At 40.9% G+C, this 288358-nt stretch overlaps 1 protein-coding gene across 1 annotated transcript; it reads right to left on the reverse strand.

Moving 5' to 3' along the window:
• Positions 1-7639: 7639 nt before the first annotated feature.
• Positions 7640-210658, reverse strand: plcg2 (phospholipase C, gamma 2). Its single transcript, XM_060837990.1, has 32 exons — positions 210456-210658; positions 112118-112270; positions 107420-107513; positions 106968-107015; positions 94904-94988; positions 83535-83618; positions 80681-80724; positions 78798-78870; positions 76893-76994; positions 67571-67689; positions 64810-64895; positions 63373-63493; positions 61628-61796; positions 60497-60607; positions 58250-58345; positions 55122-55303; positions 51482-51682; positions 45043-45162; positions 44762-44942; positions 43911-43976; positions 36059-36162; positions 34368-34464; positions 32586-32652; positions 31770-31930; positions 30919-31024; positions 30386-30601; positions 24982-25106; positions 22156-22270; positions 19774-19944; positions 17494-17582; positions 11827-12050; positions 7640-9157 (listed from the first exon to the last, which is right to left on the reverse strand). Exons 1-32 carry the CDS (start codon positions 210649-210651, stop codon positions 9106-9108), a joined length of 3858 nt encoding a protein of 1285 aa, XP_060693973.1. The 5' UTR covers positions 210652-210658; the 3' UTR covers positions 7640-9105.
• Positions 210659-288358: the final 77700 nt, after the last annotated feature.

A 288358-nucleotide genomic window follows, 5' to 3' on the forward strand; every position in this document is an offset into this window, starting at 1 on the left:
AGTTGTAGCAGACATAATCTCAAAACACAATCTGGAAACCCATGGCTCAGCATATCTACAACCAAGCCAAGTTGATCAACCCTAAAGAATGAGGTGTTGACTTGGTACAGTCGTAACCTTGATATAAGCTCTGCTGTCCTGTGAAGTCAATCAATGGTGGTGGATAATTAACTCAGGTGGTCGAAGCTCAACAAATAACGCTATCCCAACAACGGGTTCTGAACAATGCAATGTTACTGCTAGCTGGGATCACATTTGTAAAAGTAAAATAAAAATAACCTGAAATATATGCATGGGGATAGGAGTTGAAAGTAGTGGATATGGGGGAAATTAACTGTATTGTGGACTTAACAAAATCCACTTTTTTAGTCTGAGGTAGAAAAGGTGTTGACATAATAGCAACAACAATTTGAATTTAAATAGCACCTATGGAGAGGCAATGACCTAATGGTATTGCTAGATTACTAATCCAGAGACCCAGATAATGTTCTGGGGACTTGAGTTTGAATCCTAGATTGTGGAATGTGAATTCAATAAGAAATTTGGAATTAAAAGTCTAATGCTGATTATGCAGCCATTATTTACTAGCATGAAAAACACATCTGATTCACCAATGACCTTTAAGGAAGGCATCTGCCGTCCTTACCTGGTCTGACCTGCAAATAATCCCACACCCACGGCAATGTGGTTGACTCTTAAATGTTCTCTGGGTAATTTAGGGCTAAGCAGTAAATGCTGGCCTGGTCAGTGATGCTTTATATTCCATGAAGGAATTTTTAAAAATGTAGTTAATTATCCCAGCGGTTTTCACAGAAGTGCTGTAAAAAGGAATTTGTGCCTCGCCAAGGTTGATCATAGAGGTGGTTTGAAAAATTAAGGAGTGCCTTAAAGGAGGAAAAAAAGATGAGAAGTTAATTGGTTTCAGAATCACAAAATCCTTTGGTGCAGGAGGACATTCAGCCCATCATACTGCACCAGCCCTTCAAATTTAAGCATGGTGCCACTCCCCTGTTTCTTTCCCATACCTTTGTACACTATTTCTAATCTGTCCTCTTATTCCTTTTATCAGTAGGAACAGCTTTTCCCCACCTACTCTATCCTCCCTGATTTTGAAAACCTATTAAATCTCTTCTCAGCTTTCTCTCTCTCCAAGGAAAACAGTCCTAACTGAAGCTTCTCATACCTGGAACCTTGTAAAAAGCTGCACTCTTTTCAATAATTCACATTCTACTGATAATGTGGCATCCACAACTGTACATAATACTCCAACTAAGGTCTAATAAATGTTTTCTGCAAGTTCAACATTACCTCCTTGCTCTTGTACTCTACCCCTATTAATAACGTCAAGGACACTTTATACTTTATTATCTAATCTTTCAATGATCAAGCCTTCAATACTCTGTGCACATATACAGAGCCAAAAAGTGTGGCACTGGAAAAGCACAGCCGGTCAGGCAGGAGTCAACATTTCGAGCACAAGTTCTTCATCAAAAATGTCCCTAATTCTACAATCAACCCTAAATTTAGGATGATCAACCCGAAATAATGAGGTATTGACTTGGTGCAGCTGTGACACTTGGTCTAAGCTCTGCTATCCTGTGAAGTCCACGGATGGTAGTGGATAATTAACTAAGGTGGTGGAAGCTCAACAAATAACACAATCCCAACAATGGGATCTGACCTGTGCAATATTACTGCTGACCTGTGCACTCAGTCCCTTTGGTCCTACACCCCCTTTAGAACTGTACCCCATATCATACTTTGTCTTGCAATGATCTTTCTGTCAAAATGCATCATCTCACACTTCTCAACATTCAACCTCATCTGCTACCTATCTGGCAACATCACCATCTTGTCATGTTATCCACACTATCCTCTCTCACTTTATAATGCTTCCAAGTTTTATGTCATTTATCAAATTTTGAAATTACCACCTGCATACCAAGATCCAGATCATTAACTCAGAAGAAGTGTCCCTGGCGACCGCCACTATAAACCTGAAAAATATCGGTTGACCATTCTCTGCCATTACTCTGTTTCCGATCACAGCCAATTTTGAATCCATCTTGCTACTATACCATGGTTTTCCTCACAAGTGTGCTGTCTGGCACTGTACCAAACACCTGGAAATTTGTGTATACCACATCAACAGTGTAATCTTCATCGAGTCTTTCTGCTAACTCTTCAGAAAAAACTCTAGGAAATTAGTTAAACATAATGTCCCCTTTAGAAATCCATGCTGACTCTCCCTAATCAACCTACTTTTATCCATATGACTACTAATTCAATCCTGAATAATTCTAGACGGTTCCCCACACTTAAGTTAAAATGACTGGTCTGAATTGCTGGGATTATCCTTACAGCCTTTATTCACTAATGTTTGCAATTCTCCAGTCTTCTGGCACTATCCCTGACCCCAGGGAGGACTGAAAAAATTATGATCAGTGCGTCTTTTTTTTCCACCCTCCCGTCCTTCATAAACGTTGGATGCATCTCATCTGGTCCTGGTGCTTTGTCACCCTTAAGTACCAACAGTCTTTCCAAGATTTCTTCTTTATTAATTTTGAACTACTCTCATAAGAGTTTCCTCCTCTGGCATCATGTCTTAGGCAGAACCTCATTTATAAAGACTAATGTAACACCTTAGCTCTGCCTCTTTACATTGTTCAGCAGTGCTCACCTCTGACAGAGAGGTTGCTGCTTTGACTGCTGAATGCCTGTCTATTGGTCCTCCAAACTAGGGAGCCTGCTTGCTGCCTTTTAATTTGCCTGGATCCTAAAAGACAACCTTCTCCAACTTTGCAATCTGCATTCTTGGCTGGCATTTGAGGTTTCCTGTCAGACATTTTGATCGAATGGGGAATTTAGGACGTGGGAAAAGAAGTCCTGTTCTGTGATCCTAAATGAAAACAATTGTAAAACAGCATTAAAGTGTAAAAGCAGATTTTTATACAAAAAAGTCCTAGTCTTTGCCCCTTGTTAAATCAAACTGCCATCTTTGATCATTCTCGATGAGTTGAGTACTCAGTAGAAACCCCACCCTAAATTGAGAATATGCTCGGTTCAATTTGACCTAGTCAGTGTTGCTATAAAGTGTCTTTTGTTAACACGAATTGGCTCTAATGTGATTGGGTGAATAGGGAAGGCTGTTTCTAAAACGTGAACTTTTAAAAGAGTGCCTTGGCTATAACGCTATTACATTATCAACACTTTGCATATTATTTGTATTGAGCGATTTTTGTACAGCACAGGGTCACACAGGAATACAACTACCATGATATAGAAGAAATGCCTTTATTTGAAATGCAAAAAATACTCAGATGAAACATGGAAGAATCCTTTGAATTGCCAGATAGTCTGGCCTCCCTGCAGTTACTAATCCAATTGACTGAAAAAATTGATGTTGCATAAGTGAGGGCTGCAGATGCTGGAGATCAGAGTCAAAGTTAGAGTGGTGCTGGAAAAGCACAGCAGGTCAGGCAACATCAAAGGAGCAAGAAAATCGATGTTTCGGGCAAAAGCCCTTCATTCCCGAGTAATCACCATTCCTGATGAAGGGCTTTTGCCCAAAACATCGATGATCCTGCCTGACCTGCTGTGCTTTCCCAGCACCACTCTAATCTTGAAAATCTGGTGTAGCTATTAACAGGTCCACAACAGGGCTGTGGAGAGGCTCAAATCTGTCGACTGTCTGCCCTTCCTCCATGGTTATGGTTGTGTCTGAGAGGGAGCACTTAGTGTCCATCAATGTTGTTGATGCTTTTAGAGAGAGGTGGAAACTGTTGGGGGGGGGGGGGGGGGGGGGGAGGAAACTATGCTTTGTTTCACTATCCAACCCCATTTGGATTTAGACCCTTCCCACTCTCCCTACCCCACCCTCACTTTGATGGTTTGCATTGCCTGTAACGAGCTTCGCCTGTGAACCTCTAATTGGCTTCACAGGTGACTTATTGATGGCAGTTAAGTCATAGTGACTTGGTATTGGGAAAGCTGTGATAACACTTACAGATATTTAAAAAATCTGGTGTACTCATCAGTTAAATTTGGTACATGACTATTAATTAAAGTTTTTGAATGAAAAATAGTGACGCTGAATTAAAAGGGCCACGCTCCAAGTGGGAAAATAGGCAAATGGGCCTAGAAATTAGGGTACCATGCCATCAGTGGTGTGGATGCTGTTAGCCTGTACCATGTTCTTTAGATTTGTGGGTGGTGCTGGTTGGGGCCACTCACCTGTTGTCCAATTGAGGCCTTTAGCTGGGCAATTCAGGGCTTCATTCCATTGACTCTCAAGCAGCAAAGAAGGCCTGTGTTCAACTCTACAGGCTCCAGGCAAGTCAAAGGGAAGGACCCCCTCCTCCTCCTTTCAATAACCCACAACTAACTTGGACTGAAGTCCTTCCCCTGCCTTGCTCTCTCTAACCTGCCCTGACAATCCAGTCCTGTTAATATCCCAGATTTATCTGGGTTTGGTGTCATCTATGGAACCTTATCCTGCAGGCCTCCTGCAAAGCCACTGTGAGCATCGTTACTGTTGTGGTGCATTGTAGCTAACATTCAATTGTTTGGCAAATTAATTAAGCAGGTTTTCTTCCAGCAGATGGACAGAAACCCCACCTTATATTAATTGACAGGCCATTGACTGAAAATGAAAGTGGAATGAGCCAGAGGTGTGCTCACTCCTGTGGCATACACTTGATTGTGGGAAGCCCACCCTCAGTCTTTCATCATAAATTTACTGAAAGAGACCCAAGATGATTCAATCTGGTGTATATATTTTAACCCTGATCACCTATCTTTATATAATCGTCAGACATGGTGTTCTGCGATTACCCTTCGAAATTAATATTTTTCACTAGTTTAGAGACAGTATGCAGAATACTTATGTTAGCCAACATATTATTCCCATTTTAAAAAAAATTCAAATCACCTTTTCATCATTTTCCTGCTCCTTTATCTCTTTCAGATGAATAAGTGTAAATGCATTGTGGAGTTTGTCTCAGAATGGTGACATGAAACATGAAGGTGAAAGAAGAACCCTGACCAAAAACATCAAAGAGTTTATTGTGGGCCTGAAAACACAAGGCAGACTAATCGATTTAGTCAAGACAAAAATGAGGAATTTCTACAAAATCAATAAAACTGTCAAATTCTTTTAATCAGGGAAAGAGACAGACCTTTCCCTGTTAAGACTGAGAAGCAGGTCTCCTCTGGAGATAGATAAAACTAGTAATGATAGCCAACAGAAACAAACTGCCTGTGTTTTTTTCCTTTGAGCTGAGCAAACACAGGGCCCTGGATAGAAGACATCTGGCAAGAGGTGCTGGACGAACAGTGATGTAATTAAAAACAAATTAAATAGGCTTAAAACAATTTTTACTTTATATGCTGCAGGGCTGTTTCAAGAAAAAAGGCATAGGAAGAGCACTCCGATGTAAAAGTATGTACTGTCTCCACAACCACCTAATGAAGGCGTGGCACCCCAAAAGTTGGTGCTTCCAAATAAACCTGTTGGACTATAACCTGGTGTTGGGTGATTTTTAACTTTGTCCACTCCAGTCCAACACCGGCACCTCCAAGTCATGGCTAAGAAAAAGAGTGGTAGAGATGTGAATGATCAAGGCATTTAAAAAGTATTTAGATAAGCAATTGAAATGCTATATCCTGCAAGGCTATGGGCCAAGTGCTGGAAAATGGATGAAAATAGACAGATGCTTGACAGATGTCCAAAGAGCTTCTCTCCCAGTTGTGAAGACTCTACGACTCTAGGTACACCTCATAATCGTAAATATATTTTCAAGCAAAGACATGAATATATGAATATTTCTTTATTTGTTTGTTAAATAATTAACAATAAAAAGCAAAATTCACAAAATTTTCAGAACTGTTAAGTTTCCTTTAGATTGAATTAATTTCACTTTTTAAGATAACTTAAAAAACTACCTAACTTGCTATGCACTGATGCAAAATAAACCCACTGAATAATTATACCCAGCAATAATTAAACCTAGGACTTGTGTCTTCTTTTGAGAACAATTTTCAGAACCACTTTAGCATTGTTCAACTGTTCCCATAATATTCAAATACATTATCCAGCTTTAGAACACTAACTATACTGACAGAATTAAAACAGCACACAATTCACTATTCCAGAATCAGTCAATCAAATTTATTACTTGTCAAAAAACGTAATCTCTTCACAGACCAAGTCCTCATTCTGTAAGCTCGTTAATATTGTGGCAGAATGTCTACTTTAAATTTAACTATTAAAATACCATAAAAAGAAAATACATTAACTGAAGTTACAAGAGACAACAGATATTATTCAAAAAGTACAATGTGAAGAATATAAATACAACTATTTGACAATTTCCTCTGAGTAGTTCAAAGGCATTCTGTTTTAAATATTAAGTGCCTGTAATTTGCATCCTGAAGTTTCTTTATAGAATCAAATGATCTTCACCAGCAGTTTAAATGTCTCAACTGCATTCTTAAATTAAAACATTTTAATGGATTTCATTTAAAAACTGCACAACACTGGAAACCATTGGATTTGGATTGAAATACAGAAAATAGTGGAAATATACTCTAGAATAATATTTATTAAGAGAAAAAAAAACAAATTATGCAATGCGTGACATGTATCTCATTACATATTGACTGGCCTGCTGTGTGTTTCCAGCATTTATTGTTTTCTTCAGGTTTCCAGAATTGCAGTTTTCTTTTGTTATACATCAGAGTTTGTAAAATGGCTTATATGTGCAACAGGATAATATCTTACCTATTTACAGTACAAGTTGGTTAATCAATTAAATAGCTTTGTTTCCCTGAGTGCACTTTGCATAATGTGAGCCATTTCCTCACTAACTAAATTGATTAATAGTTGAGAGAAATATTTCAATAGATCAGGATCTTAACATTAATCGTCTTTACTCAAATTGAAACTGAGGAAAACAACTGCAACCTTTTTTAGATCAATTTCAGAGAAAATGGTGAAAACACACAGCATTTTGAAAATTCAGACTGAAAAGGGGAAAAAAATCTATCAATTATTATTCATTCCTATTACTAAAATCAAAATTAGTAAATAGGGTCTGATTCTTAGTTCAAATTTTGAAATGCTAGAATTCAACAGAAGAGTTAAAAATATTGACATTATTTCCCAAACAGATTCGAATAATGTTCAAAGAAAATATATATTGCATTGTCCATTTGATGTTTAACATTGACTTCTGCATTTCTGAGAAATAAAATGGCAGGCTTCTGGTGTATTATAGGAAAAGGTACACAAAGCTTTGCATCCTTAACATTGAATTTAGCTTAGAACAATAAACAACAATCTGACTCACACATCAACTTGGCACACTTTATATGTCAGTATTGAAAGGCAATAGAATTTCACACTACTCATTCCAAACCATCACCTTTTAAATGCCACATGTTTGATCATTTTGATTGTCATGTGAAAAATAAACAAAAAAACCATGGCAGTAACAAGCCAACATGGATTCTAAATATATATGAATTCCTCCGACATAATATCTTCCACTACTTTGATGGGATTTCATTACAACAATTTACATTTCAAGTGGACTAAAGTACAACTCAAAATTACATCACAATTATTTGTAAAATATATAGAGATCAAATAAAGTAAAAGCATTTTAGTTATACTCAAAGTAATGCCACAAATATATATTGTGGAAAAAAAACTTCCATGTGTAAGTTGATTTTAATGACTGTAAAATTGACTTATTTCTGATGACACCGCAAACAGAGGCTGTAGCAATTCATTCCCGACAGTGATTTGTTCTTATTTTTATCCTGAAAATAATTTTCCTTTTTATGGCCGAAGATCCCATTGAAGATCTAGTTTTCTCAAAAATGTGACGAGTAATTTCCCTTACTGGCCTAACACAAATACTAGTCACAGAGTACATAAATCCAACGGTTTGCACAAAGGAAGTGTCACAAATCAGCCTTTTGTATTTAGACCTGTCACAAAGGCTTGTAGAAGGAGACAAACCAGTGCCGAGGACAAGAAAAAGTTATGTAAAACCAGCATTGCAATTTACTTGCTATTTTCTTTCTTTTTTTCTGATATATTCAATTCCAAGATGGCAGGATGAACTCCAAATGGGCTTTCAGTTAATAATAATAAGCTTTTTATAGAAAATTATTATAATATTTATCAGAAAATACACCACAAGCTGCATTCATGTCACTATCCATATTAAATTGACAGGATATTTTAGCAGTAGTTAAAGGAATAACTATCTCTTTAATGTTTTGAAGTTGAATAAATGTTAACGGTTAGATAACATTAGATAATAAAAGCATGGTTTTAGCAGTTACAGGATTGTTATTCCTATGTATCATACCTTCTATGAATTTTCATTTTCAATCAGCATCTAAACTCATATGCTGCAAGTCCTCCATCTTGACATTGACCGCTTTCAAACTGGCAAAAGTAAAACAAGCTCTTTTTCTTTGTGAACTGGCTGCAAGATGCACTCTGTGGTCAATTTAGTCTACATTCTTGGCAGATTTCAATGAAACAATATGGTTCATTTTTCTTTATTAGTTAAATCTCACTGGTTTTAGGAATAACTTTGATGTCATATGTCCTAGCTTCTTATTTATTGTTACCGAAGTTGAAATTTGATAAATGAACTCAGCTTTGCAAAAGATCGACATTGATCTGAAGGAACAGAGACCATGTCACAAGGGGATAGAATTGCATTCTATTTGATTTTACAGTTACACTGAATCCCAAAAGGTTTTCTTTAACATGGCGTGTGATATATTATAATTGATTGACTGTTTGGAGAATAGATTTCTTAGAAAGGCACTTGTGTCAATGGACTATTTAATCAAGAGAGAAAAAAAGAGGTTTACGAAAGCTGGAAGATACTCAATATTTTTCACTTTACATCATGATCTTAATTACCTGACAAAAATAATAACGGGTACATTGCAATAATTTTACTGAATGCATTAATTTCAAAATTTGCTGTTCCCATACTTTACAGTGATCACTGATTTTAATTGGTTTTATTGACATTGATGTTGGCATCATGGATGGGTGATAAAAGCATTCTTCTTTCATGTATAAAACTTGCTGCTGTTGGGAGGTCTCTTTTCCTTGTCTTTGCCTCTGAGGAACGGAAATAGCAGAAAATTCTGTTTGTTAGTTATTTAACTTAGGCTTTGGCAACTCTACTATAAAAGTCTACCAAATAATCAAATATAGGGTCATTCCAAAGTTCTCTCTGTTTCTCCCACAAAAGGAAGACATTGGTTAGGCTACTTTTGGAATATTGCATGCAATTCGGATCTCCTTCCCCATTGGAAGGATGTTGCGAAACTTGAAAGAGTTCAAAAACGATTTACAAAGATGTAGCCAGGGTTGGAGGATTTGAGCTATAGGGAGAGGCTGAAGAGGCTGGGGCTGTTTTCCCTGGAGCATCGGAGACTGAGGAATGATCTTAAAAGGTTAACAAAATCATGAGGGGCATGGATAGGATAAATAGACAAAATCTCCCTGGTGTGGGGGAATCCAGAACTAGAGAGCATAAGTTTAGGGTGAGAGGGTGTTACATGAGAAAGTGGTGGAGACTAGTGCAATTCAACATTTAAAAGGCATCTGGATGGATATATGAATAGGAAGGGTTTGGAGGGATATAGGTCAGGTGCTGGCAGGTGGAACTAGATTGGGTTGCGATATCTGGTTGGCATGGATGAATTAGACTGAAGGGTCTGTTTTCATGCTGTACATCTCTATGACTCTACAGTAGTGCTTATATTTTAGGGATCCAGATACTAGAAAAACTGGGATTGTTCTCCTTAGAGTGGAAAAAGTTGAAGGGATCTTTACTAGAGTTGTTTAAAATTGTGACCAGACAGAGTGGACAGGGAGAAACTGGTTCCACAGGCAAGAAGGTCAGTAAATTGCCCGTAGTGTTAGGTGAAGGGGTAAATGTAGAGGTATGGGTCTGGGTGGGTTGCGCTTCGGCGAGTCGGTGTGGTCTTGTTGGATGGCATGGTGGCACAGTGGTTAGCACTGCTGCCTCACAGCGCCAGAGACCTGGGTTCAATTCCCGCCTCAGGCAACTGTGTGGAGTTTGCACATTCTCCCCGTGTCTGTGTGGGTTTCCTCCGGGTGCTCCAGTTTCCTCCCACAGTCCAAAAATGTGCAGGTTAGGTCAATTGGCCATGCTAAATTGCCCGCAGTGTTAGGTGAAGGGGTAATGTCGGGGAATGGGTCTGGGTGGGTTGCTCGTCGGTGTGGACTTGTTGGGCCAAAGGGCCTGTTTCCACACTGTAAGTAATCTAATCTAAGCAGAAGATAGAAGTTTAAAACAATTGGCAAAATAAGCCAGTGGGAGGGGGAGGAGAAATTTATTGTGATCTGGAATACATTAACTGAAAGGGATGCAGATTCTGTGAAAGAGAAAAGAAAATGCAGGGCTGAGAAAAAGAGATGGAGAGTGGGGCAAATTCACAATTTTTAAAATCATGGCACAGGCATATTGGATTGAATACTCTTCTGCTGTGCTTCATGATTTTGTCTCATTTGAATGATGAATGTTACACCATCATGAAACAGTGAGATGTGCATGGGTGCAGTGAAATCCTATTTTAAAGAAACAGACTATGTAAATAACTTATGTGGAACATGTTTAGGTTGATAAAAGATTGATGAGAAGAGTGTGTTCTGCACTGCTTGACTCTCATTCTGAATGCCCAAAGACATTCAGTTCAGGGGCATGATTACATACTCAATATCTCAGATTGGTCAGCCATGTACAATTTATTGCAAGCCTTTGTTTTAATATGGTTGTACTTTGCAACTTTATATGAAAATTAAAATACTAATATTGAGTAGATAAGGATAAGGATGTTGATATTTTTCCTTGGCATGTTTCTTTTATCAAAGTAAATTGACCATTGACTGTTCAGTTGATTATAGAATCATTAAATTAAATATTTTAATGAACATCATGCGGTGGAGGTTAAGAAGCTGAAACTAATTAAATATTAAATTAAGATCACATGTAACACAAAGTGAACAGTATGTATTATAAGAAAATACAATGGTGCATCTATTTCTACACTTATTTATATTGAAAGTTATAACACAAAAAAAAGTGAGACATATGGGTCAAAATCATGGAACTGCCTATATAAATCCACCTTGGGTGTTATGTACACTGCATGAACTGTAGGAATTCATTACATCCCACGAAACAATGAAAAAGATAAATAGGCGATTTTGACTAATGAGTGCCTGGTCAGCAGAACAGGCAGGACATTTATCTGCCACTGCATCAATACTGAGGCTGTGTTTTCGAGAGCTCAGCTACATTCAGGTCAACAAAGCAGGCTGCTAAATGGGACCAACTCACCAAGTTGAGGCTGGCCAGTAACAAGTCGATGGGTAAAGTGGATAGGGATTAACATTTCAGAGATTTCCACTGGCCACCTCAGAAAGAATGTCAAATTTATTTTCCCGGCACTGTTGTCCAATTAAAATAATCAATGTAGCCCAAGCATCAGTTCCAACATAAACTCACAGTTGGTGTTCTGGGATATTAAACGTACCTGAAAATGACAAACACTTTGGGCACACAACAGTATGGTACCCATCGCATTACTGGGGCTTGTGGGACAGTAGGGGTACAAAACTATTAATGTCTCATTACACAAGACACAAGATAAAATCACCAGCAGGAACTTTTGACATTTATGAGAGATATATGATCACTCTTCCATTTAGTTTCTCAGTGATTTTGAAGGATTAAAGTTTCCATAAACTGTACTCACCTCCTCTTTGGAACTTCTGGCAGCTGATCTCTCTGACCTCCACCCCTTCCAGTTTGTATTGTGTTAGAATCATATAGTATTGGGTCAAATTGTCGCTGACGAGGTGCACTGGTGCTGTATAACCCATCTAAAGTCCGTTGTCTTTTTAGGGCACTGTCATATAAACTTTCAAATGGCCGCTGCTGAAGTTGCTGACGGGAGGAGTAGAGTTCCTCTTCACCTTCCTGTGATTATCAAATAACGTGCTTTTAATTGCAGGATTAGCAAATCCAGCTAGTGGTTACGTGATCATTTTTAAAGGTTGTGGCTCTCGGACAGCAGAATATCATAAATAACCATGGTACATAAGTTTAATGACTCTGTGATCATTTAGGTGTTTATTTTACCAAAGTATAACTTCTTTAGCGGAGGAAGTGACTTCCACTTTGTTAGCTCTTTAATTCATAACAGGATAGATTGAGATCTCTTACTAAATTAGTAACACTGCTGGGTAATGGTAGGGAATTTTGACTTTCCAAACATAGACTGGAATTGTCACAGTTTTAAGAGCCTGGGGGAAGGGGGAGAATTTATGAAGTGTGTACAAGAAAACTTTTTAATTCACTATCTGGATGTACTTACGAGAGAAGGAGCAATGGGGTGGCATGGTGGCTCAGTGGTTAACACTGCTGCCTCACAGCACCAGGGAACCAGATTCGATTCCAGCCTCAGTTAACTGTCTATGTGGGTTTCCTCTGGGTGCTCTGGTTTCCTCCCACAATCCAAAGATGTGCAGGTTAGGTGAACTGGCCATGCTAAATTGCCCATGGTGCTCAGGGATGTGTAGGTTAGATGCATTAGTTAGGGGCCAATGTAGAGTAATAGGGTAGGAGAATGGATCTGAGTAGATTACACTTCGCAGGGTCGGTATGGACTTGTTGGGCCAAAGACCTGTTTCCACACTGTAAGGATTCTTCTTCCCCTGTGAAATACCTGACCTTCTGTTGGGAAATAAGGCAGAGCAAGTGACTGGGGTGTGAATGGTAAAGCACTTTGGGGCAAGTGATCATAATTCTGTTAGTTTTAGAATAGTTATGGAAAAGGATGGAATCAATCAAAAAGTTAAAGCTCTAAATTAAAGTAAGGCAAATTTTTGATGGTATTAGACAGGAACTTTCAAAAGCTTTTTGGGGGAGGCTATTTAGATTAGATTCCCTACAGTGTGGAAACAGGCCCTTCGGCCCAACCGAACCTCTGAAGAGTAACCCACCTTCCTCTAATGAATGCATCTAACACGATGGGCAATTTAGTATGGCTAATTCACCTGACCTGCACATCTTTGGATGTGGGAGGAAACCGGAGCATCTGGAGAAAACCCACGCAGACACTGGGAGAATGTGCAAACTCCACACAGTCAGTCATCGAGGCTGGAATTGAACCTCAGACCCTGATGCAGTGAGGCAGCAGTGCTAACCACTGAGCTACCGTGCCACCCCAATTAGGTAAGTGATGGTTGGGAAGTGGGAGGCCTTCAAAAATGAGAGAATGAGAGTTCAGAGACAGCATGTTCCTGGTAGTGTGAATGGCATGGCTGGTGGTTGTAGGAATTGCTGGGTGACTGCAGAAATTGAGGCTCTGATCATAGAAGTATTCATGTATAAAATATACGAGTAAAAAGTGAGGTCTGCAGATCAGAGCTGAAAATGTGTTGCTGGTTAAAGCACAGCAGGTTAGGCAGCATCCAAGGAACAGGAAATTCGACGTTTCCGAAACATCGAATTTCCTGTTCCTTGGATGCTGCCTAACCTGCTGTGCTTTAACCAGCAACACATTTTCAGCTCATGTATAAAATATAGACAACTGGGATTATTTGTATCCCTAGAGAAGTATAAGGGCAGTAGGAGTATACCTGAGGGAAATCAGGAAGCCAAAAAGGGGGACATGAGGTAGATTTGGCAAATAGAGTTAAGGAGAATCCAAATAGATTCTGTAAGTACATTAAAGGTAAACGAGTAGCTAACGCGACAATAGGGCCTCTTACAGATCAACATGGCCGTTTACATGTAGACCATAGGAAATGGGTGTGGTACTAAACAAATATTTCACGTCAGTATTTACTGTGGAGAATGACATGGAAACCAGGTAAGGTGGGGAAATAAATTGTGATGTCTTGAAAAGATTGTTTTTACAGAAAAGGAAGTGCTGGAGGTCTGAAAGTGCATAAAGGTAGATAATTCACCTTGACCTGATCAGGTGTTTCCCAGAACTTTGCGAGAAGATAGGAAAGAGATTGCTGGGCCCCTTGATGAGATATTTGTGTCATAGTCAGCCACAGCTGAGGTGCCAGAAGATTGAATGTTGGCTAACGTGATGTCATTATTTCAGAAAGGCTCAAGGAAAAGCCAGGGAACTACAGAGCAGTAAACCTTATGTCACTGATGGGTAAGATGTTAGAGGGGATTCTGAGAGACAGAAAAGACAAGGATTGATTAGGGATAGTCAACATAGCTTTGTGCAGGGAAATTGTGTCTCACTAAATTGATTGAGCGTTTTGAAGAGGTGACAGAAGATTGATAAAGGCAAAGCAGCAGATGCTTATATGGACTTCAGCAAAGTATTCAACAAGGTTTCGTATGTTAGGCTGTTTAATAAGATTGGATCACAAGGGATCCAGGGGGAGCTAGCCAATTGAATACAATATTGGCTTGATGGTAAGAAACACAAGGTGGTGGCAGAGGGTTGCTTTTTGGACTGGAAGTCTGTGACCACCGATGTGCCACAAGGATCGGTACTAGGTCCACTGCTTTTTGTCATTTATATAAATTATTTGGGATGTGAACATAGGAGGTAGAGTTAGCAGCTGACACCAAAATAGGTAGTGGTGTAGTGGACAGTGGGAAAGATTATCTCAGATTTCAACAGGACCTTGATCAGATTGGCTGATGGGCGGAGGAGTGGCGGATGGAGTTTAATTTAGATAAATGTGAGGTGTTGCATTTTGTTAAGGCCAACTAAGGCAGGACTTATACAGTTAATGTTAGGGCCCTGGGAGACCTGGGTGCAGGTGCACATTTCCTTGAAAATGGAGTTGCAGGTAGACAGGGAGGTGAAGAAGCCATTTGGCACGCTTGCCTTCAATAATCAGAACATTTAGTATAGGAGTTGCGATGTCATGTTGCAGATGTACAGGACATTGGTGAGACCACTTTTACAATACTGTCTACAATTCTGGTCACCCTACTATAGGAAGGATGTTGTTAAACTTGAGAGGGTATAGAAAATACTTCCAAAGATATTGCTGAATCTATATGGTTTGAGCTAAAGGGAGAAGCTAAACAGGTTGGGGCTTTTTCCTCTGGAGCATCGAAGGCTGAGGGATGACCTCATAGAGGTTTATAAAACCATGAGGGGCATGGATAGGGTGTATAGCCAAGGTCTTTTTCCCAGGGTAGAGGAGTCCAAAACTAGGGACCATAAGTTTAAAGTGAGAGGGGAAATATTTAAAAAGGACCTGAAGGGTAACCTTTTCATGGAGAAGGTGGTGCCTATATAAGCTGCCAGAGAAAGTACCTGGATGAATACATGAATAGGAGGAGTTTTGAGGGATATGGGCCAAGTGCTGGCAAATGGGACTAGGTCAGACTGGGATGTCTGGACAGCGTGAGCGAGTTGGATGGAAGTGTCTGTTTCCATGCTGTATGACTCTATGATTCTATAAAATAATTTAACTTTCTTCTGCTAAATTTATGGTGGTTGTTTCACTCAAATATTGTTCACTGCAAATAAAGGCAAATAATATACTGTGATATGTTACATTGACAGCTCTGCAATATGAAATCTGACCTGTTGAAATTTCAGTTCTTACTTGTGACTACTCCAACTGCTGTAATGAGTTCAATGTTTTACTTTTCTATTAGCTATCCCACTTGAACTGTCATAACTGTAGCATATTCCACAGGCATACTCAATGGCTATTGGGTTTTGTTATTAAGCCAGAAAAAAATGTATGTTGTGTTGAATTTCCCAATTTTTAGCTGTGTTATTTTTGGGTAGCTGTTTCATAGCAGATGTTCATGGCTCACACTGACTTTTCTCACTACTTTGCACTCCTCACTCCATTAATTATGCAAACAGCCTCTTTGTCATCCTTCAAGTGTAATCTCAGGCCAGGACAGGCAAGATTCCCACTGCTGCCAGAATCTTTTGGTGTACAAGCCACTGATACTATAGGGAAAGCCCAGCTGCACACAATTCAAGATGCTACAAGGCAGGAACTACCTCGCGCACTGTCCTCTTAGCAAATTGAAATGTCTCCGAAAGGAAAGCTGGCACTCTCCTTTCCAATTGGGTTCTGTTGGATGGGGTGGTCCACAGGAGGTCCATCCTTTACCCAGCTGACCACCAGAGGATGCCAAGGCACAAAACACAGCCAACCTGGACAAAGAGAGCGGCTTGGGTCAGTGCTGTTATCTGGTTCAGTGGAATACACAGCAGTGCAGGAAAAAGGACAATGATCTTCTGCATTCCATTATGTTAGATTCCATCGTCTTCCCTCTGCTCTGTCACACTCACTCTAACTCTGTCACCACACATAAACCTCAGCAACGCTTATGGACTATCAGCTTCACTATTGTATCCAGCATTCCCATTCTACAGCTCTCAGCCACCTGCCTTCCTGTCTAAAAACGCTAGGCAATCCACAGAGGTTGATAACCTCCATGTAAGTGCTAAGCCAAGAAAGATCAATGGATTGCGTACCAATCAGTTTATATACTTATTCAGGGCTTCAAAAATGGTGTCATAGCTCAACAGAAGCTTTGGAGTCCTAGAGACACGGGAATGCCAATATTTCAGGAAGCCATGTGTTCTACTTTCATTCCTCACTGAGTGAGAGTCAGGGTGAGGGAGATATCAGAGGAGTCAGAGGCAGGGAAAGGGGATGTCTTTCAGAAAGTACTCCCTTGCCTTCCATCTTTGTCAGATTGCTGTCAGATTGGGCCAAATGGAGGACTCTATCCCAACCTGGTTAGCAGGTGCAGTCCAGATGGGAAACAAATCACTTTTGCTGCTTGCCAGGAATGCAGGGTACTGGGGACACGGTGAGTTGAGGACCTTTACGGCTGTGAATTGACCAGTACAGAATGTCTGTCATGGACTTCCCCACCAGCACTTCATTGGTGACATGCTCAAAAGGGGACGAGTATTTTTCAGTGCCAACACTCCCAAATATTTCCCACTAACTCTCTTGCCATCTCAGGGAGAGGAAAACTGTGCTCTATATTTCTTATGTATGAATCATAATCTGATCGGTGATATTGCCTACCCTGTACAATTTTGAGTCCGACTGGATTTTTATTCGATTGAAATTAATGCGACGAAACCATGACATTCTGCGGAGAGTGTGTGATCTGCAATCCCTGGTGGAGAAGATTAAATCCATCCTGCCACTTTCATTTTATGTCATTTCTTTACACCACTGACTGCTCTTCATTAGTTTTGAAGTGTTTTGGGATGTGTTGAGGTCAAAAAAGATGTTATATAACTGTGAATTCTTTTTCTTTCATCTATCAGGCTTGGATGCCTGCAACTTGTAGAGATATATTCAGGCTTTCAATAATAACACACCAGGTCACAATTTAACATTCATTAAGGAAAAAAATCTGAGTTATAAAAATGGACAGCATTTACCCCTAATTGGTTCACTTCACACTGGATAAGCAGAGCTGCCAATTCTATGTCTTCATTGTAACCATTTTTAAGGGGAACTGATCGATACCCTGGAGAGAATATGAAAAACATGCATTTACTGAATGTTCAAATTCCTGAACATTAAATGACATCAACATTTCAATTATACTGACAAATTGACATCTTACATCAAAACCCCATGGAAACTAATTCACGCACAGTGGGAGCTTGCTTCATATTCAAAACTTTCTAATAGTTTTTATGCAAACCTTACCAAAGTGAAGATTTTCTGCATGTGAAGTAGAACCAACTCCCTTTCAACTTTCTTTTTATTCATCATGGGATGTGCACATCATTAGCAAGTCCAGCATTTATTGCTCATTGCTAATTGCCCTAAGCAATATGGTGGAAGTCACCTTCTTGTACCACTGTGAGTCTTGTAGCTGCTTTCCAAAAATAATTGCTGTATTTTGTATTTTTATGGGGAAGAAGCACAATACAGCAATCTCTCCAGAGATAATCACAGATTCTGGAGGCAAATGGCTAGCTGATTATGCACAGTCTCATTGACTGCCTCAACAGTCTGCCATAGTTTTCAAATTTTAATGCATGCAGGCACACAACTCCTGCTCACAGCATGCACAAAGATACAAATTCTAAATCATAGGATAAACAGGATGTTTGTGATACTGCAGTTTGTGATGAACAGAAATGTCGAGAGATATTAAATTTTTAACAAAGTGGATTGCTGGTCCTAGGTATAGTAAAGTTATGATGACATTAGGTTATGTGCAGCGTAATTCTCCAGCAACTGATAATGTTAAAAATGTAATTAAATTTATTACCACTGTGTTAATTTGATGAATATATCCAATAAAGATAAATTGTCACCATTATAGACTTGGTCTCATCTTCCATTGCTGTATTCTAACAATAGGAGATCTAAATTTAGCCATAGTAATATTTCACTTTCATTTTATTCCATCTTTTCATTTTAATGAAAGACTTTGTTCACTAAATTGACTTTGTGTTCACCATAAATTGAAATGCTGCAAAACCTCATTCACATATCGACAACTAAACACCATCTCAGATATGTTAAGTAGCAAATATGTTAACTTTGTTCATAAGATAGTTTAAAACATTACTTCATACACTGTTTACATTTGTGTATGCTGAACATGAGCTACAATGAACTGGAATTTTTTCAATCATAAATATAACAAGAAATGCTTCACTGAAATATCAAATGATAGCCCAGCCACGTGTTGCCCTTGAGACATTTCAATGATTGCTTTTCTAAATTTGAACATAAATTAGACTCTTGACAAAGATGTAACATCAGAAATTCATTATATAAAATCATGATAAATTTCATCGAAACCGCAATGAACTCAAAAATGCAAGTTAGGCTGAAGGAAAAATTGAAACAAGGTTACATTACATCAATGGTTTAAATACACATAATTTAAAAAATGTAAGAACAAAACAACCAGGCTAGACAAGAGGCCTCTGCAGATGAGCACCTTATTTCAGAATCATTGCTCTTATATAAAAATCTGAGAATGTGTGGAAACATTGGTGAGATATACCTATTGTAATGGGAGTAACTGCTATTTTCTTTATTCACTCATAAAGCATCTTTGGCTGGGTCAACTTTTATATTCAGAGGGCAATTAAGAATCAACCACATTGCTGTGCATCTGAAATCATATGTAGGCCAGACCAGATAAGGATGACAGATGTTCTTCCACAAGGACATTAGTGAACTAGATGGGTTTTCTCAACAATCAACAATATTTTCATGGCCACCTTTAGACCTCTTAATTCTAGATTCTTTATTGAGTTCATATTCTACCATCTGTCATGGTGCCCAGAACATTAGCTGAGTTTCTGGATTAATAATCTAGTGATAAAACCACTAAATCATTATCTCCGTACAATGAGGTGATGTCACATTAAAACTGCAGTCACCAAGGGGGCACAGCTGACGGATACATTTTCAAGGTTTTTAAAATTAATTCAAACAGCAAATTCTTCGTATTTGTTTTGATTGTGGAGTCATTTTCCTTAATTAAAGTATAGAATTAATAAACTCATGGGCAAAAATCAAGACTACCTGGGCAAATTATTCATGTGTGTTGAAAACATTCTCCAAGCCTTCTATTCTCCCAGGATCAAAATATCTAAAATTATCCAAGTTGTGTCCCGCTAAACTATATTATGTTGTCTACAATACAAGACTCAGTTCTACTGAAGTTCTGATCCGTTGGCACTAACCAGTTTTAATTCCTTTGACAGGAAAAGTGGCATGAGCTAAGAAGTTAGGATCACTGAACATATCCTCTTCATACACGACCAATCTGAGAAAAGCTAAAGAGGGATCTTGAATGACAAATTCCTCACTAGCGTCTTCTGCTCCACACCAAACTGGATTAAGACCATTATCATCTGGAATACAAAAAGAAATGATTTAAATAACTTATCATTCACAAGACACTTTCCTCCAATTATAAAATTAATCTGTATTACCCTTGGCTCATTTCATATATCACAGAATATTACTTTTCACATTGTGGCCTTTTGGCAGCAGTTAAGTGTAGCACAAAGGCATATAATAATGGACAATGCATTACTGAAGTCACATAGCTGCAGTTTAAACACCTGCCTTTTACTAAATCAAAAATATATGCAATTGAGATCTTGTTATTGGATTCACCTTTGCTATTTATAAACAATCACGGCAAGATATTTATACAATTCCACAATCTCTGCATCCTGAAAGCCGGGCGGCACGGTGGCATACCGGGCGGCACGGTGGCACAGTGGTTAGCACTGCTGCCTCACAGCGCCAGGGACCTGGGTTCAATTCCCGCCTCAGGTGACTGACTGTGTGGAGTTTGCACGTTCTCCCCGTGTCTGCGTGGGTTTCCTCCGGGTGCTCCGGTTTCCTCCCACAGTCACAAAGATGTGCGGGTCAGGTGAATTGGCCATGCTAAATTGCCCGTAGTGTTAAGTAAGGGGTAAATGTAGGGGTATGGGTGGGTGGCGCTTCGGCGGGTCGGTGTGGACTTGTTGAGCCGAAGGGCCTGTTTCCTCACTGTAAGTAATCTAAAAAAAAAGAAACGTACTTTTCTCTTTCAGATTCTGATTGTAATTTTTAATTTGTTCAGGGATATGAGCATCAGCGGCAAGGACAGAATTTGCTGCCTCTCCCTAGTTACCCTTAGAAGGTTATATTTAGTTGCCTTCCTGTACTGTTACAATCCATGCCACAGAATCACAGAAGTGTTACAGCAGAGGGGAGGCCATTTGGTCCATCAGCCTGCCCCAGCCATTTAAATAATCATCCTTAACATGGACCAATCTCTTGCTTTTTCCTGCATGCCGTAGCATATTATTTTTATCCAAATAATCATCCAATGCCCCCTTCAATGCCTCAATTGAACCTGCTTCCCCCACATTTCCAGGCACTGCATTCCATATCCTAATCACCCATTGAATGAAAACACCTTTTTCCTCACTTCACTCTTTCTTCTTTTGGAGATCATTTACATCCATGCCCTCTCATTCTTGGTCCTTTCATAAGCAGGAACAGGATGTTTCTCGCTACTCCATCCAGCCCACTCTTCAATTGGAAAATCTCTCTCAGATCACCTCTCTTTTCTCTTTCCAAGGAGTCCAAATTCTTCAATCTATTCTCATTACTGCAGTTCTTCATTCCTGGAACTATTCTTGTAAACCACTTCTGCCCTCTTTCCAATATGTTTTCATCTTTCTTATAATGTGGTGGCCACAAGTGTACACAAATACTCCAGTTGAGGTCTGACAAGTATCTTACACAAGTTCAATATCACATCTTTTACTCTATTCCTCTCTTAATAAAGATAATAATGCCATGTGCTTGAGCAACTACTCTTTCTACCTGTCCTGCAGCCTTTAATGTTCTGTACACGCATATATCCACCTCCCTCTGCTCCTGACCCCATTTAGGATTGTACCCCCATTTTATATTGTCTTTCAATATTCTTCCTTCACATTTTTCTGCGTTGAAATTCATCAGCCCTGTCTGCCCACTTATCTATATCCTTCTGGAGTTCCACACTGTTCTCCTCACAGCTTTCAATTCTTCAAATGTTTGACACATTTGTAAACGTTGAAATTGTCCCCCTCATTCCAAGATCTAGGTCATTATTTTGACCCTAGAGTTTGCTCTGACAGCTCTCCCCAAATTCAGTCTGAGGGCCCTCCACATGCCTTTATCACACTCTCACCTGATTCCTTTCTCCCCGTCCCATTCTGACAGGTCTCACCACCAATCCCCTCCCACCATTACATTTCTGAGCAGTTGAGTGAGGTGACAGTGTTTGGAAAGCACAGTTGTAGATGGTTCACAGTGTATGAAGGTGGCGGAACGGGGAACAATCATGCAGGCTGCTTTGTCAGGTTTGAATATTTGACAGCTATAGCCTCTGGCGCACACAGAATCATCTGAGGTTGTAGAATATTTCATGATTATTTTAAAACACAATAGGGACTAATTCAATATGTTGCTGAGGCGATTTTATCCAAACATCAAGAAAAGTCATTCATAATGAAATTAAAAATAAGGCAAAAACATCAACAGCTTAATTAGTGAAATCATTTTTGACCCAAACATACTTATCACTACTGTTTTGAACTTCTTATTCTCATTCTCAGCTCCACACAATTCTACTTCTACAAAAGGACAAACTATACTCCTGCCAGGTTTGGGTAGATGACGGGCACCAAGAAGCTGCAAAGACAATGAGAACAATAAACAGATTATGCAAAAATCCAACTAAGAGTATTGTAAAATAAAATACATGGGGCTTTGACGTGCAGTGATAGCACCCCTGCCTCTTAATCGCACCGTCTGGGTTCAAGTCCTTTCTATGCTGGAGGTTTGTCATAATATATCCAAACAGGTTCATCAAAATAACTATCACAGGGTAACATGCTGACAAGAATGGAATTTAAGACAGCAATCAAGCCCTCAGATTGATTCTGGTCAATGTGACTTCACTCAGCCAGGATGATGCTGAAAATGATGCAATTGGCTTCAACATCCCACATGTAGGAAGGATCAAACTGTAAATGAAGTTCCTGATTGTGATGAGGTGTGTTTTAAAATAATAGGGTGTTGTGGTGCAGTAGCAGTCCATACCTCAGGGCTGGATGGCCTGAGCTTGTGACCCATCTAGCCTCAATGTGCATCATAACATGATGAAGCAGGTCAATTAAAATAACAAAAACATAAGGATGCAGAACTACTTAATATCAGCTGCAAAGAATGATTTATACAACCACCCAATGACCATCATTACTTATGATGGGAGTGCAATTGCTTCCAAGGGCATCTTCTGAAGTGATACAGTTTCACTTGAATACATCACATTTTGTAACTTTGACTAATGCCATTTCACTCTTTACGAATGACTAAGAATGAATAATGATGCCACAGCTTTTGCATGATTATAAGGCATCTTTCAATGTGCAGAAACACTAATGTGCTCATGTACTATCATGTGATATTACTCTGAAATCAGAAGAACTCTGCCTATAAGGCTACACAAGCAGAGCTCTGTCTCATTGATGAGGTTAATAATGACACTGCGGAATGGGTGGTAAGGATAAGTGAACTATACATTAAAAATAGACCATCTTGAATCTCTCCATCCAGTAAGACATATTTGAATATTAAATATTTTAGAAAACAGGTTCTAACTATAGCCTAGAATAATACATCATAGAAAGTGGCTATGTAGATCTCTCAGATGGTGCAAGCTCTTTGAAAGTGCTTTACAATTAGACTCACTCTCCCAGTTGTTTTGCATATTCATACCTTTTATGGATGAGGATGTCATTAACTCTTCACAGTGAGGTTGCTCATCCCTAATTGTCCTCAAGAAGGTGACTGTCTTTCCTGACTTATTGCCCTGCAAACGTTAATGCTGCATAAATATTTATCCAATTTATTTAGAAATTTACCATTAACCCTGCTTGCACCCCTCTCTTGACAAATTTGATAATATTTTGCTATGTTTGGTATCTCAGGACTACCTTATAATGTTTTATAAAACGGAGGAGCAGAAAGCAAAACACCTTAAGTGCGTCATGACCATAGATCAAAACTCCGGGTCAGAGCTATTGGATATATTGAAGCTGTATTATTTCTGAAGATGCCCTTGGAAGCAATTGCATTCCCATCAATAAGTAATGAAGGTCATTGGGTGGCTGTAAAAATCATTCTTTCAGCAGATATTAGGTAGTTCTGCATCTTTATGCTTTAGTTATTTTAATCAACCTGCTTCATCATGTTATGATGCACATTCAGGCTAGACCAGATACAAACCCAGACCTTCTGCTCCAGAAGCATGGACACTGCCACTGCACCACAAGACCCTATTATTTCAAAACAAATCACATCACAATCAGAAACTCCAGTTATAGTTCGATCCTTCCGACGTGTGGGAATTTGAAGCCAACTAGCTGTCAAAAGATGGCAAAACAGTGGCTGTCTGGAATAGTAAGAGAGAGATCCTAGAATGTCAAGCCTAACAGGGTGACAAGGAAGCTACAAGTGGATGGACTTAAAAGGGGAGAAATACACTGTAAACTGAACAGTCATATCCTAGAGATATCACAGATTGTAAACTGAGCAAGAGTTATGGCTTGAGTCTTCCTCTCTGAACAATAGGATTTCTGTTCAGTTCAACACTGTGTGTCCTTATGAAAGAAAGTGCATTGTTGAGTTGGGGTACCAGCCTGAGTTTCAGCACTAAGTCACAGTCAAAGAACCACCCACTGCACTGCAGGTAGATTTTTCTCTTGCTATGAGTGCAAGAAATCAGCTTGCCAGCAAGTCAGTCAAAAGGAAACAGATCAAAAAGATTTCAATTAAACCTCAAAAGTTCAGAATTGATTATTTGATTATCAACACTTCACTATCTGTTCTTCACATTCAACCCAGAGATTAAACTGTGTATCTTTTAAGTTAATTTTGAACTCACTTCTCAGTTTTAATGTCAGCATGTGCGTTGTGTTTTCATTTATTTTCATGTTTACCAACTAATAAGCTAACTCTTTGTTATCTTGAGAAAGCCTGATTAAATTGGCTCCTTTGAAAACATAAATATTTGGTTTGGAATGGTATCCATAAGGATAAGCATCCTCTGTAAATTAACCAGTTCATGCCTCTTTACCTCAGAGACTGACAATTTTGGGTATCCTATCTGCAACTATAGTAATTTGAGAAATCTTACCTGGGATCTGGTCATGACAAGTGCTTTAGGACAAGAGGAAACTTTAACCACATGTTGCATCCTTTAGAATGATGCCAGGAGCTAGGTGGTTACTCCTGAAACTGGCTGGTTGGCCACCCTAGTTTTTGTTCTGCTTGTTTGTATGTTATTATCAAATTTTGAATGACACAATAGGTCCCAAATTGGAATGAAATCTCCTTACTTTAATTTTCACAGAATATGGTCGGTGCTGCATTGAGTTGTCACTCCTCAGAGATTCAGGCTGCAGCACATAACCAGTTCTTCCATTCATACAAAACAAAGCTTGATTCAGTTGCATTGGTTTATCTGTAACAGAAAAATTGAAATGGTTTGTTGAATCACAATGCTGGGTGTAAAGACATCCCCAAAACCCTGAAATTGTTCTCTTTCAGCTATTGTGTGCATCTAAGAGGACCAACACTATTCCAAGAAAATCAGGCACTTGCCTGGACAGCATCAGGCCTCCCATCAGATGAACACACAGTAGGTAGATATCCCATCCAATTAGAGGCCAGCACTTCTCCAAGACCAGCAGCACTACCGGGTGTGGTGATCATTCAGATTAGATTAGATTCCCTAAAGTGTGGAAACAGCCATTTGGTCCAACAAAGAGTTACCCACCCAGACCCATTCACCTTCCCTACATTTACCTCTGACTATGGGCAACTTAGCATGACCAATTCTCCTGACATGCACATCTTTAGATTGTGTGAGGAAACTTACGCAAACACAGGGAGAATGTGCAAACTCCACGCAGACAGACGCCCAAGGCGGGAATCGAAGCAGGGTCCCTGGTGCTGTGAGGCAGGAGTGCTAACCACTGAGCCAAGGTGTCACCCATTTCTAATACTAGACTAGGGGCCACGGGAGGAACTGGAGATGGATCCCTAGATAAAGGTTAGTCTGGGAAATCTTGGAGTAACAGAGAGGCAGGCTGAGGAGAGAGGGATAAGAAAGAAATGAGGTTCAGAGGCGAGGGGTGGCTTTCAGCACATCCTTGATCAGGCACAGAGTGCCTTTCAATAAATGGGTCCCCAGGTGCAGTGGGAAAGACCACAGTCTAGGGTCCATCTGCTGAAATTAAATGGGGGTCCGCCATTCAGTTATCGGATTCTCCCAGACCATCAAATGCATGTAAATATAATATTGTAGATGTAAGAGATGTCTTTGGTTTGTTGGATAGAATCAAACTCCAATGTTTGTTTGCTTCCTTGATATGGTACTGTACATAACTGAACTGTGTTTGTGACTGTGCGTGTGTAATATAGATATAATATATATAAAGATATTTTTAATCAATGAAGCATGTTTTTGAAATAAAAAAAGGGCCTCCATCAACATTACCATGGTCCCAGTTGGCAGCTTCCCCCAATGGCACATTCCCCACCTCCTACTGGTAAATAAGTGGAGGTAGCTACTGAAAGGCCTATAGGCAGGATGGCTACCTTTTAGCCTTTCCGTCTACCACCCATTCAAAAGGGAGACAGGGAGGCGGTGGTGCCCTTATGCTGCCCTCACCTGTCTAAATGTAGCTGCACGGAGCTGGGATGTGTTTGGAGGGGGAGGGGTTATTATAATTCTGGCCCTTACTTTAGAACTTTGAGAATGATTTCCAAACACAGTTATGCAAAAGTTGTGAAAGCAATATAATAAAACATGGAATGAGAAAAGTTAATTCACTCCATCAATCTTGTCTGTCATGTCTAATTTACACTCTCATTCAATATCATAACGGAGCTGAGTAATCAAGTAAAACAGTTGAAAATTAAAATTTCTCCTTCTTCCCAAGAAATGCAAAAGGAAGATCCAAGCTCTGAAGCTTAAATGATACAATTCAGAATAATAAACAGTGATGTGATGCACTGCATGACTGATATCGCCAAGTATATCTGGTGCTACCAATGCGTTTCCCAAACATGACAGAGAGAGATGTGATAGAATATTTGACCACGGTTCTTAACCTGAAATCTTGGGTTTCCAATTATGTAAAACATATTGCTTGGTCTCATGTCCGCATCATCTCAGAACCTTCAATTTTGATTTTCTGCTTTGAATCCATTTTCACTTACTTATGAAATTACATTTTTTTCAGCAGATGGCCTTAATTTTACTCATGATAGAATTATTGGAGACGACTATACTAAGTATTTTGCTTCAAAAGAACATTTTGCAGGTCTACGGATAAAGAAAAGGGGAGCTGGACTATTGGACAGCTCTTTCAGAGAGCTTGTAATGACCCACTGGACTGAATGGCATTGTTTTGGTTGCCTCTGTACCAGCAGTGCAAATTTTTAAAAAATACAAAAGCAGCACAGAAGCTTTTCTTTGCAAAGTTTCAATTTGGTGAGACAGGTTATTCACATTAAGCAATTTCAAATTAAGATAACTCATGGGTTCGTGTGGTGCAATGGTAGTGTCTCTAGCTCTGAACCAGGAGGCCTGTACTCATGTTTCACTTGCTCCAGAGCTGTATCACAATATCTCTAAACAGGATGATTGGAAAATATCTTCAGATAAGTCATCTCCGCATCCTGGGTCTGACACCCCAAGTTTGGAAGGTGTTGTCCAGTTCCTTGTAAAATGATACATAACCCAAGTTCAATTCTCATATTGATTGGGTTTATCACAAAGGTCCTTCCTTCTTAACCTCTCCCCTTGACTGAGGCATGTTGACCCTCAGGTCAAACCATCAGCAGTCATCTTTCCCATGACAGTGCAACCCTCTGGGACCATGGTGACTTTATAGCTGCAGATTGCAAATCTATTCTGTTGTTATTGTGTCCATAACAATGCAAGGGTTACATTGTTAGGTAAGGACATTAGGTAAGGACAAAGGTAGGACTCTTGTTGTACAGCAAGTAATGTCCCTATCCTTGAGTTTGAAGGTCTGTCCTCAAGACCCGCTTGGCCCAGTGGGGGTGTGATAATAGGCAAGAGTGGAAACTCCATCTAGAGGCTGTTGTGTGCAAAGACATTTCAGATTTTAGTATCAAAAATGAAATAATTTTAAAATCTTCACTGTAAGCAACAAGGATGTCTTGTAGCACAGTGGGCAACAGCTGTATCTCTGAACAGGAGGTTCTAGGTTCAAAAGGCTTGATAGCCACAGAAAGTCTTATTCATAACTGGGCCAAACAGGTTGATTATCATCCTGGGACTCCTTCCGTATGCCTAGATATGTGTTAAGATTACAGGAGGCTTTTGATCAGCTATGCTTAATGTGGAGTAGCACCTCTCAAGCCAATTAGCCTGTGGCTTCATGCTGGTGATGTGTTCCTGGAAATGACAGCTATGGGAACAAATGTAAGTGTTGTCTGCCTCATTCATGTCTCAGTAAGTGATATACTCTGAAGACTACTGAATATTTTATCAATATTTTGAAAACGATGTGCAATGGCAACATGAAAAGCTTATCTTAACTGTGAATTATGATGTATTTCTTACTCTTGTTGTGAACAGCATTAAGATTAATGTCAGGAAAGTGGAATTGGGTTAGAATATCAGCCACAATCTTACTGAATGGTGGAAGGAGCTTGTGGACTGCATTGATTATTCCTACTTCCATGTCATGTGTGCTTATTCTCAATCAAAATAGGATCTTTGAACAGATTGCTTATAGCACAAAAGGAAGTCATTTGTTCCAGTGCATCAGTGCTGCTTCTCTGCACAGGTAACTCACATAGCCCCACTCCTACACCATTTGTCTCTAGTCCTTCATTTGTTTTTCTCCTTAGATAATTAGTCAATACTCTTTTGAAAGCCATAGTTGAGCCTGCCTCTACTACACACTCAAACAGCACACTCCAGATCCTAGCCACCCACTTGAAAGGTTGATTAGTTATAATGTATGTTTTGTCAACATGAATTCACAGTAACACAATTGACAAATTGGGGAGGCTGTTTCTACAGCGCAAACTTTGAAAACATGTGTTGGCTGTAACATGATTACCGCACCAACACTTTAAACCCTACTTCTAAAGCATGATATTTCTGTAACACGGGGTTGCACAAGAATGCACCCATCACCTTAGAGAAGAACTGGCTGTATTAAAAAAAAGCATAACCTCATGTCATTAGCGTTTTCTTTACCTACATTCTAAAATCAATGTCTTCTGTTTTTCGATCAGATTACTTACAGTGTGGAAACAGGCCCTTCGGCCCAATAAGTCCACACCGACCCACCACAGGCAATTTAACATGGCCAATTCACCTAACCTGCACATTTTTGGACTGTGGGAGGAAACCGGAGCAAACCCACGCAGACACGGGGAGAATGTGCAAACACAGTCAGTGGCCTGAGGCGGGAATTGAACACGGGTCTCTGGCACTGTGAGGCAGCAGTGCTAACCACTGTGCCACCGTGCCACCCACCTTGTAACAATTGGAATAGTTATTCTCTATGTACATTGTCCAGAATTCTCACAATTTTGAATAATTTTTGTGAAATTCTTCCCACGAAGAAAAACTGTCCCAGCCTCTCTAATCTATCCATGTAACTGAAGTTCTTTATCCCTGGAATTATTTTCATTATCATCCTACATTGTTGCTGATATCTTCACTTCCTTTCTAAAATAGGGAACCAAACATTAAACACAATCGCTTAGTTGATGCTGAACCACTGTTTTATACACATTTATCCTAATTTCCTTCCTTTTGTACCTGGCCTGTCAGCAGAAAGGCAGTGGAAATATTTACATTGTTATACATTTACATTATTTGTAATAATATTTTTGATACATTCTCTCATAAACTTTGGTGCAGCAAGCACTTAAGCAACATTACTGTTTTCAATTGAGGAGGTTCTCTCTCAAGCTTTATGTTAATTTATCACTAGGCATGATTTTGTTGGATTATCTGTGCTGCTCCTAAATTACATTAACTGAAATCTGACATTATTAGCGTATTCTAGGAGAAACTGAGGACCGCAGATGCTGGAGACCAGAGCTGAAAATGTGTTGCTGGAAAAGTGCAGCAGGTCAGGCAGCATCCAAGGAGCAGGAGAATTGACGTTTCAGGCATGAGCCCTTCTCCTGCTCCTTGGATGCTGCCTGACCTGCTGCGCTTTTCCAGCAACACATTTTCAGCTCATTATTAGCATATTCACAATCCTGCATGAAAGACAATACATGTGAATTTCCTGCATTTAGGCTAATCTGATTAATTCTATCAACAAGTTCTATCAACAGACACATCGACCTAGACCCTATATACCGGCCACTGCAGCAGACAGCAACTGACAACCGGAAGCGGCAGATTCAAACCAGTATAAATGCCGGAGGAATCAGTACAGAAGTGCTTCATAGGAGGCTCCCAAGCACTGAAGATGTCACCTAGAGAGGGGGCGAAACGTCTGCAACAAAAACTCCCAGCTCGGCGAACAGAACCACAACAACGAGCACCCGAGCTACAAATCTTCTCACAAACTTTGAACAGTCTGATTAAAGTTTATTACAGGTACATCAGGACCTAAAGTCACTGATTTCTGATGTCCTTTGATACTTCTTACCAACATCTTCATTGCTTTAATGCCACAACACTTTGGGCCAAAATAAGTCAAGTGGTTAATTATAGAAAATATCAAGTACCTGGTGTTTGAAAATTTAGGGCTGCCATTTGGGATCCATGTTGCCAGAGGACAATTGGGTCATAGTTTGAAGAATCAATGCGTTGACCTTTGGGGTAAATTCTGGAGAGTTGCTTGCGGTTATATTCTCGAAACTCTTTTGACTTTTGTTTGAGGATGGTATCCACCTTGTTCTCTGCAAATGATCTGATTTCTTTGTAATCAATGTTGTCTTTTGCTGAAAGAGAGATATTACCTTTACTGAGTAATTGTTAATTTTGTCCTTTGTGTTTTACAATCCGATAGTTATAATTCTGCATCTGTGCAATTAGAATGGTGATTACACATATTATAGTATTAGCTGAGCTTTCGTCAAGAATCATTATAAATTCACTGTATAAATTCACGATTGTTGCCGGGTTAGTTTGAAATAGTGTGAAATATCAGGTAAACAATTCTGATGGGACAACAGCTTTGTTTCCGCATAAACGGGAAGGTGAGACATCATTGTTACAAATCTATCAAATAGATTTGGTTCCATAGAAGGAAAATTACCATTTGGAAAAAATTCTCGAGACTTGGCTGGTCTGCAATAAACAACTAAGTCAGATAACTCTTTGGCAATCTGTTGTTTCTTCTCCATTTCATTTTGATTCTTCTCCTGTCAAAAAAAAACTGGAATTATTTTTTGTTCCTTCTCATGGAAATTCAAAATTTTGTGATATGTATATAACTTCATTTACACGTTCAGCCACAAAATTATTCTTTATTTTACTTTTCTTTTAACTGTATTGCGAATATGAGAAGCTTTAATGCTTAACATGTGTGCGTGTATCGGTGAGGATTTATTTTAGGTGGCAATAGAGTGTATCTTCACAGTACTTATAAATTCCATTTTTTTGGGGGGATTCTGCAATATTTGAACACGAATGTACAATGCAACAAATGAGTCAACATGATCAAAGCATTGGACCAAAAGAAAGACAGCTCATTGTTAGTGATCATAAATGGCTTATTTTCAGTTTGATCTGATTCTAGTTTGAAATAAAAATGGAGTGTATGGTGACCTAGTGGTTATCACTGCTGCCTCATAGCAGGGACCCAGGTTCGATTCCAGACTTGGATGACTGTCTGTGTGGAAATTTGCACATTCTCCCTGTATCTGTGCAGATTTCCTCCAGGTGCTCAGGTTTCCTCCCACAGTCCAACGATGTGCAGGTTAATTGGATTGCCCAGGCTAAATTATCCATAGTGTCCAGGCTAGGTGGATTAGCCATGGGAAATGCAGGGTTACAAGGATGTGGTGGGTCTGGGTTCATGCGGACTCATTGGGCTGAATGGCTTGCTTCCCCGCTGTAGGCATTCTATTGTATTAACAAAAAATAAATATTTTGCCTGCGACATACCTGTACAAGCTTTTTCTGAGAGCACTGGACCACTTCATGGTACCATGAAAACATTTCTTCCAATGAATTTGTAGCAACATCAAGAGGTGGCGCATCCGGGGGCACTTTTGGTTGAATAGTAAACATGAATGCCATTCCCAGCTTCCCATTTGTCTGTTTGACTATTTTTAAAGCAAAGAAACATTTCAACTCTCACAATATCCTTCCAAGCTATTAAAACAAATAAATAAAGACAAATAAACAAATTACTTTGGTTAGGTCACAGCTGGAGTACTGTGTGGAGTTCTGGTCACTTCCCGTTAGGAAGGATATAATGGCACTGGAGGGGGTGCAGAAGAGATTCACCAGGGTGTTGCCTGGGATGGAATATTTTAGCTATGAAGAGAAGCTTGACAGGCTTGTGTTGTTTTCTTTTGAGAAGGCTGAGTGTGGCCCTAATTGAGGTCATTAAGGTCATGAAGGGCTTACACAAGGTGGATACGAAGCAGCTGTTGCCCTTAGTGGAAGGGTCAATACCAAGAGCACACAATTTAAAGGGAGTTTGAGGAAATATGTAGAGGGTAGCAGGAATCTGGAATGGAGTGTCTGGGATGGTAGATTTGGTGAAATACCTCACAACCTTTAAAAAACACTTGGATGAACATTCAATGTCATTGTATTAAAGTGCAGGAAAGTGTGACTAGTGTAGATTTAGTAAAATTTTGTCATTGCAGATGCAATGGGCAAAAGGGCCTCTTCTGTTCAGTATCATTCTATGATTCTACAAAACAATCAGATGATTTCATCACAGTTACCCATCACACAGCTCGAACATACCGACTGAACACTTGGCTAGTTCCACAATTCCTCTGCATATTACTCCTAGGGGGTTATCTTCTGTTATCTGAACAATAAAATAAACAAATTAACTCAAGGATTACACCTCCAAATGGAATAAAACCAGTTTGAGAGTATTATTATTAGAAACTGTTTGAGGTTAGACTATAAAGATGATGAAATAGCAGCAATTGAAATAAATCAATTGAAATAAATAAATAGAATGATCCTGTGGTGGATGGCATAGAATATGAGTTCCCTGATTGGGGCTGTTAATCTGGTCCAATCAGGGGGCCTTGGTTGACAGATATAAACAGGAGTGTTGTACTCTATGCACTGATTCTGATGTAATTGGGCTGTCTTGTATGTATTTGTTACTGTTATGTTTGCGACGACTGAAAGTGGGTTGTGAGGCTTGTCCTCATTTCCCTGAAAACCAGTTGAATGGTAGGTTTGGGGTCTGGCTTTGCTGCTCCCCTCCCTTGTAGATTGTTGTTTCTCTGTATGCAGCTTTTTTTGTTAATTGTTTGTCAACTGTACTGTTTAACAAAATATAATAAACAGAAACAAAAATAGACAGGAGTGCCAAAGGTTCTGTTCACTTTGAGAGCTGGCTCTGAGGAAGCTGGATCAAGAATTATTCACGTGTAAATAAAGGCTGACTTGGTGATGGGATACTGGACCCTCTGGAATTATTTCAGCTCCATTCTCAGGTAAACACTGGCATACTTGAACAGATTAATCAACCCATAACTAAATATGATTTATGAACATCTAACTTACAAGACCTGGACAATATCCAAGCTTGTGACGACAAGTGGCAAGTAACATTCGTGCCACACAAATGCAAGACAATGACCATCACCAATAAGAGACATTCTAACCACCACCCCCAACATTCAATGGTATTGAATCCCCCACTGTCAACATCCTTGGAGTTACCATTGACCAGAAACTCAACTGGACTCACCACATAAGCACAGTGACTACAAGAGCAGATCAGAGACTAGGGATACGGCAGCTAGTAACTCACCTCCTGACACCCCAAAGTCTATCCACCATCTACGAGGCACAAGTCAGGAGTGTGAAAGAAGACTCCTCACTTGCCTAGATGGTTGCTGCCCCAACAACACTCAAGAAGCTTGACACCATCCAGGACAAAGCAACCCACTTGATTGACACCACTTCCACAAACATTCAATCCCTCCGCTACCGGCGCTCAATAGCAGCACTGTGTACTATCTATAAGATGCACTGCAGAAATTCACCAAAGATCCTTAGACAGCACCTTCCAAACCCATGACCACTTCCATCAAAAGGACAGGAGCAGCAGCTACTTGGGAACACCACCACCACCTGCAAGTTCCCCTCCAAGACACTCACCACCCTTTCTTGGAAATATACCGCTGTTCCTTCAGAGGCGTTGGGCCAAAAGCCTGGAATTCCCTCCCTACTGGCATTGTGGACCACAGTGATTCACAAAGGCAGTTCACCACCACCTTCTCAAGGGCAAATAGGGATCGGCTATCAATGCGAGCCAGCCAGTGACCACCAAGTCCCACAAATGAATAAAAAAAACTTACAAACTCAATCTCACACAGGGATGCAATTTTAAATACCCAGTATAGCAACATTTCCTGTAGTTACAAATGGCTGCTTTATATTGTCTTGCACTGTGTTCCGACGTGTGCACAAATTAACTTGCGTTTGGACTCAGCAATGGAATCTGTTCGCATCCCAGGGACTGTCTGTAAACACAATTACTGTACAAATAAAACATACCTGGTTGCTAAATTCTTCCTGGCTTTCAGCAGGTATTTCTTCCACATAATTGGCTGGAAAATACTTTTGTATTTGGTCTCCGTAATCTCCTTTCCACCTAAACATAGCAGATATACAAAGTTATAGAATTTTGTCTGAATAGCTATTGTTTTAACATTTTCCTAGCATTGGGCTTACTGTATGAAAATAGAGTAAGAGTCTCAGAATGAAAAGAGGATGTTTTTCACTCATAAGGTAGTAAATGTTTGAGATTGTTTTACTCCAGAAGGGTGTGGGAATTCAGTCATTAAGTGAGTTAGAAAATAAAGAATGAAACATTCCTCTGTATTAATCACATAGAAAGAGATAGTGAAGAAGACATTTGGTCTGCTTTCCTTTATTGGTCAGAGTATTGAGTACAGGATTTGGAAGGTCATGTTGCGGCTGTACAGGACATTGGTAAGGCCACTATTGGAATATTGCATGCAATTCTGATCTCCTTCCAATCGGAAAGATGTTGTGAAACTTGAAAGGGTTCAGAAAAGATTTACAAAGATGTTGCCAGGGTTGAAGGATTTGAGCTATAGGGAGAGGCTGAACAGGCTGGTGCTGTTTTCCCTGGAGCATCGGAGGCTGAGGGGTGACCTTATAGAGGTTTACAAAATTATGAGGGGCATGGATAGGATAAATAGACAAAGTCTTTTCCCTGGGTGGGGAGTCCAGAGCTAGAAGGCATAGGTTTAGGGTGAGACGGGAAAGATATAAAAGAGACCTAAGCGGCAACATTTTCACGCAGAGCGTGGTTTGTGTATGGATTGTGATGCCAGAGGAAGTGGCGGAGGCTGGTACAATTGCAACATTTAAAACTCATTTGGATGGGTATATGAATAGAAAGGGTTTGGAGGGATCTGGGCCAGGTGGTGGTAGGTGGGACTAGATTGGGTTGAGATATCTGGATGGCACGGATGAGTTGGACCAAAGGGTCTGTTTCCGTGCTGTACATCTCTATGACTCTATAGCATGGGAAGAGTGTGTGAATATGGTGTCCAGGTGGATGATCAGCCATGGTTTAGAACGGTGGAGCAGCCTCAAGTTGCTAAAGGGTCAACTTCTACTTCAATGTTCCTAACTATTATGTTATCTGTAGCTGATCTCTGATACCAAACAACCATTAATATAAATGTTTATCTAACTAACAAGAAATCTTAACACATTGGAATTAGCGGAGACCTAGAGTCATTTCAAATGGTTTGGGGAATATCTTAAACCAGCACAACAAAGTTTTTTAGTTACGATAAAGCTAAGATAGTGGTCCAAGGTCCACAAAGGAATTGAAAATGAAAGTGAAAATAAAACCAATTAAGAGAATAGCAATACTCTGAGTTCCAACACAGCATGCTGTGCCTTCAACCTTATATCAGAGAACTGTAAAGTGAAAGCTGTATCATAGGGAACCATTGAATTAGATAATGAAACTCAAAAGTATAAACATTGTACACCCAGAGTCGATCAGAAGTTATCATATAGAGGTTTACACAAGAGCAAACACTTTCTCTTAAGAGAAACTAAGAATGAGCTACAAATACATCGTGCCACAGATTATGATCCTAATTTACTGTTTCCAGCCTTGTTTAAACTTTCATTCCTCAATCTAAATGGATAAAATAATCTAACAAATAATAATCTCTGTTACTGAAAGAAAAAAAACTCACCATCCTTGATCATGTTTTTTGACATTGTGGATGATGGCACCTCGAGGAAAAGACAATTCATCTTGTTGTTGACTCTGGTATTGATATAAAGCTTTCACTGAACCCTTTGAAATAAGAAATGACTTGTTAACTACTGTACAGAAACTTCCATACAAATAAGTGCACTGATTATTAGTAGAGTATAAACTATAAATGTAATACTTTAATTATAAAAGTAAACAGAGAAAACCTTCCCTTTAAATATCACTTATTATACAGATTATGGAAGTGTTATCAATTTATAGTACTTAAAATTGCGATAAGCAATGTAACATCAGAGCAAGTTGCCAATTTCAAAATATTAAAAATATTAGTTAGGATTACACATCGGTTGAAGCGCACTGATTCAAATTTCTCCTCAATTCAATTTGCTGTTGTTTGCAATTACACTACTGACATTCATATTCAGAACAAACCCAAATTCTAGTGATATCTATCTTAGCTTGTGATAGGCTCCTGTACTCTAATACATCAATGCACATTGCAAAGCAAAGTTTTATCCACATATCTTTTTTTTTCAGATCTGATTCAATGCAGGGGTCAAATCAGTTTTGATTTTCTGAAGGTTCCTCCTGAGATTTCCTTGAAGGCTCTTTTTGTTTTTTTTTGGGGGGGGGTTACTTTTTTCATTCTCACTAACTCATTTATCATGTGATGCTGCAACATAGTAATAGGGTAGGCTATGGCCCATTGGTACAAGAGCTGGACTATTAGCCTGTGGTCCAGGTAACATTCTGGGGACTGGTTTCAAATCCTGCCACAGCAGGATTCAATAAAAATCTGGAATTAAGAATTTAACAATGGCCACAAATCGATTGTCAAGAAAAAGCCCATCTGGTTCACTAATGCATTTTAGGAAAATAAACTGTCATCTTTAGCTGGTTTGGCCTACATGTGACTCCAGACCCACAGTAATGTGTCTGACTCTTAACTGATCTCTGGGCAATTAAAGATGGGCAATAAATGTTGGCCTAGCCACTGGCACCCACATCCCATGAGTAAATTACAAAAAATAAGATATTCAATATTTGTGTTGACATATGGGGTATTTGGATTCAGACACAAGCAGAAATAAATAATTAAACAATAATTATCATCTGTCCATTAAACTTAAAATCACAACACACAAGGGAAGCATTAATTTGCTAGATACCAAACTATTTACAGTGGTACAAGATAACAGGAATAAGTTAATGCATAGCACAACAGCTTGTGGTCTGTTTGGTATTCCAGGCATTTGGCAAATGTGGGCCTGACTTATCGGTTGACAAGCAGGAGGCTGAAAGATTATTGTTCAAGAAAGGGAGTAGGGATAGCCCTAGTAACTATAGGCCAGTGAGTCTGACTTCAGTGGTGGGCAAAGTCTTAGAGAGAATGGTAAGGGATAAGATTTATGAACATCTGGGTAGGAATAACGTGATCAGGGATAGCCAGCATGGTTTTGTGAAGGGCAGGTCGTGCCTCACAAACCTTATTGAGTTCTTTGAGAAGGTGACTAAGGAAGTGGATGAGGGTAAAGCAGTAGATGTTGTGTATATGGATTTTAGTAAGGCGTTCGATAAGGTTCCCCATGGTAGGCTAATGCTAAAACTTCGGAGGTATGGCATTGAGGATACATTAGAGGTTTGGATTAGGAATTGGCTGGCTGGAAGGAGACAGAGGGTAGTAGTTGATGGATTATGTTCATCTTGGAGCGCAGTTACTAGCGGTGTACCACAAGGATCTGTTTTGGGACCATTGCTTTTTGTTATCTTTATAAATGTTCTAGAGGAAGGACTTGAAAGCTGGGTAAGCAAGTTTGCGGATGACACAAAAGTCGGTGGAGTTGTGGATAGTGAGGAAGGAAGTGGTAGGTTACAGCGGGACATAGATAAGTTGCAGAACTGGGCGGAAATGTGGCAAATGGAATTCAATGTAGCTAAGTGCGAAGTCGTTCACTTTGGTAGGAATAACAAGATGATGGATTACTGGGCTAATGGTAGGCTACTTGGTAGTGTGGATGAGCAAAGGGATCTTGGTGCCCATGTACACAGATCTCTGAAAGTTGCCACCCAGGTAAATAGTGCTGTGAGGAAGGCATATGGTGTACTGGGCTTTATTGGCAGAGGAATTGAGTTCCGGAGTCCTGAGGTCATGTTGCAGTTGTATAAGACTCTGGTGAGGCCTCATCTGGAGTATTGTGTGCAGTTTTGGTCGCCATACTATAGGAAGGATGTGGAAGCTTTAGAACGAGTGCAGAGGAGGTTTACCAGGATGTTGCCTGGAATGGTAGGAAAATCGTATGAGGAAAGGCTGAGGCACTTGGGGCTGTTCTCATTGGAGAAGAGAAGGTTTAGGGGAGATCTGATAGAAGTGTATAAGATGATTAGGGGTTTAGATAGGGTAGATACTAAGAACCTTTTACCGCTAATGGAGTCAGGTGTTACTAGGGGACATAGCTTTAAATTAAGGGGTGGTAGGTATAGGACAGATGTTAGGGGTAGATTCTTCACACAGCGGGTTGTGAGTTCATGGAATGCGCTGCCCATATCAGTGGTGAACTCTCCTTCTTTATGGTCATTTAAGCGGGCATTGGATAGGCATTTGGAAGTTATTGGGCTAGTATAGGTTAGGTAGGATTCGGTCGGCGCAACATCGAGGGCCGAAGGGCCTGTACTGCGCTGTATCCTTCTATGTTCTATGTTCTATGTTCTAACACAGCAAGCCAGGCAGCATCAGGAAGTGGAGGAGTCAATGTTTCGGGTGTAACCTGTATTCAGGACTGGGGGCAGGTGTAAGGGGAGTTGCAGATAAAAAGGGTGGTGAGTGAGGTAGGGATAGGTGAAGACAGGCAGAGGGTTGGTCGATGGGAGGAATGAATCCAGTTGGTAGCTGGAAGGAATGGTCGATCAGAGGAATGGAAGGGAGGGAGAGGGCTGGGAAAGGATTCGGGGAATGGGAAGGGAGGTTATTTGAAATTGGAGAGCTCAGTGTTGAGTCCTCTGGGCTGTATGCTGCCCAGGCGGAAGATGAGGTGTTGTTCCTCCAATTTGCGCTTTGGTTCATTTTGGCAATGGAGGAGGCCAAAGCTGATCATGTCGGAAGGGGAGTGGGAAGGGGAATTAGAATGGGCGGTGACTGGGAGGACTGGTTGGCCCCTGTAGGCCCGTATGAGATGCTCGGTGAACCGTTCCCTAAGTTTATGTTTAGTCTCCCCGATGTAGAGAAGATGTACACCCGTATCCGGGTGCACTGGATACAGTAAACTAGGTTGGACAAGAGGCAAGTGAACCTCTATCTCACCTGGAAGGATTGTGTGGGGCCTTGAGGTGAGGGGAGTAGTGTACCAGCAGGTTCTGCATCTTTTCCAATTGCAGGGCAAGTTACCTGGGGGTTTAGGGGTGTTGGTGGGGAGAGTGCCAAAACCAAAGTTTGTCGAATGGAACGGTCCTTGAGGAAGACAGAGAGGGGTGGGGAGGGAAAAGGTCCGAGGTGATGGGGTCTAGCTGGAGTTGACAGAAGTGTTTAAGGATCATGCATTGGATGCGGAGACTGGTGGGGTGCTTGGTGAGGACAAGGGGACGCTGTCGTTATTGCATTTTGAGGGGGGGTTTAGAGCAGTGAGACAAGGAATGGAGATGGTGCAGTGGACATCTGTCTGAATGATGGCAGGGGGGAGGAGCACATAGTTCAACATAGGTGGACATCTAGGATACTTGGGAATGGAATGCCTCCTCGTCCGAGAAGCTGCGGAGGAGGCGGAGGGATTGGAGCACAGGATAGAGTTTTTTTCTCACAGAATCCTTACAGTGTCAAAACAAGCCATTTGGCCCAATACGTCCACACCAACCTTCCAAAGACTAACGCACCTAGATCCATTCCCCTACTACTTTACATTTCCCTTACTAATGCGCCTAACCTACACATCCCTGAACACTACGGGCAATTTAACATGGCCAATTCATCTAACCTGCACCTCTTTGGACTGTGGGAGGAAACCGGAGCACCCGGAGGAAACCCACGCAGACACAGGGAGAAAATACAAACTCCACACAGCTAGTCACCCAAGACTGGTACTGTGAGGCAGCAGTGCTAACCACTGAGCCACCATGCCATCTGGATTCTTGCACGATACTGGGTGGGAGGACGTGTAGTCCAGATGTGAGAGTCAGTAGCTTTATAGTAAACGTCTGTCTGGAGACTGTTGCCGGAGATTGAAATGGAAAGGTCAAAAAAGGAGAGGGAGGTGTCCGAGCTGGACCAAGTGAATTTGAGGGTGGGGTAGTAGTTGTGGGCCAAGTTGATGAACTGTTCCAGTTCAACCCGGGCACATGAAGCTGCAGCAATGCAGTCATCGATGTAATGGCGGAAGAGTTGGGACACTGTGCCTCTGTAGGTATTGTAGGTTCGATATAGCCAACAAACAGGCAGGCGCTGCTGGGGCCCATCTGAGTGCCCATAAGCACCCCTTTGATTTGGAGGAAATGGGAAGAGTTAAAGGACAAATTATTAAGGGTGTGGAACAGTTCAGCGAGGCAGAGGAGGGTACTGGTGGAGGAGAACTGGATGAGTCTGTTGGAAAGGAATAAGTGGAGGGTCTGGAGGCCATCCTTATGGGATATAGACATGTATAAGGACTGAATGTCCATCGTGAAGGTACAGCCTGTGGGCTGGGGAGCTGGAAGTTACTGAAGAGATGGAGGGTGTGGTTGGTGTTGTAGATGTAGGTGGAAAGTGCCTGAACCAAGGGGGAGAGGATAGATTTAAGACAGGATGAGAGGAGTTCAATCATGCAGAAATAATGGGTCGGCAGGGTTGTTGGGCATGTGGATCTTGGCGAGCAGGTAAAATTGGCCAGTTTGAGGCTGAGGGACTATGAGATTGGAGGGGAGATCACCAGAGGCAATAGGGCATTAACATTGTGAATGATTTTGGCATGATGGGGGTGGAGTCGTGGGCAAGGGGTCGGGGAGTGGGACATGGTGTCGAAGAGTTGGCATTCAGCCTCTGCGATATAGAAGTCTGTTCTCCAGACTACCACCGCCCTGCCTTTGTCAAGCCGATGTATTGGTTGGCAGTAGCCTTAAAGAATGCCTTAATTGGTGGCAAGGGGGAAATGAGGATTGGGTGGTTGAGCAGCTGGTTGTGGATGTTAGACAGGGATAATAAGACAAATGCATGCGTAAGAAGATGTAATCTAAAAGAAGATAAGGAAGTACAGGGAAGAGTCAAGGCGGAGGGGAAGAGGTGGCAGAGAAATGACTGGGAGCTGGGTTGGTAATGGCCTTTGGTTTTAATGTGGAGCTGGGATAAACCTGACTTCCCTTGTGGCCCCACATTCAGGTATCTTTTGAAGATAAAGCCTGCTTGGTGACAACACTGGTGCCTTTGTAGACCAGCGTTTCGGTCACCTATAGATCACCCAGTACCCACTCTTTCAGTTTTTTATTGTGGTACATATTCTAATAAAACCAAAATGGACTTGCTGCAAGATTTAATTTTGAGTAATTGTACTGTGGTAATGAATTTAAATTTTTCTCCTCGCTTCCTCATTTTGATTATTTCAATACTGACAGTTAATAACTGCTTCTAATCAAATTGCGTATGCTTTGATGTCAAAAACTAGCCTGAAAGTGGATTAATGTAATAAAAATGGAATTTTATCACATTATGTAAAGTAAGACTAATTACTGACTCGATTCTTAATTCTTAAAATTTTGTAATGGCTTACATTTTTAGTCAATACAAATTCACATTCTAAATATAGTTGAAATCTATTAAAACAAAATTAAAATACTGATATAATCAGGAAGACTGGACAGCTGGAAGACATGACAGATGTTCTGGGGTTGAGTACACACTTAATGGACGGCTGTGTCAGACTTGCTATACTGTGTGGAAATAGCTCCTTGCAAAGAGCCAGGGAATCAGAACAATTGTTTCAATGTGAAATACTTTCTAGCTCAGCAAGCAATGCTGTTCTACCTCAGAAGTAACTACTGGCTTTAATTAAAAGCTTTCACTATGTTAGTACATTATTTTAAACAGAAATCCTTCTGATTAACAATTAATTGTAAAATGCAATCTGAAAAAGACTGATTTAGATTAGATTACTTACAGTGTGGAAACAGGCCCTTCGGCCCAACAAGTCCACACCAACCCGCCCATACCCCTACATTCACCCCTTACCTAACATTATGGGCAATTTAGCTTGGCCAATTCACCTGACCTACACATCTTTGGACTGTGGGAGGAAACCGGAGCACCTGGAGGAAACCCACGCAGACAACGTGCAAACTCCGCACAGTCATTCACCTGAGGCAGGAATTGAACCCAGGTCCCTGGCGCTGTGAGGCAGCAGTGCTAACCACTGTGCCACCATGCCACCCATTTGAAGCATAAACAGAATATGATATTAAATTGGAGAGGGTTCAGAAAAGATTTACCAAGACGTTGCCAGGAATGGACGGATTCAGTTACAAAAATAGGCCAGGACTTTTTTTCAACAGAGCATAAGAGGATAAGGGTGACCTGAAAGAGGCTTATAGAATCACGAGGGGCATAGAGCAGGTGAATAGAAAGGCATGGGTGTTCAAAACACTAGGGGCCATATTTTTAAGGTGAGAGGAGAAAGATTTAAAAAAGACATGAGGGCCAACTCTTTTACACAGACAGTGGTTCGTGCGTGGAATGACCTTCCAGAGGAAGTGTTAGATGCAGGTACAGTTACAACATTTAAAATTCATTTGGATCAGTACATGAATATAAAAGGTTTGGAGGGATATGGGCCTAATGCAGGCAAGTGGGACTAGCTTAGTTTGGGAACATGGTCTACATGAACCAGTTGGACTGAAAGGTCTGTTTCTGTGCTGTCTGACTCTATGACTCTACAGTGTCAACAACAGCAAGTCCAGCAGCAGCTGTGCAGCATACAGACAAATTAATGTTTCACAGGTGGCCTGTCAACAGAACCGGTCTTTTTTTTTAACTTAACTTTTTCTTTCCCTAATCAAACTGTTCAGAGATGTTATTACACACTCCTGGAACAGGAGGGATTTGAACCTGGCCTCAGCCCAGGGGCACTACCACTGCACCCACAAAAGGATCTTAGCAGCCGTGTCATTACAGATAATGTGATCAATGATGAGTGTACCTTGCATTTTTTTTTAAAAAATCAATATTTTCTCTTAGATTTCAGAAAACAAGATTTGGCACACAACTTATCTTCCGGGGGTGATAACAGTAGAGGGTACAGTTGAAGGGTCTTGCACCAAGGATCAGAATTTCCCTTCATTATCTCCAGTTCTTGGAGAAAATCCTTCACAGGAAGAATGTTCTGCCACCATTTCATAAACAGATTCTGGGAACTCACAATATGTGTAGATGCAAGTATTTGAGTAGAATAATGATAGTAATAATTTAGGAACAGAGTTCTCCTTTGGGAATCTTGCAAAACACATCAATGTCCTGTCTAGATTTCCGGTACCCGAAGCACAGGCATGTTGACTGGAGATAATTGGTTGCAATGTATGCAGATGGCAGTGTACTAGGGAACTATCAGCCGTTCGGAAATCTAATTTGAATCTAATGTTTTATTAATAATATTTTCAGAAACTGCTCAATATTCATCTAAAACTTACTCGTGCTAAAGGGAATGACAATGAATGAAGGAATCCGGGCTGTGACAACACCAGAGAACTGCACTATTGCTGTTCTCAGGTTTTGGACAGACGTCAGAAATTCCAGAAATAGTTTTTGCCTTGAATCCTATTCTTGTCGACTGAAATTATATTTATTTAATGCTTTAATAGGGACATCCATGTTCGAATCCTACCTGAATAGGTGCCAGTTCATTTGGGTCCACATAATTTATGCCATAGAGACTGCCATAGTCTTTTTCCTGAAAACAGAACAGAAGTTTCATTATGCACAGCACAGCTGATTGCAGAATGGGGAGTTGCAAGGGCATTCTGGTGAGGCCTTTCTTTCATATCACCTTGGAGGTCTTTCAAACCTCAATGAAGCTTAATCATTTGGATTTCATGATCTCCCTTCCTCATGAAATGACTGAAGCAAAACACACTGTGGATATAGATCAGGAAAATAGGCTAACCTATATCTGTCAGTGAAAATGCCACCGGCTCTTAATGGCAGGACACGATCACACAAACCAGGGACAGGTTTACAGAAGCACCCTCCTCTGGTGAACGATGGAATTGAGAGACAAAAATGCAAGTCTCAATATAGGTATAGGTAATTCAAAAGAAATTCTGGAGATATTCCAAAATGGCTGACCAGCCAGAAAACAATCTTAAAACACAAAGTCTCAATTATAAGGAATGACGTAACTGATGTCATCCAGTTACTACATGTTTGAAGGTAAAGTTTTATCTGAATGTCTTGTTTCCATTGACAACATTTTTCAATAAAATTTGCACCAAGCTAATAAAGGGAGTACTTCACAGACAAACCTTCTCGACAGAGAAGGGCAAACTGGGGCATTTGGACAATTCCTTGAATTGACAGATATTTAACTGGTATAAAGGCCCCCAGTAAACGATTGGGTTTAAAGGCTTGATAGTTCATCATTCTATCTGAAGCAGGAAGAAGATAATTAGTCATGTTTTATGGAAGTGGAAAAAAGGGTACAAATTCTTAATTAAGAATAATAGAACAAACACCTACCACATTGTAACGCTCCAGCATCTTTTCCGTGACTGGGTAGCGCAGTTTCATTTTCCGATATAATGGGTGTTTCTTATGATAATTGATAAGCTCCACCAGGCTGTCAAACTCTGCTGAGGTCCCCAGTATGTACTTTCCTTCTTCATAGTTAATGCGGCAATGTTTAACCTTACTTTCAGCTCTGGAGAAGACCACAATTTTAAAATGTAGTTTGGATTCTCTTCACAATGCCAAGTATATATTTATTTTAAATCAGATTTATCAGTGGTTTGTAATCTTACCTAAAGGTAATTGCATATGAATTGGGTTCATCTCGCTTTCGAACCAAAAAGGCTCCATCTCTAGGTATCCTCATTAGCATGTCCTCCGCTTCTCCTCGACTTAGATTTTTATAGTACCATCTGAAATGATCACAAATGGAATATATGGTCAGAGTATACGGTCAGCAACAAAAAAGCAACACTCACAACCTGACCTCAGAACAAGCTGGCTACATTTAAAAGCATTAATTTTCCCCACTCCAGCTCCAGGGGTTTTGTGGCATCTGGCAAGTGATGTCATCAAGCAGACTGCTGAGCCAATCATAATGAAGAATTTTCATCATCAAAAAAAATGCACAGTTGTATCTCACATTTTCATCACTTTAAAACCAAGTAAAGATTGGGACACATATATGATACTAAAGCAGAAGATAAAATGTCAAATAAATGCTTTTTTAAAAGTATATTTATTGATCATTGATCAATTCGTATTATATCAAAACATAATTATGGAATTTATATCATGGAATGGAAGGAAGAAGCTCTACACCTGTGAATGTATCTTCAAGGCCAAAAGCATTGCACAGTAGTGATTATGATTTAATACATCATTAAAAGTTCCTTCTTACATCACTCAACAAGGCTTCAATTTCACCTCATTCAATAAAGCAAAAAAATTTCAACATTTTTTCACAGCGAGGATAGGATGTAATAGATTGACGTTTATATTAAATCATTGATCCTGAGGTGATTGCAATGTACAATTTGCGAAGAAGTAGAAGTACACTATGGAGTAAGGTATTGCTGGTCGCATCTTCCAGTTTTCTGGAAGTTGCTGTCAGTTTTCACACCCACAAATGCTGACAGCTTCACCATCGTAACTTCTGCAAATTCCAGGTCAATGTTTTATTCACAAGTCTGTGACATTCAAATGAGATCCATATTGAAACAGGTTGACCAATTGCATAGTTTCAGTCAGTCAGTTTTTGGAACTTCAATTCTAATTGCTGGGGTATGGAATGTACTGCCAGAAAATTTGGTTGAAGGCAGGTTCAGTTGGAGCATTAAATGTTTTATTTTTGCTATTTAGGGGTATGGCAAAATGGTGAGTGATTGGCACGAGATAATAAAGCTGGACTAGATAAGAGGGCAGTACAGTGCAGGGCCAAGAGGCCTCCATCTGCACTGTAATAATTCTGTGATTCTATGATTTGATAATTGAATGGAAAATGTCTGATTTTGACGCTATTACTATGAAATGAGACACTAGTTACACGTACAACTGAACATTTTTCATCTTTTATCTAGTTCTGACTTAAAGGATTTTCTGCATAAATTTCATTAGGCTCAATGTTGGCATTTGCACATCTATTTTAAATAGTCACATTGGTATTGACCTGACCAAAATTGGGCAGCATAGGTTCAAGTCCCATCAAAGTGATGCAATGAAAATCTTCTCTGGTGCTGTGATAGTTTTATGAAGAAGTGGATTCTGGGTAATCTAAGATGGAGGACGGGAAAAATTTCTGGCTGTAAGAGCTGCTCCTTTTTTTGAGGTACTTTAGGCGTTGGAGGTGATTTCCTCGAATTCCAGTAGCTGTTTTATATGCTGTTGCATTGTTTAGGAACTTTGGAAAGACAACAGTCAAACAAAGGAAGCATATGGTGAGGACTGTGCAGGAGAGAGAGAGAGAGAAGAGAGAAGAGAGAAGAGAGTCAGAGTGCATCTGGGAAAATTAACAAACAGTGAAATTCACAATCAATCTTGGAGGAACTGCTAGATGAAGTTCACAGCACAGAATCAGATACGCTAATTGTTGTTTTAAGTCTGTCCAAGAGAAAGGCTGCAGTAGTGAGAATAGTGGATTCTTTCTTGATTATATGTTTTTGGAGATAAGTCTCTTGATTAAACTTAAAATATAAACCATAGCTATTAATTTAACCTGGGGCAGTGTTTGTAGAGGAATAAGATGGTCTGCAAATTGTGAAGGAGCAAAATTGGCCTTTTGCAGAGTGATATGTGCTTCCTGTCAGATGTGGGAGTTTAAAGAGAGTTTAAGGGTTACTGCGGATTCTATCTGCCATAAATGTTGTTGGATGCGAACCTTATCAGATCGAGTGGATCAGTTGGAGAGACAGCTAGAAGCAATGAGGAATTTGCAACAGCAACAGTATGTGATGGATGGCAGTTATAGGGAGGGGGGAAAGTCTCAGATACAGTCATGTAGATTAACTCCAGGAAGGGTGAGAGAGGTCGGCACCTAGGGCAGGAGTCTTTTGTGGATATACCCATTTCAAACAGGTGTGCTGTGTTGGAAAATGTAGGGGGCGATGGATTCTCAGGGGAACGCAGCACAAACAGCCAAGTTTCTGGTATTGAGACTGGCTCTAATGCGATGAGGGTACGTCAGCTTCCAAGAGATCAGTTGTGTTCGAGGACTCTGTAGTCAGAGGTACAAACAGATGTTTCTGTGGCCAACAGAGAAAAAGCAGAATGGTGTGTTGTTTTCCTGGTGCCAGGATCAAGGATGTCTCAGAGAGGTTACAGAATGTTCTCATGGGGGAGAGGGGCCAGCAGGAGGTTATTGTCCACATTGGAACCAATGACATTGGAAGGGAAAAGGTTGAGACTCTGAAGGGCGATTACAGACAGTTAGGCAGAAATTTAAAAAGGAGGTCCTCAAGAGTAGTAATATCTGGATTACTCGCAGTGCTATGAGCGAGTGAGGGCAGGAATAGGAAGATAGAGCAGATGAATGCATGGCTGAGGAGCTGGTGTATGGGAGAAGGATTCACATTTTTGGATCATTGGAATATCTTTTGGGGTAGAAGTGACCTGTAGAAGAAGGACGGATTGCACCTAAATTGGAAGGGGACTAATATACTGGCAGGGAAATTTGTTAGAACTGCTTGGGAGGATTTAAACTAGTGTGGTGGTGGTGGTGGTGGGACCCAGGGACATAGTGAGGAAAGAGATTGATCTGAGATGGGTACAGCTGAGAACAGAAGTGAGTCAAACAGTCAGGGCAGGTAGGGACAAAGTAGGAATAATAATTGCATTTATTTCCATGCAAGGCGCCTAACAGAGAAGGCTGATGAACTCAGGGCATGGTTAGGAACATGGAACTGGGATATCATAGCAATTACTAGAAACATTGGTCAGGGATGGGTAGGACTCGCAGCTTAGTGTTCCAGGATACAAATGCTACAGGAAGGATAGAAAGGGAGGCAAGAGCGGAGAGGGAGTGGCGTTTTTGATAAGGGATAGCATTACAGCTGTGCTGAGGGAGGATATTCCCGCAAATACATCCAGGGAAGTTATTTGGGTGGAACTGAGACATAAGAAAGGGATGATCACCTTATTGGGATTGTATTATAGACCCCCCAGTAGTCAGAGGGAAATTGAGAAACAAATTTGTAAGGAGATCTCAGCTATCTGTAAGAATAATAGGGTAGTTACGGTAGGGCATTTTAACTTTCCAAACATCGACTGGGACTGCAATAGTGTTAAAGATTTAGATGGAGAGGAATTTTTTAAGTGTGTACAAGACAATTTTCTGATTCAGTATGTGGATGTGCCAACTAGAGAAGGTGGAAAACCTGACCTACTCTTGGGAAATAAGGTAGGGCAGGTGACTGAGGTGTCTGTGGGGGAGCACTTTGGGGCCAGCGACCATAATTCCATTAAATTTAAAATAGTGATGGAAAAGGATAGACCAGATCTAAAAGTTGAAGTCCTAAATTGGAGAAAGGCCAATTTTGACGGTTTTAGGCAAGAACTATCGAAAGCTGATTGGAGGCAGATGTTCGCAGGTAAAGAGACGGCTGGAAAATGGGAAGCCTTCAGAAATGAGATAACAAGAATCCACAGAAAGTATATTCCTGTCAGGTTAAAAGGGAAAGCTGGTAGGTATAGAGAATGCTGGATGACTAAAGAAATTGAGGGTTTGGTGAAGAAAAAGAAGGAAGCATATGTCAGGTATAGACAGGATAGATCGAGTGAATCATTAGAAGAGTATAAAGAAATAGGAATATACTTAAGAGGGAAATCAGGGACATGAGATAGCTTTGGCAAATAGAATTAAGGAGAATCCAAAGGGTTTTTACAAATATATTAAGGACAAAAGAGTAAGTAGGGAGAGAATAGGGCCCCTCAAAGATCAGCAAGGCGGCCTTTGTGTGGAGCCACAGAAAATGGGGGAGATACTAAATGAATATTTTGCATCAATATTTACTGTGGAAAAGGATATGGAAGATATAAATTGTAGGGAAATAGATGGTGACATCTTGCAATATGTCCAGATTACAGAGGAGTAAGTGCTGGACGTCTTGAAACCGTTAAAAGTGGATAAATCCCCAGGACCTGATCACGTGTACCTGTGGGAAGCTAGAGAAGTCATTGCTGGGCCTCTTGCTGAGATATTTGTATCATCGATAGTCACAGGTGAGGTGCTGGAAGACTGGAGGTTGGCAAACGTGGTGCCACTGTTTAAGAAGGGCGGTAAAGATAAGCCAGGGAACTATAGACCGGTGAGCCTGACCTCGGTGGTGGGCAAGTTGTTGGAGGGAATCCTGAGGGACAGAATGTACATGCATTTGGAAAGGCAAGGACTGATTCGGGATAGTCAACATGGCTTTGTGTGTGGGAAATCATGTTTCACAAACTTGATTGAGTTTTTTTAAGAAGTAACAAAGAAGATTGATGAGGGCAGAGCAATAGATGTGATCTACATGGACTTCAGTAAGGCATTCGACAAGGTTTCCCATGGGAGACTGATTAGCAAGGTTAGATCTCATGGAATACAGGGAGAACTAGCCATTTGGATACAGAACTGGCCCAAAGGTAGAAGACAGAGGATGGTGATGGAGGGTTGTTTTTCAGCCTGGAGGCCTGTGACCAGTGGAGTGCCACAAGGATCGGTGCTGTGCCCTCTACTTTTTGACATTTACACAAATGATTTGGATGCGAGCATAAGAGGTACAGTTAGTAAGTTTGCAGATGACACCAAAATTGGAGGTGTAGTAGACAGTGAAGAGGGTTACCCCAGATTACAACAGGATCTGGACCAGATGGGCCAATGGGCTGAGAAGTGGCAGATGGAGTTTAATTCAGATAAATGCAAGGTGCTGCATTTTGGGAAAGCAAATCTTGGCAAGACTTAGACACTTAATGGCAAGGTTCTAGGGAGTGTTGCTGAACAAAGAGATCTTGGAGTGCAGGTTCATAGCTCCTTGAAAGTGGAGTCATAGGTAGATAGGATAGTGAAGAAGGCATTGGTATGCTTTCCTTTGTTGGTCAGAGTATTGAGTACAGAGTTGGGAGGTCATGTTGCGACTGTACAGGACATTGGTTAGGACACTGTTGGAATATTGTTTGCAATTCTGGTCTCCTTCCTATTGGAAAGATGCTGTGAAACTTGAAAGGGTTCAGAAAAGATTTACAAGGATGTTGCCAGGGTTGGAGTATCTGAACTACAGGGAGAGGCTGAACAGGCTGGGGCTGTTTTCCCTGGAGTGTGGGAGGCTGAGGAGTGACCTTATAGAGATTTACAAAATTATGAGGGGCATGGATAGGATAAATAGGATAAATTTTCCCTGGGGTTGGGGAGTCCAAAACTAGAGGGCATAGGTTTAGGGTGAGAGGGGAAAGATATAAAAGAGACCTAAGGGGCAACTTTTTCACTTAGAGGGTGGTACGTGTATGGAATGAGCTGCCAGAGGATGTGGTGGAGGCTGGTACAATTGCAACATTTAAGATGCATTTGGATGGGTATATGAATAGGAAAGGTTTGGAGGGATATGGGCTGGGTGCTGACAGGTGGGACTAGATTGGGTTGGGATGTCTGGTTGGCATGGACAGGTTGGACCAAAGGGTCTGTTTCCATGCTGCTGTACATCTCTATGACTCTACTGAGAGCACCCAAGGCTTTATGTCAGGTCATCAAAAGACTCTAGAAAATGTCTGTCTGAAATTTGGGAATAAATTAGTGATTCCAAGTGAAATACTGTGGATGCTACAAATGTGGAAAAATCACAGACGATGCTGGACAAACTCAGCAGGGCTGGCAGCATCTGTGGAGAGAGTTTCCTTGTAAAGCAGAGTCATGCTGGACTTGAGACATTAACTCTGCATTCTCTCCACAGGTGCTTCCAGCCCTGCTGAGTTTCTCCAATATTCTCAGCGTTTGTACTAAATTAGTGATCTTGCTTATAAAGGCTACAGGGTGGCTTCATGGAGACATGTGATTTTTGTTTTTCATTTATAGATTGCTATGTTCATAGAGACAGACTTTATAGACAATTTCAACGCATCCCCCAATTTCTAAACTCAGGAATCAGTCACATCAGATTTTCCTTATGACTGCTCCAGAAATGCAGCCCATGTTGTTGGAAAATAACTAAGTGGTGTTTTTCTCCATTCATGTGATGCTTACATTGATGGCACAAGTTTCTAACTTACTCTTGCGATTCATGAGGATTTGGGCTCGGTACTGCTTCAGTTAAACGTAATTCAAATTCACTGCATCGTAAAGGTGCATTCTGATAGTGTTGAACGAGATCATATACGTTGTTGAAAGTTAAATTATCAGTCAAGAAATACTTATTGCTCTCTCCGTCTGTGCAAGAACGAATGCGACAGTGCTGGACTCTTCCATTTCTCCTGTTTAGATAAACGTAAAGAGAAAGTTAGAACATGCTATGAGGCTCTAATTTAAATTCAATTTTGTTATAGCTCATGCAATTTTACCTATGAATATTGCTTCTTCCATGTTTTCAGAGCCTCTGTACATTATTTAGTAAATGACAGGGCAGCTAGGTTATCAACTCCAGCACTGTTCTGATAACACCTTCTTGGAGCTACACATGCATCATGTGACTTGTGCTTTTATCGTACCTATCTTTTCAGCAGGATTTAGGCTCTGTTCACCACCTTCAAAAGACAACCAGCAGTCCCTGTCTCACCACATACCCAGAATCAGGCTGATGTCCTGAAAGTGAATATGTGTGATACAATGCTAAAGTGATCCAGTGATAAAGAAAGAAGTTGTGTTTCTATATTCACCTTTCACAAGCTCAGCATGTCCGAAAGTGCTTCACAGTCAACAAACTTTTTTTTAAGTTGCTACCAATTCAATGTAAAAAAAAATGCAGTTGCACTGTCTGAGACTGATTTATTTTGAGATAAAACTACATTTTACCTTACATCATTAACGCTGATAAGGGGATTAACTTTTTCAAGCCTTTTCCAATGTATCATTTTCCACAGACTTTCTTGCTACTGTATTGTATTCCAAACCTCTGAGAAGTTGCTGACACCTGCTGGCAACTTTATGGTATGTCATCTTAAATTCAGCAGAATTTTGACAGTGAAGAGAACCACATTAAAGTTTGGTGTCCTTTTCAACCAACGCCTGCATGTGCAGTACTAGTCTGATATGCACCTGATCTTCAAAGTTAAGCATTCACAGGTCCCAGCTAGTACATAGATGGAAAGCTGCTTGGGAATACCAATACAGTAGGCTAGGACTCTTGTGGTGCAGTGGTAGTGTCTGTGCCTCTGAACCAGGAGGCCCACCTACTCTGGAAGTTAATAACCTCTCCAAACAAGTTGGTTAGAAAATATGCGCATTTGCCTTCCAGTAGGACATATAAGTTTTCAGCAGATGGAACCTTGGCTGATATTTTCTTTCCCTTGTCAATAAAATTCATCACCGGAGATGAAAATTTTAAAGGGTAATAAAATGAGTGGCTCCTGCAGCCTCGCACATCTTAAACATTTGCACAAATTCAAAGCTAAAATGAATGTTTCAATTGGTTTCATTTGTTTAACTAAGGTCAAATCTGAAAAATTTTATGTCATGATCTCTCAGTTGTCTGTATCTCAATTTCAGACTTCTACAATTTGCAGGCTTGCTTCTCTCTTCCCATTTTACTGGGTGCTGTACAAAGCGTTATTGCACAAGGTAAGATCATATAGGTTTAAGGGTAAATCAGTAGTTTGGATAAAGAATTGGTTAACCAACTGAACACAGTGAGTCACGAGGAATTGGTCTTTTTCTAGTTGGTAAGATGTGAGTAGTGGAGTGCTACAGGATTCAGGCCTTGGATTCCAATTATTTGTAATCTATTCTAATGAATTGGACATTGAGGTAGAAAGTACTATAGCCAAATTTTCAGATGATACAAAAATAAGTGGAAAAGTAAGATGCATATGAAGAAATAAGAAATTTGCAAATTGGTAAGGATAGGTTGGGTGAATAGGCCAAAATGTGGCAGATAATATTTAATATGGATAAGTGCACGGTAATCCATTTTGGTTGGTGGAAAGAAAGGCAACTTATTATCTAAATGGAAAGAAACTTTAACATGCTTTGGTGCAGAGGGATCTGGGTGTCCCTGTGCATGAATCATAGAAAACCACAACGCAGGTAATAAGGAAGGCAAATGAAATTTTGGCATTCATTGTTCAAAAAATATACTATCAAAATGCTAAGTATTGTTGGAAGGGTACAAAGCATTAGTCAAAATCGCACCTGGAGTATTGTATACAATTTTGGTCACCTAACTTGAGGAAGGATATATTTGTTTGGAGGAAGTTCAATGGAGGTTAATTAGATTAATTCCAGAGATGGAGGGAGATTGAGCAGTTTTGACCTATACTCTGTGGAGTTCAGAAGAATAAGGTGAAATCTAATGGAGGTATATCAGATGCGAAAGAGAATTGACAAAGGAAACATGGGAAAGATGTTTCTAAATGTGGGGCAATCTTAGAACAAGAGATTATAGTTTTAGGATAAGGAGTAGCAGATTTTAAACAGAAATGAAGGGAAATTAATTCTCTCAAAGAGTCATTAATTGGTGGAATTCACTCCCCAGTGTGCAGTGGATGCCGGGACATTGAGTAAATCTAAGGAGGAGATAGGCAGAGTTTTAATTCAAAATGGGTTAAAAGTTATGGAGAGTGGGCAGGAAAGTGGAATTGAGGCTGAGATGAGATCAGCCATGATCGTGGAGAAGGCTTGAGGAGCTCAATACCCTATTCTTGCTCGTAGCTCTTACATTCCCCAACTGCAATCATTATATTATTGATCAAATACATACATTTTTAATTTTTAACTATTTTCCAGGGAGATGTTTGTTTTGTGCTTCATTCAGACCAAAATCAAGGGCCAGCAGCATGTAAAACATATGTGCATTTTGAAACATTATGATATCTGTTTAAAGCTGGGCAGATGTCAGCCAGCAAGTCAATTTATATCCTAGCTCCTATTTTGGATGTGGGAGATATATGTTGACCAAAAAATTTCAATACAGACCAGATACATTTTTAACAAGTCCGGGAATCTTGAAATCAGGTAAAAACCTGCATTGCTTGAATCCAGTTTGGGGTTTGTATTTTATGTTGGTGACATTTTATCACTTGTTTTCGTGTATCTTTGGAACATACTTTTTTCTTGTTTGGAATAGTACGTAAATTTTCCCAAGATTTGATATCAGATGTCAAAATAATCTCCAAGTCTAAAGCTCAGTGATCATTTCAAAAACAGAGGAATTGAGTGTCCAAACATTAATGTGATAATGACTGTAATGAAGTGAAATAAACATACATAATTTAGAATGATTTGCTTGCTGTCGCTTCTCATTTTCTGTTTTACACATTTTGGTCAGTCCTTACGAAATCTTGTACTCTTTTCTGGGTTGCAAAAGAATCCTTATTAACTATTGCAGCTTGATCATACTGGCATTAACTTGACAGTCTCCAGCTTTTATCTATTCCAGTACCAGGACTCTGGCAACTGGTTGGTGTAATGATGCATGCTGATAGTTTCAGGATTTTTTGTTCCTTCTGTAATCCAGTGTACCTGACAGACATTCGCTAGTCATTTCATAGTTTATTTCAATCAGAATGCTGGTATAGAACTGGGGTACAGCCATGATTTAGCATTTATTTCATCCTTCTTTTTTTAATATTTTATTTTATCTTGTTTTCCGAACATCAGTAATTCACGAACCATTTTTAATATCAGATTTTAAACATAATCTCCATTAAATAATGTTTATACTTAAAAGGGTTAATTTAAAAAGTTGAATATCAGTACCAAAATGACAACGTGAAATCTCCAGGGAATGTGTCACTCTCACGGACCAAGAAAGTTCCATCTCTTCCTCCTGTTTCCATACAAAACTCCTGGAGCAGCTTCTCCGCCCTCTGTCTGCCGTCTTTCCCCATTTTCCCATGAAACCATTTCTCATTAAAATGACGATCCATGCTATTTAATGCCTAAATAAAACAGTTTTCATTATCATTCCCACAGATACAGCGTTACAATGAAGTGGCAATTGTATTGCGAAGGGAGTGCAAAGCAGCAGTGGAAGGGATATCAAAGATTTGGAAAGAATTCAGAGAGAGACTGAAAAGGATTCAAGGAGTTACCAGAACCAGCACAAAGAATGAAGGTCTTCTAGTTTAATAGAAGAATTCAACATTTTGAAGGATTTTGATGAAGTGAATAAGGAGAAATGATTTCCCACTGATCGGAGGCTGTTTAAGAGGAGGAGACAGATTTAAGGTAATGTCAAACAAACCAAAGGAAACCGAAAGAGAATTTTCATTTTTATGCAGTATGATTTTTTTTTACTATTGGAATGCAGTGTCTGAAAGGAAGCAGATTTGATAATCAATTTGAAGAAGGAAATATATTGGAAAGGAACAAAATTACAGGGATGTGAGAGAACATCCAGGGCATTGATAATAATTAGATCCTTCTTTTAAAGAACCAAAAGGCTTCCTCCTGTTCGGAATGGCAAATCCACAAGAGTGGTGATGTGCAGGTTCGCAGTGGTGAGCACAGTATAATGGTAAAGTGAAGAATGAGAATGTCAAAGACAAGCATGGTTTTGTATTTAGGGGTGAAACACACAAAAGCCAGGCAGCAAGATTGAATAAAACATTAGGGTTCCATTGGAATATTACATACCCCATTTTGAATGGATATAAAAGTATTTTGCAAAAGTGCTATTGACCAGCATTGACTTGATGGGCCAATGGGTCTCTTTCTGTGCTGTAGACCTTTATAACTCGATAATGCTACAGCGTAAAGTGACCAAGTGTAATTTGTTACAGTCGAAATGGGGAAATTCAGAATTTGGCTGTTGTTCACCAGAGTTGTGGAAGTTAAAGGATGATGTGAAGAGGTCATCAAGACCACGATAAAGTAACCAATGATAGATTGCTTGTAATGGCTAGTGTGCTAGTAATCAAAGGGCACAATCTTGTGATAATCATCCAAAAAATATCAACAGAAGTTAGAAAATAGTTCTCAGTAGAGGGTGGGTAGAAGAGGAAATAGATAAATGACATGTTGTTTGATCCTAATTGATAACTGGAGTTCACTTAAGACTGATTTAATGCTGTCACTGAACACTGCATTTTCAAGTTCATTAATAGTCAACAAGAGGAGGCTCATTTTTCCAATGCTCCACACTGTTCTCTAAAAGAGAAGAGCATGAAGATCAGCAAATGGAAAAACGAGGGGACCACCTCACTCCATGGTCAACATGGTAGCTGTGTGCGTGTGTGTGTGTGTGCGTGTGTGCGTGTGTGTGTGTGTGTCTCTCCTTCCACCGGATACTCCAGTTTCCAGTCCAAAGAAGTAGAGCTTAGGTAGATTGACCATTAAACTGTCCTGTATTGTCCAGAGATGTGCAGGCTGGCAGGGGCTTAGCCATGGTTAAATACAAGGTTATGGGGATAGGGTGGAGGTCTGGGTCTTAGTGAGATGCTCATTGGAGGGTTGATGCAGTGGGTCTGCACTATATGGATTCTATGAAGTGATGCTCATTTCACTTCCTCTGTCAGAGGATAGTCTCCTAACGAAATGCTTCAATCATTTTGAGGTGGTCCTTTTTAATAAACACTTGACTCACCTATGGATAACATAGGGAAAGACAATACAGTTGCAATAATTGTTATTAAAATTGGTACTGGTACAGTATTAATAACATTCCTATACATAGATTTTGTCTCTGCAGCAGAGATCACAAAACTCTCTGAAGTAATACTCTGGTGCTGTCTGTTAGGACGGGCTACCGTCCCCGTGTTCGTTTGAAGGAGAGAAACACTGGATCTGATTCAAAATATAAGCTGTTTACTGAGAGAGAGACATACACAAAATACAGTGAGGTGTTTACAGCTCACTGGAGAAAGCGCCTTCTGTCTATTGTTCTCTTTGTCTAGCTTTTTAGCCCCTTGCATCCCAGTGTTACATCCTTATTTGGTAAAACTCAGAATTTTCATATGTGATTGGGTCTCGCCTGATAACGTTCTATTACCTCAGTTTGAGCTATGTGTATCTAGACACGGCTCTAATGTCCTGTTATCTCTCACCCTCCCTGGGGCCTCTTCAGGCTATGCCATCAGCTTTTCAGTCTGTTCTTAGTGTAACATAATGGCTTAATGTTGTCTAGTGAAGCTAACAAGTTCCAGACTTGCTAATACTACCTTACGTAAGCACTACCTAACAATAAAGTTTCTTACACTGCCTAACCTTAATAATGGATCCCAACATGTCTTGTGGTAGAGGCAAAAAGTGAAAGCAAATTATTTCTCTTTAATATAAACAGAGATTGTCAAGATGTGGGCGGCACGGTGGCACAGTGGTTAGCACTGCTGCCTCACAGCGCCTGAGACCCGGGTTCAATTCCCGACTCAGGCGACTGACTGTGTGTAGTTTGCACGTTCTCCCTGTGTCTGCGTGGGTTTCCTCCGGGTGCTCCGGTTTCCTCCCACAGTCCAAAGATGTGCGGGTCAGGTGAATTGGCCATGCTAAATTGACCGTAGTGTTAGGTAAAGGGTAAATGTAGGGGTATGGGTGGGTTGCGCTTCGGTGGGTCGGTGTGGACTTGTTGGGCCGAAGGGCCTGTTTCCACACTGTAAGTAATCTAATCTAATGTGATATCACCAGAGCACAGAGCTTCTGACGTGGAAACTAAAGTTAGAAACTTGACTACAATTGTGCTTTAGCTTTTGAAGTAGAGTGCATTTCCATCTCTCACTACATCATTTAGAGGACATGGAAGAGACAAAGAGAAATTATGCATGCAGATTTTCTTTTACCTTCTTGATTACACATTGAAAGACTAAAATGAAACGTGATGAAAGCTGAGGGAGAGAAGAAAGGAACAATAGGAGAGAAGATAGAAGAAAGCAAAATATGAAGAGTGGTACCTGGTTTCTTGTTCTAGAAAATTCATCATCTTCATCTGTTGAATCTGCAAAATAAAGCTTTCCATCTACTATCACACAATAGTGCTTGTACCAGGCCTGCAAAAGAAATCAAAATGCATGCTAAGTATACAACCATTTTTTGGTTTGGTTAGCCTGCCTGGCACCCTCTCCTCATTCCTGATGAAGGGCTCTGGCCCAAAACGTCGAATTTCCTGTTCCTTGGATGCTGCCTAACCTGCTGTGCTTTAACCAGCTACACATTTTCAGCTACAACCATTTTTTGTCAATAATACACAGTAAATATGTAAAACTGCACCAAATCTGTTATATACTTGGTATTTTAAAAGGGTATTAAAATCAGAAGCTAGAAATGCAAGCACTTTGCACAGATCTGTCAAGAAAGGTTTTGTGTATGCACAACATTGTTAACAGATATAATTCACGAAAAGCAAATCTTACGAATGGGCCCTTGTATTTCTATGTATCCTAACATAGACCATTAGGAAATATGTATCGATCTTATACAAGCTCATTGATATAGATTCAATTTATGTCCTTATTTAAAATGGCCAGCTATATACAAATCACATCAGTTTGCAAAGGATTTGATGTTGTTTAAATGAATTATTGGCTTGGCACGGTAGCTCAGTGGCTAGCATTGCTACCTTACAGCGTCAGGGACCCAGGTTCAATGCCAGCCATGGGTGGCTGTGTGGAGTTTGCACATTCTCCCCATGTCTGCGTGGGTTGCCTCCCACAATCCAAAGATGTGCAGATTAGGTGAATCGGCCATTTTGAAGTGCCCATAGTGTTCTGAGATGTAAAGACATTAGTCAGGTATAAGTGTAGGGGAATGAGACTGGGTGGGTTACTCTTCAGAGGGTTGTTGTGGACTTGTTGGGCCGAAGGGCCTGTTTCCACACTGTAGGTATTCTATGATATTTTCAGAGATTTCCTCACATATGGCATTTGGTTAAAGTTAACAAACTTCTGACTTAGCACCTTACAGTTATGATAAAATGTGCATCATTTATACATATTAATCAAATACTTGGCAATCGGCTTTCAAAATAGTTGCAGGTGAATGTTGGCTACTCCTGGGACTTTTTTGTTGAAAAACATAATGTCAAAGAGATCTTCTGGAATAGTAACCTAAGTTCAGCATTTGTCAGAAAGCAGGTGACTGCAGAATGTTGAGTTAAGAAAAAGATGTTTACATTGGTGGATTTACATCAGGTAGGACAAGCATTTAAGGCTTAGTTGTCAGCTTAGAGGAATTTAGGACTGAGCTCTTTTTAAATTCTGCTCATAAAAAAACTTGAGTTGAGATTAACAGCAGGAGTAGTTTCTCTCCTAGGAAAAATTTGGGGTGATTTAGGGAACCAATTATCTCAGTGGAAGGGTTTAATATGTTAAGCTTCCAAACCAGGAATGTTTGGTTAGAAATTTGCAGGTGAGAAAGTTTAAGCTCTCAATCATGGGAAACATTCATGCCAACAGACTCATGAATTGTCTTCACAGGTCATGGTAAACAAACTACAAGGAGTCATTTAGGCAGAAACTTAAAGAATTGAGATATGGATATAATGGATAGTGTTGGAAAATAGGTTGAAACTTTGTTTTGTTGTCTGTTTTAAGATCATCTGAACTGCCTCCTATAGTTTGCTAGCTTTTTCTTTCATGTAATAAAGTTCTGTTCAGTTGTAAAAGAAAGTCTGCACCTCCGTTTGAATGTGTTTCACTGACTAACCACTGTGTTAACTAACTAAACAAAAAGAAGTTCTATCAAGTCTGACTTGTCCATTAGTACCATCATAAGACAGAACTGGTATTTCGTGGGCGGCACGGTGGCACAGTGGTTAGCACTGCTGCCTCACAGCGCCTGTAGACCCGGGTTCAATTCCCGACTCAGGCGACTGACTGTGTGGAGTTTGCACGTTCTCCCCGTGTCTGCGTGGGTTTCCACCGGGTGCTCCGGTTTCCTCCCACAATCCAAAGATGTGCGGGTCAGGTGAATTGGCCAAGCTAAATTGCCCGTAGTGTTAGGTAAGGGGTAAATGTAGGGGTATGGGTGGGTTGCGCTTCGGCGGGTCGGTGTGGACTCGTTGGGCCGAAGGGCCTGTTTCCACACTGTAAGTCTAGTCTAGTCAATGCATCTTTTAAACCTTAATCTTAGAGAAAATATTAGCTATGTATCCCGTATAAGACATAAGAAATGATTATAAATACTGATAGATATGATTTTACCAGATCAATTGGATCCAGGAGATAAAGAAACCCAGATTTCTTTTCAAATTCCTTGAAGGATGTGTAAACAGTAGACGTACAATTCTCTTGCTGAGATTCCAATTTTTTGTGCTGTAAATAGTGACAGAAGTTTCAGAATAATAAACAGAATGACAAGTCGGTAACTGGCTGCAACACACTACAATTTCTAAGTGACACTAGTCATTAGGAGGTAACCTCTCTAAAACAGATGGTGGATGGGATAATAACAAAGAGAAATCAATAGAAATTATACAGTAAAATAAAATAGCAATGGCAAAAAAAAAAATTGGCAACTTAGGTGGACCTGCAATGAGCAAAACAATTAAATTATTATTTCACAGAATTATCCAATGTGGCTACATTCTGTGGAGAATCTGATTGGGTTGTAATGCTGCATAGTTAGATCATATCAAATTTGGGATCTGACTGGTGTGCAGTTAGCATGTGCCAATCAGCCATATCGTTGGCTTACACCTTCTTTATTGTATTACAGATAATAACATTATACACAAATATTTTGAAATGTTTTGCAACATGGAAAGGTGCAGGGTCTGTGCATGTCATGCAAATAAAAAGCTGGAGATAGCTGGAATTTCGAAATAGAGGTCACTCCCATTCCAGCCCTGTCTGTGAACTGGTTTACTGATAACATATTCACCCACATATTCATCCTGATCGTCTCGTGGTTTTTGTGTGCGCTATGCTTGATAACTCAAACAAAAACGGTCAGTTTCAATCACCAGTCCCAAAGGTCTAATGTGGCTTTAATTGGCAACTGCATGTTGATCATTATCTGTTTATTAAGCAGTGTGGATAGAATCTGAAACATACAATATATTCAGAGGAGGTTGTGTTTCAGGGCCCAGTTCTGGTGGCGTAACTGCATATTGGAACTCACTGTCCTAATCCCATTTTCCTGCTTTCTCCATTAAAGCCTTGCTTCATTTTTATAAATATGATGATTGGCTTGGCTTTAGTTGCCTCTTTTGATAATAAATCTTTTTTTCTGTGTGTTAAATCAATTTTTTACGGACCCCTCCTGTTTTAACAGAGCTCTGACGCATAGATTTAAATCATGTAAAAACAATAAAACCAACGTGACACTCTCACCTTAATAATAATTTTATTGGTAAGCTGTGCTGGAGACGGCAATTGTTCAGCATTTGCTTCAATAGGTTTGGTGATAAGCGCAGAGCCAAATGTTTCCTTGAACTTGGTGGCCATATGTCGCTGCTGCTCAACTGTACAGTGTTCTTCAATTGAAAGTATAACTGGGTACCTTAGAAAGCCAATGGCAAAATGAGTGCCACATCCTCTGTACCATATATAAGCTGAATGGTATGGGCATTTGAAAATACTTTGAAATATAAATGTGTATTAGCTAATTGAACCAGTGCAAGAAAACAGGTACGAGACTGGAATTGGGAACTCAGTGGTGCAATGAGTAAGACATTGTCCTTTCAACTTTAGAACCCAGTTACAAATTGACAACAGAAACGTCCACTGGCTGTGAATCTCCTGTTTGAAACAGCCACAATTCTGCCTCAGGACTGAGACAATGGGGTGGGGGGCTCAGACCCAAACAGCAAATTTAGCAGCACCCGGCAATATGATTCTGACAGGTGTAAGCAGGACTGGTCTGGGGCACTGGAAGCAATGGAAACAGGGCTACTTCTGAAAAGGGTGGTGCTGAGGTATGTCAGTGAAACAACACACAGGGAGTTTCTTTATCCTTCAAGCTGTAATCGGCATGCTTAATGCAGAATTTGTGCTTTGGGGAGGGTTGGAGGGATCTTTTTTGGATCTTGAACTGGTCCCATGTGGAGAAAGGAACATTCATTCTTTCATTTCTTGACATATTTGGCATAGAGACAGATTTTCTGCCCAATTAAAAGCAGTGGGCATGTCCGAGAAGCGAGAATGCCCATTAGATACTTTCCAGCTCCACAGGTGTAATAGGCTGTAATAAACCATGCTTTCATTAGGAAGTGGCAATTCACCAACATTTTTATAAATCAAATTAAAAACTGCGTACCTCTCTTAGTGGGTTGTTTGTGCTTGAGAATGTGTGTTTGTATGCAGGTGTGAGGGATTGTGTGTAAGTTAGTGGGTGTGTTGCTTGCATTTATGTTCATGTGTAAGCATGTTTTTGTGTGTTAGTGAGCATGTGTAAGTCTCAGTGTGTGTTTCAGTTAGTGCATGTGTGAGAATGGATATGTGTGAGTCTCAATGTGTGTTTGTGTGTGTGCATGAGAATGATAGTGGGCAGAGGCCAGGTCAGGATAATCCTTCTACAGGACCATATCCACCTTCAGACAGACAGAGGGAGCCTGTCAACCTACTTGGGCTATTGACTCCTCAATCTGCAGCTGGTGTCTGCATCTAGTCAGTTCCACTGCCCTCCTCACACCAGGACCCTGAAATGGCCAGCGCCAGTGATGACATTAGGAAGGCAGCACAGTGGCTGGCATCCATAAGCTGGAACGTGTAAATAAAAATCTTTGTAGATTTCACATGTACGCCCTTCCATGAGAGAGTTGTTCTACTGTACAGACTGAAGAAACTCCATGAAAGCCTATGGACATTGATCCATCTCCCTCAGTGCCGGCTCAAGGAGTGAACAGGGGTTCTGTTCACATCTGTCAGCCAGGGCTCCCTGATGGTACTAGGTTAACAGTTCCAATCAGGGATCTCATATTCTATGAGGTCCACCTGGCTGACCACATTGCAATCACTGCACAGATCTTTCAGTTTGTTAAATGGACTGATTGTCTGATGTGGAATTGGTAGACCCTGCAGTGACAACAATATTGTGGCTGCTAAAATACTAAACAAAGTACACAGTTGAAACTTACTCTGATGTAACAAATGCATGGGCTTTGATAGCATCAACAACATCATCGAACTTGATTTTGGATGTAAGTGTCCAACCGTGATAAATAATTGGCTTCCCATCTGGTCCATCCCAGCAATCCACTAAACGTTTAAAAGTAAATGCAGATCATTATCATAAAGAAAAGAGTGTATCAAATAAAATCGGACAGAAACCAGGCAATTAGGCAGCAGAGTGGCTCGGCGGTTAGCACTGCTGCCTCTCAGTGCTATAGACCCCCAGGTTGATTCCACCCTCAGGTGACTGTCAGTGTGGAATTTGCTCATTCACCCTGTGTCTGTGTGGGTTCCCTTTGGTTTCCTCCCACAATCCAAAGTTATGCAGGTTAGGTGGATTGGCCATGCTAAATTGCCTGTAATAACCAGGGATGTGTAGGCTTGTTGAATTAGCTGTGGGAAATGTGGGATAATGTGAGGTTCTGGATCTGAGTGAGATGCTGTTTGGAAGTCACTGCAGACTCAATGGGATGAATGGCCTCTTTCTGCACTGTAGGGATTATAGATCAAGGAACAGAAGTGATTCCATATGAACTTTAAAAGAAGGGGTCTCAATGTGGGGGTTCGAGTGTGGGTTTCTGAGCCAACATTTTGGGATCATGAAGGCCAAGACAGTAATGGTTGCCAGACTCAGGCAGAGTTTTTAAAATTTATTCACAGGACGTGGGTGTCACTGGCAAGACTAGCATTTATGGCTCATCCTTATGTGCTCAGAGGGCAGTTAAAAGTCAACCACATTGCTTGTGGGTCTGGAGTCACATGTAGGCCAGACTAGGTAAGAATGGTAGTTACTTTCCTGAAAGGACATTAGTGAAGCACATGCAATTTTTGTCTAACAATCAGCAACAGTTTCATGGTTACCACTGGACTCTTATTTCCGGAGTTTATTTATTGAATTTAGATTCCATCATGGACCAAGAACATTATCGGCATTTCTGGATTAATAGTCTAGCAACAATACCACTAGACTATTGCCTCCCCATAACTGAAACAGCTAGCTGCAAGACTGTCATTCTGTTCAAACTTGCAGAAATGGCCAAAATGACTAAAACTTGAGGTCTTCCCTGCAGCAGTAAAAACTTTAGGTTTCACACACACTTTTTGAATCACATTGTACCCTCTACGTTCCGCAACCCTTCCTTTTAACGGTGCTCCTCCATTCCACTCAATCTTAGAGACTTCAACAATCCCACCCACCAACCCCGTGGCTCTCTGTTCTCATGAGGGGTCGTGCAATGTTCCAGTTTTGCAGTGGGGTCGCAGTGGGAAATAGGTTTGGGGGGGGGTTGGCCTTGCTTTTCAATACTTAAAGCCATGGAGAATGTGAGCATAGTTTTGTTGTTCAATGTGGTCCGAGTGTGATAAAAAAAATTTAGGTTTCTTTCCAGGCATATTCAACTTACACTCAATACATCGACACCCCATTCTTAGACATCTGGCATAGGCTTCTGTTGATGAATCGCTACGGACCTGGTCTCCTGTGAGGTATCTGTGGACAGTCAGTCACTTCAGTAAAAGGCTTGGCATCCACCATTTTACAAATTTGAGAATATTTAAATATTGAAAGAAAGACACATGAATACCTTTAAATAATCATTATGGTGTACATGGATTTCCAAAATATGTTTGATACAGAGTTGAACCATTCTGAGTGTGAGCAAAGTTAGAGTCCATAGAACAAAATAGAAGGTAGTGGCATGGATATAAAATTGACTGAGGGACAGCAAACAGAAAGTAGTAGCTGATGGATATTTTCCAGATTAGAAGGAGGCTGTAATGGAGTTCTCCAGGCTCAGTATTGGGATCTTCCTTTTGCTGATACATATAAATAAACTAGATCCTGTTGCACAGGAGATAATTTGAAAGTTTGAGGCTGGGAGTATTGTAAGGTATGAGGAAGACAATGCCAAACTTTTAAAAACTCAGAGACAAGTGGAGTGGCAAATAGGAACTTTAATGCAGAGAAGTGTGAGGTGGTACATTTTGGTACAAAGAACATTGAGAGATAGTGAAAATTAAGCAGATAATATTCCAAAGGATATGCAGGAGTAGAAAAACCTGGTTGTATTCACGCATGATTCATCAAAAGCAGCAAGAAGAGTAGACAGAGTAGTTAATAAAATATAAAATTTCTAGGCATCATTAGTAGGACAAAGGGTAAAAGAGCAAGAAGATTTTTATTGAACAAAAGGAGTAAATACAATGTGAGAAAATGTTTTGTTCACTTGTCGAGTAGTGTCTGGAACTTAGCAGCTGGAAGTGGTGGAGAGAGGTTCAATCGACGTACTTAAAGGGACTTTGGAGAATTATTTGAATCAAAACCATCTGGGGAGAAGGCAAGAGAATAATGCTGACTTGAAGAGCTGGTGTGGAAGTAATGGGCCGAATAGCATTCTTCTGACTGGAACAATTCTGTGATTGCTTTTCATCTTTATTACGACTTGTTATTGGAGGATACTGTGAAGAAATGACAAACTGGGGGCAGGGTCTGGGAGGCTGAAACTTGCTGTCATGGAGATGTGTGATACCAAACATTAAAATGTCATTTAATTGCCTGTTTCATTGCATTTTACATTTTTAAGAGACAATTTTAAACTATAGTCAAGTACCCTGTCTAACACAGTGTAATTTGCCTTGCTGTGTCACCATATGTCACTTCACTGAGACTGAGACAAGAAAGCCCCAATAAAGACACTGGATTTGCTGGAGGTGTTGATAACCTCCTTCCTAACTTGTCAATGAAAGGATGATCCATTCGGATCTATTCTAGTTACCTGCATATTAAAGAAATTATTTTCTTGGGTTCCTTCAAAAGGACTGAAAGAAATCATGCCTGAAATGAGCCAATCAGCTTGCTAGAGGAATTTACTAAGTTTTGAATTACATTTGAGCAAACTGGAGTGATGGAATGTGACACACCTCTGGGGGTGGACGCTGAGAATGGATCAGACAATTTTTGATACTATCTGCAGTAGGGTGACGTTTTCTTTCCCCACTCTTTTCTGAACATTCCCTCTAAGACCTGAATTCTGTTTTTAACTGAGAAAAAGTGTCCATGACCTTGTAGTAGACTGAGGGGTTCTACTGAAAGCTTTCATTGACTAACCAGGTCCTCTGCCTGTCTTCATCTGTCCCCACCTCACCACCTCATCCCCTTTATCTGCAGCTCCCCCTACAACCCCCCTAGACCTGAAGAAGGGTTACACCTGAAACGTCGACCTCTCCACCTCCTGATGCTGCTTGGCTTGGTGTTTTTTCCAGTTTGTCTACATTGGATTTTCTACAGCAGTGATTCCAGGAGAAATGAGATATACCAACCACAACCGAAATGCAACTGCATCAGACACAGCCAAACAACGAGATGCAATCAGTGAATCTTTATTGATATTACCATTTTATTTGGTCAGGATTAAAGTTGTACGTGCTCAGGGAATGCATACGTTTGTAGACATTAGTGAGCAGAAGGATGTATTTGCAAATTTTTAACATTTTTAAATATTTTTACCAAAGTGGATTTTAGGAATAAAATTAACTCTTGAGAATGCTTACCTGGTTTATTTCTTACAAGATTATTCACAGCCCAATAGATACTGAATTGGCTATATCACATCCTTTTTTTTAACATTTAAAGTCTCTGTTACAACCAAGCAGAGAGTGGGAAAAGAAAGCAGTCAGTTCACCCCTTCTGCCCTGCTTATAACAAGCAGTTTTGGTCTGCAGTACTAAAAGGATCACAAACATTCCTTCATTTTTCATCAGGAGGGGAACAACTGTATGTGGGTGACCTGACCTATGTTTTTGTTCAGCATTTTATGATATATAAGTCCATTTTAATCACATAACCAGAAGATTAAATTTCCTATTCCTAAAAACATACATATTTATGTTTCAAATAATAGTGCTAACTGATTGTTGTCCATCAGTGCTGATTATTTCATTGAAGAGACAGCACATTGTTTTAAAAATGTATCCAGCCTTGTTTGAAAATGAAGACACACTCTGGTCCTCGTAGTTAAAGGTTATCAGTGAGCCCCATTCAGATTTCAATGATTAATAAAGGACCTTTATTAATGAATGCACTTCCAATTCAAACAACTAAAAAGATACATTCATCTTTAACTTATAAAAGAAAACCTTTAAAAATGGGCAAAGTAAATAGCTTACGTGTTATGTGATGATGAGATCCAATAATGTGACAATGGGTTGTTCATGTCCTGGGGACAGATAGAATCATACTTGGTATCCCAGATGGTATTTTCTCTTGAAAACAAGTAGGTCAAAAACTGAAAAACAAAGAATAAAATGAAAAGCTATTACAGCAAGCTAACCTTCTTGCAAAATCATCAAGATTGAGGATGCATTTTCAAACCATACGGACCCCCACTGTCCCAAACTTTATCACCAAACTGCACTAAGTTAGCTATCTTCATGGAAGGATGCCCTAGAATTAGGTCCAGGATTCTTGATAACCGGGGATTCCTCTCCAGTGACCCCTTCACCCCCATATGACATTACAATTGTGTGGATGTGAGGAAACAACAGAATTAGGGTCAGTCTCAGCAACTTCCACACAGTTAAAAAGGGGCTGTCAGCAAGATGAAGGTGAGATGCAAAATACCACCCGAGCTTGGTTAATCTCTGAAGAATGAATCAATTTGCAAAGGGAAAGGAGAAAAATGGTTTGTGGAAGGAAATCAAAAAGGCAACATTCCAGCTAAACAATAACCCAAGGAAGATCTGGCACCATTGATGGTACATCTCTAAATGGACCAAATCTGAAACAAACTCAACCAGCACAACAAGCTGCATTTTGTCCAGGCACGTCAGCCTCCAGGCTATTCGACATTTTGACCTGTGAACAGCACATCTCCAGAAGTGTTGGAGGTGTTGCTGGGCTCTACAGTGAATCACTAACATCCTTACAAATTCAGGATCATTGCTTCTTGACGTATTAATTCTGAAAAGGAGCTCTTCATGAACTCTGTGTGAACTCCAGCTCATCATAGTATAATAAACGTTACTGTCACTGGCAATGTTTTTGGAGGTCGTCCCAATAGACTGGCCCGATTTCAGGAGAAAAAAAACAAACTCTGCTACCGGTTCTGCAAGTCTTTGATCAAGATTGCAATTACTGATTGGGAGGACCTCTGAGGAACTTACTGCAATCAGATTTTTCACTCTTCCCCTTACAAACCAGTTGAAATTTCGATATCATTCCCTCAAGGAGGGAGTTAATATACCTGTGATTAATTGCAATGTTACACTGGGATTTAAGGTACAAATGAATTGAAGATTTTAAATCCATGATTATTATTGCATGCTCTTAATTAGAGATGTTCTTTTAATAATTATGTCTGTGTGATATCTCCTGAGAGTGTTCTTCTTTCAGTATTTTTAATGATTCTTGTGTGTCTCACTCTATCCTCCTTCCATCAAACATTTTCCGACCTGGGTTGGTAAAGTTCACAAGATCAAGGTTTTCCATTCGAACTGCACAGAAGATTTCAAGACTTTTCTGCTAATGGCTGACACAAACAAAAGCAGTATTTCAGACTCAGGATGATGCTGACACCCAGTGGCTTCTCTGGGAATTACAAATATAGAGATCTCACATTCAGTCCAGTTTCTGGCTCCAGTTTATTCACTTCAACACAGTCCCTCAGCATTGCTCACTCGACGTACATGGATATGACGGGGACACACAAAAAACCAATAGTCCTCTCGGCTGGCAGCCTGCACAGTTGGGTCTAGTCCATAAGGAAAAAGAGACTAAAGTCTCAGTTGGGCTCATTGATTTATATCCGTTTTTGTGATTTCCCATCTGACAGTTTCTACGTCTACAGTGAAATGTCCAAAGCAGGATTTAAAGCTACCTGTATAGGCTGATCAAATCACTGTCACACAATTGATCAATCTCTTGAATATAGAGAAAAGTGGAATGTGCTACCTTTGTATTACTGTGAATCAAATGGATCATGATGCTACTGGACAGTTCCAGACAAAAACAATGATTTAATTCCTGTAGCACCTTCAAAACAATGAATGTCCCAAGGCACTTCACAAGCGCAAAATTCCAAATTCAACACTGAGCTACATAAAGAGATTTCAGGACATGTGACCAATGGCTTTGAAAGCTGTAGGTTTTAAGGAACATCTTAAGAGACAAAAGCAGAGTAGAGAGGGCAATGGAAGGAATTTCACAGCCTAGGGCTTAAATTAGTGAAAGCACAGTCACCAATATGCAGAATACCTAAAATCAGGGATGATCAAGTGGTCAGAATTAGTGGCGTTCTGAGGATTGCAGAGGTGGAAAGAAATTTTGCAGATGGGGAGGGTGAGGTGGTGGAGAGATTTGGAAATAAGGATCAAGTGTTTAATCTCAGAATGTTGTTTGACCAGGAGCTAAGGCAGGTCAGCGAGCACGAGTTGACAGGTGAACGGAATATGTTGTGAGTTAAGAGACTTGTGACTGTGATTGTAGGACGCAGAAAGAGGGAATCATTCGGGGAGCAGGGGGGCTTTGGAATAGTCAGTTCTAGTGAAAATAGAGTATGTTTGAAGGTTTGAGAAGCAGCTGAGCAGAGGTGAGGGAGTGAAGTCGGGTAATGTTCGAGAGGACAGAACTGGCAGTCTTAGCATTGGTGTACATTTGACCTTTGCAACACATCTGAAGGCGACATAGACATGTTTTGAATAGTATGGGTTAGTCTCAGAAAGTTTATAGCTTGAGCAATGGAGTTTGGATTGGGGACCGAAGATAGTGGCTTCAGTCTTCTCAATACTTCATTGAAGGAAATTTCTGTCCATCCAGTACTGGATTTCAGAGAAGCAGTCTATTGATTTAGCAACAGAACAGGAGTCAAGGCAGGCGAAGGTGAGGTAGATCTGGGTGTATATGTGAGAACTAATGCAGTGTTTTCATGAAAAAGAACAGATTGAGGGAAAGTGAAGCAAAAATGCAAAATCCTCACATCCCTCCAGGAGCTGTGGTCAGTAAAGATACCAGCAGAACCATGTACAGCTGGTCACTGCTGTGCTGGTACAGATCAGATGACAGACAACTGAGAGTTCAATTCTTTGTCAATCCCTGCCCCGATAGACAAACAGTATTGACCTGAGTGCTGATGGAGCACTGATGATATGCTCTCCTTTTCACATGGGTACACAAAAACCCCTGCCCAGGCTGAACATAAGGTAACCCTTTAGCTTACTGAGTTTGCACGATACGCAAAAATATTTAAAGATGCCGTGCACTTAAACAAACTGGCCTTGCATCGTGAAAAATTAAAGGCTTATAAGAATGATGCCAGGGATTAAGGGCTTGATATGTGAGGAGTGGTTGAGGATTCTGGGTCTGTACTCAATGGAGTTTAGAAGAATGGGAGGATTTCATTGAAACTTACAGAACACTGAGAGTCTTGGATAGAGTGGATTTGGAGAAGCTGTTTCCGCTATTGAGAGAGTCAAGGAGTCAAGGGCACAGCCTCAGAGTGAAGGAAATGCTTTCTAGAACTGTGCTGAGGAGGAAGTTCTTCAGCAGAGGTGGTGAATCTGGGCAACTAATGACCCCTAGAGTCTTCTGCGGCCAAGTCACTGAGTGTAGTTAAGACAGAGATGTATAGGTTCTAAACTGGAAAGGGAATCAAAGTTTGGGGCTAAGAAACACATCGGCCATGATCAAATGGTAGAGCGGGTATGATGGACTGAATGACCTCATCCTTTTCCTATCCCTTATAGTCTCACAATTCTGTTTCCAACAAATCTCTCCAGTAGCTGCCCTGCCAAATCTCGGAATTTTCCCTGCAGTCATTTGATGGGACAACAATCTTCAGTGTAATGGCAGGGGTCACAAGAGGCCGTTGGAATACTTCACCACCTTGATGTTCCTGATGTTTAGAGCCACTGCTATTCACCACATCCGAAAGAGATTTACCTGTACTTCTACACATGTCATCTACTGTGTCTGTTGCTCACGTTGCGGTCTTCTCTACACTGGGGAGACAGGCAGAATCCCAACTTGTGGGATGTTTCAGAGAACACCTCTGGGAACAGGCACTAAGAAACCCCACCGCCCTGTGGCCGAACATTTTCACTCTCCCTCCCACTCCACCAAGGACATGCAAGTCTTGGGCCTCCTCCACCGACAAACCTTTACCACCCAACGCCTGGAGGAAGAACGCCTCATCTTCTGCCTTGGGACCCTCCAACCACATGGGATCAATGCCGATTTCACTGATTTCCTCCCCCCACCTCATCCCAGATCCAACCTTCCAACTCAGCATCACCCTCTTGAATGGTCCTACCTATCCACCTTCCTTCGCACCTATCCACCCTCCTCTCCAACCTATCACTCTTACCCCCCCACTGTCATCTACCTATCGCATTCCCCACTACCTTCCTCCCAGCCTCACCCCTCTGCCATTTATCTCTCAGCCCCCTTGGGTCACCCCCTTATTCCTGATGAAGAGCTTATGCTCGAAATGTCGATTCTCCTACTCCTCGGATGCTGCCTGACCGGCTGTGCTTTTCCAGCACCACACTCATCGACTCTGATCTCCAGCATCAGCAGTCCTCACTTTCTCCTACTGATAATCATCAGGCTCACTCAGTGGCTGCCATGACATGGGAATGACTTGATCTATCTCAGATATACTAGCAGAAGAATCCTTATTTGGAAGAAGGGTCACTGGATCCAAAAACTAACTCTGATTTCTCTCCACAGATGCTGCCAGACCTGCTGAGATTTTCCAGTAATTTCTGATTTTTGAATCCTCCTTTGGGATTGATTCTACCCCCTGCTCCCTTCCAAGATAGTCCATTACAGAGGCTTCTCCCCAGGGAATGTTCTTCTTTTCTTATCTGAAATCAGACCTTGATCATGCATTTGGTAAATAGAGCAGAAGAAATCCTTCTACCATTCAACCAGACATTCAGAACTCCAAATATTGACAGAACGAATTTTGGAGGTATAGTTAGTAAGTTTGCAGACAACCCCAAAATTACAGGTGCAGTGGTCATTGGAGAAGGTTACGTCAGATTACAACAGGATCTTGACCAGATGGGCCAATGGGCTGAGAAGTGGCAATGGAGTTTAATTCAAATAAATGCGAGGTGCTGCATTTTGGGAAAGCAACTCTTAGCAGGACTTACACACTTAATGGTAAGGTCCTAGGGAGTGTTGCTGAACACAGAGATCTTGTAGTGCAGGTCCATAGCTCCTTGAAAGTGGAGTCTCAGATAAATAGGATAGTGAAGGCGGCGTTTAGTATGCTTTCCTTTATTGGTCAGAGTATTGAGTACAGGACTTGGGAGGTCATGTTGCGGCTGTACAGGACATTAGTTTGGCCACTTTTGGAATATTGCGTGCAATTCTGGTCTCCTTCCAATTGGAAGGATGTTGTGAAACTTGAAAGGGTTCAGAAAAGATTTGGATGTTGCCAGGGTTGGAGGATTTGAGCTATAGGGAGAGGTTGAATAGGCTGGGGCTGTTTTCCCTGGAGTGTCAGAGGCTGAGGGGTGACCTTATAGAGGTTTACAAAATTATGAGGGGAATGGATAGGGTAAATAGACAAAGTCTCTTCCCTGGGGTTGGGGAGTCTAGAACTACAGGGCATAGGTTTAGGGTGAGAGGAGAAAGATATAAAAGGCACTTAAGGGGTAACTCTTACACGCAGAGGGTGGTGCCAGAGGAAGTGGTGAAGGCTGGTACAATTGCATCTGGATGGTTATATGAATAGGAAGGGTTTAGAGGGATATGGGCCAAGTGCTGGCAAATGCGACTAGATTTGGTTAGGATATGTGGTCGGCATAGACGTGTTGGAACGAAGGGTCTGTTTCCGTGCTATACATCTCTATGACTCGCTGACTCTAACTGTCATTCAGCATTGTCAACAAGTTTCATGTCAAGTGCAATAATTAAACAGGAAGAATGCGGTGTGTTTGTAGAAATTTGTAGAACATGGAGGGACAAGGCTGGGCAATCCCTGATGATGTTGTTTTAATGATTCTTCCTTTTCTGCTGTGCCACTCGCTGTCATTCAGGGAAAATCTGAAGCACATCTCTGGCACGTCAGCAGACACTGACCTCCCTGTTAAATTACAGCTGCAAACTGTGCCTCCTTTGCTATTCACAAAACAAAGTAAGGAGATTCAGTATCACATGAAACATTGCTGATTTTGTGAATGTTTTAAAATTTATTCAATCATGGGACATGGGCATTGCTGACTGGCCAACGTCTCTTGCCTGCTGCTACTTGCCTTTGAGAAAATCATGGTGAGCTGCCTTCCTAAACTACTGTAGTCTGTGTGATAAAGTCCAGTGAAAAGAATAATAAAATACAGCACTAACTCCTCCCAGCGTCAGGGTCCCTGGTTCAATTCCACCCTTGAGCGACTGTCTGTGTGGAGTTTGCATGTTCTCACCACGTTCGTGTGGGTTTCCTCCAGGTGCGCTCCAGTTGCCTCCCACAATCCAATGCTGTGCAGGTTAGGTGGAATGGCTGTGCTAAATTGCTCATAGTGTTCAGGGATATGTAAGTTAGATGGCTTAGCCATGGGGAAATGTGAGGTTAAAGGGATAGGGTAGGGAGTTGGGACTGGATGCGATGCTGTTCAGAGGGTCAGTGTGGACTCGTTGGGCAGAATGGAGTGCTTGACATTGTAGGGATTCTATAATTCCACAAACTCAGACAGCAGCTGTGACATCAATGTTTTGCACCAATGTTCCTCAGAGAAGAATTTGACATTGAATAACTGTAGCCTGTCAAAGATTTCTCTCTTAATTTAGGAAGAAAACCTTAAATTTCCTGACTATTCCTAATTTATGGAAAGGTGAATTTATATGATGAATACAAATCAAAAATATTTCAATGTAAAACATGTTCTAAGACCGTAAATGTGGAGGCAATCCCCTTTATTAAAATGTTCTCCAGATCAAAGCTCTCCTCATAATGAAATTCCCAAGTGGTTGACATCTTCCTTACTAAATCTGCACATGTACAGAATTCCCACAAGTTAAAACTCCCCCTAGGATTGTGGAACCACCATAACTGAAACTATCCACACTATCTGTGAATTATTGATAAATCACGCTAATGAGATGCCGGGTCTGGAAGCTTCTAAAGAAACTAAAACAAAGGCTTCAGTCTAATGCCCAAAATGTTGGGCCGAAATTTGTTGCAAGATCACTGAGGGTGTGTCTTGCCCACCAGTTGGAGAGCCGATATAAATGATGTGTCTTTTAGGGAAGCCTCACCAAACTCGATGCCAACCAGACAGCAGGGCACAGGGGGAGACCTCAAGAGAGTACGGCAGAAGGGGTGGTAGGGAGAGGTCCCACAAAGAGGGAGGCACAAGGCTATGACAGACCAGCAACTTTGCAGCGTCAGTAAGGCTGCTGCTGGCAACGTATGCCTTTTCCACTTTCAAGCTCCTCATCAGTGAAATTAGCCTGTCTACTCTATTTTTATCTCTACAGATGCTGCCAGACCTGCTGAGTATTTCCATCATCTGTTTTTATTTCAGATTTCCAGTATCTGCATATTTCATTTTTGCTTTAGAAAATTATTTCCAAAGTGCAAAGTGAGCAGTGTTAAATCACGGACTGCCATCTGTAGAAGCAAGATTTTCCTAGCAGACTCTTCACTTTTCCAATACTACCACAGTGACTTCACCTCCAAATTATTAATTGTCCGTAATGCATTTTGCCTTATTCTAGAGTTCTAAAAGAAGATACAGAAATGCAAAGACTTTTCCTTCAGCACTTATGAAGCAGAGTTACTGACAAGTTCCTCCAGCAACTGTGTGCAGTGTTTATTCTCACATTGTGCTGACCTTTTCTCTCATTATGTACTCCTATGTCGACATTTCTGTTGGAGACTCTCACTATGAGCCTGTCACACTGGAATCACACCAGTGGTTAGCCTGTGTCCATGAGTTACATTTGGTCCTTAATGTGGAAACTCTTCTATACTCCAACCAATGCTACTTTTGAAGTTGTGAAATTTTCAGATATTTGCTTTTTAACCAGACATACTGACTGGTGATATGGTGGGTCAGTGGTTAGCACTGCTGCCTTATAGTGCCAGGGATCTAGGTTCAGTTCCAGCCTCGGGCAACTGTCTGTGGAGTTTGCGCATCCTCCCCGTGTCTGTGGGGGTTTTCTCCGGGTGCTCTGGTTTCATTCCACAATCCAAAGATGTGCACTTAGGTGAATTTGCCATGCTAAAATTGTCCATAGTGTTCAGGGATGTGTAGATTAGGGGTTAGTGTAGGGGAATGGATCTGAGCTAGTTACCCTTTGTAGAGTTGAAGGGCTTGTTTCTACACTGTAGGGATTCTATTAACTTAAAATGAGGACTGAAGCCTTCGGCCATGCTAGCACATAACTATATTGGCATTCCTTCACTGTTGCTGGGCCAAATCCAAATAACTCCCTTCCTAACAATACTTTGTGGCTGTACCTACATCACACAGACTGTAACGGTTCAGGGTAATCAGTGACGGGCAATAGACAACGGGCCTAGGGACACATACATCCTGTGAAACCATAATAAAATTAAACCTCCACAGCTTGGCCTTATGTATGATTTCTTGCTCTCTTATCGCTCGGTTCATCTAAGGAAGGGGTGAGAACAGGCTCCAGTTTCCTGTTTTAACTAAAGTCCTAAGGCCCTTGAGGAGATGTCAAAGAGATTCAATACAGTGCAATCAGGGAGGAGAGGTATTTATTATGAGGAATGACTAGGCAGTTAGGAGCCTCTCTGGATCAGAGAGGGTTAAGGGATGTTAAAAATTAAAAAGGGTTTCAGTAAAGTAAATTCAGAAACAAATATTTCCACTTACTAATGAATTAGTGGCCAGAGGGCACACTATAAAGGTCATCACTATTTCTTTACATAGAAGGTCATTGAGGTGTGGAATATTCTACTAAAAACAGTTGTGGCAACTGGATTTTAAAGAGATTTTAAAAGGCAAATGAAACACTCAAAGTGGGTGTTTGCAAAGTAATCTAGAATGGGAATAAATGAGAAAAGACAACACAAGAGTGACTGACTGAGAGGCCAACTTCAGGACAGTTATGATTCTTCAAATGAAGCAAAATAATTCTGAACTCGCAGAAATATCTGAGAGTTAATGTCAATGTCTCCCTCAGCCTGGGAAATCGATTGAAACATGAGCCATTCTCAGGTGAGCAGCTACAGGGAGGCTTGCACCGAGTTCAGGAACAAGAAGTGAGGGGAAGCAGAAGATATTCATACAAGACTCACGTGGAATTATTGGATCAGCTATGGAAGCTGCAAAGAGTAAATCTTCCCAATCTTTCCACTTTTAAGAATTGCAAACGAATGTGCTTGAAGTCATGAATTTTTAGCAATCAGTACATTAGATATGATTGGACGTGAATAGAAACTGAGAACAGTTAAAAAGATTGGCATTTTTAATCATACCTAATTAAATATGCTGTGCATCATGAAACCTTACATACCTCATCAATATAGAAGTAGGGTTCATTTGTTTCTCTGTAAGTATCATATATCGACCTAGTCATCAGCTCCCGAACCTTTTTAACATCACTGGCCCATGATTCCTGTATTATAGAGAAAGCATGCATGTGAGGTTGCACTGAAAGAAAATTTCAAATGACATGATTTTCAGTAGATGAAAATATCCAGTACAGGAAGGCTGTATTATTTTCTACTAACTATTATCTTTATAAAATGTCAGCTCAGCTTCTGTAGTTTGGAAAGGAGGAAGTCCTTTACCTGCAGTAAATGCTGCCAGTCCCTACTCACAGCAGGAATTTGAAGAGTAGGAGACAACTCCCCAAATTTGCTGGCCACCAATTTTCTACTATCTATAAATTCCTCACTGGGACACGCCATCCCTCCCTCACCTATCCCACATGCTGCAACATCTGCCCTAGAGCAACTATGTCAGCCTTTGCCCTCCCTTTTGGTAAAGAAGGAGTAACAGTGTTGACAGGAGAAGGCAGTTGGTGGAGCCATTCAGACAGAGCTGCTCCGAACCAATTCTGGACACCAGGTTGGCCACATCCAGAACTGGGAATCCTGTCAAATTCTCTCAGTCAATGCCAGAAGGAGCACTTGTACTTCCTGTTGTGCCATAAATGTATCTTCTGAAAGAGAAAGGCATGTCTATTCAAGGAACAGCTTGCAATGGTCAATTGAAGAACTGTTAATTAAGCCCCTCAGCATTTTACTCTTTCTTTCACCAGTAGGTTAGCATGTCAATTTATAAATTGATATAACATTGCTGCCAGTTTCAGGTAGGAGTACTGGTCACCCATTTAGGGAGCCATTGCATGAGCTGCAACAAGTTTTCATATGTGACCACTCCCCCCAGATTTTAGTGGAACCCACAAGTGTTAGCAGTAACTCATTTCAACAGGGCCAATGGGCTGAGAAGTGGCAGATGGAATTTAATTCAGATAAATGCGAGGTGCTGCATTTTAGGAAAGGTAATCTTAGCAGGACTTATACACTTAATGGCAAAGTCCTAGGGAGTGTTGCTGAACAAAGGGACCTTGGAGTGCAGGTTCATAGCTCCTTGAAAGTGGAGTCACAGATAAATAGGATAGTGAAGGCGGCGTTTGGTATGCTTTCCTTTATTGGTCAGAGTATTGAGTTGGGAGGTCATGTTGCAGCTGTACAGGACATTGGTTAGGCCACTGTTGGAATATTGCACGCAATTCTGGTCTCCTTCCTATTGGAAAGATATTGGGAAACTTGAAAAGATTTACAAGGATGTTGCCAGGGTTGGAGGATTTGAGCTATAGGGAGTTGCTGAACAGGCTGGGGCTGTTTCCCCTGGAGCGTCGGAGGCTGAGGGGTGACCTTATAGAGGTTTATGAGGGGCATGGATAGGATAAATAGGCAAAGTCTTTTTCCCGGGTTTGGGGAGTCCAGAACTAGAGGGCATAGGTTTAGGGTGAGAGGGGAAAGATATGAAAGAGACCTACGGGGCAACTTTTTCATGCAGAGGGCGGTAAGTGTATGGAATGAGCTGCCACAGGATGTGGTGGAGGCTGGTACAATTGCAACATTTAAGAGGCATTTGAATGGGTATATGAATAGGAAGGGTTTGGAGGGATATGGGCCAGGTGCTGGCAGGTGGGACTAGATTGGGTTAGGATACCTGGTCGGCATGGACGGGTTGGACCGAAGGGTCTGTTTCCATGCTGTATGACTCAATGACTCTATTTCAAGACATGGACAAAATTCCTTACACTACCTCTCTTCAATGGCATCAACCATTTTTGATTAAAATGTTCATCTAATTTTGAAATTCTTTCTCACCCTTAAGTGCAAATTATGTTTCAAGCACAAGTTTGTTGTATATTGTATACCAATCTCGACATTTATCATTTTACCTTCTGTTCATGGAGTAGAAACCGTTGGAAATCATGCAGGTACAAAACTGAGGCAGTGGCCCGATCTGTTTTTCTGCAAGGAGAAAGCAAACTAAATGTTAGAGAATGAGAAGGATCTGTGATCTGATTAACGGAGCTGGGTACTACACTACCTCATCAATGGAAGCCAATACTTCTTTGTTCTAAGAATTTTATATTCTAAGGAATACAGTGTTTTCCTTGTGTGTTAATTGGGAGCATTTCTTTGAGCAGAAAGAGACTTGAAAACGAGCCTAGGCTGATGACCTTGTACAGTAGGTGGGTATGCTCCATTGTCAGAGGTTCTACCTATTGGATGATATGCTAAACCTCAATGGACCTTGACAGCGAGGAACTGTTCCCTACTACCCTAATTAGCCTTGAATCAACATCTCACACAGGGTACTTTGCCACTACCACATTGCTGTTTGTAGAACCTGAGGGGGCACAAATTGGCCAAACTGTTTCCTACCTTACAGCAATGACTACATTTCAAGCATACCTCATTGGCTGCAAAGAACTAATGTCCTGAGATTGTGAAAGGGACAATAAAAATTGCAAGGTTTTCCTTTCTGTATTGGCATCTCAAGTGAAAAATTGGTAAGAACGAAGGAAACAAATCATTGAGGACTTTCCGGGGACTGATGTCAGGGCGAAACGCTGTGGATTAAAATATTCTGTGGAGTGTACAGGGACTGGTCTTGAGCCCTCTATTCTTCCAATCCTAAATTAGCAAGATTGATTGAGAATGCAAACAGCTCAGATTCATTGAGGAACTTGAGCTAGGTAGGGGCAGTTCAGTACAGAGAACAGTAATGGTGACCATGGGAGCTATCACTGATTGTCATTAAAAACCATTTGTTCACTAATGTCTTTTAGAAAAGGAAATCTGCCATCCTTACTCAATCTGGCCTATATGTGACTCTAAAGCCAAAGCAATGTCACTCTTAACTGGCTTCTGAAATGACCCTAGCAAGTGTTTCAGTTGAAGGGCAATTAGAGATGGGCAACAAATTCTGAAGAATGATCACTCGACCCTGAACATTAACTCTGATTTCTCTCCACAGATGCTGCCAGACATGCTGAGTTTTTCCAGCAATTTCTGTTTTTGCAACAAATTCTTGCCTTGCCAGTGATACCCACGTCCCGTAAAAGAAAATAAAATGCTGTTAGACTAAATGTGTAAATGAGCAAATCAATGTCTGGTGAAATGACAGTGGATGGGTTGACCCCCAGCAAAAGGAGATGCAATAACTTCCAAAATTTACATCATTACTCTGGAGGATGCAATAGTCTCTTGCCAAGTTATGTCAGCAGTCTGAGAGAACCAATACAGAATTTCAGGGCCTGAAATAGGACTCCACGAGAGGGGACAACTGAGTGGGGTCTCTGTAAAAAATGCAAGATACTAAAAGGTACAGATTCAGAAACTCTGCAATGTTATAATAAAATGTGCCAAAGACACCAGAACAAAGGCCCAGGGAAAGGGGAATTTAAGATAGGTGAGAAAGGTAATCTTTCAAAGATTGATCAAAAATTGATAGGGATCCAGGTCATGTAGTAAAGTGGGTGAAAGTGAGGACTGCAGATGCTAGAGATTAGAGTCAAGAGTCTGATGCTAGAAAAGCACAGCAGGTCAGGCAGCATCCGAGAAGCAGGAAAAGCGGTGTTTCGTTCACGTAGTAAAATGATCCAATGTACAGTTAGTTGACATGGTTGAGGGTCTGTATTTTTTTTTCAAATCAGCAATGATTATTACAGATGGACTAAACGTCTCCATTATCTGTGTTAACCTTGTGATCCTTGGATGAACAAAGCAAAACTCCACTTCCCCAGGATTAAAATCAAACACAAAAAATCCTTACCCAAGGATGCATACAGACCCCTCGATTTTAAGGCTTTCGAGAATCTGGAAAAGAATTGCATTTGACTGATGAGTTTTAATTTTAACCATCACATTATTTTAAAAGCAAGGAAGCTAAAGTCAAAGCACCCAACAGTAATAACAGGGTTGTAGAGGGGGATCACATTACAGAACCTTATGGGAGTAAACTTTCAAATAACTAATGTAATCCTGAAATGTGTGGAATCATCTTGGACGGTAATTATAATGTGACAGAAGAGGCCCTAATTTTAACTGTGGGTCACTTTTAGGTGAGGGAGCAGCAGTGTCGGTTAGAAATCCACAGGTTGCCATCCCCAATTGGCCTTAGGAAGGTGGTGGTGGGTTGCCTTCTTGAACCTATGTAGTTTGTGGGTGTCGGGAGGAAGCTCCAGAATTTTGGATAAGTGACAATGAAAGGACGGTTACATAGTCCCGACTGAGGACAATGTATGGCTTGGACAGGAACTTGCAGGTGGAGGTGTTCCAATGCATCAGGTCCTTTTAGAGGATAAAACAGGCATGGTGGATTGTAATTCTGACTTCCTAATCATATGATGCAGGCAACAGCTCAAAATCCTGCAACCTGAACGTCAGCAGTAGCAAAGCGGCCACTGTACCATTCTGTGCATGGACCTGACAATCCGTGGAGTGGCTGGAGGATATTCAAGGCAAGAAGGTCTCAGCGTTCCTTGTTGGGTCCAAAGTAGCACTGTTGTTTCTGCTGGCCCCACAAGGAAAGCAATGAAAAACCTTCAAATGTACTTTTCAAGCTTCATTTAGCTCTATCCTGCTTCCTCAATAAGACAGCCTGGTGACAAACGAACTGTTACTTCCTTACTGCTCAGGCAGCACACCTCGGAGAAGTTGAAGTAAGGTCTCAGTGTTAAAAAAAACCCCAGCAACTTTGACCAAATATTTTTCTTACTGTTCAACTCAATGCTAGGAAACACGGATGGTCAAAATCTGGTCAATTTTAAACTGATTCCCACAGGATGGCAGGTAGTTAAAACATACTCTTGACTTTGTCTATCAGTTCCACTTCAGAGCATCTTGAGCTAGTTTTGACTGAGTGGTCCTTTTTCTATCTTTGTCACCTGGAAGTGGTACCCATGACATCTGTATAGGTGTAGTTCTTGACTGAAGAAGGCGACACAGATTAGAGAGAGAGGGGTTGGGCAAGCACATTTCTTCACCATTTTAGATTTTAATGACCAAAAAGATTTTAAAAATGGTAATGTGGCTACTGTAACTCAACTTTTTATAAATATTTGGACAACTTAGGTTTAGGTAGTACTGAATGAACAGAGAAGAGAATTAGTTTAAAATCTGATTGAAGATTTGTAGCTTGGGTATCCGTTGTTGTGGTTCTGCTCGCCGAGCTGGAAGTTTTTGCTGCAAACGTTTCGTTCCCTGGCTAGGGAACATCATCAGTGCTGTTGGAGCCTCGTGTGAAGCGCTGCTTTGATGTTTCTTCCGGTATTTATAGTGGTTTGTTCTTGCCGCTTCCGGGTGTCAGTTTCAGCTGCAGTGATTTGTATGTGGGGTCCAGGTCGATGTGTCTGTTGATGGATGTTCTTGCCGTTTCCGGGTGTCAGTTTCAGCTGTAGTGGTTTGTATATGGTGTCCAGGTCAATGTGTCTGTTGATGGAGTTTGGGGATGAATGCCATGCTTCTAGGAATTCTCTGGCTGTTCTCTGTCTGGCTTGTCCTATGATAGTGGTGTTTTCCCAGTCAAATTCATGTTGCTGGTTGTCTGAGTGTATGGCTACTAGAGATAGCTGGTCGTGTCGTTTTGTGGCTAGCTGATGTTCATGGATGCGGATTGTTAGCTGTCTTCCTGTTTGTCCTATATAGTGTTTTGTGCAGTCCTTGCATGGTATTTTGTAAACTATGTTAGTTTGGCTCATGCTGGGTATTGGGTCCTTTGTTCTAGTGAGTTGTTGTCTGAGCGTGGATGTTGGCTTGTGTGCTGTTATGAGTCCTAAGGGTCGCAGTAGTCTGGCTGTCAGTTCTGAGACGCTCCTGACGTATGGTAGTGTGGCTAGTCCTTTTGGTTTTGGCATGTCCTCGTTCCTCGGTCTATCTCTTAGGCATCTGGTGATAAAGTTGCGTGGGTATCCATTTTTGGCGAATACCTTGTATAGATGTTCCTCTTCCTCTTTTCGCAGTTCTGGTGTACTGCAGTGTGTTGTGGCCCTTTTGAATAGTGTCCTGATGCAGCTTCGTTTGTGTGTGTTGGGGTGGTTACTTTCATAGTTTAAGACTTGGTCTGTGTGTGTTGGTTTCCTGTGTACCCTTGTGGTGAATTCTCCGTTGGGTGTTCTCTCTACTAACACGTCTAGGAATGGGAGTTGGCTATCCTTTTCCTCTTCTCGTGTGAATCGGATTTTCCCACATACAAATCACTGCAGCTGAAACTGACACCCGGAAGCGGCAAGAACAAACCACTATAAATAACGGAAGAAACATCAAAGCAGCGCTTCACACGAGGCTCCAACAGCACTGATGATGTTCCCTAGCCAGGGAACGAAACGTTTGCAGCAAAAACTTCCAGCTCGGCGAGCAGAACCACAACAGAGAATTAGTTTTGTGTAGGAAGCAGACTTTAGAGCTTCCATTGAGCTTTAGTCAAACGTTGTGATAATCAGCAATGCTAAATCTGCAACATAACTGGGATTCATTGAACTGAGTTGAGAATATTAATTCCTGAAATCTTCTCATTGATTATTGTGTCCACACTCCATGAAAAGGAGTTTCTAAGCACAAGCATAAGAAAGGTCTGGTAACACATACACATTGATAAGCTTGAACCTTCCAAGACAAAATGGACTTACTACTTTCTGGCTTTCAAACATTAGGTTCTTGTAGAATTGGTGAAACTGCTCAAAGCTCAAGTCATCCTTGGAGTTTCCCATGTCCTGTGTAAGGATTGACATTAGTTAGTTTACCTAGGGATACCTGGTTAAAATTCCTTACTGAAATGTCTTCCAAACAATATCCGCAGTGGGTGCAAATTGCTGACTTCAGTCAAAAACATTGGGCTGCTCGGGGATGCACGTGGCCTGTCCCATTAACCAGAATCATCACAGCACCCTTGGGTGCAGAAAACATGCCACTGTTTGGGAGGGACTGTCTATCAGATCAGTTCACCACTGTTCAGATGAAAGGTCAATGACCTGAAATGTTAACATTGTGTTTCTCTCTATCTTTGGATGCAGCTTGCCCTGTTGAGTACTTTTCAGTATTTTCCATTTTAACTTTGGATTTCCAGTATTTGTAATTCCCTGCTTTTGTGTCTTTTTAAACTTTTTAGCAGCTGGAAAGTACTACGTTTTAAGTGAATATACTTTTTCCAGGCCTTTCTCTCCTTACAACAAACAAAGCTGGCAACATCTTATCAACAATGTCAATTAAAGTTGTAATGAGCATTTGGAAAATATGAAGAAACAAAAGATCACCAGGAGTTTCTTTCTTAAAAATGTGCTTCCTGTAAAAGTGAAAGTCAACAAGATCTAAATGAATCTCTTGGTTAAATTTAACATGACCAGCTATAACAACTATGGAAGTGACAACATAGCCATATCATAGAATCACAACAGTGTAGACACAGGCTATTTGGCCTATTGAGTCCACACTGACCCTCCAAACAGCATCCCACCCAATCCCTGGGACCCTATGTTTCCCCTGGTCTATCCACCTAACCTGCATATTTTTGGACAGTGGGAGGAAATTAACACAGACACAGTGCAAACTTCAACTAGGAATCCTGATACTGGGCTTCTGCCTGAAACGTCGATTTTCCTGCTCCTCGGATGCTGCCTGACCTGCTGTGCTTTTCCAGCACCACTCTAATCTTCAGTAGACTAGTAATCAAGCTAATTAATTCTGGGGATTCCATGATGGCAGATGGTCAAATTTAAAGTCAGTGAAAATCTGGAATAGAAAGTTGTTCTAAATGGCGATTGTGTGATCCATGACAATTGCTATAAAACCCGACCTGGTACACTGATGCATTTTAGGGAAGGAAAACTGGCATCCATACCTTGTCTGGCCTACATCTGTCTTCAGATCCACAGCAATGTGGTTGACTCTTAGCTATCCTCTGGGCAATTAGGATGGGCTATAAAAGCTGGTCAGAAACACCCACATCCCACAAATGAATTAAAATAAGGAAAAAGATAATCTAAAGACTTACACTGACCCCAGCTCCCATGTATTAAAATAAATGAGTTATTTTAACCATTAAAATTGCAGACATCAGACTGAAATAAATGTACTGTGCTTTTGAATGGCAATTCTGAGTGTAATTTCAGGGCCTATACTTTAAATGTATTCTTAATGGTGTGATTTGTGTACTAATGGACAGTTTAACGTTGGAGTTATCTGTTACTCTCTCAACAGCATGAAAAAAATTGCCTGGGCTTAATACTTCTTACGTTGTTAACAGTAATGGCGTTAATACATCATTGATATGCCATGGTGGTACTTTGAATTATGTGAAAAGCAGTTGAAGGCATTGAAACAGCTTTAGAGAGTGAATCAGGGAGGAGCAATTCTGCCTGCTACACATATGAAGAAATATACTTCGCTCACTTCCTAAGGGGACATTTTACGGTTCTAGATACACCACTTCAACAACCTCTCACTATTTGCTTCCCGTGATGAAGCACATGGACACAGAGCAGTCTGCACAGAGGCTAGAAAGCACTTTGCAAGTGTTTGCGACACTTGCTGCAACTACTATACTATTTGGAGATCTGTAAATATCTGAACAAACAGACACTGTTGGAACCTGCTATAGACAGAACAAGATCAATAAATAGGTTGTTTAGAGCACTGAAAGAGTGTCAGTTTTGATTTAACACTAGTGGGAGACTGCTCCCCATTGTAGGCAAGCTGGCAAGAACCATGGAGCGGGAGGTATGGAGGTACCTGCTCACATCATGCAAAGGTTATTCTGAAACTCTAAGGGTACATTTACAATATGATCTTGGCAGATGGTTGCTTCAGATGTGCTGGGTGTCACAGTGCAGCAAGCTGTTTTGGTTGTTTTTTTGTTCTTTGAAGTAAGGCATGGGGATAAGGTAATGTCAATGTCTCAGACCAAAGCACTGATTGAATCACTGTCCTTCACTTTCAGGGAAGTGCCTGTAATCTTGCTATCGCTCCTGATGCTGGCATATCTTATGTTCAGGTCTACTGTGTAACTGATTTGAACAGCTCCAAATCCTGCTCATAGGTAAGAGGAAAATTAAACATACAAAATTCTAATTCCAAGATAATATTCCATTGACATTTTTTTTAACAATGTTTCATTTTTGAATGCACTGATCTGCAGTTATATTTCAGGACAGGTCGTTCTCCTATAACGTCGTAGTCACGTTCCAGCGAAACCTCACTTAATAGAAAATCACTTAATAGAAATAATGGGGCCTATGGGAAAAGTGGGGTTAGGAGCAGCACAGCAGAAAATATCACTCACAGTCACTCAAAAATCACCCAAATGTCTAATGCAGAGTATAGCTCAACCTGAATGAAGATTGCAACCGTATTTATTTATGTAACAAAAGTAAGTTTATGTAGTACTTAAAAAATGTCAGAAAGCTGCTCTCTGTACAATACCTCTCCCAGAAAGCTGCTCTGTCAGCAGCTGACATCGCACATGTGCGGTACAGCACGAAAAGCGGTGCTGACATTGCGTATGTGCAGAATGGCACCAACATCGGCGCATGCAGAATGAGGTGCACAAACCGTTCCCTGTTGGAATCACGCCATCGCTGACAGGGGTAAGCATTCTCGAAAATACCATTCCCTAATTCTTTTTTTTAGGAGATATTTTTCTTTAAAGGAAGTTTTTTTAAATAAAATTACAAGAAATGACAACACCAACAAGCCAACCAAAAAAATTGACTCTGTGTATATGATAACAAAAGAAACAACACAAAAAAAACACAGCTATACGCATGTGCAAAATAAGAAAATCAGTAATAATAAATAAATAAATAGAACAGCTCAACACAACGCAACATTAGCTCCTGACCTCTGAAAGCATCGAGTGATACACACAAATTTATTTGAAATTCTTCCTCCAAGGACATCAAGTACACTAGATCAAACCATCATGGCTACACAAAAGCCCTATTTAAGATTGCAGATAAATCTACATCCAGATTGTCCAAAGACGGCTGCCATATCTGACAAAAAATTTCAGTTTTCTGATGTACCATATTCATAAAAAGTCTAAAGGAATATGTTCCATGATAAGCCTATGCCAACCTGATAGACCTGGCAAATTTTCAGAAATCCAACAAATTAAAATACTTTTCCTTGCACAAAAAGTGAGAATATTGAAAAGTTTTGCCCATAAGCGTTCAGAGAAGTATATTGGGTAGGCCCAGGAGAAGAGAGATAGCATCCATCTTAAATTCGGTCTCCAAGACCCATTCTAAAACCCCTACCACAGCATTCCAGTATGTATGGAGCCTGTGGCAAGATGATAAACAAATGAGTGAGAGTGCGAACACTTACTTTACACTTAGGACATAACAAAGATACTCCCACCTTAAATTTTGAGAGATGAAGGAATCCAAGATGGCAGAGTTCTGTTAAGATCGCGTTTGTGGGCTCCATATCATAACACTGACCCAACAGAGCCTGAACCCATCCCATTCACTTTACTAAAAACATAGTGAAGGAGCTAGAAACTCAAAACAAAAATAATGACTTACCGTTGTTCTTGCAGCTGAAGAATGCCAAAAAAAGGAGGAAGCTCACCTGGTGCTAGGGCTACAGTCCAGCCCTCTGAAACAGCGGGCTTGCTCACTCACCAGACCCTGGTTAAGGAGCTGACCAAATCTCGCGAGATCCTGGGGAAGTAGTTCGAAGAAATGTATCACAGAGAAACTGGCTCCTGTATCCTCTATGCTACAAGACGTGGGAAAAAGGACCGATGAGCTCGAGCATCGGGCTGCAGGGGTACAGGCAGAGACTGACTCCTCCAAGAGCTGGATTCAAGCCCTGGAAACACAGGTCCGGGGTCTGTTGGATCTGGATCTCAAAAACAGGGGCAGAAGAAAGAACCTGCACATTGTTGGCATAGCAGAGAGGACAGAAGGTGAGCAACCAGTGGAGTTCTTCGAGAAGTGGTTCTCAGAATTCATTGGTTTGGAGGTTGAGAAAAGAAGAACAACAATTGAAAGTGCCCACCAGATCGTGGCACAAAAACCAGGTGCGGATCAATGCCCATGTCTTGTCCTGGTAAGGTTCCATCATTATAAAGACAAACAGAGGATCATGGAAGCCTCTAAAGCCCGAGGGAGGGATCGGAGTGCGTTGGTATATGGCGGCTCCAGTGTCATGTTCTTTCAAGACTTCGCAGCAGCCGTGGTCTGGAAAAGGAAGTCCTACGATGGTGTCAAGAGGAGACTGAGTGAGCTTGGGATCCAGTATTCTTCAAGATATTGAGCGGTGCTTCGGATCAATTATAATGGATCTGTACGTTTGTTTGACTCACCAGAGAAAGCAAAGAATATTGTGGACACATTGACTTAAATCGAACGGCGTAGAGCAAAGAGCTGTTCGGGTTTGTTCTTCTTTAAAAAGGACTTTGTGGAGTCTCCTTTCTGGTAATAAGTTGCATTAAATGATGTCCAAGATGGATACTGTATTTATCTTGAATCTCTAGGTTATGATAAGGGATGGGTGACATATTTATTTTTGGTTTACTTGTTTATAGTACTCACTTTGCTCTTGGTGCTTGTTTTTCTCTACTGGATGTTCAGTGTACGTGGTGTGATCTTAGCTTATAGGAGTTGAGAGGGCAGTTGGGATGGTTGTAGTATCTACTGGGAGAGGGTCTCTCGGATGAGACTGAATGGCTCTGTAAGGTATGGGAGAGGGGCTGGAGGTTGAAATTTCGTCTGAAATATGGGAGGATCTCGATGTGCAACAGGATCCATGCCAAATGAAAATTTTCTATAGGGTCCATCTGGCCCCAGACGACCTCGCTAAATTTAAACCGGGAGCATCTTCAATGTGTCCTGGATGTAAAATGAGTATTGTCTTTGGTCCTGCCACAGACTGTGGGCAGACTGGAGCACTGTGGTAGGCGTAATAGAGAAGGGCTTGGGGACAGAGGTGGAGATGGACCTGGTATCTCTTCTTCTTGGCCTTGTTAATTCACTTTCATTAGATGCCCAGAAGAAAAGGCTTTTCAGTAACCTCACTTTTTGTGCCAGAAAGAACATTCTATGAGGGTGGATGTCAGACAATTCCCCGGGGCTGGCGGGCTGGTGTAAGCTAGTCACGGAGCACATCCCCATGGACTTTGGTGCATCATAAAACTGAGAATTTTTATAAGACATGGTGGCCTTTTTTGGGCTAGCTGAGTCCAGATTTGTCCACCATATTAATAAGAGCCTTCATATAGGCAATTCTCTGTAATGAATCTGGTATCCAGAAAGGAGGAACTATGAACGTATGAATATGTATAAACTTACGCGTTCAATGATCTATTGCTTTGTTTTGTTGAGCTGTGTTATTATTATTACTGTTGAAATTTTGCTTTTTTAGCTCAGTTGTTAGTTACTATTTATTTACCAATGTAATTGGTGAGTTTGTTTTTTTAACATTGGTTTGAATTATTTGAGTTTGTGTCTGTCATAATATTAAAAAAAAATTTGTTTTCCCTTTTTTCTCAATAAAAATATACTTTAAAAAAATGTTTTGAGAGATGGTCTAAGGCCAAATGGATCCTGTGCAGAATCTTTAACTGCATGGCATGGGTTCCTATTACTAATCGAAATCTTCCTTGCATTCTCGCAAATGTCCTTCCGTGCCTCCATAGAGATCTCAACCCCTAACATCTGGTAAAGCACACTAATAGAGAAAGTATTTTTAGCATGAAGCGCCCTCTTCTCCATAATAGATCTGTAGGGGTCAGTCAATAGCATGGTCCCTTTTTGAATAAAATCCCTGAAATAAAAAAAGTGAAAAAGGAGTCTGCTAGCTAAACCATACTTATGGGTTATTTGGTCAAAGGTCATCATTATTTCACCTTCGAATAAGTCACCCAAACAGGAGATTCCCCTAGTTGCCCAGAGCTTAAATCCCACAGCTTAAGTCCATTATCCCTGGTTGAAAGCCCAGCATACCAGCTATAGGGGTAAGAAAGGATGTTTCGGATATATTACCCTCACTCTGTTGCATTGCTCTCCATGCCTTAACAATATTAATAATTATCAGATTACAGCAATATTCCATAACTGCCTTCATTTTATCTAAGAATAACAGGCTAATGAGGGGACACTAGCCATGTTGACGCCGGATCCTCACAAACCCAATCATTAACAAAAGATAGAAGGGAACTTAATTGGTATCTTCTAATATCCAGAAGGTCCACACCCCCCAACCCATGAGGGAACTGCAATTTAGCCAGTTTGATAAAAGGTTGTCTGTGGCACCAAATAAAGGAGCTAAACCATCCATTAAGTCTCTGGAATGTTTGCTGAGGAAAAATTAAGTGGAGCATTCATATAGGATAGAGCAAACGGGGGAGGACATTCATTTTGATAAGAGCTACCCGGCCTGGCCAGGATATTGGAAAGGCCTCCCATCGCTGAAGATCTTACTTAATTCTGTCGAGCAGATGAACAAAATTGACCTTAACCAGCTGATCAGAGACAGGAGAAACAAAGATACCTAAACAAAGAAAACCCACCTGGGACCATTTGCAGGAGAATGATGATTCACCCTCCACATCAGATATTCTCATAAGACTCTCCATAGGCATAGCCTCTGATTTTGAGAAATTAATCTTATAACCTGAGAAGGAGCCAAATGAATTGATACATCGTATCAAATGGGGTACCAAGACCACTGGATTCGACAAAACAAAACAAGAACATCATCCACATATAATGTGATCTTAGGCAATTTAGATCCTACTTTCTCCTCCTTTAATATGAGGCAGCTACATTAGGATCCCTGTGGATCACTCTGCCAGTGGCTCAATCACCAATGTAAAAGGTAATGGTGAGAGGGGACAACCCGTATGAATATTAAAATTACTAAATCTCACACCATTGGTGAGAACCGCTACCAGAGGATCAGTATAAAGGACCCTCACCCATCTAAGAAAAACCTCCTCCAATCCAAATTGTTCAAGTGTATAGAAAGGATACGGCCACTTGACCCGATCAAATGCCTTTTCTGCATCCGAGGGAATCACTAATCCCTGAACTGACTGCTGCCGACACCCTTGAATCATATTCAGTAACCTCCTGACATTATTGATCTACAGCCTTTTATTAAACCAGTCTGGTTGTCCTTGACGGTGGAAGGCAGCAGAGTTTCCAATCTTAATGTAAGAATCTTAAATAAAATTTTAAAATCAGCATTTAAGAGTGAAATGGGTCTATAGGTGGTACATTCCTCTAGAGTCTTCCCTTTCTTAAGAATGAGGGAGATATTAGCCTCTCTCAGGGATGGTGGAAGCCAGTCGTGGCTATACGAGTAAATATACGAGTCTAACATTGGTCCCGACAGTATACTTACAAATTCTTTGTAAAACTCGTCAGGGAGACCATTGGGGCCAGGTGCTTTCACACTCGGCATCTATTTCACAGCTTTGTGTACCTCTTGTACTGTTAAAGAAGCATCAAGGAAAGATGCCTGTTCAGAGGTAACACCTGGAAGATCCAGGTTTTTTAAAGAAAGACTCCATCTTGGCCCATTCATCCTCACAACGTTCCGACTAGTATAGTTCAAAATAAAACTTCTGAAATGCAGCACTGATCTTTTTAGAGTCACAAGTGACCATCCCAGTCCCTAATTTAGGTAATGAATTGGGGGGGGGGGGTCGGACATTCTTTCTCCTGGCAAGATATGCCAGATACCTGCCCGACTTGTCGCCATGCTCAAAGTCTTTGTTTCCCAAAGGAAAGTTTCTTCCTTGCTGTTTGTATAAGCACAGAATTCAAGGTGGACTGAAGAGCTGTAACCCACTGCAGTTTAACCACGATGGCTTATTAAAATATGCCTTTTCAGCGCCTCGAGCAGGCATTGTTGCTCCCCCTTCTGTCGCTTCTGACTGGCAGAGTAAGAAATAATTGTCCCCCAGATATAAGCCTTAGCAGTCTCCCAAAGGACAGGCAGGTTACTGGCTGTATCTGAACTGCTAGCTCAAAATACCTGAAACTCATTGAGGAAACATTGAACAAACTTACTGTCCTTAACAATAAAGGGATCCATTCGCAGTGCCGAGAGCCTGCAACACTGACCTTAACCTCACTTCTCTAGATGTACTGCAGCGTGATCCGAAATAGTGACATTTCCAATTATACAGGATGTTACCAAATCCAAGGATGATGCAGGGGTCAGAGAAAGGTCAATTCGGGTATGACACTGGTGCGGATTAGAAAAGATCAGAAATAGTGAAGTGGAGATGCCTCCCGACATCCACCAACCAATCCCAATTCCGCACATAAGTCCACTAGTTGATTGGATTGTAAAGAGCGTGTCGAGGGGCCTTGAGGCATTCTATTCACCATGGGATCCATGAGGCAATTAAAGTCTCCCTCTATAGTAATCTGCCATGGTGCAAGAGCCATCAGTTTAGAGAATGCATCTATCAAAAATGTGCTGGGGGGCAATAAACATTCAAAACACTGCACCATGTCTTGAGGCCTTAAGAATGACAAACCACCCATACTCATCTTTAATCTAACAACTTAAATGAAAGATTCTTCCCAATGAGTATGGCCTATTCCTTACTCCTCATATTAAAGGAGGAGAAACCCACCCTGCTGCAAATTCAAGTATCCTTTATCATTGAAATGAGTCTCCTGCAAAAGGGTAATGTCCACTCTCTCCTTTCTAAGACTAGAAAGCACCTTTTTCCTCTTAACTGGAGAATTGCTCCTTCTAATATTCCATTTGAAGACACAATTAGCCATGCATCTGCCGAACACCATTTAAACTCCAAAAAGGAACAACCCTATTTATCAACTGCTGAGCACAAACAAAAACAACTCATGAAACCTAACAAATACATAAGCTAAAACTACTACATCTAACATACCAGTAACTACATAAACAAAAAGCCAACAAAGTAAACCAAATACAAAACACTTTAATGAGGGACTCTACCCTGACCATGGAGCTCACTTTCATATCCCAAAAATACCTTCATACCTCCTTCCAGCTTGAGCTGCATCCCAGACTCAGGCCCAAAAAAGGAAAAGAGAGAAAAAAAAACTGACAAGGAAATTAAAAGTTGACACTCTACCATTCTCAAATATACATTAACAGCCATTAATATCAGAAAAGTTTCAGCAACATGTTCTTAAAGAAAAGGAGAGAGAAAAAGGAAAAAGAAACACTACTGTTCACATCCTTTAAGTTACCTGATCCATGTTATAGTGTCTGGAAAATGTTTCACATTAGCTGAAGAGTCAAAAGAGAGCACAGACCCATCAAACATGAAGCGTAGCACCGCCGGATACCTCAGGGAACACTGGATACCAAAGTTTCTCAGTCTTCTCTTGGCTTCATCAAAGGTCTTCCTTTTACAAAGTGCAGCTGCAGAGAACTCCTAAAAGAACATTATCCTGAAACCTTCATAAGTTAAGGCCTGTGGATGCTTTCCCTTTATTCTGGAGGCTTCCATAGCTTTAGCTTTGTCCCTGTAGTTATGGAGTCACACTAGGCCTGCGCAGCACAACTCGATGGATCCTTTCAACTTTCACCCAGTCCAACACAGCCTCCAGATCAAGAAATCGCAGCAGCCAGCTTTCAAAGAAGCTCGTTGACTGGTTGCATTCTACTCCCTCCGGCAGTCTCAGAACATGAATATTCTTCCATCTACTTCTATTCTCAAGGTTGTCAATTTGCTCCTGTAAGGTAAGCACCTGCTTCTCCAGTACTCCGAGATCGGGTCCAGCCTACCGCGGAACTTCTCCTCAATCGACGACTCTATCATGTCTTGCAGTTTCACAAACTCAGTAACCAGTGCCTGGTGAGTGAGCAACTCCAACGGACTAGTGGGTTGCTGCAGCTGCAGCCACAGAAGTGTCCCACTTCTCAGGTGAGGGCCACGTGTGTTGGGACTTGCTGGAACATTTACCTTTTGTCGTGCTTCTTTAGTAAAACAAACTTTATGAACAATTTGTTTTACAACAAGTTCTAGAGCTCTTGAATTGTCGAATTTTCATAGAAATAACTTAAATGAGGAGGTGAAAGTGCTACTTTGCCTGAACTGAGATAGAGAGCTCAGCAAGGCAGACCTCTCAAATCGCCACCATCTTGGATCCTCCTTCCTAATGCTTCAGTGAAGGTATAGCCAAATTGCGCTGCTGAAACGCACACCACCCCAGAACTGCCTATAACTGCTTGAGGTAGTATTTGCATTTTGTAGGATTGAGATGTTAAAAGCTGTGAGATAATATTCCCTCTCATTGTTCTTAGTCGGACATGGCCTGTTTGTTAAGCAGTGCAGTCCTATTAAGATATCTTAAAGAGAACCTTTGTTGCACAGCATGGTACCTTCCAGATTGCTGCATGACCACATACCCATGTGGCTATGAGAGTTATGAGACCCCTTCCAGTTCTGAGTCCTTTGAACCAATGCACTAAACACAAATAAACACCATCGGTTGTGTGACTTGACAAACATTACCTGTAATCCTGGTGTTTTACCTCAGTTCACAGTAAAGGTGAACAATGTCTGGACTATTTATGTGCAATTCAGTTGAGTGCAGCACCAGTCAGATCAGTAATGCACCAAACAGGGCCTCCATTGCTCTTAAACTTGTAAGATTTTACTTACTACTAAAGATTTTATCTTTGATCTGAAGCACTGGAAAAGAAATCAAACTTCTATCTACAAGGGGAATTGTTACTCATCTTTGTATTTCTGTACAGGACTTATTGCTTTTGGAAATGAAACTCGTGGTATGTATTTTTTAAGAGAGATAGAATATATTACACTTTAATTGGGGGTAAACAGAATATTACATTTTGAAATTACTTGTTAATCAACCTGTTTTTATGTACTATGACACATGTACAAAGTAGGTGGGATTTGAACCCAGACCTTCTGACCCAGCATATTCTTTGAATGAAAATATTATCATGAAACACACTTAACTTCAGGCCATAACTGATCATGAAAACCTAATTGGCAATTAGCTTAAAGGATAAATACCCCCATCTTGTCCTTAAGGAACTTCACATTCGGCACTCTGCAGTTTACTTGAGGTAGCATGATCTTCAGCTCCTTGAGGGAGATGCTGCAAAATAGTAAGCAATTAATTTATTCAGCTGAATTTACACACAGAAATGTAAATATTCTGACTCTGTGCTCCAAGCTGGCAGAGTGCTCAAAGAGAATATGGAACAGATAGTCAGATGCTTGCTTTGAATTCCATGCTCTATTTTACTGAATCCTCACTGAGAGCAGAGAAGCAGGGAACTTATTCCATAAAGTACAAAACTAAAACTATGAGAAAAACCAGCTGGCCTAAAACATTTTGTCATAAATTTTATGAGCAGACTGAGTTTCTGATGAAGGGCTTTTGCCTGAAACGTTGATTTTACAGCTCCTCGGATGCTGCCTGAACTGCTGTGCCCTTCCAGCACCACTAATCCAGAGTTTGGTTTCCAGCATCTGCAGTCATTGTTTTTACTTACCTGAGTTTGTCCCACCATGTTCAAAAATAAGATATTGTTTTGATAGTATATTGTAGAAAAAGGTGAACAGAGAAACTCCTTAAGGATTCAGCAACAATAACCACACATTCATTTTGTATGGAAAGAAGAGGCACATTTAGAGAACCCAAAGAACAGCTTATATTTTAATATTCCTCTGTCTGCTCCTTTCTTAATGCAGGCATGAAATGCTTTCAACCTCAGGCTAAATTCTGATAGCCATTTCCTCCTCCACATCAAATGCCTGTTGACTTTGTACACTCCAGTCCAACACCGGCACCTCCCCATCAAAATCCTGTTACAATTGTGTGAAAATACACAAACCACAAATTCACCCCAAGCTGAATGCTGATAGTTCATTGCACTTTGCAGAAATGGCACTTCATTCCATTTGAGTCTGAAGTCCTCATTTCAAGAAAGTCTATATTAGCATTTAATAGGAAAATTAAGCCTATAAATTCCAGAACAATATTCAGTTGATGATTTTTCTAGCAATCTTATTAAGATTCAACAAATTCAAACCAGAATAATGAAGTGAGGACTTGGTTCAGTTTGGGTTACTTCCCATAGCAGTTGAAAATGTGTTGCTGGTTAAAGCACAGCAGGTCAGGCAGCATCCAAGGAATAGGAAATTCGACGTTTCGGGCATAAGCCCTTCATCAGGAATGAGGAGAGGGTGCCAGGCAGGCTAAGATAAAAGGTAGGGAGGAGGGACTAGGGGGAGGGGCGATGGAGGTGGGATAGGTGGAAGGAGGTCAAGGTGAGGGTGATAGGCCGGAGTGGGGTGGGGGCGGAGAGGTCAGGAAGAAGATTGCAGGTTAGGAGGGCGGTGCTGAGTTGAGGGAACCGACTGAGACAAGGTGGGGGGGAGGGGAAATGAGGAAACTGGAGAAATCTGAGTTCATTCCTTGTGGTTGGAGGGTTCCCAGGCGGAAGATGAGGAGCTCTTCCTCCAACTGTTGTGTTGTTATGTTTTGGTTATTTACATTGCAAACATCAGCTTGCAGAGGATGGTCAGCTCTCACCAATGACCGCAGCCTAAGCCTTAGACATGGCATTGCCACTGGGTGGATAATTAACCTTTTTACCATTTTGAAATGCTCCATAAATAATGGCACCCCCACCCCTCACCCACCTCCCATCTACCCCTAACCCTTCAGACCACACACCGTCCCATCACTTCCAATACTTCCCCAAACATTCAACCAAAAAACATAATCAATAATAATAATCAAACAGATCATTACCTCAGGCTAAAAGTAACTTGAATTTATTCAAACACAAATTTGGACAAAATTGAATGAGATGAAATTAACTTTCTTACCTCTTAAATTTAAACATGGACTTGAATGTGTGGCTGGGGAACTGGTGCAGGAAGCAAGGATTTAAATTCTTGGATCACTGGGGTATGTTTTGTGGTAAGCATAAATTATATAAAAGCGACGGTTTGCACCTTAATAGGTTGGGGACCAGCATTCTGGCAGGCAGGTTTGCTACTGCAACACAGCTGCATTTAAACTAAATAGCAGGGGGAGAGGACAAACTGGATGTTTAAGAAGGAAATTGAAGGGAAAGTTAGAACAAGGGCAGTCAAGAAAGACAACGGTATCAATGAAGCAGAAAATTCAAAAAGGGATCATGCGTAAGGTTGAGTGAAATAGGGTTTGATAGGAAGGGTGAGGGCAGTAACAAATTAAAAATACTATATATGAATGCACGAAGTATTAGAAATAAGATGGATGAGCTTGAGGCTCTTTTGGAAATTGGCAGCTACAATATTGTGGGGATAACTGAAATGTGGGTTCAAGTGGACAGGGCCTGGGAAATGAATATACAAGGCTGTACTTGCTATCGTAAGGACAGACTGATGGGCGAGGGGGTGGGGTGGCTCTGTTGGTAAAGGATGATATTCAATCCCTTGCATGGGGGGACCTAGAATCAGGGGATGTAGAGTCAGTATGGATAGAGCTGAGAAATTCTAAGGGTAGAAATACCCTCTTGGGAGTTATCTACAGGCCCCAAAACAGTAGTATGGATGTAGGGTGTAAGTTGAATAAGGAGCTGAAATTGGCCTGTTGCACAGATGTTACTACAGTTGTTATGGGGGATTTCAACATGCAGATAGACTGGGAGAATCAGGATGGTATTGGAACTCAAGAAAGAGAGTTTGTGGAGTGCCTCTGAGATGGATTCTTAGAACAGCTGGTGCTGGAGCCTACCAGGGAGAAGGCAATTCTGGATCTGGTGTTGTGCAACGAACCAGAATTGATCAGGGACCTCGAAGCGAAGGAGCCATTAGGAGGTAGTGACCATAATACAATAAGCTTCAATCTGCAATTTGAAAGGGGGAGGGTACAATCGGTACTGACAATATTTCAGTTGAATAAAGGGAACTATGGAGCTATGAGGGAGCAGCTGGCTAAAGTTCAATGGTGCAATACCTTAGCAGGGATGACAGTGGAGGAACAATGGAAGGTATTTCTGGGTATAATGCAGAAGATGCAGGATCAGTTCACTCCAAAAAGGAAGAAAGATCCTACGAGGAGGCATGGGTGGCCGTGACTGATGAGGGAAGTTAAGAAACATATAAAGTCAAAAGAGAAAAAGTATAACATAACAAAGATGAGTGGGAAAACGGAGGACTGGGAAGCTTTCAAAGAACAATAGAGGATTACTAAGAAGGAAATATGCAGAGAAAAAATGAGGTACAAAGGTAAGCTAGCCAAAAATATAAAGGAGGATAGTAAAAGCTTTTTCAGGTATGTGAAACGGAAAAAAATGGTTAAGACTAAAATTGGGCCCTTGAAGACAGAAACAGGGGAATATATTACAGGGAACAAGGAAATGGCAGAAGAGTTGAATTCGTACTTCAGACCTGTGTTCACTGGGAAAGACACAAGCAATCTCCCTGAGGTAACAGTGGCTGAAGGACCTGAACTGAAGGGAATTTATATTTGCCAGGAATTGGTGTTGGAGAGACTGTTAGGTCTGAAGGCTGATAAGTCCCTGGGGCCTGATGGTCTACATCCCAGGGTAGTGAAGGAGGTGGCTCTAGAAATCATGAATGAGTTGGTGATTATTTTCCAGAGTTCGATAAATTCAGGATCAGTTCCTGCGGATTTGAGGGTGGCTAATGTGTACCACTTTTTAAGAAAGGAGTGAGAGAGAAAGCAGGAAATTATAGACCAGTTAGTCTGACCTCAATGGTGGAAAAGATGCTGGAGTCAATTATAAAGGATGTAATTATGACACATCTGGATAGCAGTAACAGGATAGGTCAAAGTCAGTATGGATTTATGAAGGGGAAATCATGCTTGACTAATCTTCTGGAATTTTTTGAGGATGTAATTCTGAAGATGGACAAGGGAGATCCAGTGGATGTAGTGTACCGGGACTTTCAGAAAGTCTTTGATAAAGTCCCACATAGGAGGTTAGTGAGCAAAATCAGGGCACATGGTATTGGGGGCAAAGTACTAACTTGGACTGAAAATTGGTTGGCTGACAGGAAACAAAGAGTAGTGATAAACGGCTCCCTTTCAGAATACCAGTGGGGTACCGTAGGGATCAGTGCTGGGACCGCAGCTTTTTACAATATATATTAATGATATAGAAGGTGGCATTACTAGTAACATTGGCAAATTTGCTGATGATACAAAGCAGGGTGGCAGGGTAAAATGTGAGGAGGATGTTAGGATATTACAGGGTGACCTTGACAGGTTAGGTGAGTGGTCAGATGCATGGCAGATGCAGTTCAATGTGGATAAATGTATGGTTATCCACTTTGGCGGCAAGAACAGGAAGGCAGATTATTACCTAAATGGAATCAAGTTAGGTAAAGGGGCAGTACAAAGAGATCTGGGTGTTCTTGTACACCAGTCAATGAAGGCAAGCATGCAGGTACAGCAGGTAGTGAAGAAAGCTAATAGTATGCTTGCCTTCATAACAAGAGGGATTGAGTATAGAAGCAAAGAGGTTCTTCTGCAGCTGTACAGGCCCTGGTGAGACCGCCCCTGGAATATTGTGTGTAGTTCTGGTCTCCAAATTTGAGGAAAGACATTCTGGCTATTGAGGGAGTGCAGCGTAGGTTCACAAGGTCAATTCCTGGAATGGTGGGACTACTTTACCCTGAAAGACTGGAGCGACTGGGCTTGTATACCCTTGAGTTTAGAAGACTGAGAGGGATCTGATTGAGACATATAAGATTATTAAAGGATTGGACATTCTGGATGCAGGAAACATGTTTCTGCTGATGGGTGAGTCCTGAACCAGAGGACACAGCTTAAAAATAAGGAGTAGGCCATTTAGGACAGAGATGAGGAGAAACTTCTTCACCCAGAGAGTGGTGGGTGTGCGAATGCTCTGCCCCAGAAGGCAGTGGAGGCCCAGTCTCTGGATTAGTTTAAGAAAGAGTTGGATAGAGCTCTCAAGAATAGTGGAATCAAGGGTTATGGAGATAAGGCAGGAACAGGATACTGATTGAGGATGATCAGCCATGATCATAATGAATGGTGGTGCAGGCTCGAAGGGCAGAATGGCCTACTCCTGCACTTATTGTCCATTGTCTACTAATTTTAACACATGGTTCTTCAAATGAAAATAACACAAACCTTTTGAGGTGCAGAGTCTATCTCATAGTGACCACATTTGTTAACTGAGCTGAAGAGTTGGAAGAATTTAGACCTCATGTTCTCATGAAGGATATGGGTTATGGGGAACAAGGAAATGTCAGAGATGTTAAACAGGTATTTTTGCATTAGTCTTTATGATGGAAATTACTTCAAATATTTAATTAAAAGTAAAGAATATGGGGAGGAATTAAGTACCATCACTGTCACTACAGAAGTAGTATTAGACAAAAGCAGATAAGCCCCTTAGCCATGATGGCTTTCATCCAAGAATCCTAAAAGAGATAGCTACAGAAATAGCAGATGCTATTTAACTTTGTAAAATTCTTGGATCCTGGAGGACTACCAGAGGAAAGGAAAACTGCTAATTTGACACCCCATTCAAAAAGAAAGGGAGGCAATATGTGAGTCACTGTTGGCTGATTACCGTTGGAGAAGTATTGAAACCAATTATTGAGGAGGTAATAGCAGAATATATGGAAGAACATAGTCTAATTAAACAGAATCAGCATATCTTTAACAGAGTCAGCATATCTTCATGAAAGGAAAATCATGTCTGACATTAGAATTTTTCAAGGAACTTTCAACCAGAGTGGATAGAGGGGAACCAGAAGATGAGATATATTTGGACTTCCAGAAGGCATTCGACAAGGTGTATACTAAAAGTTAAATCATGAGTGTACGGTGTTGGAGGTAGTACGTTGGCATGGGTAGTGAATTACCTAGTGGTGGGGAGGGGTGGGGTGGGGGGAGTCTTTTCTGGTTGCTGACCTGTGACCAGTGGAGTTCCACTGGGCTCAGTGCTGGCATCTCACCAATATACACTTTATATTAATGACTTGGAGGAAGAAAGCATATGCACTGCAGTCAAATTTGTAGACAACACAAAAATAGGTGGAAGGGATGTTGTGAGAGGGATACAAACTGTTTAAAGAAAGATACTGGATGGGTTAAGCGATTGGCAAAAGTTGATAAATGGAGCATAATGTGGGAAAATGTGAAGTTGTTCAATTTGAAAATGAGAAAAAGAAGAGTTTTATGTAAAGTAGGAATACTGCAGATATCTGAAACACAAAGAGACATGGAGCTTCTCGTGCACAAAACACAGAAAGCTAGCACACAGGTACAGCAAGTAATCAGGAAGGCTAATGCAACATAAGGCTGTATTCAAAGCGGTTTGGAGTATAAAAGTAGGGAAGTCTTACTGTAACTACACAAAGTGCTGGTGAGACTACAACTGTAGAACTGTGAGCAGTTTTGGTCTCTTTATCTAAGGAAAGGGATCATTTCATTGAAGGCAGTTCAGAGAAGGTTCACTGGAATGATCCTCAGTATGCAGGGATTGTCTTATGAACAAAAGCTAAATGGTTGGATCTCTGCTCACTGGAGTTTAGAAGAATGAAAGGTGATCTCATTGAAACATACAGAGATTCTTAAGGGACTTGACAAGGGAAATGCTGAGAGAATGTTTCCTCTTGTGGGAAAGTCCAGGAGCAGAGGTCGTGATCTCAAATCTAAGTGGTGCCAATTTAAAAATGAGATGAGGAGGATTTTTTTCTCTCAGAGGTTGAGAGTCTTTGAACTCCTTGCCACAGAGAGCTGTGGGCAGAGTCCTTGAGTATATTTAAGGCTGAGATAGATAGATTCTTGATCAGTCAGGGAACCAAGGCGTATGGGGAAAGGGCATGAAGGTGGGCTTGATGAATGCTGAAAACGTGTTGCTGGAAAAGTGCAGCAGGTCAGGCAGCATCCAAGGAGCAGGAGAATCGACGTTTCAGGCATGAGCCCTTCTTCAGGAATTCCTGAAGAAGGGCTCATGCCCAAGACGTCGATTCTTCTGCTCCTTGGATGCTGCCTGACCTGCTGCACTTTTCCAGCAACATATTTTCAGCTCTGATCTGCAGCACCTGCAGTCCTCACTTTCTCCTGGGCTTGATGAGTGTCATATAAGCTGTGGCCCTATTGAATGGCAAAGCAGGCTCAACAGGCTGAATTGCCTATTCCTGTTCCTATTTCTTATAGTCTTGAACCCCATTTCAGGCACCTGCAGGATCTAATAAATTTCAATGGTGCAAGGGAAGGTAGATGCTGTATGATACCTGGTTCAAGCAATGTTAAAGCATTTTGGAGAAAGCAACAGTATCACTATCCTGATTAGATATCTGGTTTAGATAACAACTTTGTCACTGCCGAAAGGGCAGCTGGTACAGAAAACCCAGTGTTTGACATTTCATAGGACTGGAACAAATCACCTGAAATTAGCTAAAAACACTGATGATCACCATTAACTCTTATTTTCAGCTTGAGTTAGTTTTGCAACCTTTTGACCCTTTGTCAGCACAAATATAGTGGTCCAAATGATCACTTGCACTCAATATCAACCTATAAATGTAGCTCATTCATTATTCCGTAAGGAATCTAGAGAGTTGGTTAGCTCAGTTAGCTGTGCAACCAGTTTGTACAGTGGGGTCAATGCCTCTTCCACCTGAGGCACAGTGACATTCAGGTTAAGTTCAATGCTAATCATTGCTCTCTAATGAAACAATGACGACTTTTACTCTGAAGGATATGTGTTACATCAAAGGGTCTCAGGCAACATGTGATTTCAAAATCAGGAGTATATTCCTGATAGGATTTCACAGATTAATGATTTTAATTAGAACCATATGTGAATTGAATTTCGACACTTATTGCTAAAGGAAGGGGGTATTGAAGTAGGCAATTGTTGCTGCAATTGTACAAGGAATTAGTGAAACCACATATGGAATATTGCATGTAATTCTGGGTGCATTATTTGAGGAGGGATTTAGTTGCATTGGAGGCAGTTTAGAGCAGATTCACTCGATTGATTCCAGTGATGAGGGGTTTGTTGTTTGAAGAGAGATTGAGCTGTTTAGGTCTTTACACTCTAGAGTTCAGAAGAATGAGAGGAGATCTAATTGAGGTATATAAAATGGTAAAGGGGATTGACAAACAAGACAATGAGAGGATGTTACCTCATGCGGGGCAATCTAGAATAAGAGGTCATAATTTTAGGATAAGAGATAGGAGGTTTAAGAAAGCAATGAGGAGAAATTACTTCTCTCAACGGGTCATGAATCTGTCGTTTTCACTACACCAGAGTGTCATGGACACTGGAACATTTAAGAAGGAGATTGTCAGATTTTCAATTAGTAATGGGTTGAAGGGTTATGGAGAGCGAGCAGAAAAGCGGACTTGATGCTGAGATGAGATCTGTCATTATCATGCTAAATGGTGAAGCAGGCTTGAGGGACTAAATTGCCTACTCCTGCACCTCGTTCTTATGTTCCTATGTTTTTACATACTCATATGCCCATAAAAAGTCAATTCTTTTTAGTTACAGGTTAGAGAATCAACTTAAGCTTATCCACTCCATGTCACCAAACTCTACATAAACAGGGACATTTATATTTGTTGTGAAAGGAAATTTGACAGATTGGTGGGAGGCAACAGCTCAGTGGTATTGTTGTTGAACTGTTAATCCAGAGAACCAGGTAATGTTCTGGGCACCTGGCTGTGAATCCCGCTACAGCAGTTAGTGGAATTTATATTTAAATGTAAATGCTAGTCTAGCCAGTGACACCTTCATCCCATGAATGATTAAAAAATAAATAGTCTGATTCTAGCCTTGATTCCGCATATCGCAATTGACAAATGAGGAAAACAGTTTCAACCACAAAATATCCAGGTCTTTGAAAATAGTCAGCTAATAAAATAAGAAATGGATGAATATCCAAATAGAACTTCAGGGTGGAGTGTGGGCAATGTGGACAAGAGGTGCAGATACATCATTCTGCACTAAACACACTTCCTACATCCAACAACACACGAAGATGGGAGTATCTGTCTAGTTTGGGCTAAGCCAGCTATATCTCTACTTTCTCAGTATTTATTCTCTTACAGATAGTCAGGATAGAGAATATTTTATTCCAAAGTGCTTTTTGTTTTTTCACCACTGTTTGGTGTATGTTCACATTGTATGGTAGAGACGCCATTGCACAGTCCCATGCAATCATTGCTTGAGTAAGTTCACTGAGTGCTGGGTCACATGTAGTTTTTATGGCCTGGAAGAAACAGTTTTTCATATGTACATAGAATATTTCTGTTTGTGGCTGCCTTTTAGTTTGTTGAAGGGGCTACTTCTTAAATTTTGGTTGCACTTCAGTCCCATGCTACAAATCTACAGGCACAAAGTGCAGGGAGGGATGGACAAATTGAGGGGCCTTCTCATGGGTCTGCTCCTGGGCCTGGCCAATGTGGCCATCAATAGATGTAGGTAGCAGGCCATGGAGGGCTCATTGTTTCTCTTTTAGCGGTTAAACCTGCACTTGTGAGTCCCTGGACAGGGAGCATGCAGTGCTCACAAGCACAATAGAAGCTATTTTAGACCAATGGGCACCACAGGGTCTAGGAAACAACATCAGCCCAGACAACATTATTTTCATTTAGTAAGTTTCTGTTTCATTATGTAAGATTCCGTCTGACTGTTAATTTGTGTTTTATTTTGATACAGTGCCCCAGCAGGGTTCTTTCTTTATTATTTTCGACTTGCTGATTTAAGAGGAGAGATGCCATGAAGCTGTTAAACAGGAACCAAGAGAAATATGTACAACACTTACTCAAGTAACAAATAAATGTTTCAAAGTGAAAATCAGAATTAAAACTTAGGTCACGAATTTCTTTGTTATTGTGCCATTATCTGACCATAAGTGCTGATAAAATGGCAATAAAATCCTTTCGCAACATGTTATTTAGCTGCAGCTTAATATTCCCCACAAGTAGGAGTGGAAGTGTCCACCAGTAGAGCAGAACCACATGAAACATAAATTGCTAACAATCATTTTGTGCACAAAAAACTTGCACAAATTAGAATTTGCACTGTTTCCTATGTGCCCACATCATCCCTGTCAGTGAATCAAATCTTTAGCACCCTAGCTTACTGCAAGTGTTAAAACGTCAGATCTTAAATTCTGCCCTATGTCAACCTAGCAAATTTAAAATAAGGAAATGCAACATGTTTTATTGTTTTAGATATCTTCACATGCAACAAAGTAAAATGACTAGTAATTCCAGAGCATTTGTATCAATAGTTAACTGCAACTCTTAATTCTGCTTACACATAAATTTATCATAATCAACATTTGCAGTCAGTAAGAATATCATAATCTGTTCAGCTTTAACACTTCATTGAAATAAAACTGAAGGATCTAGAAGTAGTGTTAATTAGTCATATTTCAATATAGCTTCTCATGAAAACAGAAGAACTGTGGATGCTGTGAATCAGAAACAAAAGCTGAAATTGCTGGAAAAGCTCATCAGGTCTGGCAGCACCTGTGGAGAGTTAATTTGGTTCTGAGCAGTTCTGAGGAAGGGTCATTGGACCTGAAATGTTAACTTTGATTTCTCTGCACAGATGCTGCCAAACTTATTGAGTGTTTCCAACAATTTTTGTAACTTCTAATGAAGCTGCATTGTAATTAATGTTTTCTTTAAACTTTGTATGAGTATTACCGAATCAAAGAATTCTTACAGAACCAAAGGGGGCCAGTGGTCCATTGTGTTTGAGCTGTGCTCGCTCTTCCAATCAGCGATATGATTGTTACTGTACAAAGACTATCTAACTCCCTACTGAATGCCTCAATCCACCACAGTCTCTGGCAGTGCATCCTCGACGCTAACACTACATCTGTGTGAAAATGGTTTTTCTGATGTCACTTTTGCTTCTTTTGCTAATAGCAACGTAATGTATAAAAACTTAAAAATGTAAAAACTGTAAAGAATTTAAAAATGACGAAAGTGGGATATATAATGGAGAGCTTTAGGGAAGGAATTCCTAATATTAGTATCTAGTCAACAAAGACAGGGTGGTCAGGCAAATAAAACCAGGGATGCCCAAGAGGCAAGAATTAGAAGGACAGATATCTTGGCGTTGGTAGGGCTAAAGGTTACTCCATTGACAGGGAGGAGGCAAGACAATAGTGGGATATGAGAGTAAGCATGAGAGGTTTAAAAAAAAGAACTAATGACACAGGAGACAGTTTAAGCCTGTTAGCACAGGCCAAAAAGGGTGAATAAGTGTTGGTGCAAGTTAAGACATGGACAACAGGACTTTGAAGTATCTCAAAGAACAGTCATAACAGATTTGAAACGTTAACTCTGTTTCTCTTTCCTCAGGTCTTGCCAGATCTGCTATGTTTCTCTAGCATGTTCTGTTTTCATTTCATTTCGCCAGCTTCCACAGTATTCAGCTTTTATTTGAGCTTTGGATGACCTGAAGTTTATGAAGGGCAAAATCTGGGAATTTTCACACAGAGGGTGGTGTGTGTTTGGAACAAACTGCCAGAAGAAACGTTAGAGGCAAGTACAATTACAACATTTAAAAGGTATCTGGATGGGTACATGGATAGGAAAGGTTTAGAAACGATGGGCCAAATACTGGTAAATGGACTAGTTCAGTTTAGGAAACCTGGTCAGCACGGACAGGTTGGACCAAACGGTTTCCTTCCATGCTGTATGATTATGACTCTAATGCATTGGAGTAATCAAGGCATAAGGGAACAAATGCAAGAATGAGGTTTTCTACAGCAGATGAGCTGTAATACAGGGTGGAGTCAGACAACTTTACAGATCAAATGATGGTGTAAATGTGTGGGTTGGAGGATCACCATGCACTGAAATATTTTTTCTAAGTTTCAAACTCTGGGTCAGTCTCAGACAGTTTGTCAGGGAGGAGAAAGGAGTCAGTAATTAGTGTGGATGGAGCTTGTAAAGGAGATGGAAGATTAATGTTTCAGTCTTCCCAGACCTTCAATGAGATCCACTATCAACATCTAGGAAATGCTCCTGACTGGGAGCTTAGCTAGATAAACCATATCAACACTGATTGAAGTCTTACATTGATTCAGTGAGCCTTACCTATTTCTTCTTGTCCAGTCCACTGAATAAAACTGTTTCCTCAGCCAACTGCAAATTATACAACATGTAAGAATGAAACAAGGTCAGAGACACACTGTTACATTTTCCCTAACAGCAAATCACAAGATAACAGCTCCAATCCAGTTACGTCAGACAACACAAAAGACAAGTTCTTTCAATATATTAATGCCAAGAAAACATCAGAACTAACTGCAATTAAAGAGAATGCGAATGCCGATAGCAAATGATTTCAGACACCATTTCCTGCACCCTGAACCATTTTAAGAAAAGCTCTTTGAAATGTTCATTATAAAGTGAGGACACAAACCTCTAGCGCTTAAAGTATTTCCCAAAACATCATTTGCTGTGTTAATTGTTTGTAGGCAGGATGGCATTGAACTGCAGAATGTGTAAAGCAGTTTAAAGACATAGCAGATAATGAGATCCTCTACCTTTCTATTCGTAATGGGGTTGGTGCAGTTTGACTCTCTTTGTACAGAATTTCCAGTCCCTTTAACCATTTGGAAGCTTCTTCTTTTGAATTAGCTGCAAGAATAGAAAAAAAAGTTGTAACATGTTAGCTGCTGGTCTCAGATCATTTACAGATCCAGGATAGCGATTATTTTAAAGTAGCTGAGAACTTTGGCTTATTAGCTTGAGGTTTGGGACTCCAATTACCCCTTGAGCTCCAAAGTGGTGTCAGTGTCATGTCTGTGGGGTTCATTTTGGTGTTGCCTTCAATGTATACACAGTGAACGTCCAGTGAATTGTGAGGGTTATAGTGTCATCAACATGCAAAACATTGCTGATTTGATGCCAATGGTGGCATTTTGGAGATCACTACTCTAGTCAACACCCTCTCTTAAGCTTGCATGCCAGAACTCTTTTTTTTTATTATTCATTCGGGGATGTGGACGTCACTGGCTGAACCAGCATTCATTCCCTATCCCCAGATTGCCTATACTGCAGTTAACAGTCAAAACATTGTTGTGGGTCTGGAGTCACATGTAGGCAGACCAGGTAAGGATAGCAGATTTCCTTCCCTCTAGGACATTAGTGAACCAATGGGTTTTTCCTGAAAATCGGCATTGGCTCTGAGGTCATCATTAGACTCTTATTTCTAGATTATTATTAGATTCAAATTCCACCAACTGCCATGATAGGATTTGAATGCAGGCCCCCAGAACATTACCTGTGTTTCTGGATTAATAACAGTGTAGTGACAACACCACTAGGCCATCACATCCCCCAACTTAGAGGATGATCATCAGTGAGTGCTACTAAAAGAGGTAACCAATTATGTACAGTTAATTTCTAATTGATTTCTTGTTCCTGTTACACAGTCTACAACCACATGTTGCTTTTTGTAGTAGTTTCAAATTGCAAACGCCTGTGGGCGTTGGTGTGGCAGATGCTGTCGGACTATGTGATGATTTTGTGGCTTCTGCTAAACCTGCCATGCCTAGACTTGGGTGCACTAATGTGCATTCTCCTTGCGAAAGAAATGACATGGAGATTGAACAAAAAAAAACATGCAGTTTCTCCCAAGACTGGGGCGGAGAAGGGTCCAGAGCAGGGGGCATTATCTACCAAGGGTGTTCATAGATCAGTTATTTTACCATTGACGAGTAACATGTGAGAAGGACATCTTCAGTGAAATCTACCACCTGTTGCAGCAAAATCTCAGGGCAGGCTGAGGACACCATTAACAGTGGCTTTCAAGATGACTGTGGCATTGAACAAACCTGGCAGGAGCTGGGGTCTCACATTTCACATCTCATACTGAGTAAGGAAGACCGCTGATGCTCCCTATTCAAAGAGCACTAATACATTACATTGTCACCTTCCAGGGAAGAGTGGATCGAAAGAGCATGCAGCTTTCCTAAGATGCAGGGCAACAGTGACTGCAAACCCGACATCCATTCCACCGTGTACTGGAACTGAAAGGGATTTCACTATCACAGCTTCTGGCCGGTATGTGACCATAAGCAGTGAATTAGTCAGGTCAATGCCCATTCTTGGCAGCAATATTGATGTATTCATTCTGTGCTTGTCTGTTCTACTAGCAACATTTGAGTAACCACAAACAAACCAAAGCTGGTCAGGGAACTGCCAGGTAGTCGGCTGTTGGTATGGCTGAAGACTCTGCTGAGTATATGCAGATAACATGTATACAATTAAAGCCACACCGCAAATGTGATAGACACCGTCACGCTGACACAACCATTCTGTTGCCTGGACCAGTCTGGAAGAGACCTGCAGTACTGGCAGAGTGGTGTCACAATTTGCATTGGGCTTTTGCATTGTGCAAACCGTCACGATTAGGAGAGGGCAGTCATTGCCATTAGTGATGTGGTGAACAGCTGAGAAGTACAATGAGCAGAAGGATGAAAGGAGAAGGCACATCGTAGGAATGTGTCTGAGGAACTCACCTGAATGCAATAGCAGTCACGACAACCCATGATAGCTCAGTGATTAGTATTGCTGTCTCACAGCACCAGGGACCTGGGTTTGATTCCTACCTCGGGCAACAGTCTATGTGGAAGTTGCACATTCTTCCTATGTGTCTCTGTGGGTTTCCTCCCACAATCTAAAGATGTGCAGTTTAGGTGAATTGGCCATGTTAAATTGTCCATAATGCTAGGTACATTAAGTTTGGGGTAAATACAGAGTAGTGGAATGGGTCGGGGTGGATTGCTCTTTGGAGTGTCGATATGGACTTGAATGGGCCAAAGGACCTGTTTCCATAATGTAGGGAATCTAAATCTAAACCCCATTTCTTCATTCACCAGCAATTCCACACAATATTCCCATACAACTGCAGGCAACCCAACACCACCACACTGTTGATGATGCATGTGCGCGTGTAAAGACATTTCTAGTGGCTGCTTCAGTCAGGTTTACCTCCCACTTACTAAGTGCCAATAACTTTAAGCAGTACAATATCACTTACAATATTGCTCCTGCTGATACCAACATGGTTGGGCATCATGGTTAGTACTGGCTGGACACAAAGATTATGTGGTTGACTCTTTACTGTCCTTTGAGCAATTAGGGATGGGCAATAACTGCTGACCTAGCCAGCAATGCTCTTATCCTGGAATGAACAAAAAATCAGCATGAAGTAGGTATGTTATGTGCATTACAATCAATGGGTGTGGGTTAATCCATTTTATAGGTCATTTAGTTTATCATAGAATCTCTCTTGTGTAGAAGCAGGCCATTCAGCCCATCAAGTCCACACTGACCCTCTGAAAAGCATCCCAATCCCTGCATTTCCTGTGGCCAATCCACGTAACTTTTGATCTTTGGGAGGAAACTGGAGTATTTAGAGAAAGCCCACCCACATACACACGGAGAGAATATGCAAATTCCACACTGGCAGTCATCCAAGGGTGGAATTGAACCTGGATCCCTGGTGCTCTGAGGCAGTAGTGCTAACCACTGAGCCATTGTGCTGCCTGAGCAATGAATGATTGTGTTGTTTATTAATGGTATCTTTAGAAACTGTAAACTAGCTATTCGCAAGAATATAAGGTTTGGAGCAGTTTGTTTTATACATCTTTTCAGTAACAATCGACAATATTAAAACAAATAATCTGGACATTTTCTTCACCTCAATTTGTGGGCCTTTGCTGCACACCAATTAGATGCAGTCTTTCTAATACCACCTTCCCTCAAATTACTTCATTGGCATTGAGACATTTTGGAACATCCTAAGATTCTGAAAGACAACATCTGGATGCAGGTTCTTCCTTTCCATGCGAGGGGGCATCATGAACAATTTATCCCACAGCAGCAGTAATATGGTTATGGTTATGACTTTACTGGGGAGGAAAAAGACTAGATTTTCTCAAAGATTTTTCAAAGAATCAAAGGACCCAAAAATTCACAACTGATGTTATACGTTACTGCCCAAGACAGCTTAAAAGTAACAAAAGCACCACCACAGCCATCGGTAAAACGTAAAAAACACAAGCAATGTATATGTCATTTTGTGAAGTTCGTGTCTTATTCATTTCAAAATAATGGAAATAAAATACACCCACAACAACAGCAGCTTGATCCTATAAATTTTAATGATTGAAGACTTTTGCTCTGTTAGTTTCCAGGAGTTTAGAATGTTCTAATCCACTGTGTAATCCATTCCAGCTTCAAACCTCTGTCTACATCACAGGACCAGGTACATGCCATCAGCCCTTTGAGACATAATTGACCAGCACTTAATTCCTTGGTTTCATATCACCTGAAGAAACATCAATCTCAGCTTTGAAGTTTTCAATTAACCAAATCTTAATAACTTCGTAAGTGAACAGATTTCCAGATTTCTTCCATAAATGCTTCTTGATATCACCTGAAAATTAGAGCTAGGCCATTCAAGGGTGATGTCCCCTTATTCTGAACTTCTTCACCAGAAGAAATAGCCAACGCGTATCCTATCAAATCCTTTAATCACCTCAAACACCATAATTTGATCACTCGTTAATCTTATGGAAAATTATGTCTACTCTACAGAGTCTCTCTTCATAGCTTAAACAGTCATCTCCAGTATTATCCCTGATGAATCTCTTCTGTATTCTCTCCAAAGCCAAAGTATTCTTCTCAAGATGTTTGAGACAGTACTGCAGATGATACAATTCCACGAGTGAAACTGAAAGATTTTTCCAGAACATCACATCAGATCTTCTTAGGACTGCTATTGTACCCCTTGCTACCTTTACCCATCCTCCTCTCTGAACTATCACCTCCATCCCCACCCCCATTCACCTATTGTACTCTTTGCTACCTACTCCCCATCCCCAGCCCCACCCCCACTCCCCATTTATCTCTCCACCCTGAAGGGTCCCTGCCTCCATTCCTGATGAAGGGTTTTTGCCTGAAACATCCATTTTTCTGCTCCTCGGATGCTGACTGACCTGCTGTGCTTTTCTTGCAGCACTCTGATCTAAACCCATCATTTTGGATAAGATCACCTTTCCAAATTCATTGGCAAGGGTTTAATTCAGACCTTTCCACTCCGCCTACAGAATGCTCTGAAGAAAACTCAACATTATATTTCAAAACGAGAGGCTTCTGGTAAGTATGCTGACCTAGAATAGGGGCGAGGGATGGCTCGACTGGTGAATGATTGGAGCAGTAGTGGGACTTACCTGCCAAACTGAGACTGTTGAGCACAAAGTCAGTACCGTAGAATACTGTGAAACAGACATCATCGCTGTATTTGTCCTTCTGCTCTTTTGAAATCTGTTCAAAGTCCTTCGAGTTCTTCCCAAGGCGGATTTCCTTAATCTCTTGCAAATCAACTAAAAGCAAACAAAATTGTATGAGGCACTGGAGTAATGATTTCTGGGAGATAACATTTCACAACTATGAGGGAGGGCACAAAAGGCAGCAGTGACAATAAACCTTTGCAAATCATTTGTGAACCACTGATGCTGATTTTGATTATAGACAGTATACTGCAGAAATAAGACAGTGATGTTGTTCAAAGACAACTAGGCTGTTTATGACACTTTCAGATAGATGCAAATTAAACAGAACTGGATTTCTGTGAGCACAGCCCTAATTTTAAAACAGGTGGCTAGTTTTATTAAACATGACTGAAGTGCTGTATTTGAACTTGGACCTAGCCCTCAAGTGTCATCTCAAAAAAATTCTATTCAGAATTTTCTCCAATCAGAATCTGCTTCCTGTTTTCTGTTCCTCATTATGACATTTTCCTGAAGAAGAGGTGGCATTCTCCCTGGTCCCTGTCTCTGTAATTGTTTAATTGACCATGAATCGATACCTGGATAGAACTGACCACGCTTTCAAAAACAATCTGAGCCGGACACCAAGTGGGAAGACATTGAGATTGATGAGAACACAAAGCCCACCATTTTATGCCCACAAACAGGAGTTTTCGCTCAGCCTCAGAAGGGTGTTCAGTTATACATTCATAGAGATGTATCAGAGAGAAATAGACCCTTTGGTTCAACTCATCCATGCCAACCAAATATCCTAAACAAATCGAGTCCCAGTTGCCAGCTTTTGGCCCATATCCCTCTAAACCCATCCTATTCAGATATCCATTCAGATACCTTTGAAATGCTTTAATTGTATCAGCCTCCACCATTTCCCCTGGTTGCTCATTCCATATACACACTACCTTCTGCATAAAAAAGTTGCCCCTTAGTTCCCTTTTAATTCTTTCCCCTCCCACCTTCAAATATGCTCTCTAGTTTTGGACTGCCCCACCCTAGGGAAAACCCATGTCTTGTTACCCTATCCATGTGCCTCACTATTTTATAAATCTCTATAAGGTCACCCCTCAGCCTCTGACGATCCAGGGAAAATAGTCCCAGCTTATTCAACCTCTCCCTGTGGCTCAAACCTTCCAACCCTGGCAACATCCTTGTAATTCTTTTCTGAACCCTTTCAAGTTTCACAGCATCTTTCCTATAGCAGGGAGACCAGAATTGCACACAATATTCCAAAATTCTGAGTAACAAGGTTCCTATCATAAAAATGATATTAAGAAATTCATATTGTCATCCAGTGTAGGTTTCACAGGCTCACAGTGGTCTCATGCAATGAAAGTTTCTATTATACTTTTGGAAGTTATTAGAAGTAGTATTTAAGGAGGAAGTGGACCCATTTCTTTTTAATCAAGCAATTGAGGGTTTTGAGGGGCCTTACGAAAGAGAATTTCAGACTTTTGGGTAGATCAGCCATAATCTCCTTGAATGGTTGGCCAATTGGCCGACACTTGCTCATTGTTAAAATGTTTTTATATGCAGAGCTGAAAGTATAGTAGCATACAAATAGGTAGCATCTGTTGTATTGTTAGCAACTACCAGAGGAAAGAATTATTTGGCCAAAGGGAATACTTTAGTCTGTCTGAGAAATAATATCCTGAGCTTCAGTCTTCCGCTGATATTCAAAGTAGAACTGTACAAACAACATTCATTGGAACAATGCAAAGCATAGCCAAATCCAACCCACCAGAAACATCCAAATGAACCATGTAACATAATGGGATATGTGATGCTCAACTTTGCTTTGACGATTCGTTGTGCCTCACTAGCGTCAAGGTCCAACTTCAAAGGTTGAATGCCTGGCTTCAAGCTCTGAACCACTCTGTCTCTTCACTTAAGACTTTCATTAAAACCCAACCCTTTAAACAAATATGTGGGGACCCTGTTTGATCTCTGTTTGTTTTGTGCCTCAGTGCAGTGTCGCAGGCATTTTTCTGCATTAAGCACAGAATAATAAATAAATGCAAATTGTTTCTACTGAATAACAAATTGAGTATTAACTCATCTGGCCATGAATGCAACAGATTCCATCCTGCATGTTAACTTTCCGTGAATAATACACAAGGTCATCCAAGCCCCTTTGGATATCAGTTTTACATAATCTCTTGCTTTCTTCCTACCAAAGTGGATAATTTCATTATATTATACACCACTTCAATTTTCCTGCTCACTCATTCAACTAACCAATATCATATTGCAACCTCTTTGAATCCTCCCCAAAGGTTATTTCCCCAACTAATTTTGTATTGTCATCAAATTGGAATTCTTTTCTCTGCTCATGGGCTGTCAGCATCACAGGCTATGCCAGTGTTTATTGCTCATCCCCAGTTGCCCATGAGAAGGTGGTGGTGAGCTTGAAGCAATGTAGTCCATGTGCTGCAAGTAGACCCTGTTTTGTTTGTTCATTCATTTACAGGTTGGTGGGATCACTGAACTCCAAACATGTCAGGGAAGGGCTGCTGCTGGGGACAAGCAAACCTTGTCCTGCTGAGAAGGGTGGCCCGCATTTGTTTACCCTCTTGAAAAAGATACAGAGGCGATATGGTAATATGTTGGAATCAAGAGTAAGGTACCGAAGGTATTCCAGGATCTTAACCAGTGACAGTGAAGGAACGCTGATGTCCAAGTCAGGATGAAGAGTGGCTTAGAGGGGATCTTGCAGGTGGTGGTGTTCCCATATCTGCTGCCCTTGTCCTTCTAGATGTAAGTGGCTTCAATCTTGGAAGGTGTCATCTAAAGATCTTTAGTGAATTTCTGTACGCATCTTGTAGATGGTATACACTGCTGCTACTGAGCTTCAATGGTGGAAGGAGTAGATGCTTGTGAATGTGGATGTGGTGCTAAATAATTAGGCTGCTTTGCTCTGGATGGTATCACATTTTTTGACTGTAGTTAGAGCTGCACCCGCCCAGGCAAGTGGGGAGTACACTCCTCACTTGTGCTTTATGGATGGTCGCCAGGCAGTGGAGGGTCAGGAGATGAGTTACTCGCCACAGTATTCTTAGCCTGTGACCAGCTGTTGTAGCCACTGTATTTATGAGTCCAGATGAGTTTCTGGTCAATGGTAACCCCCAGGATGTTGACAGTGGAGGTTCAGTGACTGAATATTAAGGGGTGGTGTTGAAATTGTCTTTTATCGGAGATGGTCATTTCTTGGAATTTTTGTGGTACAAATGTTACTGCCCTTATCAACTCAAGCCTGGATATTGTTCAGGTCTTGCTGCATTTAAATACCCACCTGAGAAATTGCAACCGGTGCTTAACATTGATGATTGCACAATGAATATCCCCATTCTGACCTCAGAATGGAAGGAAGGTCATTAATCCAACGGCTGAAGATGGTTGGGTCTAGAACACTAACCAGAGGACCTCCTGTAGAGATTACCAAGAGCTGAGATGACTGAGATCCAACAATCACAACTCTCTTCCTATGTACCAGGTATGACTCCAACCAATGGAGAGTTTGCCTCAATACTCGTTGATTTTAGTCTTGCTAGAGCTCCATATTCAGTCAAATGAGGCTTTGATGTTAAATGCTGTCACTCTCACCTCACCTCTGGAATTCAGTTATTTTGTCCATTCTTTCTTTTTACTCATTCTTTCACCTGGGTTATTGACACAGATTGTAAATAGTTGAACTCAAACTAATGATCCATGCAATATCATATTACAAATAACTTAACTCAATGTTACCTGTTTCTGCATATTCTCTATTTTCTGTCCATTGTTCAATCTTTAACCTCCAACCCATGAGCCCTAATTTTATATATTAACCTGTTGGGCAACACTTTTAAACAACACTTTTTGAATTCAAAATATATCACACTCAATAATTCCACTTCAACGACAGCTAGTTAGAACCTCAAAAAGCTCTAACAAATTTGTTGGACATGATTTCTCTTTCATAAATCACTATTGACTCTACCTAATCATATCATGATTTTCTAAGTGACCTGTTATCATATCTCTAATAACAGATTTGAGCAATTTTCCTTCTATTGATGTCATTATTATTGGTGTAACTATTTCTTGTTTTCTCTTTCTCTTCTTGCTGAATGATAATGGTTGCCTGCCAACCATGAGCTCTGTTTCAGAACCAAAGGAATTCTTAAAAATGGAAATGATCTACACTCTCTTCATTTTCTGCTTTAATTCCCAAGGATGTGGGCCATCAGGTCTAGGAATTATTCATCTTTTAGTCCCAAATTTAACAAATAAAGGCAATACATTAGAAGAGATGTTATAATTGATGGTTTCCAATTTTTTGTGTGTATCTTACTGCAACTTCTCGGTGAGATTCCATGAGCTATATCCTTCCTTCTGTTAGTGCAATCAAGCAATCATTCCTCAATTACACATGTGGGTAAATGAAAGCTTGTGAGTTAGATTTCAAGTGAAAGAGCTATTGATTTCAAATCTGACCTGACCTAGTGCTCCATAATTTGAAGGTATTAAGGAAGCTGAAAATATGTTGCTGGTTAAAGCACAGCAGGTCAGGCAGCATCCAAGGAACAGGAAATTCGACGTTTCGGGTCAGAGCCCTGATGAAGGGCTCTGGCCCGAAACGTCTAATTTCCTGTTCCTTGGATGCTGCCTAACCTGCTGTGCTTTAACCAGCAACACATTTTCAGCTCTGATCTCCAGCATCTGCAGACCTCACTTTTTACTCGGTATTTCGGAAGCACCTGCCTCAGTCAAATGGATAACTCTGTTGTCTACCAATAGGCCTGCAGTGATGACAGGCAGAAGTTTGAAGAATCTTTAGCCTTTAATATCAAAATTTGTTTTTTTTTAAGAAGTGGACTGCCATAACAACAAAGTAACTGCAAGATTAAGTGCCATGGTTGGCTGGCAAAAACAATTGTGTTCAACTAATGGGATTTAACACTTAAAGGTGTCAAAATAAACTTCAAAGAGACTGCAGTGTGATTTCCTGGATTACAAAGATAATGAAGGGTTGACAATCTCTTGCTCAACAGCAAACCAGCCTCTGTGGATTATGTCCCAAACTTCAGGTACATTTTGTGTTTTTTCCTTTGAAGAATACACAAAGATGGGGATCGCAAAGGCAGTTTCAACTCTACTGGAGTGGACTAATGGAACTGAAGGTTCTTATGTATATCCATCTGGTTCAAGTGTTGACTGGTCACAGTCAAAGAACTAGCCTGTAGTCACCTGTGTTGCAAGTAAAGGGATATTCTCACTCTGTTACTCTCAGTCAGTTGGCTATCATTCAGCCATAAGGAAACAGGGCAACAAAATAACTCCATCTCATCCTGGATGCTGAAATTAATCACAGTCAAAAAGAATCAGTATGACAGAATTTCAACTTGCAGTACTAAGGATCATGAAACCAATTGTTCAATTGCCAGCATCAATGCTACTGGTAACTACCATTGCAATGATCCCCATAAATCAACTGTTCTTCATGAACAATTCAGAAGCTGGCCATATATCTCTTTTTAACGTTTTATTCTTCTGATTTTACCTCCTATTGCTAATCTGTGTGCATGTGTTTTGTGTTAATTCTTCTCAGGCTTAGACTTTCATTAGCCCCCTCTTTATTAAGTCAAGAAAGTATGATTAAATTGGCTCCTTTAAAAATACAAATTCATTTGGTTTCGGAACAAAAGATCAATTCTTCAATAAACCTTGATGTGACCAACCGAGGATGCAGGCGAATAAAGAGATGGAGACACTTCATCCTTCCTCCATCCTGGGTCTGGGAGTTATAAAATTGAGCATAACCACAGAGTGTATTTGAGCAGAGCTGAACAGTAAATTGTTAGAGGTAAGTTTAACTATGTAATTTATCTTTATCTTTTTGGTCAATTGTCTCCAATGGTCTGAAAATAGGAGTGTCAACATTGGCTTAGTTGGAACCTCCACCTGTCTGAATAGAAGACTATGAGATTTACTCCTGCTCTGAAGACCTGTGCATACAGTGTAGACACTTCAGTGCAGAACCCAGGGAGTGCAGTCTGAATTGTGATTTTTCATAAGACCTAAGGTGAGACCTTGTCCTCTTTCACAAGTAGATATTGAAGATCCCAGAACAAAAATGGAATTCCCCAGTTTCCTGTATTCTTTAAACAAGTCCATTAAAATGATGGTTTAATCATTTGTTTCTGTGTGCATATAAATGCCTACATTACAAAGGGATTCCACTTCAAAACTAATTACTTTGAGAGGGCCCAAGGTCATGAAAAATGCTAACTTAATGCCAGTTCCTCTTCAAAGAAAAGAACTGTTAACCCACAACTAAGATCCTGTGTTATTACTAGTCATAACATCATCAGAATTCACTGTAAAGAGGAATGCCGTTATGTATCAAAGGATTCCAAAATCACCTTGAGTTTTTAGTATCTTTCCCCTCTTATTTTAGACACATGGTAAATCTAACCACAGTATTTTCTCCTGATGAAACATTTGCACAGCACAAATTGCAAAACAATATCAGGCCGGAAGAGGAGACTGAGGGCCCAAGGACTTCATTGACCACCACCTTATACCTCAAAGTCTATTGACAGTCACATGAGAGAATGTGAGCTCACTTCGAATTTGATTGAAATGTAATGAGATCTAACAAAAAATCTGCTGCTAAAATAAAGTTTGTATGTTGCAGCAACCAGATAAGAATGCATGCTTGATGCAGGGTACAAGGAAGAACATAAGGAAGTGGTTTGTGCCACAAAAGTCACAACTGTGAGGCAGTGTACTTCCCTATAGAATTAGGAGAGACTAAGGGAGAATATTCATTTATGTTTTGCCTTTTAGACTTTCAAATCTGCTGCCAATCTTATAAACTCAGTCTGCACTGTTTGGAGATACACAGTTTCATTTACACAATGGCTTTTCCTCTATGTGTTAATCAAACAATGATGTATTCTGCATCATTTCCGTCCTTACTTTTGGCTTGGACTCAAGGCCAATGCAAGCCTTTGTTCCTTTAAAGCAATTTTTGTTTATTGATCAGAGCTCAAAATTCTTAAAGCTCTTAAATTCTTAAAATTCTTAAACCACCAGAATTTATATCTCATTTGATCACTAAGTACCAAAAAAAAACTTGTGAATGCAAATGGCAGAATCATTAGAAATAACTACTGAATTGATTCAGGAAATATCCTATAAATGTTACCATTGTTTTACGAACAACTTCCACACCGAAGTAACAGGGGTTAGTCTCAAACCCTGAAGTAGCAATGTATGGTGAGAATCATGCAGCATATAAATGGAATGGAAGGAGTGAGTGAGATTAAAAACTAGATTAGAATGTTTGTTATGATATGCCATTAATGCTGCAAATTGTTCATCTAAATTTCTGCTGCTTGTATCCTGCTTCACACTGATCCATCTGGCTCACAATACTTAAATTTTTAAATTCCCACCACTGGGCTGCATTTTATTCTAAAGAAGGGTCACAGGACCCAAAATGTTGACTGATCTCTCTTCACAGATGCTGCCAGTCCTGCTGAGCTTTTCCAGCAATTTCTGTTCTTGTTTCTGACTTACAGCATCCACACTCCGTTTGGTTTTTATTAAGCAAAACTCAAGTTAATTGGAATCAGGAGGAAACCTTTCACAGATATAGAGGTTTACCTAGAAAGGGTATATGGCTGTAGTTGTTGGAGGTGAGACATTTCAATCCCAGACACCTCTGCAGAAGTTCTTCAGGGTAATGTCTGAGACCCAACTACCTTCAGTTGCTTCATCAATGATCTTCCCTCCATCACAGGTCAAAAATGGGGGCATTTGCTTACGATTGCACAAATGTTCAGGGCCTTTGCAAATCAGATACTGTAGTATTCATGTCCATGCAAAGCATCATCTGGACAACATCCAGGCTTGGATTGATAAATGACAAGTAAAATTCATGCCAGACAGATGCCAGGCAATGACTATCTCCAACATGAGCACATCTAACACTCCATGATGTTCAATGACATCAGTATCACTGAATCCCTCATTATCTATATCCTGGGGATTACCATTGATCAGAATTACAACTGGACACATTATTAGATTCCTGTGTCAAAGTTTGGGAATCTGTACAGAGTTGTTCACCTCCTGAACCCCTATAGCGTGTCCAGCATCTGCATGGTAGGAATCATGATTTGACCAAATGATCAATCCATTTGGTTGGATGCGTACAGCTCTAATAACCAAATGGCTCAGCAGCATCCAGGAGAAAACAACCCACCTCCTTGACACATCACCTTCAACATTCACTCCCTTGAATGCTAGAACATAGCAACAGTAGAGTGCCTTATCTGTAATATGTACCACATAACTGAGCAAGACTCCATTTTTCAAACCCGCAGCCTATTTCAGCTAGAGAAACACAGGCAGTCAGACATCACCACCCACAATTTTCCTTCCAAGGCCACTCACCAGCTGACCTGGAGCTATCGCTGGATCAAAATCTAGGAATTCACTTTCTAACAACACCATTGGTATATCTGAATCCTGAGATCTTCAGTGGCTCAAGAAGGCAGCTCACCATCACCCTCTCAAGGACAATTAGGTATGCACAGTCAATCCTCTTGTTGCCAGCAATACCCACATCTCATGAAAGAACTATGAAAAATTTAAGCTGTGATTTTTAAATGCATGACTTGAAATTACTTGAGAAGATTCTGAGTGATAAGATGTAAATGCATTTGGAAAGACAGGGTTTGATTATGAGCAGTCAGCATGGCTTTGTACGGGGGAGATCATGCCTCACAAATTTATTACGGTTCTTTGACGAAGTGACCAGGACAGTTGACAAGGGCAGGGCGGTAGATGTAGTCTATCAGGATTTCAGTAAGGCCTTTGATAAGGTTTCACATAGTAGATTGCTCTGGAAGGTTAGATTGCATGGAATCCGGGGGTGGGGGGCTGCTGGCAAACTGGATACACAAACTTGATGGTAGGAAGCAGCAAGTAATAGTGGAAGGTTGCTTGTCGGACTAGACGCCTGTGAGTAGTGGAGTGCCTCAGGGATTGGTGTTGAACCCATTACAGTTTGTTATCTATATCAATGATTTGGATGAGAATGTACAAGGCATACTTAGAAAGCTTGCACATGTCAAACGGGGTAGCGTGGATGGATATTTTGGTCAGCATAGATCAGTTTAGGCCAAAGGGCCTGTCTTCATGCTATCGGACTCTATGACTCTAAGACTATATTTGCCAACTAATTAAGAATGCTGGATGGCTATGGTGGCATTTTTTAAATTGTGGACAGTACAAATGCTCACTGAGACCCTCCACAGGGTAGCCGTGGTTTTAGTGTCTGTCCCACTGTGGAGAAGGAGTGCTAGAACAATGATATGGAGTGCTAGAACACTCATGTGGAGCGCTAGAACACTGATGTGGAGCGCTAGAACACTGACGTGGAGCGCTAGAACAATGATGTGGAGCGCTAGAACACTGATGTGGAGTGTTAGCCTTCCGAGGCTCCTTACTGGGTGCCATGAGCTGCCAGCCATTTCTGTGGAGGTAGTCACTGTATCTCTGGCCTGGCCTCTCAGAAACAGCCCGAAGGAAGGAAGGTTCTGGATTAGTGGTGCTGAAAGAGCACAGCAATTTAGGCAGCATCCGCGGAGCAGTAAAATCAATGCTTCGGGCAAAAGCCTGATGAAGGGCTTTTGCCCAAAACGTCGATTTTACTGCTCCTCGGATGCTGCCTGAACTGCTGTGCTCTTGCAGCACCACTAATCCAGAATCTGGTTTCCAGCATCTGCAGTCATTGTTTTTACCCCGAAGGATGGAAGTTGCCAGTAAACCAGCGCACAACAATAATCTCCTGCTCTGATTTTCTCTGATGGTCGCCACAGATCCTGCCTCCATCAGCCGCAGAAAATCTATCCCATAGTCTTCAAATTTCACAATAGCCATACTTCTCCAGCCCTATATCAGGCCCTCAAGGTCACTGTCCTTCGGATTACACTCCCTATTTACCAAAACTTCAGTTACAAATTTTCCAAATCTGGATTTATTTTTTATGAAGCTCTCCACCTCCACAGTTCACATTGTCATTTCTCCTTTAATTCCCTCTAGGTAACCCAGTGCTTTGATCAAATTTCTAGTCACCTCCTGCTTCGTCTTTTGGCTAAGCATCTGTTTCCTCCATGCTCACATTAAACATAAATAGCAGTTTTTGTTGCTGTAAATCCTCAAATCAAACCCCTCCCAAAACTCAAAGACAACCAAAAACTGAAATTGTGAGAGAAAGTCAGCAGATCTGGCAGCATTAGTGGAAAGAAAGCAGAATTAACGTTTCAAGACCAGTTACCCTTCTTCAGAACTGACTGAAGCTCAGAAAAAGTTGGTATATATTCTGAAGATGGGTGAGGGAGGGGGAAGAAGTTAACGATAAGTAGAGATGGAGCCTGGAGAGGGAGAAAAACAGTTGGATAGACAAAGGAATGGGTAAAGGTCAGTGTGTGAGAATCAATATCAGCTAATGGGAACCATTAGTAGCTGACAGTGGGTTGTGCGTGGTAGCAGCCCATGTGATGACAAGGCCTGGTGTTTGGAAGTTGACATAAAGACATGGGAGAAAGTGCTAAGACCTTAAATTTACTGAATTCGATATTGAATCCAGAAAGCTACAGGATAGAGATGCTGTAGAACTCACTAGACACACTTGGATTCAATACTATTTGGCAATAATACTACAAAGTAAGCAGAGGAAGATCGGTATATAGGGCACGTTTCATTAGTAAATAGTTACAAATTAGCAACAATGCCTTGTGTCACTGAAAACCCATTGGTGCCAACATGGATGCCTCACACAGTCAGCAGCTTATTTTGTTGCAATTTTCTGAGACCTAGCAGTTTAATCAAATTTGGTTATAATGAAAGCTAATTCAACACCACAGTGTGCAGTTTCTTTCCATAGGTTTCCCAACTGATTGAAGGAGAGCTCCATTCAATGGCAAAGCACTTGAACAGGCCACTTGTGTAAAGTGCCAGCAGTAGCCAATGAGTTTGAGGGAAAGATGGATTCAACCTCAGAGAGTGGTCTAACACCTAGCACTGAGGAGGAGGCTGGAAATGGAATCGGATCATGGCATCAGAGGAGTTATCTCTAGGTGCAGGGTCAATGGTGGGTTTGGGTGTGAGGTACTCATATGGAAAGGCTTGATGATGGAGCGAGGTGGGGACTGGGGCAGCATGAGGAATCATTTCCAGCTGCTCCTAATAAACAAGCATTGATGCAAAGTCAGTTCATTCTTCCCAAATTTTCCCTTATCTCCCTTCAATGCTGGCTTTCCCAAAGCCTACAAAGCAGGTTCAATCACTGCCTGTCAGGCTAATTAAAATATTGAATTTGCAACCCATTTTCCAGAAGTTCATTGACTGTCTGTCCACTGATCTATGAAACCTGGGTTGGGGTCTGGTATGGGTATTTAACATTTGGTTCAAGTTTTGGTAATCTATTTTTGGGATTAGGATTTAGAATCTTTCACAATATTCTTCTTGAACAACATTTCTTCTTAGGCCTATTAGTAGTCAAATTGCAATAAATGGAAACTACATATTTACAGTTGCATAGGCAATATGAGAAAGGAACAGTGGTGCAATGAGAATTGCACTGGAAAATCACTCTCAGGTTCTTCTGTCACATATGATCCTGTTGTGTATTGCATTCTTAGTTGAATGAGCCACTAGATAGGCCATTGTACAAGGAGCAACAAAAAAAAGGTAATTGGTGAAAGGCTCTATCTAATGGCTGTAAGCTGTTATGAAGGTGTAGGAGTACTGTACCTTTAAGAGAGCTGAAAAGCTAGTAAGGACTTAGAGAAGTACAGCGAGTTCGGAACAAGGTAACAATGTCACATTTGGTTGAAACAGCTAGCAGTAGCTGGGTTGCCACACAATGAAAACAAATACAAATTTGGCCAATCAGTTTAAATTATGTCCCAAGATACCAGACTCCAATCAAGTTTGAATTTAGTATTTTGATAGTATTGCATCCAATGAAATGATCCAATGCTTTGAGGTATTAATATCAGACATTATGAAGAGTTAACCAGATCAGCAAAGAGAACAGCCAGAAGACCAACAGATGTAGGCTGTTAGTCAGTGCTCTCTGAGAGGTACCTGTCTGGAGAAGGAGCTCGCACAGAAAAAGCATTGAAACTGACCTGGAGAGAGAATCTATAGGAGGAAAATCTACAGAGAAAACTCAGCAAAGCTGACTGGTTTTGAAACATGATTATTTTTCTATAATTCATAAGCGGCATTTTTTTATTCAGACTAGTATTGTAGAAGGGGAGGTAAAAGATAGGTTTAAGACAAAGGAGTTGTATGTAATTGTTAGTTAATGTTATCTGTTAGACTTAAAGAAATAACGTTGTTAATTTCTATTTTAAATATTTATCTCTGGGATAGATTTTTGCCTCCCGAATTTTAATAGATTACAGCACGGGGGTAAATCTTTTCTGTGTTGCTGGTTTACGTTAGCAGAGGGGTTTACCCAGTGTCATAACAAAGTTCAGTGCCCAAGTCTCAACCTTGCTTCAATCTCATTGTTAAAGAATATACAGGCAAACAATGGAAGCTTTCAGCCAAAATCTATTTGCTCCAAGTAAAATCCAACAACAAGTTAGTTTTGATTAATTTCAGTCCACTAAATTCTATTTTAATTATGTGTCATTCCCAATAATGTATTCAGGAAAACAGGTATAGATCAGAATTGGCATGTGACAATATCCAATTGGTGAGACATCTCCTGCCATTATGAGAAAAAAGGGTGATAGAGCTCATATTTATGAAAAAAATGGCCAATTCTTTACAATGTCTCAGGTTCATATCAATTAATGCTGAGATAGCCGATGGATGTGAATAAAAGACAACTGATGTGGTTAAATAATCACTGGGAAGGAAGCATCACAAATCTTCTTGAGAAAGTGATCACATAATCATATTTGAAATACCAGAGCAGGGGGAACTAAACAAAAGGCAGTTTCAATATCACCAATGTGAGGAACACGTAAAATGTTCTGTTTCACAGTGCGACCATGCATCAGAACATGAGTGGCATTCTGCACTAATAAGATCCTCTTGTCAAGCCAAAGTGACATTCTAGCTAGAGCATAAATGAGTAATATGATGCACGAATTTCAATGCTCGAATGACACCATTAATGTATACCATAAGTTCCAGTGATAGGTGGATCATTTCAAAAAGCATACCCCTTTGGTTGCTCACAATAGGCAACATACCAAGCATACTCAACCAGCAAAATATAGAACATGATGTTCAATATTAGATGTGATTCCACAATTGGATAACGCTTGGTAAGTAGTCCTGCCTGTGGTAAGAATTATGCTAACCACTAAGAGTAGCTCCCATATGCACACTAGAAGTTATGCACAGTCATACACACAGCTGGTCTGTGCAAATGAAAAAACATGTTCACACATTGTGATTTTTCTAACTAAACAAAAGATAGGATACCACCATTCTCTAATATTTTCCCATGCCAATGCCTTGACCAATTCTAGTTAACTTGCTAGGTTTGAATTTAATCAAAGTCTTGGCATTTATTTGTTCCTTGGCAAATACTCCATCTCCAGGCCTCTATCCATCAGGGTTCACTTGCCAACCAACAAATACATTATCTCTTGCAGTAAAAATAGTTGTTCCCTTTGAGATTTGGTATTCTTGCAATTGTGTCCTGATGAATGCAGGACAAAGTGCTTTGGCAGCATGTCTTCTTTTTACTGAAAATCAACAATTTTACTTGAGGGGTACACACTTCTACAAGGCTCAGTGGTTAGCACTGTTGCCTCATAGCACCAGGAACCTGGGTTCGATTCCCACCTTGGGTAACAGTCTGTGAGGAGTTTGCACATTCTCCCTGTGTCTGCCTGGGTTTCCTCCAGGTGCTCCAGTTTCCCCCCCACAATCCAAAAGTGTGCAGGTTAGGTGAATTGGCCAAGCTAAATTGCCCATAGTGTTAGGTGCATTGTCAGGAGTAAATATAGGGAAGGGGAATGGGTCTGGGTGGGTTACTCTTCAGAGGAGCGGTGTGCACTTGCTGGACAAAAGGGCCTGTTTCCATACTGTAAGGGATCTAATCTAATCTAATTTAAAGACGTTGATTTCCTTGACACAGAATATGACTTCAAACCTTAGGCTCTACTGCCATTTTAACTTAGTTTCTGACTTGGCAATCTTCAGGAACTTTTCGGTGCAGATGAAAATTTTCAGCATTACTTTCAAATACAGTTGAGTCTACAAAGGAGCCAATGTTTGGTACTTAAGTGCGGCAATAGCTGTGTTTTGTTTCTGCTGCTGTTTACCTACTATTTACTTATCTATGCTACTCAACTCTGTGATCTGCCTGGATTGCTTGCAAGACAAAGCTTTTCACTGTGCCCCGGTACAAATGACGATAAATTCAATTCAGTTCAAGTGTGGCAATAGCGGTTTTAAATATTTTACTTGAGCAACTGCATTCCTGTAGAAACAGCACTCATTTCATGAATATTTGTAGCAAGGGAAATAAGATAACTGTGTTTGCTTCAACCAGTTGCTTAGTTGGTAATGTCTATACCGTTACATACGTTAAGTATGTCACTCCATAGATTATGTTTAACAACAAAAACTCTTGTGTCTGTCCATGCTTCTAGTCTGCACTACTTGATTTCCATTCTGGTAAGCATTAGCAAAGATTTTGATTTTATGTAATAGCTTAAAAGCACATTAGTGAACTGTCAGTCAGTTCCCATCATCAATCCCAATTTTTAATTAATTAACTTCTACAGAAATAAAAAAAAATACACACTTGCTGGATGCACCAATACTGCACGGAAATATAGTGAGGAATATTTTTATCTTTGCTTTCTGCTGATTTTGTCAAAAAAATTCAAAATACTATTTGAAGAGAAACAAAAGCTGAGTAAAAAACCTTATAAAAGGAGAATTCATTATTGAAAAGTTTGAAAAAAAAGTGTCTGGGGCAAGGCAAAAATATTCAGCATTCCTCTAGAGACGTATTGCAATTTTTGTTTCAGTTTGTTAAAGCGTAAAGAATAAAGCTGAAAGAGGTAGACTAAGGTCTGAGAGGGAACAGGTGTCTGTTGTCAGAAAGTGGAGCTGAGCAACACAGGTGGAGGAAAGAGTAAAACAGACATTTACTAGGAAATGGAAGAGATTGAGGAGTAAGGTAAGGAGGAATTACAACCAAGATGAGAATGGCTGTGGGATGGTGGAGAAGGAGATGTAAGAGATTAGATTGTGATTGGCAGGACACAGAGAAAACATGGCCAGGAGAACAAAAAGAGATCATGTTTCACAGGAGAAACTGGAACCATGATCAGGAAGGGAAAGGAAGGACAATGAGTTGGATGTGTTTAGAGGAGGGGCTGGGGAGGGGGAATGATATTGTGGTCAGTGAGAATGTGATTGGAGGAGTGAGAAATTAGTGGTGTGTGGTGTTTGGATATAAATACAATCATGTACAACTGTCCCTCTGAGTCTGCTGTAGTCATGCGACCTCTACCCTGAGGCACACACATTGTAGGCAGACATCTTAAGCTCACTTCATTAAAGCACACGTGTTGAACACCCTGCTGTGTTATAGGCTCGAAACATGGTATCAGAAATTGCAGAACTGTGAGAAAGTGCAGCTATTGATAGGAAGAATAAGGTCTGTGTAGAACTGTGAGCCACCACTAAAATACAAAAGCCTCAGATAAAAAAACTGGTTAAGAGAAAATGGCTGAAACTTATTTTTCCTAAGAGTTCCTGTCCAAATTACAGAGGATGTGAAGCCACATTTGAATTTCTTCTATGCATAATGGCAGAATTATGAATTGAGAGCGGACCAGTTGACTGAAGAGTTATAAGTTGCTACACTTTATCACAATGTAGGAGCAAAATACTGCAGATGCTGGAATCTGTACTGAAAACAAAAAGTGCTAGAGATCACAGTGGTCAGGCAGTATCCTTGGAGAGAAAGCAAGCTAACATTTTGGGTCTGGATGACTTCTCAGAGCTCTGATGAAGAATCATCTAGATTTGAAACATTAGCTAACTTTCTCTCCATAGATGCTGCCTGACCCACTGCGATCTCCAGCATTTTTTGTTTCCAGTACACTTTTGTCACTGTTAGGAACGGAAAAGGAAAAAAAGAGGATGCTTCAACAGAGTGTGAAATCTTCCAGATTCAATGTGAAGCAACACTCATTATACTATGGAAGACACCAACCCAGCAGAGACACTGAAAGATAATAGGAGAAAGTGAGAACTGCAGATGCTGGAGATCAAAGTTGAAGGAAAAGTACAGCCGGTCAGGCAGCATCTGAGAAGCAGGAGAGTCGACGTCACAAGAAGTAATGATAAGCAGATGGCTCAAATGCATCAGAATATAAATGTTGCCATGAGAGTTTTGGGACTACAGGGATAAATGAAGTACCAAAGCAAACAGCATAGACTTATTATCCTGAAGTAGTTGAGATGAGAGATGATAAAATACATGTGTACAACTCATCAAGGAACTGAGTCATAGCTTCATCGAGTTGCACAGCATGGAAACAGACCCTTTGGTCCAACTCGTCCATGCTGACCAGCTATCCTAAATAAATCTAGTCCCATTTTCCAGCATTTGGCTCATCTCCCTCTCAACCCTTCCTATTCATTTATCCATCAAGATGCCTTTTAAATATTGCAACTGTGCCAGCCTTCACCACTTCCTCTGACAGCTCATTCCCAAGCCAAGTCTGAGGATGAATTAGATATGTGCTGTAAACATAAACAACAAAATCAAGGACATATTAGTCAATGCTGTGCTTGTAATTAATATGAAGGTATGTAAGTTAGAGAACCATTGATAGCACATGGCATCCCAGGCAGAGCATGAACAAAACAGAGAGTAGATATTTACACTGGCAGAAGCTAATTATCTTGTCACTGTAGACGACTATCCTGACCATTGGCAGGTGGACCAGCTGACTTCAATGCCAACCGTTCACACCATGGTGCAGTCATTACAGCATTCTTGACATTGTCATTAGTGACAATGGTCCTCGGTTCCTGAGTGAAGAATTCAGTCACTTCATAAACAATTGAGAAATTCACCTATACATCATCTCCACACGATCCTCAGTCAAATGGAAAGGCTGAGGCAGCGGTAAAAATCGTCAAAGAAATCAAGAAAGTTAACTTGGGATATGCATATTTACTGAAGGCATGGAGTGCAGTCTGGTACAAAGATTAATTCTGCTGAGCATCCAAACTACTCTTCCAATAGCAATAAATCTACGGAAGCCAGAGTAGCAACAGACATGAATATCCAAATCAGGGTGCAATAGCAAAACTCTAAGTTGATTTTAACAAGATTGCTAAAGGGAGACACAAATGTTGAGGGATATTTGAGCTGAGAGTTGGAAATGGGAAACAAGATAAGCAGTTCTGGTCTGCTGGCTACACTCCTGATCTTCCTGACCCATAGGCCACACCGTGGGCGGCATGGTGGCACAGTGGTTAGCACTGCTACCTCATAGTGGTAGAGACCCGGGTTCAAGTCCCACCTCAGGTGACTGACTGTGTGGAGTTTGCACATTCTCCCAGTGTCTGCGTGGGTTTCCTCCAAGTGCTCCGGTTTCCTCCCACAGTCACAAAGATGCTAAATTGCCCATAGTGTTAGGTAAGAGATAAATGTAGGGGTATGGGTGGGTTGCGCTTTGGCAGGTCGGTGTGGACTTGTTGGGCCGAAGGGCCTGTTTCCACACTGTAAGTAATCTAATATGTACATGTTGACCTTAAAGGTTCTGCCTCCTTCTACCTGGAAATCAGGCCAAACTGTTTCATTAATCTAAAAGTGGAAACAATCAGCCTTTTTGAAAGCTACAAATGACCATTCCTCCCGGTGAAAGCAGATGGGTGGCATGGTGGCACAGTGGTTAGCACTGCTGCCTCACAGCGCGAAGACCAGGGTTCAAATCCCACCTCAGGCAGACTTTCTGTGTGGAGTTTCCACATTCTTCCTGTGTCTGGGTTCCTCCCACAATCCAAAAAAAATGTGCAGGTTAGGTGAATTGGCCATGCTAAATTGCCTGTAGTGTTAGGTGCAGGGGAATGGTTCTGGGTGGGTTGCGCTTTGTTGGGTCAGTGTGGATTTGTTGGGCTGAAGGGCCTGTTTCCACACTATGTAATCTAATCTAATGAGTTACCCTTCCACTGAAACTCCATGTGAGTGGGCTTTAACTTTCTTAAAAATTTACACTTCTTACCAACATCCAACTGTTAAATCAGAGGTTAAATCTATCCCCGTAATAGTGTCCTTCATGCAACATTACACTAAGTTTCAGCCAACTACCTCTCATAAATTGACAGAAAATGCCTATGTTAATAGTTTACTGGGAGTTGGGAAGCAGGGGGAGTCATTTTGAACCATAACTGGGATGATAAACTAGTGATGCATTTATTATCTATTTATTGACAAACATACTTGATTTTCATTCCATCGATGGAAATCATTTGGCGATGAAGGGTGATTCAAGTGAAGCCTTTAATGACTGCGAGAAAGTGAGGACTGCAGATACTGGAGATCAGAGTCAGAAAGTGTGGCGCTGGAAGAGCTCAGCAGGTCAGGCCGCATCCGAGGAGCAGGAGAATTGATGTTTCGGGCATAAGCCCTTCATCAGGAATTCCTGATGTGCTGTTCCAGTGTGCTGTGCTTTTCCAGCATCACACCAGCTGTGCTTTTCCAGCGACTTTTGATTTTAATGACTGCCACAAACAGCAGACAAAGAAATTTACAGCAAAGGAAGAGATCACATGGCATTAATAAGCTAGGTAAAAACAATGACTGCAGATGCTAGAAACCAGATTCTGGATTAGTGGTGCTGGAAAAGCACAGGAGTTCAGGCAGCATCCGAGGAGCAGTAAAATCGACGTTTTGGGCAAAAGCCCTTCATCAGGAATACAGGCAGAGTGCCTGAAGCGTGGAGAGATAAATAAGAGGAGGGTGGGGATAGGGAGAAAGTAGCATAGAGTACAATAGGTGAGTGGGGGAGGGGATTAAGGTGATAGGTCAGAGAGGAGGGTGGGGGAGGGTAGCAAAGAGTACAATGGGTGAACGGGGGATGAAGGTGATAGGTCAGGGAGGAGGGTGGAGTAGATAGGTGGAAAAGCTGATAGGCAGGTAGGACAAGTCATGGGGACAGTGCTGAGCTAGAGGTTTGGGCCTGGGGTGAGGTGGGGGAAGGAGAAATTAGGAAACTGTTGAAGTCCACATTTATGACCTGGGGTTGAAGTGTTCCAAGGCGGAAAATGAGGTGTTCTTCCTCCAGGCGTCAAGTGGTGAGGGAGCGGCGGTGAAGGAGGCCCAGGACCTCCACGTCCTCGGCAGAGTGGGAGGGGGAGTTGAAATATTGGTGGTGTGGTTGATTGGTGTGGGTGTCCCAGAGATGTTCCCTAAAGCACTCTGCTAGGAGGCGTCCAGTCTCCCCAATGTAGAGGAGACCGCATCAGGAGTAACGGATACAACAAATGATATTGGTGGATGTGCAGGTAAAACTTTGATGGATGTGGAAGGCTTCTTCAGGGCCTTGGATGGAGGTGAGCGAGGAAGTGTGGACACAGATTTTGCAATTCCTGTAGTGGCAGGGGAAGGTGCCAGGATGGGAGGGTGCATTGTAGGGGGGGCGTGGACCTGACCAGGTAGTCACGGAGGGAACAGTCTTTGTGGAAGGAGGAAAGGGGTGGGGAGGGAAATATATCCCTGGTGGTGGGGTCTGTTTGGAGGTGGCGGAAATGTCGGCGGATGATTTGGTTTATGCGAAGGTTGGTAGGGTGGAAGGTGAGCACCGGGGGCATTCTGTCCTGGTTACAGTTGGAGGGGTGGGATTTGAGGGCGGAGGTGCGGGATGTGGACGAGATGCGTTAGAGGGCATCTTTAACCACGTGGGAAGGGAAATTGCGGTCTCTAAAGAAGGAGGCCATCTGGTGTGTTCTATGGTGGAACTGGTCCTCCTGGGAGCAGATACGGCAGAGGCGGAGGAATTGGGAATACGGGATGGCATTTTTGCAAGAGTAGGGTGGGAAGAGGTGTAATCTAGGTAGCTGTGGGAGTCGGTGGGTTTGTAAAAAGTGTCGGTGTCAAGTTGGTCGTTATTAATGGAGATGGAGCGGTTGAGAAAGGGGAGAGAGGTATCAGAGATCATCCAGATAAATTTAAGGTCAGGGTGGATTAATAAGCTAGCCAGTATACCAAGACCAGCAGAAAACTATCTCCCTTTCCATAATTTTAAAAATTAAATGTTGCGTAGGTAACCCAATATATATGATTACAAAGAAAATTAACATTGATCAACAAAACAGTGTGTTAACTGTTCCAGTTTTGTCAGTCTCTACAAATGCATTTTAAGTTGTACGGCTCTCCTAATGTATAAATCAATGGTTGTTTGATATCTGTTTGTTTCCTGGACAATGATCCTTCTCCTGGGAATATTGTTCCCTGATAAGGGTTATTGCTAACTATTGTTGCTGATCTATTTCCATTGCTGAAAAACCGTAGACTTCTGGGATTAATGGCCATTCTGGAGGCTATGCAGATGGAGAAATCAAATCTTGGTCAGATGTAGTAATGGCATAGATTCTGTAGTTTTCAGTAAAAAGCTGCATTTTTGATGATTTATCTGGTTAATGTTCATCACATATGATTGAGGTGACATGCGCTCTTCAGATCCCAAGCTGCCATATGAGCTGACTTCCATTGGAAATTTTGAATGTTTGCACTCTGACTGGATCTTCAATCCTCAGTTTCGCAATAGCTTGGCAGTTTTATCATGTGAAATTTATCTTTCTGTCACTTCACCTTGATTCTTTCATTTATTCCTGCTACAAATTCTGCTTGCAGTAATTTTCCACAATTGTACAATAAGTTTGGCATGGTGTCACATTAGTCTTTTGAATGGACAACCATTCATGTTTTATCTAGGTGATTATCCACTGATTGTTTTATAAAAGACTGTGCTGATTTGCTGACTTCTTTGTGATCACTTTGGTAAATTTCACTGCAACCTTAGCCTTTCCATGATAATGTGGAAATGATGTATCATGTTGAATTTTCCAATATTTTCTGAAGCAGTTGAATGCTTCATTCATGAATTGAGAGCAATTGTTATACATCGTTATGTCTGGAATGCAGTGATGACTAAATTGTGCTTTCAGGCTTTCCAAATTCTCTCTGATAGTCATTGACAACAACCGGTCTAACTTGCTATCATCAGAAAGATGGTCGATGGTGAGGCATAATCAGATCAAATGAGGGTGAAGTGATCAAATCCAGCTTCATCCTTGGTCTGTCTGGAATGTCATGCATCCTGAGTGGCCCTTTACTTAGACTGGTGTTCATTACAAGCAATGCAGTTGTTGACATGTTCCTTTATCTCATTGCTTATGTTTTGCCAATAGAGCACTTCTCTTACTTTCCTCAGGTTAGACTCAGTTATTTCACGGCTTGTCTGCATACACTTCAACAACTCTGTTCTAATCTCCTCAGTGGTGATGATGACTCTATTTCCTTTCAATGAGATATAATCTTGGGTCATCCCAATGTCTGCCCAATACTCTCATATCAACAGGTGAGTCCTTGATGCACTGTCATGAGTCATTTGATTCTAGTGAAAGCTGCTTCTTATCAGTGGCAGACAAATGCGTTGCCCCTTGATTTCCCATCACAACCAGGGGGCTTGTAAATTTGGATTTTAAAAAGTACATGACACATTCATAAACTCTTTTCTGAGACATATAAACACATCGATGAATAATGATGTTGCACAGACTGCTAAAGATATTTGGAAACCTGAGGGACCTGTAAAGATTGTCAGCAGATTGGTTTCTACTTGTTCAATTGATTTACTAAAGAAGACTGTTTTTCAGAAAATCAGGTAAACATGTGAGTTCTATGCAAAAGAAGACATGCTACAAAGAAATATATTATGTGCAGCCCTGTAACAATGCAAATTATTTCACACAATGGGAGTTGGCTCTTTGGTCTCATTCATTAATAGAAGCCTTCAACTTTTTACCTCTGTGCAAATCATGGGGAAATTTTAATAGCAAATTCAGACAGCTAGGAACAAAACAATGATTCCTGGAGGATCAGAATTAGTTAGACAGACATAGATCTTCAGTTATTACAAAAACAGTTTAACGTCTCCAGTCCAGAAATGTATAGCTCAGAAACATCAAGTTTTCAGACATCTTTGAGCAGACCCAATTACTCCCGCGGCATCATGAGCATAATTTTAGTATAGTATTCTAACAGCAGAATCATTAATGCTTTATAATATTTTACCACTTTTTTATGCTTCCGGTAAACACACATCTGTGGTGTTTTCTGATTTGCACACTTTTTTTTAGATAACATGCCCTACAGTGTGGAAACAGGCCCTTTGGCCCAACCAGTCCACACCGCCCCTCCGAAGAGTAACCCACCTAGACCCATCTCCCTCTAACTAATGCACCTAACACTATGGGCAATTTAGTATGGCCAGTTCACCTGACCTGTACATCTTTGGACTGTGGGAGGAAACTGGAGCACCCGGAGGAAACCCACGCAGACACGTGACTAGGTATTCTCATGCTGTTCCATTCTCCAGACCAAGTATTTCAGACTGGTGAGCTTATGTATAGAAACATACAGTTATTGATGTGTAGATTTTAAGTTTCTATATAGCCCAGCAAATCTCAATTGGTCAGTAAATTTGTCAGAAGCAGTCCAGTGATGTGTGACATGTGACAGAAGGATTTCCTTAGTTAATATTAAGCCCAGCATCATCTTGTATTTTGTATATTCTGAGGTTAGACTAGAAAATACAACTCATTCTAATGTACATGCATGTGCATATGCACTTAAATGAGAACAGAAATATCACATTGGACAGCACAGTAAGAGGCCATTTGGTCCATCATTCCTGTGCTCATTGAAGTAAGTATCCAATTGGTCCCATTCCCCATAGCCTTGTGATATTTTCTCCTGTGCGTATTTTGAAAGTGTCTGTAATGTCAAACATGATATACTAAAGTTATCCTTGTGCTGGAATTACTAAATGCTGCAAGATGATTGTTCTGCGACCGCTGCCGTTGTTATTCATTGAACAGAAGAATGAAAATGCAGCACATTATTTCAATGCATATCACTGTGGTACAGAGTAATCTGGGAGTCCAGGTATATGGTTTAGATAAAATTAGTAATGCAAGTACAAGTAATTAGGAAGACAAATGGAATGTTGTCATTTACCACAAGGTGAGCGAGATATAAAGGTAGGGAAACTTTGCTAAAGAGGTATGAAAGTGGAGTTGAGGTCGCAATGAGATCAATGATGATTTTATCAAATGGCAGACCAGGCTTGAGGGAGCAACTGAATCCTGCACCTAATTCACACATCTGTACGATGCCGCCACTAGGGACAGCTTAAAAAAACAGAATTGCACAGCTAACTTTCATTTACTTTCTCCTGCTTTTCCTGAAGGCAGAACCCAAACCTTATTTTGGCATATGATTGGGAGCGTGCCATGTGAATCAGTAAAGGTGTAAACTGATAACATAAACAACAGGTACCAAATTACTGTATTTCCAAAGACAAATAAATGAAAACAATCACAGGTTTTAATCTGCCACACATATGGCAGAATTTTCGTTCTCACAGGGGGTGATCTTGGGAAGGACATTTTAATGAGGCGGTGAGATGGTGTACCTGAACTATGTTGCTCTCCCATTTCCACCTTAATTAATTTCTGAGGTCCATGGGATCATCCTGCTCTGCTGGCAATGGAGGTCTTTAACTGGCCAACTAATGACCACTTAAGGACTGTATCCCACTGCTGCCGAGGTTAATCAAGCAGCAGGTGGACCTGTCACAGCAGCTTACATCATGCTGCCAGCTTTAGGGGTCTGCATAGTGGGTGTAAAAGTCCCCCAATAACCCCTGCATCCCTGACATTAGACACTCAGACTACATACACTGTGTCATCACATAACGTACCCGTGTCCTGGGAGCTGCATGAAACCTCGGACTACTATGGGTCTTCTTTCTGCAGCACCAGTGGCACTGCCAAGCACAAGCACTGCCAACCTTTTACTGGCCAGTAGCTCTGCCACTGGGGATCTGATGTCCGGTGAGGGTCAGTCAATGGCTTCGCCACTGCCTGATTGGTTTGAAGTTTAATGCTCCCTCCCTGGAGGAAACACTGACTATCTTGTCATCACTTCAGCCAGTATGCAAGACCCATGCTGTATCAACTGGATTCCGTTCATAATGACTTCAAAGGTTTTCCCTTTCTCCCGTACTCTTTGGTTGAAAGCAATTGACTTGGATTTCCATTTCAATCCTTTTTTACATTTTAGTTAGTTCTGTCACGAATGGCATAAGGTGGTTCAGCCACTTGATCACAATTCTAAGGACCTTATTATAAATCCTGACATAATATACCCAAATGTTTATATTCTTGAAGTAAATGAGAAGGTTTCCAACTAGTGCTCTGCCTCATCGTCATAAGAGCAGGTTAAAAGCTGAACCTATAGGAAGAAAGTATGGCCCTGACAGTTGAGTCCAATACATGAGTGAACATAAATCTTGCAAGGTTAAGTTGAGAAGGTCATTAAAAAAGAAGGCATAAGGGATCCTTTGCTTCACAAGCAGCAGCACAGAGTACAAGGGTGAAGGTGTTAGGGTAAGCCTTAACAAAAGCCACCAAGTGGTGTATTGTGGTTGATTCCAGGCATCACACACTTCAGGAAGGATGTAAAGACCTTGGAGACTCTACAGAGGAAAATTATAAGAATGGTACTAGGGATGCAGAGCTTCCCGTTATGTGGAACGTTTGGACAACTTAGGATTGTTCTTCTTAGAGCAGAGAAAGAGCATTGGAGATTCGATACAGATGTTCAAAATCAGGAAGGGTTTTGACAGACCATATAAGGAGAAACTGTTCCAGTAGAAGAAGGGCCAGTAAGTAGAATGTGCAGATTTAAGCTGCGTGGCAGAAGAACCAGTTATAACATGAAGAAAAAATATGCAGTAAGTTTCTACGGACTATCTGAAAAGTTGGAAGCAAATTCAAAACTAACTTCTCAAAGGGAAATTGAATAAATACTTGAAGGGAAAAAATCACAGGAATGGTGAAAAGAACAGGAATGTCTAACTAATTGGATGGCATTTTCAAAAAAACTGGCATGATGGACTGCTTGCGAGTTCAGTTTCCAAAAGGCAGCAAAGGTCAAATTCATTCCTAACTTTAGTTCAAATTCAGCATGCCTTCACTCACCAATGTGTCTTCCAGCATTTAATTAGACTAAAGTGCCGACAGGATGAGACCGAAACTAAAGCCTTAAGTCAAGATGGTACCAATTGGCCAATGCAGGATAATTTGCAGAATGCATTAATTTGGTAAAATTCAGGTACTTCACACTCAGTTGCATGCCCTCTTAAAGAAATTGCAAACACCCAAATGCAAAATGGCACAACACCCTTCGAAGAATGTTTCTTACTATTCTAGCTAGGCTGTTTCCCTATAACATCAAAGGTTTCTGTGCAGTAATTGGAACCATAATGAAGCAGTTATCATGCAATACAATAGAACCACAGAAATGATACAGCACAAAAGGGGGCCATTCAACCTATTTTGTCCATGCTGACCCAGAGACACCCAGGTGTCCTTTCTACTCCCATCCTCTGCACACGGCCCATAGCCCTGCAGCTTAAAGCACTTAAGGTGCAGATCCAGAGGGTCTCTGCTTCCAGCACTAACTCAAGCAGCAAATTCCAGGCATGCACCACCCTCTAAATATAAACGTTTTTCCTTACATTCCCTCTAACCCTTCTCCTGCTTAGCTTGATCCCTGGTTTTTGAATCTCTGCTAAAGGAAACAGGTTCCTCCTGTCTACTGTATCTCTACTCCTCACAATTTTTTATACCTCAATCATGTCCCCCCTCAGTTCCAAGAAAAACAACCCCAACCTCTCCAATCTCTCTTCGTAGTTACAATTCTCCAGCTCTGGCAATGTTCTAGTAAATCTTCTCTGCATTACCTGCAAAGCAATTACATCCTTCCTGGAATGTGGTGACCAGAATTGTACACAATACTCAAATGTGGTCTCTCCAGTGTCAAATGTAGTTTCATCATTGTATTGCTATTTTTGTATTCTACATTTCTGCCAATGATGGAGAGCATTCCATACGCCTCCTTTACAACCTTATCTGTACTGCTGTCTTCAGGAACTGGACACTTGTATGCCAAGATTCCCCACTTCACCTACCCCTCTCAGTATATTCTCATTTATTGCGTATTCCATTTTACCGACTGACCTGCCTAAATGTATCATCTAACACTTATTAAAGTTGAACATTTGCCACTTTCTATCTCTATCACTTTGAAACTCACAGCTCTCCTCTATACTATCCACTACACAGCCAATTTTTGTGTCGTGTGCAAATTTCTCAACTGTGTCCCCCATGACCAGAAGCTGAGACTGAAGGTGCCCACCAGGAGTAGGACTCTCTGCCATCATTTACTATTCAGTCGAGACTAACTGCAACTGGAAAATGTCTGGGACAACACCTAGGATGGACAGAGTCAGTATCATTTCAATGAGCAGAATTCACATCTACTGGACATGAGGTCATTGAAGGGGCTAGTTCATAAAGCCTGAGGTTTGCAATCTAATTTGCAATTATTTTATCGTCCACATTTAATGAAGTACAGTTAACTTGTTTAGAGTTGAAGTGCTAGTCAAAGATAATTTCCACCATGCCCCTGATGCTTGCAAATCTAACATTGGCATATGATATGATATGATGGACTCTACTGATACTGATGATCACAGTTGATGTGACGACCTGGAATAGGAAGGGGCCAGAATACAGCAGACACTCCCATTTTGATGTTATGTGTTTGTCACTTAACCTTCACCAAGTTGGTGGACACACTAAGATGGTAGCTGAATGAATGATAGAGACTTAACCCTCGTTACTGGGTACTGCATGTTTCACTGTATGGAGGAGTGTGTGCAGCCCTCATCTGCATGAACGTGCTCAGAGTTAAAAACCTGTTTTGCTCCTCATGTTTCTAACATAGGTCATTGTCAGCAAAAGTGATGTATCCAGCTGCTAGTGGGATGCCAGTCGCTGTGGCTGCCTTGCTGAAACACTGAGGGCAGATGCAGAAGAACAAGGCTCAATGGCAAGCCCAGAAGCAGCAGCAGGTCACTATGGATGCTCACCATCACCATGCTTAAGTGAGGCTTCAGCTGCAGGACCCCTCAGGATGCATCAGGCCCACAGGATGGCTCAGGTCTTGACCCTAAATCCCTCTTCCTCTGGATGGGTGAGGCACAATGTTAGCACAGTCCGTATGTCCTGGGGCATTGTGATGGAATAATGTTCGATGTTGGAGTGGGACCGGAAGGCTGCAGGAGTGGTAGGCCATCCTCTCCTCGTGGCTCTGAAGGTGACAGTCACTTTGAACCTGTCTGCAATTGTCTCCTTTCAGGGATCGACGGGGTGACCTTTATGGGATCTCTCAGTCGTCCATCCACTTAATGCATCAGGGCAGTGACCGTCAGCAAGCTCACACCAATTTGTTTTGTTTCCCCATGATAAGGTCAGTGCTATAGCGTCATCAGTTGAATTTGGGAACATAATTTCCTCCGTCCAGGTGCAGGGTGCCATATACTGTACACACATGACACTGGGAGGGCAGATCACAATGTTGTAGAATTCATTGATAGGAAAGGGTTTGTTCCAACTAGCAATTATACTGTGCCCTAATTCTTCTCACCTTCACTCTAGAATAATTTAATTACAATTTGGAAGATAGTACATAGAACATAGAAAAATACAGCGCAGTACAGGCCCTTTGGCCCTTGATGTTGCGCCGATCCAAACCCACCTAACCCACACTAGCACACTATCCTCCATATGTCTATCCAATGCCCGTTTAAATGCCCATAAAGAGGGAGAGTCCACCACTGCTACCGGCAGGGCATTCCATGAACTCAGGACTCGCTGAGTAAAGAATCTACCCCTAACATCTGTCCTATGTCTACCACCCCTTAATTTAAAGCTATGCCCCCTCGTAATAGCTGACTCCATGCGTGGAAAAAGGTTCTCATGGTCAACCCTATCTAAACCCCTAATCATCTTGTAAAATGTTGGTTAGACTCAACAACGTGGGCCGAAGGGCCTGTACTACGCTGTACTGTTCTATGTTCTACAATTTGAAATATCTTATGTGGAATACAACTTCCAATGATCCCATTCAGGCTGGTTTGACTGCCAACTGCTGATAATACTGACTATGGTATGCACTGTTCATATACTATGGTAAGCTATATACCAACTTTACAAATGGAGCCTCAAATCTCGGATATCAAACAAACTCAAAGAAGTGCAGAAATAAAATCAGAAATTGCTAGAAAAACTCAGCAGTTCTGGCAGCATCTCAGAAGTAAAAGCAGGGTTAACATTTTGGGGTTAGTGACACTTCTGTAGAACACAAGCATCATACCACTTAGTTGCAAATGTGCGTGAGGAACCTTTACCAATGCAGCAAGTATCACAGTGCTAGCATGGAATCAGCAAATATCAACCATCAACATGCTGCAATAGGCCAGCAGGCAGCTTTGTCAAACTGGGCCGGTATGATTGAATTTCTTGGTCAACAATTTTTTAACAAGACTAGGTTCTAGAACTGCTCATACTAACCTATCCAGAGGTCAGAAAATAATGTGCAAGCATATCAAAAGAAAAGAAATTCAAAAGACTCATGAAAAACAAGAATACTGTACAAAAAACAGAAGTAGTAGGAAAATGTCAGTACGTCAAAAAAAGTCCTCTTGCACTCTACAATTTGTAATTGCTGTTTTATGTCATGGAGGGGGGCTAGAGAGTCAATTTTCAATGGAGGCTTTACATGGACATCAATGTGGAGTTGAGATCTGCTTCTCATTAAAAGCTGGATTTCTGCATATTTGTTAGTCTCTGGAGTCAATTAAATTTATGGAAAGGGTGTTGCAAGGCTTTTCTTAATCCTGTAAAAGATAAATAAAAGTAGAGTTTCAACATTTTGCCAAGACCTGGTCAAAGCTAACTCAGGGCAGATCCGAGGGAGAATTTAAAATTTCTCCTCAAGGTTTTGGATTGGACAATCCACTTTATTCAGTATAATGTACAGACATTTCTAATGTACCAACAAATCTCTTGTACAAAATCTGAGTGCATTTTTGGTGTTGAGATTCCTCATCATGTTTGGCCAGAGACCAGGGTAATCTGGGCACAAACCCATTAGCTTGTCTAAAAGGTTTTGAGTTACTTACTTGTAAGACTACAATAAGCCCAAGTTTTCTTGATCCTTTACAAGCATCCTTTCATCTGAAAAAGTCTCCAGGCACTAAACTGGCCACACACCCCAAATTCAAAGGTACAAACATTTTCCAATTGCACTTGTTAAAGTTTTGCAAGAGCAACTGTGTTTTTATGGACAGCAGGCTGTTAAAGTTATGTGTCAGTTTAATTGCAAAGTATAAGTTACATGAGAACAGGAAATACTGCTCTGCCTTCAGCTCCTTAAAAGTCATAATGTCAATAAATGATGGAGAAACAAGGTCAAACAAGGTCTTGAAAAGAAAATAGAATGTAATCGCCTCTATTTCAAAAGGTACAGAAATGAATTTAATTCCATTTCAAAATAAATTTTTCTCTGTCAAACTTTCTTTGGAGTTTCCAAATTAATCTAAACATTAGCCTGAGTCGTTTAGGATTGGGTGGTTGGAAACCCAATTGCAAGGTCACTAAAAAATGACTTTGCAAGGAATCCCTGCCAAGAGTTAAAGTCACAATTGGTGACAAACATGGAATTCCCCCTCCCAATACGAACATGCTATGCACTTCTGCTTCTCTCCTTATTGTGTGACAGCAGTGTTAACATTTATTTCAGGGTTTTGCTTAATATTTAAAGTGAAGTGGAAACTAAGCAAATCAGATTTGTGAAACAAAAAGTGTTTTTACACATAGAAATATAGAAAATAGGAGCAGGAGTAGAACATTCAGCCTTTTGAGACTGCTCTGCCACTCAATATAATCATGGCTGATCATCCTACTCAGTACCCTCTTCCTGCTTTCACTCATACCCTTTGATACCTTTAGCCTTAAGAAATAGAATCTAATTCCTTCTAGAAAACATTCAATTTTTTTACCTCAACTGCTTTCTGTGGCAGAGAATTCTACAGGCTCACCACTCACCAAGAGGCTGTGGGTGAAAAGCATTTTTTAACTCTCTTATGAGACATGAGCATTGCTGGCTGGGCTAGCATTTATTGCTCATCCCTACTTGCCCTCGAGAAGGTGGTGGCGAGCTGCCCCATTCAACTGTTACAGTCCATGTACTGTAGACAGACCCACAATGCCCTTGGGGAGGGAATGTAAGGATTTTGACCCAACGATAGGTAAAGGAACCGCGATATATTTCTAAGTCTGGACGTGAGTAGTTTGGAAGGGAACTTGCAGATGTTGGTGTTTCCATGTATCTGCTGTCCTTCTCCTTCTGGATGGAAGTGGGTTTGGAAGTTGTTGTTTATGGATCTTTGACGAACTTCTGCAGTGCATCTTGTAGATAGTACACATTGCTGCTGGTGGTGAAGGGAGTGGATTGTTGTAGAAGTGGGTGTCACTCAAGCTGACTGCTTTGTCCTGGATGGTATCAAGTTTCTTGGTTGCTGATGGAACTTCACCCATCCAGGTAAGTGGCAATATTCCTGACTTGTGCATAGTTTCTCCTCATCCCAGTTCTAAATGTCCCATCCCATATCCTTAAGCTGTGACTCCTGGAATCCCCCGCCATTGCCTTCCTGCATTTACTCTGTCTAGTCCTGAGATCCTCTCCTCTTTCTTCGAAACCCCAGTGAACATTGTCCTAACCAATCCAGTCTCTCTTCCTATAACCTTCTGCCACCGAGGAATAGGTCTGGTAAATCTTTGTTGCACTCCCAGCATAGCTATAGCATCCTTCCTCATCTTTCCTACTCGCAATGCTCCAAAGTGTGGTCTCACGAAGGCCTGTATAATTGCAGTAAGACATCCCTGCTTCTACTTTCCAATCCTCTCACTATAAAGGCGAGTTTGCTACTTGCCTTCTTCACTGCATCGCACAAGGAGTTGTTATGGTATGGAATACACTGCCTGGAAATGTGGTGGAGGCAGGTTCAATTGACACATTCATGAGGGCATTACGTTTGTTTTTGGACAGTAATGTTGTGCAGGAACATGGGGGAGAGACAAGATAGAACTAGATTATAGAACTGGATTGAGTAATAGAGCCAGTACAGGCATGATTGGCTGAATGACCGCCTTCTGCACCCTAATAATTCTGTGATATTTCTGGGGTGGATTAGGAAATACTTTTGCCAAATGTTACCCTGGTAGAATAATTGGGGGAGGCAGGGTGTAAGAAAGTAGAGATTATAAAACCGTTTATGAAAGGAGCACCTTCTTACATACCATCCTTTATAAACTCATAAAAACAACCCCCACATGGACTGTTTAATGATGCACTCAGAAAGAACACCAGCCGAGGTTCCCATGATCTGTCTGAATTTCACTCTCAATCCATCTCAGTGTGTTCACATTCTGCATTTTCTACATTTGTGCCAACCTCCAAAGTGAAGAATCCAGATTCGCATTAATCCCCCCCTAATCTTTATGCAGGGGTTTCATTATAAATGATGTGACTTAAGGCAGTAATGTAAAGTGAGTATATTGCCTGGTGACAGTTTTCAGAGTTCAATCCAGTTCAGCAGAACAAAAATAAATTTTTACCAGTTGTATGTTCTAACCATGGAATTTTTCTAGAGCTTTCCTTTTTAAATTACAGCACACCTCTTTGATGTAGATTTTGTCCAATAATCTTCTGTCCAGTTCTGAGAAAGGGTCACTCAACACAAAATTTCAACTTTGATTTCTCTCCACAGATGCTGCCAGACCTGCTGAGCTTTTCCAGCAACTTCTGTTTTGTTTCTGATCAAGTAACTGAAATTTGGTTCTTCAATGATGAACAAGATCCACGTGACACAATTCTTAAGCATGGAACACAGAGAACTACAGCACAGGAACAGGAATTCAGCCCACCATAATGCTATTTTTAACTAATCCCATCTGTCTCCACATGTTCTGCATCCCTCTACTCCCTGACTGTTCATGGATCTATCTAAATGCCTCTTAAACTTTGCTAACGTATCAGCTTCTATCACAAGCCTTGGAAGTGTTTTCCAGGCAGCTCTCATCCTCTGTGTAAAACTCCTGCCTTGCACATCTCCTTTAAACTTTCCCCCTCTCACCTTAAATCTATGGCCCTTAGTATTTGACATTTCCACCCTGGGAAAGAGTCTGACTGTCCACCTTATTTATACCTCTCATAATTTTATATACTTCTATCAGGTGACCCCTCAGCCTCCAACACTCTAGCAAAAAAAATCCAAGTTTGTCCAAACTCTCCTATCCAAACAATACATTCCAATCCAGGCCACATCCTAGGAAACCTCTTCAGCACCTTCTCCAAGGCCTCCATATCCTTCCTATTGTGTGGAGACCAGAATGGTCACCAATGGAGGGCATGGTGGCTCAGTGGTTAGCTTTGTTGCCTCACAGTGCCAGGGAACTGGGTTTGATTCCACACACAGGTGACTGTGTGGAGTTTGCATGTTCTCCCTGTGTCTGCGTGTGTTTTTTCTGGGTGCTCTGGTTTCCTTCCACAGTCCAAAGATGTGCAGGCTAGGTGGTCTGACCATGGGAAATGCAGGCTTACAGGGTAGGGGGTGGGTCTGGGTAGACTGCTCTTCACGGGGTTGGTATGAACTAAATGGGCCAAATAGCCTGCACCCACACTGTAGAGATTCTATGAACTGCACATCATACTCCAAATGTGGCCTAATGAAAGTGTTCTATTCCTGCAATATGACTTGCTAACTTTTATATTCAATACACTGACCAATGAAGGTAAGCATGCTGCCTGGCTTCTTTACCACCTTTTCCATTTGTGATGCCACTTTCAGGGACCTTTGTCTTAGACCCCAAGATGCTTCTGTACATCAATACTCCTCAGGATCTGGATATTTATAGTATATTTTCCTCTTGCAGTTGACCATCCAAAATGCATTACCTCACATTTGTCTGGACTAAACTCTATCTGCCATTTCTCTGCCCAAACTTTTGGACGATCTCTACCCTACTGCATCATTTGATATACTTCTTCACTATTCACAACTCCACCAACTTTCATGTCATCTTCAAATTTCCAAATCAGTAAAGGTTTAAACACAGGACTCACTTCTTCAATTGTCCAAAAATCAACCCTATCTTCATCGAGTCTCTCCTGCAAATCAATGACATCAAGAAATTTTCAGTTAATTGAAAGGCAGATAATTTATGATAAACTTGTCGTGTATGATTTATACTCCACAAGTGAAGTACATGTCTGTACTATGAACATATTCCACATCTTTTCTACTGCTCATTCTGTTGAGAAACATCACCTTTGCAGGGATAAAGGTTGAAAACAGAAAAAGGAAATCAGTTATCAAGGAACGGGAGGTGAAAGGGTTGTTGATGGGAAATTGAAATACAGGGTGGCAGACTGCAATGACAGGGAGATGACAGTAAGATCATGAGGTAAGTTGTCAGGATAGCTGCCAAGGTCAAATTATTTTCTGGAAAAGGTGTTGAAAGGCTTTTCTTAACCCTGAAAAACATGACCAATTTCAAAATTTTGCCAAGACTTTTCAAAACCAGCTCAGGAGGTAACATTGCTGAGTACTTTCTCAGTGGTTGGACAGGAAGGAGTGAGCCTGGAGATGAACAGCAGAATAGAGACTTAAAGCCAAAGTACTGGCTAATGCAATGTATACTCAGACTGAAGGCATTTCCTTCCAGCTTATTGTCTGCTGCTGATTTATCCTTAGTCTTTCTCTTGGCAGCTTTGTAAGTGACGGTTTGCTTTGTCTGTCACCCTCAGGGGTAGGAGGAACGATGCTGGAATGGAAATTGAACCCATGATGTGGGAACTTTCTGAACCAGCTAACTAACTGCACCAGCTCCCTTTACATTAGGTCCTCATTTCAAAATTTCACAGAATCACGGAATTGACACAGGGCAGAGAGAAGCCAATCAGCCCATCGTGTCTGCCCTAGCTCTCCCAGTGAGGATCTCACAGTATCATTCTCTACCCATAAGAGTGCACACTGTTTCTTTTCAAATTACACCTTATCTTCCTTTTCAGTGCTTCTATTAAACCTGCATCCATCACACTCTCTGTCTCAGGTAGCGCACCTCAGACCTGAACAACTCACTGCATGAAAAAGATTTTCATTTTACATTTCCTTCTTTTTTTAATTATATTAAGTCTATGTCCTCTCACTCTCATTTTTGTCACATGCAGCAACTATTTCTCCCTGTCTGCTTTGCCCTCTCCTCTATGGACCCTTCTCTCAACCTTCTCTCCTCAAAGGCAAGTAGTTCTAACTTGTCCAATCTAACTTCAGAACAAAAGTTCCTGATCTCTGCAAACCTTCTTGTGTGTCTTTTCTGCACGTTCTACAATGCCTTCACATCTTGAAGGAATTTAAGGGCTTTGCCTGCCAATAAACATGAGACATTGCATGGATGAATTAAGCACTGATGAACTCACCTTTGGATATAATATTTACAGGAGATAAATAGAATTGGATAAGCAGAGGATGACCTGAAGAAGCGGGGGCAAATAAACATGACTGGAACGATGATCTTGATTAAAATAGGATGTCTTTTGAAGAAAAATCTCATAAAATAGACAATCAGCTGGGTCAGAGTCTTAAAACCACAAACAGAATACAGTACTGGCATTGGGATCAAATCAGATGGTAATTTATATAACATGCAGTGAAGCTATTGGGGCCACTTGCTTCATTTCTATGCTTCTTGTTCCATCCTTATTTAATCCAGCATTTCAATACTTACATCTTTTATGAATTGTTATCCTCACATTGCTTGGTCTCCATGCTGATAACCTTATTGTTTCAGACTATGGAATAGAATGCAAAAGGATAAGATGTTTGAGCCTTTTATTAACTTATATATGCGAGTTATGGAATACATTGTTAAAATTATAGGAATAACTAGTTATTTTGTTTAAAAGAGGGATAAATTGCTGATAACATTTTCAGGTGATTAAGGTGCTATTAGCTGAGCTCCCTGGGATAAGAAAGAGACAATTCTGAAAATGCTCAGCATCTTAAGAAGCCTCTGTGGAGATAGAAACAAAGTTAACGCTTCAGTCAGTGATCTCTTGTTAACATTTTCTATTTTGATTGCAAATTTCCAGCATCTGCAGTGTTTTGATTTTGGCTCAGTGGACATGTATGGGAACCACCCAGGATTGTAGATAAGATTGGAAATGACTTTTCCTCCATCATAAAGTCAGATGTGCAAATGCTTGTGATTATTGCATTCTTAATCAGTCAATGCCCATATTCAGTAAGACTTGGGCAACATTTATGATTGGGCTGATAAATGACAAGTAACATTGTTGCTATATAACCTCCAGTCAATGGTCATCACCAAGATGGAGAAACGAACCATTTTCCCATGATAGTTAACTGCACTACCGCTACTGACATGCCCACTCTCAACATCTGGGACCAGAATCTGGACTAGATCAGTCATATACTGTATCTACAAGAGCAACTCTCCTTCTGACTGTCTACCATCTGCAAGACACAAGTCAGAATTGCAATGGACTACTTTGTGTAAATGCAGCTCCCACAACTTTCAAGAAACTTTACATCACCCAAAACAAAGTGGCTTTTTTTAAAATACATTTATGGGATGTGAGTTTTGTTGACTGGGCCAGTATTTATTGTTCATCCCTAATTACTTAGAGGGCACATAAGTAGCAATCACATTGCTATAGGTTTGAAATCACATGTAGCCCAGATCGAGCAAGCATGACAGATTACATTTCCAAAACAGCATAAAGTGAACCATTTGATTTCTTATTACAATTGACACCATTAGACCAAAGACTTATCCAAGATTATTATTAAATTCATGTTTCCCCGTTTGGTATGGTAGAATTCGAGTTTCTTGTCAACAACAATCAATAATCTTTAAATAGCTGTATAAAAGAACAATATTGCGTCTTCTACCTCATTGGCATGGCCTTAGACTTCTGGATCATGTCTTCATGGAGTGGCAGAGGTGAGTTTGGAGGTGGACATGACATCAATTCCAGGTCAACAGCTAGAGTCAATGGCATATCGGCCCCTCAATGAGGCCAAATTCCAGACAATGGTTGATGGAGATGATCAGCCAGTGATGCCATCATTAATTTCCCACCTCACAGCTCTGGGAAATACTTTAACCACTGAATAATCTTCAGAAGGTGTATCCACCTCAACACACCTTGATACCATAGAAGCAGTACCCAACTCTGACAGAGGCTGCCAATGCTTCAATAATGTAGGATTTGCTATTGGCATCCAGCCTTCGGTGCCCGTCTACCACCCTTAACTGAACAAAACTCCCAGAAGTCTCCACTTAATTGGCTACCTCCTCCAAAGTCTCCCTCAGTAATGTCCTGGTTCCTGATCCACATTTCATTCTGGATTGAGACCCAAAAGTGTAAATTCAACACACTATTTATCAATTTCTGATCTTCATAAAATGATTACTTAACATTGTCTTCTTAATATCAAAAATCAGACAGTGCAACACTTAACAACTGCATCACACTTTCCAAATTAAACCAAGAGGCCTCATGGTGAATCTATGACGACCCATCACATCAAGTCCTGTATACCCATTGTCCAGCAATGCCTCCAATTAAAAATTCTTTTCCTTGTTTTCAAAGCACTCCATGCCAAACTCCTCCATTTCTTTCTCTAACCTCTTTCATGTAAACACTGTGGACACAACAACAGGTTAAAGCCTTGGAATACTGCAGTGAGTAACTCATCTCCTGACTCCCCAAAGCCCATTAACAATCTGCAAGGAACAAATCAAGAGTGAGATGAGTGTGATAAATGCTTTGCACAAACCCACCCCCTTGTGATATGATGTATCGCCTGAAGAGAGTTTGTCTTCAACTGCTGTCAAAAATGATCTACCTCAATGGAATCTGATGTATTAGCTCTGTGACTTTCTGGTTTATCTGAAATAGCAGTAGTCAATGATTAGGCATGTTATACTTAGCTCTTGGTAAACATTAACTGTATCTAGTTTTATTTTCAACAAAATTAGCGCATGATTTTGTGTCACCACTCCTGATGTGTGATCGGACATTTATATGAAAGAGAAGAACATAATTTGGTGGCAATTCACAGTTTCTGAAGATTTTTGATTTTTAGATACATCATCCGTAACATGCTGGCGGCCAGGTTTTAAAGATTTGGTCAAGTAGATTGCAAGCCTGAATGCACATCCAACATAAAAACTCCTGGTATGAAAGTGAAATAACCATCACTGTATGGAAGGAAGCTGCAGCTCTGTTGGGACTCTATACTCTGTTTCTTCGCTCTGAAAGTTTACCTTGCTCCAGCCCGCAGGCATCATATCCTGGGAAGATTAATTAAATGTGGAACAGCCTAAATACCAAAGTGCTACAAAGTTTGAGCAGGAACAGAGATTAAACAGCAGGCTTCATGTCTGTTCCAGCTTTAAGTTGTATCCCACAGGCATGGAAAATTCCAGTTCTGATGAAGGGTCACTGGACTCAAAACGTTAATTCTACTTTTTCCCCACAGATGCTGCCAGATCTGCTGCATTTCTCCAGCAACTTCTGTTTTTGTTTCAGATCTCCAGCACCTGCATTTCTTTGTTTTCTATAAAAATTCCGCTTCTGCCACCTTTTCTTTCAGAAGTTTGTGGGAAGATTAAAATACTGCTGAATGGAGTGAGAAGAAGGATCTATTCATAAACAGTTTTGAACAGTTAAACAAAGCCTTTCTTACTGCTTACTTTCACTTTGACGGTTTCACCATTTTACTCACCAGAAAGATTGTTTTGTGGGCAAGATTAGAGTTAAACTGGGAAAAATGTGTGAGAGATGTTAGCAGCAGAATAATTGCAGTTCAGCAATAACTTATAATGAGCTATGGCAGTGGCTGTCATAAAAACTGCAGCTTTGAGGTAGGTTAACCTTAGAAAAACTGGGGGGGACATGCATAGCTGTTAAAAGCTGCAGATAACATTAAAATCCTGCAAGATTGCTGCAAAATACCACAACATGTCCAACAGTAGGTTAGCTATGTCTACCATGTGCCATGAGTAGTACGGTTTTGTAGCCTCTATGGCATTATGTTGCTGATGGGGTGCAATGCTGGATTGACAACAGTTGCTAGGCTCTTTTAAGGGTGGGAAGGGATGCCGATCTTTTGGCAGTTATCCAGTGAGTGGATTCTGAGATTATCACATGGTAAGTTGGGACTAGAATGAGAAGAGAGGGACGCCACATGTTATACTTAGCTCTTGGTAAACATTAACTGTATATAGTTTTATTTTCAACAAAATGAACGTAGTTGTTAATGAGGCATGTCCAGTGAGATGCAGCAAGAAATCTCACCAGGCCTCGCAGAGAGAACCCTTCCAAAACCTTACACAACTCACACTCAGCCAAAGCAAATTTAAAATTTAGTCTTGTTTTTTTCATGAAAATAGTTTGATTCTTAAGCGTAAACGTTTAGCTCTAAAAACAGGGTGGTTTGACAGCACAGCGGTTAGGAGGGAGCCAGGTTCGATTCCAGCCTTGATAATTGTCTGTGTGGAGTTTGCACATTCTCCCCATGTCTGCATGAGTTTCCTCTGGGTGCTCTGGTTTCCTCCTATAGTCCAAAGACATGGGGGTTATGTGGATTGGCCATACTATATTGCTCCATAGTGTTTAGGAATGTGCAGGATAGGTGGGGTAGCCATGTAAAATGTGGGGTTGCAGGGTTAGAGTAGAATGCTTTTTGGAGGGTTGGTAAAGATGGGCTGCATGGCCTCTATGTGCACTGTAGGATTCTAAAAATACAACAAGGGTGCATTTTGTGATATGATGTATATCGTAAATTGCTGTCCACTATTATCTACTTCAACAGGATGTGATGAATTAGTCCCATGACTTGTCAGTGAATCTGAAACAACAGTACAGTAATTGAGATCAGATGTACTATAGTTAGCTCCCAGTGAATGTTAATGTACATGATATTACCTCAAAACAAAGAACCACATTCATGTTTCAGTAATCTGAGTGTTTGATCAGTACATTTGCGTCTAAGAGCAGAACATAGCATTTCCCAGTATACCCAGCACGCCAAATCCTTTCCACGTCTCTGCTCCATGTGCTGACCCTACTCTCTCTCTTCACTTTGATCTTTCTTTCACTCCTCCAAGCCCCGCTGCACTACCACACCTGGTTTGAGCTCGCTGGTCTTTAGCTTTCTCGAAAATTGTCATTTTCCTGCTTTCTTCCTTAAGCTGCAGGGTTCAACAAGACACAACCTTGGTCTCAGACACAGCCACGTAATTCCAATGGTTGCATGCCATCTTTAAGGAAGTGTGAAGTGAGAGCCACAGGTCATGTTGCTGGCTTTATTTTCCAGGTATGATATAACTACAAGAAGTTTCAGCACAATGAGTTGTCATGGCATGCACATTTATTAATATAGAAGATTACCACAGGATGACATTAGGCCTGAAGTGCCACAAACACATCATCAATTCAAATCTCTAAGTATAAGTGTGTTGTGAGGAAACGAAAATTATGGCTTCCCACTAATAGGATTCATAGAGTTGCACAGAATGGAAACAGACCCTTCATTCCAACTCGTCCACGCCAAGCAGATATCCTAAACTGATCTAGTCCCATTTGCCAGCATTTGGCCTGTATCCCTCAAAGCCCTTGCTATTAATGTACCCATCCAGATGTCTTTTAAATGTTGTAATTGTACCCAGCCTCCACCACATCCCCTGGTAGCTCATAAGTCACACTGTTTGCCAAGTTTTCCACTCTTGCAGATTCCATAAACCCCTCCATGGATGAAGCAATGGTTACTCCTTGCACAAAGTCTAAGGGAGACTGGCATGTCATACCTGGCTCCTGACAGTTATAGTTATATTGAATTAGTTCATGTTAATTGTACCTATTGTTACCATGCAATAAATTATACCTCACTATGCAAGACAAGTGCCTCTTCTTGTCAACACTCTATAGAGGTCTACCACCCACTGTTGATAATTAGACAGACCCTTAGATTCAGCATAAAAAGGAGAGAGGTGAATGCATTGCACCAATGTTACTAATCCCGAGCCCATGGTTAATATATCTTTCCAACCTTCAGGCTCTTTGCCTGTATTCCTGATGAAGGATTTTTGCCCAAAACGTCAATTTTACTGCTCCTCGGATGCTGCCTGATCTGCTGTGCTTTTTCAGCACCACCATAATCTAAACTCTGGTTTCCAGCATCTGCAGTCATTGTTTTTACCTACTTAATATTCTGGCATATGAGTTCACATCCCATCACAGTAAAATTTAGAAATCAGGTCTTGTGGGCCAGAAATCCCAGGTTCAAGAGTCACCTGTATCACATGTGTGTTATATCACATCTGAACAGATTGATCAAAGCTATCTTGAAAGAATGGTGACAGCAAACTACCCAGCAATAAGCCACCAGAATCAAGACAAAATGGTCTTCTATCAAACAGCTCCTAAATTCTTGTCCATTAAAAATACTGAGGTATTATTCCGTGTAGTTGCTTCATACGTTATTGAGACACAATGCTGAAACCAAATGCAAAATATCACTCGGTTAGCTGGGTAAGCCGATGAACAGTCTTCTTTTCTTGTACTGAAGTAGATTCTTGGATATTGCTTTACTTTGATATGTTGCCCAGGCCTCTCCTTGCCCTAATCTTTAGTGGTCTGGAACAGCACAGCTTGAGATCCATATGTCCATAAACTTTGAAACTGTCTTTAAATTCAACAGCTTATACCAAACAGTCCCAGATAAATAATTAACAGGGGAAGATGACTCATGGAGTTCAATCCCCTGAAACTAGATTTAATGAAAAATAATGTACAAATGCCAGTAAATATACAAATTCACAGTTTGCAGCATGTAGCCCCTTGGTCTACATTAGATACCATTTCCATAATCTCTGAAAAGTCCCATTTAATTCAATTTAGAACTGACAGCTCAATAGTGAACAATCGCAATCTGGTTTTAAAAATTCCATGGATTGCTGATGAAATATGATGCTCCTTCAAAACTGATTTTATCTGTCAGTTCTTGGCCATCTACAAACTGCCTGTGTAGACAATGTTAGCTGTGTGTTGCTTATTTAAACTTTTGCAATTGTATCTGAGATCACAGCAGGGCTGTACAGACTTTCATGGTTTGGCTGGAGTTCAGTTTGTTTCACTTTTTTATTATTCTGAAGGCATTCCCTGCCTAGGCTTCCTCAGTAAATGCTTTCAAAGCTAAGATAGATAATTTTTGGAATAGTAAAGGAATTAAGGTTTATAGTGAGAGGGAAAAGTGAGGACTGCTGATGCTGGAGATTAGAGTCATAAAGATGTACAGCATGGAAACAGACCCTTCAGTCCAACCTGTCCATGCCAACCAGATATCCCAACCCAATCTAGTCCCATCAGCCAGCACCCGGCCCATATCCCTCCAAACCCTTCCTATTCATATACCCACCCAGATGCCTTTTAAATGTTGCAATTGTACCAGCCTCCACCACTTACTCTGGCAGCTCATTCTATACACATACCACCCTCTGAGTAAAAACGTTGCCCCTTAGGTCTCTTTTATATCTTTCCCCTCTCACCTTAAATCTATGCCCTCTAGTTCTGGACTCCCCGACCCCAGGAAAAATACTTTGTCTATTTATCCTATCCATGCCCCTCATGATTTGACTTCTACAAGGTCAACCCTCAGCCTCCAACGCTCCAGGGAAAACAGCTCTAGCCTGTTCAGCCTCTCCCTATAGCTCAAATCCTCCAACCATGGCAACATTATTGTAAATCTTTTCTGAACCCTCTCAAGTTTCACAATATCTTTCCGATAGGAAGGAGACCAGAATTGCACGCAATATTCCAACAGTGGCCTAACCAATGTCCTGCACAGCCACAACATGACCGCCCAACTCCTGTACTCGATGCTCTGACCAATAAAGGAAAGCATACCAAACACCTTCTTCACTATCCTATCCACCTGCGACTCCACTTTCAAGGAGCTATGAACCTGCACACTAAGGTCTCTTTGTTCAGCAACATTCCCTAGGACCTTACCATTAAATGCAAAAGTCCTGCTAAGATTTGCTTTTGCAAAATGCAGCACCTCACAATGATCTAAATTAAACTCCATCTGTCACTCTTCAGCCCATTGGCCCATCTGATCAAGATCCCGATGTAATCTGAGGTAACCTTTTTCACTGTCCACTACACCTCCAATTTTGGTGTCATCAGCAAACTTACTAACTAAAACTCTTATGCTCACATCCAAATTATTTATATAAATGATGAAAAGTAGTGGACCCACCACCGATCCTTATGGCACTCCACTGGTCACAGGCCTCCTGTGTGAAAAACAACCCTCCATCATCACTCTCTGTCTTCTACCTTTAAGTCAGTTCTGTATCCAAATGGGTTGAGAGTGTGGTGCTGGAAAAGCATAGCAGGTCAGGCAGTATTTGAGAAGCAGGAACGTCAACGTTTAGGGCAAAAGCCCTTCATCAGGAATGAGACTTCATTCCTGCTATGCATTTCCAGCACCACACTCTCAACTTATAGCGAGAGGCAGGTAAGTGGAGCTGATGCCACGGAAAGATCAGCCATGATCTTATTGAATGGCGGAGCAGGCTCAAAGGGCTCCTGGTTCTGCTCTTAGTCCATGTGTTCTTATGTTCATTCAATATGTTTCATTCAGAAAAGACCAATGCTGTCAAATGAATTTTGTTTCAGCCCTATCAGGGATTTAATTGGTGATCTCAGGAACTACCAAGGCACAGCTGCATTCATATGATGCCTTTAACATTGCAAAATCTCCCAAGGTATTTCAGACAATTGCAGTCAAACAATACATTGAGTTTTATCCTCACTTCAAGGGCAATACTTTGAAAGAAAGATTTACATATTCACCCTTTCTAAAACAATCTAATTTCCATCCCATCGCATACAATGAAGTCGATGAAATGTCTACCATAACATAAATTTATATAGTAATGAGGTTTTTCTCATAGCAATGCCTTTCTTAATCATTTTCAGATATAGAAGGCAACTTGCCCAAACTCTTCAAATCTTATGAAGAAAGCAGAAATGACATTATGGAAAGTTCACCACTCAATGGCATAATATCACTGACATACAAGAATGGATTGGACTCAGGCACATTTATTATTTATCTGAGGTACTGATGAAGTCATATGTGCTTTGTAGTTATTCTCAAAACCTGCACAACTGGATTAGGATCTCCTTGTGGAACTAGGTAAGAGTGAACCAGCCCAAAGTCTTAAGCCCATGGGCAATCATGTTGACGTGAATACACTTTGTAAGCAGAAGAACATACCACGTGTCTCCAATATGAGTATTAAGTATTCATTATTAACTTAAGAATTCTGAATTAAATGTAATATGAATCCTGATAAATTAGACAAAAAGTCTTGTCACTTCCATATTTCCATATACATTGGATTAGGATACCCTTAGAATTTTTAATTGAATTATTTAAACATGTTGTCATTAGTGTAGCATTTCCCCTAATATTAACCCCACAACTTTCTGAAACACAAAGCAATATTCCACATTACATAGGAACAGCCATCACTTCTGTACAAAAAAAATAGCACTTGCATCTCCATAATGCCTTTTAAACTACAAAAGCAACCACCCCCAACACACCGCAGTACACCAGAACTGCAAAAAGAGGAAGAAGAACATCTATACAATGTATTTGCCAAAAACGGATACCCCCGCAATTTCATCAACAGATGCCTAAGGGAAAGATGACGGAATGAGGACATTTCGCAACGCAAAGGACTAGCCACACTACCATACATCAAAAACATTTCAGAACTGACAGCCAGACTACTGCGACCACTAGGACTCATAACAGCGCATAAACCAACAGCCACTCTCAGACAACAACTCATTAGAACGAAGGACCCGATACCCAGCATGAGCAAAACCAATGTAGTGTACAAAATCCCATGCAAGGACTACACAAAACACCAATTAACCACGAAATGACATGATCAGCTATCCTTAGTAGCCACACACCCAGATGACAAGTAACATGAGTTCGACTGTGACAACACTACTATTATAGGATAAGCCAAACAGAGAACAGCCAGGGAATTCCTAGAGGCATGGCACTCATCCACAGATTCAATCAATATACCGGCCACTGGACCAAATATACCAGCCACTGCAGCGGACAGCTGGAACTGACAACCGGAAGCGGCAGATACAAATCACTATAAATGCCAGAGGAAACATCACAGAAGTGCTTCACAGGAGGCTCCCAAGCACTGAGGATGTCACGTAGACAGGGCACAAAACGTCTGCAACACAAATTCCCAGCTCGGCGAACAGAACCACAACAACAATGCCAGGTTATCCCAAAGCATATTGCAATGAATTAAAAAGTATTGAAGTATGGTTGCCATTATATTGTTGGAAATGCAGTCAGCAATTTTTGCACAGCAAACTCCTAAATACTGCAGGATCAAGTCATTTTAATATTTATTTTAATGATGCTGATTTAAAGTTAAGTATTTGTCATATCACAGAGAAGACCTCCTCTGCTCTTTGAAATAGTGATATGGGAATTTTTTGGTTCTGTTGAAAGGATAGGCAGGACCGTATTTAAAGTGTTTTCCAATTCAGGGATTCCTAATCAAATATATACACATACAATTGAAACCATGCATTCCCTCAACATTTTAGCAGTAAGCCAAAGGATACTAATTTATAATTGAGATGTCAATATTATGATAAGGAGGGACTTGTGCATTTTAACAATAAATTGACAGCTATCTATAAACAATTTAAATTTTGAGATTTTTAGTGGGCGGCACGGTGGCACAGTGGTTAGCACTGCTGCCTCACAGCACCTGTAGACCCGGGTTCAATTCCCGACTCAGGTGACTGACTGTGTGGAGTTTGCACGTTCTCCCCGTGTCTGCGTGGGTTTCCTCCGGGTGCTCCGGTTTCCTCCCACAGTCCAAAGATGTGCAGGTCAGGTGAATTGGCCAAGCTAAATTGCCCGTAGTGTTAGGTAAGGGGTAAATGTAGGGGTATGGGTGGGTTGCGCTTCGGCGGGTCGGTGTGGACTTGTTGGGCCGAAGGGCCTGTTTCCACACTGTAAGTCTAATCTAAAAAAATGTGTTTCTCTGTTAGCGTGTTTGCACTTTTGTTTCAGTGAGGTGCATGTCTTTTCACTGACAAATAGGTGAGCAGTTAAATTGTGCACTTATGACCACTGTAGCATCTGAATTCTGATGAATCATTTATAACTTGACTCCAAGCATGTAACCGTGTGCTCTGTAGGAACTTGCAAATTTTGAAAATGAAAAGTCTACAATAAGTGCAGTTTCCACATGTTACAATCTCATGGAAAGTTTGTAGAACAAATAAAGCAATTACCTGGGGAAATCTTGTTGCTGGTAATTGTAATACTAACTGTGACTCACAACTACTCTTCATGCCAATAGTAGACAAATCACCATCTTTCACTTTGCTGTTTTTAAATCTTTTCTCACACCTCATTTTTGCTTTTATTGCATCAATTCTACTTGAACAAATCTGGATTGTTTTTCTAAGCAGGTCAAGCTGAGCAGCGTTAATTTATTTTTGGGTGATTATTTTCCTGTGAGACTCCTTATTAAAGGTGTTTTATAAAGTACAAATTCACGGTCTGTGTTTCAAGGTAAGGGTTAGCAATTACAACAAAGGAATTTCAATTATTGCAATGTGACCTGGACATTTAATCCATCTGTCTTTATATACACTGCAGGTGGTACTTTAATTTACTTTCTAGCCCAGATATTTTCCCAATCAATCTGTTCCAGTTTGGAGAAGAGAAGGTTTGAATACATAAGGCCACTACTGTAATGCCACAAGATCCCTAGGCCATTAGTTTGTCCTGCTAAATAAAGACAGTGGGAAACATGCAGATTGTTAATAATTCTCTGATAACTGGCAGCTATAGTGCAAAAAAGTATCAAAACATGGGCAAACCAGATTATCAATGAAATTAACTTTTTTGCTATCCATTACAGCACTCGCTTTGGTCAAAATGTTGCTCTTAAAATCATCTGTAAAATAGACTAGTAACCTTGAATCTTCAGACAATTAGATATGTTTAGTTAACCTGTTCAGACGTTTTCTGATACCCTAACGGAGCAGGTAAGATTCAAATCCACCTCAGAGGTAGGGTCACTACCATTGCTCCCCAAAAGTCTTGAAACTAGCCTATACATGCTAAGACACTAGACTGCTGCCATTCTACCTACGTTATACCAGTGTCTGCATTATGACAAAAAATATGATCGGACAAGCAGGACATCAATCTCAGATTGCATATTCATTTCATTGAAACGGATGTCCACCAACAAAGTTGAGTCACAAAACAATTCCAACTAACATCCTGTTTAAAGTGTACAGAAGAATAAAAAATAAAATATTTCATGGTTAATCAAACAACATGTGAAGCAGCCATAGCAATCATTAGCTGGTCTGTAGAAACAGAAATGGATTATTATCACTTAAGATGCAAGCAGTTGACTGGGAAGAATGTTGGCAACACCTAGCATGGAGGATTTCAAGATTAGGGGGAATATTTTTAACGTGAGAGGAGAGAGACTTAAAAAAAATGTAAGAGGCAAATCTTCTACACAGAGGGTGGTTCAACTGTGGAATGAACTTTGAGAAAATGGCAGACACAGGTACAATTACAATTAAAAGATATTTAGATTGATACATGAACAGGAAGGGTTTAGAGTTATATGGGCCAGTAGCAGGCAGGCAGTTTGGGATTATGTTCAGCATGGACTGGTTGGATCGAAGGGTTTGTTTCCATGCTGTATGACTCTATGACTCTACCTTGCCTTCATTTTTCATGTCAGAATTTTCTCAAGGGACAAAGGACAAGGAGATATCATCCTGAGTACTGGGACTACAGGCAGAGGGAAGGAAACCTGGATATGACTGTGAGGCAATGCCAAAGGAGACTGTGACTCTATCATGACATTGATTAAGGTGTTAGCAAAGAATGAAATGTTTAGTCACAATCAACTGTACCTCTGTCAGTGCAGATTACTGAAGTGTCTCACTGGCACACACCAATGTGTCAACAGGTAAAAGATGCCCTCTCCTTCAGAGCTGACAATACATCAGATTCACAATTCATGAGCTCAAAAGATGCAGGGGCAGAATTGGGCCATTCAGCCCATCAGTCTGCTCCACCATTCGATCATGACCGCTATGCTCCTCACCTCACTTTCCCTGCCTTCTCTACATACCCATTCAACCTGTTATCAATTAAAAATCTGTCTAACTCCTCATTAAATGAACTTACTATCCCAGCATCCATCCCACATTGGGGTAGTGAATTCCACAGTTTCACAACCCTTTGGGAGAAGTAGTTTCTCCTCAACTCTGTTTTAAATTTGCTACCTCTTATCCTAAAACTATGACCTCTCACTCTAGAATGCCCCAAAAGAGGAGGCATCCACTCCAGGTCTATTCTATCCATATCTTTTATCATTTTGTATAACTTAATTTGATCTCCCCTCATTTTTCTAAACTCCAGAGAGTATAGGTCTAAACTGTTCAACCGTTCTCCATACAACAAACCCCTCATTGGCAGACACCATACCAAAAAAAATTGCTGAAGAAACTCAGCAGGTCTGGTAGCATCTGTGAAGAGAGAACACAGAGTTACTGTTTTAGGTCCGGGGTATTTCTTCAGAACTGGTTCATAGGTGACGACCCAGCGCCTGAATTGCTCAGGTTCTGCTCTACAATAATCCTCTGCGAGGGTCTTGGCCATTGTGGTGGTCTGCTGCATGCTGTGTCACATGGCCTCCAGAGAGGTGCATACTTTCAGAATGGTGAAGACCTGGGGAGGGACAGGGCATCAGGAGAGAAAGATTTGATGTAAGATTTGAGAAGCACTTGGAGGCAGAGGTAGGTTTTGTTGAACACAGGAATGCCCCTGTTACATAGAAGGGCACTCACCTCCTCTCAGAGTCTGGGATAAGAAGCTCCTTCCTGTCCCACATGGGTGCTAGGCCCTTACCGCGCCCGTAACACCCACTGCGCAGCCTTAGGTGTAAATCTTCTTCCTCTGGACAGGCTGCAGCCATTGTAATGGCTGCCATGGATAATGAATTGAGAACCCCTTTCATCACTTCCTTGGCCCCTAATAACTTTTTAATTGGACAAGAAACCATCTCCATATTAGTTAAAGTCTCACCTCCTGGAAAATATAAATTTCAATCCGTTTCCCGCAGAAGGTGATTTTCTGACAATAAAAGTGAACAAGCTCCTGTTTCTTGTGCATAATGTCTAGAACCAATAATTAGCAGGGAGATTATGTCTAATGATGCACAAAAAATTGAGTGGCTTGTTTTAACAATTTATTTTTGCCTGCTTACAATGAAATGTTGCTCTACCTAAACTGTGATATTGATGATTGACCTGGCTCTGGTTGACCTGGAAGAATTAGCTGTATCAAAGATTTGAATAACAGATGAAGCTAGCTGTTTCAAGTTGCTACTATTCAATAGCAATACATATAGTGTTTGTCTCTATCATGGTGTTATTGTCAAGCTAAGAAAGGTGTCCTGCCTACTACACAAAAACAAATCTCAAATACATTTCAGTGCTGGTCTAATGCTAGCCATTATGCTTGAAAGACTGGTGGGATAATGTCAAGTATCTTCAGAACAATACCAGCTGACAGTACTTAAACAGCCCACTATTACAAAACTCAAAACGCAATTTACACGTGCAAAATCAAACCTACTTACACTAAGACATAGAGCCTTGTCTTTTGTAGACAGAAAGAACAGGTGCACACATTCCACCTGCGATAGCCATTCTCTGGTTTATTGCTCAGAGAAATGCCTTGACAAATCAGAATCAACCTAACTGGTTTCAATTTAACTAAAACTTGGCAGTTAAGTGTCAGTCAACAATTAACTGGTGCATTTTCTATGGCAATGCTTCTACCTATCAAAGTCTACTTGCCAATCAGTCAGGACTCTATTCTCATACAATACATATTTTACATTGGTGTTCTTGAGAAGGTCCTTATAAGTGCGAACTGAACAGCATTGACATATGTGTCTTTCATCAGCAATACTTGAGTCCAATACTTTCAAATGGCTATTTAAAATAATATTTTTAACTGATAATATCTTCATACTACTTTTTGCTTTGTGCCATTTATCTAAGGTTTTATACAGAGCTTCTGCAAAAGTAATGATGGATTAGCTGGAAGACTCCCATATAAATCTAGACCCCTTATGCCTCATTCCACCACCCCCATCAACCATCTCTCATTGGCATTACAGTGTAAGGTTCTTTAATCTTTTCTTACAGATTAAACTCATTTAAAACAACTAATCTAACTGATTGTCTTTGCATCTCTTTCCAATACAGTATTTCCAAAAGCGGTTAATTCTTTGAGGAGGTGACCAAGCATGTGGATGAGCATAGAGCAGTGGATGTAGTGTACATGGATTTTAGTAAGGCATTTGATAAAGTTCCCCATGGTAGACTTATGCGGAAAGTCAGGAGGCATGGGATAATGGGAAATTTGGCCAGTTGGATAGAGAACTGGCTAGCCGGTCGAAGTCAGAGAGTGGTGGTAGATGGTAAATATTCAGCCTGGAGCCCAGTTACAAGTGGAGTTCTGCAGGGATCAGTTCTGGGTCCTCTCCTGTTTGTAATTTTTATTAATGACTTGGAAGAGGGTGTCGAAGGGTGGGTCAGTAAATTTGCAGATGATACGAAGATTGGTGGAGTTGTGGATAGTGAGGAGGGCTGGTGTCAGCTGCAAAGGGACTTAGATATGATGCAGAGCTGCGCTGAGGAGTGGCAGATGGAATTCAACCCTGTCAAGTGCGAGGATGTCCATTTTGGAAGGACAACTAAGAATGCGGAATACAGGGTTAACGGTGGGGTTCTTAGTAAGGTGGAGGAGCAGAGGGATCTTGGGGTCTTTGAAAGTTCATAGCTCTTTGAAAGTTGCCACTCAGATGGATAGAGCTTCTAAGAAGGCCTATGGTGTATTATGTTCATTAGCAGAGGGATTGAATTCAAGAGTCGTGAGGTGATGTTGCAGCTGTACAGGACCTTGGTAAGGCCACATTTAGAGTACTGTGTGCAGTTCTGGTCGCCTTATTTTAGGAAAGATGTGGAAGCTTTGGAGAGGGTGCAGAGGAGATTTATCAGGATGTTGACTGGAATGGAGAATAGGTCGTACGAGGATAGATTGAGAGTACTAGGCCTTTTCTCATTGGAATGGTGAGGATGAGAGGTGACTTGATACAGGTTTATAAGATGATATGGGGAATAGATGGAGTAGACAGTCAGAGACTTTTTCCCCGGGTACAACAGAGTGTTACAAGGGGACATAAATTTAAGGCGAAGGGCGGAAAGTGTAGGGGGGATGTTAGGGGTAAGTTCTTTACCCAGAGAGTGGTCGGGGCATGGAATGCGCTGCCTGTGGGAGTGGCAGAGTCAGAATCATTGGTGACCTTTAAGTGGCAATTGGATAGGTACATGGATAGGTGCTTAAGCTAGGACAAATGTTCGGCACAACATCATGGGCCAAAGGGCCTGTTCTGTGCTGTATTGTTCTATGTTCTATGAGGTATTTATAAATTCAATAGTGAATTATACAGGACCTCTTTCCATGTGATGACACTCCATTGATTGTCCTTCAACCCGCTTAGATTACTGTACCAAGAAAGGACAATTAATTTTGTTTAAAATAATTGTCCTTCACTCAGCAAATCCAGCACACACTAATGTTGACAATGTAATCACTTTGCATCAGAACTATAATGTCCAATGTACTTTATTGATTACCATTTTGCTGATTACTATACTTAGGTTCTCTCATTGCATCAAGTCACAGAAATATGATTCCTGTATCTGCAGCCATGATAAACATTTTTTGAATTTATTGATATGGAAGCATTAATAGTTAATACGTGAAATACTACCTTTAATGGACTTCATATTAAAACTATTAAATTACTCATTAAAAATCTTGCTTCAAGTTTTCCATTTTCAGTCAGCCTATGAATTTTAATATATTGATGCAGGTATTTAGTTGACATCCTACACAATGTCTCCAACCACAATGCTGCTTCAAACTTACTCATTTCTCATATCTTCCTACTCTCAACCAAAACAATTGCTCTTCCCGTTAACCTCTATAGTCAAAGAAATAGTAAAACCAAAATGCATTTGAGGGATATTGTAGGCTCAGGTTATAAACCAAGACATTATTGAAGAGGTGTTAAACCCATTTTTTATATTGTTGGATCAAGCATGCAATTAACAATGTCCATACATTTATTACCCAGTATTTAAAAATATTCTAAAGGCAAAATTCTTGAATTCAGAGTAGTTGAAGGTTGCAGTTACCATTATTTTCAGTAACGGCATCTGAATTTATTGCTGACAAAATGTTGTCTTGCCATTAGCACAATGGTAATGATTTATCTACTTCCTTGGGAGGTGGGTATCTTTGACAAGAGCAGTTTTGATTACCAATCCTTAATTGCCCTGGTGAAGGGGAGATAAAACTCTACTGTCCATATCATGTCAGGACGGTGAGGGAGGGAGTTCCAGGAATTTGATTCAGTGACAATCAAGGAATGGTGAAATAGCTCCAATACTACTCGGACAGCAACTAGCAGGTGGTAGTGTTCATCCTTCAACTCCTAATTGGTAACTTCATGAATTTGGAAGGTGCAGTTAAAGAAGTCTTTGTGAATTAGATTAGATTAGATTAGATTCCCTACAGTGTGGAAACAGGCCCTTCGGTCCAACTAGTCCACACCGACCCTGGTGGAGCCAAACAAGAAGGAACATCTCACTTTTGACCACATAATAGAGGGACACTCATTAATGAATTCCCTGTCCTGTGAACTCCTGCAGCAACATCCTTTAGCTGAGACAATTGGCCTCTAGCAATGCAATTACTCCAGGCCATGGAGTGCTTCCTCCCTGTCTTCTATTAGCCTTGACCATGAGTGAATTAATGTACTGTAGAGATACACCCTAAAGTTCATCTCACTTTTATCTAAAAAGAAAGGTGGAACAATGAAGATGACTCATTAAGAATCAGAATTAAAAGGGTTAACAGATAAACACAATAGGTGATTATTTGAGAAAATACTAAACAAAGTATTTGTTTTGCAAAGAAAAAAATGTCTATAACAGCACCAATAACAAAGTGGTTCATAGGAGTGCTATCAAAAAGAACCTGATACTGAACCACATCATGCAAATACCAAAGTTTTGTCAAGGAGGGAGATTTTTAGGAGCACCTTCAAAGAGTAAAGAGAAGAAAGCAGACACAAAGGTTTAGGGAGAGAATTTCAAGGTTCAGAGCCTTGGCAGCTGAAGGTACGACCACCAATGGTTTGATTCAAATCGAGATGCTCAAAAGCCAGAATTAGAGGGGCACAAACATTGCAGGAGGTCATGAGGCTGCAGGACATTACTGAGATAGACTGGGTGGTGACAGAGGTGAATACAAAAACAAATAAGAATTTTAAAAGCAAAGCTTTATTTAGTTAGTAATGCAGTTCAGTAATCAAAATGGCGATGGGTGAACTGGGCTTATAGTGAATTACGACATGGACAGTACAAATATGAATGACCTCAAGTTTACCTAAAGGACCTTAGAACATGCAAGAAAGGCATCGGTGTGAAGGTAAAATTATGTTTAGAGATAGTAAGTGCATAGATACAGGTTTCAGCAGTCTGAGCTGAGGTGCAGAGTCAAGTGATGCTATGGAGAATGAAATAGTCATAGTAATGATGTAAGGATGTGGTTAGAAGTTCACTACAGGTCAAATATGACCATAATGGCTGTAAGCAGTATGCTTCAGCCTCAGAAAGTTGGCATCAATTCTTGGCAAAGGAAGTTACTAGAAAGGATCAAAAGCAATGGTTTTGATCTTCCCAATATTTATTTGGAGGAAATTTCTGCTCATCCAGGACCTTACAACTTAATGACAGTGGAGGGGCTGAGGAGTTGTGTTAAGTTAGGGCTAGGTATTATCAATGTACAGATGGAAATGTGTTTTTGGTTGATGTAACTGAGGGACAATATTTAGATAAGAATGAGGAGGCAGCCAAAGCTAGAGTTTTTGGAAGGTCAGAGGTAATGGTGTGAGAATGAGAAGAGAAGCCATTGCATCAACTTTCTAGTGGCAATTAAAAAGGAAAGAATTGAACCAGATGAGTGCAAACAAATTTAAAGCAACAACATACAATAAAAATTAGTGTTTACATAGGACAATCAACATTGAAAAATGTCCCAAAGTCCTTCATGGATGTGTAATCAATAAGATCAACTTATAGGCTGAAAATTGGCTGCAGTAAAAAAGAGACACAAGAGGCTTGACCGGGGTCAAAAATATGTGAGATTTAAGAAGGATCTTAAAGAGGAAGTGTGGGGCCTACTGGGGGGCATGATAGCTGAATGTGCAGCCTCAAAGTGCAGTACTGGGTTACACAAGAACTTAAAGTCAGAGGAGTAGACAATTTGAAGGGACGGGCTGTGGTATTGAAGGACAAAGCCATGAAGGGATTGAAATCCAATTATAATTTTAAATCAGAGGTACTGAGGGACTAATCGGGAAAGTGACAAGAGTATGATGGATGAGCAGATAGGATGTAGTTAGCTGGATTTTGTTGAGTTAAAGTTTACAGAGGCTGTAGGAATGGGATGAAAGTCAAGAAAGCACCAAAGCAGCAAAAACAAAAACATATGATTTCAGTAACAAGTGGGCTGGGAGATAATGTGGTGAAATGGGAAGTAGATGAGCTTTTTAAAATAAAAGAGTCAAGAGGTTGGAAGTTCATCTCAAGATCAAGTAGGATTCTGACAGTACAATCCAAACACGGTTGCAGATGGAATCATTGGACAGGGCACAGAGTTTGTAGTGGAACGCAGTACTTCTTTCATCCCAATGTTCAAATTAAGTTCATCCAAGATTGGATGTCAGGTCAGCAGTCCAGTAATTCAGAAATGTGGACAGGCTGAGACAGCTGGGGCAAATATAGGGCTGCCTGACATCAGTGTAAATGTTAAAGCTGATCCCAAAACTGATACTGCTGTCACCAATTAGCAGCATTTCAGTGAAGAAGAGGAGGTCGTCAACTACAGATCTTTGCAGGACTATGGAAAAGTAGTGTTAAAGGAAGAAGGTAAACCATTTGTGGATTAGCACTAACTACAATCAAACAGATTTAATTACAAATAAATATTGCTATCCCATGCTGAAGACAGAAGAAAAGGCATTAAAGGAAGGTGAAGTAGTCAAATGATTCCAATACATAAAACTCAAGGATGCATTGTGCAAAAGAAGTAAAGTTAGCATAGTCCAAGTGGACATTACGGTTGCCCTTTCATTAGCAAAAGATGATTTGGCGGTTGTTTAACCTGAGGCTCACCAAATCTTAGGCAAGGGGACAGGTTGTGAAGAGCAATCCTTCATGGTAATATCATTAGCTGGTGTGGGAATAAGCCTACAATGTTGGCATCACCGTGCATCACAAGCCAGCTGTCCAGCCAACTGAGTTAACCAACCTCCATTTGATGTATTATGTGCCATGGTCACAGGCACAGAGAGTGCTATTTATGATTTTAATTCAGAGCTGTTTCATGGCTGTGCAAATAAAACGTCTGCATACTGAACTCAACAATAATTCTATGACGTTCAAGATAAATCTCAACTTATGTTTAAAATCTTTGCTTTTATTGTAATCTCTTCAAGATTGTAATTATAGATCAATCAAACCAGAAACTGATGAATGGAAGAATCTCTGTAGAGTTGGCATTAAAAATAGATGACACACTTCCTGCTTCTGGTCTCCAGCATAAGCTCCGAAAGACTGCCCAGTTCATGTTTGATTTGCATATAATTTGCCTTAGCAGGCATAGAGCTCTCCCTTTTGTGTTTAGTGCAGTTATCTGCAGTCCTCACATCACACCTGCACACAAAGCCACTACACTTCCTCTACTGACTTTGACTTCTGTTAATTCTTCAAGGTCGGAAACTGACTTTGTCAGTTTCAGGGAAATCAGAGGTTTTTTTTCCACCACTGTACTCATGCCCACCTCCAGAAACGTCAAATGTCCAAAGGGTAGATGTTTCAAAAGAAAGTGAAAAGAGCAGTACAAAGGAAAATATATTAGTCTATCAAACAAAAATGGAAAACATTGATCATTTGTCACCCTCGGATACAATGAGTCTCTAGACTCAACTACTCATTCATTGTTGTGATGTTTTCATTATTTCCATACTTTGTGGTTGTTGTTTGAATCCACGTTTTTAGATTATGCTACTTTCTCATCAAGTAAAGAAAAACATTTTTCTTGGTTCAACTTCTGTCATTATTTTCTTGTTTTCTTGAAGATGGTGATTTTTCCTCAGGTGCAGGTTTCTTCATATCTTCACCAGTCAGGTGTGAACTTACTAATTTTGGCAATTAACTAGACCATAAGGAGGGTTTACAGAGAACCTTCACTCACTGTTGATGTACATACATAATCGAACTGTGGTCAACAGGCGTAACCATGTTTTATTTTCTTTATTGTGCCTTTCGCATCCATATGACATAAGACATAAATAGGTCATTGCATTTATTGAATTTGCTTTGCCATTCAATGAGATCATAGCTGATATGATAATCCTCAACACCACTTTCCTGCCTTCTCCCTAAAATCCTTGATTCCTTTACTGATTAAAAATCTATATTTCAGTTTTTATTATACTTAATATCCCAGCTTCAACAATCTTCTGCAGTAAATAATTCCACAGATTCATGACTCTCTGAGATGAAACTTCTCATCTCTGTCTTAAATGGGTACTCCCTTATTGAGAGATTATGTCCCCTGGTTTTAGTTTCTCCCACAAAGGGAAACAAACTCTGTTGAGTCCCCAACATTCATGAATATTTCAATAAGGTTGCATCTTATTCTACAAAATTCCACGGGCACAGGCCCACCACAAGTAGGTTACAGGAGTGTCATCTCGCAAAACCTGAGCCATATTGAGGGATAAGAGATCAAATGGCCCAAAGATTATTCAACAGATGTTTTTTAAAGGGTGTGTTAAAGGAGGACAGTTAGGGAGACAAAGAGGTTTAAGGAGATAATGTCAGAGCTTAAGAGTCAAACAGTTGAAGGCCTTGCAGCCATTGATGCAATGATGGAAAGCAGATATGTTCAAGAATGATGATTATGATAGATTCTTCTACAGCTTCAACAATTGAGTATTCATAAAGCTAAAAAAAATGCCTGTTTCCAATGTTAGCAGGCATCATCTCATGTATGAGGTTATATCACACCTTGATTTGCATAACTATTACAGATACTGATTATGAAGCTAGGGTTGGAGGCATGGATGGAGAGTTCGAATTTGTAAAGTGACTATTGTCCTGAAGATACTTGATTCTGTTCTGCTCAAATACCAAAATCAATTAATGAAGGGGACATCGCCACTTGGGAATATCTAAGATTGATTTTTCCCATGTATTGAGATCCAGCTTGGTTGGCTTTCAAATTCCTTTTCTCTCAAAGTTTGGGATGCCTTGCTTGGCTGCAGTGCGTTAATGGTCATAGGGTTCGCATGGAGGATTCCCACATCCAAAAGCCTGTACCCAGCTGAGCATGGACCCATTTCACACTGAAGTATTTGTTAATTAAAATAGGCAACGTTGCCAGCCCAAGGACAATTGTACTGTCTGCAGCACTTGCTGCTAATTCTATTTTGTGATATATAGTGATCTTGCCAGAGACATTTCTGGTCTCTCTCACTTAGAACCACACCATATGTCTCATTTACCTACTTTGCTATTTGAGGAGGCTCTCACACTCATTTCGTCTTCTTCTATTTTGAGTTCTTCTGCACCAAAATTTTTACTTCGTTATTTTCACAGCTTGGAGCAGATTTTGCAGCTGTTCCTTTGGTATCAAAGAGAATAAAGCAATCTACTTAAAAAAAACCTCTTCAACTGGACATGAGCCAGTATGTCTCATGCACGTATGTGTGGTTACACCAAAAGTAACTCATCCAGTTTCATTCTGTCAGACAGAGGAGCTGCAGCACCACGTGCTTCTCAAAAACCAACTGATTCAATTGCATGGTGTTTGACCATGAAGGACCTGTGGCAAGAGTCCGTTGAGCTAATGTTGGCCACATGTCCTGGTCCATGGTTCTCCCTCCTGCTGATCAAACTTGTTGGAGAATGAAATTCAAAATGCACAGAACTCATTTCAAATTGCAACTTTGTATCATAAAATTAATATGATACCCCAAAGGCAACTAAGTGTTAGTCCAGTTTCCAATGGCAGAAATTCACAGCAAAGACCTGCCAGCATTTTAGAGCTTATTACAATTAATTGAAAAATAAAAGACTCAGGAAATTAAAATTTAAATGGTTAATAATTTTCTAGAAGCCATGCTTAAGCTACAATAGCAGGAAAGTATACTGGAAGCATTATCTGCAGCTTATTATCATTTTTTGTAGATGGTCTTGCATTGTCGCATACCATCATTCGATGAAAGAAGAGAAGACATTTCAGTCTATAGCAGAGCATCAATATTCATTATTTTATGGAACAACCTTTCCTTGCACATTCCCAATGCTTTTTCCTGGGATAATGGGAGGCTGAGAAAAGAGAGAGAGTATAAAAACAGGGACAATCTTTTTGTCATAAATTATGGCAACTGGACCTGAACAGCAATGTGTCCTTCCATTGCCAAAACAGGTCAGTGCAACAGTCATTAGGTCCTAGAGGTCAGATTGTTGTTTTTTGATCTGACTCCAAAATCTAGGAGTTCTTGACACAGTAAGTACCAGGCATGCTCTTCTCAATTCTTCAGGATCTTCTGGACTCAACAAATAACCTTTAAGATGGAGCATTGGAAAGCACCAACCGAATCAAATGTCCCTCTCGGCCTAGCAACAATACATGCCATTGCTGCCTGCCTTCTACTCCCATTCCATTCATCTGGTAGGCTACTGCTCAATTCCCAACTGGTATCCATAGCTCCAGAATTATGGCAAGGAACCCCTTCCCAATTTGGGGACAGTCAGCAGGAAATTCTGCATTAAATTCTTCCAATCAGCTGCTGTGAACTATGTTTCTGCTTATCTTCTGCCAAATAATAAGAAATATTAAGATAACTCCCAAACTAAAATTCCTACACACATTCTGAAGGCATCAAGAAAGAATTGTTTTTGTTTTACTCAGCACATTCCTTTTAATGCTACCTGTTTTCTTAACAGATAGAATATTGAAGTTTCCATTGTTTCCATCTGATTAGGAAACACAAATCCCTTTGAACAGCATAAAAATCAACAATCAATGCTCTAGGTGTACAATTTACTATCTACAATCACACAGCACAGAATACAACATAAGATCAAAGACTGAACTTTTATTTCTTCTTTGATAAGCTGAAGTGTTACTATGACATTACTGGGCTGCGGCATCTTCAGCTGTTTCATCACTGACATTCCTTCCGTTATAAAATCCGAGGTGGAAGGTTTATTAGTGATTCCACAGTATTCAATTCCATTTGAAGTCACTCGGAAATCAAAGCGCATGGTGGCTCAGTGGTTAGCTCTGCTGCCTCAGAGTGCCATGGCCCCAAGTTCGATTCTGGTCTCGGGCAACTGTCTGTAGTCTACACAATCTCCCCATGTCTGCATGGGTTTCCTCTGAGTGCTCCAGAATCCTCCAACATTCCAAAAGATATGCAGGCCAGGTGAATTGGCCATGCTATGTTCCCCATAGTATTAGATACATTAGCCAACGGTAAATGTAGTGAAATGAGTTGAGGTGGGTTACTCTTCAGAGGGTCGATATGAACTTGTTAGGTCGAAGGGCTTGTTTCCATGCTGTATGGAAATGATGACCACATGTTCAGGCAGATCAGTGGCAAGTAATATTCATATCATATTATTGTCAGGCAATAGCCATCTCTTCTTGACATTTAACAACATTGCCATCACTGAATTCCCCCACATCAACATCCTGGGTGTTCCTTTTGACCAGAAACTTAACTTCGCCAGCCATGTAAATACAGAGGCTGAGGATATGCAGAGAATAATTCACCTCCTGACTCTGAAAGTCTGAGCAGCATCTACAAGGCACAAATTAGGAATGTGATGGATTGCTTGCCTGGCTGAATGTAGCTGCTGAAAACCTCAAAATGCTCTAGGACAAAGCAGCTGCTTACCTAACACTCTCTTCATCATCTTGACCTTCTACTCCCTCTGCCATCAGTAGGCTTTGGCTGCCACTTCAGTACTGCATTGCAGTAACTCCCCAGGTTTCTTTGACAGCACTTTCAAGCCTCTAACCTTTTCCACTATGAAGAACAAAGGTATCAAAAGCAGAAAAACACCAGTACGTGCCAGTTCCCCTCCAAGGCATGCACCACCTGACCTCAAAACAAATTATTGTTCCTTCACTGTTGCTGGGTCAAAATCCACAAACTTACTTCCAAAGATCAAAGGGTTATACGTTGGCCAGATGGATTGCATTTTCAATTATTCCTAGTGTTAGAAATAATAATATTCAAATGATTGCCTTTTTGTGCAGTAAGGAGACCTGTTAAATCATCAGGGACAACTCACTGTTGCATTACTTGAAATAACGTTAGCTGGTTGCATGGTAATTTCAAAATGTACAGAATAATGAAGAGATTCGTAACAGGATTAGGGGGTGGTAGAGTAGGGTTCCTGATGAAGGGCTTATGCCCGAAACGTCGAATTTCCTATTCCTTGGATGCTGCCTAACCTGCTGTGCTTTAATCAGCAACACATTTTCAGCTTTGTACATTCTGTCCACTTTTTTTCGTTCCTTTTCTTTTTCTCTCTCTCTCTTTCATTTTTTTCTTTTTTATTTTATATTACTTACCTCTTGATGAAGAACTTGATCACAGTGACAGCATCGGCGGCAAGTAGGCCCAGTTACGTGGACTGGAGTAGGCCCAGTTACGTGGACTGGAGTAGGCCCACTTACGTGGACTTATGGCAGTGGCATTAGAGGTGAAATAGGCTGGTTCAATCTAACCCAGAGACATATGAAGAAATGCATTTTGGGTGGAAGAATGAGTTTGAGTTCCCAGCAGCGACTGTATCCAGTGAAGATTCATGGAAACAGGGACGAGTTTGAACCTAGTACATGACCCTTCGGCATCAAGTAGCAGCTGCATCACAAGGTGGGCCCAAAATGTAGCTCAGTATCAGCAGAGTTGGGTTTGGGCCAGTGCGGTACCCAGCAGCAACAGTGGCATCTGCATTAGCAAAGTCCAGCAAGGAATCATACTGGCAAGGACGTCGGTGGAGGCAAGATAGTGCTGAAGAGTGGAGACTTTCATTCCAGTGGGGGTGGCATGGTGAAGGGACTCATGTCTGGCCACCATGCCCATGACTCATGACAGAGCACTTAACAAGAAGGACTGTCATGTTGGACACTTGCTTTATTATTTTATTTTTCTGCCTTTATATTCTATCCTTTGGTTTATTTTTCTGTGTTTTAAGATGGCGCCAGACAGTGGTGACACTATACAGCACTTCTCATTGTATTTTGTAAAAAGATACACGTGATAATAAATAAATCAAATCAAATCAAATCAAATCAAAGAATCTGACATTATAAATAGAGGCCTGGACTACAAAAGCAAGAAAGTTCTTCAAAACCATTATAAACCCTTTGTTATACTCAATCTGATGTACATACAAGCCCAGATTTAAAGAAGGAAACCAAGGCCTTACAGGAGCTTTCTTAGAACAGTACAGGGAATCAGGATTCAGACTTTCAGCTGTGTAGTCAGACTAGGGAAGTTGGGCCTGTTTTTCTTAAAACAGAAAACAATTGTTGAGGTTTAATAGAGGTGTTCAAATCATAAAGGCTTTTGGCAGGGAAACTACTTTCAGTGGGAGAAAGGTCACGAACCCAAAGTCTCAGCTTGAAGGTAGTGACAAAAGAAGCAGAGAATTAATTTGCTTACTTGACAATGTGAGTGGCTTCACTTGCTTGCTGGCTCAACATCTTGGTGAAAGTTGACTGAGCTTAGAACAAACGTAGCCGACCAACGTACAGTAGAATGACCACTGACTTGCATAGCATCCTTATATGGCTCACTGCAATCTGTCCATTTAACATGAAGACCTCACTTACTAATTGATAGAATGACAAAATTTGAATTCTATCTGTCTATCCTCCATGTACATAAGTCCACACCACTGTTTCGAGGCGTGATGAGCTATTACTGTGTGTATAGCATTTACGGGCCAGTACTGCCATAAACAAATATAGAGAAATGCAGATAGTTTATTTTCATTATTGCTCTTGGGTGTATGAGAATGCATTGCAGAAGATCAAATGGAAATGGTCACACTTCTATATCTAGGTCAACTTAAGTTTCTCTCTATTACTTCTGTGCATAAATTCTCAATGTGCGAATGTCCCACAGCACATCTCAAAAGTAAAAATAGACAAAAACTGATGCTGTGCCAAAGGGAATGGAGCTTGTAGGTATAATCAAAATTCTGTTCAAAGACATGGGGTTGAAGGAGGCTCATAAAGGAGGAGAGGGAAGGGAAGAATCATACAGGTTCCAGGAGGGAATTCTGGGATGTAGGTCACATTGTCAATGTTGAGGCAAAGGAATTTCAAGATGATCAAATTGGGAAGAATTCAGAACTCTGTAAAAGCTAAAGAGTCGGAAAAAGGTACAGATATAGATGAGGGGGAGGACCATAAGGGATTCATGCAAAAAAGTGAGAAATATCAATTTGAGGTGTTGGGGACTGGGTGGGGTCAGGGAGGGGATGTAGATTTTAAAAATTTTGTTCATGGGATGAGGGTATTGCCAGCTCGGCAGCATTTATTGTCCACAGGGCAGTTAAGAGTCACATGTCAGCCAGATCAGGTAAGGATGACAGTTTCCTTCCCCAAAGGACATTAGTGAACCAGATCTGCTTTACCTGACAATCAACAATGGTTCCATAACCAGCATTGGATTGGTAATTCCAGATTTTTATTGAATTCAAATTCCACCATTTGCCATAGCAGGATTTGAACCTGGGGTCCCAGAATATTACCTGTATCCCTGGATCAACAATCCAGCAATTACACCACTAGTCCATTGCCTCCCTTACATATGGCTGTGGATGTGGTGGTAGGGAGAAGCTGGCCAGGAAAATAATGGCATAGTCATGTCTCGAGATAGATTGCAGCAGCAGCAGACTGCCAAAGCAGTGGCAGGAATCAATGATCTGACAAGGTGGAAGTTGAGAGTCTTTGCAAGAGTGGAAATGGGAATAAAACTGCTCAGCTTGAGATTGGGCCTTATGGTGAGACTGCAAACAGTAGAAATTAAAAGGTAAACATTATTCAACAACATTGAAATGCATGCTCAGCCATTAATGTTTCAAGTGTGAATGTAAATAAAATTAAATGAAGATCTGTTTGTTTTGTCAATGTTCAAAGTTGAGGCACATTCGGGTACAAATTCACTAATAACTAGGCAATGATCTCTGTGCTCGATGACAGCATGTGATGTTCAGTTCAACTATTTCATTCTGCAACAGGTATACAAACCACAAAACAATTACAAAAGGAAGTGTACGCTAGTGGACGGTAGCACTAATTCAACTAGAGAACTGAGAACAAACCTCCATAATGTGACACAACAAAAGAAAGCATTGTTTTTAATCATTCTACACATCACAAAGGCCACAGTCTCGTCTACACAAGAACTATAACTTCATTGTTTTCCTATTTTAATACTTAAGGGAAAAGACAAATAGTAGCAAAAATGCTTTCAAATAAAGCTCTTACAGTCATGGAGTCATAGAATAATACAGCACGGAAACCGGCCCTACCATCCAACTCTGACCACACATGCCACTCTGACCTGGTCCCATTTGCCAGCATTCAGCCCATATCCCACTAACCCTTTCCTATTCATAAGCCCATCCAGATGTCTTTTAAATGTTGGAATTGTACCAGCCTCTACCTCTTCCTCTGGCAGCTCATTCTATACATGCACCACCCTCTGGATGGAAAAGTTACCCACTCAGGTCCTTTTTAAATCTTCCCCCTCTCACTTTAAACCTATGCCCTCTAGTTTTAGACTCCCCAAGGAAAAGATCTTGGCTATTCACTGTATACATCCCAGTCATGATTTTATAATCCTCTATAAAGTCACCCCTCAGTCTCCGATGATCCATGTAGAAAAACCCCAACCTATACAACTTCTCCCTATAGCTCTAACCCTCCAGTCCTAGCCACATCCCTGCAAATTTTTTCTGCCTCCTCTAGAGTTTAACAACAATCTTCCCATATGCAGTATTCCAAAACTGGCCTCACCAATGACCTGTATACCTGCAACATGACATCCCAACTCTTTATACTCAATATTTTGACCTATGAAGGCAAGTGCACCAAACACCTTCTTCATCACCGTCTGTCTGCCACTCCACTTTCAAGGAACTATGCAGCTGCACCAGTAGGACTCTTTGTTAGGCAACACTGCCCAGGGACCCACCATAAACTGCATAAGACCTGCCTTGGTTTGCCTTACAAAAATTCAACACCTCACATTTATCTAAATTAAACACCATCTTCCCATCCTAGGACTATTGGCCCATCTGATTAAGATCCTCTTGTACTCCAAAATAATTTTCTTCACTGTCCACCACACCACCTATTTTGGTGTCATATTCAAATTTACTAATCATATTTCCTATATTCACATCCAAATCATTTATATAAATGACAAAAAGCAGTGCACCAAGGACTGATCCTTGTGGTTCACACTGATTACAAGCCTTCCACTGTCTCTCCTACCTTCAAGCCAATTTTTGTACCTAATTGGCTTGCTCCCCCTGGATCTCATGTGATCTAAACTTACTCACACATTCATCACTACCCCCCAACCTATCACCTTCCCCCTCACCTTCATCCACCTATCGCTTTCCGAGCTATCTCCCCCGCCAACCCTCCCATTTATCTCTCAGCCCCAATCCACAAGCCTGATTCCTGATGAAGGCTTATGCCCGAAACGTCGATCCTCCTGCTCCGTGGATGCTGCCTGATGCTGTGCTTTTCCAGCACCACACTCTCGACTCTGATCTCCAGCATCTGCAGTCCTCACTTTCTCCTAAACTTACTCACCAGTCTACCATGAGGAACTTTGTCGAACGCCTAACTGAAGGCCATATAGACAACATCTACTGCTCTGCCTTCATCAAACTTCATTGTCACCTCTGCAGAACATTCATTCAAGTTAGTGAGACACGTTTTCCCATATACAAAGCCATGTTGACTATCCCTAATCAATCCTTGCCTTTCCAAATGCATATAAATCCTGTTCCGTCCAACAACATACACACCAATGACGCTCCTCAGGGTCTTTTGTTCCCTGACTTTTCTTTACACATTTCTTAAATAATGGTACCACATTAGTCAACATCCAGTTCTCCAGAATCTCAACTGTAGCTATTGATGCTACAAATATCTCAAACATTTCAGCAAGGGGCCCAGTGATCTCTTCCATAGCTTCCCATAAAGTCCTAGGAAACACCTAATCAGGTCCTGGGCATTCACCTAGCTTTATGCGTTTTAAGACCTCTTCCTCCTGTAACATAAACTCTTTCCAAAACGTCACGATTTATCACTCTAAGTTCCCCAGCGTCTGTGTCCTTCTCTCCAGTAAATACTAACACAAAATATTCATTTAATATTTTATTCATCTCCTGTGGTTCCACACAGATGGCTTAGTTGATTTTTATGAGACCCTGTTCTCTCCCTATTCTATTTTGCTCTTAATGTATTTATAGAATCTCTTTGGATTCTCCTTAACTCTATTTGCCAAAGCTATCCCATGTCCCCTTTTTGCTCACACCTACCAGCCTTGCCCTTTACTGTGACAAAATCTACTATCTCTGGACTCTTGTTATCTCGTTCTTAAGCACTTCCAAACTGATCCTTTCCCCGCAAATAACCTCTCTCAATCAACTTTTAAAGTTCCTTTCTGATACTGTTAAAATTAGCCTTACTCCAATTTAGAACTTTAACTTTGCAATCAATTCTACCCTTTTTCATAACTATTTTAAAATTAATAGATTATAGATTTTGAAAGTACTTATCATTCATATATTCCTTCATCAGAAGATGGAGTATTTCACATTTAATGATATTTTACCTTGAATTATTATTTTTCCACAATTCCTATCAGATGGTGATGCCAGAATACTTTTTAAAGGGGAGTCATACTTTTTGATTTAAAAGAAACCTTATTCTTCCACAGGATGTGGACTGGCTACCCCAGCAATTGTTGTTCATCTCTCAGTGCATTTGAGAAGGTGGTGGTGAGTTGTCTTTTTGAATCACTGCAATTCATGTAGGCATTTCAGTTACATGGTTTGTCTGAGTAATTTAATAAATCATATAGCAACAGCTTAAAACCCAAAATATTTCAGATGCTGAAAATCCAAATTGTTCAGTTCCAAGGCTGGGTTTATACTTCAAATTCTGGATTAGTGGTGCTGGAAGAGCACAGCAGTTCAGTCAGCATCTAAGGAACAGCAAAATCACGTTTCGGGCAAAAGCCCTTCATCAGGAATAAAGGCAGAGACCCTGAAGCGTGGAGAGATAAGCTAGAGGAGGGTGGGGGTGGGGAGAATGTAGCATAGAGTAAAATAGGTGAGTGGGGGAGGGGATGAAGGTGACCACCCCTTTCCACCTTTTGCAAAGACCATTCCCTCCGTGACTACCTGGTCAGGTCCACACCCCCCTACAATCCACCCTCTCTTCCTGGCACCTTACCCTGCCACTGCCGGAACTGTAAAACCTGCGCCCACACCTCCTCCCTCAGCTCTATCCAAGGCCCTAAAGGAGCCTTCCACATCCATCAAAGTTTTACCTGCACATCCACTAATATCATTTATTGTATCCATTGTTCCCGATGCGGTCTCTTCTACATTGGGGAGACTGGGCACCTCCTAGCAGAGCACTTTAGGGAACATCTCCGGGACACCCACACCAATCAACCACACCGCCGTGTGGCCCAACATTTCAACTCCCCCTCCCACTCTGCCGAGGACATGGAGGTCCTGGGCCTCCTTCGCCGCTGCTCCCTCACCACCAGACGCCTGGAGGAAGAATGCCTCGTCTTCCGCCTCGGAACACTACAATCCCAGGGCATCAATGTGGACTTCAACAGTTTCCTCATTTTCCCTTCCCCCACCTCACCCCAGTTCCAAACTTCCATCTCAGCACTGTCCCCATGACTTGTCCGGACTTGTCCTACTTGCCTATCTCCCTTTCCATCTATCCACTCCACCCCCTCCTCCCTGACCTATCACCTTCATCCCCTCCCCCACTCACCTATTGTACTCTATGCTACTTTCTCCCCACCACCACCCTCCTCGAGCTTATCTCTCCACGCTTCAGGGTCTCTGTCTTTATTCCTGATGAAGGGTTTTTGCCCGAAACGTCGATTTCGCTGCTCCTTGGATGCTGCCTGAACTGCTGTGCTCTTCCAGCACCACTAATCCAGAATCTGGTTTCCAGCATCTGCAGTCATTGTTTTTACCTCTTTATACTTCAAATGTCAACTGACTTTGGTTTTCTTGACAAATGAAACAACTTGCTGAGTATCTCCAGTATCTTCTGTATTTGTAGCTGTCCATAACCAGCACTTTAGACATAATGCAAATGTTGGTGCGCAGGATTGCATCAATAGCACCTGTGTCATATTGATCTCCAAAGGCAATGTGTCTTTCTGGCCTTTGGCATTCGATCTTTCCAAATTCCACCTTTCAGCTTTCCTGCTATCTGTCAGGCCACAGTGAATTTGCAGGATTTTGATTGCCAAACACAACTGAACTACATTCTAACCTGAAGGAATAGTCAGCTATTTATAGTATATGACACAGTGCTGCACCATTTTGTCTACTCTCAACTGAATGATGTCCAATACACTGGCCACCAGCTAATTCTGGCTAATTTGGAAATCAGAAAGAGATCATTTTTAAATAATACCTAAATAAGTAATAGGCCACCTCCCTTCGTATGTAGTCAAAGTACTCATTTTGTGGTCCATGCACTTGTATTGCAACATTACTCATTATTTTCTTGTAAAATGGGAAGCAGAGTGTAATCGATGTCAATGTTTCACTTCCTTGTTACGGAATGGCGAAATATGTTAGTTAAATAATTCTTTACATGTAGATATTAACCTGCATCAAAAGAACATATGCTCAGCTTGTTTAAGAAATTTGCACATCTGATAATGACTAGCCCACAATTTCTGGTGGACAACTTCATTTTAAATATCTTGCAATGCACCTTGTAGGTCTAAGTGTTACAAATGCAGGAAACCGAGAGATTTCATATTTTGAGTCTGGTCTGAGTTCTGAAGAAGATTCACATCAGACTCGAAATGTTAGTTTTTTTTCTTTCCATAGATGCTGCCCAGACCTGGTGAATTTCTTCAGCATTCCCTGTGTTTGTTTCAGATATCCAGCATCCGCAGTATTTTGCTTTTACTAAACCTTGAGATTTCCTGGATCTCTAAGTATCATTCCTACGATTTTACACTTTAAATTATTGATCAGAAGTAACCTGAGAGAAGACATTTGTGCATTTGCCTCCATGTATACTATAAATTCTGCTTAAGCACCATGAGCTGAATAGTAAGAGTTGATACTTTACATCTATGAAACACTTCATAAATAAATTAAAGAACAAGTTCAACATCTGTTGTACCTGTTGCTAATTTCCCAATGACCAAGAACTTCAAAGCATAAAATTCAGAAGTGATTGAATGGCACAAATCTGTAGTCAGGTATCTCTCCTTTGTAACATTTTGGATAGTGTGGCAATTGAGATGGAAGTAGGTTCTTTTAAATCATTCCACTATCACATTATTAATTTTCTCTCCCAATGAGGACACCACCCAGCCAAAGAACCACCCAACAAGATGACTCAGGTGTAACTTAGAAGCTGCATAATTCACTTAAAAAAAACCTAAAGAGAACATTTGCTCTGATATATCAACCTTCCCTTTATTGAATAAATGGTGGACCAACACAAATATCAGAAACTAAAATGTAACCTGTGTTTTAAAATGAGCTCCTGTTTTATAATGGGCTCCATTATCACAATAATGCAGGTGTACCCGAACTCCACCTTGATTGTAATAGGGAAAACATTGCACAACCTTCCCGCACTTTGAAATGTTTATTCCTGCATTATTTGTGTTCAATTCATCTATTTTTTTCTAGACATGTATTAGCACACATTAAGTAAATGTTGGGCCTGGCTATTTCTCCTGTTGACTTGAATGGAGTTGGGGCAGGTGAGGTTCTAATGTCTGCCAAAGTGATACCACTGCTAACCAGCTGTAATTTCCACCCAGGATTTTCATTCAAGATGGAGGGCTGTTTGGTAAGAAATCAATTGTAAGTCAACATTGGATCCATTAGATTCTATATACAGCGATTGTTTTGGATTATTGAAAAACATATATGTATATAGATAGAAACAACTTGGTAATAACACTTCAAGCTGTCAGTGTCCCACTTAAGTGAGACATTAAATTGTTGTCACCCGTATGACTAACAGCATGTTGTTATGGGTTCATCCAATTCAAAGTGGTCTCCTGACACCACTTAAATTCGGATGATCCATAGCTAGTTCTATACTGCAGGAAGATTCTATTCATTGTTATAAGTCACTGAAAAGCAAGAAACAACACTGAAGTAGGTGAAAAGCTTGCCATTATTTGAAGGTCCCCGCCCTTTTTTTAAGTACAGAATAGAACCGAGTTATCAGTTGAAATGTTTTTCAATAATCCAGCAACTCTGATAGGTGTCAAGATATTTTACCACATGTTCTACTTACTACCAGAGAATTCTAACCAATCATTTCTGGCCTATAACCTAATTACTTCATTTCATGTTGCAATGATAACAGTACATACTTGCTATCAAAGCTCCACAGCTTCATAGTTTGAAATGCAATTCTGGACTATATAAATCATTCTATTTCTATATCTTTAGATTTTCTTTGATAAACCTTTAGATCATTGGCATCATGTTTTTGAGTGCAAGACAACCAGGTATGCTGAAATAAGGCTCAGAGTCAAAAAGTCTGGCACTGGAAAAGCACAGCCGGTCAGGAACATCTGATACAGAGCTTATGCTCAAAACATCGACTGTCTTGCTCCTCGGATGCTGCCTGACCAGCTGTGCTTTGCACCACATTTTTTGACTCTAATCTCCAGCATCTGCAGTCCTCACTTTCTCCCGAAACAAAACTCAGTTGGCCAAACAGCCCTGAGTCAAAAGGAACTGAACATACATCCTGCCAGCTCCTTGACCCCAGTTAATTGCAAAGCAAATGATGGAAGGACAAACCTCGTTCTTCATTTGTCTCACCTTGAGCTATTGAAATTCACCCTCTCTGACTAAACAGAAGCTGAGCCTTTGAAAATGTTGAAAGCAGCGACAGACAGATTCTTGACCAGCAAGGAGGACAAATGTGGAGTTATCAGGTCAACCATTTCTTCCAGCAAGCTCAAAAGACTGAATGGCTAACTCACATTCCTACACTGAACATATTTGACTGAGTGCTCCCTCTGTGCTGTTTATTAACACATTTGATTTACCTGATTTTGTTTTTCATGAAAGTCATTCCAATTCTATGAATTCCTTGCCAGAAAGACTAGGTCAAAATTACACTTTTTTTACATAAAGATGAATGAGGTGGGTAGTAGATTATGGGACAGACATGGGGTGGGGGGGCTAGAAAAGCAGAGATGAAGAAACTGCAGAGAAGCAACGTGCTAATCAGAGTAGTTAAGAGTCATAGCATCCTTCCAATGTGAGTGCAGGCCATTCAGCCTATTGTAGAGAAAGTGGGGACGGAAGATGCTGGAGATCAGAGAGGTTCGTGCTGGAAAAGCACAGCAGGTCAGGCAGCATCCGAGGAGCAGGAAAATCGACATTTCGGGCCGAAGCCCTTCATCAGGAATGGCCCAAAACATTAATTTTCCTGCTCCTCAGATGCTGCCTGACCTGCTGTACTTTGCCAGCACCACACTTTCGAAATTCAGCCCACTGTGTCGACACCAACTATCGGAGAGCACCTCACCCTATCCTTGCATTTCCCATAGATAATCCACCTATCCTGAACAGTATAGGCAATTTAGCACAGCCAATCCACCTAATCTGGACATGTTTGGACTGTGGGACAAAACCAAAGCTCCCAGAACAAAAATATTCAAACGGGGGAGAATGTGCAAAGCTCCACACAGTCGCTCGAGGCTGGAATCAAATCTGGGTCCTTGAAGCTGTGAGGCAGCAGTGCTAACCACTGACCCACTGTGAGGACAGAGATAAGGTGAGACAGGGGAGCTGGAAGAGTAAAGATCAAGGAAAAGAGCAGAAATAAAATAAACTGAACTGGAAACAGAAGACCTGACTGACAGAGAGAGTATGCAGCTAGAGGAGGAGGAACAGAATGATAGGTTGTATAAAAGAGATAATGGTGGGAGATAATGAAAAATAGACTGTACAACAACTGTGACATTATGGTTAAAGAAGGCCATTTGTGTCACTGATGCATATAGCAAATAGTGGGTGGATAAATTGTAGCAGTTTAGAGGAAGGGTGTAGCTAAGCAGGCAGTACATGTGACAAAGACAGGCATATCATTAATTACTGTACTACAAAGTGGGAAATGGAACAAGCTATAAACATTGCAACCATTTTATCTGTGCACATCAATAATATCTGCCAACCTCTGCTTAAAATGACAGAAGATAGACAGAATTGCAGTGACAAAATTGAAGCACAAAGGTAAATAACAAGAAAGTGGAGGCAAAGTAAAAAGTGAAAGAGATAATGAGGTTGAAAGTGAGAAAAAAAAGAAAGCAGAAGAGCAGATAAAAGGTGCAGTGCTAAAAACACGAACATGTCAAAGACAGAGAAAGTTGAGAAAAACAAATTAGCTTCGGTGAGAGCTCCAAAAACATATTAAAATAAATTATATTAGGGTTTAAAACATTGTGTCAAGTGGTGATTATCATGTAGTCTATTCAAAAAAAATCACACAAAAAATGCCTGATGCGTCTGGTTTTTCATTCTTCTCAAGATGAGAGTGCAAAAGTTTAAGGGAGATGTGTGAAGCAAGATTTTTACAGAGGGTGGAAAGTGCCCGTACCGTGTTTCCATGGAAGGTGGTAGAAAACGGATGTGACATTAAAGTTTAAGAGGAATTTAGGCAGATAGCTGAACAGGCAGGGCTGAGAGGGATACAACCATGTGCAGGCAGATAAGATTAGATGACAATAACTTCATGGTCAGCATAGACATGAGTGGCGGAAGAGACAGTTTCTGTGCTGTGTATTGTTCTATGTTCCAAACAAAATCAAGTCTGCAAAACACATTTCCGTTAAGACGTTTATACGGAGGGAAAGTGAACACTTGAATTGGAACAGCTTCTCACAAAATACACAAATGTCCGTGATACAATGTTTACCCAAAATACATTATACATGCTGCTGAAGGCTTGTGCAGAATGTAGCGTCATAGAGTCATAAAGATGTACAGCATGGAACCACACCCTTCCTTCCAACTCATCCAAGCCAACCAGATATCCTAAACTGATCCAGACCCATTTGCCAGCATTTCGCTCATATCCTTCTCAACCCTTCCTAGTCATCTACCCATCCAGATATCTTTAAATGTCTCCACCATTGCATCTGGCAGCTCATTCCTGCACACACCAACCTTTGCGTAAACAAATCGTCCCTTAGGTTCCTTTCAAATCTTTCCCCTCTCACCCTAAACCTTTACCACTAGTTTTGGACTCCCCTATGCTAGGGAGCACACCTCAGCTATTTACCCCACTCATGCCACGCATGATTTTATAAACCTCTACAAGGTCACCCCTCAGCCTCTGAAGCTCCAGAGAAAACAGCCCCAGCTTATTCAGCCTTTCCCTGTAGCTCAAACCCTCCAACCCAGGCAACACCATTGTAATCTCTTCTGAACCCTTTCAAGTTTCACAACATTCTTCCAAGGACAGAGATCATAATTACACACAATATTCCAAAAGTGGCCTAACCAATGTCCTGTATAGCCGCAACATGACCTCCCAACTCCTATACTCAATACTCTGACCAAAAAAGGAAAGCATACTAAATGCTTTCTTCACTATCTTATTTACCTATGACCCCACTTTCAAGGAACTATGAACTTGCACTCCAAGGTCTCTTTATTCATCAACACTCCCCGGGAACTTAGCATTAAATGTTTAGGTCCTGCCTTGATTTGCTTTTCCAAACTGCAGCATGTCACATTTATTCAAATTAAACTTCATTTGCCACTCCTCAGCCCATTGGCCTATCTGATCAAGATCCTGTTGTACTCTGAGGCAACCTTCTTTGCTGTCCACTAGACCCCCAATTTTGGTGTTGTCTGAAAACTTACTAACTATACCTCCTATGTTCACATTCAAATCATTTATGTAAATGATGAAAAGCAGTGGACCCAGCACCGATTCTTGTGACACACCACTGGTTACAGGCCTCCAGTCTGAAAAGTAACCCTCCACCACACCCTCTGACTTCTACCTGTGAGCCAGTTCTGTATTCATATGACTAATTCTCCCTGTATTCCATGAGATCTAACCTTGCTAAGCTGTCTACCATGAGGAATCTTGTTGAACACCTTACTGAAGTCCATATAGATCATGTCCACTCCTCTGCCCTCATCAATCCTCTTGTTACTTCTTCAAAAAACTCAAACAAATTAACGAGACATGACATTCCACTCACAAAGCCATGCTGACCGTCCCTAATCAGTCCTTGTCTTTCCAAATACATGTAAATCCTGTCCCTCAGGATTCCCTTCAACAACTTGCCCACCACCAATGTCAGGCTCACCAGTCTATAGTTCCCTGGCTTTTCCTTACCAACTTTCTTAAATAATGGCACCACATTAGCCAACCTCCAGTCTTTTGACACCTCACGGATGATTATTAATGACACAAATATCTCAGCAAGGGGCCCAACTTCCATAGAGGCTCACAGAGTTCTAGGGTACACCTGATCAGATCGTGGAGATTTATCACCTTTATGTGTTTGAAGACATCCCGCACCTTTTCCTCTGTAATGTCAACACATTCTGAATCTTTCATGTCCTTCTCCACAGCAAACACTGATGCAAAATACTCATTTAGTAACTCCCCAATTTCCTGCGGTTCTATACATTGGCTGCCTTGCTGATCTTTGTGGGGCCCAATTCTCTCCCTAGTTACCCTTTTGTCCTTAATGTATTTATAAAATCCCTTTGAATTCTCCTTAACCCTATTTGCCAAAGCGGTCTCATATCCCCTTTTTGCTCTCCTGATTCCTCTCTAAAGTATATTCCTACTGCTTTTATATTCTTCTAAAGATTCACTAAATTTCTGCTGTCTATACCTGACATATACTTCCTTCCTTTTCTCTTAATGAAAACCTAATTTCTATAGTCATCCAGTATTCCCCACATCCACCTGCCTTGCATTTCACCCGAATAGGAACATACTGTCTCATCTAATTTATGAAATTTCCCATATTCCAGCCATCCCTTATCTATGAACATCCGTACCCAATCAACTTTTGAAAGTTCTTGCCTAATACCATGAAAACTGGCCTCCCTCCAATTTAATAATGTATGGAAAGACCAATTGTATTAGTTGACCATGTAATATTGGCCAATAATCTGACCAGAAACTCCAACAATTTCCTACTATCCTGTTTTGGAAGGGCTGAAAGTAAAGGGTTACATGGAGCATATCTGCGAAAGTGCATTTGACAAACATCTGCCTGTGAGGGAACTTACTGACAACTGCTTTACTGTCAGAAACATTCAGTGCGCCTTCTGTTAATTGATAACTAAATTCCACAAGCTTCATTATTAACCAAATACAAAACATTTCACTACTTCTAAACAGTAAAAACATTCTTTTCACTGATATATGACCAGTTCCACTCGAATGAAATGTTGTTTCATACAATTATTTTCTGTCTATAACTTTTAAGCATTAATCTGAACAAGACGCAATTATCTTGTGAAAAAAAGAATGATCCACTGCAAGTTGTGAAGTTTCTTGTACTTTACCAGCTAGGAGACTGGTTATTCAGCAAAGTTTAAATTGGAACAGGCTCTATATTCTGGCTGCCTGATGTCTCACAGCTTTTCTAAACTTGTTTCTGGCTGAATTCAATGCTCTGGAATCTACTGCAAACAACTATTTTTTGAAAGCACATAGAGTCACAATGTCACAGTCTTAGAGTCATAGAGCACAGAAACAGACCCTTAGGTCTAACTCATCCATGCTGATCAAGCTTCCCAAACTAAACTATCCTACTTGCCTATTTTTGGCCTATATCCCTCTAAACCTTTCCTATTATATACCTATCCAAATGTCTTTCAAATGTTGTAACTGTACCTGCATCAACCATTTCCTCTGCCAGTTCATTCCACACCAAACTACCCTCTATGTGAAAATCTTGGCCCTGAGGTCCTTTTTAAATCTTTCTCATCTCACCTTAAAAATATGCCTCGCTGGTTTTGAACTGCCCCACCCTGGGGAAAAGACCTTTGCTATTCACCTTATCTATGCCCCTCATGATTTTATAAATCTCTATAAGTTCATCTCTCAACCTCCAATGCTGCGGTGAAAAAAGTCCTAACCTATCCGGCCTCTCTTTATAATTCAAACTGTCCAGTCCCAGCAACATCCTAGTAAATCATTTCTGAGCCCTCTCCAATTTAATAATAGCCTTCATCAAGGAGGGCAACCAGAACTGTACATACTATTCCAAAAGTGACCTCACCAACATCCTGTACAACCTCAACATGACATCCCAACTCATATATTCAATGGTCTGAGCAATGACAGCCTTCTTACCTACCCTTTCCACCTGTGTTGCAACTTTTAAAAACCTATGCACCTGAACCCCTAGGTCTCTCTGTTTGACAACAATACCCAGGGGCCTACCATGAACAGTAAAAGTCCTTCCCTTGTTCATTCTACCAAAATGCAATACGTAGCAGTTATCCAAATTAAGCTCCATTTGCCACTCCTCAGCCTATTGGCCCAATTGATCAAGCTCCCTTTGTAATCTTCGATAACCTTCATTGTTGACTATACCATCAGTTTTTGTGTCATCCGCAAATTTACTAACCACACCTACTGAAGGGATCTGATTGAGGTGTATAAAAGTTTCAGAAGCAGAGACAAAGATTGTAAGAAGCGTTTCCCCATTGCTGACATGTCTAAGACCAGAAGACATTGGTCTAAAGTGAGCAGTAAATTGTTTAGAGGAGATTTGAGAATTATGTTTTCACTCAGGGGCTGGTAGAAATATGGAACACTGCCTAAGAGGATGGTGGTGGCAGGTACTCTCATAACATTTAAGAATCATCTGGAAAAACACTAAAAATGTCAGGGCATAGTAAGCTATGGACCAAGTGCAGGTAAATGGAACCAGTGTAGTTGGTGTTTGTTAGTTACTATGGACATGGTGGACCAGAGGGTCTGTTGCAATGCTGTATGACTCTATGAGTCGAAGTAACTAGGGATGGGTAATAAATGTTAGCCCAACCTCCAACACCCAAATCTCCATGGCCAACTCAACACTTCTATTTAAAATTTTACATCATTTAAAAGCTGGATGTGTGTTTGTGCAGATGCCTGTTAATGGTTGTCATTGAGTGTATTTAAGACAGATATAGCTCAGTTCTTGATTGGTAAAGGGATCGAGGAATATGGAGAAAATGCAGAAAAATGGGGTTGAGAAGCATAGCAGGCATGATTGCATGGTGGAGCAAACTCAAAGGGTTGAATGGCCTAATTCTGCTCCTATTTGTAATGGTCTCATGAAAGAGATAAACTTGAATAGACATTTAAAAGGTGATCGTGTTGATATGTGCAAGATAGTAAAGAAGAATTAGAAGCAGCAAATGATAAGTTGATAAAACTTATAGCAAGCCAATACAGATTTAAACTGAAAAAAAAAGCAAATTTGGAATTTATATCAAAATTTTCTGACACAGAGTGGTTCTGGAATTCTGGATAAAGTGAAGATTCTGGAAGTGAAAACTCTGAATTTATTAAATAGAAGCTACTTTTTCATACAGATGAACTCAAAAGGGCAAAAGGCTGTCTTCACCTTTAAGGTCTGATTTTCCAATGGCCATAGAATCATTTCAAGTGTATAGGGGAGGAATCCCCATTATAGCAAACTGCAAAAGAATTGCTTGGGAAATTGAAGATCTCACTGGGCAATTCCCCTGCACCTGGAATCTTCTGAAAGTATCTATTTAAATCAGAAATCCAGAGGGTTCTGCTGAAATTATGCAAGTAGCTACTCATAAAATACCACTAAATAGAGTCTTTGAGATGTCCAGCAGGAAGCAGACCCTTCTTTCCAACTTGTCCATGCCAACCAGATATTCTAAATTAATCTAGCCCCATTTTCCAGCACTTGGTCCATATTCCTTTATACCCTTTCTATTCGTACACCCATCCAGATGTCTTCCAAATGTTGTAATTGTACCTGCCTCCACCACTTCTTCTGGCAGCTTGTTCCACACATCCACCACCCTCTGCGTGATAAAGTTGTCCCTTAGATCCCTTTAAAATCTTTCCCCTCTTACCTTAAACCTTTGCTCTCTAGTTTTGAACTCTGCTCTGTTAGGGAAAAGACCTCAGCTCTTCACCCTATCCATGTCCCACATGATTTCATAAACCTCTATAAGGTCATCCCTCAACCTCTGAAGCTCCAGGGAAAATAGCCCCAGCCTAAACTGCCTTTCCCTCAGCTCAAACCCTCCAAAACAGGCAACATTCTTGTAAATCTCTTCTGAACCCTTTCAAGTTTCACAACAGCTTTCCTATAGGATGCAGATCAGAATTGCACACAATACTTCAAAAGTGGCCTAACCAATGTCCTGTATAGCTGCAACATGACCTCCCAACTCCTATACTCAATGTTCTGACCAATAAAGGAAAGTATACTAAATGCCTTCTTCATTATCCTATCTACCTATGACTCCACTTTCAAGAAACTATGAACCTTCACTCTCAAGTTTCTTTGTTCAGCAACACTTCCTAGGACCTTACCATTAAGTGTCTAAGCCCTGCCCTAGCCTAACTCTTGATTAGCTGCTAAACTAACCTCCAAATTACTTCAAATTCCCACAACTACACCACCCGCAATCCCTTAAAAACCCCAGACTCTGACCCACACTCCCTCTTCCCTGCCACCAGACTCAAACCTCTTTACACCGGTTAAAACACTCTCTAACTCCATCAATATCCTTTGTACTATAGACAAGTTAATTGTGTCTACTGTAATACTTTGTGGAAATGATATTGCTGCATACAAGAAATGAAAATATAATTTAGTTTGTAAAACATGAATTACTGACTGCTCCACCTACCATCTTTATTGAGTTCAACTCCATACATATGTCAATCTAACATTGAAGTGAACCTTGCACAAGACTATGGATAGCATCAATATTTTGAACAATGGTTCACAACCTCCTGAGACTCACAGTGTGGAAGTAGGCCAATCAAATGGTGATTACCATGTAGTCTATTCAAAAAATCACACAAAAAATGCCTGGTGCCTGTGGCTTTTCATTCTTCTCAAGAGATGAGAGTGCAAAAGTTTAAGGGAGATGTGTGAAGCAAGATTTTTACAGAGGGTGGAAAGTGCCCATACCGTGCTTCCATGGAAGGTGGTAGAAACGGGTGCGACAGCAAGGTTTACGAGGAATTTAGGCAGACAACTGAACAGGCAGGGCTGAGAGGGATACAAACCACGTGCAGGCAGATAGGATTGGGTGACAATAGCGTCATGGTTGGCATAGACATGGAGTGGCAGAAGAGACAGTTTCTGTGCTGTGTATTGTTCTATGTTCCAAGCAAAATCAAGTCTGCAAAACACATTTCTGTTAAGACATTTATACTGAGGGACAGTGGACACTTCTGAATTGGAACAGCTTCTCACAAAATACACAAACCTCCTGAGACTCACAGTGTGGAAGCAGGCCATTCATCCAACACCAACCTTCCAAAGAGCATCTCACTGGACCCACCCTGTATTTTCCAAGGCTAACCAACCTAGCTTATACACAATTGGCAACTTAGCATAGCCAATGCATCTAACCTGCACATCCTTGGACCGTGGGAGGAAACGAGGAACCCAGATTGTCCCACACACACAGGAAGAATGTGCATACTCCACACAGTCACCAGGGGCCGGAATCGAACCCAAGTCTTTGGCGCTGTGAGGCAGCAGTGCTAACCACTGAGCCACTGTGCTGCCTCATTCCATTAAAACATTTGAGGAAGTCTGTGAAATAAACTAAAACCATCCTTTGTTATGAAGTTATAGGTCAGGCATGCTCCACCAGCCGTCTCTGTTACTGATGGTGTCCTGAAGGCAAACATGCCACACACCAGGAAGCATGCTAGCAATGTCCCAGCACATACAGCAGCACAAGCAGCTGAAGGGAAGAGAGAAAATCCTAAAATACTCATTCATATTGCAGTGAAAAAGCAGGCAATGGCAAGGATACATTTGAAATGGTGTCAGTGTTCTCAAAAGAATCCACTGAACCAAATTTCACACCATGAAGAAGCAGAGAGCTGTTGTGGAGTGAAGTATTTAATAGACACACTGCTGAATCTTCAAGCTTAATTTTAAATGAAGAGAAGATCAAAGTTTTCACAACATCAGTCACGTTAATATTTGCTGTAAGAGACAGCCCTGACAAAATTTCACGCAAGTCTACTTAATTGGACATAAATGAATTTTACATTCAGAAATGCATATGTGCAAGACAATTAAGGTATCGTAATTTAGGTAAGAATTCGTTCTTATTAATTGTCAATTTGAAAAGGTGTCCTTCAATCAGCCATGGGTTTTGGGGATTTCCAGGTGCTCAGGCCCTGCAAAAATGGTTTTATGACCGACCCAGTCACACTTCCTGTGAATGTTAACTTCTAATATTGTGGCTGACAGAACGCTACGTGAGAATTTTTCTGGTCCCTCGGTGTTGCAGGCTCAGAGGTCAGGGGTTAGGTGCCAGTAAAATAGCTGGGAATTCACAGGGGGATGTCTCCCCACTGCAGACCCACTTTCAAAGTACATTCTCCGTGGAGGTAGTGGTGCAGATTGGTTGGATGCTCCCTGGAGTGGTCAGCTCATTGTGTCATTGCAAGTTCTATTTAGGCTTATTTTACAGAGCTACCAGCATTTTGCAAATGGCAGAAGTTCTGATCCCAACTGCTGGTAATATTGGACAAGTCAGACCCTAGAGTGAAACCTGGTTTAATAAACCATAAGTCTTATTTCTTATATTCTTTTAAAGTGGAGGTCAGTCATTGAGCATACTCACAAGAGGCTGCCAATATATTTTTAACAAACGAATGCAAAAGTTTATTACCCAAAATATAAAATATAAACTACAATACACTATAGGTCGAACTGCAAAATGAGAGCCCTTAGCTCTTATTCCCCAAGCTTGTACAGCTACCTCTAAATTGTTTAGCAATCCTGAAAGAATGATATGTAAGACAGGTAATGGTTCTGATGCTTTGAAAGAATACATTATCTACTTTGGACTTATTTTCCTTATTTTCTTACAATCTGACAGCATTTTGTACTGAGTTTTAATGTAGAGCTTCATGGAATGGAAAGAAAATAAAGGAAAACAAATGTAATACAGATATCAAGAAAGATCAGGGGGTCTGATTTGGGTAAATAGTTCCAGTTAAAGAGCTGGCACTGATACAACTGCTTCTTTCAATGCCATAACTTTGATCAGTTTTTGGAAAAACAAATTTGACATAGAGGATTTTTCCTCTTTGAGTCTATAATACTAAAGGACTTAAGTTTTCATTTGGGAAATATGCTATTTGTTTCTTCAAATTTAGTCTGGCAATCTGAAATCTGCAGACTGAATTTGACCCATTGACTTTTTCACCTTGCTCCTGAATTACTGCTGAGTTACAATATTCAAGAGCTGATTTAACACTGGACCCTGGAGACCGGGCAAGCTGTTTAATCTGCCCTGTCATGTCTTTCCTTTTAAAATGAATAGAAGTGGTCCAGCAGTGCACACCAAGGACCAAAAAGCATGAGAAATGGACATTCAGAAGCCTACTTGTGAAGTGAATACAACCAATTTAAAAATATTCTGAGTACAATAAAATCCTTTGTCTTCAATGAATGTTGAATGGTGAAACATTCAGTTTCTGGGTTGGTGGAGATGGATGCATTTTTGTCCCTGGAGTTTGAGTTTTATAGTATTTATGACAGATCTCAAAATGAATTTTTATTCCCTTAATAAAAATTGGCTAAATTGAAAACGGCTTTAAAAGGCCAACACAACACAATGGACTGAATATCTTCCCACTTGCCTTGTGATTCTACGATCTGTAACACTATTGGTCTGTAACATACATCAACTACTCAATAACAACTTGGATAAAACAAGAGGGAAGCTGAATTGTCATCTAATGTCAAAAGCATGTAAGGTATCATATCTGTACTTATCCTCTCATTTGCTGGCCACTGACTATCTAACAAATACCTACACTGTGGTGATGTTGTGTTACAGTTCAAGCAGTTGCGCACTCTAGTCTCAAACAGTAGATAAAGATAATAGAGGCAGCAACACAGAACTGACCAAGAATCTCTACTGCGCTTACCATCTGCTATCAGTGTGAGTTGGAAGGATTTGCAGGTCAATACTCAACTTGGTTGAGTCATGTTATGAATGTATTTTCCTCAGCCATCAAGTCCTGGTGTGGGATTCAAACCCCAAACTTCTAATTCAGAGACACTATTCACTTCACCACAAGATTTGCTCACTGCAAGTTACTCAATTACAAATTGATATAGAGTAGTTCTCCAATTGCAAAAGATACCTGTATCACTTTATTATGGACAGTTCCAGTTAACAAAAGAGGTCTGTTTTAAAAAAGAAGAGGCTTGCAGATAGATTTTGCCACCACATTAAAGCAGCAAGGAGGTAGTACCTGCTTCAGTCTTTTATTCTGGATTCAGTTCACGATGATGGGATGAAGTTTGCTCGATCTGATCTGTATTTAAATAATTTTGGTTAGACTCATTCTAATTCCTTGTGGACACGATCTAAAGCACATTGCTAACCTGAATGTGCCATCAATTGGCAATGTGATGAGCCTTGGGATAGTTAAATGCAATTGCCATGGTAAGAATGTTCATACTGGTTTTTCTGAGATTCAAGTTAAGACCCAATGTTGGGGTGGAGTAATTAAAGCTGAAAATGTGTTGCTGGTTAAAGCACAGCAGGTTAGGCAGCATCCAAGGAACAGGAAATTCGACGTTTCGGGCCAGAGCCCTTCATCAGGAATGAGGAGAATGTGCCAGGCAGGCTAAGATAAAAGGTAGGGAGGAGGGACTTGGGGGAGGGGCGATGGAGATGTGATAGGTGGAAGAAGGTCAAGGAGTACGTGGAGTAATTAAAACTTACCTGACACAGGGGTGTCAGATCCCAAACTGGCAATATGGGTGCAAGTACGCCACATGGACAACAGTGGCTCAAAAAAAACCACCTGCCACCAGTTTCTCAGACCCATTAACACTGGACCATAAATATTGGCTTTGCCAGTGGCAGCCCCATGTCTTGATTAATTTTTTTAAATCTACAGGAGTAACATTCCTTCATTCAATTATCTGAAGCGACTAGAATTTGTAAAGTATCAGATGGGTTTTACAGGGTTTAACACCATTATGTTAGTTTACAATATAACCAGCACTCACAGAGATCACGTATGGTTTGCCAGCATTTATACATTACCATTCTTGTCAACGTGCACTGTGTGACAGAACAAAATGTTCCATGGCACCACTGCTCATAAGTGATGGGGATAGCCAAATGTTATCTCCTCAATAAACAAACTTCTCCTCTATTTAGCTGCACTAAAGAGGAAATCATTCACTCAAAAAGGGGTACATCAAGAATGTATTGCTGTTGTTTTAGGGTCTGTTTTATACCTTAAAAAACATATTTGAAAATGATAATTCATAAAATCATAGAATCGTTACCACAAAGAAGGAGACAATATGGCCTGTTGGATGTGCAGCCATCTGCGAAAGCTTGTATGTTTTTCTTTTCAGATAATTATCCATTTTCTTTTGAAAGCTGTGATTGAATTTGACTCCATCATGTCCTCAAGGTATTGTATTCTCGATCCTAACCACACACTGCATTAAAAGCATTGCTTCTCCGGTTGTTATTGCTTCTTTTGTCAATCAAATTAAATCTGTGGCTTTTGGTTCTCAACCCTTCCATCTATGGGAACAATTTCTCCCCATCTACTCTGCCCAAATCCTTTAGGATTCTGAATATCTCTCAAGTCCTCTCTCACCCTTATATTCTCTAATATAATTGAGCTTTGATAAATTGAGCTTCTTCAATTTATCTATGTAAGTGAAATTGCTCAACTCGGATTTTCTGCATCCGTTTTAAGGCCATCACATCCTTCTGGAAGTGAGATACTTAGAACTGGATGCAACACTTTAACTGACTGAAGCCAATCCAGTATTTTATAAAGATTTAACAGAAATTCCTCAGTAAAAACTTCGGAAAAGTTGAAGAAATTATGGTATGTATGTAAAATTATTAAGAAACTTGATTTAAGTTACAGTCTTATTTCTGGAAAGTTCCTCTCAGGCGTCTTTGAAAACACAGTCTTGCTATTTAAAATGACTTCATCTTTCATTATAGCTGTATGGGGCTGGCTAGACACCCTCAAGTTGTCAAACTGCAAGACTCAGTAATGGAGAAGGATTCAACCCCATTGCTCAATTCCTCAATCTGGACTTCAGCATTGCATTCATCCATTATCTTCATTCATTTTGCATGTACTCATCACATTAAAAATATATTTTAAAACGTGGCTAATGCATAGAATCACACTGAAAAATAGATTACTTGTCTATATTAGTACACTCAAGTGTAGTACAACTTACGTACAGAGTATCATTATTAGTAATTTCTTATATTGAGGAGAATTCTTTCTTGTGGATGGCTGGCTTTAATTAAAATGGAAATGTTGGTTATGGATTTGCAGATGGGCTTCTAAGCTTTACAGTTCTTCCCACAGTGACAGCATCAGTTGTCAACCAGTAGGGACTACTGCAGGTTATTGGTTCAATTGTCTCTTCCTTCAGTCTCTGTCACTGCTTTCTCCCAGTAACTGCTCTTAATAAGCGAAAGAATCAAAAATCTGATACTAATGAAGAAATATAGCCGTGTGCCTCAGTGGTTAACACTACTGCCTCAGGTTGCCAGGACCCAGGTTTGATTCCACCCTTGGATTACTGCCTATGTGGAGTTTGCTGCATGGGTTTCCTTCGAGTGCTCCAATTTCCTCCCACAGTCCAAAAATGCACAGATTAAGTGGATTGGCCACATCAAATTGCCCATAATGGCCAGGGATCTGCAGGCTAGGTGGATTAACCATGGTAAACGCAGAATTATGGGGAGGGGTAGGGTTTGGGTCCCAGTGGCTTGCTCTTCCGAGGGTTGGTATGGACTTGATGGCCCTTCCACACTATAGGAATTCAATTATTCTATGAAGTATACTTTCCTGATGAAGGGCTTATGCCCAAAACGTCAATTCTCCTGCTCCTTGAATGCTGCCTGACCTGCTCTGCTTTTCCATCATCACACTCTCAACTTTGAAGTATACTTACTCAAGTTTTCAAGAATCATGATATGAAATCTGATACTAAACTCAATGACTTTCAGGTAATAATGCTCGACACACTTCACCGCAGTACTGACTGGAACCCTTTAAGTGCCATATCAAGAACTGAGAATAATGTCATTAATGCTGTCTGAGAATGATCTTATGAATAGTGTGCATGAACAAAAGAACAAATATATGCATTCTCCAAAACCCAGACTTGTCAAGGATAGAGGCTATGATAATCTCACATCAACTGAAATGGATGGACAAGTTGTTAGAACAGCAACTCAAGACTGTTGATAAAGGTTCTCTACCTAGAGCTACACTAGATCAGCCAGGAACCAAAGGAAATGTTATTTGTAGCTATTTTCTTTTAACATTAATATATAGAAATAAAATGCACAATCATGACCAAAATGGCAAATCTTTATTCATAGTCTGAAGCAAAGTCTCAGAGCAATACCAGTCATCTTTTTAATTTTGGAGTTAGGTTACTATTTTAGAGCAATTTCTGTTGAATTAGGGACAGTTATCATTTATTCATCATTTTCTGCCATTTATACCTCCTCTGGACCCACCTTTTGTTTCTTGTTCCATTTCCAACTCACATCATCATTACATTTGTTATTTAATTGATCCTAAATTTCAGTCAATTTCAGGCCTTTTCTTTGTCCCTTCCTCCTCTCCCGATTTTCTTGTCTCTATTTGCTTAAAACCTTAATAAATCTTCACCGTTTTCCAATTCTCATTAAAGATGACCTGGATAATGCTATTTCTCTCTTCACAGCCAGATCTACCCAGTATTTTGAATATCCACAATATTTTCCTTTTGTTTTCCCTTGTTGCATATGTATGCTCATTAAGAAATCAGTTCAGATTTTCATAGGTTGCTGACAGCAAACAGAGGCAATGATCAAATTATCTAAAACTGTCTTCAAATTAAGCTCCCAGAAGATGAACAAATATTATAGTCACAGACTGAACTGAGTTGTAGTACAACCTCTGCTTCTGCTGTTTCAAATTTGCTGACTTCTCAATTAAAATTACAAGCTACCAATGAACAACAGAGCTCCAGATCTTCAGCAAATGAGTTTTAGTTGTGCATGCTACCAATCACCATGCAATTTTTTTGTTGAAAGCAGACAATGTGTAAGACAAAAAGCAGCATAACGCTCCCAGCAAGTTAGACAACAAAGGACATTGAGGAATGGAACTTTCAATCAAAAAGCTAACAACTGATACTTATGCAATGTGCAATAATTACATATGTACATTGAAGAGCTCTGACTTTTTTTCAGACTGTGACTTTGAGCGACTACTGAAAATTCCAGAAAGAAAATGCATGTTTTCCCCATAATCTTTCTGTGGTTACAGACCCAGCTCAAGTTCATAATTATACTAACTGTGCAGCTGGTTTGAATTGTCTTCATTCTGAAACTAAATCGGCCAAATCAATTCATGACTGCTGACTGCTAACTGGAATCAGCCCCAAGACCAAACACATAGAATTCCTCTGGAAATTATATCTATGCTGTCCTTAACTTTTTTCATAAAACTTGTTGATCTTGCCTCTATTTGTATTTTCCTTATTTGGAAAACTGGCACTATGTCACACAAAGGAAATCTAAAGTTCACTTTCAAATTTTCACATGATTTGCTTCCATCTCTACATAATATCTCAGTCCAGGTCTCATTTCTGTAAATCTGGACAGTTCAAACATGGGTGAAACGCTGCACCTGAATAACAATAATCCAGTTTCCAAAAGTTGGGCAATTCACTTGTGAGATAAATTTTATGAATTAATTAGCTCGACTTAACACAGAGCTCTGGACATGAAGTGCATACATTAGGAATTTGGGCATTTAGACCATTTACGCACTGCAAAATATCACAGCCATGAATTAATGACCACCACATTCATATTCCCAGCACACGTGCACTCCCAACAAGAGAAGCATGACAACATAACTGCTAATCCAAACAAAAGAAATCCAACTTTAAATTTCTTTCTGAAAATGATCTGCACACACCAAGTGTTGGGAATGCAATTTTGTCCCAATAACAGGCAGGTTTTCTCCATAGGTTTCAGGATTTTTTTTCTCAAGGTTAAATGGGGGTCAGAAGATGTACAGTATGCAGAACAGTCACCAGCTGTGATTGTCATTGAATAACAGAGGACTGAGTCATCATTCAATTATTGCATTTTGGTAAAGTGAACAAGGGCAGGGCTTAGACAGTTAATGGTAGGGCCCTGAGTTGTGTTGTCAAACAGAGAGACCTAGGGTTCAGGTGCATTGTTCATCAAAAGTTGTGTCACAGGTAGGCAGGTTGGTTAAGAAGGTGTATAGTGTGCTTGCCTTCATTGCTATAGCAGTTAGAACGTTATGTTGAAGTTGTCCACATTGGTGAGACCACGTTTGGACTACTGTGTACAATTCTAGTCACCTTGCTATAGGAAGGATATTAATAAATTGGACAGGGTTCAGAAATTATTTAGTCAGGATGTTGCCAGGACTGGAGCATTTCAGATAAAAGGAGAGGCTGGATAGGCTTGGACTTTTTTTTAACTGAAACTTTGGAGGTTGAGGGATGACCTTATAGAGGTTTATAAAATCATGAGGGGCATAGATAAGATGAATAGCAAAGATCTTTTGCTTAGGGTGGGGGAGTTCAAAACCAGAGGGGGATATTTTTAAGGAGAGAGGAGAAAGATTTAAAAGGGACCTGAGGAGTAACGTTTTTACACTGAAGGTGGTTCATTTGTGGAATGAACTGCCAGAGAAGTGGTAGATGCAGGTACAGTTACAACAATTAAAAGACATTTGGATAGGTACATGAACAGGGAAGATTTAAAGGGATATGGGCCAAATGCAGGCAAATAGGATAGTTTAGTTTGAGAAACTTAGTTGGAATGGACAAGTTGGACCAATGGGTCTGTTTCCATGCTGTATGACACTATGACACTATGAGTGGACCTCAAAAGCAGGAGAAAGAGCCTTTCAACATAACTGAAGCAGTACAATGCTTTTTTGGATAAGTGAGACAGAGGGCATGGAGACGCTATCTCTATGATTCTATTATTAACATTATTTGTGGGTAATTTGTGACTGTATTGAATGCAGGCAAACAGGGAGGGTTGAAAAGTCTATTCAGAGTGTAGGACCCTCAAACCGCCATTGGGGAACCTGTATTTTTTAAAGTTCTCATTGTTTTGCATGCTCAAGAATGGTCAGGATGCAGAAGGAGGTCATTTGGCCCAATGTGCCTGCACTGATTCTTTTAGCTCTTTAACCTAGTGCCAATCTCCTCTCTTTTTTTCCATGACCCTGTACCTTGCTTCAATTATAAATAATCATCCATTGCCCCCTTGAATATCTCATTGAAACTGTCTCTAGCACACTTCCAAGCAGTGCAGTCTATACCCACTAACTGCTTGCTAGCTGAAGAAAACAATCTTACCTAGCATCTACTTCCTTTGAAAAATAGCTTAAAACTGGATCCTGTGGTTGTCAAGCTCGTTCTGATCGTAACAGTTTCTCTTTATCAACTCTACCCAGATCCCTCATGATATCTCCTCTTGGGTTTCCCTTTTCCAATAAAAACAATCCTAACTTCTGTAATTTTTCCACACTGGCTCAACCCTGGAACCATTTTGTAAACTTCTGCACTATATTCAATGCATTCACATGCTTCCGATGGTGTGGCACACACAACTGTACACTGATGGTTATTTCTCCTAACATCATTTATAAGGGTCACTTCAATGCAAATGATTCAAGGTGAATTAATATCCATTGCAAATAACTATTATTAATAGCAATGGCTAGCTCACCAGGGAGAAAGCAACCATTCTTTGTGCCAGAGGGTGCAAGCATTAAATCTGGCTGTTTCCGTGTCTTCGAAACTTAGTTATGATTGTCAGCTTTATATAATTGTGCAAGTTATCTCTGGATTTCTTTTTTTCTCAGTTCAGATTTCAAAGTAACAAGTGATAGTTCAATAAAATAAAGAAGAGTGGATGTTGAAAATCTGAAGTAAAAACAGAAAATGTTGGAGAAACTCAGCAGGCCTGACAACATCTTTGGAGAGAAAACAGAGTCAATGTTTCAGGTCCAGTGAGCCTTCAGAGTGATAGTATGTTCTCTGAAGAGATAGAAGAGCAAAAGAAGGCCACTTCAACGATCAAGTCTGTGCCACCATTCAATGAGATTATAGCTGATTTGATACACTGTAGCTCCACTTTCCTTCATTTTCCCTATAGCCCTTGATTCTGTTTCTGATTAAAACTCTGTCTATCTCAGCCTTGAATATACTTAATGACCCAGCCTTGACAGCCGTCTGTGGTAACAAATTCCACAGATTCACCACCCTCTGAGAGAAGAAATTCCTTCTCATTTCCAACTTAAATGTGCCATCTCTTATTCTGCAATTATGTCTTCTGGTTCTAAACAACCTTTCCACATCTCCTTTGTCAAATCCCCAAAGAATCTTCGATGTTTCAATCAGGTCACTTCTCATCCTTTAAAATTTGAAATGAGTACTGTCCCATTCCACTGAACCTCTCCTCATAAGGCAGTCCCTCCATACCTAGTAACAGTCTAGTGAACTTCTCTGTACTGCCACCAATACCTTTCTCCAATACCTTCCAATATATCTGTCCTCAGATAAGGGTTTAAAAACTGTTCACAGTACTGGTCTGACTAGTGCCTTGTGTAGGTTTAACAAAACCTCCTAATTTTATACTCCTTCTAAATAAAGACCAACATTTCAAATGCTTTGCCTGTTCCTGCTGAACTTGTATGCTAGCTTTTTATGATTAATGGATGAGGACTCTGAAATCCCTCTGATCTATAGCTTCCTGCAGCCTTCTGGCATTTAAAATTAGATTCATCTCCTCTGTTATTCCGGCCAAAGTGCATAAACTCACATTTTCACATATTGCATTCCATCTGCCAAGTTTTTGCCCACTTGTTTAAATTGTTTATATCATTCCATAGACTCTTTGTGTCATCTTCACCACTTACCTTCCTACCTATTTTTGAGTTATCCACAAACTTGTCTATCAGATATTCACTTTCCTCACACAAGTCATTCATATATATTGGCACTGAACCCTGTGGCACTCCTCTGAATCCTGAAAATGCCCCCCTTACCCTACCTCTCTGTGTTCTGTTAGTTAATTGATCCTGTATCGATGCTAACAACTTACTTCCAATACCATGGACTCTTACCTTAAGTAGCCTAACATGTGGTAATTTATCAAATGCCTTTTGAAGATGCAATATAGTACAATCACTGCTTCATCTTTCTCTGTCCTGCTTGTTACCTCCTCAAAGAATTCTAATATTTCCCCTTCATGAAGCCATGCTGACTCTGCTGAATTATATGGTGTATTTCTTTACGCACCAATGTAATGTCCTTTATAACAGACTCTAACATTTTCCCAATTACAAAGGTAAAGCTATATCTAAACTCTTTAGGGAATGTTTTTTTCATCAGGCAGCTAATGAAATATGGCCTGTATAATAGCCTACAAAATACTTAATTTCATAAATAATCTTTACAATACAGATGCAAGTCTAACCTAAGGCCTGGACTTAACCCCATCTGATAACCCTTCATATCATCCTTGCAGCATCTAATCCTTAAAACATCTTGAATCTTCAATGCCAACATATGCCCCTGTAGCCTACCTCTTTAATATTTATTGCTCCTATTTCAATTTATACCCCTCTGCCCTTGCCACATTACTGATGATGTCCTTATATCAAATTAGTGGCAACGTACACCAGATCGTGACCTCACTGACCACCCTTTTGCCCTTATAACTATCAAACCAACTCATCCAATATCCACATTGGGCAGGATTCATTACTCATACAATAATTAAATAAAATTCTAAGTGTGGATGATTACAGATTTCAATATATTGAGAAACGAGTGCTCATTCAGAAGAAGGCAATTGCTGCATTGACATTCATTCAACTAGATAATGCCTTATAACAGTACATATTTCAGTCAAGTGCATAGTCTCTTAAACAAAAATGATAGTCTTATTTCAAACCTCTATAATCGCTTGCAGCTGTCAATCAAACAGTGAGATAGCAGCCAACCTTACTATGATAATAGGAAATTGTAAAATTACTCTGTTAGCACTAATCCACTAATGACAATCCTAAGCTAAGGTCAACAGACGGTTTGAAATAGCAGGCAGTGGTTTAATAATCCAGATATATCTTTCACAGAGTTAAAGGGTAAGAGTTTAAAATGTTTGACAACTTTACAGATCTCTTTGACACTTGCTCTTAACAGTTTCTCTTCACATTTCATCATGTCACTTTTGACATTTATTTTGACAATTCCAATGAACTTCACAGTTCTAAAAATTGATGTGCTTTTCATGCACGTTAATGACTATGTTTAGCAATCCCAATAAAGCACTTTACATCTCCAAAAGGATATATCAACAATCTAAATTAATGTACAAAGTTAGTCCTACTCCTCCTAGGTCTGATCTGTGTACACCATATTTCAGGTATCCAGCTCACCCAAATCAAAGGACACTGGAGGATTTCTATGTATAGCTGCATCTCTAAAATGGGCATGTATGAAACACAACCTGTCCCATTCTCAACTCTATGAAAACGGTAGGCGCTGTGTTCAAGGGTGACATCTCACATTCCTGCCATGTCCATCATTTTCATCACAATGTAAACACCATCTGCTACATTGAAAATCTAGGTCTAAGAGATTTACCAAGGAAGTTTCAAAAAATCTCAGTATATTGTTGATCAAGACCCATGTGCTTGAAATTGGTTTTAAGCTATCGCTGAGGAAAGTGACATCTTATTTTGAGTGTTGTCAATTTAGTTTTGAAGTCATGTGATTGCCTTTCCACTATAATGCATTTTGTGCAAAAAACAATTTTCCCCCATAAGTTTTAGGTAAAGATGTTTCATTGCAGCTTTGTTGCTTGGAATGATTTCAAAGCTTGCTGTAACTTCTGATGTTGACGTTAAACTAATTTTAAAAAAAAATATATTGCAACAGTAATATCTTGCAGTTATTTGGCACATTTAACCTTGTAAAATGACCCTAGATATAAATCAGGAGTGATTATCAGATAATTTCTCACTGAACCACCCAAAGAGATATGAACGTCACATGCCCTAATTTCTCCTTACGTGGCTAGTTATCATTTTTATTTGTTAATCATTTTATAGCAACAACGAGACCATCTGAAATTCTTTGAAATATGATACAATTGGAACTAAAGTCATAATACAATATTTTCTCACATGGCATACATACCAAAATCAATTTCCCAGAAGTCTTTGCTCCACCATACATGATATAAATGTTTTGATTGGGTCCACCAGGAATAATATACTCTGACTAAAAAATGAACTAACCTAACATTATAAAACTTGAATGAAAATGTATGAATTAATTGTCATGATGAGACACTTTAATCACAGAAGCAAAGTCAGAAATCAGCCAGAAATGGGGTGTTCTGGACCGTAGGCTGAATTTTACATTTTTATAGCTAAGTGTGAGTTTCATTGAATATTTCGTAAGAATTCCTGCTGTGAAGCTTAGTGAGATATTTTGCCATACCTTACAGAACGTGCTTTATTACCGAAGAGAAAGTGAGGACTGCAGATGCTGGAGATCAGAGTCAAAAGGTGTGACAATGGAAGAGCATGGTAGGATAGGCAGCATCCGAGAAGCAGGAGAGTTGACGTTTCAGGCATAAGGGCTTATGCCCAAAATGTCAACTCTCCTGCTCCTCGGATGTTGTCTGACCTGCCGCACTTTTGCAGTGCCACACTTTCTGAATGTCCCTTATTACCTACCTATTAATACCCCCATGGTGTATGTCAGGAACCCCTTCTCGAGTTCTCACTGAACCCATCTACATGATCCTGCCAAGCTTCCCCTGACATAAAAGATAACTATAAAAAGTGCAAAAATATACTGTGACCCCCTTGAAGCTAGGGTCCTTGTGACCATAAATGAACCCTGCCACAGAACCCCCTTCTTATGCACTCTTCACATTTCCCCTTCTTGAAAAATACTATTGCCTCCACTTCACAACTGTCATCTCCCCTTCCTCCAGCCAGCAGGACCCAATCCCAAACAATAACTCACTGAGTCTTCTTCCAACAGGTCTCCTTCTCCACCACCTCTCTCCACCACCACCATCACAAACACCCTCCCAAACCCCGCTTTCCCCCAGTCCATTTGAATGGTCATGAAGGACTCACCAGTCAGCCCTGGGTGGGTGGTGCCCAGGCCCCTTATTGATGCCTGGACACCTCCCTAGCCAGGTTAGCCCTTAGCTTTGACTGATCGGTATGGAATCACAAGACTAACTGTAACTCAATCCCTGGACTATGAAGGCACCAAATCCCGGCTGTGAACATTCTGATTGGAAGCATTATTATTGCCAATTCCCTAGGCTGGTATGGGAGGCTGTCTTTAACATATTTTGATTAGATTAGATTAGATTCCCTAAAGTGTGGAAACACGCCCTTCGGCCCAACTAGTCCACACTGAACCTCTGAAGAGTGACCCACCCAGACCCATTCCCCCTATTAATCCTTGACTAATGCACCTAACTCTATGGGCAATTTAGCATGACAAATTCACCTAACCTGCACATCTTTGGACCATGGGAGGAAACCGGAGCACCCAGAGGAAACCCACGCAGACACAGGGAGAATGTGCAAACTCCACACAGACAATCACCCGAGGCTGGAATTGAACCCGGGTCCCTGGCACTGTGAGGCACCAGTGCTAATGACTGAGCCATCATGCTGCCCCTAAAGCCACCGTGCCGCCCCAAGCCACTGTGCCGCTCCTTATGATGGGACCCTGACTGACGGGTACCTCCGTAGCTTTCAGGATGAATTACACTCCTAAGACACATGGCTGTTTTTTTGCTGCACATACAATGTGTCCATTGTGTAAATCATTGACACAGAGTGCACATGTGAAATTGACGTAACATGATACGGTACAGCAAAAATGTGCAACACCTTGACAGAGGATTACTGATCAGCAAATTGCCTGCTCATGTGACTGTGCTAACAGGGACAACAAGGCAAGGCATGGATGCTGCAAGCAAGCAGTAAGCACTAAGTGAGCAAGCAAGCACCCATGAGACTCACCTTGGTCCAATCAATGAGGTCCCCATCCATGTGAGCTAAGTGTCTTTGCTGCAGCATCATGTGTATGCCACTTGCTGGCGAGCCCTGCAATATAAGTCTGTGCATCCTGAGCAGCCTGCAAGTGCAACTGAGGCATGAGAAATGTCAGTGCCACTGTCCGTTGACAAGTGGTGCATGTGGTTGGTGCCCATGCTGACGTTGGCCCTAAGCAGCATGGAGATCCTTTGGAACCAGCAGCTAGCTAAAGTTACAAGATACTCAAACTGATTTCCATGTCGAGAATCCTTGACATAGTTTGTCTGGTATGTTAAGATAGGAAGCTAAATACTAATGAGATGAGTTAGCATTAATGAATCATTTAACAAGCCATTAACATATCGGTTAATAGGCAACTCACCACTACCTAGCATGAAGCTCATCTCACTGCTTGTCAAATCCATTAAAGTTGGAGCGAGATGCTCCCAACATCAAGACAAGCCTCACCAGACTTCTCATCTGATTCTGCTACACACCCTGCCATACCCCATGTTATATCAGATCCTTACAAGAATCCATCCCAGGTTTTGGTCAGAAAATTCTCAATTCATGCTTCACTCATGCAATAATTTGTTGAACTCTCAAAAAACTCAAATCTGATGAGAATGACAGGTAAAAGGATGGATAGCAACAATTCACTCATAAAAAGTACAATTCTGACACGTGTTAAACAATGAACTGTACATATCATAAAACTGCTGTTTGGAGCCTTCCACAAAATGTCTTGTCAAAATATTTTATCAGCAGCTTTCAGGATACTGGAACCCAACACTGGTGTGATGTGTTGGTGCCTATGGATAACCCATGCTGTTGTTCATGTTGATATCCAAAGGCCTGACCTCTCAGCGAATATTAACAGTGAGATGATAAACAAAAGCAAGTGCTTCTCCACAGAGAAACAATGCATTCACCCAACCTGTTGACAAGCAAGAAACAACTTGCAGGCATTTGTTCAGTTGCCTGGCCTCCTTTGAATTAAAAGCAACATGCACGTGGTAAAGGACAAAAGAAAGAAATGAAAAATCACAACTTCCAAATTGAGAAACAGAACATTACTTTTTTAAAACACTATTGCATGAGATTGTCGAAACTATACTCAAATTATACTGAATGTCTGCAGAACACTAAGTAAACATGAGCACATTTTAATCAAATGTGAATTATCGTCTTCTATCCCTAAGGTTGTTTATGTAATTTTTAAAGTCATGTCTGCACTGTACTTGAGGAAGTATCCAGAGTCCAAATCGTGAAACTATGTACATATTTTGTAATGCAATATTTTTTAACACTAAAGAGACTTGGGTTTTCTTGGAATTTGTGTACCACTATAACTAGCACAGCATATACAGTGACAAAACAATGAAAGCTCACACAATATATAATTCCCCCAGTAACATTTGAATCAAAATGCACAGCAACATTTTCCTTTGTGTACACTTACTACACAGTATTCAATAAAATGTGTGATCCATCTTACCATTACACATTGTGTTTGGAATGATCTGTTCATGCATCCAAACAGTTGTACAATATTTGTTAGGCCCTACTTAATGGTTGCAACATTCTCAAATCTTCTTAAATGCATCAGAATAAGTAAATGTGAATTGTTGCAGAAAATATGATCAAGGTGAAATAGAAATGAATTTCAATCTCATAAAGATGAAAATGTTAGCTTGACTCAAGCAAAGGTCCTTGTGTCTCTGCGTCAAAGTTCATGGCTTTAGGCCCATTTCAGGCTTTGAGTACTAATTCTATTCAGGCCATGCTAACGCCATACCATGAACAAATCATGCTACACTGTCAGATGATAAGACACTCAAGTAAGTAAACCAAAGGCCAATTTGACTGCTAGGGTGGATATAAAAGATCACATGTAGCTATGCAAAAAAGATCAGGGAAGTTCTCCTATTTTTGTGGCCAACATTTATCCCTCAACCAAATCAGGTTAACAGATAAAATCCCTCACGCTTCCTGTTCACAAGTCAGCTTTTATGTTTTTTCTGCACAACTATGACTATACTTTAAAAGCAACTAATTGCCTGTAAAGTGCTTTGGAAGCTCCTGGGACAGAATATAGAGCTATATGTAAATAAATTTTTTTTTCACCTAAACCTCTTCCTGAATGAGAATAGTATAGCAGTACACCAGATCATAAAAACATGGTAATGTATTGTCACCTATCTTAATCGCTCCAGTATAAAAACACGTTGTCCCCTATCAAATGAAGACTCCACTAGTTAAAGGTGCTGAGTTTCAGTAACAGCTACATGCCTATCTCCAATGAAGGTTCATTCAAACCCTGAATAAGTGCTGAAATCTAACCTCCAATAACTGCTTCATTAGGTGCATGAGAGAACATGTTGCCTCAGAGCAAAAGGCTTTATACAGGACAGCACATATGGCATGCAAGCCATCTTGTAAAGCGAAGTTTGATGTTATCGACCAAATTTATTCATCATACTTCCTAAACCTGAAACACAATGCAAGGGACTTGAAGAAAAATAGTTGCTGGTTATGAGGCTTAACCCAACCCTTCACATGACTGAGTGACAGATCAGTATCAGCTAGACCTCTCTCTCTCTCTAACATGTCCTTTCATTGTAAGCTTGCAAATGTCTCTACTTCAAGAATTCCATTTGAAAGTTAGTACTGAACTTTCTTCCTTCACCCTTTCATGCTGCGCATTCATAATAATTTCACGCATAAAGGAAAGAAAAATAACCCTTGGTTTTCTAGTCTTTCCACATAACTGAAGTCTTTCATCTCTGGTATAATCTGAATGAATTTTCCATGTACCCTCTCTAAGGCCTTGACATGTGATTTTACTTTGCTGGCCTGCTGCCTGTGAGATTACTTCAATGTAATTTGCTGTCTATCTGACTAGATGACATCACTTCTGGTGTACGCCTGGAGATCTCTAGACTTGGCGTCATATACAAAATGCCATCAGAATACGAGAAATCTGAAGCACAAGCATTGCTAGATCTTTATAGGGAACTTTCTTCGAAGTCAGCACTGCTGTTGCTGCACTGATGACTGTAAAATTCAATCCACTGAACAGAATTTAACACAAGTGGACGTGATAGTGACAGAGAGGCAGGAAAATTTGGCAGAAGCATTGTAATCAAATTGCAAGTATCGGAAAACGTCTAGTGATTAGGTTAGTAGGAAGAAACGGACGCAGGAATCCTGGTGTGATAGCAGAGCTGTCAATTAGTCCCATTAATGGATGGTTAAGAGCAGTTATCCGTATGTCCACCAAGCCTCCTACAAACTCCTGGTGCCCCTCTCTCTAACAATCCCACCCTACATTCCCCAACCCAGTGGCTCAGGTTGTTCATATAAAACCCCAAACAATACATTGAAATGTTTCCCCATCACCAGTGTTAGGCTGGCTGGTCTGTAGTTGTTGAATTTATCCTTCTCTCTGTTTCTGAAGAGGGGTGTGACAGTTGGATCCTCCCAGAACATGCATTCCAGGAATTTCTCATCTCCCATACACGTTGCAGCGACTCCAGCGTCTTGGTTAGAAACTTTGAGCTTGTGTTTAACCAACTGGAGACACTTCCTGCACACGTAAAGTGACCTGAACTTCACCCACATAGTGCGGGAGTGGCAGGGAATAGGCCTCAGCATCCTATCATTTTCTTTAAAGTTCACATACTCACATTATATATACATATATAATACATATGGGTTTTGCTTAGAACTCCCATTTGTTATGTAAACCAGATTCTTAATTTCTGTCATTCCGATCCACTTTATATTGGTATCCTCTAATTGGTTTATTTTATTTCTATCCAAAGTTAGTGCCAAAATTACTTATTTAGTCATAGAGTCATAGAGATGTACAACATGGAAACAGACCCTTTGGTCCAACCTGTCCATGTCAACCAGATATCCCAACCCAATCTAGTCCCACCTGCCAGCACCCGGCCCATATCCCTCCAAACCCTTCCTATTCATATACCGATCCAAATGCCTCTTAAATGTTGCAATTGTACCAGCCTCCACCCCACCCTCCATACACATACCACCCTCTGTGTGAAATGTTGCCTTAGGTCTCCTTTCTATCTTTCCCCTCTCACCCTAAACCTATGCCCTCTGGTTTACTGCTCTCCCTGGGTTTAAATAAGAAGAAACTACAGGAAAAGATTGCCTTACTCAACTATTGGGGAAGGAGGATGGAGAGGTGGTTTAATATGCCCACCTTCTTTTTATTTCTCTATTCCCTATCGACCAAGCAGCCTTTCAGGTGTGGATATACAGGCTTTGCAGGGCCCAAGGTTTGAATATGCTAGTTCCCGCCTCTGCAATTCATAGAATTCTAGAATCCCTACAGTGGGGAACCAGGCATTTTGGCCCATCAAGTCCGCACTGATCCTCTGAAGAACATCCCACCCAGATACTATCCTGAATTTCCCATGGCCAATCCACCTAGCCTGCAAATCTGTGAACACTGTGGGCCATCTAACATGGCCAATTCACCCTAACCTGCACATCTTTGTCAAAGCTTGATACTCATGCAAGGATCAATTGCTCCTACAGCCAAGTGGTCAATGAAAAACATAATGGCTGAACTAGCTAATTCAACTTCTCAGAAGGGGGTTGCATTGGAAATGTTTCCCCTTAGTCTCAATGAAAGGCATATCTCAAGAAAGAAGTAAGTTTAAGGATGGTGGCTAATTTAATGAGTTATTTGCATTTTACCTTTCTGTAATTAATTCAGACTGCAGAATGATGATCAGTGGTTCAAAGCCTTTTAAAACCTAGCCTGAAAATGGTTAGCTCAGCAGGAGCGCAGCAACACTCAGTACAGCCACACTGAAGTCTGCATCAGAGAGATAGATACTCACGGACTCCCTCGATCTTGTCTGCTGTCCTGTTCCAGGACAGTTGCTGAGTCTCCATGATCACCTGCAGTGTTCTTCTCTCGGGTTGTGACTTCTTGAGGCTGAATACTGTCATCACGGCGCCCAACTCCAAGGTCCTTTTCAGTTGACTCTTCTCCGGCTCCGACATAGAATCCAAGTCATCTTTATTCCAGGACATCTTCGCCTCTCTCCTCCCCTCCCACCCTCCCACCACCACCCCCCAACCCCAGAACTCCTTTTAGTTTTTCAACAACTCGGACTGATGAAAGGAAATTGGATCTGTGGCCAACTTACTCGTCGCAAATACACACACACACACACACAGCAGAGCGCTGTGCAGATTACTTTCAGGCAAATTCACTCATCTGGAACCTTTTGCTGGGGCCAAGGAATGTTGCAATGACTTTTTTTTCCTTTAGGATCGCTTCGAACACACGAACACAGTCACAAGTAGTTGGTTTTTCATGACTACAAAACAAACATCTTGCATGTTCCGCAATTTATCTGCATGAGGAAGTTGGCTAAATTTTCTTTGAAAAAAAAACTTGGTCCGGAAACGCCGTTGATGCGATCTATGCAAAACTGTAAAGCTGCCCAAAGGTACGTTAGTTACACTTGGAAGGAAGTTCCGATTTGTGTCTATTTCATTTACACAGCGCCATCTGGCGCAGACACGAACAGTCCCTTTTATTCCAACCTCAGAAACCCATCTTCACTGAAAAAAAGGTGCGAACGTCACTATTCACTTTTGAGTTACGTGTAAGTATTGAAAAGCAGGCAGGTCTTAAATGGACCATTACAACAAAATATATAAAAATAATCTGGAAACTAACACTAAAGTAACGTTTGCAGCCCAAATAGCTGGATTGATGTAAATGTTTTAGTTCATTCATTGGTCTTCCTTGCATTTTCGGTTACAATGTTGGGATCAAAATATTTGACAGTATCTGTTATAGATACTATCCAGCGTCAGGACATATGAATAGAACCGGTTGCTTTTCTCTGATTGTCTAATCCCTCTATTTGATTTTCCCCTCTTGGCTTCTCCCTATTGTGTCTGTTGTATCTGCGCGATTTTTTTTTCACTCTCTTTAACTCTCATTCTTTCTCTCTTCCTCTTTCTGTATTAAAAATAGGAAGACATTTCCTTTTGAATAAAGCTTTGTTCGGATCCAATTAGAGTCGTTATCTCGACAGCTGTGCACATTATTATAACTTTTCTTTCACTGAATATGCGCAGATCTATGCATCAATGTCACTAAAGGCTTGCTGCTGTATCTTTCTTGCTGACAGTTAGTGGGTTGGGATTGGAGTTATTAGGAAGTCAATGCTTAGCTTCGCTGTGCTTCTAAAGTTTCCTGCGGTTTAAGTTAAGCATCTACGACTCCTCACTGTCACTAATCCAGATGCATTGAACTATTGCTGCCCCTTACTGCTAATCCCTTTTACCTGCAACGAATCTGCCCAGTCTCTGAAGGTTAACAACTTTTGTGTTCTGAACGTATTTTTTCATTTGCCACTTTATTTCAAAGTATCTAACGTTAATTCAAAGGACAACTCAAGTGCTCAATTCCTCTCATATACCTGTAAAGTACTTCCTTCTCATCGTAAATACCAAAATACCGAGAAAATGTTCGACTCCTGCAGTATCAAGATGGATAGGTAAACTGGACAGCGAGAGTAACCCTACAAACAATGACAAATGGTAATTTTAGATATCTAGAAACTGGTTGAAAATATAGTTCTTTAATGGATAAAAGGGTTAAGCAAGTTAGCAGGAGAATTCTTGCAGCAAACCTGAAACAAATTTGATGGTGTTTGCTAGTCTAGTATGGCTTTGCTTTGCTGTATGTACTTAGCTTACAGAGAATAATCTGGTAGCATAAAATCATAACTTTTATCAAGCATTGTGATTATAGTCTTTAAATGACAATGTGCCGAAATAGCTAATCAAAGCTATTGTTCTGAATTGTGTGTCTGAGGGAATATTTCTGTAGATAGTACTGTATGGGGAAATGGATAAGAAAACAAAAGCTGCGGTTAAGGGATGATGAGTATTGAGGTTTGGAAAACAAGTTTGAGGTGTATCCTTCAAACCATACACTACACTACAGCACAGTCAGACTTTGGAGTTGATAGGTTTCCAAAGATGAGTGGAAGCTAGATTAATGGTTAGCAAATGCACAACTTGAACAACACTTAACTGCTAGAGAAATCTGCTGTGTAACAGGGCAATTGGCATTTACTGTTACATATCCCCCTAAAGACATACACATTACACCTTTCATGGCTTTATCATGTTCCAAAACTCCTCAAGGCCAATGAACTACTTTTAAAAAATACATGTCGGAAACAAATGTGCAGACAATAGCCACTTCCACAAGCTGCAGTGTGATACAAACCAGCTAACTGGTTATTGTGATGTTCATTGAAGATTAAATATTGGCCAAAGTTTAAAAGATAACTCGTCAGCTCTTTGAAATAGCACTATGAAATCTTGTACACACATCGGAGAGGCCACATAGGTTGTTGGTTTAACATCTCATCGAAACAAACTAAAAATCCAACAAAACAGCAATCTCTCAGTACTGTACCAGAACGTAAGCCTAGATTTTGTGCTCAAGATCTGGGCATATTTCTTAACAAAATGTTCTTGAAGTTCAATAAAAGATAGGCAGTGCCCTAGTATGAATAATTTCCCCCTGTAGCACATTGCAACTTCCAATTGTAAGAGATGTTCTCTTTTAGATCTCCTGACACTGTTTAGACATTTCCTGTAGCTATCTGTGTCCTATTTTACTTGGGAGCATGCATTCATTTTTGGGAAGCTCTTCTGGGTTGCCTGTAGGGCATATGCAAGGTGAGATAGCATATTAAGCTGTCTCCTGTGAAAGCAAAACATCATGCTGAAGATGTTCAAGAGGAAAAGTACCTTAGTCCCCACAAAGAATGTTATCTCAAAGCCAAACCATCGAAATGTAACAGTAATCTAATTTTAAATAACTGACATTTTACTTATTGAAGATAAGAAATCATTTTCTACTTACATTTGTTAGTTAGTCATTTTCTTACTAAATTAAAAGGAAAAGCATATTTAAAGGTTTTTAGAATATTCCTTTCAGTTTCTTTTTACCCAGAAGCACAAGCTTAATTATTAAAGCCTTCACACAAGCCTGCAAACTGGTACAAATTGTGGAAATTCCTAGTTGTGATTATTTCACCCAGGGTCATGTTTCAGCTTCCTGAATGAGGTCTGTTTCAGACACAATACTTCTAAAACTAAAGCTGAAAAGACTACAGAAGCTCAAGTTGCCCTGGACACAAATTGCTCTGAACATTTTGCAATCTTATATGCTAGTAATGTCAATTTCAATTGAATTGTAGCTAAAGTACCACCACCATCATAAGAACATAGAGTCATAGAGTCATAGAGATGTACAGCATGGAAACAGACCCTTCGGTCCAACCCGTCCATGCCGACTAGGTATCCCAACCCAATCTAGTCCCACCTGCCAGCACCTGGCCCATATCCCTCCAAACCCTTCCTATTCATATATCCATCCAAATGCCTCTTACCACCCTCTGCATGAAAAAGTTGCCCCTTAGGTCTCTTTTATATCTTTCCCCTCTCACCCTAAACCTATGCCCTCTCATTCTGGACTCCCCAACCACAGGGAAAAGACTTTGCCTATTTATCCTATCCATGCCCTTCATAATTTTGTAAACCTCTATAAGGTCACCCCTCAGCCTCCAACGCTCCAGGGAAAACAGCCCCAGCCTATTCAGCGTCTCCCTGTAGCTCAGATCTTCCAACCCTGGCAACATCCTTGTAAATCTTTTCTAAACCCTTTCAAGTTTCACAAATCTTTCGGATAGGAAGGAGACCAGAATTACAAGCAATATTCCAACAGTGGCCTAACCAATGTCCTGTACAGCTGCAACATGACCTTCCAACTCCTGTACTCAATACTCTGACCAGTAAAGGAAAGCATACCAAATGCCTTCTTCACTATCCTATCTACCTGCGACTCCGCTTTCAAGGAGCTATGAAGCTGCACTCCAAGGTCAGAGGAGTAGGAGTCAGCAATTTAGCAATTCAAGCCTGTTCTACCACTCAATAAGATCATGACTGATATAGTTGTGGTCTCAGCTTCACATTTGTGACTGCACCCTGTAATGCTTGACTTGCTTGTCTATCAAAAATCTAACTTACTCAGTATTGCGGTAAATTTAAAGACCCGGCCTGTACTTTGTTCTGGGAAGGGAGTTTCAAACTCAAGAGGAAACAGCAGTACAAGATATTAATTTGATACTGACTAAAGGACTTTGTTGTAATGCTAGATTTGAGAATTGGATGGATGACTCCTATGATACTCATCAATGGGGAATTCCAAGCTATGTCAACTTGACTCAGTTTTAAGACTCTTACCATTTCTGAGTTCAAGCTATTTTTAATTTCAGACATGTACTTTATTCATAAAAATATATTTATATACACATAGTCATTGAAACAGTTTGACAGTAGCATATGGATAAAATTGTATAGTAGTATATGAAGAAACAAACACTGGAGCTTGACTCTATCCAGCAAACAAACCAAAGGCATTTCTTATTTGTATAAGATTATATTTATTTGCATTTGAGGCATGAAGATTTAACCCCTTTTAACTTCAGCAGAAAGATCTCAGACATTGGTCTTCCCCCAATATGCCCTGGCAGCAGCTCCCCCCAGGTTTAGTGCATCCCTCAGCACATATTCCTGGACCTTAGAATGTGCCAAACTGCAACACTCAGTTGACGTCAGCTCGTTGTTCTGTGTAATGGAAAATTAACAGAATTAACATTTACTCTGAAATCCATCTACTATGAAATCTGAAAGAGAATGCTTCACTAAATGTAAAACTTTTCTGACATTTTGCAACTTTGCTGAAGCCTGCAGTCAAGAGACAGCTTATCTCTGCGGAACTTTGTAAACATTCAAACTGGCCTTCTGAGCAGTCAGTTTCAGATTTGAGCTAAGGAAAACATAAAGACAGTTATGTCCACAGCAAGGGAATGGAAAAAATAAGGACTCGAATGTTCCCAGCCCTTGTCCTTGAGCGGGTGATAAAAATGGTATGTGAATCTGGTTCAAAGCCCTTACACGAGGCATTTCTGTCAAGTGCATTGGCCTTGCATGCAGTTTTTAATAAACCTTTTTCTTTGCTCTTCCTAGCATCTGAGTCGAGTCAGTTTAATTTCCATGACATTCTGCAAGACCAACAAGTTTGAGGCAGACCAAAAGGGCATCTTTCACTAAGTTGATGGCCCTCCAAGTGCAGTCAATGTTTATCTCAGTGTGTCTCTTGTGGAACAGACGTGGAGCACAGAGTCCTGCATTATGGAGATACTCAGGATGAACTTTGACAAGAACCACAGCATCTTTCTCCAAACTTCCTCTGCAAAGGTCCATTGCAAAAGAAGATGTGTGACAGTTGTCACAAAGCTAGTCGCTTCTTTTTCTTGGCTGAAGGATACCCTGTCTGTGATGTTTTTCAGAGGGATAATAAACCATGCCAGGCTCTGATCAGACTGGTTTGGTACAGAGATGAAAAAGATTTTGAGAGGCCTTTTGTTTAAATGTAAATAGATGAGACTTCAGGCCAAAGTGGTCCTGATTTAGAAGTGACCTGTATAATGAAAGGGGAGTGGTCAGCTCTATAGCTGAGCAGTTTAGTTCAGTCCAGAACTGGTTGGGAGTTCAACAGTGAGCTGTGTGGAAACAAACTCTCTCTCTCTCTCTAACACACCCTTCTAACTTCAACCTGTAAGCATCTGTTCTATTCATTTATACTGATTTCTAAGGGGTTTTGCTTATTGGGACTGTTGTGTATATTCGGAACAGCATAATTAAGTCTAGTTTGGATAGACTGAGTTCTATAGGGCTTCTTTATTCTGTTCTTTGTGTTTTATTATGTAATTTTGTGAATACATTTTTGTCTGTTTTAAAATCCAGTAGTCAACCTAGCTAACTTACTCCAGGCAATTTTCACTAAAGACTTACCAAAACAAATTGCACAGTTATGGTCTGGGCTGCCTGCTTCAGAATGTTTTGAGTGGTCTGGCCTAGTCCATAACACAGTCTCTACCCACCCAGCAGCCACTTTGAGGACAGCATGTGGTGGTGCAAACTGACTGGGCATACATGAATGATCTCACAGGTAGTGTCCTTCCCACCACCAGCCAGTCTTGATGTTTGTTAGAAATTTCTGGTGATGAGATATTCTGCCAAATGACTTTTACAGTCTGCTCAGGGAACAGTCCAAAAGGATTCATCCTCTTCTTTTCCTGCAAGGATACTATGTGTTGACCACTTCCTGATCGATTTGTGGTCAAAGGTGTTTCTCTTTGCAAATTTCTCCATGAAGGATAGGTGATGTAGAATGGTCCAACTACTTGAAGTGTACCATTTCAACGAGGTCATCCCCATCCCTTGCACCACCAGGGACAGGTAGAACCTCAGTATGCAGCGACACTTGGGATTTGTGTACTAAGAGTGTATGTCCAGCTTTGATGTAGCCACACACAAAGGTAACCATTAGGATGAGGGTGGTGTTGGGTATGTTCTTCTTCCCCTTATCCAGAGGCTTGTACATGATGTCCCTTTGGACATGGTCCATCTTAGACCGACAGATGAAGTAAGAGATGGTTTGGGTGAATGCAATGGCGTAGGTTTGGGGAATGGGCCAGACCTGCGTAACATGCACCAGAGAGTACCTCATACCTGATGATCAGATTTTTACCTACAATGGAGATGGAACGATGCTCCAAAAGGACCAGCTTCTGTCTCACCCTGGCAAAGTGCACCTTCTATATATTTGTCCATTTTTCTATTGATGTGGCTAGCCGGCAGCACAGAGTGAGAGAATGTTTTTACCTGCAAAGGGATAGGCTAGTGGGTTGTCCTTTGACTGTGACCTTGACTGTGACTGCTCAAACTCAGGTTAATATACAAGAACCTCAGTTCATTAGAACACCTCCTTCTTCAAGCTCACTCAGTAGACTTTTAATCCCTTGTGTTGTATATTCCTGGAAGGAAAAAACGCAAACAAAATGCTTGCAACAAATGGCTTTTAGCTAAGAGGGGTAAGATACTCATCCCTCTCATTATCTCTTCCTGTTACATCTGTCCTTCTGTTTGAAGTTTCCCTGCCACTCTATGGCTGTGACAACCCATGGTTACAAGCAGGACTTTCCCAGACAGCTGATTTTACATCTTCAGTCTTTTGGTCTGTAACAGTCATCTTCTCAAGCTGCCTTTTGGAATTAAACATTTTTAAAATGTCCATTGCACTTTGGAATTCTGATCCAGCATCATATCACTTGTCTTACCTCGGGAGTCCATGAATTTGGACCATCTTTGAACTGAAGCAGTTTTGAGGAATGCAGTTGATTTGCCTGGCAGAAACATACTGAGCTTCAGTGAGTAACAGTGAATTAGCAGGTACCTACTTCCATCACCTCATTCATGATTGAGCATATTGGGATGAAGCAGGAAGTGGTCAGGAATTTGAATGAACGGATGCCGCTATTGTACCTGTACTGGAATAGCTTGGCTGAACACATGACTACTTATGGAACTTAAGTTGTTGGCACATTAGCAGGATTGCTGTTTGGGCCCATAATTGTTGCTGTATCCAATGTTGTCATGTGATGTAATTTGGCCCAATTGAGTTTCTACCAGGCTAAGTGAATTAGGAGGAGCTTGATATTAATCCCTTCCCTATTGTTATCAGACATTTGCATTAACCTTTCATATTAAGGTAGATCTTTCTCTGTAGCTGTAACACTATATTCTGTTCGATTACCCTGATATACTTATGTAAGGTGTGATTTGGCTGAATAGCACGCAAATCAATACTTTTCACTGTATCTCGGTAATTCAAATCAAATCAAATCATCCACTTGGCACCCGTGATTCTGCCTTTGTTGAGGATTTTTACACAGGATGTCTCCCACCTCCCATCTGACATAAATGAACAATGTCAGACTGATAAAGGCATTTTGGTCTAACCAGCCTGTCTTATGCTGTTTTGTGTATGTTGGCTCAGATATTTCAATCAGGATCAGAACCCCTATTTCCAATACTAATCAGATTGAAAGCTACTCACTTAACTTTAGATATCTTTTGTGCAGGAGATTCCTGGATAGGGAGCCTTCTGTTACGAACTTGTCTCAAATCCGTGAATCCAAAAGTAAAGAAGATCTTTTGTTGAAACATGTCCCCCTTTTGCAGTAGCAGTTGCCATGTTCTGTGATTTAAATTCTAACAGAAGTGCCAGTAACCTTTGTCCAAAGTATATAAGGTTTTTGTAGGTTTAGGGTGGCAATTGATTGAGGGATTAAGGTGTCAGATGGGTGAGAATATTGGTGTGTCAGGTGAGTGAATGGGTATAGGGTGTGGGGTGAATGAGATAGATAGGGTGCCAAGTGGGTAGGATTCCAGGTAATGAATGCTTAGGTTGGGCTTGGGGGTGCCAGTGGGGGTGTAATGGGTCAGGGAGGTGCAGTTGGGGATGGTTAGTTTAATAGTTACCCAAGAATTAATTGGGTACTTAATCCCTGCCACTTCCATGGTAACCCTTAAGTCTCTGCCTTCAAGGCTTTTTTTTTCAGGGGGTTCCAAATGGAGTGGAATTGCCTCCCAGAGGTTTCAATATCCTGGAAAATTCTCGTGGAGTCTGCTGCCTCAGAGATTCCTCATGGTGCTGGTGCACATTTCCAGTTTTTGCTGCTCTGATGACATTCTGATCTTTGGAATATCTGGGCTAATGTGAATCCCACAGTGACATGATGAGCATTTCAACTCATGCTTGAAAGACTTCAACAAGCTGACATCCAGCACACAGGAGGACAGAGTCGAGAGTGTGGCGCTGGAAAAGCACAGCAGGTCCGGCAGCATCCGAGGAGCAGGAGAATTGATGTTTTGGGCAAGAGCCCTTCATCAGGAAAGAGGCTTGTGGGCTGGGGGGCTGAGAGATAAGTGGGAAGATGATGGGGCTTGGAGGAATGTAGCTGGGAATTTGGTAGGCCGATGAAGGTAGTTGGGGGGGTGTGGGGGTGCAATGGTGATAGGCCAAAGAGGAGGGTGGATTGGATAGGTGGAAAGGAAGATGGGCAGGTTAAGAGGACAGTGTCTAATTAAGGACTTGGGACTGGGACCAGGTGGGGGCAGGGGAAATGAGGTAACTGGTGAAATCCACATTGAGCCCATGTGTTTGCAGGGTCCCAAGGCAGAAGATGAGGCGTTCTTCCTTCAAGGCTGGTTAGGGTTTGGCGATGGAGGAGGCCCAGGACCTGCATGTCCTTGGTGGAGTGTTCAGCGACATGATGGTAGGGTTGGTTGATGCGAGTGTCTCAGAAATCTCCTCTGAAAAGATCCGCAAGTTGGCGTCCCTGTCTCCCTGATGTAGAGGAGATCACATTGGGTGCAATGGATATAGTGGGTAATGTGTGTGGACATACAGATAAATTTCTGTCGGATGTGGAAGGATCCCTTGGGGCCTTGAACGGAGGCGATGGGGAGGTGTGGGTGCAGGTTTTCCCGGAAGGTGCCGGTGGGGAAGGGAGGGGGGAGTTGGGGGTGTGTGCAGGCAATAATCTGATAGGGGAGTCGTGGAGGGAATGTCTCTCCAAAATGCAGATAGGGGTGGGGTTTGTTTGTAGGTGGCGGAAGGTTGGCAGGGTGGAAGATGAGGACCAGGGTGTATGTCGTTTTTGTGATTGAGGGGTGGGGTTCAAGGGCGGAGGTGCAGGAAATGGAGGAGATACGCTGGAGGGCATCATCGACTATGTGGGAGGGGAAATTGTGGTCTTTGAAGAAGGAGGCCATCTGGTATGTTCAATGGTGGGATTAGTCATCCTGGGAACAGATGTGGCAGAGGCAGAGGAATTGGGAATAAGGGATGGCATTTTTACAGGAGGCAGGGTGGGAGGAGGTGTAGTCCAGGTAGCTGTGGGAGTCGGGATGTTCATGGTTAGTCGGTTGCCAGAGAAGGAGAGGTCCAGGAAGAGGAGGGAGGTGTCTGTGATGGTCCAGGAGAATTTGATGTCGGGGTGGAAGGTGTTGGTGACATTAATGAACTGTTCAACCTCATTGTGCGAGCATAAGGTAGCACCGATACAGACATCGATGTAGCGGAGGAAAAGGTGGGGAATGGTGGTGATGTAGCTATGGAAGATGGACTGTTCCACGTACCCAATGAAGATGTAAACATAACTGGGACAAACGCGGATGCCCATGGCTACCCCTTTGGTTCGGCCGAAGTGGGAGGATTGGAAGGAGGAGATGTTGAGGGCATGGACCAGTTCAGCCAGGCAGATGAGGGTGTCGGTGGAAGGGTACTGGTTGGGACAATGTGAAAACAAGAAACAGAGGGCTTGGAGGCCTTCATCGTGGTGGGCAGGTATATACTGGGACTGGATGTCCATGGTGAAGATATAATGTTGAGGGCCACAGAAACGAAAGTCCTGGAGGAGATGGAGGGCATGGGTAGTGTCCCAAACATAGGTGGGAAGTTCCTGGACTAAGGGGGACAGGATGATGCCAAGATAGGGAGAGATAAGTTCGGTGAGACAGGAGCAGGCTGAGACAATGGGTCGGCTGGGGCAGTCAGGTTTGTGAACCTTGGGTAAGAGTTAGAATCGGGGCAATGCGGGGTTCACAGATAATGAGGTTGGAGGCTGTGAGTGCGAGATCCCCAGAGGTGATGAGGTTGTGGATAGTCTGGGAGATGATGGTTTGGTGAGATCATGGTCGAGGGAGTAGTAGGAGGAGGACTCTGCCAGTTGGTACCTGGCACCTGGTCGGTGCACCAAACTACCACGCGCCCCCAAACCTCCTAACATATAATCCAGATTGGTCTTACACAAGTTAGCATTATGACCTTGGTCTTCCCTAACCAGTTAATTCAAGTGTTGCTACATAATGTATTTCCTTTATCATAATAGTTTGTTTTTCCTTAGAGAATCTCAAATCCTTTAATTTAATAACTTTCAGCTCATGACAGACAGTGGCACAACTTGCAAAGCTCTGATCTGTTTAATTGTTTGAGGGTTAGCTTAGTTCTGCCTACCGTTATGATACGGGGTAAACCCTCCTGCTTAATTTAAACCAGCAACATAGAAAAAATTTATCCTGTGCTGTAATCTGTGTAAATTCAAGTGGCCAAGAACTACTTAAGTAAAGATTAACAACTTTATTTCTTAAAGTATAACAGAGAATAATTAACTAACAACTTCCTCTAACCTATCCTTTACCTTCCCCTTCTATAATACTAGTTGATAACCTCCCCCCCACCCCCACCCCCATCCCGATTAGGATTTCCCAAAAATTCAGATTTTCAAAACCAGCCAGCTGTCGGATCTTCTATTTGGATCTTCCTGTTTCTTCTTTTCTTCTTCTTTGGAATTATGCTTCACCCATCATGGATTGATAAAGGTACCTTTGAGAAAGCTATTTTTTGGCAGTCTCTACATGCTGGTGGCATGGCAGTTCTCCTTCCAACTATTCAATTTTCCTCAGTCATATACCCCAAATTGTATCATTGGCTTTTAAGATTTTCAACATACTAAATTCAAACTGGATTGGAGTTTGGTATTTTTGGTGGGGTGGGGGGGGGTATAATTTAAACTGACTGGCCTAATTCAGATCTGTCTTTTTGTCTCCAGGCAAACAGCTACCCTAACTGCTAGACCACATGATACATTGCATCTTGTTGAGAACACTTGGTGCTGTCTGGTAGTTCTACTAGCTTTTTACTTTCTTTAAGGTATACACACACACACATCTTCATAACATGACACAATTTTGCTTCCACTGTTTCATTTATGTAAGGCATGGTAACCCTCAGGTTAAACCGCCACCAGTTGTCATTCTCTATGATTATAGCGACTTGATCTTTAGTCTTGATGAACTGTAGCTTCACTAAGGTGGTACATTATTTTTAGGTAAACCTGTTTTTGCTCCTGGCATGTTCCCTTACACTAGTAATTGAACCAGGCTTGGCAATTTCCCTGGAAATTAGTGACCAACCGGAGGATTTACCATGCCATTAGGTGACTGATAGATGCCAAATTTTAAGTTGCTGGATCTAGTCTCAATAATATTGTGATTTTCCCACTCTCAAAATAGTAGATTACATTCCAAAGTAATTAATTGGCAATGGAATAGATCGTAGAATTCCTGAGGTTTATGATAGCTATTGTTTAAATACAAGTGTGGAGCATAAACGGCAGCACAGAAAATGTGGGGCAAGTGGTCCTTTTCTGTGTGTAGGTTCTATGTCATTCTATTTAAAGTTCTCCCTTGCTTTAAGGCCCAGCAATCCAAAATGCAATATCCCAATTATCAATAACATTTTTGTCATAACACGATCCACAATGTAACCTGATTTGAATCTTGGTCCTATTGATATACTGTCAAGTTTAGAACATAGAAGATAGAACAGTACAGCACAGAACAGGCCCTTCAGCCCATGATGTTATGCTGACCATTGATTCTCATGTAAGGTAAACCTAATGTATGAACCCTCAAATTTCTGTGACATTTGCATGTTCAGCAGTTTCTTAAATGTCCCCAATGACCTTGCTTCCACAACTGCTGCTGGTAACGCATTCCATGCTCTCACAACTCTGTGTAAAGAACCCGCCTCTGACATCCCCTCTATACTTTCCTCCAACCAGCTTAAAACTATGACCCCTTGTGTAAGTCATTTCTGCCCTGGGAAATAGTCTCTGGCTATTGACTCTATCTATGCCTCTCATTATCTTGTAGTCCTCAATTAGGTCCCCTCTCCTCCTCCTTTTCTCCAATGAAAAATGTCCGAGCTCAGTCAACCTCGCTTCATAAGATAAGCCCTCCAGTCCAGGCAGCATCCTGGTAAACCTCCTCTGAACCCTCTCCAAAGCATCCACATCTTTCCTATAATAGGGCGACCAGAGCTGGACGCAGTATTCCAAGTGCAGTCTAACCAAAGTTTTATAGAGCTGCAACAAGATCTCAAGACTCTTAAACTCAATCCCCATGTTAATGAAAGCCAAAACACCATATGCTTTCTTAACAACCCTGTCCACTTGGGTGGCCATTTTAAGGGATCTATGTACCTGCACACCAAGATCCCTCTGTTTTTCCACACTGCCAAGAATTCTATCCTTAATCCTAAATGCTGTCCTTAATCCTGGAGGCATTATTACACATTTCACTCTACGATACAAAGACTGCTCAGGATTTGACATAAATCTGTATTTAATTTCAAAATGCATGCATGCTGTTGGGATAATTGTTTTGGGAAACAAATGTCACATCATTTCAGTAAAAACCATTCTGCTGTAGCTAAGTTAAACCACATAATTATGCAGAAGAGAGACAGCTTTAATGTCTATCCAATCAATGATATAGATATTTTTAATCAAGCTGTTCAGACATATTTGTCTGGGGCAGGTTGGAATTGAATTCTGGCCCAGAGATAGACACACTACCCTCTAGTCAACAGTACATCTGAGCTCAAGTTGCCCAGGAAATGCAAGGTAGATAGAATGGCTAAATTCATTACATATTTTAGTAGACAATAAAATCTTTCTCCCACCGTGAAAAAAGAGCAGCTTTTAGACTTCTTGTCCCAGTCATATTTGCCTTTTGGGGGGGCCTACTTTGTTTGGGTCCAGCTTAAGTCTTTTCTTTCTTTTCAGGTAAATTAAATAAAATTTAGTAACTGTGCTTCCAATTTCCAACCTTTCCTCCACTTTATTTCGTTGATCTCTGATTTTTCCCTTCCTCAATGTCTCTGACTTCCCCTGCATTTCTAGGGATGTATTATTGACCATTATTCACTATAAATCCACAGGTGATTCCACAGCTACTGTGACTACACTTCTGCTTATCCTATTTTCTTTGGGAACTTTATTCCATTCCTCCTAGAGGCTATGATCTATTCCAGAACTTCCAATATGTCTTTCTTTTCCCAAAAAAAAATCCTCTTCTCTATGGTTGACAGGGAACTGTGTCAGTTCCTTTTCACAAACTTCTGCCCTCACACTTTCTCTTCTGTCCTAGAGGCATGGTGAAGTTCCCCTGTCCTCACCTTTCACCCCATCGACCTTCATATTCAATGTATTCCTCCACCACTTTCAGCATGATGGTTCCAAAAAATACATCATTCTCTCCCCTTGTCTGAAGAGACGTGACATCTAATCTATTCCAGAATCACCTTCAATATCCATTACTTGTCTCATGCAAACGAAAGAAATGCAACATTTACCCTTAATCCTCCCTTCCTGCCAACCAGGACACTTAAAAACTCCTTCTAGATGAAACTGCAATTTACTTGTATTTCTTTCAATTTACTATACTATATTTGCTGCTCACAATATTGCCTGTTTGCATGAGACAGGCCAAGTATAGATCTGGCAACTGCCTTGCAGAACACCTCTTGTTCACAAGGAAGAATGATGCTGAGCCCCGAGTTGATTGTCATATTTATTCTCTGTTCCATTCCCATTCTGATCTTCCTTTCCTTGGCCTCTTTTCCTGTTGTAATGAAGTTTTAACACATTATCACCACGTGTCATTCATTTCTTCTGGTATCCGTTCCATTACAGACTGTTCCTCTTTTCTCTGTTCCCCACTTTCCTTCCCTCTGTATGTCTGTTTCGTTTCTAATCTTCTCCGGTTCTGAAGAAAGACCAATGACATGAAATGTTAACTTCCTTTCTCTGACTGCAGCCACTGCCTTACTTATTGAATATTTTCAGCGTTTTCTGTTGTTATTTCAAATTTCCATATCTGCGGTATTTTTCTTTTGTGAATGTGTTGTGGTTCTTCGGCATGGTTTGAACTTCTGGCATTAGCAATGCAACCATTCTGAAAATGATGCTCAAATGCACAAAGTTAGAGCTAGGCATTGTCGTTTATTGCTTAAGTTCAGATTTGTTTGAGTGGAGATGGTTGACTGACATCCAATTTTAACTCACAATCATGAAGTCTTCAATTTGCACTATACTGAAAATTCTTCATGCCTTTTCATAAAGACCATAGTAATATCTTATGCAATCAGCAGCTGAAAACAACAAAAGCCTTTCCTTTGGTCATAAAAGAAGTAGCAATTTTACAACCTGAAAGAATATTTGGACAATTCTTTTCACTGTTTGTTAAAAATTGCTGATCAATGGCATAATTTTTTAGAAGTCATTATTATGTTGAGTGTGAAGGACCTTGCTATTCCGGGAATAATATATGGCTTCATTGATTCCAAAAAGTTTACAGATTATTTCTCTTTAAATATTATTCACTGTTTTCTGTAGTTCCTCATTCCACTGACTGAGGGAGCTAAGTTACCGCTTCAGCAGCTGAGTGAGTCCTGTTTACCTCTTCAGCTAGCACTATAAAGTTTTCAATGGCCTGACTACAGTAAAACGCTTAATTTAAGAAATTTATTTTCACAAAACTACCAGATTTGTTCACTATCAAAAGTTTGGGAAAAAAACCTTTCATAATTCTTAGACTCATTGGAGATGGTTTTTGCCCAGTGCTTGTGTGGGTTGAAAGTAACTTGCCTCCAAGCATCTGAACTGTGGAAGTTGTCTAGGCCTTGCTGTATTCTGGTATGGACTGGTTCAGTGGCTGAGGAATTGTAAGTGATACTGTACATTGTGCAGTCATCAGCAAACTTCTCCACCTTGTGATGGTCGGGAAGTCATTAATGAGGCAGCTGAAGATGCTGTCTGGATCTATGGTAGCTGGGCCAAGGAGTTAAGGTCCAAGGGCCTGTTTGGTTTACAGTTCCTTTTAGTCTCTTCTTGAACTGGATGTGGGCACTTTTTGTCCATCCCTAACTGCCCTTGAACTGATTAGGTATCTATGCTATTTTAGGAGAAGGTTAACTGTCAACCATGTTGTTGTGGATCTGGAGTGACATGGAAGCCAGACCAGGTAAAGATGGCAGATTTCCTCCTCTAAAAGACGTAAGTGAAGAACAACCAGAAATGGTTGCATGATTGTGATTAGCCTAGCCTTTAATTCTAGATTTGATTGAATTTAAATTTCACCAAATTTCACCATGGGACTTGAATCCATATCCACAGAACATTGGCCTAGGGCTCTAGACTATTAGTCCATTTGCAACATCACTAATTTCCCTTGTAGGGAAGAGGCACTTGTCTTAACAACAAGATATAGTTTATTGCATGATAGCAAGAGATATGAGTTACATTGACTGGTTAGACATAATCATTATAATATCAGGAGTCAGTGAAGACAAATGCAACCCCATTGGGACCTAGAGCGGATTGTGTCAATTCTCCATTGAAGACTGTGTGACATCATTAGATAGGATGGAATATTAACTATTTCAGAACCATCCAGTATCTTCTGGATAGAAAACTTCTAGGATTCACAACCCTTTGAGTGAAGAAATTTCTCATCATCTCAGTCCTAAATAATTAATTCCTTCTCCTCAGACTGAGTCACCATGTTTGAAATGCCCCAGTCAGAAAATATACTCTTTTAAAAGGACCGAGATGACAAGAGAAAATGGACAAATATTAGGATGAACTTGAGGGTTACACATTAACAGGTGAACGTTTTGCAGCATAAAGTGCATCTTGCTGAGCTGAGTGAAGGTTCTGTTGAGATCAAGACTACATTGTTCGCTACTTCTGCCCTGTCTTCCTCCCCTCTCTCATGTTGTGTGTTATTTTGCCAAAAGACAGAGCAAGGATGAGAAGTATTGCAAAGGTAATTGGGAATGCATATGGTTTCTCCAGAAGGTGGCTGTGAAAGCTGGAGAAGTAGCATGGTGGAATGAGGACAAGGAAGTGAGGAATTTAAGGCCAACTTTGGAAAGTGAGAAATGAGGAAGGAGCGCTGGGAGGAAATTCTTGTTGCAAAAATGCTTGGATGTGACGAGAAAATGCTGCTGATCTGTTTAAAGTGGAAAAATCAACGGAAAAATCAACACAAAAATGAGTGTGCTTGAAATAAATAAGAGGGTGTTACAGTGACTGAATGGTAAAGAAGAGTAGAGAACCATTGAGGTGAAAGTGAGGACTGCAGATGCTGGAGATTAGAGTCAAGAATAGAGTGGTGCTGGAAATGCACAGCAGGTCAGGCAGCATCCTCGGAGTAGGAAAATTGATGTTTCAGGAAGGAGCCATGCATCAGGAATGAGCCCTTCCTGTTGAAGGGCTCCTGCCCGAAACATCGATTTTCTTCTCCTCAGGTGTTGCCTGACCTGCTGTACATTTCCAGTACCACTCTAATCTTGATTAAAGAACCATTGGACAAGGGGAGAAGGGTGAAAGGAGTGTTGGGAGCTATCTTTGAGAGAAATAGAGAGATGAGAATTTCATGTTATCCTGTTGTCCTCATGAAAAGTCATTGAACTTCTATACTGAAACCAGATCCATATGATAATGATGATGTTGGATTAGCCCTGTCTGTCAATAGGTAATGATTGTAGGGATGCTCTTGTGGGTATCAGGAAACTGTGTCCCAATTGGGCTCCTTTCTTCCATCAGGACCAACCAGGAGGCTTTGAAAGACTTGAAGAAATCCCCTTGTCTCAGTAGTTCCAGCAAAATCGCTCATGTGAACTTGGAACCATTTTGTGGGAAGGCTACCTTGCTTTAAAATGTGTACTTCCATTTTAAATAGATGTCAAGTAGGCTCGGTAGAAACTGCAAACATAAAGTGAATTGGCACCCAATCAATGATATTGAAATGAGAGAGTGGTTTAGAAAATCATGTTGAAAAATCATCCAGGCTACAAACAGACAACGTCATGGGGAGTGCTTGCTTGACCTATCTTGATTTAAAATGAGGGATTAAGGAAACTAAGAGTTTGGTAATCACAGACTACATTGGTGCTGGTAAAAGTATTTTGAAGTCTGTTTTATGTTTATAGCTACATTGACAATTATCAGTCTAAAGTGAGAGGAAGCTGCATAACTACACATGATTTAAAAAGTGTGAATTTAGCTGGCAACACGTAATATTAATAGATTGATCAATTAAATTCTAACCAATCCAAACATCATTATAACTGGAATCCAGCATTCACATTTTCCAAACATTGCTTTCCTCAAGCCATGTCTCTTCATACTTTCGCATTTTCATGATGAAACTTTTATCTGAGCAGACAGCTGTGTCTTTTCATCACTGAAAAATGATGTTAAGGTGGAGGCAACACAACTGAACTTTGTGATTCAAATCTAAGATCTTTCAGAAATGACTTGCCTTTAATCAAGGGATGACGGAACCAAATGCAACATTTCCAAGTTTGCTAATGACATAAAACAGGGTGGGATTGTGAGTTGTGAGAAGGATGCATGAATGCTTCAAAGTGTGTTGGACATGTTGAGTGAGTGGGCAAATGCAAGGCAGATGCAATACAATTGTGGCACTTCAATGTGTAAAAACTATTGCCAGTGTAATATTTAAATGGTAATATATTGGAAAAGCAGATGTACAAAGCAATCTGATGTCCTTGCACGCTTGTCAATGAAAGTGAACAGCAGATCCAGTGAACAATTCAGAAGACAAATAGTACATTGATTCTCTTGCAATGAAGGCCAATGTTCAGAAATAAGGATGGCTTTTTGCAATTATGTAGGGTCTTGGTGAGATCACACCTGGAATATTGTGTGCAATTTTGGTCACGCTACCTCAGAAAGCAATACTTGCTGTAGAGAGACTACAATAAAGGTTCAGTAGACTGATACTGGGAGTGGTAGGACTGACCTATGAGGAGAGATTGGTTCAACTGGGCCTATATTCATTAAAGTTTAGGAGGATGACAAGGGATCTGATTGAAATGTGTAAAATGCTAACAAGACCAGACAAACTAGGGAGGATGTTTTTCCTGGTTGGGGAATCTAGAACCAGGAGTCACAATCTTAGGACATGAGGTAGATCATTTACAACTGAGAGGAGGAAATATTTCTTCAATCAAAGGGTAGTCAACTTGTGGAATTCTCTACCACAGAAGGCTGTGGAGATTTTTGCAAGGTTTGTGAAGGTTTGTAGCTCAGGTGGAGGTTTAGGGTGTAGGTTTGCTCGCTGAGCTGTAGGTTTGATATCCAGACGTTTCATTACCTGGCTAGGTAACATCATCAGTGGCAACTTCCAAGTGAAGCAAAGCTGTTGTCTCCTGTTTTCTATTTATACCTGGCCAGGTAATGAAACGTCTGGATATCAAACTTACAGCTCAGCGAGCAAACCTACACCCTAAGCTGTGGAGATTATATCACCAAATATATTCAGGAATGAGATAGATACATTTTTAGATTTTAAAGTCATCAAGGGGGATATGGAAAGACAGTGGGAAGATGGCATTAATACAGAAGATTAGCTATGATCATGTTGAATGTTGGAGTAGTTTTAAAGACCGAACTTAGTTTGTCAAAGATGTACTTTGTTTTTTTTTAATAGCTATATACACCATGATTATTCTTTCCATTCAAAAACAAAGAAGTCTTTGTAACCTGTTGTGACAATTTTTCAACAAAATTATGATACCAGTGCTCTGTGAATGAGCATTAATGTATTAAAACCTTTTACTATGGCATCTAAAGAGTTATTGAAGCCCTTTACCCAAACTTTGTCAGCAAAACAATGTCACCCCTGTGATTTCATAACCAGAGTGTAAACACCAAGTTGTTTAAAGCCATCACCATCTTTTCACATCCAGTTATTTTGTACAAAGGATTAGAAAAACAACACATTACTGTCTGTGCTTCAACTGAATGAGCTAGACAGTATTTGATGCAAGTGAAGCGATTGTTTTTTAATTTCAAAAATATACTTTATTTGTAAACAATATCTTTATATTTGTATACAGTACATACGTATAGTTGCAAATGCAGTTCAGTTCTATACAGTAGCATATGAGGGAAAAAGCCAACTTTGAAGTTTGATTCTATCCAACAAACAAACCAAAGGCTTGTATAAGACCATATTTAGTTGCATATGAGGCACTAAGAGGGTCTGATAATTGAATGGACCCCCACTTAGGTTTGACAGAAAGACCCTAGATGGTGGTCTTTCCCCACTGCGTGTGGGCAGCAGCTGCCTTAAACAAAGTTCTGAACGTCGCTTGGAGAAAATATACTAGCTGTGGTAATGTTGCATTGCTCATTATATAATACTTGGCTTCTAAACCATGTTGTAGTATTGGTGGATGGAAACAGACTGGAAAATTAAATTGGCTGTGTGCGAAGCTGCCAACTCTGTGGTTTGTCTACAATTGAAAAGCTCAGAATGTACATTTAAATTTTTTTTTTCAAATCTCGCAACAGGAATTAGATATTAAGATTTATTAACCACGTGCAGGTTACAATCACATTAATTGCCACTCAACTGATCCACTAAATGGTGACTAAAATGTTTTCTTTGAGTCATGTTGCATTAGTTTGGCCACTTTTGGAATACTGCATTCAGTTCTGGTCCCCCTGCTTAAGGAAAGGTGTTGTTAAACTTGAAAGGGAGAGTTGAGCTATAGGGAGAGGCAGAATAGGCTGGGGCTTTTATCCCTGGTGCGTGGGAGGCTGAGGGATGACCTTATAGAGGTTTATAAAATCATGAGGGGAACGAATAGGGTGAATAGTCAAGGTATTTTTCCCTAGTGTAGGGGAATCTAAAACTAGAGGGCACAGGTTTAAAGTGAGAGGAAAAAGATTTAAAAGGGAGCTGAGGAGCAACTATTTCACACAGGGAGTCGTGTGTATATGGAATGAGCTGCCAGAGGAAGTGGTGGGAGTAGGAACATTTACAACACTTAAAAGGCATCTGGATGAGTAGGAAGGAATTAGAGAGATATGGGACAAATGCTAGCAAATGGGACCAGGTCAGATTAGGATATTTGTCAATATGGTGGAAGAGAGGATTGCAAATGCTGGAGATTAGAGTCGAGAGTGTGGTGCTGAAAAAGCACAGAAGGTCAGGCTGTATCAGAGGAGCAGGAAAATCGACGTTTCGGACAATCTGGATAGATTGGATATCTGTCAGTATGGACAAATTGAACTCAAGGAACTATTTCCATGCTGTCTAACTCTATGACTGTATGAGTCCAGGGTTCTTGTTTAAGATATTTTCCTAACAACCTGTTCAGAGATGCTATAACACATCTGTGCAACAGATGAGTCTTGAACCCGAACCTCCTGGCTCAGAGGTAGGGAGACTACCACTGCACCGCAGGATCTCGGCGTTCTTGTTCAACTGTTGGAAATACTGTACATTATCAGGTGGAACTATCTTGCAAGAATGAGATCTAGTCTTATTAAGGGGTCTTGACAGGTTGGATGCTGAGAGAACGTTGCTCATTTTGGGAGAAACTAAATCGAAGGAACCCCTTTTAAAGGTAAGGGGCACCCATTTCAGATAGAGATGGGAATACATTGCTTCTCTCAGTGCGTTGCAATCTGTGGAATTCTCTTCCCCACAGAGCAGTGAAAGCAGAGTCACTGACTGGAGCGTCGGAGGCTGAGGGGTGACTTTATAGAGGTTTACAAAATTTTGAGGGGCATGGATAGGATAAATAGGCAAAGTCTTTTCTCTGGGTTCGAGGAGTCCAGAACTAGAGGGTATAGGTTTAGGGTGAGAGGGGAAAGATATAAAAGAGACCTAAGGGGCAACTTTTTCACACAGAGGGTGGTAAGTGTATGGAATGAGCTGCCAGAGGAAGTGGTGGAGGCTGGTACAATTGCAACATTTAAGACGCATTTGGATGGGTGTATGAATAGGAATATGAATAGAGAGATATGGGCCAAGTGCTGGCAGGTGGGACTAGATTGGGTTGGGATATCTGGTCAGCATGGGCGGGTTGGACCGAAGGGTCTGTTTCGATGCTGTACATCTTTATGACTCTATGACCATTTCTAAGGCTGAGTTAGATACATTTCTTGATTGACATTAAAGTCAAAAGGTATAGGTGAAATGACACATATTATCTTTACATATTTGGCAATCCATTGTGATTAACACATATCTAAGCTTCTGTTTCTCATAAATCTGGAGAATAACGTTTGGACTGCAAACAAACAATGTTCCATTAGTTATTAGTGGTCCATGGTGCACTAGCAAACTGTTGGATCTGAAGCTGATTTTTACTCTTAAATTTCCTGAAAGAAAATTACATTTCCCTATATCCCCAATAGTATTATAACTCTGCAGCATCTGGTTCTGATGTGAGCCAACAACATTAGAAACAAAAGCTCCTCAGAGTTTGAAAGTATGTAGTCCTGGAAGTAATCAATCCCAATCAAGAAATAATAATTTGCTATTGCCATTATATTTTGAGACCAGTTCACATAAAGTGAAAATATTGGTAAATTCCCAAAATCAGTCAAATAAAAAATGTAAATTGGCTTTGCTGGAAATCTTTTCAAATTAATTTTCCAAAGATTAAGTTATTCATGCTAATTTGGCCCTACAAAGCCCAACTTTCCTGAAACTCAATTTATGCTTGAGAAAAAGATGGAATACTTAGTTTGCCCAAGATGTGTAATGTTTATGTATAATACTTTGCTCATTGGTGAATCTAGAAGGAGATTCACGAAGCTGTTGCGATTCTGAAGGGCATTTAGCCCAGAGAAAGCTCTCCAACATGGCTGCTGAGTGAAACAGCTTCAATGACACTGGAAAAACCATTAAAGATAATGGTCCAGATTTTCCAGTGGCCAGACAGTTATTATTCCAGTGTCGATGGAAACTTTGCTAAGAGGCCCTGCAGAATCCACATTGTTGCAGATTTTGAAGGAATTGCCCTGCTCTTGAAGATTTCACTGATCAATTCCCCTACACCTGGAACCTTCGAAAAGTGTGCAAAATCAGAGAATTTGCAGCTTTTGGATGAAATGAAATAAATTATTACACAAGAAAAGTTGGATGATTGAAAACTCAGTCTAACTCCTGATTACTATTCAACTGAGAACATGCTTAAGCTCACACACTCCACAATTATGCCTCCTCTGGATCTGATTCAATACTGTCCCAACCTCCACTTCCCCCGCTTCACCCCGTCCCCCAGACAAACATCACTTCCCCCACTCGGCCCCCTTCAGGACACATCATCCCTGTCCTTTCCTGGTGGATACTCCCACCCTAACTCCATATTCACTCATCCCTTTGCCCACCCCCCTTTCTCTCCACTCCTGTTGTCCCCCTCATCACCAGCTCCAGACCTTCCTTTTCCCCTGGCTGCTGGATCCAAACTCCATTTTTACAGTCGGAGCAGTGAGACCGAGGACCAGGGGGCTGCCACAAAGGTAAATAAATCCAATAAAAAGCTTACCTCGTCAACTGGCGGTCTCCATTTTTGCAGTGGGACCGGTGAGAGCGAGGACCAAGGGGCCGCTGGGAAGGTAAGTAAATCCTATAAAAAGCTTACCTCATGAATAGGCGGAGTGCACGCTGAGCAGGAGCAGACATGGGATGGCTGAGTAAGTGAGGTTATGTATTTGGGCGGTTGCTTTACCCGAAATGCTACTTAGGTAGTGTCTCCCACTCATCCTCCTCATCTGACCAAAACCAAAAGGTTCTGTGTGCTGATTTGGTAAGGTTAGCAGTTTTATTTCAATAGTCTCTTTGAGAATTCAGAACAATAGGAATGGATGTCAGGGCAGTTGAATGATCCTCCTGTAAAACGTGGGAGGTAATGGTCACCAATAGTGTCTCTGCTGACTTCATCTGCGAGAAGTGCACCCAACTCCAGCTCCTCGGACACCAGGTTAGCAAACTGGAGCTAGAGCTGGATGAACTTTGGATCATTTGGGAGGCTGAGGGGGTAATTGAGAGGAGTTACAGGAAGGTAAGTGAGTTCCTGTCAGGGGACAGAAAGGAAACCGTCAAGTAGTGCAGCGAACCCCTGTGGTCGTTCCCCTAAATAACACGTATACCGTTTTGGATACTGTTGGGGGGGGGTAATGACTTACCGGAGTAAGTCATGAGGTACAGGTCTCTGGCACAGATTCTGTCCCTGTTGCTCAGAAGGGAAGGGGCAGAGCATTACTTATTGGGGACTCCATAGTTGGGGGAACAGATAGGAGATTCTGTGGGAACAAGAGGGACTCACAGTTGGTGGGTTGCCTCCCAGGTGCCAGGTTCCGTGATGCCGTAGATTGTGTTTTCAGGATCCTTAAGTGGGAGGAGAGCAGCCCCAACTCATGGTCCATATAAGCACCAATGGCATAGGTAGGAAAAGGGATGGGGATGTAAGGCAGAAATTCAAGAAGCTAAGGTAAAAGCTCAGAGCTAGAACAAACAGAGTTGTTGTCTCTGGTTTGTTACCCGTGCCAGCAAGGCAAGGGATAGGGAGAGATTAGACTCCCTACAGTGTGGAAACAGGTCATTTGCCCCAACAAGTGCACACCAACACTCTGAAAATTAACCCACCCGGACCCATTTCCCCTATGACTAATGCACCTAATGCTATGAGCAATTTAGCATGGCCAATCCACCTGACCTGCACATCTTTGTGACTGTGGGAGGAAACCTGCACGTACACAGGGAGAATGTGCAAACTCCACACAGACAATCGCCCAAGGCTGGAATCGAACCTGGGTCCCTGGCACTGCGAGGCAGCAGTGCTAACCACTGAGCCACTGTGTGGCACCAATGAACCAGCCGTTCCCTGACCGGGAATCGAACCCAGGTCGCAGTGGTGAAAGCGCTGAAGCCTAACCACTAGACTACCAGGGTGGGAGGAAACCTGACCACCCAGAGGAAACCTGCACGTACACAGAGAGAATGTGCAAATTCCACACAGACAATCGCCCGATGATGGAATCAAACTGGGTCCTTGGCACTTTGTGGCAGCAGTACTAACCACTGAGCTACCGTGCTGCCCACAAAGAGAGAGCAGTTGAACACATAGCTACAAGGATGGTGCAGGTAGGAGGGATTCAGATACCTGAAAAATTGGGGCTAATTCTGGAGCAGGTGAGACTTCTAAAGTGGGATGGTCTATATCTGAACCAGAGGGGTACCAATATTCCAGGGGGGAGGTTTGCTATTGTTCTTTTGGAGGATTTAAACTAATTCAGCAGGGAATGGGAAATGGAATTGTAGCTCCAGGTTAAGAATAGTGAGGTCATAAATAAGGTTTCACGGTCACAGGAGTGTACCAGCAGACAGGAAGGTGGTTTGAAGTGTATCTACTTCAACACCAGAAGCATTCAGATTAAGGTGGGTGAACTGGGGCATGGATAGAGCAGGGACAGGAATGGTTATTGCAGGTTCCAGGGTTTAGAAGGTAGTAAAAGAGGGGAAGGTGTGGCCTTGTTAGTCAAGGTCAGTATTACAGTGGCAGAAACATTTGATGACGACTCGTCTATTGAGGTAGTATGGCTAAGGTTAGAAACAGGAAAAGAGAGGTCACCCTTTTTGGAATTTTCCATAGATCTCCAAAACGTTCCAGCGATGTAGGAGAAAAGATTGCAAAGATGACTCTGGATAGCAATGAAAGTAACAGAGTAGTTGTTATGAGGGACTTTAACTTTCCTAATATTGACTGGAAAGTACCTTAGATGGGTCAATTTTTGTCCAATGTGTGTGGGATGGTTTCCTGACACAGTATGTAGATAGGTCAACAAGAGGCGAGGCCACATTGGATTTGACACTGGGTAATGAATGGGCCAGGTGTTAGATTTAGAGTTAGGTGATCACTTTGGTAAGAGTGATCACAATTTGGTTAAGTTTACTTTAGTGATGGAAAGGGATAGGTATACACTGGAGGTCAAGAGTTCAGCTGGGGGAAAGGCAATTATGGTACGATTAGGCAAGATTTAGCATGCATAGGATAGGGAAGGAAACTGCAGGGGATGGGCACAATTGAAATGTGGAGCTTGTTTAGGGATACAAGGATAAGTATGTACCTGTCAGGCAGGGAGGTAGTAGTCGAGCAAGGGAACCATGGTTTATGAAAGAAGTTTAAGCTCTTGTCAACAGGAAGAAGAAGGCTTCTGTAAAGATGAGATGTAAAGGCTCAGTTAAGGCTCATGAGTGTTACAAGTTAGCCAGGAAGGACCTAAAGAGAGAGCTAAGAAGAACCAGGAGGGGACATGAGAAGTCTTTGGCAAGTAGGATCAAGGAAAATCCTAGAGCTTGCCATACTTATATCAGGAATAAAAGAATGACAAAAGTAAGATTAGGGCCTGTCAAGGACAGTCGTGGGAACTTGTGCATGGTGTCCAAAGAGATAGGAGAGGCTCTCAATGAATATTTTTCGTCAGTATTCAGACAGGAATAAGATAATGCTGTAGAAGAGAATACTGAGATACAGGCTATTGGACTAGACTGAATTAAGGTTCATAAGGAGAAGGTGTTAGCAATTCTGGAAAGTGTGAAAATAGATAGAACCCCTGGGCCAGATAGGATTTATCCTAGGATTCTCTGGGAAGCCAGGGAGAAATTGCAGAGCCTTTGGCTTTGTTCTTTATGTCGTTATTGTCTACAGGAATAGTGCCAGAAGACTGGAGGATAGCAAATGTTGTCCCCTTGTTCAAGAAGGGGAGTAGAGACAACCCTGGAAACCTTAGACCAGTGAGCCTTACTTTGGTTGTGTTGGGTAAAGTGTTAGAAAGGATTATAAGAGATAGAATTTATAATCATCTAGACAGGAATAATTTGATTAGAGATAGTCAACACAGTTTTGTGAAGGGTGAGTCATGCTTCACAAAGTTTATTGAGTTTTTTGAGAAGGTGACCAAACAGGTGGATGAGGGTAAAGTAGCTGATGTGGTATAGATGTTTGATAAGGTTCCCCATGGTAGGCTATTGTAGAAAATATCGAGGCATGGGATTGAGGGTGATTTAGCAATCTGGATCAGAAATTGGCTAGCTGAAAAAAATTCAGAGGGTGGTGGTTGATGGGAAATGTTAATCCTGGTGTTCAGTTACTAGTGGGGTACTGCAAGGATCTGTTTTGGGGCCACTGCAGTTTGTCATTTTTATAAATGACCTGGATGAGGGCATAGAAGGATGGGTTAGTAAATTGGTGGATAACGCTGAAGTCAGTGGAGTTGTGGACAGTGTGTAACATTACAGAGGAACATAGATAAGCTACAGAGTTGGGCTGAGAGGTGGCAAATAGAGTTTAATGTGGAAAAGTGTGAGATGATTCACTTTGGAAGGAGCAACAGAAATTCAGAGTACTGGGATAATGGTAAGATTCTTGGAAGTGTGGATGATCAGAGAGATGTTGGTGTCCATGTGCTTAGATCCCTGAAAGTTGACACCCAGGTTGATAGGGTTGTTAAGAAGACGTACGATGTATTACCTTTTATTGGTAGAGGGATTGGTTTTGGAGCCATGAGGTCATGTTGCAGTTGTACAAAACTCTGGTGTGGTCACACTTGAAGTATTGTGTACAGTTCTGGTCATCATTATAGGAAGGATGTGGAAGCATTAGAAAGGGTTCAGAGGAGATTTACCAGGATGTTGCCCTGTTATGAAGGGAAGGATTTACTCGGAAAGGCTGAGGGACTTAAGGCTGTTTTTGTGAGAGAGACAGTTGAGGGGTGACTTAATAGAGGCATAAAAGATAATCAGAGGATTAGATAGGGTGGACAGTGAGAGCCTTTTTCCTCAGATGGTGATGGTTAGCATGAGAGGACTTGGCTTTAAATTGAATGGTAATAGATATAGGACAGATGCCAGAGGTACGTTCTTTACTTAGAGAGTAGTAGGGGCATACAACAGTGGTAGACTCGCCAACTTCAAGGGCATTTAAATGGTAATTGGATAAATATATGGATGATAACAAAATAGTGTAGGTTATTAGATTGGTTTCACAGGTCGGTGCAACATTGAGGGCTGAAAGGCCTGCACTGCACTATATGTTCAAAACTTACCCTGGGAGCTGGCACCAGGCACTCGCCAGCCCCAATGTCTCCCTTCTACCTCAACCTCCCCTAAATAGTGCATCACTTTTCTGGCCCCCTTGCCAATTTGGGCCCTTGCACCATACACACCTGGTCCTACCACCACCACCCCCCACTCCAAACACTTGGCATCCTACTCCCAACCCATTTAGCACCCTATCCCACCTGGCACCCTACACCTACCCATCTGGAATCATACCAACCTAGAACCTTAACCTTCTACATATCTTTTGACAGCAGCTGCTCAAGTAGCTGTCCGGGATTCTAGACTTTTAGATTTCAGAATATGGTAGCTTACTGCCCTCAAAAGGGGATGGTTTGCCCACCCAATCCGTGTTTCGCTTTTCCAGGGCTTAGGAACTAACACAGGTAAAAGCACTGCTCTGCCAATGTGAGGAGCTGCAGGACACTGATAATAAAGGGGGGTGTGTGTGGGTGTGTGTGTGTGTGTGTGTGTGTGCCCATGTCTGTATCTGTGCTGGTGATACTTACTACCGTACTGATGAATATGAACATATGTAAAAGGTGCTGGATTGATCCTTTGAAACTGCTTCACCATTTCAATGAGATCACGGCACAATTATATTTGTGTTTCAAATTCCAAATCCCCATTGAAACCTGAAAAACATTCATTCCTTTGCCCTCCAAGAATCTACCTACCTCTGCATTATGGTCCTACTTCCATCTACATCTGTTGCAGCTACACAAGGCAGCTCACCATTACCTTCAATTAGTGATGGATAATAAAGGCTGAGGCCAAGCCAGCACAAATGAATGAATTTTAAAGAAAGTATGTGCCCAGATTTTTACTATCGAGGTTTGTGCACAGACATGGGAAATTTTCCAAAGAACCGCATTCCTCTCAGTAAAGGTGCCTCATATTGGGAGTGCCAGCATTCTAGGCCCCAGAATCAACTTAAAGATCTGCCACTTATCTCATTATCTCATATAGTCCCTATGTCACACTAGTATGAACTCAGACTAGCCTGAGCTCCTCCCCACATACCACCCTCTGACCTTACATCTTCCATGCCAACTAATGTAGAATCCACCATGGGCAGACCTGAGGAGCCTGCTGAGGTAAAATAAAATAAAGTTCCTAAAGTGCCTACAGGTCATTCTGCTATACCACGTATTTCCTCAACGCAAATCCACTGTAACACAATTGATGAGTTGGGGACACTACTTGTAAAGCATGAACTTTTAAAACATGCGTTGGCTGTAATGCAATTAATGTAATGCTATCACTTTAAGCACTGTTTTTAAAGTGCAATTTTTCCAATACACAGGGTTACACAAGAACGCAACCATTACATTATAGGAGAACTGACTGTATTACAGAGTTCACTACATTAAAAAATCATTCTTTAATAAATGCATATTCAATATATTTAAGTCCCTCAAATGCTTAATTGTAGTCAAGACTCCACATCAAAGGCCTCAAATCTCTGATTGACATTTCCAAGTGTTTATTAAATGACTTTATCGCTCCACACTCTGCTAAGGTCAGCTTGTGAAAGCAGTCATATTGTAATAACGCTATAATGACACTCCTGAAATATATGTTAACAAATAAGTATTAATAAAAGTAATAAATAAATGCAGCATTTTTATTTCAACTCAGTGACACAGATGGGTTGAAAGTTAATTTAATGGGCAGAGGATTTAAATGATTTTGCAGCTTGATAGTCCCATGGACTTTGCTTTTGATGACAATTTACATCCAATAAATAATCATAAATCACGCATTGTGATAAGGCCCATGGTCCAGTAAATACTGAGTCTGTTTGAGATTTGCAATTTCCCATATGTGAGCCAGATCCTGCCCTCATTTTTCTACTGGCAGAAATAATATCTGTTGGAAATGGGGGACTTTCAGATCTGGAGTCCCAACACAATTTTGAATAAAACATGGACTCTGCATAGAATGCAAATGTGTTGCTGGTCAAAGCACAGCAGGTTAGGCAGCATCTCAGGAATAGAGAATTCAACGTTTCGAGCATAAGCCCTTCATCAGGAATAATTCCTGATGAAGGGCTTATGCTCGAAACGTTGAATTCTCTATTCCTGAGATGCTGCCTAACCTGCTGTGCTTTGACCAGCAACACATTTGCAGCTGTGATCTCCAGCATCTGCAGACCTCATTTTTTACTCTGCATAGAATCCCTACACTGTGGAAAGAGGCTATTCAGCCCAACAAGTCCATACTGACTCTCTAAAGAGCATCCCACTCAGTCTCACTCCTGTAACCCTGTGTGTCCCATGGCTAATCCACCTAACTACACATCCCTGACCACTACAGGACAATTTAGCATGGGCAATCCACCTAACCTGCATATCTTTGGACTGTAGAAGGAAACCACAGCAGAGAGACATGCAGACACAGGAAGAATGTGCAAATTCCACACAGACAGTCATCCAAGGTGGAACTGAATCTGGGTTCCTGGCGCTGTGAGGCAGCAGTTCTAACCACTGAGCCGCCATGACTCCACAAATACTATGCTATAGAGTCAACATTGTTTGGGAGGGATACTTTCATTTGAACAAATGAATCTATGCACCAGTTTCCCAATTCTACTTCCCACAAATAATACTGGAAACTGGTGAATTTTGATTTGATCTTGTGAAATGGCAGAGAAGGATAAATGAACTGAGTGTTTACTCCTGTTCCTAATTCAAACATTTGCACTATCTATTTTAATGTAATAGTTGCCACATTGATCATATTGGTGCTCAAATTTTGCGGAATATTTTCTTCCAAATTATTATCCAGTTCATGATATTGGTTCTGAGGAATCAGCTATCAAAAGAAAACTACTTCCAATGGACACTACTCAATGGTAAGGATAATGGCTTCCTTTTACCACTAGATGACAGCACATGCCTGTGAAAGGCCAGAACTCGAAATCACTTTAACAGCCGGAGAATCTGTCACCTATGCTATTGAGTCACAGAATTTCAGCAGCACTATGATCAATGTTTGCCAAGCATCAGTTAATGAAGCGTGTTAAATAAATGAAATCTCAAATCGATTTTAGTCCCACTATTCAAGCCAAAATGACCTTTCAACTCATTTTGTCCATGCTGGTACTCAACTAATTCTGTTCCCCTCTGTTTTCCTCAGAGCCCTGTGATTTTTATTCTCTTTATTTGAAATCCCAATTCTTTTTGAAAGGCAACAACTGAATCTGTCTCCACAACACTCTCAAGTAGTGCATTCCCGATCTTAACCAGTCACTGTGTAAAAGTTTCTGTCCTCAAGTTGCTATTGTTTTGGATGTAGGTTTGCTCGCTGAGCTGAAAGGTTCATTTCCAGATATTTCGCTACCTTACTAGGTAACATCTTCAGTGGGCCTCAGGCGAAGCAATGCTGAAAATTCCTGCTTTCTATTTGTATATTTTGGTTTCTTTGGGTTGGTGATGTCATTTCCTATGGTGATGTTATTTCCTGTGGTGAAGTCACTGCCTGTTCCTTTTCTCATGGAGTGGTAGATGGGGTCTAACTTGATATGTTTGTTGATAGAGTTCCAATTGGAATGCCATGCTTCTAGGAATTCTCGTGTGTGTCTTTGTTTGGCTTGTCCTAGGATGGATGTGTTGTCCCAGTTGAAGTGGTGTCCTTCCTCATCCGTATGTGAGGGTACTAGTGAGAGAGGGTCATGTCTTTTTGTGGCTAATTGGTGTTCATGTATCCTGGTGGCTAGTTTTCTGCCTGTTTGTCCAATGTAATGTTTGTTACAGTCCTTGCAGTGTATTCAAAAAGAATGGGTACCCAATGAACACAGTCCACCGATTTCTCAGCAACAAACCCATCAGGCAGACAAAACATGTCCAGAAACCCTAGCCACTCTCCCCTACATCAAAGACATCTCAGGAATGACTGCCAGACTACTCAGACCCCTTGGTATCATGGTAGCCCACAAACCCACAAACACTATAAAACAGCAGCTAATGAACTTAAAAGACCCTATACAGACAATGATCAAAACTAATGTCATTTACAAAATACCATGCAAGGACTCTAACAAACACTATATTGTACAAACAGGCAGAAAACTAGCGACCAGGATACATGAATACCAACTGGTTATTGTTTATTTTGTTTATTTTGTCAATTACCTGACTTTTGTTTCTTGGATCTTCCATCAATTGGAGCAGTTTCTTTCTATCTTCTCTGTTCTGATCCCTCATAATTTTGATTGCCTCCAGAAAATCTCCTTTCAACTTTCCTTTCTCTGAGGAATTCAACACCAGGCTCTCCAAACAATCTAAGTCACCAGAGATTAAAATGTTAACTCGACGGAGTACAGGTATATACATTTCTAGTCAGATTTTTACTTCAACTTGCACATGACAAAATTCTGGAGCTAATAACTCCATTCTGAAGAAGTCATATCAAACAGGAAATGTTACCTGTTTTTCTCTCCGCAGATGCTGTTGAGTTTCTCCAACATTTCCTGTTTTATTCCAGATTTCTAGCGTCCATAGTATTTTGCCTTTTTTAACAAAAGGAACATTTTAAGTTTTCATTTCAGTATTTCACAGGCATACCCTGTTTTATTTCAGATCTCCAATGTCCATAGTACTCTGCCTTTTTTTTAGCAAAACCTACATTTTAAGCTTTCATTTCAGTATTTACAAACAGTTCCTAACTTAAAGTCATTTCACACCATTGTATGTGTTGGACAGGGGGTGTGATACAGGTCAGTGCTGATAGCAGTGGAGGATACACACATACCGAGATTCAGGGACACTGGATGGCCTGCCCAAGAGCCTCCTCTCTTTGCGATTGAGGGTGAAAGTAGCAGGTTCCAAGATCCCAGAGAGCATTCCTGTCCCCATAGCTTCTGTTCCACATCCTTGTCCTGTTGCAACCTTCTCAGCCATTCCATTGAGAATGCAAATATTCATTTGCACTCTCACCCGAACACATCTAAAAATACTCCATGTACTTCTGGAGATATGGCAATAACAGCACTTCCTAAAAATCATTTTACATGAATTTTGGCTGCTGAGCCCTTTGAGGAACGCTGATGCAAGGCCAGGTATGATAATTACTCTAAGGAGGGATAGTGTGTGTGGAGGGTGGGGGGGCAAGCTGGCTCAGTGGTTATGATTGCTGCTTCATAGCATCAGGGACTTGGATTCGATCCCACCCTTGGGCGACTGTCTGTGTGGAGTTGGCACATTCTCCCCGTGTCTGCATGGGTTTCCACCAAGCGCTCCAGTTTCCTCCCACACTTCAAAGATGTATAGGTTAAGTGGATTGACCATACTGAATTGCCTATAGTATCCTGAGATGTGCTGGCTGGCCATGGGAAATGCAGGATTACAGGGATGGGGTGGGCCTGGGTGGGATGCTCTTCGGAGGGTCTATGTGGACTTGATGGGCTGAATGGCCTGCTTCCACACTGTCGGGATTCTATGATCTTCTTTTCCTGACATATTGCAACTACGTATGTGTCTTTTTCTTCTCTCAACTGGTCTAAATTCCCTTATTATAGTCCTAGTCTTTACATATGACACAATTAGCAACACTTTTAATGTGGCAGTTTCAGCCTTGCATTTAACTATATTAGTACAGCTTCATTTATTGGAGTTGTGATGTGTCTCTGTATAAGTCCTTAGCAGATTAATCAAACTACTTTTAATGAAAGTGTTTCAATAATGCATATTGAAATAATACTTCTCCCAGTTTATAACTTAATTGGCATTTACTGTCTTTATTATCATTTGCTTCCAACTTCGTTCCCATTCTCAGGCTGTTATTAATCTATATACTCTAGTATCAGAGAAACAATGGAAGTCCTTGAGCTCAGTACTACGGTTTTAAAAAAACTGTTCCATTAGGAACTGTGGGTGTGCTCAGACTCTCCCTGCTTCCTGGAGGAGTGTAAAGGATTGCTGAAAAGCTATTTGAAGGGGAGTGAATGGATTAAGAAAGACATTGATAAAGAAAATTCCATACTTCTCCATGAGACTAATTTCTTTTTAGTGGGGCGGGCCAGAATAAAATAGCTTCTCCCAACAAGTGCAAATAAAAAAAGTATATTATTCATGGTGAGACATTCTCTCTCTCTTAACAATGTCTTTGATATTGTTGGTAGCCATGACTTGGAGGAGCTGGTGTTGGACTGGGGGGTACAAAGTTAAAAATCACACATCATCAGGTTATAGTCCAACAGGTTTATTTGTAATCATTAACTTTTGGAGGTAACAGGTAATCATTAACAGGTAAACCACCTGATGAAGGAGCGGCGCTCCGAAAGCTAGTGCTTCCAAATAAACCTGTTGGATTATAAACCTGTGTTGTGTGATTTTTAACTTTGATATCGGTTTCTCACTGATCCTGGGTTCTGGAATCTTAATGCTGAGACTGCTTGGGTTTTGATTAGAGGGTCCATCATGTATACAAAACCATCTTGATGTCTGAAGTGTTACATATAACCAAAACTGCAGACCTTATTGCTGCACCAGGCTAAAGAAAAATGCTCAGCAACCTTATTCCCTTTTTTTGCATGGTATTAAGTTTTTCGTATGACTTTAAGCTTTACATTTAATATGAGACAATTTGGACTGATGGTGTCAATATGAGAAAGGCATCTACTGGACTAAAGAACAATCTTTGGTTTATCGTCTCAAATTTACTAAACTCCAAACAAAATCCCCAATATTATTTTGATTTTCAGAATAATTTAACATTAGAAATTCCACTTGCCAGACCTCAGGTTGTGTGTGGTATGTTTATAAAATTTAAGTAGATGCCATTGAAGCAGCACAGTAGCACAGGGACCTGGTTTCAATTCCAGTCTCGGGTGACTGTTTGTGTAGAGTTTGCACGTTCACTGCATGTCTGCGTGGGTTTTTGCTCTGGATTTCTCCTACAGTCCAAAAGTGTGCGAGTTAAGTGAACTGAATTGCCTACAGTGTTCCAGAGTTGCAGAGGCGAGGTGGTTTAACCATTGGAAATGTGGAGATTGGGTGGGATGCTCTTTGGAAGATCAGTATAGGCTGATTGGCCTCCTTCCACATTGTAAGGATTCTACGATTGTCTACCTGCTTTAATTCACAAATGATATTTTATAATTGGGACTTTTTAAGTCCCAATTTCCCTCTGGTTTCCTCAAGAGTCCTGTGATTTCTTCCCATATGCATATCAATATTTAACATTTTGATAGCTTTCCCACCTCCTCTATTCAAAACTCCATCAGCAGGGCAGAGTACATAAGCCTTACAATCACCTTTGTAGAAAGTATCACGTTTTCACTTGTCCCATTCTAAATGGAATGTACCAAAAATTATTATATTTCATGATGCCACTGGATATTACTGATTGCGCTTTACTCTGGGAAAAAAAAACCTCAATGAAGAATAAATAGAAATTGCTGATGAAACTCAGCATTTCCTGCCACGCCTGTGGGGAGAAAACAGAATTAATGTTTCCGGCCTGCTGATTATTCTTCATCAGAACTGTGCTGTATGTGCTGCTAGCTTTGTAAAACCTCTGAGGTTGCCGAAATGAAATATTGCAAAATTAGCACCAAAATGCGAAGAAAGTGAATGTGAATCACATCACAAAATCAAAGGACATGTAAAACCACACACTCTAATTTTCAGTTGGCCAAAGACACCACCCATCGCAGCCCAAGTTCAGCTCAATCACTATCCTTGTTTCTGTTGATATACGTTAAGATCTGCTATCCTTCTATTTTTGCAACCTTTTCAAGTCCTATCATTCCACAGAACTCTCCCTTCTCCTATCTCTGGTCTCTTGTGCTTAACACCCTACTTGCAAATACAATTGGGGATTAGCATTCAGCAACTTAAACCCCAGTCTCTGGAATCCACTCTATAAATCTATCCACCAATTTAATCCCCATCTCTGAGATCCTTTTGGAAATGCTGTACTTGGCTGAGTGCCTTTGTGCCCTCTACTACTAATTTTCTCTTTGGTTTAACTTTATTTATATTCTGATTTCTCTAAGAAGCTTGGAGAACTTGCTTTTGAACATTATAAATGCACTATAATAAAGATCAATGTTGTTTACTCCATCAGTCAGAATAGGGCTGGTAGCAGTTAGCAATGAAAACTATGGGCTGAATCTTACTTTTATTTTGGCTAAGTCTAAGTTGGATTTTGAAAGGATTTCTGCCATGAGGCCTAAAGCATTTTTCACTCACCAACCTCATGTCATCAACTACCTACCTCAATGTATCAAAAATTATTATATTTTTGCATCCCTCTCCTCTGATTCTATCCAGATCTTACCATGTGCTCTTCCCAGCACAATGCACCTTTCAGTCAATATTGGCTGAAAGACATCCCTTGCATCCACGTTATCCTTATAAGGGAACTGTGCCCTTTGACAAGCACTGGTATACTGAAGCTGCACTGCTCAAGAACATTGACAGAAGGTGTCAGAGAAGGGAAATATAACACCACAGTTTTCCAACAGGGGCCTGGATGTCCTATTTGAGAGCGCGGTGGAAAGAAGTCCTCTTCTTGTAGGACCTCCAAGGGAGGCCATGATAGCAGATCCTGGCAGTCAGAAGGATGCCACCCAGCTCAGTGCTGCCTCCACTGTTGGGTGGAACAGTCAGCAGTGTTGTAAGAAGATCAATAGCCTTCATTGCTATGCCAGAGTAATTGCTACATCCCTCCCTATGCCATCTCTCACTCACTCCCTCACCGCTGCCACCACCCACGTCTCATGCTCTACAAGTCTCACTATTGTCTGCAACCTCTTCCCTCGGCTGTTCAAAAGGTCACCAATCCCCCACACCATTAAGCCTACATGGCTTGCTGTGCTGCCTCCTCACTTTTCCAGGACACCACTCCATGTTTTGCTTATCTACCTTATGCCATTCATGTTCATCTCACTTAATCCATCCCTGCCTATCATTACAGGATATGACAGTCCATAACAGAGCAGAAAGAGACTGCATGGGGACAAGGGCTGGACAATAGGCTCCTCACCCCTTATGAGAAGAGAATCCTGGCTCACAGGGATACTGAGATATTCAAGACTAACCATCTGAGTAAGGACTATTCTTTAATCCACAGCAAATCTCACACACCATGTCACTCGTTGCATATAACTTCTAACGGCTTGTCCACCACCTTGCCTACCAAATGGCTGGCTCCCCCAAGAGCTACCTTTTTGAATTCTGAGGATGGGAATACAGAGGCCTCAGAGAAAGCATCAGCAAGGCTGCCCTCATCCAGCCCAGACACTGACAGCTCAGTGGGAGCGTTAGTGTGGAAACACAATCTGGTGAGCACATCACTGTGACAGCTCAGCAATTGGCTGAGGGGGAAACAACTGGACTACTAGCATTCAGAGGACTTCCGGAGAACAGGCAACAGGTCCCAGGCAGGAGGGGACTTCATGCACAGGGAGGAACAGGAGCAGCAAAGAGAGATGTGGGGCACAGTGGCCTTTATTACCCAGGAGATGTAGCTGCGCAGCAAGTCATGTGATTGCCTGGCTTCCTCCACGGACTGGTTGGTGGCTGCCATAGTGAGCCAGGTCCAGTTCCTTCACAGGGTCTGCTGGAGATGCTCACACACCTGCACACCAGCTCACCACCTACTGTTCCTCAGTACCGAAGGCATGGTGACAGGGAGAACAGGAAACTGGCAAGCACTCCAGGTGCCCACATCCTCACAAGGAAACAGGGTGGTGCTAGCTGACACCCATTCAGGGGAAGAACCACACACAAACCCCACAGTAATCTCCAGTCACCTCACTCCAGAGGTGCCAAGACCCTCCACCTACATCCTGCTATCCCTGTCCAAGCCCTTCCCTTTAAAAGCCAAATAATCGGTGGATGCTGCAGCCCCATCCTAACAGGTTGAGTAATTTACCCTGCTCACTCTGAGTGCTTCTTCAGCCATTTTCTTCCCTATAATTTATTTTTAATTTCTAGCACAGCTGGTGGTGACAGTGAATATCCTTTGGCCAGTGGCTTCCAGCCTCTGCCTAAAAGTGTTAATGAGCCCCTGAAGCTGCTAATCCTGTAAGTTCACATTCCCTTCCTAATAGCCTTTCCTGTAAACTCAATAGGTTTTCCCCAAGTCCGAAAAAACCTGCACACGTATACCAGCAAATGCCCCCCTTTCTAACCAGACCCAGGCAAATGAGGTGACTAGGCCAGGTATGGTCATATAATTCCCATCCTGAAGGGAGAGTGCTCCTGGTCATGGATCAGCTCTTTTCCCATTCCTGATGAAGGACTTATGCCTGAAACGTCGACTCTCCTGCTCCTCAGATGCTGCCTGACCTGCTGTGCTTTTTCCAGCACCACCTTTTTCACTTCTAACTCTCCAGCATCTGCAGTCTTCACTTTCTCCTTCCCCATCTTGCCTTGTAATCCCCTTTCAGATACTGTTACCACCTTTTACAATTTCTCAGCCTGCAATACCCAGGGCTGAAGAATAACTTGCAGGGTCTACTTTCCTCAACAACACCAGCCACCTCCTGACCTCCTTTCCCCTTAGTTTCTCTGGATGGAACCAATGAACTGTCAGTGGCCCACCCCCTTGAGCGACCTAACAGGACGGCACTAGACAAGAAATGCCGAGACTCTTGACTGATGGCTGCACTTCTCTCCAACTGTGTTCAGCCTAGAAATTAGACTGGCTGCTATGGAGCCAAAGGACTGTCGGAGACAAACTCACTGGATGGTAGAAGCATGGACACCTGACTGAGAACACCCCTTTGGATGCTTGACTGTGGCCATTCCGCTGAACTGATATGGGAGGCTACCCTTTACTTACTGTGCGTGGACCCCCTGACTGATGCATGGACTACTTCATAAAACCTTGAGACATGGCTGCCTGCCTGTTGGTGTGTGGTGCATAATGTAGCACACTGCCATACAGCAAGCTATATACACTCTTGGTTTGTGAGAAGATTTGTAGCTCGGGTGCTCGTTGTTGTGGTTCTGTTCGTCGAGCTGGGAATTTGTGTTGCAGACATTTCGTCCCTTGTCTAAGTGACATCCTCAGTGCTTGGGAGCCTCCTGCGAAGTGCTTCTATAATGTTTCCTCCGGCATTTATAGTGATTTGTCTCTGCCGCTTCTGGTTGTCAGTTCCAGTTCTCTGCTGCAGTGGGCGGTATATTGGGTCCAGGTCGATATGTTTATTGATAGAATCTGTGGATGAGTGCCATGCTTCTAGGAATTCTCTGGCTGTTCTCTGTTTGGTTTGTCCTATAATAGTAGTGTTGTTCCAGTCGAACTCATGTTGCTTGTCATCTGCGGGTGTGGCTACTAAGGATAGCGGGTCCTGTCGTTTCGTGGCTAGTTGGTGCTCATGGATACGGATCATTAGCTGTCTTCCTGTTTGTCCTATGTAGTGTTTTGTACAGTCCTTGCATGGGATTTTGTACACTACGTTGGTTTTGCTCATACCCAGCATGAGAACAAAACCACAACATATACACTCTTGGCTGAGGCCTGCTGACCAGTAAGGCAAACTGCCTGACTATATACTAGGCTAATGGAAAGCCAGGGCAAGACAGGGATGCTTTGAGCACGTAGTTAAGTGCAAAGTGGGTGAGTGCTAAGGCAAGCAGCCCAGTGATGCAGCCTGGTCCTACCTTTCAGCTAGGTGCCTGTCTGCAGTCTGCTGGTTGCCAGTGCATCTTGGAATGCTTCAGGAGCATTTTGAGAGTGTATTGTAGGAGCACCACAATGTTGAAAGCAAATGCTGGATGCCAGTGTCCATGGATGGGGAGGTACATGTGGCTGATGACCATGGATTTTGCCCTGAGATACAATTCAATCGTGTGCAATATAAAGGTAGTTCAGAGCAAGCAACGACCTGAATTTACAAAGTTACCGCTTTGGTTTTGACGTCAAGTTTACTCACCTGTCCGGCTTGATTGGTGCATTTGGTAAAAGAGGAAGTTGAATATTACTAAGATGAGTTGGTCTGTTAACAAGATATTTAACAAGTAATAATCACCCTTAATTAGGAACTCACTCCTGCCTGGTGAGAAACTCACTGCACTGTTTGTCAAAAGCAGAACATGTGGGAGAGATGCTCCTGCATTGACGTGAGCCTTGTTGGATTTCTCACCGAATTCAATCATAATTCTCATCACAGCCCCCATCACTCAGACCCCTTTCAGATTCTTACCAGCATTCCCATGCTTTTCATCTCAACATATATGAAGGAATTTAGAATATATGTTCCGCATTAAGTCTGGGAGTACAATAATTTGGGGAGATCTGTAAATTCATTTTAAAAATACACAAAATAAACTTTTCTATCTATAAGAGGAAAGATTAACTGATTTGAAAAAAAAGTATCCAAAGATTCAGCATGATAAAATGTTTTTGGCTTTAAGTCATTCCATGATCTCTTATGTTTTTCATAAATTCTCATGACATTAATTATTATGAAAGCTTCAAACCAGCAAAAGACTCAATGTACCTTTAAAACTGAATTCTAAGTTTATTTTTGGTTTGTCATAGCTCATTTGTATTTAAGTCTGTCACCAGTGTATCTGGTAAGACATTGAAGAAAACCTGTTGCCCAAGTATATGGTGGGTTTGTTGTCATTGGCATCTATAGGTTGTCGTAATGTAAATGGGAAAGGAGCACCTATAATTGAACCTTACTATTCTACATGATCTCATAAATGTGTATTTACCCATTTAAAGCACCAAGTTGATCCATTTGCCTGATGGACTGCTACTCAGGATAAAAGTCATTCATACCAGGTTTCATTGTTACCAGGAAGGTAACTCATTTTATTGTAAACAATCTTATTATGGAACAAATGGCAAAAAATGGATTATTAATCTATGACTATGTGAGTTTAAACTATACCCCCTTAACATTTGAAGACAAATGCACATACATTCATTCACAAGTCAGACAGATTTTTTTAAAAAGACAGCTTAATACAAATACTATGGTGGATAATTATAGACCAGAAAAGACAAGTTCTGTAGTTCAAGAAACCAGAACCACAAGGTGGAGAATTATTTCTTCGAGTTCTTATGATTTTAGCATGAATGACATATTGTTAAGACCATCAGAAGTAGACCATTCATCCCCTTCAGTCTACTCTGCCATTCAATCGGATCATGGTTGATCTGACATTCCTCACAGCTACATTCCTGTGTTTCCTTCGCTCCCTTGATTCCTCTACTCATGAGGAATCTATCTAACTCAGCCTTAATTATATGCAATGATTCTGTCCCCACAGCTCTCTGTGGCAAGGAGTACTAAAGATTCACAACCTTCTGAGAGAAGAAATTTCTCCTTATCCCTGTTAAAATTGGCACCCCTTTATTTTAAGACTGTGCCGTCTGGTCCTAGTCTCACCCATAAGGAGGAACAATGTCTCAGTATTTACCTTGTCAAGTTCCTTAAGAAACCTATCTGTTTCAATGAGATCACCTCTCATTCTAAACTCAAGTAGAAATCCAACTTTATAGCTTTTGCTCATAACACACTCAGTCCATACCAGGCGTCATTCTAGTGAACCTCCCCTGAATGGACGCCAATGAAATACTGAGATTCCTTAAATAAGAGGACCAAAACTACCCACAGTACTCCAAATGTGGTCTCACCAACACCTTGTACAGTCGCATACTCATACTGGAACCCCCTTGAATGAAGGGTCAACATTCTACTAGCCTTCCTGATCTTCTGTTGTATTTGTGTGCTCACTCTCTGTGTTTCATGTACAAGTATCCTGAGTCCCTTTGTGCTGTAGCTTTCTATAGTTTTTTTTTTCTCCATTAAATTATATTCTGTCCTTTTGTTCTCCTCTCCAAAATGAACACCTTCATATTTTCCTGCATTTTATGTCATTTGCCAACTTTTTACCAACTTAACCTATGAATATTCCTTTGTAAACTGATTGCATCCCTCTCACAACTGCTTTCCTCTCTACTTTTATGTCTTTGCAAATTTGCCTATAGTACATTTACTTCCTTCTTCCAAGCCATTAGTTGTGATCCCAACACTGATACCAGTGAAATACCACTGATCACAGGTCGCCAACTTGAAATAGAACCCCTTATTCATACTGATGGTTTCCTGTACTTTTGTTAATCCTCTATCCACATCTATGGGCCACCTCCAACACCATGGGCTCCTAACTTATGACTTAATCTTTTGTGAGCTACCTTGTCAAATGCTTTCAGAAAGTCCAAATGCAACCTACAGGTCATTCTGCTATAACACGTCTTTTGCTAACACAAATTTGTTGTAATGCAATTGACGAATTGGGGACACTGTTTCAAAAGTGCAAACTTTTAAAACATGTGTTAGTTGTAACGCAATTACATCACCATCACTTTAAGCACTGTTTCTAAAGCGTGATTTTTCTATAATGCGGGGTTGTACAAGATTGCAACCATTGCATTATAGAAGAACTACCTGAACTGCCTACAGAGCAAGGGTCAATCTTTAATTCAACAGCTGATTAGGTGAACCTAGGTCTTTTTCTTGTTTCTAAATTAACTCTTTCTTTTTATCTTTTTCACTCACAGAGAGAAATGGTAAAATATGCTTCTTGTTTGTGGGTTTCGAGATGTTTTTGAATGCAATGGACTCATAGATCTGTAACAGATTGTTTCGGGACCATCCCAGATGCTGTTATCAGGCAGTTTTTCCATAACTTAAAATCTCCTGGCTCCACTGTTTTTCACGAAGTATCCACCTCACTGCTCCAAAACGTAATTTGCTAGAATGTACACTACACAAGCCCACTTGATCTTCAGAATGTAGTAAAAGTACATCCTGGGGTACCTTTTAGTTATGTAGCAACATACAACTTTTAATTTCCAGTACGGGAAGTCCCTGGGTTACAAACCGATGTCTGGCTTCTCATTTTTAAAAATTACTTTTCAAAATCCGCGTCCCGTATAATGTTTCATCCTAACGAATGGGCAAACTAATTAGCCTGTATCTGTTCTGACTTACACACAAATCCAGCTTACGAACAGCGGAAAGAATGGAATTAGTTTGTAACCTGAGGACTTCCTGTATGTAATCCCAAAAGGAAAACTGTGTGCCCTCTCACAAGGTAAACTGTTTGATGTTAATCTGTGTACCTGAAATGAAACACATACAACTTATCAGTCACCTATGTGTTTCCATAATTTTCCTGTTTTTTATGTATTTACAATATCTGCATTATTTTGCAGCTCACGTGTCTTCCAGAATCCTGAATTTCATGAGGTTCCATTTCAATAAAGACACTGCAGCTCTCAAAAACAATTGCCAGAAAGCTGTTATCATGAGTGGCTGCAGTTTTCATAAACCTCTCTGAGGAAATTAGCTCAATCATACTTTTGTTTTCAAGTGTTGATCCACTTTACTGTTTCTCCTCATAGTCCAAACAAATAGGCAATTGGCATGAACTGTGTAAATAACTCAATCATAGAATCCATAGTTTTCCAACCATTTACTCAAGTAATCTCAATCGCTTTCAGCATTGGGATGTAGTGAAGCTGGGAGAACTGCATATTTGTGTTAGCAACATTCTCTCAGCATTGAGGTAGTTAACTATGTATCGAAAGGATGCTGTTCTGACTTTGGTAATTAAGTCAACTCATCTGGCATGGTGACTCAGTGGTTAGCACAGTGTCTCTCAGTGTCAGGGGCCAGGCCTTGATTCCACCCTTGGATGACTGTCTGGGTAGAGTTTACAGGGGTTTCCTCCAGGTGCTCCAGTTTCCTCCCACAGTACAAAGCTGTGAAGGTTAGGTGGGGATTGGCCATGTTAAATTGCCCATATGTGTCCAGGGATGTGCAGGCTCGGTCGATCAGCTCTGGGAAATATGGGGTTACAGGGAAAGGATGGGGGAGGTGGTTCTGGGTGGGGTGCTCTTTAAAGGGTCAGTGTGGACTCAATGGGTCAACTGACCATAAGACATAGGAGCAGATATTAGGTGATTTGATCCATCAACTCTGCTCCACCATTCAATTAATCCCGCTGTCTCACCGTAACCTTTGATCCCCTCAGCAATCAAGAACCCATTTATCTCTGTTTTAAATGTACTCAATGACCTGGCCTCCACAGCCTTCTGTGGCAAGGAATTCCACAGATTCACCACTCTCTGCTAAAGAAGTTTCTCCTTTTCTCCGTTCTAAAGAGTCTTCCCTCTACTGTAAGGCTGTGCCCTCAGATTCTTGTCTCTCCTGCCAGTGGAAAAGTCTTCCCAATGTCTTCTGTCCAGGCCATTCAGTATTCTGTAAGTTTCATTCAGATCCCCCCTCATCCTTCTAAACCACATCAACTATAATGTCAGAGCCCTCAAACGTTACTCTACACATTGACATAGTGCCCTACACATTAACAGCACAGAGGTGGAATGAGTGGAGAGTGTCAAGCTCCTGGGACTGGTCATCCACAACAAGCTTTTGTGGATGAACTGATTACAAAGACCCAACAATGTCTCTTCTCCCTCAGAAAGCTGAGGAAATTTGGTATGATGGCAAATACCCTTGCCACCTTTTATAGGTGTATCATCGAAAGCATTCTGTCTGGATGCATCACTACTTGATATGGCAACTGTACCATTCAAGGTTGGAGACGGTTACAGAGAGTGGTAACCTGGACAATCACAAAGGCCAACCTCCCATCCATGGAATCCATCTACCAGGCCTGCTATCAAGGAAAGGCCACCAGCATTCTCAAAGATCCATCCCACCCTGGCAATGTTTTTCTACAACCTCTACGAGAGGGAGAAGGCACAGAAGCCCGAACACACGCACCAGCCAGTTTCAAAATAGTTTCTACCCTACTGTTCTTAGAATACTGAATGGACTCACAAATTCTTAACATTTGCCTATTTACCTATTATTTACTTATCTATGCTATTTAACTCTGTGATCTGCCTGTATTGCTCACACAACAAAGCTTTTCACTGTGCCTTGGTACACATGACAATAAATTAAATTCAATCCAATTCAATTCTTGGGTTCGGCCTTTCGTTCCTGGGACCTGTTTCACGCTGTAGGGATTCTATGATAAAAAATGTGCTTTGTATCACATTTATGTAATTGGTGACCTCTTTGTGCACTGCATAACAGGTGGACCTTTTCTCCAACATAACAGAAGCCAAAGTGCTTGCTAATGATTGCACAATGGTCAGGTCTTCAAATCTGAAGTAGCCCATACCCGGGCTTGGACTGATAAGTGGTAAGTAATATTTGCGCATGCAATGATCTCCCTCTTCAAGAGAGAATCTAACTAACTTCCATTCAATGGCATTAACATAATTAAATTTCCCATCTCCAGCCTATGGATAACTAATGAACAGAAATTTAGAAAGACCAGCCATGTAAATATTGTAGTTACAAGCATAGGTTCAGAATTCTAGGGCAAGAAATCCATTTCCTAAAGCCTCAAGGCCTGTTGAACACCCACAAGTGCAATGGAATCCTCTTCACTTGTTTGATTGGATGCAGCCTCAGCAACAGCAGGAAGCTCCATATCATCTATAACTAAACAGCCCATTTGATCTGCATTTCATCCCCACACAGAAGCATCCATCCCTTCCATTTCTGAAGCTATAGCAGCAGTGTGTATTCTCAATAAATTACACTCTAGCAATTCACCAAGTTATCTTCAACAGCACTTTCTAAACCCAAGATCTCCATTACTTGCCTAGACAAGAGAGCCGTAACCTCAATTTTAAACCATAGCTTCCAAACCCCAAGTCGCAAATATTCTTCTTGTGGAACATCACAATTCCTTTCTTATTGCTGAGGTCAGAGAAATTTCAACCCAACTGAATCGTGGGAGTACCATCATTGTAACAATTCAGCAAAAGCCATTAATACATTCTGAGAACATCAGGGGTGGGCTATAAATGCCAATGTTACAATTGATGTCCACACCCTGTGAACAAATAAAACAAAAATAGAAAGCTAGTGTGATGACTGAGCAAATAAACACAAGGAAAAGTAGAGACAAGCAAAGGGCAATGACAGAAAAAGAAAGGTGCCCCACATTTTACAAAACACAGTACAGCTGATTATTTTAAGCAATTCACTGCATATTTTTCCTGAATTTGCAAATATAAATTCCCATTAAAAAGGTTCCCTTCCCATATATTCTGAGTTTAAACATGAAACTTGGTTAGTTGATTATTATATAAAATTCCTGCTTCATAATAATATTTGAAAGATACGTAAATCAAACTTGCAACAAATTATTTCATGATGTAAGCATCATGGACATTTGCAATTAAATGTGAATGTTTGCTGATATTGAACCTAACTTTCAGATACACCAGATTATCCATAGTAATCCTTCATGAAGGATGATTTGGAGGAGCCAGCGTTGGTCTGGGGTGGACAAAGTTAAAAATCAGATAACATCAGGTTGCAGACTAACAGGTTTATTTGGAAGCACCAGCTGTCAAAGTGCTGCTTCTTCATCAGGTGGTTGTGGAGCAGGACCATCAGACACAGAATTATAGCAAAAGGGTACAGTGTCATGCGGCTGAAATATATTAAACAAACTTAGATTAAGTCTTTCAGCTTTTGGAATGGTTTTGCCAGTTTCAGTTCATTAATATGTAAATCCCAGAATTCCTTTTAAGTCACATTCTCAAGATAACTTCCGGTTTTCTAACAAAATGTGTCACCTCAGCTCAGACAATTCATTAAAGATGTGAGGTTAAAGTCTGTCTGTGTCCCAACCTTGAGTCAGACTGGTTCTATTTCTAAAGTGGGATTTACAGAATCTTACATGGATTGACTGTAGGTTATGCATTTTTTGAGCAAAATAAAATATAATTCTGCAAAGACAGATTCACCCCATTTGAATGTGAGGGCAGCAGAGACAGTGAGTGAGTGTGTGTGTGAGTGCATGTGAGAGAATGTGAGTATGTGTGTGAGTGTGATGGGCATGAGCCTGTGAGAAAAAAAAGTGAGGTCAGCAGATGCTGGAGATCAGAGCTGAAAATGTGTTGCTGGTTAAAGCGCAGCAGGTCAGGCAGCATCCAAGGAACAGGAAATTCGACATTTCGGGCAAAAGCCCTTCATAAGGAAGGGCTTTTGCCCAAAACGTGAAATTTCCTGTTCCTTGGATGCTGCCTGACCTGCTGCGCTTTAACCAGCAACACATTTTCAGCATAAAACTGTGAGAGGCTACATGTGTGGGTGTTAGTATGGGGGGGTGTATGTGTGCGTATGAGAGAGAGCTTTTGTATGAGAGAGGGTCTGTGTTAGTGTGTGAGTATGTAGGAGTGTTTGTGTGTATGTGTGTGTGTGTGATGCAGTGGAGTCACCTGTAGTGTGACATGAACCCAAGGTCCCGGTTGAGGCCCTCCCTGTGGGTATTTGGCTATCATACTCTGCTCGGCCCTTTTGCGTTTTTGCTTGTCCTGAAGTCTGCCTTGGAGGATGGTCACCCGAAGGTCTGAGGCCGAATGTCCCAGACAGCTGAAGTGTTCCCCGACTGGGAGGAAACATCCTTGTCTGGTGATTGTCTGTGCGGAGTCCATTCATCCGTTATCGTACTGTCTGCTTGGCCTCACCAATGTACCATGCCTCGGAACATCCTTGCCTGCAGCATATGAGATAGACAACATTGGCCGAGTCACATGAGTACCTGCTGCATACACGGTGGTAATGTTCCCACGTGTAATTATGGTGTCCTTGCTGACACTCTGACATGTCTTTCAGAGGTTGCCAAGACAGGGTTGTATGGTGTTGTGGTCAATGTTGTCCTGAAGGGCGGGCAGTTTGCTGTGAACAATGATCTATTTAAGATTTGGCAGCTGTTTAAAGGTGAGAAGTGGAGGCATGGAGAAGGTCTTGACAAGATGCTCATCCTCAACAATAACGTGTTGCAGGCTGTGAAGAACATGGCCTAGTTTTTCGGTGCCTAGGAAGTACTGGACAGTGAAGGGTGTCCTACCGGTTGCAACCTGTGTCTGTCTCCTGAGGAAGTCATTCCAGTTTCTCACCAAGGCACTTTGGAACTGGTGGTCAATGAGTTGAGCATCGTACCATGTTCTTCTGAGGGCATCATGTGCCGGCAAACACTTCAGCGGTCTGGGGTATTTGGCCTCAGACCTTTGGGTGACCATCTTCCAATGTCGACTTCGGGACAAGCAACAACACAAAGTGGCCGAGCAGAAGCTGATAGCCAAGCTCGGTACCAATGGGAATGGCCACAACCAGGACCTTGGGTTCATGCCACACTACAGGTGACCCCACTGCGCTATACACTCTCACGGACACACGTACACACACATACTCCTACATATTCACATACTAACACAGACGCTCTCTCATATGCACATACATACACACCCCACACTAACACCCACGCGCACACTCTCTCACAGGCCTATATCCCATCATACTCACACACATACTTTATGAAGCTTACACATACACAAACACATACTCTCTCACATGCACCCACTCACTCTGTCTCTCCTGCACTCACACACACACATATATGTTTATGGGGTGAATCTGTACTTGCAGAATTATGTTTTATTTTGCTCAAAAAATGCATAACCTACAGTCAATCCATGTAAAATTCTGTAAATCCTACTTTAGAAATAGAACACATCTGACTCAAGATTAGGACACAGACAGACTTTAACCTCACATCTTTAATGAATTGTCTGAGCTGAGATGACACATTTTGTTAGAAAACCTGAAGTTATCTTGAGAATGTGACTTAAAAGGAGTTCTGGGATTTACATATTAACGAACTGAAACAAGCAAAACCATTCTAAAAGCTGAAAGACTTAACCTAAGTCTGTTTAATATGTTTCAGCCGCATGACATTGAAAGCTTTTGCTATAAATTCTGTGTCTGATGGTACTGCTCCACAACCAGCTGATGAAGAAGCAGCACTTTGAAAGCTAGTGCTTGGGGCCCGGTGGCGCAGTGGTTAGCACTGCTGCCTCACAGCACCTGTAGACCCGGGTTCAATTCCCGACTCAGGTGACTGACTGTGTGGAGTTTGCACGTTCTCCCCGTGTCTGCGTGGGTTTCCTCCGGGTGCTCCGGTTTCCTCCCACAGTCCAAAGATGTGCAGGTCAGGTGAATTGGCCAAGCTAAATTGCCCGTAGTGTTAGGTAAGGGGTAAATGTAGGGGTATGGGTGGGTTGCGCTTCGGCGGGTCGGTGTGGACTTGTTGGGCCGAAGGGCCTGTTTCCACACTGTAAGTCTAATCTAATCTAAATAAACCTGTTGTACTATAACTGATGTATGTTTTTTAACTTCATGAAGGATGGCTTTCTTAATACAAACAATCTTCTTACACTAAATTTTCAACAACAGAGAACAAGGAAACCCAAGTAAAGTCGTTGTTGGAGACTGGTTGGATGTTCAATCAAGGAGAAAGCAGAATGGCCTCAGATTGTCCTGGTTGGGGATGGAGGCAGAGACATTGGGTGACTTTTGTCTATTTGTTTCATTTCTTACCTATTGCCATTCCCCTTTGCCTTGTAGGACAAACTCTTCTGCAATTCATTCACTCTCATTTGCCATTGGGGGAGGCAATGGCCCAGTAGAAATATCATTGGACTGTTAATCCAGAAACCCAGGTAATATTCCGGGTACCTGGGTTCAAATCCTGTCACAACAGATGGTGGAATTTGAATTCAACAAATATCTGTATGAAGAATCTAATGAAACCTTTGTCAATTGCCAGGAAAAAAAAAACCCGTCTGACTCACTAATGTCCTTTAGAGGAGGAAACTGTCATCTTTACCTGGTCTGGCCTACATATAACTCCAGACCCATAGCACTGTGGTTGACTCTTAACTGCACTCCAGGAAATTAAGGATGGGCAATAAATGCTGGCCTAGCCACAATGCCCATCATAGCCTTCATTATGCTAGTCTCCCATCCATCCCACACTTAATACCTACTCTACCTCGACTATTTTTCCCAATACCAATTAAAGGACATCAACTTGAAAAGGAATCTCTGTATCTCTCTACAGTTGCTGCCTGATGTGCTGAATATTTCTGAACTTTTTTGTTTTTATTTCATATTTCTATAATGCATGGTATTAGATTAGGTTAACACATAGTTTAGTTAAAATATGTTGTGAAATCTACACATGAGCCAAGAATATAATAGCACAGTTTGATTGTACTCAGGCAAAAAAGGCTTGTCTCTGGCATCACTTATATAAGAGGGAGTCATCTGCTCAGAAATCATGAGCTTTGCAATAGTAGGGACAGAATGTTCTACAGAGACTTTTTTTCAATTGTCATTTCTTACAGTAAAGAAAAATGTCCTTGTGGCAAGGTTCCCTTTAGTTTTCTTGTACATTGTGATATTGTATTCCATTGTACAAAACAACCCAATAGCAATCCATTAATCTAGTATTGCACTGTCCTACATGGTTGAGCAATTGTGCTGAAGTGTGCAAAAAACCACTGGTATTCCATGTGATCTCTTCATTTCCTGTTTGCTGAATTGAAATTTGTCAGAAGAACCATTTCAGGTATCAGGAAAATTTCAATGATAATATTTCAAGGTGAATAATAATATTATTTGTCATTGGTGACTGATACAGAACATATAACAAAAAAGCAATAATGCTAATAAATTTACCTTTACATATTGCCTTTAACATAATAAAATATTCCAAAGCATTTCACAGGAGTAACATAAAATAAAATTACACATCAAACCAGCAGATATTATGGCATATACACAAAACCTTGGTCAAAGAGGTAATTTTAAGGAGGATCTAGGAAGCACATGGTGAGGACAGTGCAGGAGACAGAGAGAGAGAGAGAGAGAATCGGCACAGTTACCACCTTTGCTGTTTGATTTCGTGTATCACTGGACATTGGAGTGCATCTGGGAAAATTAACAAACAGTGAAGTTCACAACTGATCTTGGAGGAACTGTTGGGCGACGTTCACAGCACAGAATCAGAAAAGTTATTTGTTGTTTTAAGTCTGTCCAAGAAAGAGGCTGCAGTAGTGAGAATAGTGGATTATTTCTTGATTATATGTTTTTGGAGATAAGTCTCTTGATTAAACTTAAAATATAAGCCATAGCTATTAATTTAACCTGGGACAGTGTTTGTAGAGGAATAAGACGGTCTGTAGATTGTGAAAGAGCAAAAATAGCCTTCAGTAAAGTGACATGTGCGTCTTGTCAGATGTGGGAGTTTAAAGAGAGTTTAAGGGTTACTGCGGATTCTATCTGCCATTATTGCTGTTGGTTGCGAATCTTATCAGATCGAGTGGATCGGTTGGAGAGACAGATTGAAGCGATGAGGAATTTGCAACAGCAAAAGTATGCGATGGATGGCAGTTATAGGAAGGGGGGAAAGTCTCAGATACAGTCACATAGATGGGTTAACTCCAGGAAGGGTAAGAGAGGTAGGCAGCTAGTGCTGGAGTCTTTTGTGGATATACCCATTTCAAACAGGTATGTTGTTTTGGAAAATGTAGGGGGTGATGGATTCTCAGGGGAACATAGCACGAAAAGCCAAGTTTCTGGTATTGAGGTTGGCTCTAATGCAACGAAGGATATGCCAGCTTCAAAGATATCAATTTTGTTAAGGGAATCTGTAGTCAGAAGTACAGACAGATGTTTCTGTGGCCAGCCGAGAAAAAGCAGAATAGTGTACTGTTTCCCTGGTGCCAGGATCAAGGCTGTCTCAGAGAGGGTGCAGAATGTTCTCACGGGGGAGAGAGGCCAGCAGGAGGTCATTGTCCACATTGGAACCAATGATATAGAAAGGGAAAAGATTGAGATTCTGAAGGGAGATTACAGGGAGTTAGGCAGAAATTTAAAAAGGAGGTCCTCAGGGGTAGTAATATCTGGATTACTCCCAGTGCTACGAGCTAGTGAGGGCAGGAAGAGGAGGATAGAGCAGATGAATGCATGGCTGAGGAGCTGGTGTATGGGAGAAGGATTCACAGTTTTGGACCATTGGAATCTTTTTTGGGGTAGAAGTAACCTGTACAAGAAGGACGGATTGCACCGAAATTGGAAGGGGGCTAATATACTGGCAGGGAAATTTGCTAGAAATTCTTGAGAGGATTTAAACTAGTAAGGTAGGGGGGTGGGACCCAGGAAAATAGTGAGGAAAGAGATCGATCTGAGACAGGTACAGCTGAGAACAGAAGTGAGTCAGTTAGGACAGGCAGGGACACGATAGGACTAATAAATTAAACTGCATTTATTTCAATGCAAGGGGCCTAACAGGGAAGGCAGATGAACTCAGGGCATGGTTAGGAACTTGGGACTGGGATATCAAAGCAATTATGGAAACATGGCTCAGGGATGGGCAGACCTGGCAGCTTAATGTTCCAGGATACAAATGCTATAGGAAGGATAGAAAGGGAGGCAAGACAGGATGGTATTTTTGTTAAGGGATAGCATTACAGCTGTGCTGAGGGAGGATATTCCTGGAAATACATCCAGGGAAGTTACTTGGGTGGAACTGAGAAATAAGAAAGGGATGATCACCTTATTGGGATTGTATTATAGACCCCCCAATAGGCAGAGTGAAATTGAGAAACAAACTTGTAAGGAGATCTCAGCTATCTGTAAGAATAATAGGGTAGTTATGGTAGGGGATTTTAACTTTCCAAACATTGACTGGGATTACCATAGTATTAAAGGCTTAGATGGAGAGGAATTTCTTCAGTGTGTACAAGACAATTTTCTGATTCAGTATGTGGATGTACCTACTAGAGAAGGTGCAAAACTTGACCTACTCTTGGGAAATAAGGCAGGGCAGGTGACTGAGGTGTCAGTGGGGGAGCACTTTGGGGCCAGTGACCATAAGTCTATTTGTTTTAAAATAGTGATGGAAAAGGATAGACCAGATCTAAAAGTTGAAGTTCTAAATTGGAGAAAGGCCAATTTTGACGGTATTAGGCAAGAACTTTCGAAAGCTGATTGGAGGCAGATGTTCACAGGTAAAGGGACGGCCGGAAAATGGGAAGCCTTCAGAAATGAGATAACAAGAATCCAGAGAAAGTATATTCCTGTCAGGGTGAAAGGAAAGGCTGGTAGGTATAGGGAATACTGGATGACTAAAGAAATTGAGGGTTTGGTTAAGAAAAATGAAGCATATGTCAGGTATAGACAGGATAGATCGAGTGAATCCTTAGAAGAGCATAAAGAAAGTAGGAGTATACCTAAGAGGGAAATCAGGAGGGCAAAATGGGGACATGAGATTGCTTTGGCAAATAGAATTAAGGAGAATCCAAAGGGATTTTACAAATATATTAAGGACAAAAGCGTAACTAGGGAGAGGATAGGATCCCTCAAAGATCAGCAAGGCGTCCTTTGTGTGGAGCCACAGAAAATGGGGGAGATACTAAATGAATATTTTGCATCAGTATTTACTGTGGAAAAGGATATGGAAGATATAGACTGTAGGGTAATTGATGGTGAAATCTTGCAAAATGTCCAGATTACAGAGGAGGAAGTGCTAGATGTCTTGAAATGGTTAAAAGTGGATAAATCCCCAGACCTCATCAGGTGTACCTGAGAACTCTGTGGGAAGCTAGAGAAGTGATTGCTGGGCCTCTTGGTGAGATATTTGTGTCATCGATAGTCACAGGTGAGGTGCCAGAAGACTGGAGGTTGGCAAACGTGGTGCCACTGTTTAAGAAGGGCGGTAAAGACAAGCCAGGGAACTATAGACCGGTGACCTTGACCTCGGTGGTGGTCAAGTTGTTGGAGGGAATCCTGAGGGACAGGATGTACATGTATTTGGAAAGGCAAGGACTGATTCAGGATAGTCAACATGGCTTTGTGCGTGGGAAGTCACGTCTCACAAACTTGATTGACTTTTTTGAAGAAGTAACAAAGAAGATTAATGAGGGCAGAGCAGTAGATGTGATCTATATGGACTTCAGTAAGGCGTTCGACAAGATTCCCCATGGGAGACTGATTAGCAAGGTTAGATCTCATGGAATACAGGGAGAACTAACCATTTGGATACAGAACTGGCTCAAAAGTAGAAGACAGAGGATGGTGGTAGAGGGTTGTTTTTCAGCCTGGAGGCCTGTGACCAGTGGAGTGCCACAAGGATCAGTGCTGGGCCCTCTACTTTTTTCCATTTACATAAATGATTTGGATGCGAGCATAAGAGGTACACTTAGTAAGTTTGCAGATGACACCAAAATTGGAGGTGTAGTGAACAGTGAAGAGGGTTACCTCAGATTACAACAGGATCTGGACCAGATGGGCCAATGGGCTGAGAAGTGGCAGATGGAATTTAATTCAGATAAATGTGAGGTGCTGCATTTTAGGAAAGCAAATCTTAGCAGGACTTACACACTTAATGGTAAGCTCCTAGGGAGTGTGGCTGAACAAAGAGACCTTGGAGTGCAGGTTCATAGCTCCTTGAAAGTGGAGTTGCAGGTGGATAGGATAGTGAATACGACATTTGGTATGCTTTCCTTTATTGATCAGAGTATTGAGTATAGGAGTTGGGAGGTCACATTGCAGCTGTACAGGACATTGGTCAAGCCACTGTTGGAGTATTGCGTGCAATTCTGGTCTCCTTCCTATCGGAAAGATTTTGTGAAACGTGAAAAGATTTACAAGGATGTTGCCAGGGTTGGAGGATCTGAGCTACAGGGAGAGGCTGAACAGGCTGGGGCTGTTTTCCCTGGAGCATCGGAGGCTGAGGGAGTGACCTTATAGAGGTTTACACAATTATGAGGGGCATGGATAGGATAAATGGACAAAGTCTTTTCCTTGGGATCGTGGAGTCCAGAACTAGAGGGCATAGGTTTAGGGTGAGAGGGGAAAGATATAAAAGAGACTTAAGGGGCAACTTTTTCATGCAGAGGGTGGTACATGTATGGAATGAGCTGTCAGAGGAAGTGGTGGAGGCTGGTACAATTGCAACATTTAAGATGCATTTGGATGGGTATATGAATAGGAAGGGTTTGGAGAGATATGGGCTGGGTCCTGGCAGGTGGGACTAGATTGGGTTGGGATATCTGGTCGGCATGGATGCTTGGACTGAAGGGTCTGTTTCCATGCTGTACATCTCTATGACTCTATGACTCCATCTAAAGGTAAAAGAGTGGTGCAGAAATGTTTGCTCCTTGAAACTTTATTTGTCCAGGGTGCGGGCATCATTGGACCAGGCCGATCCCTGATGTTCCTGAAGGAAGTTTTGATGAATTACCTTCTTGAATGACTGCAGTCTTTGAGGTGTATAGACATTCATGGTGCTGCTGAGAAAGGATACCCAGGATCTTGACCCAGTGACAATGAAGGAATAGCAGTTTAGATTAGATTACTTACAGTGTGGAAACAGGCCCTTCTACCCAACAAGTCCACACCGACCCTCCGAAGAGTAACCCACCCAGACCCATTCCCCTACATTTACCCCTTTGCCTAAGGCTACAGGCAATTTAGCATGGCCAGTTCACCTAACCTGCACCGGAGCACCCGGAGGAAACTCATGCAGACACGAGGAGAATGAGCAAACTCCACACAGACAGTTGCCTGAGGCGGGAATTGAACCCGGGTCTCTGGTGCTGTGAGGCAGCAGTGCTAACCACTGTGCCACCGTGCCGCCCTTAGCTCCCAGATAAGATAGTGTACAGCTTGGAGGGAACATGAGAGTGGTGGAGTTCCAATACATTGCTTACCTTTTTCCTACTAGGGGGTAGAATATTGCAGGTTTGGAAAATGTTGTCTTGATGTTAAAAAAAATCATTTTTGTTCTCAAATCTCTCCATGGCCTCACCCCTCACCATACAAAGAGCACCATTCAACCATCAAATATGCTGTATTGCTTTTTAAAAAAGCAACTTGTTCAGATGTGCTATGACACCTTTCTAAGCATGTAGAACTTGAATCCGGGCTTTCTGGATCAGAGACAGGAATACTACCACCACACCACAAGAGCCCATTATAGCAACTACCTTGTATAAAATTAGTATTCTGAGAGCACAAGGTTGGTGGATTCATAGTATGGTGTTCTCAGTCAGCTCGTTATTATATCATGCTCTCTTACTCAGCTTGTACATTACAGCTGCAGCTTTTGTAATCTATTTGTTGATTTCAGCATCAAGTGACAGATTGGTAGTAATTGTGGAGCTTAGATAAGTGAAGCTACTATGAACCTCTCAGGTCAGTTTATCGGTGCTGATCGATGTTTTGTGTGGTATTTTCCTACCAGTTTGTGGTCCAAGGTAAGCATTGTCTGAGTTAGTTTGCTGTCACTAGACCTTATTTGTCTTTGCTTTTTCTAAGAGCTATATAATGATGAATAGTAAAGAACACACTGTCACAGATAATCGATTGAAAAGGTACTATTCTTAGCTAACCATGAAGGTTGATTACAATGATAGCATCTAGTACATCTATATTTGGACAGGTGTAATTACTAGGATCTTAGAGAGCTGGTACATCTACTCCCTTTGACAACAGGAGTAGAGCTTATTGTCTCTATCCACAGATTGTGTAACATTCATAGAATGGATAAAGCCAATGTAACATGAGAATTAACCCTTTAGGACTCTCTTATAATTATATGACAAAATCCTGGAACCTAAGAGTGTCTGTTTATTTGCTGCTGAAGCCCTTCTTTAATATGGACCAGTAGTGTGGTATTGTCAGCAAAGGATGTTACTGTGGTAAATTGAAGAATATGCCAAAGTGTGTCAGTAGTAGCTCACAATCCTGTTCAATTCAACTGTGGATCTTAAAGAGTTCTGAAGTTGACTTTACACAACATTCTGCCATGAAACAAGTTATATTGAGTAGCTTTGGCAAGCAGACAGGTTGTACCAGTAACTCAAATAGACTGCCTCTGCTCACCTGGCTGAATCTTTTGGCAAGATTGATTAAGACGATATGTGTTCTCATTTGTTCACAGCATTCCACTTTATGTCATGTCAGTCATAGATTTTCAAGTTCTGAAACTATACTGGTCAATGTGAGATTTCATAGATACTTTGCAAAAGTAGCTGGACATGTACTTGAAGGTGGGCTAGTTTGCAAGATTACAAGATAAAACATAAAATGTGAGACTAAATTGCACAGTTGGTGCTGGTGTAGTGGCCCATGTGGCCCCTTTCTGTGCGGGAAGACTCTTTGATATCATCTAACAGCTGCTTTCAATGGGTTAGTTAGAAGTGAAGCTCTGGACTTACTTTTTCTAAGTATTAATTGCCATGTGTCTCTTTTAGGGATCTTCTGAGTCATTTTTTAGCCTAACAATTCGATTTTCTCAATTCTTCCTTTTCAGTTCTCTAACGTTAGATTCACTCCCCAGGCCACTTCAAGAGTGAAGACTTCCCTTCTGCCTCAATGAGGGGAACTGATCCTTTATACTGTAGGGTAATATAAACATCAGCCAAAGATTTTTCACATTTCACATAATAAGATAACCTAAGCAAGAATCTGTCTTTGATTGAAGTAATGCTATGGATTCCAGTCTGTGTTGTGTTTGTGATTTATTTAACTTTAAGACTGGATGACAAATAAAATATTAGTCAGCAAAGAGATTTCAATGATTATAAAACATGCTTTTGATGTTAATCTCTCTCTAAATGCCGTTTACTTTCATGATATATTTTCTTTCCTTTAAGTAGGAAACAAATTTATGAAAAGTTGACTGGAATGATTCAATTGTTCCCTCTTTGAATACTCAATGAATGTTACAAAAGTATTGAATGTGGAAGATCAAAGAGAACCTTCCAAATAACTTATTCCTATCAATGTTATAAAAACATGAGCTGACAAAAAGATTAACTGACAAGATTTTAGCAGTGATCTTGAGGTGATGCCCTTGGTCATTCATCTCTTTGTTATAGGGGATTGACTGAAGAAGAAAGTTCATTGCCAGTAAAGTTTACAGAACAAAATTAATCCTAGATAGTGGAGTAGAGGCTAAAGGGGAAGATTTTCTCTGTTTCTCAATTTCTAGTGGATTATTTAACATATTATTTGAGAAAGCTTTTACAATTTAGTGAGAAATATTAAACAGAGAAAATCTTCCATAATTTCAACCATGTTTCTAACACATAGCAATCAAAGAAAATCACATCACACTTTGATCTCCAATATAACAACGATAGGATCCTCATTGGCTATAGTTCTTAGGTTATACATAAGTTAGTCCTGACTTGGTCAAAAGTTTAACACGATAAATATGACTAATTGAGGCACTTTGCCAACTTAGGCTAATTTGCAAGATGATAGGGTAAAGTATGAGGTGTTGGGACTCAATTGGACAGTCAATGGCTGTAAGACTCTGTAATAGCTGCTTCCAATGGGCTAATCTGAAGTGCTGCTCTGGACTTACTTTTTTTAAGTATTTGTTGCCACACATCTCTCTTAAAGGTCTCCTCAGTCACCTTTTAAGCCTAAAAATTTCAATTTTCTCAACTTTTCCTTGACAGCTCAGTTCTCTAACATTAGGTTCACCCTCCAGGCCACTTCAAGAGTGAGGGCTTCCCTTCTACCTCAATGAATGGAACTGATCCTGAATATATACCATGAGGATATGTACACTTCGTTGTCCTATGGCATGCTGTCCTGATTGATGAATGATTATTGACTGCTGGCAGAAACTTTGTCCTCTCCCCTGACTCCCTGCAATGAAAACATACAAATCTAATGATGAATATCTTCAAGGGGAATAATGCCAACTATCCAATGAATCCAGAGTTCAAAGCTTCTGCTCTGAAAAGAATTACATAAGAACACACAAAATTGGAGAAGGAGTAGACCATTTTGCCCTTTCAAACTGCTCCACTACACAATGAGAATATGGCTGATCTATTCAACATCATTTTCCTTCTCATACCTTGATGTTTTTAATATGTTGAAATCCATTAAACCCACTCTTCAATATACTCAAAGACTGAGGCTCCAAATGCTTCTAGGGCAGAGAATTCCGAACATTCATGACTCTGTTATGTAGCTCCTTTTTATCCCAACCTGGCAATGTTACGATGCTGTGTTTCCTGATTCAGAAGCTATGCTTCTTGGTTCTAGACTGCTACTGTTCCAAGCTTCATCAAGCCCAAGGGATTTATTCACATTCAGCCCCATTAATCTCTTTAGTAGTACATTTTAGTGATGTAACATCTTGTAGTTCCTTACTTACATTAATCCCCTAGATTCTCCATTATTTCTGGAATTTGTGATCTCCTCTTCTTTCCATTGTCTCGTTGAGTAAAATTTTCCCTTCAGCTACAATTCTCTTTTCTCTCATATCCTATAGCTCCAACTCCTCTAATCACAACTTCCTGCAGTCCTGGCTCCAATCATAGATTGTCTCTCCCATGTGCTCAGGCAGTCCAATTCCAAGTTCTCTCCTTTCCAACCTCGCTTTTCCTCCAATCATAATCTCTGTTCTGGAGGAGTCAACATGGGAGAGATAAAATTTCTGATTGGCGGATCAGTGACTCAAATATTTCATCTTTCTCATAGCTACTGTTCCTTCAGCCAACCTCTCCCATGTCTTCCTGCTCTCCACAAGATGTCTACTACTGTCAGCATTGCCCCTAGACCATGAGGAAATCTAATGTAAAGTAACTTTGTATGGGGTATGCTGTCTTGAATATTTCACCATAGTCTTTGCTGTTGACTTTTGAGGGTGAATGTTTCTCCTATCGCCTGTAGATTTGAACCCTCTGGTCATCCCCAAATGTTTGTTGCCGTGCAGAGAGATAGTTGTGTTTACTGCCTGCCACTTTTCTGAAGCAATGTGTTATTGGCTAGCCTAGATAGTCCTTATGGTGTACATAATATGCTTGAGTCTTTCCATGATACATGGACACTGCAAAGGCTGATAGGTGAATTGGAAAATAGTGACAATGTTATTGTTTACAAAAGTAAAATATTGGAGATTCTGGAAATGTGAAATAAAAACCAAGGTGCCAGACATTAACATTTCAGGTTGGCAGTCATTTATTAAAGTCCTATTAGCTAATTTTATATGCTATATTTGTTAATGTTTAATATTCTGTTAGTTATGTCCCTTTGTTAGGTTTTTGTTGTGACATTGCACAGGCCCCTGTCTCCTTAAATGTTACAAAAGAGCAGATTCAGAGACATTAATAATAGTCAAGGGAGGGTGCAGTAAGTTAGAAATCACTGAAAAGCCAGGGTTAGAGTGTAAACTATCTAAGGATTACATTTAGCTCATGTTTTCTTTCGAGTTATTAACAAAAGTGAGAATGAGTAGAGCAATGCCAATCCCTACAAATTCCTTAATGTAGCTGAATCATTCAGCATTATTTTAACTCATTCTCATCATTTAGTCCTGGCAGACAAAAAAAATAGAATGAGACAGTTTTCGGAAACTTCCCAAATTGTTAACACTTATCAAACAGGTGATTTCAATGTATGGTGGCTGCAGACCCGTGTACTCTTTGTATAGTAAGGTAGCCATAGCTTGACACTAGTAGGGTGCTCAAGACGAAGCTTTAAGGAGCTTCTTGCAATTATGATGTTCACCTTTTCAAGAAGTAAGATCATGTAGGAGCAGAAGTAGACTATTTGACCAACAAATCTGCTCCACCATTCAATGAGATCAGGGCTGATCTGATAACCCTCTCCTCCACTTTTTTGCTGTTTCCTCATAACCCTTGATCGCCTTGCTGATTAAAAATCTCTCAGCCTTGCATATAATTAATAACGCAGTCTCTATAGATGTCTGCATGAAAGATTCCACAGCTTGATTATGTTTTGAAAGAAAATAAATTCTCCTCATCACTGTCTTAAGTAGATGACTGCTTATTCTGAGATTATGTTGTCTGGTCCTAAACTCTCCCACAAGAGGAAACAACACCTCAGCACTTACTCTGTCAAACCCCTAATTATCATAGAAATTGCTGGATAAACTCAACAGATGTGGCAGCATCTGCCAAGAGAAAGCAAAGTCTATGTTTTGAGTCCTGTGACGACTCATCATCCTTTAAGCACTACAGTCTGTTTTCTGTCACTCATTCAACTTTGTATTCATGTTACTATGGTCTGTTTTATGGTTTCCTGAGCTATAACTTTGCTCAGCTATCCATTGAGAAACACTACACCAAGTGCTTTTTGGAAATCCTTGTATACTGTGTATGCTACAACAGCAACATTCCCTTCATCAACTTATCTGTTACCTTTTCAAATAAAATGTCTCAAGTTAGCTAAACACCCTTTTCACTTGAGAAATCCATGCTGGCTCATTTTTAAGTTACCAGCTTTTGTCTGTGTGACTTATTATTTTTGTGCTTAATTTTTGTTTCTAGTGGTTTCTCCACCGTCATGGTCAAACTGGCTAGTTTATACTTGCTGCAGCCCTTAGACATTGATTATGGCACCTAATTGCTAATCACTAGCTGAAGACAGATGAAAAAAGTGACAACTCCTGAGGGGTGGCATACACTACCATGACGATCAGTGGCTTACAGCAACAGATACCAACGCTGAAAGGAAGAACCCATAACTGTTAGTAGCTTCATGTGCAAAACCTACCTCTGAAGAATTAGCCACTGCGGCCATCATCAAAGGTGTACCATATGAAGTTGCTACATCTGAAATAACTTTGTTTCTTGCACATACATGTTCTTTCATAGATGGAAGGATATTGGAAGAAAATCCATTAATTTCCAGAATCTTAAAATCAGGCTGAAGCTTGTCTTTGCACATGTTGTTTTTGTATTTATCACAGTCTCATCTTATTACTTCTAAGTACCCTAATTAACTTCTTGTTTTTCTACAAGCCATTGTGTACCTATGAAACCATTCATGTTGGTTGCCAAGGGAATCAGGTAGTTACTGACATTGGCTCTCTCTGGGAGAAAATGAGATCCCTGTGGCGATGCTTATGTCACCTGCTAAAAGCTCTGGTAACCTCATGTATTTTTTTGATGCTTTGAGAAATTGAGTGTGTTGAAGTGCTAACCTAATGGATTCTAGAAGATTGCCTTTATTTACTGCATACTTTCTGGACTTTAACTTTTCTCTGAATTCTTTGTTCACTTTTGAGGGTGTTTTATGTTGAAAAGTAAGTAGAATTAGGCTGGTATTCTTAAATTATCCAGTTAATCAAGTCTTGGGCAGCATTTAGATTGATAAGGTCTGTTGTATAACTGTTGCACTAATAATATGATTACATAACTAAAGGTTGGAGCTAAAATATAAATGAACATATTTCTCATTTTGAACAGCGCATGTTATTCTTGTCCTCTTAAAGAGCTAGCTTTAAAAATATAATTTCTGATGGCTTCTATATATTTTCTCATAAAAGCTGAGCACACCATATTATTTGTTTCTACCGGGCCAATCAAGTAACACACACAGAGTTAAGGGTTTAAAAAAAGCAATGTTTATAAATAATATCTTAATATTGCTATTTGCATCGAAGATGTCAGGCTTATTAAGGATCCAAGAATAAATCTTCAGACAGAGAAGCAGTTATAATTGATACTTTGCATTTGTATTCACAAATTTTAAAAAAATGTGAAGGCTACACTAAAAGTCATTGACCAGATGGGAATGGATAGAGAATATATACTGAAAATTGTTAAGTCACTTGATCAGACTTTAGAAACAGCCCAGACATTCATCACAATCTTGCAATCCATATTGAATTCAGGAATTATGCCAGGAAATGGAGATTAATCCAATGTTCAAGAAATTCTTCAAGAAAAGAGGAAAGAGTGATAAATAAGGATCCTGTTTAGCCCAACAGCAGAGGTGGAAATATTTTGGAAATCATCATTGGTCTCAAAACAAAGTTTAGTTAAAGGTGTGGATTAATGAAGAAGAACCAACATGACTTTGTTAAGTGCAAATCATATCTGATTAATATGATTGAATTAGCAAATAAGTTAAATGAGGATCTTGAGTTAAATGTAGTAGGTCTTGTAAATGTGGACTTGCAGCAGCCACATAGGAGGCTTGTTATGAAGGTAGAAATGCCTGTTAGTATGGATATAGAATTAGCTCACTGACAGGAAAAAGAGACTGATGGTGGAATTAATGCTTTTCAGACTGGAAGGGTATTTGCACAGTCTTACCCAGTTTTCAGTTCTGAGTCCATGATTTGTTTAATACTTTTTTTTAAAAAAATTTTTTTTAGCGGTAGTATTATAAAGTTTGCAGGTGATAGAATTTTTTTTCGAATAAGTAATAGTTAAATGGGCAAAATCATAACTGATGGTATTCAATGGAGAGAAATATAAAGTAATGTACGCTGGAGGAACTAGTACGAAAAGATGGTTATAGTATATGAATAGCATAATTTGAAAAGCAAAAGTGAGCAAAAGATACTTTGATATCTGGAAACACAATTTTTAGAAGTCACAGCACAAGTTAATAGGGTGTATAAAAAGCACGTCAGTTATTTGGTTACAAATAGAGGTATTCAATATTCAAAATAAAGACAAAATCATTATGCTAGTGCTTCACAAACCACTATTAAGGGCCATGCTGAAACTTTCTGGACATCAGCAAATGCCAGATGAATAAAAATGGCATTCCAGCATGTTACTAGGGAATTCAGTTATGAGAACATAGAACGTAGAAGATAGAATAGTACAGCACAGAACAGGCCCTTCAGCCACAATGTTGTGCCAACCATTGACCCTCATGTAAGGTAAACCTAATGTACGAACCCTCAAATTTCTGTGACATTTGCATGTCCAGCAGTTTCTTAAATGTCCCCAATGACCTTGCTTCCACAACTGCTGCTGGCAACGCATTCCATGCTCCCACCACTCTGTGTAAAGAACCCGCCTCTGACATCCCTTTTATACTTTCTTCCAACCAGCTTAAAATTATGACCCCTCGTGTAAGTCATTTCTGCCCTGGGAAATAGTGTCTGGCTATCGACTCTATCTATGCCTCTCATTATCTTGTAGTCCTCAATTAGGTCCCCTCTCCTCCTCCTTTTCTCCAGTGAAAAAAGTCCGAGCTCAGTCAACCTCGCTTCATAAGATAAGCCCTCCATTCCTGGTAAACTTCCTCTGAACCCTCTCCAAAGCATCCACATCTTCCCTATAATAGGGCGACCAGAACTGGATGCAGTATTCCAAGTGCAGTCTAACCAAAGTTTTATAGAGCTGCAACAAGATCTCACTACTCTTAAACTCAATCCTCCTGTTAATGTCAGGATTGGCTGTCTGACAGAAGGCGGAGAGTTGGGATAAAAGGTTCTTTTTCGGAATGGCAGCTAGTGACAAGCGATGTTCTGCAGGGTTCAGTGTTGGGGCCGCAACTGTTCATGTTATATATTAATGATCTGGATGAAGGGACTGGGGGCATTCTAGCGAAGTTTGCTGATGATATGAAATTAGGTGGACAGGCAGGTAGTACTGAGGAAGTGGGGAGGCTGCAGAAGGATCTAGACAGTTTGGGAGAGTGGTTCAGGAAATTGCTGATGGAATTCAACGTGAGCAAATGCGAGGTCTTGCACTTTGGAAAAAAGAATAAAAGCATAGACTACTTTCTAAACGGTAAGAAAATTCGTAAAGCCAAAGTACAAAGGGATCTGAGAGTACTAGTCGAGGATTCTCTAAAGGTAAACATGCAATGTTGTCATTTATCTCGAGGGTTGGAATATAAAAGCACCGTTGTGCTACTGAGACTTTATAAAGCTCTGTTTAGGCCCCATTTGGAGTACTGTGTCCAGTTTGGTCCCCACACCTCAGGAAGGACATACTGGCACTGGAACGTGTCCAGCGGAGATTCACACGGATGATCCCTGGAATGGTAGGTGTAACAAACAAGGAACGGCTGTGGATCCTGGGATTGTATTCATTGGAGTTTAGAAGATTAAGGAGAGATTTAATAGAGACTTACAAGATAATACATGGCTTAGAAAGGGTGGACGCTAGGAAATTATTTCCGTTAGGCGAGGAGACTAGGACCCGTGGACACAGCCTTAGAATTAGAGGGGGGTCAATTCAGAACAGAAATGCGGAGACATTTCTTCAGCCAGAGAGTGGTGGGCCTGTGGAATTCATTGCTGCAGAGTGCATTGGAGGCCGGGACGCTAAATGTCTTCAAGGCAGAGATTGATAAATTCTTGATGTCACAAGGAATTAAGGGCTACGGGGAGAATGCGAGTAAGTGGAGTTGAAATGCCCATCAGCCATGATTGAATGGCGGAGTGGACTTGATGGGCCGAATAGCCTTACTTCCAATCCGAGGTCTTATGGTCTTATGATCGTAAAGCACCATATGCTTTTTTAACAACTCTGTCCACTTGGGTGGCCATTTTAAGGGATCTATGTACCTGCATACCAAGATCCCCCTGTTCCTTCACACTGCCAAGAATCCTATCCTTAAACCTGTACTCAGCTTTCAAATTCGACCTTCCAAAATGCATCACCTCGCATTATCCAGGTTGAGCTCCATCTGCCAACTCTCAGCCCATCTCTGCATCCTGTCAATGTCCCGCTGCAGACTACAACAGCCCTCTATACTGTCAATGACACTTCCAACCTTTGTGTCATCTGCAAACATGCTGACCCATCCTTCAATCCCCTCATCCAAGTCATTAATAAAAATTACAAACAATAGAGGCCCAAGGACAGAGCCCTGTGGAACACCACTTACCACTGACTTCCAGGCAAAGTATTTTCCTTCTACTACTACTCACTGTCTTCTGTTGGCCAGCCAATTCTGTATCCTGACAGCTAAGTTCCCCTGTATCCCATTCCTCCTGACCTTCTGAATGAGCCTACCATGGGGAACCTTATCAAATGCCTTGCTGAAGTCCATATTCACAACATCCACAACTCGACCCTCATCAACTTTTCTAGTCACATCCTCAAAGAACTCTATAAGGTTTGTGAGGCATGACCTGCCCCTCACAAAGCCGTGTTGACTGTATTTAATCAAGCCATGCTCTTCCAGATGGTCATAAATCCTATCCCTCAGAATCCTTTCTAACACCTTGCAGATGACAGACGTGAGACTTACTAGTCTGTAATTGCCGGGGATTTCCTTATTTCCTTTCTTGAAGAGTGGAATTACATTTGCCTCTCTCCAGTCTTCAGGTACGACTCCAGTAGAGAGCAAGGATGCAAAGATCTTCGCAAGTGGTGAAGCAATCACATTTCTCGTTCCCCAAAGCAGCCAAGGACAAATCTGGTCCGGGCCTGGTGACTTGTCAATTTTAATGTTTGACAAAATTTTCAGCACATCAGCTTCCTCTATCTCTATCCATTCCAGCATGCATACCCGCTCTTCAAAGTTTGTTTCTTTCGTAAACACAGAAGTAAAAAACTCCTGTGAACTCCCCTACTTCCTCAGACTCCACACTCAAGTTCCCTATGCTCAAAAGTTCAAAAAAGTAGCACTGTTTTCATGTGAACAGAGGAAATTAAAAGATTTACAAAATGATGAGAGATTTAAATTGAGTAGTTCAAAAGTAACTGTTTCCTCTGACGAATAGCTCACATCACAACCAGAAGTCATAGATTTCAAAAAATTAGTGAACATTCTATAGGAGAAATTGCAAGAAATGTACTTACTCAATGACTTTGGAATTTATTACAAAGATGTACCCCAATTTGACCAACGGATTGGAAATGTTCATTCATGCAGGAACCATCTGAGATAATTTGTGTAACTTCACTGCCACCAAACTTTCTTGCTAGTAACAGTCTAAGCTATGGATATCTTAAGAAAAATGATAAACACACAAATGTTTGGCAGAGGACAGGTTTAATCTTGATGAACAATAAATAGATTTATTATATATTACCTAGCAGAAGGTACATTCAATCTGAGATACATGATTGCCTCTCATGAGGAACAATCAGGCTTAATTTAAGATTAATAACTGAAAGAACTGCAGATGCTGTAAATCTGAAACAAAAACAGTAGTTGATGGAAAAGCTCAGCAGGTCTGGCAGCATCTGTGAAGAGAAATCAGAGTTTAGTGACCCTTCCTCAGGACACTTTTATTAATTTAAGATTAAGTGATTTAGCATTAGTCAGGGGTAAATGTAGAGTAGCAGGGGAATGGGTCTGGGCAGGATACTCTTCATGCTGTTAATACTAAGAACAACCATAGAAGTTCTGTACACCCTCTGCTGAACACGTACAGAACATGTAGGACACACAGAGCTCTGCATAGCTGCTTCCAAGATCAGTCCTTTATATCCTGATGGGCGAAGCTTACTTTGTGACTAATCCTTTCAGCTATTAGCCATCTTCTGCCATCAGTATCTTGGATGTGATGTATTCTTTGTGTTGTACATTGATGTTATTGGATAGGACTATGCAAAATGTAAAATTATGTTGTTAAAATTGCTACCTTTCATCCCTTGGAATTACCTTAGCAAATCATTTAAAATAACTTGTCATGTAGGTTGTGATGGTGTCACAGAACAAATAAGATAAAATGGGTCCTTAGATATGTCCTTTATAATTTTCTGTATTAATACTACATTCAGTCACCAGTGTAAAATATCTTTCTGTCAAAAACAAGTTACACATTGTGGGATGTATTTTTCCTCATTTAATTGAGACATCAGCCAAAAATGAAGCACTTTTGACTTACAAACTCCTAAATCAATAAAATTGCCTGTTATGCGGTGTAATAGTAGAAAGCAAACAGTGATGGTTGTGTAATTGGCACATTTTCATAGAACCATAGAATCCCTACACTGTGGAAACAGGCCCTTCGGTCCTTTTGTCCATTATAACTCAAAAAAACCTCAAGAAGAGGGTAGAGCTGATTACCAGCATTATTATTCAACTCTAATTATTCTTTGAAATGGCCTCACAGGCTATTCAATCTGAGGATAGGCAAGAGTCAACCACACTACTTTGAGTTTGGTGTCACACCTATGCCAGACCAAGTAAGGATAATGAGTTTCCTTCCTGAAGGAGCATTTATGAACCAGATGGAAGTTTACGATAAAGTTTTATCTCCACATCCACCAATATCATTTATGTATCCGTTGCTCCCGACGCAGTCACCTCTACATTGGGGAGACTGGACGCCTCCTAGCAGAGTGCTTTAGGGAACATCTCTGGGACACCCACACCAATCAACCACACCGCCCTGTGGCCCAACATTTCAACTCCCCCTCCCACTCTGCCGAGGAAATGGAGGTCCTGGGCCTCCTTCACCACCGCTCCGTCACCACCTGACGCCTGGAGAAAGAACCCTTCATCTTCCACCTCGGAACACTTCAACCCCAGGGGTATCAATGTGGACTTCAACAGTTTCCTCATTTCCCCTTACCCCACCTCACCCCTTTTCCAAACTTCCAGCTCAGTACTGTCCCCATGGCTTGTCCTTCCTGCCTATCTTCTTTTCCACCTATCCATTCCACCCTCCTCCCTGACCTATCACCTTCATCCCCACCCCCACTCACCTATTGTACTCTATGCTACTTTCTCCCCACCCCCACCCTCCTCTCATTTATCTCTCCACCCTTCAGGCTCTCTGCCTGTATTCCTGATGAAGGGTTTTTTCCTGAAATGTAGATTTTCCTGCTCCTCGGATGCTGTCTGAACTGCTGTGCTTTTCCAACACCACTCTATTCCGGATTTTTACAATAGATGCATGATCACCATTGCTGCAACTAAGATCTGGATTTTACCAGAAATTAACTAAGTGTCAATTTTGGAAAATATCATGAAAGAATCATAGAATCCCTACAATGTAGAAACAGGCCATTTGGCCCAACAAGTCCACACTGACCCTCTGAAGAGTATCCCACCCAGACCTGTTCCCCTACTACTCTACATTTACCCCTGCCTAATGCTCCTAAACCAATACATCCCTAAACACTATGGACAATTTAGCATGGCCAATTCACCTAACCTACACATCTTTGGATTATGGGAGGAAACTGGAGGAAACCCACGCAGACAGGGGGAGAATGTGCAAACTCCACACACACAGTCACCAGAAGTTAGAATCAAACCCAGTTCCCTAGCACTGTGAGGCAGCAGTGTTAACCACTGAGTCATCATTTCTCTCCAAGTTCTAGTGAGTTTTCTCATGCTACATTTCCAAATTCACCTTATAACCTATGCATCGCACCACATGGAACCAACCTTGTTGAATTCACTATAGGCATAAGTACAGTCACTGCTGGGACCTCCCAGGTTTCCTGCTGGCATCATCATCTTTAAAGCCCAGCCATGCATCTGTTCAAGCTCTGGCATTGGCACCCCGCAGCTCCTGCACAGTTCCTCCCAGTTTCAATATACACATCAGGTTGAGGCAAATTGGCACTTCGCTTAGCCAACGGAGACTGGTGGATGATGGGTACATGCAGTCACTGTCCACGACATACTCCCTGGGAAGTTGGTCACTGATGGTGAGCTGAAGGAGCAAGGCATGAGCTGACTTTCATGTCAGTATTATTGTCTTCCACAGCACGGTGGCACTATGGTTAGCACTGCTGCCTCATAGCACCAGAGATTCCGGTTCAGTTCCCACCTTGGGTGACTCTGTGTGTGGAGTTTGCACATTCTCCCCGTGTCTGTGGGTTTCCTCCGGGTGCTCCGGTTTCCTCCCACAGTCCAAAGATTGTGCAAGTTAGGTGAATTGGCCATGCTAAATTGCCCATGATGAAGGGGTAAATGTAAGGGAATGGGTCTGGGTGGGTTGCTCTTCGGAGGGTCGATGTGGACTTGTTGGGCCGAAGGGTCTGTTTCCACACTGTAAGTAACTTAATCTAATTTTTATCTGGCAGGTGAGAAAACAAGTAAGTACATCTCAATGAGGAGAGATTACACGTGTATTGCTAATTAATGGCAACAGACTTCTCTCTGCTCATGAGTCCAACACTTGGCTGGAAAACTGGCCATTTTACTTTTGACATTGGGAAACTCCTTACTCGCCATCTCATGCAATTCTGCCTAATGTTTCTGCCGTGACCAGGGTCTAGGAAGATTCTGCCTTAACTTTCAGTTTTGGGGAGGGGATGGTCTAGTGTATATGGCTAGATTATTAACCCAGAAACTCAGCTCATATTCTGGGGACCAAGATTCCAATCCTGCCATGGAAGTTGATGGAATCCGAATTCAATAGAAAATGATTCTTGCATTAAGAATTTACTGATGACCATGAAGCTATTCTCGACTGTCAGAAAAACCTATCTTGTTCACTGATATATTCAGGGACCTCCCAGGTGTGGCCTATATGTGATCCCAGACCATTTGCAATGGAGTTCATTCGTAACTGTTTTCTAAAATGGCCTAGCAAACCATTCAGTTCAAAGGCAACTAGAGATGGGCAATAAATTCTGGCCAGGTAGTACGCCCTTATTCCATGAGTGAATAAAACAAAAATATATATTTTATTAATAGAATTTAAATTCCACCAGCTACTGTCATGGGATTTGAACCCATGTTCCCCAGAGTATTAGCTGGGACCACTGCAATATTTGTCTATTGACATTGCTGTTCCACCACTGTCTCCCTTCTCAATAAATAATTTCAAGATGTTTAAAGCTGAGAAATTTAGAGGGTTTCAAGAATCAAGTCAGGTGTGGGCCCACTGACTGTTCTTTCAAACAGAAGATATTGGCTGCATGGTTTTCTGTGCAATGATTTGTTTCTATGATTTGTTGAATTAACCTTGGGCTTTGTTTATAAGATGTGGAAAATGCGATAGAAATAGTTATTTCATTTTGGAGAGCTGTCAAATCCGTTTAGAATTACTCTTGGAGTTTTATATGTTGAACATAATTTGTTTTGTGATATTGGATTTTTATTTTGTTTTGTGAAATGTTGACAGATTAATTCAAAGACTGAAGTGGATATTTGAATTCTTCACATGCAGGGTACTTCATGCAACTCTATTTTAATTGCTTTACATTTTCATGGAGTTACTAACCACACCCTTTGCCAATTCCACATTTGCTTTCAACTATCCTACCACTTCACTGACAATTCTGCTGATTTGGGAATCTGAGAATTGCATTGCTGTATGCTTCAATCTTGGACGATTTTCACTCTTGCTGAGTTATGCCGCTGGAAAATCATTGCTAGTTGCTATTTTGATGGCCAGATATTTAAAGATACAATGTTTAACATAAAATGTGAAAAAAAAATCCCCACAATGTGTACCGTATTTTGGTCAAAACAACCACAGTTACATTGTGTCAACGTACTAGTAATATAGAAAGTTATATATGACATATGGTGCTGGCAGGTGGGACTAGATTGGGTTGGAATATCTGGCCGGCATGGATGAATTGGACCGAAGGGTCTGTTTCTGTGCTGTACATCTCTGACTCTATGACCATGTTTTTTTCACAACCTGTTCTGTGACATTGTCACAACCTGCAGGAGCAGTTATTCTATTTATTTTGTTCAACACTGAAGAGTTTGAGTTCGAGGGAGAGGCTGAATAAGCTAGGCATTTTTTCCATGGAGCATCGGATGCTGAGGGGTGACCTCATAGAGGTTTGTAAAATCATGGGGGGCATGAATAGGGTGAGTAGACAAGGTCTTTTTCCTAGGATGAGAGAGTCCAAACTAGAGGGCATAGATGATGGGATGTGGTCTGTGGCTTTTTTGTGGTGGGGTCTTGCCTCGAAGCCCTGCTTGTATAGTCACTGTTGGCCTGTGTTCCTCACAACTTTGGTTGAACGTCCACGCGGTTCCCACCAGTAACATCAGTGGGCGAGAGGACCTACATTTGAGCAGGCCAGGCTCGACCCACTGACAGCTAATACGACCAGAGGAAAATACAAGACGGTTGTTGGCCCATGTGGGTGGTGGGTATCATTATTACTGATATCTGTTTTAAAAATGACTATGGCAGAGTGTGTTAGTCTCTCTGCATCTAGGTGAGTGAAGGACCGGATAAATGAATGCCTCGCAACTATACTAGTAGTGGTGTCCTGAGCTAAGTGTAATCACTCCAATAGTAAGGTGACAACCGTCTCAACACAGACAGATGATCTGAGACCCTCTAGCCTCTGTTTGACCCCAAGACCTCGAGACAAATCAGTTGGTGTAGGGTTTAGGGCAGAGAGTGACATGACTTTTATTGTGGATACTATTGACATAATTTAATACCTACAATAGTAAGTTTTGTGAAGAGGACCAAAATGACCATGGGCGAAGAGAATTAGAATTCCTACAGTGTGAGAACAGGCCCTTCAGCCCAACAAGTCCACACCAATCTCCAAGGAATAACCCACCCAGACCCATCCTCCTACCCTATCATCCTATACTTACCCCTGACTAATGCTCCTAACCTCACACATCACTGAACAGTATGGGCAATTTAACACGGCCAACTCACCTAACATGCACATCTTTGTCCTGTGGGAGGAAACCCATGCAGACACGGTGAGAATGTGCAAACTCCACACAGACAGTCACCCAAGGCTGGAATTGAACACAGTCCCTGGTGCTGTGAGGCAGCAGCGCTAACCACTGAGCCACTTTGTCATCCTGGTGGAAGAGAAAATGATAATACACTTAAGGAACCTAGGATAATTATGCCGTCCTAAGGCAAGGATAAAGGTTGTGAAATAGTAGTACAATATCTATTTCATAGGTTGTTTTGTAGCTTTTGTAATTCCCTTTTTTCAAATGTGGGAATGTTTGTAATCATATGAAGAGTGTGCACAATGTTAAGTGTTTGAAATGTAATAAGAAACGTGAATGGCATGATGTTGCATGTCACTTTCCTAAGTGTGATGGTACAAAGGAGTTAGCTGGACTTGTGTCATTTCACTGTTCCACACATGAGGTGAAATTTACCACCAAGATAGGGCTAGGTCAGCATATCACACATAGGCATTCTGGAGCTTGTAATAAAAAGTGGATAGGAACAGTGTAACATATAAAGATGGGGCAGAAAGGTGGTTTTTGATCAAGTGAAGAGATTACATTGCTACAAGAGTTGGATGTTAAGTTTAAGGATAGTAAATTTATTAACAAGATGATCTCAACCGTATTGAAAAGTAAGATTTTGAAACAGATTTCAGAGAGAATTCCTCATCTCTCCAGTTCTTATAACAGGCACTAGTCATCAGTTCTGATATTCACCATCATCTTCTGACCCGCTATCAAATTGTTCCCAAACATCTTCAGGTAGGCAGATTTCTTGACAGACTCTCAACCTAATAAGTGCCTTTACGTCTATGATGTTATCTTTGTTATTGAGCTGGAATAAGGCATTTATAATCTTAGCCTCATGCTTTTCCATTACCACAATCAGGACTTGGACCTCCACGCAGGGTATCCCCAGCCCACTATCCCTATTTCGGACATTCAACCTCCTGTTTGTTACTGTCTGTGGAGGTAAACTTGTTCTAATAACACCAAGTTATAGTCCAACAAGTTTAATTGGAAGCACACTAGCTTTCGGAGCGCCACTTCTTCATCAGGTGATAGTGGAGGGCTCAATTGTAACACAGAATTTATAGCAAAAATTTGCAGTGTGATGTAACTGAAATTATACATTGAAAAATTGATTATCTGTTAAGCCTTTCATCTGTTAGAATACAGTGATAGTTTCACTTCTTTCATGTGTAAATCACAAAACCCCCTCACAGACTTAAGACACACACACACACACACTTTCTCACACTCACAATCCCCACCCCAGACAGACAGACACACACACACAGACAGACAAAGACCCACATACACACATACATTTTGTGGGGTGATTTTGTACTTGCAGAGTTACATTGCACTTTGCTCAAAAACTGCATACATTCATGTAGAACTCTGAGCTCAAAAACTGCATGAATTTATATAAAACTCTATTATATCACTTCTTTGATCAGAATCAATCTAAACATCAGGTCATAGACAGAGAACACAGGGGGCTAACACCTTCAACATATTGTCTAGCTATCACCATTTTTTAACAACTAACCTGAGAATGCAACTTTAAAAAAAAGGTTTTGTGATTTACACATGAAAGAAGTGAAACTATCACTGTACTCTAACAGATGAAAGGTTTAACAGACAATCAATTTTTCAATGTATAATTTCAGTTACATCACACTGCAAATTTTTGCTATAAATTCTGTGTTACGATCGAGCCCTCCACAATCACCGGATGAAGGAGTGGCGCTCCGAAAGCTAGTGTGCTTCCAATTAAACTTGTTGGACTATAACTTGGTGTTATTAGAACAAGTTTACCTCCACAGACAGTAACAAACAGGAGGTTGAATGTCAGAAATAGGGATAGTGGGCTGGGGATACCCTGCGTGGAGGTCCAAGTCCTGATTGTGGTAATGGAAAAGCATGAGGCTAAGATTATAAATGCCTTATTCCAGCTCAGTAACAAAGATAACATCATAGACGTACAGGCACTTATTAGGTTGAGAGTCTGTCAAGAAATCTGCCTACCTGAAGATGATTGGGAACAATTCGATAACAGGTCAGAAGATGATGGTGAATATTAGAACTGATGACTAGTGACTGTTATAAGAACTGGAGAGATGAGGAATTCCATAAATGGAGTGCCCAGCAATGTCAGAGTTTGAGGCTAGATTATTTTAAGAATGATAAGATTTCTAATGCATGGTTGAGATTTATGGTCCTTATCAAATCTTCCAAATTGGTTAATATGATGTTATTGTGGTGTATTTTATACCCGACGAGAGCTATTCTCTTGCATGGAAGATTCCTGATGAATAATGAGTGCAGGTTTGAAACATTTCCTCATATTTCTGGGTGGTGCTTTGGAGTCAAGAATATGTGGATTAAGCGATTCAACAGAATTGTGGAGAAGTTATATCAATTTGTTGGCAAATTCGGTTGGACTACGTATTTTGAGCCTCATATAAAGGATGGTACAGGAAAACTTTGGAGCTTGATACGATTTTCAGAAGGAATTTTTGCGGATGTTACAATATGTTTTGAAAATGAATATGATGCCTTGGAGAAAGAGGAACATGAGGAGGTTGAGAAGTATAAACATTTGGTGAAAGAAATTGAAAGCTTGACAAAAAGAAAAACAATTGCATTTTTTTGGATTTGTTATGAGTGCAAGAGGGAAATGGACAAAGCAGAATGATAAACTTGAGTTCCTTAGGAATTCAGTATTTTAAAATCTTTGCCCAGCACATGTCCTATTTTACGATTTCATTGATTCTTGAGTTGTTCAGGATTTTTAACAACTGAACTCTGGTTGCCCATTGGCTTATTGTGATATTTATGTATTTGTATTTAATGAATAATTTTAGTGTGATTTTTTATTTTTATGATAGTTTGATATTTTTGATGTTTTCTTTAACTGACTATTTTATGATATTATAATAAAGTTGTATTTTTTAATTCTTAATTCACAGTAAGGCTGATGGGTAATGGATGTATTATTCTTTGTTTGCCAACACATCAGATGATGTAGGTCATGGGTATTTTATTTTAATCTAGTGATCAAGATAGTTACACTTCCCTTTCTGGTGCTTGGTGAATAGCTGATTCTTTTTTGCCCTCCCATCCCTGTAAGATCTAGCTTGGTAAGCTGCATAGAGGTATTACAAAATCCCAACAAGCGACTTGTAAAACTTGGAAGATACACTGGTAGAATTAGAGGGAAAGATTTCAAAAAGGACATATGGGGTAACTTTTTCACACAGAGGGTGGTTGTGTATATGGATTGAACTGCTAGGGGAAGTGGCAGGGGCAGGTACAATTACAGACTTTAGAGTTATATGAGCCAAATACTGGCAAATTGGACGAAGTGAAATTGGGATGTATGGTTACCATGAGCCAAAAGTATCTGTTTCTGTGCTGTATGACACTAAGACTCTGACTTTATATCCAAAACAACACAAACAACTATTTTATCAATACAATTTTACACTTTAAGTGGTTATTATGACCCTGAAAAGATGCTTTTATTGATTCAACATCAAAATGGCCAATTATTTTATAGATGACTTGCATGAGGAAGTGGAAGGGCAGGTTAGTAAGTTTGCTGATGGTGCAAGGGTTGGTGGAGTTGTGAACAGTGTGGAAGGCTGTTGTCAGTTGCAATGCGACATTGACAGGATGCAGTACTGAACTTAGAAATGGCAGATGGAGTTCAACCTGGAAAAGTGTGAAGTCTTTCATTTTGAAGGTTGAGTTTGAGTACAGAATACAGGGTTAGATCTCTCAAAATTGCCACCAAATTTGATCGAGTTGTTAGGAAGGCATATGGTGTGTTGGCTTTCATTAGTAGGAAGATTGAGTTTAAGAGCCATGACCTTATGCTGCAGCTTTATAAAGCCCTGTTTAGACCACACTTGAAATATTATGTTCAGTTCTGGTTGCCTTATTATAGGAAGGATGTGGAAGCTTTAGAGAGGGTGCTTAGGAATTTTATCAGGATGCTGCCTTGACTGGAGGCTATAGTGTCATAAAGTCAGAGACATAGCATGGAAACAGACCCTTCAGTCTGTCTTATGAAGAAAGGTTGAAGCAGTTAAGAATTTTCTCATTGGAGCGAAGAAGGATGAGAAGTGACTTGATAGAGGTATAGATGGAGTGGATAGCCAGAGAATGTTTCCCAGGGAAGGAATGGCTATCATGAGGAGGCATAATTTTAAGGTGATTGGAGGAAGGCTTGAGGGAGATGTCATAGGTAGGTTCTTCACACAGAGTGGTGGGTTCATAGAATGCATTGCCAGTGGTGGTAGAGTCAGATACATTAGGGGCATTTTAAGAACTCTTGGCTAGGTATGTGGATGACAGTAAAATGAAGGATATGTAAGTTAGTTTGATCATAGAGTAGGATAAAAGGTCGGCACAGCATCGAAGGCCAAAGGGCCTGTACTGTGCTGTACTGTTCTATGTTCTCAAAACAAAAGATCAGTCCACCAGGCTTATATAATTATCTCAAAATAATTGATTCTTAAAGCAAGTGGCTACAACTGATGAACATCTAAGCTGTGAGTTGGAATTAAAACCATTTTCCTTTAATTCCATACACAGATACAGTCACACCACACGAAAAGACATGTCTCTGCAGAGCTAAGGTTCAGGAAATAAAGGATAAATGTGATAACTTCTCACAACTGCTGAATTTGCTGTCAATGAAGCTAAGTTGCTGATGGCTAGAGATTGATGATGTGTCCAGTTCTGATTCCAACCAACATGGATTCAAGCCTTTGGGACATAATCATAGTACAGGTTTTACCAGGTAGACAGAAATAGTGGTATGTGGAAACTCTATCAAATTCCACGTCCAAGTACACCTCCAAATCTCACACCATCCAGACTTGGACAAATATTCATCATCTTTAATCATTACACCAAAAAACAATCCCTGAAATTCTCCGCTGGATAGTTTATGGAAGTACCTTTAATTGTAATGGTTCAAGAAGAAAATGGACCAACTTTGCAAAGGTGAATATGGGGGAACAATAAATGCTCAAGTTGCTAACAATGGTTATATGCCAAGAATTAATTAATTTAGTCTGTTTCTTTTATCTCCAATGAGATTGCCTCCTGATTGTCTCTATGCCTCACATACTTTCATTGCCATCACTACGTCAATTATTTCATTTTCACTCTCTTCCTCATTCTCTTCCCCCTTTAGGTAGTCACGTAAAATTGAAATAAAACATGCGTGAATTGTCTTATCAGAGGAGGTTCATGAGAATGATCCCAGGAATGAAAAGTTTAACATACGAGGCATGTTCGAGGACTCTGGGTCCATACTCGATAGAATTTAGAAGGATATGGGGAGATAGGTGTTCGACAAGGTTCCCCATGGGAGCAAGGTTAGATCTCATGGAATACAGGGAGAACTAGCCATTTGGATACAGAACCGGCTCAAAGGTAGAAGACAGAGGGTGGTGGCGGAGGGTTGTTTTTCAGACTGGAGGCCTGTGACCAGTGGAGTTCCACAAGGATTGGTGCTGGGATCAGCACCACCTTCCTAACCTGCAATCTTCTTCCTGACCTCTCTGCCTCCACCCCCACTCTGGCCTATCACCCTCTCCTTAACCTCCTTCCACCTATCGCATTTCCAATGCCCCTCCCCTAAGTCCCTCCTCCCTACCTTTTATCTTAGCCTGCTTTGCACACTCTCCTCATTCCTGAAGAATGGCT

This window comes from Hemiscyllium ocellatum, chromosome 17 (assembly GCF_020745735.1).
Source record: "Hemiscyllium ocellatum isolate sHemOce1 chromosome 17, sHemOce1.pat.X.cur, whole genome shotgun sequence".
Lineage (NCBI taxonomy): Eukaryota > Metazoa > Chordata > Chondrichthyes > Orectolobiformes > Hemiscylliidae > Hemiscyllium > Hemiscyllium ocellatum.

What these genes read in the sequence shown, in the direction of transcription:
- plcg2 (XM_060837990.1), bottom strand. Translation starts at nt 210,651, where the DNA reads ATGTCCTGGAATAAAGATGACTTGGATTCTATGTCGGAGCCGGAGAAG. An exon ending in ATGAACTGGCACCTATTCAG is followed by an intron (nt 36,163 to 43,910) that starts GTAGGATTCGAA and finishes CTTATTTCAAAG; the next exon opens with GGTTCAGTGAAAGCTTTATA. An exon ending in TGTCAAAGGAATTAAAACTG is followed by an intron (nt 17,583 to 19,773) that starts GTTAGTGCCAAC and finishes TATTCTCTCCAG; the next exon opens with GGTATCGATCAGTTCCCCTT.